The sequence below is a fragment of the Gymnodraco acuticeps genome, unplaced genomic scaffold, assembly GCF_902827175.1.
Source record: "Gymnodraco acuticeps unplaced genomic scaffold, fGymAcu1.1, whole genome shotgun sequence".
NCBI classification, from domain to species: domain Eukaryota; kingdom Metazoa; phylum Chordata; class Actinopteri; order Perciformes; family Bathydraconidae; genus Gymnodraco; species Gymnodraco acuticeps.
Window position 1 is genome coordinate 1,812,235 of NW_022989799.1, and position 288,358 is coordinate 2,100,592.

General features: G+C 41.8%; 2 protein-coding genes across 3 annotated transcripts; one reads left to right on the forward strand and one right to left on the reverse strand.

Annotated features, from left to right (window-relative positions):
• Positions 1-43,794: 43,794 nt before the first annotated feature.
• LOC117550918 (inositol polyphosphate-5-phosphatase A) lies at positions 43,795-236,861 on the forward strand. Of its 2 annotated transcripts, none has more exons than XM_034223527.1 (16): positions 43,795-44,292; positions 107,329-107,370; positions 123,155-123,255; positions 123,974-124,061; positions 160,080-160,143; positions 162,096-162,199; positions 174,718-174,770; positions 175,942-176,061; positions 188,535-188,619; positions 209,788-209,883; positions 210,997-211,071; positions 218,477-218,550; positions 230,460-230,571; positions 233,234-233,302; positions 235,059-235,146; positions 235,412-236,861. In XM_034223527.1, exons 1-15 carry the CDS (start codon positions 44,215-44,217, stop codon positions 235,137-235,139), a joined length of 1,242 nt encoding a protein of 413 aa, XP_034079418.1. In that variant the 5' UTR covers positions 43,795-44,214; the 3' UTR covers positions 235,140-235,146; positions 235,412-236,861. The 2 variants fall into 2 exon arrangements, with proteins under 2 accessions (XP_034079418.1, XP_034079410.1); XM_034223519.1 differs by having other exon boundaries at positions 235,059-235,095.
• A 1,781-nt stretch (positions 236,862-238,642) lies between these two features.
• Positions 238,643-241,973, reverse strand: nkx6.2 (NK6 homeobox 2). Its single transcript, XM_034222618.1, has 3 exons — positions 241,080-241,973; positions 240,399-240,568; positions 238,643-240,116 (listed from the first exon to the last, which is right to left on the reverse strand). Exons 1-3 carry the CDS (start codon positions 241,510-241,512, stop codon positions 239,868-239,870), a joined length of 852 nt encoding a protein of 283 aa, XP_034078509.1. The 5' UTR covers positions 241,513-241,973; the 3' UTR covers positions 238,643-239,867.
• Between the last annotated feature and the right edge of the window lie 46,385 nt (positions 241,974-288,358).

The following is a 288,358-nucleotide window of genomic DNA, read 5'->3' on the forward strand; positions in this document are numbered from 1 at the left end:
CGTTTTGTGACATGCGCACCAAAGAGATTTGCAATTATTTGCCCTGGACTTCTGCTTTCAAACGCAGTTAGTTATTACCCAATCCGATAATAATCCAATTCAGAGGCAATAATGTAATATAATACATCATTTTATATATATATTTATATAGTTACAACCGGCCCTTTGAGTGCAACCATAATGTTAATGAGGCCCGCGATGAAATTGAGTTTGACACCCCTGCCCTATACGATCATTTCCTGATAACGATGAAGCCATAGCCCCACCTCTGCTGCTCACTGCTGTAGCATGGTCAGTAGCTACTTCTACAGATGTTAGTGCAAAATCTAGAGCTCCTCTACCACAACCATCAGCAACAAGTAGACATGGAGAACTACATGTTGCTAAATCCACCCCGGAGAATAAACAGAAGGGCAACCATGGAAACCATGCTCGGAGGTCTTCTTCGCTGCTTTTGGTGTATTTTGTGGCAGAAGTACACCAGAAAAAAAGGTTTTCTATCATGAAGGGAAGCCTATATTGCTGTGCATTCGTTTTCTCCAGTGAAGGGTCACTTTAGACTAGGGTACATCATGAAGTTTTTCTCTGACTGTACAGAGCTCTTGCGTTTAACTTCAAACATGGCTCCAACAAGGAGGCCACCACAGGTGCATCCTAACTTAATTACCAGTGGTGAACAGGCACGCTGTTAGCGACACTGGAAGCCTTCATCATTCATTACACCTACCGTTAATAAGTTCAGTACATAAACAGAGGAAAATGTGTGTGTTTTAACCACCCTTCTGCAGAGGGTATGCTTAGCTGAGCATGCACAAGAGAATAAATGTACTTATAACATTACAAATATGCAGAGAGGGGGTCCTGGGATGACTGAAACATTTATTATAAGTACAATTCTAAAAATCATTGATAAAGTCACTAAAAGTACTTTCCTTTTAAATGTCATGTGAGCTGACATTTTGAGAAATATGAGCAAATCTCTTATTTTCTTAACCCTTTTTTTGTTTTTTTGTAATGAGCTCAACCTCACTCACTCAATGTGGGCAGCACAGCACTTGCAATCACATTTTCACCCTGGTCTACAATTGATTATGTATTCAAATGTAAACAGAGACAGACATTAATTTTCCCTAAGCCTGCTCTAAAGTGTGTGTGCTATACCAGCTTTCTAACAGGCCAGAAGTATGTTGGAGGCGCTGGTGTACATTAGAGGAGGATGGTTGTTGGCACATGCTTTGATCAGGGTTTGTTAATATATTAATATGTAACCTTTTACACCATCTGTCATCACCAAAGTCCCTTCTTACTGTTCTTCTCCTCATCTACAATCACACACACACAAACAGAACCCTTACATGTGGTGTTTTTTACTGGGTCACTTATCTGCTGCTATCTCTTACTGTTTGGCTCTTCAAAGTGATTCCCAAATCCGTGTGTTGTGCCCTCCGGTTGCCCGGGTCCTTCTTTATCTGTCTTTTATTCTGATGACAGCATGTTGCCAACATCAAACGCATCAGACACAATGGAAGAGGACATTCCAAGATCATTGACTCACACAGAGTGAGTCAGACACACACACAGATTGTGTTCCCCTCTGTGAACCGTACACTCAGATTAGGATTGGAATCTGGTTTATGGATCTAAAATTCTAAATCTGTCGGTCTCTGCAACGTGATAATGTGAAACAATGGAGATGATGTCGGAAAAAAATGTATTAGGTGTTGTGTGTTCGGACTTGAGGCTGGAATGTTTTGTTCTGGGACGTTGCGACGTGATAATGTGATTCTTCACGCTGGTGTAAATGTGAAAGACAGCAGTTGGTGCATGCTTTTGTAGATTTGAGCCCACTTGTGTTGACTCCCTTGTCCCATGTGTGCAGCCCGACCCTGCAGCTATGCTGATCCAATCTGTGAACCCTGCCTCCTCACAGCTTGATCCCAGCACCACCTCCATTGTCTCTCTAATCCAGGACTATTAACATTGCAGCACCACAACAGGCCCAACTCTCTCCTCTGAACAGACTGCAATTTAATTAAGTCTGAAGGGGAGGGGGGAGTAAGGGGGTCGTGTGTGTGTGTGTGTGTGTGTGTGTGTGTGTGTGTGTGTGTGTGTGTGTGTGTGTGTGTGTGTGGTGTGTGTGTGTGTGTGTGTGTGTGTGTGTGTGTGTGGTGTGTGTGTGTGTGTGTGTGTGTGTGTGTGGTGTGTGGTGTGTGTGTGTGTGTGTGTGTGTGTGTGTGTGTGTGTGTGTGTGTGTGTGTGTGGTGTGTGTGTGTGTGTGTGTGTGTGTGTGTGTGTGTGGTTAACAGGATCCAGTGGATTAGCGCCTCTTGATAATGGTTTAGGCTACAGGTGCCAAATTGAAAATGGCCACAGCCAAGATTATGTTCGCATTCGAGATCAGAATGTCCGCATTCGCGTACGCATCCATCATTACAGTTGCTCTCTTAACACTTTGGTTCATTTGAACAACCTGATTTACCAGTTCTATTTGTAGATTATGTTTTGATGGTCCGATTGATGTCTGGAATGATGCATCAAAGCCAACTAGAATCTATTTATTTGTAATAAGGAGAAACCTTGAAAACTTCCAAAGTATTTCAACCATAATTCTGATACCAGCAGTATGTTGGGTTCAAAATGCCTCCTTGTTCACTTCATGCCATTTGAAAAAATCCAACACACAAACTAAGATGTACAACAAAAAAGTAATCAAACAACAAAATCAAATTAGCTGTGTCTGACTGGAGACTAAGCCAAACACAGCCTATCCTAAAAAAAACATCTCTGTCTTACGGTACGTCCACACAGCAGCTTTTCAAAAATCTTGAAAATCTTGGAGCTGGGCGTGTCTGAAAGCTTGGAGATTTTTTGCGAGCAACGCGACCAACAACCAATCACATGAATCTCCCGCCCCCGACATACAAAGCAAAAAACCCCGGGGATTTTATGGGAGCAATATATATATATATATATATATATATATAAACTCCCCAAACAGGCAAAAACCTACCAGTTTCACCCACTGTCTCTGCCACCTCCCTCCATGCCTGGTTCCTCCGGTTTGTATCCCGTTAATAGTTCTGGTCGTAAAGAACCGGGTGATTTGCTACCGTAATTTCTCGTTTGGAATATGAGGAAATGAACTATGGTCTAGTTCTCCCTGTTTACGCGCGGTTTGATTGGCTAGCGCTTCTACTGTCAGATTTGCATAAACGGGATTTGATTGGCTGACGCTTCCAGCTCAGCTTCAAAAGTTGAACATTGCTCAATTTTTGAATCCTGAAAATCCTGGAAATCCTGGAAATCTTCGCTTCGCTCCCCCACAATGCAGTTCGGCGAAAAGCGAGGCAAAGTGACGTCATCCCCATTCAAAGTCAATGGGCAGAGAAGCGTTGGAAGGGTTGGAAGATTTTTGAAAAGCTGCTGTGTGGACGTAATATTACGGCCCGTCCACACAGCGGCGTGCGTTGAAGCTTCCAACGCTTCTGCCCATTCACTTTGAATGGGGTGACGTCACTTTTAGCTGAACTGCATTTTGGGAAGCGACGTGGAGCGTTGCTGGCGTAGCTGGCTTCAAAAGTTGAGCAATGTTCAACTTTTGACGCCTCGACGGAGGCGTCAGCCAATGAAATCTCGTTTATGCAAATCTGCCAGTACAAGCGCTAGCCAATCAAACCGCGTGTATGCCAACCCTGTCTCCTAAAAATTACGTTCCCACAGAACTAAACTGCATTCTCAATTACGTTTAGCTAGAAACGTATTTTCTCCCACGTTACGTTTGTTATGAACGTATCTTAAATACGTTTATTTTCTACATATCTTTGCCATTTATTGCCTTGCTTATAATAATGATAATAGTCATTTATAAATATCATTTTAGAGCACACATTTGAAATCGAGAATCGGGCTCGATAGGCTATATGGTTAAATTAAAATCAGTGGGCGAGGCTGTAATTTCGGCAGCTGTTCCTCTCATGAGCGAGGCAGAAAATAATAGTTTTAACATGACAAAAAGCTGCTGTGTTGTTTATTGCACCTCAAAGATTAAAACAAATCCAGAGTTACTTGTTTCTGTACTTCCTCTAAGAAGAAAGGACAGTAAAAGAAGAGCTCTGTGGCTTCAGGCTTGATCGCCGTTCAAATGACAGCGTTGGTTTCCCCAAAAGTGGGCGGGGCTGTAAAGTGACGTTTTACTATCATCTATTATTCAAAACCATTCTATTTATTCTAACGTAAATTACATGCCAGTGTTTTATCTTTTTATTTATTTGTTTTTATTTTTAAATCGTATAATGTCGGACTTTTTTTCCCGTCTGTGAGGAAAATAAATGGGGTTTAGAGCCTCAAAATACTGAAATCTGTATTTTTTAAAATCTTTTCCTTCTAATTTGTTATTATTTTCTAAATAACACACTGTTATTTACTCAACCATAACACACAATTATCCTTGTTTTTATTTATTTGTTTAATTCTATAATCTTGGGCTTTTTAGCCGTAAATAAAGTCACCGGAAACAGGCGGGACATTTCGAGCGATACACACCACAAACCCACCGAACTGATTACCCAAGATCCTCAGCTTGAAGCTCGTTGATTGGATGTTTTAGCCGCAATAAACGCTGGTATATGGTGTTAATAAGTTGTGATATCCGAAAACGAAAAATAAAATAATACCTAATTCAGAGTGTTCTTGCTTTTCTCTTTGGAAGTCATCACATAACGGCATTGTAATACACGGTTCGGCTGCATTTAAATATTATACATCTGCCGTAGTTCTTTATTTATAGAGCCCTGATGAGAAGACTTCTAGACAAACATGAGGAACTGCCGCCAAAACTGAATACTTGATGTGGATCATAAATATATCAACAATTAAACAACATCTTCAATTTCTTTTCATAAAATACGTCTCCTTGCAGTATCAATAGTAATTCGGCTGACTTTTATATTTGATCCAATTGGTAGATAATAGGTTATATTTACACCATAACGGTGCACAGCTGATAGAAAAGGACTTGTAGTTTTTAAAGATATTACTGATTTTCTTTGAATATAAGAATGTAAATACTGAGTTGAGAGAATAGTCAGGGGATTTGGGTGATGGGAGACACATCTATGGAATCAGAATTTCAATAGCGTACCATTAAATGACGGATATACCTTTCTGTCTGTGATGTTTTACAAATCAGATATTAATGTGTAGAAGTAAAACATGTGAAATAATATAGCAATATCCTGTAAAATTATGTAAAAACATGAATAAAACAACACATCTTCAGATGTTATACATACATAAGTGTTCTACACTAATAATACAAAGTTATTATTAGTATGCTGTGTGTACCTTGTGTGCACCGCCTAGTGGTTAAAGCATGTTATTGAATTATTTTTGTTGAATAATGTTATTTGATGAAAACAATATTAAGAGTACATACTTTCATAGGGGGAAAGTAGAAGGTCAATGATAGAAATATAGAATATAAAAAGTCAAGAAGATACTATAAGTGATCTCTACAATAAAACAGTTTAGTGCCGGATGTACAAAGATATTAATAGGAGGATGTGCAAAACAGAAAAAACGAATTAACCTTTATTAACACATTAAAGAATACTTTAGGTTAAGGTCTTATTTTAAACAAGAAAAAAGCTTTGGGGGTATCTATCTACCGATGAATATTAAGCCTGACAAAGTACTTAACGTCTAATATAATGCTTTCCTGCAATGTTAACTATGTTGAAGCACTTCTTTTAACTGATATTATACACATTAATTATACTCTTATGTATGTAGATAGAATAAGAAATGTGCAGAATATGACAGTTTAATGGTGGAGGTACACACATATTGATAGATGTCTTGTAATGCGCTGTTGAGGAACCTGCGACCCAAGTTGTATATATGATCAAGAAACCTTAGAAAATCTTGAAATCTTGAAAGGGATGTGCAAAATAGCCATTATACAGTTTTTAATTAACTATTAGTAGAGAATAACGAGTAATGAATATACTTTATAGAGATCTGCAGATAAATGTTTCGTCTTCTCAAGCACCACCTATCAAATATCTCTCCTGATTGTTGGCACTTGACAATCACCTTCCCTGAATTTTACTCAGGTGTAACTAAAGTCTGCTTTAAGGGTTGTTTATATTTCACATCATTAATCAGAATCTGCAAAGTAACTAAACTAAATGTAGTGGAGTAAAAATACCAGGTTAACCTCTGAATTGTTGTGGAGTAGAATTACAAAGTAACAATGAGCTGTGGTGTGGGTATATATTAATGCTGCCCATTATGGATATAAGCGATTTTCCCCCATTTAGTAATTACATGTTTTAAATGTGTACACACCAATGTGTTTCCTATCGCCTAAACCTCCAGGGCTGTACACCGTTTAATACTGGCAACTTCTAATTTTGGAAAAAACGTCTTTTAAAACTACAATTCCCAGTAGATACGTGCCATAGAGAACATGTTGCGAAACACAATAGCCAGCATGTGTATTTCTCGGGGGGCGTTCGAGTCCAGTTTTGAATAGTCTGCCGTGGTTTCGTTCCATTTCAAAGAGCTTGACGCTCGGCGTAACCTTGGCGCACTGCCACTCCAACATCACGGGGTTAGTCAACGGGACTGTAGTCCCAAACGATAGCTGGGGATTATGGGTAGTGTAGTGTCTTCGGCCATCCTAAATCTCGAAATGTCCCGTCTGTTTCTGGTGACTTTATTTACGGCTAAAAAGCCCAAGATTATAGAATTAAACAAATAAATAAAACAAGGATAATTGTGTGTTATTGTTGAGTAAATAACAGTGTGTTATTTAGAAAAGAATAACAAATTAGAAGGAAAAGATTTTTAAAAATACAGATTTCAGTATTTTGAGGCTCTAAACCCCATTTATTTTCCTCACAGACGTTTATACGATTTAAAATAAAAACAAATAAATAAAAAGATAAAACACTGGCATGTAATTTACGTTAGAATAAATAGAATGGTTTTGAATAATAGATGATAGTAAAATCTACGTCACTTTACAGCCCCGCCCACTTTTGGGGAAACCAACGCTGTCATTTGAACGGCGATCAAGCCTGAAGCCACAGAGCTCTTCTTTTACTGTCTTTTTCTTCTTAGAGGAAGTACAGAAACACGTAACTCTGGATTGTTTTAATGTTTGAGGGTAAACGACACAGCAGCTTTTTGTCATGTTAAAACTATTATTTTCTGCCTCGCTCATGAGAGTAACAGCTGGCGAAATTACAGCCTCGCCTACTGATTTTAATTTAACCATATATCAAGCCTGATTCTCGATTTCAAATGTGTGCTCTAAAATGATATTTATAAATGACTATTATCATTATTATAAGCAAGACAATAAATGGCAAAGATATGTAGAAAATAAACGTATTTAAGATACGTTCATAAGGAACGTAACGTGGGAGAAAATATGTTTCTAGAAGATATGTAGAAAATAAACGTATTTTAGATACGTTCATAACGAACGTAACGTGGGAGTAAATACGTTTCAAGCTAAACGTAATTCAGAATGCAGTTTAGTTCTGTGGGAACGTAATTTTTAGGAGACAGGGTTGCGTATGCTGGGAGAGACTACGCAGGTCATTTCCTCATATTCCAAAAAATGGAGGGAAAATTCATTATAGCGGTAGTGAATCACCCGGTGCTGTATGATCAGTCTCTGTTCATCTACCGGGATACAAACCGGAGGAGCGAGGCATGGAGGGAGGTGGCAGAGACAGTGGGTGAAACTGGTAGGTTTTCGCCTGTTTGGGGATTTTATATCCAGTTTACTTCGTTTTAACATTGCTATTGCTTTGTATGTCGGGGGCGGGAGATTCATGTGATTGGTTGTTGGTCGCGTTGCTCGCAAAAAATCCCCAAGCTTCAGACACGCCCACCGCCAAGCGTCAACGCACGCTGCTGTGTGGACGGGCCGTTACTGTCCCTACCCAACTGCTCAACATGTTAACAGTGTCTAATAAAAAAAGGAAAATTATACAAAATACCTTCAACTAAAGCCCACTTAATTTAGAGTGGGAACATTTAGTGGCCCCAATGGAAAGAAAATAATTATTGCGGCAACCAAAAACTGATTTAATGTACACACAAGCATGTGAAAGTGTTGCATTCCCTTGGTAAAAATTGGACCTATACCCTTAACTTCAAGGGAACGTAGTTGTACCACAGTTTTCCCATGGTTATTATTATTACATGTTACTTGTTAGACGCTTTTATCCAAAGCGGTTATAGAGACGTTTATATTGCCGCAGAGCAGGGTTATCTAAAAATGGACTGAGTGGGACACAGCTAATATGGTTTTTATAAAAAAATTTAGGAAGAGCCCCTTTAACACATGTAATGCAACCCTGAAATGATCTAGATAATTACGGAAGAGTTTAACCTGAGAATGTCTCAACTATTGGGACAAGACATCAAACAGACTTAGTACAAAGTCCGTCTAATGTCCAATTGAGTCAGCGTGTGAACAGTTTTGAGCCCAGTTTTTGGAGAATTTAAATCGAGTGAATGGCTATTAATGACGTTTCTATTGCTGATAGCAGAAGAAAACATCCAAGGGTGTAGAAGAAGTGTTTTAGACAGAAACGGCGAGATAAGATTGTCAAGTTTCTGTCCATAAATCCAGACAGTGTAAGCTACTGTACAAGTACAATCAGGTATCGGTAAAAGACTGATAATAATAGGGTTCTGAGTCATGTCTAGTTTCCTGTACGCTTTACCAAGGCCATCCCAGCCAGCCTTTGTCTAATCCAAACTGCATATTTACAGTAAATTAGAAAGTCTCTGACACGGACGATCTTGTCAAACTTCTGACAATATGTGGTCCTGATTCACATGAATTCATATGACAAAACGGTAGAGGTCTCGCAGTTTCCTCAAATATCAACACTGCTAAAAGTGTTTTCTGACAGGTCACACAATGGACATGTGAACAATGAAAAAGTGCTAAGGAAATGTATTTGGCCTCTGAACGTGATCCACTGATCAATCCCCTGAAAATGAACTGATTCCTATCTAGAAATGTGCTTTTCTGAAAGCTGGTGTGACCAATCCGTTCCTCTGTATCCACTGTTCTCCTAACAAAGCTCAGTCAGTTGATATGGGCATCGGTACAAACTGTTTTCCCTAAAGGCCTGTGGTAGGACTGCAGACTAACAGACACAAATAGTTCATGTAGATAAAAATCACATCATAAGACATTGTACAAGCACTTTGGGGTCTGTGCAAACGCTCTTAGCTCAGCTCTCTGGCAGACGAGAAAACAGATCCGTGCTCAGGTTGTGGTTAAGCCGAGGAGCTTACTTGCTTACTGTAAGTCGGAGCAGCTGAGTTTGCATAGCTTCCAACTCTGAGGACTGGGAACTGTTGATTTTACAATATTTCTGCGTTCACCTCCATGACAGCTCACTAAGTAAATGTGTGCGTCCTGCTGAAATGTGAAAGCGGGTGAGCTTGCTTCATACTCCCTGCCTGCCCTCCCTCATATTTGACATTCTTTGGCCTTGTATGGCAGATCAGCATCAGCTGGAGCTCCAGAAGAGAAAAATACCAGAGTTTGCAAAGTCTTCTACACGCCACCGCCCTCTCCACAGTGGGTAAAAGAAGCCGCTCATGTCATTCCTCAACCCTCCCTTCATATTCCGTCCCACAGCTGGAAAAGCACCAGGGACCACGTTAAACCCTTTGAAATGCTCCACACGCTTTCATTAGGAAAACATCTGAAACTGAAGAAATGATAAATGTGCCGAACAAATTACAAGTTCTGGCTCTCTGGTTCTCTGCTCTCTCCCTATGTGACTAGATGAGTCAGGGTTTCAGGGCCTGGATTGCTGTGTTTCCGGAGGGAGGAAATGCCAATGTGTGATTTCATACCCATAGCTGCACAGTCATTATCTCTGTCTCTCCATGTGAAACACACAGGCATTTTAAAGAGGCTTCAGGATCACTGCCGCATCAAAGACTCTCTCACTTGTGTGAAACATCAACATGAATCCAGGCAAAGAAAGGCCAAGTGTACTTTTGAGATAACAAGCGTGATTTGTTATGCTTTGTGCCTCAGAGCGTCAGATAAAGTTTGTTTGGGTTGAAGGTCAAAAACAATAATATGTGAAGTGATTTTGCAGTGGTGAGAAATACTTTTGAGCATTATATCACTTTTACTGCTTTTATCATTCTTGAAATGATGTTGCTTCAGGCTATTCACTTGAGTAGTCAGTGAGCACAAGTGGGAACAATTAGAACGTTTCCAAGGTCAGGGATACGTGACTGTTTAAGCTGATAATGATATTTTGGATGGAAATGGCAACCGACAAAACCTGTACAGCAGGGAAACTTCCCTTTCTTTGCTAAACCAATTGTGTTCAATGGCAGTGCCAGTAAGTCAATTGGCATTTTCTCATCAGAATCAGAAATCCTTTATTTGTCCAACAGCGGGGAAATGTACATTGTTACAGAAAAAGTGGCATAGAAGCAAAAGTGGCATAGCAGGTAAAAAAGGCATGCAATAATACACAATAAGCTAACATATTCATATATAGAAGAAAGCACACATTAGTTATACTAGAATAAAAATAAAGACAAGTAAGTACAAGGCTGAAAAATGATGAGCAGCAACTTCAGAACTTGGTGACATATGTAATGTAAGGTGTTGAGACATGATATCTCTTCCGCAGACAGTCTCTCTGTGCCTTCTTCTACAGAGAAGCTGAGTGATCAGCCCATCATGAGAATTTGGTTGAACGCTAACAAAGTAGTTGTCGTTTTGTATTGTTTGCTAGTATCTAGTATAAAAGTAGATTCACATTCATTTGTGAATCATGTTTCTGCTTCTTAGAAATACAACAACAACAACAAAAACAACAACAACAACAACAACAACTCAATTGTAACATTTAATGGAGGCTAGTGAAGTAGAAGCTAGCTTACATGTATATTGGCTTCCTTTTAAACCATCTTCCTTTGTGTTAGATGCAGAAGGACAGTGAAAATCGACAGCAAGGCAACACATTTCTCACCCACAATTCCCTGTGGTGGTATCTAACCGCCACCTCTCTCTCTGACAGGTTTTCCACTCGTCTCATTGACAGCTCCAAGCTCCAGCTCAGACATGACCGACTGTCTCTCACACACACACACACACACACACACACACACACACACACACACACACACACACACACACACACACACACACACACACACACACACACACACACACACACACACAACACAACACACACAACCCACACACACATACATGTATACATCACTTCAGGGGACACTTTACATTGACTACATGCATTTTCCTGGAGACTTATCCTAACCTTAACCATAACCAACACATGCCTAACCCTAACCCTAACCCTAATCCTTACCCCTTACCCTTACCCTTACCCTAACCCTAACCCTAATCCTAACCAAGTCTTCACCCTAAAATTAATGATTCCCCCTCATGAGGACTCCATTTTGTCCCCATAAGGGAAGCCAGCCCCCACACGTGACTATGTAAACAGCATGTAGGTCCCCACAAGTTATAGTAATGCTAGGACCACACACACACACACACACACACACACACACACATACACACACACACACACACACACACACAACACACACACACAAAACAAAGTTATCAGCAGGGAAGAAATCAATGGCTCTCTGTCAGGAAAGAGCACAGCGCTCATCTCTGCTCTAGCCATCCAGTTAGACCATCCTGTAACACAGTAGGCCCTATGCCTCGTGAATCAGCCTGAGTTAATGTATCTGTGATCACCCTTAATCAGAGCAGCGATGAATTACCCCCTAATTACATTTGGCACAATAGGTGTTTAATTTGATATCGGATCTCAAATCATTATCTTTTCCCTCCACAGCTGAGGTGAAATAGAATATCTTAATGTAATGCCCTCTGGTGCCTGTCTGCTGCTGCTCTCACAGTACACAGAGAATGTGTAAGTGAATGCATAGTCAGTCACACACACCACACCCACACACCCACACACACACACACACACACACACACCACACACACACACACACACATACACACACACACACCACACACACACACACACACACACCACACACCCACACACACCACACACACACACACACACACACACACACACACACACACACACACACACACACACACCACACAGCTTGGCCTTGGCTCAGGGTCTGAATCACAATGGTGTAACCTTTTGGACAGAATCGGTGCCAGACTACCTTGATGCCTGGCCGGTGAGTCATGCAGGGTGGTATTATCAGAGACAAAGGCATGTTGAACCAAGGTGGGGACGGACGGTCAACTATGTCTCAGTTTATCAATAGTTTACAATTATCTTGTAAACTGGCTACTTACGAAAGACGTAGATCTCGCCATCATTCATGTATCTATTAAGTTTGTGAGTCGGACAGTAAACAAAAACCAGTTCGAAAAAAGAAGCACAGAGTCCCAAAATATTGCCCCTTTGTCATGAGATCAAAAGCAACTGGATTTTTGATTAGTTTTAAATTAATCCACATAAAACCACTTAGTCTAAAAGTGAGTTTTTGTACATGTGTGGTCTTTTTAGTCTTAAGGTGATAGTCCTTACATGTATAGCAAATAAGTACAGCTCTCAGGGGGACTTCCATTACTGTGAAACCCTGATAGTTGGATACATGTGCACCATCATACTGTTTATTATAATGTATAGCTGTGTATGACCCCTAAACAAAGACTTTCCATTCTGGCTGATATTCATCTTAAAAAGCTCTTCTGTGGACTAAGGTAAATACACAAAAGTGGGCCTCTCTTCTATGGGCTTTCCACCAAATGGAACATTCTGGTGGTTTCGGTTTAATGGGCCAATTGCACCAAATATTATCTAGGTAATATAAGATAGCAATTAGCTGATTAGTGAGGAATACAGAAAACAATGTTTTTCTCCTTTTTAGGTGGAAAGAACGTGAAAGACACATCAAGTTCTTGATCTGTAACATGATTGCAATTAGCTTTTCAGCTAAGAAGATACATGGCTTTTTGGTTATTTTAATCTAAACTGCATTTGTGAGTCTTATTTAGTAATGTTGCATTTATGTTTTGGAATATGGCTCCACAGGGGTTTTCAGTATGTTGGGACAGAGTACAAAACTGCGTAAGAGTGTGTGTATGAAACTGACATCGGTTACAGAGTGGAAACATTGGGTAATATTTTATTCAGATTAGATTGTGAAAAGTACTACCCATGCTGCAATTTAAACTGTATCAGACAAGGACTGACAGAAAGAAAATATAAATGAATCCATTCTTATTAACGCAACTTGAAAATACAGAACGTTTCTGAAGATAATCTGTGACTAATGTGCAGTTTTGTGAGTGTGCATGTGGTGAAAGGTGACCGTGCCAGGCAGGCCATGAATCAGCAGGACGTGGTGCGTTCAGGAAGGACTGTGTCATTCATTACCATCATTGGATTATACTCGTCCCAGATTTAGCAGCTCAACCTGTGACTCATCCCACAGTCAGCTGTTCCTTCTGTACCATCCACAACTTTTAATATCTTTCAATTCTCCCGATTACAGTCCAATCAAGAAGTGAGGAACTGGAGGAAAAGTTCGCCTTGGATTCCTAAAATAATTTGGTATGAAGCATTGGATTAAAGCATTTTAAAGTTCCGTTATAACTGATCTTAAACACGAGTTTGATTATTGGATGAGAGGCACAGCATTTTGTAGGTTTAATATCTGATTGAATAACCTTCTGTTCTGTGCTGAGTCATGAACTCATGATTCACATTCTGTATTTGATCAGTTTGTTCTGCGTTGTAAAGAGTGGTTGGCAATCAGAAAGTCCTTGTATGTTTACTGCAAAGAATCTCAGTTTTACAGCCTTGGGTGAAGACATTTATTCTGTATCCAAACCGTCTCACTGTTGATTCCCATAGAGTAAAAAAAAGATTTCTTACAGCATGTTATTCAAGGCCAATAGAAAGCTATACATTTCAGACTGAAGCTACTCATAGGGGTATTGTGTGCCTTCGAATTAGAATAATCTGCACTGTCCAGATTAAGTGAACTGGTTACAAAACCCATCTGTATACTTTATATCACATTGGGGACAATAAAAGGAAGTTATTCTGTTTGGGATTAAAGCCAAGGCCAATATTACCCAACCCTGAACAGCTATGCAATAAAATGTAGGCGAGCTGTACATATGCAGCAGAAGTGACGTGTCTATTGGCTTGTTTATGACTCATCCTGTCATAAAAATCTACTTTCTTTGAGATTGCAACCTCAACCATTTCTCAACAGCACCTCTAAGAAGGACTCTGCATATGACTTTATTTCATGGACTCCACATGGATGTCATTTAATACATGTACAAGTTTTAGATAAGGGCACAAGGATGAGCCGGCCTTCTTGTAGCTTTAGTATTAAGCTGTAAAAAGGTCTGAAGTGGATATTTTCATGTTTTTTTGATCAGCCTTGCTAGATTCACAAGGCTGTAGTGATGGCAATGTTGGTTGGAGGGTCGGTTAATCCATCTCTTCAAGATGAAATATCTAAAAACATTTCAATGGATTGCCATGAGGTAGAGATATTCCCGGAGCCCAGGGGATGAATCTTTGATGATCCCTTGACTTTCCATAATAGTGACACCAGCATGTCAAGCACCATTATACCTGCTAAACACTAGTACAATACAAGGATATATTTTATAGTTGGATAGTATGAGGTACTTATGCATAGTCAGTGTATTACATACCATCGATAGCAAAGTAATTGCAGTATGGAATCAAAGCAATGTACTGCTGTGGTTCGGCGTCAGCAGTCAAATGTGTTTTAGCCACCTAAACAAGAAATCTATTTATCCATCTACACCACCAGACTACATTCACAAGATACAGCGTCTTTCTGGTCGAACGCTGCCTTGATCAGTTGTTTACTTGCATTAACTCCTTTGTTCCAATATCGGTAGCATATTCTAAATGTATCATACACTTATTCTGATGTGGATTTGTTTAGGTGGGTTTTTCTTTCAAATGGCTTACACATGATAAACCGCTGCCTCTGTCCACAGCAGCAACTAGCTTAGCTTCCATGCTTTGTCCCTGTCTGTGTGCAGTCTGCCATCTACTGTAGGTAATACATTGACTATGGATAAGTACCTTATACAATCCATCCATCCATCCATCTTCTCCCGCTTATCCGTGATCGGGTCGCGGGGGTAGCAGTTCCAGCAGAGAGCCCCAAACTTTCTTTTCCCTGGCGACATCAACCAGCTCTGACTGGGGGATCCCAAGGCGCTCCCAGGCCAGCGAAGAGATATAATCCCTCCACCTGGTCCTAGGTCTACCCCTTGGTCTCTTCCCAGCTGGACGTGCCTGGAACACCTCCCTAGGGAGGCGCCCAGGTGGCATCCTAACTAGGTGCCCGAACCACCTCAACTGGCTCCTTTCGACGCGAAGGAGGAGCGGCTCAACTCCGAGTCCCTCCCTGATGACCGAACTTCTCACCTTATCCCTAAGGGAGACACCAGCCACCCTGCGGAGAAAACCCATCTCGGCCGCTTGTATCCGCGATCTCGTTCTTTCGGTCATGACCCATCCTTCATGACCATAGGTGAGGGTAGGAACGAAAATGGCCCGGAAGACCGAGAGCTTTGCCTTCTGGCTCAGCTCCCTTTTCGTCACAACGGTGCGGTAAAGCGACTGCAGTACCGCTCCCGCTGCTCCGATTCTCCGGCCCATCTCACGCTCCATTGTTCCCTCACTCGAGAACAAGACCCCGAGATACTTGAACTCCTTCACTTGGGGTAAGGACTCATTCCCTACCTGGAGTGGACAGTCCATCGGTTTCCTGCTGAGAACCATGGCCTCAGATTTGGAGGTGCTGATCCTCATCCCAGCCGCTTCACACTCGGTTGCGAACCGATCCAGTGAGTGCTGAAGGTCGCAGACCGATGAAGCCATTAGAACCACATCATCTGCAAAAAAGCAGTGGTGCAATCCTTAGTCCACCGAACTGCAGACCCCCCTCCCCCATGACTACGCCTCGAAATCCGATCCATGTATATTACAAACAGGATTGGTGACAAAGCGCAGCCCTGGCGGAGGCCAACCCTCACCGGAAATGGGTCCGACTTACTGCCGAGGACCCGGACACAGCTCTCGCTTTGGGAGTACAGAGATTGGATGGCCCTGAGTAGAGACCCCCTCACCCCATACTCCCGCAGCACCTCCCACAGTAACTCCCTGGGAACTCGGTCATACGCCTTCTCCAAGTCTACAAAACACATGTAGACCGGATAGGCGTACTCCCAGGCCCCCTCCAGGATCCTTGCGAGAGTAAAAAGCTGATCCGTCGTTCCACGACCAGGACGGAATCCGCATTGTTCCTCCTCAATCTGAGGTTCGACAATCGGCCTGACCCTCCTTTCGAGTACCTTAGAGTAAACTTTCCCGGGGAGGCTGAGTAGTGTGATGCCTCTGTAATTGGCACACACCCTCTGATCCCCCTTTTTAAATAGGGGAACCACCACCCCGGTCTGCCACTCCTTCGGTACTGTTTCCGACTTCCACGCAACGTTGATGAGACGTGTCAACCATGACAGTCCCTCAACACCCAGAGCCTTCAGCATTTCCGGGCGGATCTCATCCACCCCCGGGGCTTTGCCACTGTGGAGTTGTTTGACGACCTCAGTGACCTCCCCCCGGGAGATTGGTGTTGATCCCCCGTCATACTCCAGCTCTGCCTCTAACATAGAGGGCGGAGTTGTCGGGTTCAGGAGTTCCTCAAAGTGTTCCTTCCAACGCCCTAACACTCCATCAGTTGAGGTCAACAACGTCCCATCCTTACTGTACACAGCTTGGATGGTTCCCTGCTTCCCCCTCCTGAGGTGTCGGACAGTTTTCCAGAACAACTTTGGTGCCGCCCGAAAGTCCTTCTCCATGTCTTCTCCGAACTTCTCCCACACCCGCTGCTTTGCCTCGGCCACGGATGAGGCTGCTGCCCTTCGGGCCTGTCGGTACCTTGCAACTGCCTCGGGAGTCCCCCGGGATAACAAATCCCTGAAGGCCTCCTTCTTCAGTCGGACGGCTTCCCTGACCACCGGTGTCCACCAGGAGGTTCGAGGGTTACCGCCCCTTGAGGCACCTAGGACCTTGAGACCACAGCTCCCCGCCGCGGCTTCGGCAATAGAGGCTTTGAACACCGACCACTCTGGTTCAATGTCCCCAACCTCCACAGGAATGCCCGAAAAGCTCCGCCGGAGGTGTGAGTTGAAGGCCTTCTGAACTTGGGCCTCCTCCAGACGTTCCCAGTTCACCCGAACTACACGTTTGGGCTTACCAGGTCTATCCAGAGGCTTCCCCTCGCCACTCGACCCAACTCACCACCAGATGGTGATCAGTTGACAACTCCGCCCCTCTCTTTACCCGAGTGTCCAAAACATACGGCCTCAGGTCCGATGATACGATAACGAAATCGATCATGGACCTTCTGCCTAGGGTGCTCTGGTACCACGTACACTTATGAGCATCCTTATGTTCGAACATGGTGTTTGTTATGGCCAATCCATGACTAGCACAGAAGTCCAGTAACAAACCACCACTCCGGTTCAGATCAGGGGGGCCGTTCCTCCCAATCACGCCCCTCCAAGTGTCTCCATCATTGCCCACATGTGCGTTGAAGTCTCCCAGCAAGATTAAAGAGTCCCCTTCAGGAGCCCCATACAGGACTCTTTCCAGGGTCTCCAAGAAGGCCGTATACTCTGAACTGCTGTTGGGTGCATAAGCACACACAACAGTCAGAGTTTTCCCCCCCATAACCCGCAGGCGTAGGGAGGCGACCCTCTCGTCCACTGGGGTAAACTCCAACAACGAAGCACCTAACCGGGGACTTGTGAGTATCCCCACACCCGCCCGGCGCCTCACACCTTGAGCAACTCCGGAGAAGAATAGAGTCCAACCCCTATCCAGAAGTAAGGTTCCAGAGCCGACGCTGTGCGTAGAGGTGAGCCCAACCAGATCCAACTGGTAACGCTCCACCTCCCGCACAAGCTCCGGCTCCTTCCCCCCCAGAGAGGTGACGTTCCACGTCCCCAAAGCCAGCTTCTGTCGCCCGGGTCTGGTCCGTCGAGACCCTCCGCTTTCACTGCCACCCTTCTGGCAGCGCACCCGACCCCATTGATGTTTCCCGTAGGTGGTGGGCCCGCGGGACGGAGAAGCGGAGGTGTTGCCCACGTTGCCTTTTCGGGCTGGGCCCGGCCGGGCTCCGTGGCAAGCCCGGCTACCAGACGCTCGCCGACGAGTCCTCCTTCTGGGCCTGGCTCCAGAAGGGGACCCCGGGCTTCCTCCGGGCCGGGTATCCTCACTTCTTGTATCGTCTTTCATGAGGTCTTTTGAACCAATCTTAGTCTGGCCCCTTGCCTGAGACCAATTTGCCATGGGAAACCCTACCAGGAACACAAGGTTCCAGATAACACAGCCCCCAGGTTCATCAGGGCACACAAACCTCTCTACCACGGTAAGGTGCTGGTTCTTCAGAGAGGCCCTTATACAATACCACTTTTAATCATTGACCCATCACTTTAATGTTGTTAGCAACCTTTTTTTAGTACAGCATCACATATCTTGACAATTCAGGCAAAGCAGGTGTCAAATGTGTAGTCTTTACAAAGAGTTTATTTGAAATGTAAATGTTTGCTTTATTCAAAAATGTGTGGAAATGTGTATTTTTGTTCAAGAGGAACATAACCACTTCAACATATTATTTTATATGGTAGCCAATCAAGAGTTATTTTGTTTCCTGCTAAGTGCTCAATGCTGAGGTTTTGTTTGTGCACTACCTTCCACAAAATGTCATCCCTCAATCAAACTCATAAGTTTGTGCAAAATGACGTCTTGTTTCTTGGATTTTCTGCTGAAAAAGATTTGAACTTCTGTAGGAGTTGCTTTTTTCTTAAGTGTCTTTGGCGTAGACTACAATTTTTTTGTTTATTCCAACAAAAATAAAATGCTCTTTTTAGGCTTCACTTGGTCCCTCAGTCTGACTTTAATCACCAGATCCCTTCCTCACATGCAGATATTCCCCTTCCATTGACAGGATTGGAGGGACAGCAGGTGATGGTGGGAGGTAATGATGTGGAAAGCTGTGCAGGAGGAAGGGTTGAGGGCAATCGGGGGGTGTAGTGGTGTGTGGGGGGGGGGCTCTGACAGCTGTCACACAGTAACAAACGCCTCCCTCTGTGAGCGGACACTCAGAGATGAGGGGTGGGGCGGAGGCTGGAGGGTCCCCCTCACCACACAGCTGCCACAGACCTGTCACTCAGGGTGTTATCGTGCCCCTCATCTGGACTGCTGGTCAGTGTGGGCATGAGACCTCCCCTCGGTGACTCCTGCATACCACCCACCCACCCTCACAACACCCACCCACCCACCCTCACACACACACACACACACACACACACACACACACACACACCACACACACACACACACACACACACACACACACACACACACACACACACACCACACACACACACACACACACCACACACACTGAACCAACATTCACTGAGGACTGGAGGGGCCCTGGGAATAATCAGTGTTTAACTCAAAGTGAATGATTTCCAATATGATCACATGATGAGGGGTCGGGGGCTCAAGAACAGATCATGCTAAACTGGCTGAATTATGCATGCAATACAAAACAGAACAGTTACAATTGATTAAATGACTGTCTTACCTCTTATTATCGAAGACACAAAAGCAAGACAAATACAACACCGCCTCCCAGTGGTGTATGAGGGTACATGACAGTTACACACTGAACACACATAGAAACATTCCACAGACCACTATCAACCACCTGGTCAACTGTATCCGAAGGAGATGTGTTTGACTGAGTGAGTGATACTGACTGGTTTTCAGTGTTGCGTTTATATTTGTGTTCAGTGTATATTGAGGGGATACACTTCTGGTGACTATTTTATTTATTTCATCGTTTATTTTAGGGACACATTAATGAACACTTAAAACAATAAATATTTCAAGTGTAAATATGCCGGATTTAGCTTTGAGCTACTTTCCATCCGCAGTCCCTCACATAAAACATTTAAGAAGATGACATTTATAAACATAGCAAAAACAAATACATGATATGCAAAAAGTGCAAAAGAGCAAGAGCAGCATACAAGTATTTATGACATGGTAATACAATATAGCAGCTACGACATATAAAGTGCAAGAGAGGATACAAGAGCTACATAAAGTGCAAGAGGAGATGCCCCTGTGTTAAAGTGCATGTAGTGGTGATTGCACAGATGTTTGTTTCTCAACCATTCTTTGAGTTGACTTTTAAAACTATAACAGATATCACCAAGTATTTCCAGTTTTTCCAGTTTTTAAAGACAGGATTTTTACTTATTTTCTTTTTCTCCATTGTGTTGATTCAAGATACAAAGGTTTTATTGTCATATGCACTAAAGCAAGGCCGTAACCATGGAGTCAACATTGGGGGGGACAAAAAATTAGATCAAAATTTGAATACTAATTTCCTGCCATTCTAAAGGAAAATATATAAAAATTCACTATCACATGGGATACTTTAAAACCTGTTAAACCCCATGCCCCCGCCCATGGGGGCAAAAAACAACAATATTCACGAAACTGTGTCTCAGGCATGGGCATAGGAAGCATCCTCAATGTGGGTGGGACACTTTGACGGGGGGTGTGGGCAGGTGGTGGACCTAACCTCCTCTAGGTGGGTCTGGGGGCATGCTTTAGTGCAGGGCCGGATGTCCCCCCCCCCCATGTATATGGTGAATTCGGCCCTGCACTAAAGCGTAGTTGTGTAATGATTTTTATATAACAAAGAAATCTTCTGTTCCAGGCTCCTCCAATGTTGCATCATATACTTCAGATTTTGAAAAGCAAGGAAGTAAAAGAGTGCAATAAAAACAGTAGAATAAATACTGTGTACTGTTATAAAACTTGAAGTGTATACATGGAATACATCAAATAAATACAAATCATAGTCATATGTGTAATGTAAATGATTATCAGAGAATTGATTGCTATGATGTGATATCATGTTAATATGACATACAGTACATATGATATATAAGGTGTTTACAGAGGGACATTTTAGAAAATACCTTTAAAACACTCTGCGTTTCGAAAATACCATGTTATATAAATCATAATGAATCATTTTGGTGGCTAATACATTGATAAAGAAAACATATACAGCCTTTAAATATATGTATGTGTCAGTACGGGGATGAATATAAACACATAGACATCACCAGGAAACATTTCTTTTGTTTCATGTTTAAAAATGTAAATAAGTAATTACTAGTGAATTTTGGAGAAAAGTACAAAAAGACAAATTGTAATAAACATGTATATTTTCAAACTAACGTACTAATAACTAAAACTGATGTATACATATTTTGTTCACTCTGCACATGTTTACCAGAACACTTATGCCAGGGGGTTCTTGTAATAAGTTCATAGTTATACACTTACAGTACATCCTTATTATTTAACAGCGGTGGTAAAAGTACTCAGATCTTGTACTTCTTTTCTTTTACTTTACTCTAAAAGTAGAAGTACCAGAGTGTATGAATACTCTGTTACAGTAAAAGTCCTGCATTCAAAATGTTACTCAAGTAAAAGTAGAAAAGTATTATCACCAAAATATAGTTAAAGTAGCGACAGTAAAAGTAGTCATTGTGCCGATTGGTCCATTTCAGAATAATATGATATGTTTTATAATGATTGATCATTCAAGTGTTCTCAAAGGTATAACTAAAGTCTAATTTAACCTGTTGAGCAGATTATTGAGTTGATTATATTTCACATCATTAATTCTGTAAAGTAACTAAAAGTATTAAATACAAGTAGTGGAGTAGAAGTGCAAAGTAGCATAACATGGAAATACTCAAGTTAAGCACAAGTACCTCGAAAATGTTTTTACTTAAGTATACTTGAGTTGAGTACATGTACTTAGTTACTTCCCACCTCTGTTATTTAATTTAGAAATTGTATGTTAATAACAAAAAATAATCCCGTTTTTGTGATAGTTCATTGATATTTTGTTTAGGTAGTGTACCTGTGGCCAATTTAATTACCCCTCTGTTAAATATAGACACTTTATTTCCCCCCCCCCCCCCCCCCCCCCCCCCCCCCCCCCCCCCCCCTCACTGCTGATCTCTGCTGCCATCTCATGGAAGAAAGCAAGAATGAAAGTGTCCCATTTTATTCCTTGTTTGAATTTCTTGGGTTATCCTACAATGATAATGTTTGTGTGTTGTCTACCAGAGTTAGGACTGGAGGGTTAATTTAACACATGTATTCTGTTACAATTACTACACACTTGTAAAGAAATATAATCAATAACCTAATCTGAGTTGTATAACATTATACAAATGTAACCTGATTACTTTCCGTCAACAAGCAATGCAATCAATACAAGAGAAAATACATATCAATATGCTTTTTTCCTAAGTGTATTATGTAAGACAACAGAACAATGTGACCTTAGAAAAGAAAAACCAAGATATTTAGGATCAACAATGATTTTATTGATGGGAAAAGCTGCCTTTCATGAAGCATATCCAGGCAGCAGCTATACACCAACACATGAGCACATACTACAGTTTAAAAAAGCAGAAATAAAATCTGAGCTGACAGAAAATGCTGTTTTAGTTTAATACACACAGTTCAGCTCACACACACACTATTTTATGAAGGATCAGGATACAGGATCAGCTACTGAATTAAAAACAGAACAAATGAACCAAAGAAAGTGAAAAGCAGATGCAGGCAGTAGGCGTATAGATTCACACTTAAAGTATTATCCTACAGAACAGTACAGCTCACGGAGAAGAGAGAACATCTGATCCTTTACAACAAACACTATATGATCTTATTAGGTTTGACTAACATTGTAATCCTGCTAGTAATCCACAATTAGTAGAAAGATAACAGCAATCTGATTACATATGTTTGTTTGTCAGGGTATAGAGTTTTTTTTTGTATCCTGATGATATAATCCTGTTACATGTTGTCTGTTATCCCCCAAGCCGGACTAGAACGTTATACTTATTTCATACTATTATATCTATACAGTGATGTGATGTATTAAAGTATATTTACTCAACTACTTAAGTACTACTTTGGGGTACTTGTACTTTACTAGAGTATTTCCATATCAATCTACTCCACTACATTTTAGGAAGGCAATATTGTACTCTTCACTTCACTATATTTATTAAACAACATTGGTTACAAGTAACTACATATTCAGATTATAAGATCATGCAAAATATAAATAAACTAATACCATCATATGTAATTATAGGTTGAGATATTGAGCAGCAGTATTTCAAGTCATTCAAATGAGCTCCAGCTTTAGCTGTGATGAACACATGAATGCATCAATAAGCCTTATCCATGTCCTGCAATCAAGATTCTGAAATAAGACATTACACACAATAAGTAGGCTACTTTTGGTATTTTAGTATATTTTGATGCTAATACTTTTGTACTCCTTGATGTTTGTATGCAGGACTTTGACTTGTAACATTTGTACAATATCTGATTACTTCTTCCACCTCTGTTCATATACCTTTATACAAAGGGCTGAGTCACTCAGCTGTGACCTTAAAGCGAATATCTGTTGGTCACCAGGTGGAACAATTTCATCATGTCATTCTGGCCCCGGCCCCCGTTTGATGTCAATTAGGCCCCGCTCTGCCGGGACGTTTACATAAGGCTCTGGAGAGCAGCACAGAGCGAGGTTTGTTTCCCATTTTGGCAGCGGCCGTTTCCTAGATACACACAGGCCTGTTTTCAGCACCTTCAGGAGCATTGTGTTTGACAGGCAGCTAAAAAGACCTAATCCTCTCAGTTTATATTTAGTACAGTCCTCTCATTACAAGGAGTCTGAAACCCGGGGCCATGGCTTGACATATTGCCAGTTATGGTTTGAATGAATGGAGGAATGAGTAGGAGAGGTGACTTTGGCCCTCCTCTGTGTTTTGGATGGGCTGATGTTGTGTTGAATGGCTTCAGGCCTGTGACGCACAACTAGTAGTGAGAAGAAGCTTTTTACTGAGAACCAAAAAGAAGCCTGCCTTTGATTCAAAGCTGCTGTCGTCATTCACTAAGTTTAGCTCATTAGTCAAAGTAAGACACAGGATGAAAGTTGGTGTATACTTAGTAACGCACCACTAGATGGCAGTAATACAGATACAATCATCAACGAGATAAATGGAAACAGATTGACAGAATTGGGTCTTACATGTCACATCAGAGTGAAGGGTAGGAACGATGAGATTTGAACTGCTAAACAAGAGAAGACAGGACAAGATGAGAGAAGAAGGGAGGTCAAGTTGATTATTTGGTTAAAATCTCCAATGTTAAAGTTTTGAATGGATTCATGGCAGACATGGAATACACTCTTCATAACCATGTTTTCATTACGATATATTTGTTGTTCTTTTGTCAAGTGGCTACCTACGATGCCAAAAGAAGTTCAAAAAACATCAAAAGGAGCCAGCCTCGGCACCTCCTCCAATCTACATCTTGTCCTATTTTGGGATTTTCCTGAATTAGGCACAATCAACTCAGTCAAGATGGAGCCAACCATTTTGAAGGATGTCAAGATGACCGTTGCATTTTTTTCAAGGCCATTGTTGGGTCTCCAGCATGTAGAGGGATGGATGAGCAGAGTTGGTTGCCATTTTTAACCCAAACGCCAGATGCTATCCTGCACTTTTCACTTTGAAGATGCAATTATTGTTTTTTGCACCTGTAATGTGAAATATGTTAGAAAACAATTCACATTTAGCAAACGTGGAGTAAAATGTTCACTCATTATGTGCTTTTCTTCACCATCTATTCAGCTCAGTTTTGGTCTCCAACTCCTGGCGGAGATATCTGGCTGCTGCTATGTTCACATGCTAGCTGCTAACTTTGGTTGTCTTACATTTGGTGCTGTGTAGGTAGTCTACTGAAAACAGCTGGTTGCTGCAACTGGGAATTTGGTTGATGAGAGTGACGTTGCTGAACCAGAACACTAAAGTAGGTAGGATGGGGTTCATACTTGTATTTTGGGTTTTTACTAGAACATTGTTTTATGCTTTAATCTTCTGAATCTGTCTTAAACGCTCCGTTTTAGCACCTGTCACTCATGCCCCTTTCACACCAATGCGGTTCCAGGGCCGGTTCGGAGCTGGAGCTTGAAAAGCACAGTTTTTTCCTGTTCACAGCGCAGCGGAGCCGCCTCTAAGCTCCGGAATCCAGTTAGTTTCAAACACCAAAAGGTTGTCGGTAGAAAGCAAGCACCGCACACGTCACGCTTACGTCGGAGGCGGGGGCAGGGGCGAGATCAACCTCTAACAACAACAAAAAGCCTAACCCTGTGTAATGTTGTTTTTATAGGCAATCATTTAAGCTTTGTTAGTTCCAGGTTTAATTTGTGCAATAAGTTCATTTCAATACGTTTTGCAATAAACATTGAAACAGTCCGGCCCTCGACTAGTACCGATTTTTTTATTTTGGCCCACTGTGTAACTGTGTAAGAACTTTTTAATGTAGCACTGTAAAGTTGGTAGTAAAGTCGTCCCATTTCTTCCATTTCGTTTCGACAGAGCAAAACCAAAACGAGTAGCGCTTCAATACAATCGGCCATTGTTGTTGTTGTCGATGTGAGGGGTTTCCGTGCGGTTTGGCTTTATGAAGCAGGCACGCAAACGGTTACGTCATGACGCAAACGATGACGCAATGACGCAGCACCAGTCGGGCTCTGAGCGGTGTGAACAGAGCGGGAGCTGAACCGAAGAACCGGTTCCGAAACAGAAAAGCTCTAGCACAAAGCTAAAACAGGAAAAGCCTTGGTGTGAAAGGGGTATTAGTCATTTTCTGAAAAGGCCCTCTCTGCTCTGATTGGCTGATGGAAAACATTTGGCGCTCTGCTGCAAAGGTAGTTCGCAGTGGGTTGACATTCTCAACAATCTAATGAGCCTGCAGGTGACATATACCTCATTCACACCAACGGTGTTTCAGGGCCGGTTCGGAGCTGGAGCTTGAAAAGCACCGGGTTTTCCTCTTCACACCGCAGCGGAGCAGCCTCTTAGCTCCGGAATCCGGTTCGTTTCAAGCACCAAAAAATTGTCCGGCCAGAGCAAAAGCACCACATACGTCACGCTTACGTCGAGGCGGGGGCAGAGACAGATCAACTCCTGAACAACAACAAAAAGCTCGCATTTTATCCAGTTTGTACACAACAATGGAGAAACTTAACAAGAGTTTCAGTATTTCTGCCATAGACTATAGGTTTCTGCTCATGGTGAAGCAACGTGTCTGCGTGTTAAGGTGGAACCTGAGTATTCACGTTGATCACCTCTCATTATAAATCTATAAAACTATAAATATTAAACTTTACTTCACGTGTTCATTTGAGAACAGCTGTTACATGCCTGGGTGAAGGTTACAGTTAATTTAAATGAAAGATACAACCTTACTCCACACTCATGGTTTAGTCCACCTTAAGAAATAAGACCGACCTCGGAAGCAGTTGTGTTTTAAAAAAACCTTTATTGACACGAGTACACTTTTTTATAAGAATATAACTACACCACAGAAATGACTCCGGAAAAGCTGCAGATAGAGCCATACAAAATTAATGCAACTGATTTCATCCGCGTGGTTTGGCTTTATGAAGCAGGCACGCAAACGGTTACGTCATGACGCAAACGATGACGCAACGACGCATTACCAGTCGGACTCTGGGCGGTGTGAAAAGAGCCAGAGCTAAACCGAAGAACTGGTTCTGAACCTGAAAAGCTCTAGCACGGAGCTTGAACCGGAGTTGCGTTGGTGTGAATGAGGTATTAGAAGGGAAGCCAAGTGTGAATGGCTTTTCAAATCACACATTTTCATAAATAACTCAAAGTGATGTCTTATTTCAGTTGGTAGGGAACCCAGATACCTCATATATGTGCAAATGACTGGAGAGAAAGTATGAACTGAAGGACGTTTTAATATTCTGTAGTGTCAACTCTGTGTTTAAAATGTTCTATGGGTTTGTCAATAGTGATTCATTTTGCACATTATTATTTTATACATCTAAATGTCAAAATATGATAACAACTGTATCAATCTACAACAATACACTCAGAACAACCTACTTTACGCTTCCTTTTCAGCATCAAAAGCCGCTTGGAAGCATTTAGCATATTTCCCACAGGAGCTGGTGGAGACCAAAACGGAGAGAAAAGGGATTGCGTAAACATTCATACGGTGTACACAAACAGTTCTTTAATGTGACACTCTGTTTACAATTGATCTCAAATCTTTCTCTCTGTTCACTAACAAGTCTGTCTTTATTATTTATAGCTGGTTAGTTAATGTCAGTTAAAGTTGTTTCCATTCCTACTCCCCAAGTAAAACATCCTTATATGCAGATTTTACTTAAGAGGTTTTCTTTATTTATTTGAGCTTTAATATAAATATTCTGAAAATAGTAAGAGCAATGATTTGGAGCAGGGACAGTATTATCTCTCAATCCCTCTTGATCTAAAAAAACATTGAGGCCATCAGCAGCCTATTTCAGAAAAGAACTGACCTTTGTCCCAGTAGAAATACATGCTCTAAATTAATTGGTAAGGGAGGATAAATGAGTATCGGGCGATATTATAAGGCGCCCAGTGGGAGCTCCAAAATAGGCTTCCTCTCAGTGGGACCCACTCTGGCCAACAGAGAGAGGGGGGGTGTCAGAGATTTAAGGCTACAGTGCAGCAGACTGACAGCTCTGTGTTCCCGACTGAAACATTATAACTCTAAAATACTCAAATATAAGGAGCATGCTTGGTCTCTTAGATTTGTTGATCAATGAAATGAAGACGCATTACATCAAATTAGGGACATTTGTGACTCAAACATTTACTTGTCAAAAGTCAAACAATTAATGCTAGAGTTTGTTTAAACAAAGTTCAGACATATATTTTTTGAATGTCTCATATTAATAATATTAATAATAATAATGTATTGCATTGCAAGTAATGCAGTACAAAGTGATTTACAATAAAGTAAGTTCCTTTGTATAACACATTTAAAGTAATGACGAAACAGAGCAGAAATGAATAACAAGGAAAAGCATTAGTAAAAGTGATACTAAACAATCCAAAAAACAAACTTCCTTTATGTTTAGTTTTCTGTTCTAAGGTCCAAGCGAAGGCAGAATCAGTGACCAGACACCAACATGGATAAGCTTCATGGATGGATAAAACAAAAGTGACTTTAAATAGAAAAACTCTACGCTGAAGCTGCTTTACAGAGTTACACTTACATCTCTCAGAAAATGTAAAATAACTAAACTCATTTTGTGCAAAGTTGTTACTTCAAGCGACACCTTAAACACTACACACTATTTACTGCAAACACTGGTAAGTGCAGCTTACTAAGAGCAACAACTCTTTATCACTTACACTTAGTTTTTTATTCCAATTTCAGCAGGCAGGAGTTTCAATGAAAAAAAATATCAAATGAACAAAACCTGCTTGGCACTTAACAACAAACTACCTAAGTTAATGACTGGCTGGTGAAGATATTAAGCAGCCAAAGCCCCACATATTTCCGACGTCATGCAAAAGCTAAACAAACAATACAACTGTACACACCTGCTCCACAGAGACAGACACAGTAAGGAACTCACTGCTGAACACAGTGGAGCATTAGCAGCAAAAGAGACAAAGAATACCATCGTAAGTGGTGGAGACCAAAAACTAAAAAGACAGAGGGAGAATATCGGACTTTAGTGGGCCAAAACACAACACTAAATGTATGCTGCGAAAATACTGGATGTGTCAATAAGCAAGTTATAAAATGTCAACGTTGTGTGTTCAGAGGTTTTCATGCCTGCTGCTATTGCAGGTACTTAGGAGGGAAACACATGGGGAACTGCACATAACCAGGGTTGGCAGGGTTACTTAAAAAAAGTATTCTGTTACATTTACAGGTTACCTGTAAAACATTTGAATCAGTTACCTAATCTAAGTATCACAATAGGTGAGTAAGGTAACCTGATTCATTTCTGTTACTTTTGGATCACCTCAATATCAAATCCAATGTCACTAAATACAAGGGAAGAGATATATAAATAACATGTTTTTATTTAAGTGTATTTTGTAAGACAACAGAACAATGTGACCTTAGAAGAAAAAACAATATATTTAGGATAAGAAATGTGTACACAATAGTAACAGTGCAATGCTATTTTAGCAAAATAATTAAAAGCAAACACAGCATTTTTGTTTAATAAATCAAGTTCATCTACTGCATTAAAATAACAAATATTTAAAATGAAGAAGAATAAAAGTTAAATGAAAACCAATACTGGCACTACTTATACCTATAATATATTAATCTTTATTTAAAAATGTATGGTAACATTGTAATCCTGCTAGCAATCCCGAATTTTGTATTTGTTATGTGACCGTTACCTTTTTTTGTATCCTGATTGCGTAATCCAGTTACATGTAATCTGTCACTCCCCAACTCAGCATATAACACAAACGGACAAGAGTAGGGAAACTCACAATGATTCCTTTTGTTGTCTCCTTTGAGAAAATGATGTGATTCGTGCGTCAGACAGATAAAACACTAAGCTTGAAATCCAAACCCACTGATGGGTTTTTCTACACCAAAAGTTTGATTGCATCTCCTCATGCTCTTTTATTGAGAAATCAAGAATCTCTAGATGCACTGTGGGTTTGAGTCCTCTGGGGTTATATACACATAATTGAGCATGTGGCAGTATGGTGTAGTTTCATCAGTAGATGGACTACATCCTCGGGTAATACAAATGATGCTTCACTAAAGGACACACACAATAGTTTTGTTCAAACAGTAGGCAAGCGTTTTATTCAAATGATATGGAATGACTCAGGGAACACACACACACACACACACACACACACACACACACACACACACACACACACACACACACACACACACACACACACACACACACACACACACACACACACCAGTTTTCTCATGCTAATTTCCCATGCTTCCAGAGCCTCCTCTCCTGGGATACATACATCAGGTCTACATGGCTGCTTCCAGGGTAAAAGCTGCAGATCAAACTTCATGTCGGGCCAGTTTTAATACTTCATTACATATCCCAACTCCTGTTGAGACATGAGAACCTGAGAGAGCCTTATTATTGCCAGGTTTGACTATTTTTAGATTTAAGCAGCGGAGAGATCAGGGTCAAAGTGCACATACTTGCTCGCAGTCTGGAATTCCAACATCATTTTTTTCATTACCCAGAGTGCAGTAGGAGGAGCTTCTGGCCACTGCGTAGAGCTTTCTTTATCAGCAACAGACACACACACACACACACACACACACAAATGACATTACCCCCTGCTCACATTCCCCCTGTGGGATATCCTGCCTGGAGCTAACGGTGTAGTATTTACTGGGAACACATTACCTGAGTTATCTGCGCACAGAGCTCTACACACATTTGTCCTGTTATTTTCAGGCCCATTTCCACTCGCTCCCCTTCAAGCTGTACCATCATCATCTTTATTTAAAGAGACTCTTGGTCCATTATTAAAAGACATACAACACTCAAATATAAATTAAAAAAGGCAGTGATACCAATGTTTCCACAGAGGTGACTGGTATCGTACAGCACTGAAACACGGATTTGACAGCAGCATAATGACAGAGTTATGAGAAACATTCAATCGACAGATGAATTTGTACATTCGATTTCTCAAAAGAGCATGGAACGTGTTGACTCGTGCGTTACAGAACATTTCACTTGCACTGCACCACCTTGGTTTTCTAAGCAGTATACGCAAACAGTCATTATATGCAACCTGGAGCTTCTTGAGGCTCGCCTTCTTATACTTGACCCACAAGGGGGCAGTATAGAGAGGAGTGCAATAAGCTCTAAAGAGGTTCACCTTAACCTTATCTGAACACCAAGAGAATTTTCTAGCCAACATGTTGGCTTGCATATATAAGACACGCCGCTGTCTATACATGTCCTCATCATCAGCCATTTCATCTGTGATGATGTGTCCCAGATACTTAGTGTCACAGCAAACAGACAGCACCTGTCCTGACAGGTAGAATGTTGGAAAACAAAGGTTCTTATCCCCTTTTGCTCTGCAGATCATTACAGCGCTCTTCTTAGCATTGTATTTAACGTCAAATTTGACTCCGTAATCAGAACAAACATTTAGCAACTGCTGAAAACCAGCACTGCTAGGAGAAACAATAGCCAGATCATCGGCATACATAAGATGGTTTACAATCACATTACCAATCACACACCCTGTTTTACAGACACTTAAATCATCTGATAGATCATTCATATAGATATTAAAAAGGCATGGTGAGAGGAGCCCCCCCTGGCGGACTCCATTACCAACACCAAATGGCGCAGAGACTGCATTCCCCCATTTGATCCGCATGCTCTGGTTGGCATACCAATAAGCCAGGATCCTAATTATACTGTTAGGCACACCCCTTTGTCTCAATTTTAAAAACAGTTTATGGTGGTTAACTCGGTCAAAAGCCTTAGAGGCATCAATGAAACCAATCAGAACAGTGGAATTCTGTCTTCTATATGTTTCTACATTTCCTTCAAAGCATAGATGCATAGCTCAGTACCATGCTTAGCCTTGAAGCCAAACTGGTTATCTGAGGTACATAAATAGGAACATAGTCTATCTAACAAAATTCTTTCCAGGACTTTGGATAACACACTGGCTAGAGCAATTGGTCTATAGTTATCCAAGCTCCCTACCTTGCCCGCTTTGTCCTTAATGACAGGGACCAAAGTAACAGTCAGCATGGAGTCTGGCAACATACCATGAGTCATGAGGCCGGTAAAACAAATGGCAAGAAGAACTGCAACCTTCGGGCTTGCCAGTTTAAGGTGCTCTGCAGTGATTCGGTCAGAGCCGCATGCTTTGTTATCAGCTAGCTGTGCAATTGCTCGATAAACCTCTTTAGCTGTGATTCCCACTGTGTCACTCTTCACAACATTACCAACTTTGTAGGGGTCACTTTTAACACAATTAAGTATATTAGAGTAATGTTGCCTCCACAACTCAGCTATGTTATCGGCTCCAGATACTCCCTCTATGGTACACGGTAATGATGTACTGGCCCTGTTCAGAGCTCTCACCTCCTTCCAGAAGCCAGTCACATCATTATGAAGGAGCTTTTCAGCCATAGAGTCCGCTCTCAATGTTTCTGTGTGTTTGTTGACATAACGAACTGCATATTTATATCTAGCATTTGTACGCTTTTTGAGATCCAGGACAGGCCCCTCTCTGGGCCTACCTGCCTGGACCCAGGCCCCAAAAGCATTCTTGGCTTCAGCGTATTGATCAGCCACATGTTTATTCCACCCTGGCTTGACGTTGTGTCTCTTCCTAGAGTAGGTACAGCACGGTCTACTGGCCTCCCATACAGCTCCCACAATACAATCATACATGTTACAGAGGTCTTCACGGTGAGAGTTTTCATTACAACCCACATCAACACACAGAGTTGCCACTTTGGGTAGATATACATCACTCAATAGGACATCAGTTCTCCCATAGTACAATAGCCTATCCTCATTTGTGAGCTTGGACCAATCCACTTTAGTGTTACAGGCATTTTTAACCTCCTGAGACATCTCAGGGAGACTATCACAATCTAGTGACATTATAAAAGGAATGTGATCTGACATTGATGCCTCATACACAATCTCGATTGATCTTACAGTGTCATGGGCATTAGCAGTGCTTATGCAATGGTCAAGGCATGAAGTTGTATGCCAGGCCTCGCTTATATATGAATAGCTATCTGTAGGCAGAAGTATTTGGCTTGATAATATAAGATTGTTATCATCACACAACTGTAGCATATGCTTAGCAAACAAGGACCTTTTGTCTGATATGTCAGCATTCATATCACCCACTACAAAAACACTGGTGGAATGATTATCAGTATGTATGATTAGCAGGAAGAAAAGTGCAGGCATGCAAGACTTAGCAGAATCTCACAGTAAAAGATGAAGCTGGGATCAGTTGAGAGATATAGTTATGAAGGAATAGGGGCTGCAGGGATTACATATTTGTTGTAAACCAACCCGACCCATGACCAGCCGCTGGGATTGTTTCCGTTTGATTTTTGCAGAAGTAAAAGATCTCTGCAGATGAATACCACTTTTATGCTTTCAAAGCAGCAAGGCAATCGGCAGAAGTAATAAGCTAACATTAGGCTACAAAAACACTGCTCCAAGGTCACATGACTTCAACATAATCACTTTGAACGTGATTTTAAAGATGGTCTTTTTTAAAGACCCAGAAAAGCATTAAAAAAACACAAAGAGGGTAGTTTTTATGACATAGAACAAATCGTTAAATCTCTCAAAGTTGTATTGATCACAGATCCTTTTTCTTTGAAGACGACTGAACCTGCAGTGCATCAACGCTAACTCATTTCTGGGTTTTACGACTCACTCCTGCACCACTTTGTAGCTAGATGTTTAGAAATGTAGTTAATCTCCTGAGTGGAGATGCTACACATTATTTAAGTCTTGAAATATCAGGAGAAAAATGTTGTACTTACATAACGATAGAGGCAAAATGTGACAAAGGTCAATGAAAACAAATGTTACCATGTCACTGAAGCTCCTGTTAAGCTGCGTTCACATGATTCAAGATTTTCTCTTCGCTCACCACGAGGTTGGGCGCAGATTCGTGCGGTAAAAACAGCTAGTTAAGTCTGGTTTCTATAGTTACGTACCCTGATTGTCAGGATTAGTGTGTTATGTCACGTGTTGTATGTCTTGGTTTGGGTGTTTTGCTGTTCTCCCTGTCATGTTTTCCTCTTGGTATATTGTCTGGTCCTTCTTCCTGTGTTTTTCCTCCTGTCGTTAGTTTCCCTGGTGTGTCTAGTTGTCTGATTGTGTTCACCTGTGGCCCTTGTGTTTCTCCTCCCCTGCCCGGCTGTTTCTCGTCTTGTGATTATCCCTCCCTGTATTTAGTCTTGTCTTTTCCTGTGTTCAGTGTTGGTTCGTCTTTTGTTTGTGACTGAGTCTCCGGTGAGCAGAGTTGGGTTATAATAGTAATAATATTACTTTTGTCGGTAACGGAGTAGTGTAACGCGCTACTTTTATAATTCAGTAATCACACTACAGTTACTAACATTGCCCCGACACGCGTTACTTCGTTACTTACTAAAAATCAGTCATAATCACACTGACAGACAAGAGTGGTTTCCGCCGCAGATTTATATGTACGTAATCTGCGCGATTTGCGCGTCCACATCTCCACGTGCAGTCAGTGCTGCATAAACATGGCTAAGTCAGTGATAACTCTCGAGGGGTGGAGGTATGCCCATTATTTTGAGTTCGTCCGAAGAATAGACAGGAATGTGACGGTGAGGTGCAAACTGTGTCCAGGCCAGAAGCTGTTATCCACTGCTGTAAACACCACGGGGTCAAACCTCAACACACACCTGCAAAGAACACATGCTAAGGTGAAGCTAACGCACACGCTATTTGTTGTTTTGTGGTGACACGTTATTGGACATAATTCACCTTGCTTATTGTGTTGCCACACGGACCCTTTAGTGGGGAACACCTGTAGCTTTAGCTGCCATTCCTGCTAGCTCATCAGGCAGAGCAGTGCATGTGTTAACCTCTCTGAAAGGAATGGATAATAAAGATTGGAACTCCATTCTTAATACACCGCCTCCGACTCTCTTTTCACGGCACTACACTGGTGACCCTGACTTTTCCGAGAAAGTTTCCGGAAAATTAACGAACATGGCTGAGCGCGATGTTTTCATAAAGCTGCCGGAATTCTGGGAGCACACCGCGGAGGCATGGTTCGCACACGTGGAGGCACATTTCGCCTGCCGACAGGTCCGTGACGGGGACCTAAAATACTACCATGTGGTAGCAGCGCTGGGGAGCTCCACGTCGTCCAGGTTGGTGGGATTCATCGCAGCCCCCCCCACATCATGGCAAATATGAGGCGATTAAGGCCCTTCTCCTTAAGACATTTAGCTTATCTGCTAAGGAGAGGGCCCGCCAGATACTTGACATTCAAGGCCTAGGAGACAGCAAGCCATCCCAGCTAATGGAGAAAATGCTAAATCTGCTAGGGGGGGAAGATCCCCGTATTTTATTCACGGAGATTTTCCTGCGTCACTTGCCTCCCCGGGTACAGACGGCGCTGGCCAACACGCCTGTCACGGAGCCCCGTGCTTTGGCTGAGGAAGCGGATCGTTTTTTCCTGGCTACGCAACAGCCCGGGGCAGAGACGTTAGCCGCGACGCTCAGCGGCCCACCGGCAGTCAAGAAAGCGTGGCGGAGGCCGGACACGGCTGTGGCTAGCCGGCGTGGAGACGCCGGAGAGTGCGTTTACCACGCACGTTTCGGGACAAGGGCGAAGAGATGCATCGCTCCGTGCAGCTACAAACCCCCGGGAAACGGAGGGGCCGGCGCTCAGTAGTGGCTCTGAGCGTCGGCGGCACGTGCAGGCTCCTCTTCGTCAGCGACAGCGTTTCGGCGAGCCTGTTTCTGTGTGACACGGGCGCTCAACGGAGCGTAGTTCCAGCGTCGAGTGAAGACGTCGCCCGTGGGGGGCACGGACCGCGATTGACGACGGCTAACGGCAGTCCCATTCGCACGTACGGCGTGAGGCCTATGTGTTTGTGCATCGGAGGACAGCGTTTCAGCTGGGATTTTGTGACAGCGGACATTTCTTTTCCCCTCCTCGGAGCGGATTTTTTGTGTGCTCATGGACTCTTAGTGGACGTTAAGAATAGGCGTTTGGTTGATGCCTTAACGTTTTCTTCCCTCGTGTGCACACTTGGCAGCGCAGCGTACGACGGGCTGTCAGGCTCGCTGTCAGGTGCAGACACGTTTCTCAGACTGTTGGCCGAGTTTCCAGACCTGTCGCTACCCACCTTCTCTGCGCTTACCACTAAGCATGGCGTGGAACACCACGTCAATACCGGGGGGCCTCCTGTCTACGCCAGGGCCCGGCGGTTGAACCCTTCTAAGCTGGCTGTAGCGAGGGCGGAGTTCGCAACCATGGAGCGCCTGGGCATTGTCCGCCGCTCCGACAGTCCTTGGGCTTCCCCCCTGCACGTCGTTCCCAAATCGAACGGCGGGTTCCGCCCGTGCGGGGATTACCGCCGACTCAACGACGCCACTACGCCTGACCGCTATCCGGTGCCGCACATTCAGGACTTTTCGGCGCATCTGGCCGGTACGGGGGTGTTTTCCAAGGTGGACCTGGTGCGTGGATACCACCAGGTGCCCATGCACCCCCTGGACATTCCCAAGACAGCAGTGATAACGCCTTTTGGACTTTTTGAGTTCCTGCGGATGCCTTTTGGACTCAAGAATGCCGCTCAGACGTTCCAGCGCCTGATGGATTCGGTGCTGCGGGACCTGCCGTTTGTGTTTGTTTACCTCGACGACATACTCGTCGCCAGCGCTTCAGTGCAGGAGCACCTGTCCCACCTCCGAGCCCTTTTCACACGGCTCAACGAACACGGATTAATCATCAATCCTGCAAAGTGCCAGTTCGGGGTGTCGGACATCGATTTCCTGGGGCACCGCGTCACCAAGGGCGGTGCGACACCTCTGCCAGCGAAGGTGGAGGCTGTTGCGGCGTTTCCTCGCCCGCTCACAGCCCGGTCGCTCCGTGAGTTTCTGGGGATGGTGACTTTCTACCACCGTTTCATCGCCCGGGCCGCACACATCATGCGGCCGCTGTATGAAGCGTTGAAAGGCAAGACCCCCGTCCAGGAGATCGACTGGACAGCAGAGGCGGACGGCGCTTTTGCTGAGGTCAAGACCGCGTTGGCTCAGGCGGCTTTGCTGGCACACCCATCATCTACGGCTCCCATCTCCATCACCTGGACTTGGACCAGCCTGTGGTGCTGGCTCGACCTCCGCGACGGGGCCGCCCCCCGGCCTCGTCCCCTGTCACGGATTTAAGACCTGTTGTTCCGGTCCCTCCCCTTCCGGGGGCCGCACAGGCGGGAGTCACTTTTCCGACTCCCGTGCTCAGGAGTCGTGGGGGTCGGCGTGTCGTTCCTCCCCGCCATGCTGATTTTGTTTATGTGTGAATTCTGGGGGGGCTTGTGTGGTGACACGTTATTGGACATAATTCACCTTGCTTATTGTGTTGCCACACGGAACCTTTAGTGGGGAACACCTGTAGCTGCCATTCCTGCTAGCTCATCAGGCAGAGCAGTGCATGTGTTAACCTCTCTGAAAGGAATGGATAATAAAGATTGGAACTCCATTCTTAATACACCGCCTCCGACTCTCTTTTCACGGCACTACAGTTTGTTCATATCACGTAGTCTGTTCTTCTTCTCTGTCTTCCGGTTGTTGCCTGTTTTGAATGACGAATACACACTACCGCCGCCTGCTGGTAAGGAGAGTTATTGCCACTCACGCATGCGCAGTTCGTACGTGCTCGGCGAGTAAAGTAACGAGTTACTTTATGTAGAGAGTAACGAAGTAGTGTAATATATTACTTTTTTTTAAAAGTAATATGTAATATATTACATTTTTTTAGTAACGACCCCATCTCTGCCGGTGAGTGTTCTGTTTTGTCTTTATTAGTATCCGGTAGCCTTGAAATAAAGGAATTTTCAGTTTAAATCTGCATTTGGGTCCTGCCTGCTTCACACACCGTAACACTGATAGCTTGCGCCAGTTCAGCTATCATCAGATTGGTTGCGCGTCAAAAGGTCAGGGGTAAATGGGGTCAACATTTAAATAACTTGAACTTTGAGGGAAGCGCTAAGCAACAATTTCAGCGACACAGAGGTTAGAGCTTTTGGCTAGTTGGGCGGCACCGGTCTCTCCATAGAAACACAATGGCAACATTAGCGCAGACCTGTTTACCACGTATCATGTGAATGCAGCTTTGGGCCGAAGAGGCGGAAAGTAGCGATACACATGAAAAATACCCAAATGTCTTATTTCCTTCTAGTTCTCTACCATGTTTTTACCATTTGACTGACGCTCTTTAAACAACGTCAGCTTGTTGTGTAACCGATGTATAACTTCACTTGTTTATATTTCAGTAAAATCATTGTCCATACTTTATTTGTAAAACTTGTCACTGTCACTTTATTTTTTAGATGCTTTTATTTTGAAAAGTACGTTTTATTTTGGTACTCTTGGCACCGGCACATTTCTGCAGACTCGCGCTGCTTTCCTCAGTTAGCTTCAGGCCCCACTGAGGAGAAGTGTGAAGTTAGAAAGCTGATGAAGCCATTTCCTGCTTTAATTATTATATTCTGTTTTGCACAGAGAATAAATCCTGGTTGGCAAGAAAGAAGTCGTTCTCATTTACACAACACAACGCAGAGATCACATGTGGCGTCAAACCAGACCGGTTACAGTTGCACCCTCTCCTTCTGTAGCAGAACAGTGGTTTTCAGACTCCAGAGTTGGCGCCACCTATGGCTTAACTCTGGGAACCAACAGTTTATAATCGCGTAACGTAAGTGGATACAAACAGGCTTTATCAGCGTTTTCTTTTGCAGGCTCTCTCGAAACTCAGTCGATGACATTCAGGTCTAATTTCACTGTGCCACTTTCCTTTACTTACCAAGTTTTTGCATTCTCCGAAATACATTAGCGCATTTGCTTCTTCCTGCTGTGCACACTTATTGTAACAAGGCGCCATCTTCCTCTTCCTCCCCTCACTCCTCTGTCTTCCTCCGTCCCTCCTCTCCATCTCTCTTCTGCCTATTAAGGACACCGCTAATGGTTTTTCTTTTTTAGCTTCTCTCGGCCACATCATGAACAAACCTATTAACTCTCAGTTATCCAAGCCCAGTACGACTTACTGTAAGCATATACGGTAACACAATGTTAACTTTATGATAAACACTAGTCAGTCAGAACTGAGAATGGTCTAGAACAGTCCGCACTGTTTACATAGCTCTAATGGAGCTGGGTTTACTGGGATAGTGACGAGAATCAGAGAGATATCATCTAGTTTGGATTGTTTTCAAGGGTGGTCTTATCCGTTTGTTAATTAAAGTGCTGTACATGTACACACGCTATAATACACACACACAATGGCACTGGCACATATTGATGTCCTTTGATTGTTATCATTATCCTCTTCATGTGAATGACTGATTATAGTTCTGAAGAATACCATGTTCAAACACACAGATCATGGCCAAATGGAAATGAATATACACAATCTCATTCTAGGAGTCTCAAAGACACACACACACACGCACACACACACATACCTTGCCAGACACAGCTGTGAGCACTCTCATTTTGGCGATAATCTCTCAGCTCTCTTCAAAGACTCTCAGACTCCATGTCCATGCCCCCCTCCCTCCCACAGCACACACAATAGGCACACTCACTAATCTGTTGCTGTTAACATCATAGCTACATGATCCATCCTTCAGCCATTTCAATCTCTGCACTGCATGCTCGACATATATGGTTTTCATCATAATGAGCATAATAACAATGTATATGCAGGATTTTAAGTAAGGGGAACACTTGCTTAAATAGACAGATTCCTTTCCAACTGCCAGAATTTTCTTTTTTTGTATGTCCCGAGATGTTAGTAACCTGCCTCGGGAAACGTGTAATTGTAAAGTTTCATTTATGTCTTTTACTTTTTCAGTTATTTTGTAAACTCTCAAAGCAGTTAGTAATAGATGAAGGAAATGAAAGACAAAGACAGTTATTTCTGGTTGTTTTACAATGATCAACGAAAAAATGGCTGATTCTGTCAATGGAGTCTGGTGGCAGCAAAAGAGAGAATAAAACAGCAGTTTGTTTTTTTACATCTAACTCGATAATTTGTTTTTTAAAAGTGTGTTTTACTGTAAGATGATCAGCAAGGTAAAACGACTGTATATTTCAATGGATTATTGTAGCTTTGAGAAGAGTGCATTGGTGATTGATTTTTTGTATATTGAAAGCCCCCTCAAAAATCCAATCTGATTGTTTTATTTGTTATATTTTCACTTCCACTTACGTAGCATAGCTTAGTTCCGGAAAAAGGACAAAAAGTAAAAATTCCGCACAAGGTGCCAATTTTTTACCGGGTTGAATACAAAATGTTATCTTTCCCATTGATGACACAAGCAGATGTCTGTCTGTCTGTCTGGTATTCCTTTTTCCTTAATGACCACCTCGTTGTACCTTATACCGCTTATTATACAGCCACATACTTAATGAACTGGCAATTTCACTCAATGTTAATTGAAAATGATTTAATTGAATAATTATCGTATTGCTTCGGCTAAGAAAAAATAGTTTGTTCTAATGCGTACCAACAGCTGGAACTGCAGCAACAGCAACATAACTAAAAATGACGGCAAACTGGTCGAGGTTTTCTGCTACTGTCCAAGTCTTTTCACATTTTATTTTCTACTAACAAGTCCTTGAACACTGCCAGAGCCCATACCGTGTTCCTGTTAGTGTTTACTTCCTGTACGTCTTCTTCTGCTGTTCCCTTTAGTGTTTACTTCCTGTATATCGTCTTCTGTTAATTTCTCTGACGTCCAGCTCTCTGTCTCTTTCCTTCTCTTGTTCTCTTGTTCTTTTCTTAACTGGGGACAGTTTAGAATCCAAGTTTTGGGCTTTCGACAAAAATAAAAATAAATATTCCAAAAGTATTCCCTGTTGTTTTCTGATGGACAAAATACTAATGTTTGTTGTCCACAGTTGATGTTTAATCGACAGTCTTCTTTCTGTGGAGTGATGTGACTGCACATAGTCCCTTGATCCTCCTTATCTTCTGCATGTTCTCCTTAGCTTTGGTCTGTTAGCGAGTATTAACAACCTCTGAAATGTTCAAATTGACCAATCAGAATCAAGTATTCAACTAATCTGTGTAATAAGAATTGTATATAACCTTAATAAAGTGATCTCTCTCTCTGATTCTGTATCCCCATCTGTTCACTTAGTAACAAAAGCTCATTGCGCTGTGATCCATGCTGCTGACCTCAAACTACCTTTGACTAAAGTGGGTTATTTTTGGTCCCCAGCTCTGTTGAAAATCGTCACGGGAAATCACATCATGCCGCATGAAAAGCACGTCTATAATTAATACAATATGGTCTGGGGCTAATGCAGAAGTGTCACGCTGTGTTTCTGCTAGATGCTGGGTTTCAGAAGCTAAAAGGTGACAGGAAACAACATGACTGATTACTTTTCTTCCCACTATTTCAGCCCACTGCATTCAAACATGTGCACATCACCCCACATTGCGAGAACAAAACAACAATCAGGTGTACTCTTCAGTAAGCAATCGACAACACATGTTCATGTGTTTTCCAGCTCAGATCTAAGCCAGCCCAGGGGCCATAGGTGAGCTAATGCTGAATGAGCAATATGTTGCAAGGAAAAGGCATATGTCATCTATTCTCATTCACAATGATCCATTACTCATGTGCTTGGCTCAGTTGGCTGTCTCTCTGAACACCCTCGGCCAAACCTAGACATGCACACTGATTTGGTTTCCAGTCTTTTAATGGAGATTCTCCCAAATGTTCCCGCCAGAACCCAAATAGGAAATCTTTAGATCAAAGATTGCGTGTCCACTTTTGGCTAAGAGTTTCTAGGTCTATGCAAGGATCGCACACCCAATGGAAGGGCAATTATGCTTCTTATAACTTCTGGAGCACAACATGTTGGAAAAGGTGTGTTACGTTAGGGCCATTTAAGCTGCCTGCCAACTGCTGATTAAGCCAAGTTACATGGATTAGTGTGAGAGCGATCTGTTCTTAGTATGCTATGCACTGGAGGCTTTTGTCAAGGCTAGAAAGAAGAAAGATATGATAATGCTCATACTGTATTGTTTGTATTGTCACCATTTTGTTTTTACACTTATTTTGATTGCAGATTTGAATGCCTTGAAACAGATTTTATTTACACTCCATGGGTTTGTTTCCAGCTACTGGACAAGCTGTTAGAAAACGTAGCCATTTAACAATCAATCAATAACAAACAAGTATTCCTAGGCAGCATTCTGGTCTCTCCGAGGTGTAATGCACATTTTGAAGATTCATTACACTGCATTTTTTTTACAATTGCAATGAATAAATTACTCTTTGTCAATAATTACATCTTTTATAGAGTTTTTAGTTCTGCTGAGCCCAACATTTTCAGGCTACATATCATTAGGCGTTAAGGCGTTTTCACCTCACAGATTCACAGGTTTAGTGCGGTCACCCTCAGAGCCCACATGCTCAATCACACATAACATGCCTGGTGTGAAATGGCTGGTGAAGAACATCCAGACAGATAAAAAGATCACACTGCCATATTTCCTGTGAACACTTAAAAACACTGCAAAGACTGCAAAGACATTTGCTTTTGCTGAATGTGTCGGTATATAAACCTGTGTTTGAGTCTTTCCTACTCTCGGTCATGAATCACTGTCGTTTTTGTCCAGCACACAGTCTGAGGTAACATGTTGTTGGTGTTGAATGGTGAAGTTGGGCTGTTTGTGGCCTTAGTCTGTTTTTGTTTGGATCGGTCTGCGCAATCATTTTTAGTTATTGGCCCCTTTCTTAGTTACACCTGGTACACAGTTAGTAAACTAGCCTATCGGCTATGAATTCAAGTGCGTTCATGTGAACTGCATGCCTGCACTGACATCCAGCTGCATTTGATCATGTCTGTGAACCCTGAAGCGTCATTGAAAGCTATATTTCATGCAAAGCACTCACCAAGCCATGCAATAAACATGTAAAACTCAGGGCAACAATCTCAGACCTTATCAGCTATTTGTCAGTCAACAATTTAGTCTCTTCCAATATTATGGTAGCTCTAGTGAGAAGATTTCCAGAACTCGTCATTTTGTTCAGGTTCTTAGCTCGCTTGCTTTTTGTGGTTGATCCATTTTGCCAACAATCCACACACAGCAGGGAGATGAGAAACACGAGATGACACCCACCACCACTCAAACTGACTAGCCATAAGATGCGTAAATGTAATATAAAACAAAAGTATGAAAATACACCCAATGAAAAATGGAAACTAAAAAAGGTGTACAGTATATGGCTTCCATTTGCAGTTGGTCTCAAATGGCTGTTCCATTAACTACATTTTTAGGAGGTTGCTGCTTGGATAAAATCCAATACATTTTCTTTCATTAAAAACATTCAGTCAACAAATCCTGGCGCCAGGGTCCACAAATATACTTAGAGATATGACGTCTAATGCAAGTAGACACCTTCCATTCAGTTTACCGCTGAGAAAAAGCTTAGTCCTGGTCAGAGAAATAGAAGATTGGTTGCATTTTGGCTAATTCTTAATTTACTCCTAACAACGACTGTTTATCTGCATGTAACCGAAGCCCACAAATATGTGATTGGTCAATACTTGCACTACAAACAGACTATAATGGAAATCAACATGTTTCACATACATCTTGTCCCATTGCTTTACATATCTTGCTTTTATCTATAAATGTTTTGATAGATTATAAAGAACAATGGAAATAGTTGATCAGTTATGTAATCTTAAAACAATCAGAAATTGCGGTGGACATGCTTAAAAAGACAAACGCTCACCATGGGGCAGTCCAGTTGTGTCCGATAATGGGCACAGTGGCGTTAGTCACAGAGCTGCGGTATTTACGGTGCGCTGGCCCTTTAAGACAGCCCGTGTTTCCATTGGCACAGTGACGTCAGAGCAGTGAAGGACTCCAGCCTATCCTCTCCAAACAGTGAAGGCAATGGTCCTGGCAGAGTGTCCTGCTTTCGGAGGGAGACTTTTACACTGTACGAAAGCTAAGGGAAACACTCGTCGCTGATGTGAACCAGAGCCCTCGTGCACTCGCCTTGGATTAAAACGGAAACTTTTACGATGGCTCTGAAGATGAAAAAGTAGCATTAGAAGCTAACCGCCGACGGACCTTACACTGCAAAGCAACTCCGAGTAGATGCACGGCCACTGCTGAAAAATATGCTCCAGCCGAGCCGCATGAACCCCGGATTCAGCAGCAGATTCCCCGCGTTATAACCAGTTTTGTGAGACATTCTCCGGGCTTCTGTTTTTATTTTTCACTCCGCTCCTTTCCTATAAAGTCTACTGTACGAGACCCACCTGCGAGAGAGCATTATGGCAGGGAAGCTGACAGCAGCGCAGGGAACAGGAATACTGCTGGTGACAGCCAACGTCGGGTCATTGTTCGAGGATGTGAGTGTTCCCTTGATACACGTTGTCTTTCACTGTTGTCTGTTCAATGTTGTGTGTTTATTTTATTTTTCCATTCGGCCGTCTTCACGTTATGCTTAAATAACGTCTCAACTGGTCACGACTCGTGGTGTGTGTCAGGTCGGCAGCCCAAACATAAACCCGCCACGCACTAACACATGGGCCTCACACATCCATATAAACAAATATGTGTATGCGTTAAAGGTATGCAATGCCCCATTATTTCTCTCATGAGTATTGATCATTGCCTTATGCTGCAGTATAGTCCTAATGTTCTATGATCCAATGTTGGGCAAAGGTAAACACTACTGCATACCAAATGCAGTAAACAGTATAGCCTACCTAGTATGCAGAGGACACCCACCTTTTTAGTGTGCATCTGCAAGTAAAACCAAACTTATGTAAGTCAAATGAGTTTTTCTTAGAAATCCCAAATGCACCACTGTAAAGGTCTAAAATAAGTGTATTTATATGTGTGGTTGCTTGCTAGAATGAATATGTTTGCTTTTCACTGCATCACCGGAGATGTTACCTGCTACACAGGTCATGTTTGACACCCTTTATATTTCGTGAATTGATGACAGGGCTGCCCTGCAACATTTCCATATACAAGAGTAGGGTATTTTCTAAAGTAGACTGTGTACATAAACTATTGCATCTTTATGAGAACAAGCCACAATTAAATATTTACTCTAGATAAAGCAACTTTGCTTTGCCGAAGAAAGCAAAGGCATACTCTGTGGAAAAATAGGTGTGTCGGGGCTCTTAGGGAGTGTCTGTGCAGGTTGTTGAATGATATCTCAGGTTGTTATCATGCATTTGGACTCCTTGCTTTTTATGTCAGGCTGTAACTTGGTACCTAATGATACTAAAATATAGTGGAAACTAAGTGTTACTATTAAATGTTTCAAGTCCAAATGCTCTTGTGTCACTTTCAGTATTTTGTCAATACAGAGTCCCCCTCTTCCTCCCTCCCTTCACCCGTGTGAAGAGCTGATCCAAAACATGAGGGAAGAGCGTCTCCCTCGCTGGAGTAAGCCTATTAATAGCCTGCCTCTCTCTCTCAAAAGCAGCATGCTTTTGGTGTCTTGTGGATCTTTTTTTCTTCACCAGACTTCTCAGACGGAGCCAAAATGTGCATTAGAGCATGTTTTTGTCGTATTTATGCTCATATATAAAGTTATCTTTGGTCTGTATTGTGTTGACATCCCTTATGATGTATGTGTGAGTTCTATCAATTCTTTATTTATGGCTTTTAAGGCTTTTTCCGCCATTAGGTCCATTGTAGATAAGTCTTGTCATGACGGCAGAGCCTGAATCCTTTAAGGTCCCATATGAAATGCATCAAGCCTTCTAAGGCTGATGGTATATCCCCATATCATCTAGAGTTTCATCTCTGAATGGAAAATATGCTGTTTACTTAGCTTATTGCAAATCAAGTGACGTCGCTCCAGACTCCGTGTTCACAGCTCTTACACATGTAAACCCACTCTTTACAGCCTCAACATGCAGTTGTGGTGTATTTGAACAAGGACAGCTACTCTGCAAGAATTGATTAAAGCATTTCATGTAAATTATACACAGAGTTTTTCCCTCGAAGGTATAGGTGACCTAAGTATAAACGGGATAACATGGCTTGTTATTAAATCCAACATACACATATGTTATTTAAAGATTCATTTCTTTGTCAAGTTATGTTTAATCTTCCACAAGAAAGTAGAAGCTAGCTCAGTAGCTACTGTTGTACCACAAACGTATTTATAATTGACAGTGACACAGTACTGTTGTTGCAGTTAAATGTGCCTTTCCCCCGCTACTTTCAACGGAAAACAATCCATAGTTCTGATTTTCAAATACACGCATTTAGCCTGTAATTAAAACGGATCCTTTGAAATCGTCTTTTCTGCAGTCAGCAATGTCCTTTAGCAAATTATAATTTTCTCTGACTCCAGTTATGAGATATTATTTAAACAACATTTAATGTGAAAGACAAACAGTCCTCCTCACGTTCAACTCTTATTCTGTTAGCTCTCTCAGCCATCCTCAGGGAATCTCATTATGACCGCAAGCATTCCATTTATGAAACAGCCATCAAGAGTAAACCATTATTAGCTTTTTGTGAGTATCTCATGCTAACTCTCCCTGTGTTTCTAAAGTAAAGTCCCCCCCTCCCGATGACAGCTGGCTTATGTGTTAGCTACTTTACTTTCAGTGCGTTGTTTGGGCAGTCTAGAAACAGGGCTAGGTTCTGTGTCAGAATAGTGCCTGCGTCCTTTTTTCAACTGCAACGAGGTGAGAGCGTATGCCATCGCATGGGGCCACCGAGGCAAAATGCTGCACCCAGCGTGTTTTTTCTGAGCGCTCCACGTTCTCTTGTGGCTGCTTCCGAGCACTTGAAGGGGAAAACATCTCAACTTTTCAGAAAAGCGCTGGTGATGTCCTGAAATTGTAGGAGAAGCTTGTGTCTCAGATGTTTAATATCAATTAAACAACCAAAAACTCATTTGTTTGGGCAGATCGGCTGAGCGGGCCCTGAACTCGCTGAGTGTAGTAACGTTATCGTCAGATGTGGATTATTCTCCTTGTCGGATGAAACTCGGAGCAGGCTCTGCCCCGTGCTTTACCAAAAGAAGATGCTATGAAGACACAGGGCCTTAGGTTTTTAATGGTAACCTAATTAAATAGAGCAGCATGCAGCCTTGCAGATTCCACATTTCGCTTGTAGGGTCTTTCAATGATGTTGTTGTACACTTTTATAATATTATTCTGTTCCATCTGTGGCAAAAACAAGCAATTATAGTGGACGCTGCTTAATTCCCCGGAAGCAATACATTGTCTGTTTTGGAGATGCCTGCTCGCACTTTCACTCAGTGCTGAACTCATTACAAAATGTGTTGTCCCCATAGGTCACCCCATAGGTCACTTGGACACAAAAACATTGGAAACTTCTAGAGCTTCAGATGAAATAATGTTGACTTTGTGCTGAAACAGACACGTGCAAAACTGCCTGCATGTGAAGATGGAGCTTAAACATGCATTATCATCAGTATACATGAAGTCCTCCCAAGTCTTAGGATACTTACTCCCCCAGGCTTGAACTTGCTATCCGCTCCCATCCTGGAGACACAGTGGGAACGCACTGTGGGAGTCTCACAGGTTCAGCCTGTAGAACACAGTTCACCATAGATGGATGAAGCTTAATAATGATTTTGCTGAACTTTCAATTGTTGTCAGTTGCCTGCTAAAGGCCATCACAGAGAACAAGACTAAAAGAGATTGAGAATGCAAGTGCACATAGTAAAAGTGAATCACTCTTTATAAGTCAGGACTGCGGCCGCACGATATGGATAAAAATACTAATTTAGATTATTTCGACTGATATTGCAATTCCGACTTGATTCACAGTATTGAAGGGGTTAATCATTTTGGACCATTATCTTCATTATCATTCAAAATACGATATACTAAAAATGATATAGGGGAAAAGCTGCCACAAATGTATTGTATTTTTATATTTTAGGCACACATAAATGAAGAAAATAATTAACAGCTACAGTACAATAGCATTTCATGTATTTTTTCAATGTTGGCGGCAATTTCAACTGAACATTTTAAAGTTATTATTTTATGATCATTGTTTTAATGAGCATTCTTACCAAACAAATATATTTGATTTGGTCTGTAAAATAATATTTGTAAGCCAGTGTATCTATGAAGCAGCACAATCCTTAGTTCAGTAACAAATGTGTGTTTCCTGCAATTTGAATATTGCACTAGCCCGTATTGCGATTTCAATGAATTGCGCAGCCATATTCAGGACATCATTTAAATTGCACCAACTTGTAGCACAGTGTAGGGGATGATGGAGTCTCTACATTAGTTAACCCAGTTGAACTCTCAGTGAAAACTCTTGGCAGAATGTGGGCAACATGTTCAGGGAGTGTTTCCCTTTGGCCTGCGGTTTGTTTGTTCAGGTGGAAACCCTGCTGGATGGACTAAGGTGTCACCAAATAACAGCACCATGACGCCTGAGGTGTAGGTCTTGTTTTGAGAGAGGATGGAGGTATAGTGTCAGGGTAATCTGCTGTATCAACAAACCAGTAACAGGAAATGACTCTTTAAAAGGAAAGTTTGGACGTTTAAAGTATTTCTTAACTCTAACCCTGAGAATGTACATTTCAGACAAGCCTGTGCAGGTAATGCTTAACTGATTATTTAAGCATTAAAAATTATGTATTTTTTTACATATTGTAGCACCCAAAAATAATAAGTCATTCACAGTTATTTTGACACCCCCTGTGTGACACGAGTTAATCATGGAGAAGTTTTAGGATTATTGTAAATATGACAGGAAAAGGCTGCTCATTATGAATGTTGAAAAAAGTGAAAAATAAAGCCTGATTTTGAAATTGTAGAAAATGAAGAACAGACCACTTATTGGGGACGGTGATAGGGATCTCTGGTGGTAACTGACTCTGGCTTGTTGACAGAGATCATATCATGAAACCAGGAGATTTTCCAATGGAAGGCTTTGGATTAGCCGAAAATATGATTACAATCTGACACACGCCAACTCTACTGCCAGTTTTTATTCCCAACGATGTAAGCTTATGTGTTTGCTCTGCTTTCCAGGGATCAGCATATTATCCTAATGTTGGCTTTCATTCTCCAGTTCTTTCATTTCAATACAAACTGGTCATTGGCCGGTGTCTTTCATTGATTACAACCACTGTTTTTGATTACATGCACCTCTTTTTGGACCAAGCCAAGATACCTATATGTTGAGGCAATAGATTTATATGAATAGTCCCTTAGTGTGGGTTTCCAACTTATTTGTCATCATGTGTCTCCTTCCCCTGTCCACTGACAGCTCATTAGCTCAGGCTTTCACAGCACGGACCCCCAGAGCTGCCATATTTACACCACTAAATATAGCACAGAGCAGCAAAAAATACCTTTCTGACTCATTGTCCTCAAACCTGGAAGCAATGCATATAACTGCTTCCATTATTTAGTTTTCAATGAACATTTCACAGTGTGTGTGTGTGTGTGTGTGTGTGTGTGTGTGTGTATGATTGGGAAGTATTTGAGAGGTTATACCAAAAGTACTCCTCTGCATCTCATTGAGGAGCAGTACAGTTGTATTTTCCCTGTAAACATGTGAAGAAGTTACTGCAGCCAGCATAGAGGCTATATTTAGCCTTTAGTCACATGCTAGTGAATTCCCTAACTGAACAATGTAATTGAGCATCCAGGATGTGTATTTATATGTTGCAAATATGTGATACCAGACATTGTGGTTAGCATGGAGGAAACAATGGGTGTCTTTATTTCTAATATCACATTTATTCTCTGTGTCCGGCTTTTTAGTTTTATGAGGAGAAGCTGAACGGCCGAGACTGTGACTAAATACTTCATCTGACTGCTTGAGTTTGTGTTTCTTCCTCTGCCAAAGTCTGTTCCAGTGTGTTGCTGCAGGAGTGGAAAAGTTTATAAAAAGAAAGATCAGATGATGCTATTTCGGTTTTCCCCCCGTCCTGTCATAATACAGCATTAGTGTTTCAAAAGGAAAGTATGTTGTAAAAGGGCTGAAAGTCGCCTCCAGCAAGCGACAAAAAGTCAGAATTGTAAGTACAACATATTCTTTCCCAGTGTCTAGCTTCCTACAGGGACAGTTATACATCTAACAATGAATTGTTATGAAGGATAGTATAAGTTCTACACTTATTTGATGTGTAGGCCTGGATTTCGGTAAAACTGTTACACATTTCACATTTAAACATGCATTTTTAGTTAGTTACATCACAATTCGTTTTTATATTCCCTTAATATATGATTGTTTAACAAAGTAAAAACGGTAGATGGCATAACATTTTATAGTATTGCAAAATGATTAGAGGTTTACCTTGTAACTGCCGGTCATTGTGTGTTAGATCGACAAGCTGAAGCAAAGGCTTTCATTTTTAGAACGACACCTCTGTGGTACAATCTCACGAGTGTTACAATCTTAGATCATACACTAAGCATTAATGGCGTGTTTGTAGATTTGGCATGATGCACTGTATAATGGCCATTATAACTAGTGGTGCACGATAATTATCGGCCCGATAATTACCGGTCCGATATTAGGAATTATGACGTCATCCCGATAAACCCGATACCAGTATTAATAGCCCCGATAATATACAATATATTTTTTGGGTACAAAAAAAGAAAAAAATACTGCGGTGTGGGTGGATTGGGATGACGGGCGCTTGTTTTTCACTCGGCTCCTCCCGTTTTGCCAGTACTGTGGTATTAGTGGTTTAGGAAGAGGGGAGTTTTTCACAAATCCAGCGCTCCCTAACTCATGCCTGGCTGTGACGTAAATGGTGTGCGGCCGTGAAGCCAGGACAGTAAACAAACATCAGGTCCCCCCGTCAGTCCCCCCATCAGGTCCCCCCGTCAGGTCCCCCCCGTCAAGTCCCCCCCGCCAGGTACCCCCCGTCAGGTCCCCCCGTCAGTTCCCCCTGTCAGGTAAAATACGCAGTCACTCACTGAACCAGACAGGAAGGTTTATAGTGTGGGTCTCTCAGGGGAAATGACGCACTCGCAGACATATATGTGAATCTAAAGACATATAACATGAGACAGGGACTTTACTGTGGGTCGACACGGCCAACTTTTTCCAGAGTTCATTGACCCCTGCTCAGGAGGATTTGATAATTGATGTGTGAGCAGAGCGGGACAATAACCAGCCAGGCCCCGTTGGGCCCAGATAAGGAACTGGGATAAGGGTGGGAGTGTCGACAAGCGAATCTTGGGTTCAATCCAAGAGCCATAAATATCCAGGATGGGAAAGCCAGAGGGGGACACCCAGCACCCATCGTACTGAAGAGGACTCATTCATAAGATTCACAGAAGACACAACAGTGGGGGTTCAGTACCCATTGAAATGCACACAGAACAATCAAACTGATGCAATTGAAGCATCAAATTATTATGTCTGCTTGTTTTCTATATCTGGTTGTTGTCCTTGAGGCACATTGAAGGGCCTGTATTAGACTTTCTTAGTCTACTTAAAACAATTTGATTGATGAGATTGATCTGTAACATTTTACAAACGAATCTGACAAGCACGCCACTTTACGTCTTGTGTTGATCACCAATGTGCTCATAATTTTCTGGGAAATGAGTCAGTCGGTGTGAAAAAGCATAAAAAATGACCAAGAGACAAAAAAACAGTTGTCTTGCACAAAATGTACCAATTAGTTGACTAACAGGGCCTTTCAAGTACAAGAGGTATAATATATATATAGCTGTAGTAATTTGCATTTCAAAGTCAGACGCAAAAACAAAGAGGACGTTAAACTACTATTTAGGTATATTATTTGATTCTTACTGATAGTCTCTGTTGGAGCCATGCTGCCTGGGGCCCATGAGGCTTCAGCAGCAATTGCACATCCGTACATGAGGAATGTTAGTTGACACCCAGAGAGAAGTTACTTGAGGGAGTTGTCTATGTATTAGGGGTATAGCGGTTCACAAACATTTCGGTTCGGTACGTACCTCGGTTTTTAGGTCACGGTTCGGTACGTTTTCGGTACAGCATCACAAAACATGAAATATTTTTTGGGTTTTTTAAATTATTTTTAAACTGAATAATGTATTTACTCAAATAAATACAACATATAATAAAAGAAACATTAAGGTGCAGCATTTCGATGAACTGAAAGAATCTGTATTTTAACTGTACTGTACTAGTACCTAAGCAGCCAGTTTGACATTATGACTTGCTTGTCATTGTATTTTCATGTTTTTTTAAAGAGAAATTAACTTGTCCACATTGCTTGCCGAAAGGGCAGATCTGCTGGCACTAACAATGTCTCCTGATGTGGAGAAAACCCTCTCTAGGGACAGAGGTAGCAGATACAGCCAGGTAGCGCTTTGCTAACATGGCAACATAAGGATACTTGGCGTTTGTAATAGCTTTGTCTCGGTCTGAACTCTCTGCGAGTGGTGGAGGCTTAAATGCTAGTGGGAGTTGGGTTTGCACTTCAGTCTTTTTTCTTTTGGTACAGGTGATATTCACGTTCGGGTGATGCCTTTTCAAATGAGTGTGCAAGTTTGATGTATTGCCAGCCGCGTAACCAATGTTAGTTGAACAATGCCGACAAACAGCTTTGGTTCGGTCCACCTGTCTTTGTCCGTCATCCTTGTACGTAACTGCGAAACCAAAATGTTCCCAAACCGGAGACTTCAATGATGCTGGAGGATTTTCCAGCTCAACTTTATCTGCGTTCGCCATTTCGACAGTTCCTCAAATTACTGACTACATTTGAATGCATTCCTGTGACCAGCTCTCATAGTATGCTACTCGTCCAATGAAATGACTTGCTCGCTCTATGACGCGTTGAACCCAATGTGAGCAAATTACTCTGAATGCTGCGACGCAGCACCTGAGATTACTTCCAAAAAGTTGTTCAAGTTCTCAATTTTTTACCTTTAACGTTATATTTGTTCGGTACACTTCGGTACACACGTGTACCGTTACACCCCTACTATGTATCAGTAGTATTTCCCAAAAATTAGCTCCAAGTCCTGACATGTCTGGCTGCTTCGACATTCATTGCATTTGAGGATTGAAGAGGTGTGGTTATTGGATGTTGAGTGTATTTCAGATTAGTTCATTCATTATTATACAGACGACGCCATATCTCTCACCATCCACACTGCCCTTTCAAATAAAAATAAAATAAAATCATCAAGCTCAGAGACCTCGAGCTCAACAATGCCCTCTGTGACTGGATCCTGAACTTCCTGACGGGCAGACCCCAGGCAGTGCGTGTGGGAAACATCACATCCTCCACCCTGATCCTCAACACCGGAGCCCCTCAAGGCTGTGTGCTCAGCCCTCTCCTCTACTCCCTGTTCACTCATGACTGCGTGGCCATACACAGCTCCAACACTAGGGGTCGACCGATTATCGGCCTGGCCAATTATCGAGGCCGATATTCCGCATTTTACAGATTATCGGTATCAGCCTTTTTTTAATCAAATTGCCGATACAACTTTTGCTCTGATGCGGCCGTTTCTCTGGCTGCAGTCACCACTGTTTACGAGCAATGTCCCGCCCACAGCGCTATCTGATTACTGAAGTGTCAATCAACACTGAAGATTTTCCGGGCTGCAGCCAGCCAGAGAGGCGGGACCTTCTCAGATTACAGGCAGGTGCGAAGAACGCAGACACAGACAGAGGCTAGCAGCAGCAGTGAGCGGTGTTACGAAGGTAAATCAGTTGAAAGCCGAAGTTCAATAAACATCCCAATCCCCTATGCTGAAGTTGCAAAAACACCACGATCTTATGATCCAATACTATCAGTTTCCCAGTTACAAAGGGACCGGGGGGCGGGTAGCGTCTCGCAGCGGAGAGACTGTGACGCGCTGGGACGACTGGGACTATGACGGCTGCTAGTGGAGCCTCGCAGCAACTCTGCTTTCTGCAGCACAATCTGGTGCTGCTGAATTGGGACTACTAAATGAGTGAGACTCAAATATCAGAAGTTCAGAACAAGTTTTAGTACACTGTAAAAAAACAACCCGTTGTTTTTACGGAAAAAACCTGGCAGCTTGGTTGCCAGAATAATGATGTAAAAAATACAGTAAACTGTAAACAACTTTACAGAACAACGTGTACATTTTACAGTTTAAAACTGTTGTAATTTACATTTTAAATCTGTAATTTCAACTGCCCTTTTCTGCTGAATTAGCATGATCACGTTGCTACTTAACTGATTATTTCAGTACGATTTACATGCAGTTGTCGTCTATTGTACATTGAATCCCATTCAATTTTACAGAAAAATACCAAACAAATAACACTTTAACTGTAAAAGCATCAGTATAATGCTGTCATTTAACTGAATTTTCCCGCAAATTGTAATCAAAAGTTGTGTATAATTTAGTGTATTTTGCCGTAGTAATGACGAGTTTTACGGTGAAAGCAACATCTAAATACTGCAATTAAAATGTATTTATTACAATTAAAATGCAGAAAAAAACTGTTCTATGAATATCAATCTCAAATATATAGTGTAAAGCCGCCTGTAAGGGTTATTGCTCGGTGGAAACAAAAAGTTGTTCCTATACAGATTGAAAGATTTAATTTAAACTACACTGCCTTCGTATATATATGTTTGACTATTACCAGAAATGTGAAGAATGTAATCCAGGGTACACAGATTAAGCACTTACAATTGAAAATGAAAAGCGAGATAAATCTCAAGAGCCACTGTATTAAAAGTTGAACAATTCCAACAAGAACTTGCCTTTCCAAGAATGTATTACTACTCAAAGCAGTGATCAAAAACATCCGTCATTTCTCAACATACATATTGGTAATATCTACTTTACAAACATTAGAATAGACAACATGTGACATATGTGATCATTGTAATGGAATTGAAAGAGAAAAGATTTAGAGAAAGAGGGAAAGAAACCAAGACGAGAGAAAGAAAGAAAAATAGATGGCAAATGTTTTTTCTCCTAAAAATGTCTTACAGACAATTAAGAGGTTCTTTTTTTATGAATAAATGTAAGAATTGTCACCCCTTTTAAACATGTCTTATTAGAATAGAACAAATGTACCAATACATTCAAACATGTTCTTCAAATTGAGGTACGTAATACAATTCAAAACATTGCATACAAACTAAGGCTGCACAATATCAGTTTATCGTCATCGCAGTATCATTTGCAAGATAAAAACATCGCAAAAACACTGCGGTATTGCATTTTTTGAATTAGTTAAAAAAAAAACGGCACTTCAAATTTTAACTACGATTTTCTTTTTTATTGGTTTCTTTTGTGTTCAGTTCAATGTATAATTAATTTCATAAAACAATGTTGGAAATAATGTCCTGAAAACATTTTTAACTCACTGTGTTGTAATTTAGCAGTATACTCAAAGGCAAAACTGAGTTTATTTGCAGCAAGTAATATTGTTATTGCGATATTCAAGAACAATATGCAATTTTTTCTGATATCGTGCGGCCCTAATACAAACATCAACAATTTTGTCTTAAACTTGTGCTTGCTTCTTAAGCTGAAACAAATAATCAAACTTTAAGTTGGGCACATCACCACATGCCATTAATCTTACTGTCCATATTCAGACATCACGCCACTCATGATCCGAAAGTTCCTTAATCAAGGTGAGGACTCTCGGGTTCACCTGAAGATGGGATGTGCGTGTCTTCTCCACTTTGGTGCCCTTCTCTGGGTTTTTCTTGATGGAGAAAAAACACCTTAAAATAAAATACAAACAAACAACTGAATTAATAATAAAATAGCTTGCCTAACAACAAAAAAACTTCACATCAATGTTATTGTTGTTATTATTATTATTATTATTATTATTATTATTTTGAAGCCACTTATAATAAAAAGGTAAAATGACAATTATCTTAACCCCCAATTCACTGAAGCAGCTGCTTTAGATTTGTTGCAGTTTAATAAAATAAATTGTTGGATAAAGCCAATCCCAAAAAACACATACCTCTGGACAAACTCTAGGGTGGATGCCAGCTCTGACGGGTAGGCGATGTTAAAGCAATAATAGCTCCCAAACATCATGCACAGGGCAGAAACCAAGGAGAGGATGTTGTCATGTACGATGTTTCGATCCACACTCGGCATGACTCGCCTTGCAGAATAGCAGGATCGTCCTAAAAAAGAAGATGAAAAACACAATTCAAACTAAATTAAAACAAGACTTGTCTTCCTGAAACATTTCACAAAACAATTTTAGAAATGGCTTCCCTGTACATGTCATTTATGCTATCAACAGAACATGCTCTGTGTTTTCTGGACATATAAGCAGTAAATGACGATTTCACAGTGAAATTATTTGTACAACCAGTTAACTATCTGGGACCAATCAAGGGCATTAGTATGATCTGTATGAAAGTGGCCATGTCGGCAGACCACATCATGTAGACAGCCAGTCACCCTCTGTGAGGCAGAGTCAGACCCACATTTGCGCAGCCTTGCATTCACAATACATACGTATAAAAAAAATCCTCAGGCCAGCAGGCCACTTAACAGGCCAGGTCCTCCCGATGGCCAGTCCGGGCCGTCATGACGTGCCGCCGGCGGCCGGTGGCTGAGTACCGGCATTTACTTTACTCAGGGTCACAGAGAGGAAACCAGTTTTAAGATGTTGAAAAGTTCATTAAACATAAAAAGGCATTTCAAAGAAGTTGTGTTATTCTACATTTTGACACCAAGATTTTCTGATTTTACTGCAAATGTATATCGGTTCCAAATATTGGTTATCGGTCTCCTTGATTACTAATAATCGGTATCGGTATCGGCCTTGAAAAAGCCATATCGGTCGATCCCTATCCAACACCATCGTGAAGTTTGCTGACGACACGACCGTCATCGGCCAGATCACAGACGGCGACGAGACGGCGTACAGAGAGGAGGTAGAAAATAACCTCCATCTCAACGGCAGCAAAACAAAGGAGCTGATCGTGGATTACAGGAAGCAGCAGGGAGAGGGACACGCCCCCATCGCCATCAATGGGACTACGTGGAGCGAGTCAGCAGCTTCAGGTTCCTCGGTATCCACATCACTGAGGACCTGACATGGACTCTTCACACCACCACCATCACCAAAACAGCTCAACAGCGGCTCTTCTTCCTCCGCAGGCTGAGGAGGTTCAACATGGACTCCAGGATACTCTGCAACTTCTACAGGTGCCCCATAGAGAGCATCCTGACCTTCTACAGGTGCACCATAGAGAGCATCCTGACCTTCTACAGGTGCACCATAGAGAGCATCCTGACCTTCTACAGGGGCTCCATAGAGAGGATCCTGACCTTCTACAGGGGCTCCATAGAGAGGATCCTGACCTTCTACAGGGGCTCCATAGAGAGGATCCTGACCTTCTACAGGTGCACCATAGAGAGCATCCTGACCTTCTACAGGTGCACCATAGAGAGGATCCTGACCTTCTACAGGGGCTCCATAGAGAGGATCCTGACCTTCTACAGGGGCTCCATAGAGAGGATCCTGACCTTCTACAGGGGCTCCATAGAGAGGATCCTGACCTTCTACAGGGGCTCCATAGAGAGCATCCTGACCTTCTACAGGGGCTCCATAGAGAGGATCCTGACCTACAGGTGCACCATAGAGAGGATCCTGACCTTCTACAGGGGCTCCATAGAGAGGATCCTGACCTTCTACAGGGGCTCCATAGAGAGCATCCTGACCTTCTACAGGGGCTCCATAGAGAGGATCCTGACCGGCTGCATCACGGCCTGGTACGGCAGCTGCACCGCCCTCAATCGCAAGGCCTTACAGAGGGTGGTGAAAACTGCACAGAACATCACCAGGACGGAGCTGCCATCCATGGAGGACCTTTACTCCCAGCGGCTCAGGAAGAAATCCCTCCGGATTATAAAAGACCCCCATCACCCCAGCCACAAACTGTTCAGTCTGCTGCCGTCTGGCAGGCGCTACCGGCAGCATTCGGACAAAAACAACCAGACTCAGGGGCAGTTTCATCCCACAGGCAATAAGACTGTTAAACACCTGAACTGTTGAAACAACATCCATAACATTCATCTGCTACTTAATAATTATTTATCTATTTATCTAATATATCATTCCAATAGCTTGCATATAGACTCTTATTTCACTACTTCACTTTTTTTAAACTATTTTTCTTTTTGTATTTACTTTTTAATATTTACTTGCTGCACTATATTTTTCTGTTTTTCTGTATTATTGTGTTGCACTGTTGGAGAAGCCTGTGACCTAAGATTTTCATCGACATAACTACTCTGTAGCTCTGTTCGTATGACAAATAAAGAACCTTGAACCTTGACCATGAACCTTGATTATTGCTTGATTTACACAAAGAACGTCAGTTAGTCTTTCTCTCTGGTTCTACTAAAAGCTGTGTTGTATTTGATATGCTGCTGAGATAAGATACTGTATTGAATTGAATTGATTTAGTTAAAACAAGGGACAGTGTACATTAATCAACATATTAAAAACATGTAAAAGTACTCGAATTAGCCAAAAGGCTAGTTTTCATCGATAGTCCCTTTGCCAGATGGTGATAGACATCCTAAAAGCAATAATAAAAATACCACAACATTGTTATACCATTGTACATATTTACAATAGATGACATCACTGAATACAGATAAGAGCAAGTCATGATAATAAATAAAACATTTACAATACACACGCCTACACACACCTACACCCACACATCAGTGCTGACACTGTTGATTATTAATGAGCCACTTTTTAACACTGTGCTTGAATGTGTAGTAGGATGAGGACTCTCTTATTGGTTGTGGTATTGAATTCCATTGATGGGATGCGTGGAATGAAAAGACAGCCTGGCTGAATGCGCTTTTCCTAAATGGGATGGTGCAGTCTCCCCTAGCCGCACCTCGAGTAACCCTGGTTGAGGTGGACTTTAGGCTGATAAAGCCAGCCAGAGGAGGAAGAGCCAACCCACGAGTGATTTTATAAACTAAGCAGATGTTTTTGTAAACTGAGATTTTCCCAGCTGAACAGATTATAATTTTTAACAATGTGACAATGATGATACCGGAATGGCTTTTTGTCTAGTGTTTTGAGTCCAGTGGTTTTAGAGCTGTAGAGTGTGCATTATTACATACATTATAATGTCCTTCTGCTGTTAACAAGTTTGTAGGTTGAGCACTTAGGCTTGATTTGCAGTATCAGATCACATTCTGTTTCCATGGAATACACTTCGGCTCCACCTTTAAAGGTTTAGTTCACCCAAATCAACCAAAAAAAAAACAGCTATGTTCCCTGGTGACCAAACGCTTCCCTGATGATCGGACGTTTACCGACTCTCCTGTTGTGCGATTCTAGATGGAGAGAGTTAATTGATACATAAAATGACATAAACGAGCTACAACTGTACAGTTACTCATTGCTTTGAGAAAAAATATGATTAATGTACCCCTTTTACAAGTGAAGATATAGTCATTTGTTCTGGGAATGTCATTTTCGAGCCTAAGACCTGAAAAACAGGCTCAGGGCTTAACCGGTTAATGGCGTGTCATGAAAGTGTTGGTATTCATACCTGGAACTCATTGCACAGTTTATGTGGAGTGCTTAAGCTTGTGTCAGCGCTGTTTGTCCGAGGAATTTGGCTCACTTTTATCTTGTAAACCTGAAGTGTGTTTTTTTAAAGAGTCTGCTTAGCAACAGCAGGACTTCTGTCCGCTTATGTTTCTGTATTGCAAATCACTTAACATATGTGTAGTGCAGTGGTGAACCGTTTCTATCACAACTGGATCTTCTGTAGACACTAGGGATGCTCCGATCGCCAATTTTGGGGCCGATCGAGTGGGCGGGGCCTATGGGGATCTTCCATTTAAAGTGATGTTTAAAACTCAGTTAATAGGGCTCATTCACTGGCGCTTCCACAAACAACAACCAACATCATTATTACATTCAAATTAAGTACATTATTCAAGTTTACATTAACTTTGGATAATAACACGGGAGAGATGAGCGGAAGCGCTCTCTTTTCCTCTCTCTCTCTCTCTCTCTCTCTCTCTCTCTCTCTCTCTCTCTCTCTCTCTACTCTCTCTCTCTCTCTCTCTCTCTATCTCTCTCTCTCTCTCTCTCTCTCTCTCTCTCTCTCTCTCTCTCTCTCTCTCTCTCTCTCCTGACAGCCTGTCAGTATTTCATGCAGCTCAGTGATCCAGTAATTAGTGACCCGACAGTGAAGAATAAATATATTTATAACTAGTTTAGCTTGTTCCAGAGGTAGTTAAAATAGCTAAGTGTGTTAGGTCTAACTCTTAGTGCGTGTTTTTCTCCGCTCACCGGTCCGTCACAGCGGGTGGAGCTGCAGGATTTCTTCTACACACGTTGCATACCGCTATGTTATTGTCATTTTTCGGACACTTAAAATACTGCCAGACCGGTGAAGCCATTTTTGCGTGCTTGTTTTGCCGCGCACAGAGTCAAGTGTCATGTATTTTACGTCATAATTTTACGTCATGCATTTTTAGAGAGCACCGATCGATCGGCAGAGAGTGAGTATCGGCCGGTATCGATCGGCGGCCGATTGATCAGAGCATCCCTACTGAATACCCTTAAGGCTCTGATGGTTCACCACTGGTGTAGTGATGATGTCAGTCAAACATGCATTTTGCTGTATTAGAACTGAATAATGACGGAAGTGTTTTCCCATCTCCATACTAGAAGCCAAAAGTCTTAATAAAAAAAACTGTGGCCCGTTGTGTCGCAGAAGCATGACCTCTCTCTGCACATGTTACACCAAAAAGCTCTTATCACCAGCAAATACAGGGGTTGTTCAGAAAAGGCATCAAATTGTCAGACATCACGTGTCTGTTCAGTTTGGACAAAAGGAATGCATATCTTTGCAGACTTTATCTTCACTTAGTTATCTCCCATCTTGTTGCAATTGAATAATTTTGTTGAACGGAAACTCTTCTGAGTGATCTGTTCCCTGAAATGAGCTTTCTCTTTACAACTCAAAGGATAACTTCTGTATTCTTCAACCTGCACTTACAGTGGGGCAAAAAAGTATTTAGTCAGCCACCAATTGTGCAAGTTCTCCCACTTAAAAAGATGAGCGAGGCCTGTAATTTTCATCCGAGGTACACTTCAACTATGAGAGACAGAATGGGGGGAAATAATCCAGGAAATCCCATTGTAGGATTTTTAATGAATTAATTGGTCAATTCCTCGGTAAAATAAGTATTTGGTCACCTACAAACAAACAAGATTTCTGGCTCTCACAGATCTGTAACTTCTTCATTAAGAGCCTCCTCTGTCCTCCACTTGTTAACTGTATTAATGGCACCTGTTTGAACTCGTTATCAGTTATCCACAACCTCAAACAGTCACACTCCAAACTCCACTATGGCCAAGACCAAAGAGCTGTCAAAGGACACCAGAAACAAAATTGTAGACCTGCACCAGGCTGGGAAGACTGAATCTGCAATAGGTAAGCAGCTTGGTGTGAAGAAATCAACTGTGGGAGCAATTATTAGAAAATGGAAGACATACAAGACCACTGATAATCTCCCTCGATCTGGGGCTCCACGCAAGATCTCACCCCGTGGGGTCAAAATGATCACAAGAACGGTGAGCAAAAATCCCAGAACCACACGGGGGGACCTAGTCAATGACCTGCAGAGAGCTGGGACCAAAGTAACAAAGGCTACCATCAGTAACACACTACGCCGCCAGGGACTCAAATCCTGCAGTGCCAGACGTGTCCCCCTGCTTAAGCCAGTACATGTCCAGGCCCGTCTGAAGTTTGCTAGAGAGCATTTAGATTATCCAGAAGAGGATTGGGAGAATGTCATATGGTCAGATGAAACCAAAATAGAACTTTTTGGTAAAAACTCAACTAGACGTGTTTGGAGGAAAAATAATGCTGAGTTGCATCCAACGAACACCATACCTACTGTGAAACATGGGGGTGGTAACATCATGCTTTGGGGCTGTTTTTCTGCAAAGGGACCAGGACGACTGATCCGTGTAAAGGAAAGAATGAATGGGGCCATGTATCGTGAGATTTTGAGTGACAACCTCCTTCCATCAGCAAGGGCATTGAAGATGAAACGTGGCTGGGTCTTTCAGCATGACAATGATCCCAAACACACCGCCCGGGCAACGAAGGAGTGGCTTCGTAAGAAGCATTTCAAGGTCCTGGAGTGGCCTAGCCAGTCTCTAGATCTCAACCCCATAGAAAATCTTTGGAGGGAGTTGAAAGTCTGTGTTGCCCAGCGACAGCCCCAAAACATCACTGCTCTAGAGGAGATCTGCATGGAGGAATGGGCCAAAATACCAGCAACAGTGTGTGAAAACCTTGTGAAGACTTACAGAAAACGTTTGACCTCTGTTATTGCCAACAAAGGGTATATAACAAAGTATTGAGATTAACTTTTGTTATTGACCAAATACTTATTTTCCCCCATAATTTCCAAATACATTCTTTAAAAATCAGACAATGTGATTTTCTGGATTCTTTCCCCCCATTCTGTCTCTCATAGTTGAAGTGTACCTAGGATGAACATTACAGGCCTCTCTCCTCTTTTTAAGTGGGAGAACTTGCACAATTGGTGGCTGACTAAATACTTTTTTGCCCCACTGTATCTTCCCAAGTTATGGTATCTGACTCACTATGGTGCAATCCATATTTGATAACTCTCCAGTTTTGAGCATGAACACTGCAATGTAATCACTTATTGCCTCCACACCCTCAAACAAAATCTCCTTGTTTTATCAACTGACAAGCTCAAATAGTTATTATAATGTGTGGATGAGATTATGGAAATGACCCTACAGAGAAATAAATAGTTTCTTTAGCTTTCGCTTGAACAGACTGTTTGATATTCTGTCATGTTACTTGTTACCAGAAGACAACAATTGAAACTTTCGTAAGACGTTGAGAAAAACAAGAAGACAAACCCTAACCTTTGTCTTTTCGTTTATTCTTTCAAATTATTTCCATCCTAACAGCTCTGGCCCCTTGCCGCCATTGCTTGGGTTTCGGAATAATAGTTGCTGATTTAAAGTTGCCAATAAAGGTTTTCACTTTTATTTATTAGCTCCTTGCATATCCCCATCTTCCAAAGAAGTGTTTGCTCACATATCTTAAGGGCATATGATGAGTGTCACATCAGAAAGGCTGAGATGAACTTGTTTTGCCAGGTGGACAAAACATACATTTTACAATTGGAAAGTTATAATTAGCAAGCTTTAACACATCTATCCTTTGTCTCGATTATTTGAATCTACCGTGTTACAGTCTTGAGATGTTACTCTGATATAAGCTACAGACATATCCAGTGAATCAGGTCTGTACATTGTCCAACGTTTTTTCTTTTCACACATGTAGCACAGAACAGCAGATTGTCCCTGTCAGACATGTTGCTGGAGGAAGGACATGATGCGTATTACACCCTGGTTGAATAGTTGATTTGTAATTTGGTCAGAAACAAACAAGTCTCTTGGCGTTTCTTGAACTAGTCATACTATTTGGCGTCATCCCTTACAGACTTAACTTCCTAAATCTTGTTGTTTCTCCAGTTAGACATTTTCCTTGGGTGTCTTTGTGTAGAAGACCCTTCTTCTTCACCCTTACTTCCTTCCGGTTTAACGTCATCAACAAGCCCACTGGCTCACCGTGAATGCCCCGGACCATGTTGCAGTTAAAATGTTAAATGTGTTTTAGTATATAAATCCCATGAAAAAGGCTCCTCCCGCTGGGATTCTTCCTCTCTATTTTAACTCCCTTTATCCCCTGCAGAGACCTCTACTCTCCCCAGTTCCTTTTGATCTTTTCCCCATATGCTCTCAGCCTCACATATCCAGCAGACGGGTGTTTATTTAACCCTAAGCCTTTGATGGAAAGTGCTTATTGTCTCTGGTCCCCCTACAGTCGGTGGGTGAACATTTCCCAGTTAAGGCCATTGTTTTTCTTCCCACCGTGGCCCCAGCCTGAAAAACTACCTGCTGGTCTGGACAACTCATCAAGCGGGGCCTGGTACGGATTTACTAAGCTCATGACTCTACTTTTTTTGAGTTTCCTGCTCTGTAGTCAAGCAGTTGGTTGGAGTACCTGGATGGTTTTACCGTTTGCTGTGCTTCTATACATATTGGGTATGATTTGGCCTGAATATACGTTTTTGGTGAATAAAAAAGCATGTTCATGCATAAATCAGAATGATACATTGCCCAAAAGTATATCTTCAATCACTCAGAACTATATCTGGTTTATTTCACCAACTTGCCTTTAGTCATAATGGAAAACTCCCTCCCAATGAACATCATTATTTGACTGTTTGACACCCTCTGGTTCCCATTTAAGGCAAGCCAAGATTTACGCTGAACAGTAGGAACACAGGAATACACTACTGAAATAGCATGATAGCTCCTGTTATGTCACATGGCACTCCAAAGAGTTTCAGCTTTGCATTTATTACACTTAAGAAAGCAAATTGTGTGGAATACCGACCATGTGTTTTGTATAGTACCTGATAATATCATTTAATGGCCATTGCTGGTCAGTTCTCAATCCAACACACGCATGTTGTTTTCTTCGCTCAGATGCAAATAGGGCCAGCTGCACGGGGTGGGGGGGGGGGGTTACTCAAGTGTTACTCCTCAGAAAGCTTCTGTGGTGTTGCAGCTTGGCGTCTGCTTTAATTACTCCATCATTTGTCCTCCCACTTTCAGCCTCAGTTCTGGAGAAAATGAGAGAACCGAACAGCTGGGATTTTTTATCAAAACAAGGAACATCAGATTAATACTGTATTTCAAAACAGTAAGAACCTTTATTCAAAAACTGGTGAAGCAGCTTAGATGTGACGATATCCCCTCCTCTATCTTTACACCAACATTAAATATGCTCAATGCAAGTGTACAGTATTTTGATGTGTTTCTTATACTTTATAAAACACTGTAAGACACTGCACTTGTTTTGACAGTTAAAGTGATGTCTTTTTCTCAGTAAAAAGGTTAGTTGCAGCTCTCTTGTTGACTGTGCTGTGTGCCTGAGTTGTGAACAGCTGGGTGGGAGTGTGACCACTCCCCACTGATTTTTCCCTTTGTTTATGAAATTGTCACTGGGGCTTTGCCAGTTTTCCACAAATACTGTATACGTGTGTTTTTGTGTGTGTGTGGTCCCAGTCACTGCCTTATCAAGCGTGGCCTTTGCAGAGGGTTCTCACTTGGTCTTCCACTAGCGACAGTAAAGTTTCCACTGCAGACAAATGGAACAATGCAGACCCTCCCTCGCTTCTCCACCACTTCTGCCTCTCCTCAGGTGGCTATATATAAACCTCAACCAAAAGTATATCCTTGTCCAAGACATCCTATTATTTATTTTTGCTGTTGCCAGAGAAAAGTCCCATGTTCCCTGGGAAACTGTGTGAGAGTGAAGCACTTAGCCTCACCCAAGGTTCCTCTTCCAGTAAGAAAAACTGCGAGAAAGCTAGCGAAAGAGACAATAAATCAAGTAGATTGGGTATTTTAAGGAGTAAGATGTAATTTGATATGTCTAAAAGTAGCTCTTCCTTGAGATTTTTTGGGATACAATTGCAATATACTTTAATCATTCTTTCTAGCTTTTTAAAAATTATTTTATGATCAATGTATTTATCTTTTAGCACTGTCTTTCAACTTTGTTAAACTGTAAAGTCCACTGAAACAAATGTGTATCGTGCAATTGGGCTATAGAAAATGAACTTTGATTCTATTTGAAATCTCTGTTACATAAGACTGCGTCGGTCAGTGTGCCTGTGCCTCAGTGGGCTTCATTGATAAAAGAGCTGGAGCAGTACATGGTTGTTCAATTTGAACAAAAACATTGTCATTGAGTTGACGGGTTGTAGATAAAAGGAAGAAGACTTCACACTTGGCACCTACACACACTAACACACACTTGTCTGAAGGGTTGCTCTGGCCCGTCGCCTGCAGCCTGTCAACGCTCCTTCAGACAAGTGTCCGTTGTTCCGTCGGGCAAGAAGATTCCCAGATGCCTGTCCACGTAGCAGCGGAACAGATGGTACCGTCTCCACCTTGCCTGCTTAACTGCTTTTTATTACCTAATTTGGCCAGGCTATTGTTAGAGAGGAAGGACAAAAGGAATACATTTATCCACTTGCTAATGTGGATCCTTTAGCTTTTATATGTATTTGCATTGTCTGGATGACCTTGTTAATACAATGTTAAATGTATGTTCCTGCACCAACCCTGCTTAATGTGTCATTTGGGTTTTAGAGATGTTCCAGCTTTACTGTACCACTGAAGTAGCATGACACAAATAAAATGATGTACTTATGCCATTTAAAGCTGTGCAATAGACATACAACTGTCAGACCCAAAGTAGAACAAGGATGGTATGGCACCTGGTTTGGGCTTGTGTCTTGTAAAATGAGTGGGGGTGCATTCCATGGATGTATAATAAGAACTGGATACAGCGTGGGAGACGGGGCCTCATTCATTCCTATGAGAGCTGCTCATTGGCGCATGAAGATAAAATGGCCCAACTTTTGAGAGAGCGAAACGTCACCGATTACCCGTCATGCCTGAGAAGTACCCGTATGTGCGCTCATAGAGCATGCGCAACTTTAACCACGCCCCCCCTAAAGGCTCGTTCACATTAAGCACGTAAATTTGTACACGTAACAGCACCGCGCGTTCATGACAGCATGGTACTGGATTGTTATGATGGATTTTGATATTAACGAGGCGGCCGCGGCACTTAGCAGCTAGCTAGTAATTATGCTAATTTACACATACATCGTTATGTACTTTTATATTACGCTGATGTAACAGGATCTAGTGATATCCCAGCAACAGAGCTTAATTTAGCAAGATACTTGTGTGGGTTGTACATGAAACCACTTGGTAATATATTAAAAAAATATATATATATGTGTTTATGTATGTATGTATATATATATGTTTATGTATATATATATATATATATGTATATGTATGTATGTATATATACATATATATATATATATATATATATATACACATATACATATATATATATATATATACACATATACATGTATATATATACACTAGGGCTGTCAAACGATTACAATTTTTAATCAGATTAATCACAGCTTAAACATTTATTAATCATGATTAATAATCACCATTCGAACTATGTCCAAAATATGCCATTTCTTTATGTATATTGTTGTGGGAATGGAAAGATAAATGAAAGAAAGCGGATATATCCATTTAACATACAGTATGTATGTTTATTATAAAAAATGTCTGTGTCAAAATTAAAGACAACCCACACACCTATCAATCATCAAACCGTGGGGTCTTAATTCAGTGTGTTGAACTCTATCAACGGGGGAGTACTTCAGGAAAGTCGACTGGGGGGGGGGCGCTAGTGGAGTACTTCGTGACCACAGGGTGTGAACGTTGTGATCAGCTATTTTAGCGCAGTTCTCCAGTGAAGGGGGGGGGGGGGGAGTCTCCCTCCGCAGCCGGTTGGCGTAGTTTTGGCACAATTCCGTTGTACAGACCGACGTTAACAGCAGCCCTGTCTGTGCACACGGAGACCGACTCTGTCGTCCGGTGATCTAACCGCCTTCTGGAAAAGCTTCACAAGTATGTCGGTACGCAAATGCGCTTTGTGACACAAGTGACGGTACGCATTTCATATTACGCACATAACCTGCGTACCAGTAACGGCCCGTCTACACTACAGGCATCAACAAATCTTGAAGCTGGGCGTGTCTGAAGCTTGGCGATTTTTTGCCAGCAACGCGACCAACAACCAATCACATGAATCTCCCGCCCCCGACATACAAAGCAATAGCAATGTTAAAACGAAGTAAACTGGATATAAAACCCCCAAACAGGCGAAAACCTACCAGTTTCACCCACTGTCTCTGCCACCTCCCTCCAGGCCTGGTTCCTCCGGTTTGTATCCCGGTAAATAGTTCTGGTCGGAAAGAACCGGGTGATTTGCTACCGTAATTTCTCGTTTGGAATATGAGGAAATGAACTACGGTCTGGCTCTCCCAGCTTGCACGCGGTTTGATTGGCTAGCGCTTGTACTGGCGGGAATTGCAAAAACGGGATTTGATTGGCTGACGCCAGCTTCGAGCAAGCATCGAGCCTCAAAAGTTGAACATTGTTCAACTTTTGACGCCGATAGACGCTCGCGATGCTTGCAACGCCTTGCCATGCTACCCACAATGCAGTTCGGCGAAGTTTGAAAATATCCTACGTCACCCCATTCAAATGAATGGGCGAAGCGTTGAAAGCATTTTTTGACGCCTGTAGTGTAGACGGGCCGTTATGTGCACCCCTGTACTACAGCAAAAGTATTCTCCGTCGGGACTTCCTGCAACAACACCACGCCGTTATCTTGATTCTGATTGGCCAGAAGACATTATCAAAGATGTTCTATTGAGAAGACGATCACTACGTGACAAAAGTTTTCAAAACCGTTTCTGGTCTTCGGTATTTCCAGACAAGTGGCTACTGAAATCAATCTTACTAACTGCTGTCTGTGCAATTTACTCCGCGAGTTGGTGGACTTTATTTTGCTTACTTTAACATCATTTTTCATGGTGGGTCTAAGCCATTTCTTGGTATGGGTGTAGCCTACCCCAGCCATACCCTGGCGCTGCCACTGGTGGGATGTATGGGGCGGGCCATTCTGCACATGCGTTAAATGCGTTAAATATTTTAACGCAATTAATTCAAAAAATTAATTACCGCCGTTAACGCGATAATTTTGACAGCGTTAATAAAAACAAGATGATATATGATATAATGACCATGATAATATAATACTGTGAAAAGATTGGGCCTGATTTAACTTTTGATACTTGAATTACATTTAGCAGATAATACTCATCTACTAATGTATATTGTTCTGAAATTGGCCATTGTGCAGAATGAGTACTTTTTGTACTTTAAGTACATTTTGATGCTAATACTTTTCTACTTTTACTAGTACCATTACCATTTAAAGTACAATTTTTAAATCAGGACTTTTACTTTTAGTGGAGTGTTTTAAGACTATAGTTTTTGTACTTTTACTTTTACTTAAGTAAATGATCTGAATACTATATATATTTTTCCAACACTGTTTATATCTAGAGATTTAAAGATATGGATTCTAGGAATATTCATGGGAATATGTCATAAGCCTGAAAATAAGCAAGGGGTCATCTTCAAGCCATAAGTTCATGTTCACTATCATGGGGTAGTCTTTTAGAGAAAGCCTACATGTAGGCACAATGGGTGCTAGGGTTAAGGTTAGTGTTGACTGAGCACTTGGATCCAAACACAGCTAAATTGAGATGTGAGAGTCTTATCTGATTGGCTGCGGCAGAGGTAAAGTGGTGTGTGAAGGGACACTTAAGAAGATAGGTGGCCGGGGATGCCGGTCTGGATCTGGCCTTTCCTGTCCGTCATATTTTCCGTACCGCTTCTCTGCGAGAAAAAGGAGTCAAACATTTTGAAACCATGCCAACATCTGACAAGGCAGTTTAACACTGGCTTCTTCCTGGTGCTCAAACATTCCAATGTTGGTGTAGTTTGTTTTTTTCTTAAGTACTGAAACAATTGTCAAGAAATAGGAGAGTACAATGACACCTGGTTGACCTTTGGTTGCTGCTCTTAGGTTCACTGGCATCTTTTTTTTACCCCTAGTTTAACTGTTTTAATTGACATCTTAATGGGATTCATAAGAGCTGAAATTAAATGAAGTTATCCAGATAACTTAATCTTATTGATGTCTTCACATCAACAATGATTGCTATAATGACTATGATGCAACAATGTGCTGTTTGTTTTCGCAGTGTTAAGATGTGTCACTCAAAGGACAGTATAGTCAAGACACAGTTTTCATTTATATTACAAGTATTAAATCAATGTTAAACTTTACAGGTAAGATATCCACTGATTTATAATTCATCAGTGTTTCCATCAAAATGATTGATTTAGCAGTGACAGCCAGACACAGCCATTGTTCTGCTTCTACAGTATGTTGGTCATTTATTTGTGTTCATTATACTTTGGTGGCAGAGATTCAATCCGTGAAACAACCCAGACACAAGATGAAGGCCCATGGCTAAACCCCACATTTCAGAAGTGCAGGCCTAATGAAAGTTGTGTACTTGCAGTATCCCAAAAGTTTCCCACAATGTTCAAACCTCGAGATCTCCCTAATATTAATCAAGGTTGTTTAATACTATACGATTACTGGGTCTGTTTGTTTTTGGAGAAGAGGGTACCTCCTGGGATCATTTCATTTCATTAGGAATCTAAACTGGGAAACTGATGGCAATGATAATGAATACATCAACTCACACAATGCCGTGATACAACATGTTGCATATGCTTGAGTGTTTGAGTTTTGTTGGAATTTTGCATCTGGAACAAAGAGATTACATAGAACTTTGTCTTTCAATTCCTGTTTACTGGTCTTTCAGTTTGACATTATGCTCCTTATCCTGTGTGTATGAGTGTGTCTGTAGCAGTCTGACTGTGTGTCGTTTTCTCATTTCACCCTGCCTTATTGTATGCCTTCATTCTGCTGGAAGGTCACCAGAGAGTGAGTGTGCTGCAGAGGGGAGGTGATAAGATAAATCAGATGATGAATGGGAAGAGATGACAGTAAAAAGCAAGGTGGTTCCATCTGTAAAACTGATGGTGTTTTGTGAGACCCCCTGCAGTCTAAAAGAGAGATGTAGTCCTACAGACTGAGGACTCACTGTATCCCAATTATAGCATGAAACGGTGAATCATCATTTAAGGATAGGAATTAGTGTTGCTCGGTGTACCGATACTTGAAAGGTACCGCGATACCCTGCCGTTAAAAACGTTACGATTCCTCCGTTTCATTAGTATCGGTACTTTAAGAATGACGGGGGAAAAGTACTCCGGTGAGAAAGCGCTGTTTTAATAAGTGCTCTGCTTCCAATCCCTGCACTGCAGCCGTGACTGCAGTCCCGCCCCTCTCAAGCACGCGCTAAGTGCCTCCCCTCTCTCGTGCACGCGCTAGCTGCCAGAGCATGTGAGAAGACGAGAAGCATGGCTGCAAGTGGGAGTTTAACTGCCGCTGCGCCTCGGCTTGTTGACAAAAAAGACGCCAGAGGCGACATTTGGAAGTATTTTAGCGATATCTCTGACAGTGAGGGCAAGCCTACGGACACCACGAGGCCTGTCTGTAAGAAATGTATTGATTTTATTTAATACGAATTCTTGTCATTTATTTTGTTTATTGTTCTCATTGTTTAAAAGTTTGTGTTATGGTTCTGGTGTGAAATAAAGCACAATAATTATATTTAAGACTGTTTCCCTTTTTTTAAGAAAAGTATCGAAAAAGAATCGGAATCGCAATTCTTGACTTGGTATCGGTATCGAAACCAAAATGTTGGTATCGTGACAACACTAATAGGAATACATCTTAGGCAGGTCAGTATTCTTTATGAAGTCCGCTGTGCCCAACACATTTGCTCAGGTGACCAGTGATGTTTTCAGTGTCTGCCCACAATGGAGCACCTGCTCATCTCTATGATCCAGCAGTATGTGAGGATCATTCTATTTGTGGGATACACTCATTTCTCAGTATCTGGCTGGATGGTGAAAACTCAAATCCTATTTTGGATATTCTTGCTGCTGCTGGCTTCCACAAAAAGACAGACCTACGATACAAAACATACAACATATGGTTGAAAGCAATAATAATACGTTTAAATAAAAAATATTAGGTTCAACTTGATATTATTGCTTTCAACTAACCTAATACAGTTATGTGACATTTGTTGACATAATACATTTAATTAAAGTCAATGGTTCAGTTTTTTCAGTGAGCCAAAAATCTGAAAATGTTAATACACTTCTCGTTCAAATGGCCTACATGGGAGTTTGGGAAGTTTTCTAACCCTAAAATGATGACCCATTCAAATGACAAACTTGAAATATCCCCTGAAAATGTGTTTAGCCTCATAACTCCCAACTGCGGCTCTATGATGCCAGTTCATACGAAAGTTGTGAAACTGGATTGTGAAATCATTCATGTGTGTCATCAATTGTAAACTCTAATTTCCAAAAAAAGGGAATTGCCCTTTTTGCCTGGACCTTACCAAGGCCTTGTGCTGATGTTTGTCAGATGAACATTGAAAAATATTTGATGCAGGACGAGAAAATGTAAGAAAGAGAAGGACTCAGAGAGGTCAGCTATAGGGCAGGGTCTTTGGGAAATATTCTGTTATTCATGTGCAGTCTAAATACCTCTAACCAAACTAGTGGTGCACGATAATTATCGGTCCGATATTAGGAATTATGACGTCATCCCGATAAACCCGATTCCAGTATTAATAGCCCCGATAATATACAATATATTTTTTGGGTAAAAAAAAAAGAAAAAAATACTGCGGTGTGGGTGGATTGGGATGAGGGGCGCTTGTTTTTCACTCGGCTCCTCCCGTTTTGCCAGTACTGTGGTATTAGTGGTTTAGGAAGAGGGGAGTTTTTCACAAATCCAGCGCTCCCTAACTCATGCCTGGCTGTGACGTAAATGGTGTGCGGCCGTGAAGCCAGGACAGTAAACAAACATGTCGCCGGTAGTATGGGACTATTTCAAAGTTTCAGAGTTAGATAGTTCGCTTGCTATTTGTATTAACAAATGCAATGCAGAAGTTCCACGAGGAGGGAAAAAGGCAACGAGCTATAATACTTCCAACCTGATTAGTCACCTGAAACATCGCCATCGCTACGATGGTGTGTTAAAAGCGTACGAAGACGCCTGCGCTGCTAAACTAGTGGCGAATCCAAAGCCAGCTGCAAAGGCACCGGGGCTTTTACCTATCGACGAGGCTTTTGAAAAAGGCAAGAAGTTTGCCAGAGACGACCCCAGGGCTAAAACGATCTCTAACTTCATCATAGAAATGATGGCGCTTGACGAGAGTCAAAACTGTTCTTGGCTTTGTTTTGTTCATAGTAGTAATGCTCATGTCATTTGCTCACTACTAGTCTTTTTTTTACCACCAGGTGTGCAAAAACTACAGGTACATTTAATATATATATATATTATATTATTATCGGTTATCGGTCTTGAGAAGCAGGAAGTTATCGGTATCGGTTTAAAAAAAACAATATCGTGCATCCCTAAACCAAACCCTAACATACGGGTTCTAGATACAGCTGGTGCCTTCACTTAAACATTTCAGCTACTATAGCAGATGGCCAGCCGTCTTTATAAGGTGGTCGCGTGTCTCACGTCTTCCCTGGCCCAGGTTCTGACCACTGAGACCTGTTGTGGTGTTTCTGAGGCGTGACTCACCCACTCTGGGCCTGGGCACTGAGTTGTGGAAACCCAGCGTTCCCTTCTCCACTGTTTATTTTGGAAGTCCCGTTTTCTGGCACTCTGTGAAGGTCAATGCTGAGGGGAACCATTAAAAGAGAGGACTACTTGGGAGATATATTCTGGATTTGGACATATTTTGGACATGCTTCCTGACGGAAAAGCGCTGGAGAGTCTGGATAGTCCCGTTTTGGGCCTGACTGCTGTACTATGATGGATTTTAACTATTTCCATGTGACATGGATCCACGTGTTGATCTTTCTGCTCTACATAGTAAACAATGACAGAAAGGAATTGTTGCAGGGCTCCTTGAAGACATTTTAATGGGGTCCTGGTGGAAATGGAAACAGACCTTTCTGTGGGCCCCCTCCCCCTGTTGTTCACTCTTTTTCCTTCTCTTTTTTTTGTCTTTCCATTCTCTCTCTCCAAGCACTCCCACAGCAGGAAGAACCCAATTATAGAGATATCGAGCCCATGCTGAAAATGTGATAGCCTGTGAAATGTCTTCGGCGTCACACAGAGACAATGTTTGTCCTGCCCCAGTGCAAACAGGATGCTGTGTGCAGGAGAGCGGCGCGAGATAAGAACAGACAACGGCAAGAGGGAAAGACCAAAACAAAAGGCAACCACGGGGCAGAGGACATTGTGGACAGAGAGAGGGAAACAACAGCTGGGAGATTAATGATGCTGAGATGATCCAATGACCTAAAGAGAGACCGAAGCAGAATAGTAACAGTATCATTAGAATAGGGCGTTTCTTGTACAGGAAGTGGAAGTGTGCTGCTACCTGAAGGAAATGCAGCTTGAACTGCCGACATTGTGTCGTCTCTCCTCCTCAGTCTGAATCCTAACCATTTCCTGTTGCTTCCTTGCTAGAGAGAAGTTCACAATGACTTAATTTAACAAGGAAATTCAAGGTTGATTTGCATAAAACATGTTATTTGTAGCAGAAGATAATAAAGAGTCAAGTACACAACATGGCAGTGGCAAATCTCCTGCTCTGCGCTTCAGGGATTTGCATTATAGAGTGGCGAAGTCACGCCCATCTACTTAATGACTGATTTTAGATGTCATTTTCTTAATGTCTTTCATTTTTTGTAAAGCACTTTGAATTGCCTTGTGTTGAAAAGTGCTATATAAATAAACTTGCCTTGCCTTGCCTTGCCTTGCCTTGCCTTGCCTTGCCTTGCCTTGCCTTGCCTTGCCTTGCCTTGCCTTACTTCCGCCCCATGGGACCTTATTTCTGAAAAATAATGCATTGAAGTCAACTTCACAGTTTTACAGCACATTTTTATTTTTTTGACTTGCAAAATTATCTTTTAAATTGACAAACATCATATGTGTAATTCGTTGCACAATTCAAACGGGATCAAAAGATAATCTTGCTCTCTCCATTGACTTCAATACATGAAAGGGAAAGGGAGGGACTTCGCCACTCTATAGGTGTAATCATGTTATTCTCACACAGAAACAGATTACAGCATGATAACATCTTTTATCCACTAAACCAAAGATTTTTCTAGTCTCCAAGGATTTATCTACTGAGCTCCTTTTGTTCAGCATGCTGCTTGTTAGAATAAGAGGTGGGTCATGTCAACTTTAAACAAATGATTTATACTTATCAGGGAGTGCCTTAATTGCTCTTAGCCCTATGTCCAAAAACCTTAAAGGTCCAATGTGTAGGGTATAGTCCGAATTGTTGTAAAAATATCCCAAAAAATACATTCTATGTAGCGTGTGTTGCAGAGATATCTTCTGCAATGAGCATTCTGAGCAGCTAGCCCTCACCTGTCCTGTCCTATGTGTTCCCCAACGAGCCACAGTACGTCCATTTAGCATCAAGAGTGGTTTCAGTCTAACATGAGGACCAAGGTGTGGAGCTGCACTAAAGGCTTGTCAGTCACATTAAAGGTAGGGGGTTAGTGTACTTTTCTTATATGGTTTAGAAGCCCACGTTCAGAAACACAAAAACGAAAAATGGTATTGTGCTGTCTGATCCTGCCCCTGCTCCCCACTGGATTTGCACATTTTCTGTTGCTGTTGTTGCACATGTTTTATCTGTCTAATATGAAATATAGGCTGACAAAACACATAAAGATAGCAGTATTATGTGAAACGACACTCAGCAGTTTTGTCAAACGTTCTTATTGTTTCACTTTTGTTAGGTAGCTTGTTAGATTTTCTTCTTTTTTCTAATAACTGATGACTACTCTTAGATTGCCTGGACCCAGTAGTTAAAATGCTTATGGGCAACTGTGGCGGTCGTCTTTCAACCAGAAGGTTGTTGGTTCGATCCCAGTCCGTGCAGTCATCATGTCGATGTACCCTTGGGCAAGATACTGAACCCTGAGTTGCCCCTGATGGCCAACAGTGTGTGAATGTTAGCTTCCTAGAACAAGTGGCACTGCTCTGCATGAATGAGGTGTGAAAGGGTGAATGATGTAGTATGTAAAGTGCTTTGAGGGGTCGTAAAGACTGGATAAAGCACTATAAGTACAGTCCATTTACCATTTATGTTTTGGGATTCTATCCATTACATATTACAAAATGCTGAAACAGTAATTATTTTTTTGGTTAACTTAAAATACTAGTCATGAATAAGCTTAAATGATCATGTTGGATTAAGATCCTGATAACGTTCTTCAAACATTTCCATACTGAATTATTAACCACACTTCACCTGCTAAGGTTAACATTGAATTATGGACGTCTTGATATTAACAGCCACAATTGTGTTTACATGCAGTGTTCGCTCAGCGAGAGTCACATAACTAAACAGGGGAGTTATTGATCTTGCTTACTGGGCACATGATGGACATATTCAGCAAATAGCATCAGTAAATATATCATGCCATGCTGATAACCTAACAGTAGGTTATTTGTGAAACCAGAAAAGGCTTTTTATAAGGATGTGTTTTGCTCTTCCTGTGACATTTTTATTTCCCCCTTACGCTCGAGATTAACACCTCTCTTTTGTTGGTTTTATTGTATCGATATGAGCAATGCTCCCTGATCCAGGACACAGACTCCAGAGTCAATTCAAAATCAACTTTTAAGCCCTTTACACACAAGCATAACAACATAATTCAAAACCCAGCTCTGTCCTCATCTAATATGTGTGTGTAATGGCCTCTTTAGAAGAGAGGCTTCTGAGTGACTTTTCAAAGCTTGAGAAAGTAGAGCAGCTTTTTATGTTGAATCTTTGAAATCCTTTTTCTCTCTGTCTTCCGTTTCTAAATTATGCATATGATTCTAAGTATGTCCTTTTTAGCAGATTGAATCCTCCTTTTGGAAGTGTGAGCGCAGCCAGTTTGATGGCTTCCCTCAGGATGTCCTCAGGCCGTTCTCACACTGAGCCAGATGTTCAGGCAGTTTTCACTTTTGGAGTTTTGGTTCACAGAGTTGTTAAAGGGAGGGTATGCTCATGACACTCATTTTTAAATAATTATCATCCGATAAAACAGACCAGTCTCTGCCAGTCTTTTTTTTTTTTTTAATCCGATGACGTTATCAGTGATTTTAAACGGATTAATGACCGAAATAACATCAACCCTGTGGGCGGCGCCATTTTACCGGAAGTGACAAACTATGCGTTTGGTGTCGAGGACAAATTGATGTTCATGTTGTTTACTCTAGTTAGTCTCTCAATTCTATTGAAATATGCCTCATTGTATCGCGAAACATTGCCACAATTCTGATAGGAACAATCCACGGAATGCTCGGTTCCATCTGTTGCCAAAAGGTAAGCGTAGGAAGTACGTTCGGAGGCAGTGGCTAGCGAAATGTGCTTGGCCCGAACCGAAAGATCCACAGGCGCATGTATGCAGCGAACATTTCAAGTTTCCGGACGACTACTCTGAGAGTATGATAAAACATAATATGGGATTTATTGAACAACCATTACTTAATGGAGATGCAGTACCATCGGCCTTTCTGGTGTCATCACCGACCAGGACACCAGTTCGGCCAGTTGAGAAATCGCCCTCTGCAAGTATGAAGCGACGGAGGACCAGAAGTAGTGCTCGGAGTAAGAATAAGGTATGTTATAGCGCATTTCCATTGCAGCGGGTAGCCCCGTTTAAACGTCCTTTATCGTCCAGGCCAGGCCAGTTTTTGGTGGCCTTTCCATATAGCGTAGTACCGGCTAGCGGGTCCTTTTCCACAGTTTTCCGGCCCCATAAAATCGTGGTTCTAGGGCCAGGGACAACGAGGCTGAGTATGCTAAACTAGAGAGGGAATCGCTAGCAAGGGTGGTACTACATGCATACATATCTAGTAATCAAAATCATTGTATCTACTAAGTAGGCCTAAATTGGGGTTGTATTGTTTGCCTTTTTAGAACACTTTATTTTATATTATTTGGGCAGTACATGATATACACAATTGTATTGTTTGCCTGTAGTTGGCCTTTTAATTAATAAAATATTTGAATTTGAAGTTTTGTAGATAGGGATCTTTTGGAATTATCTAGTCTTTGTAATTGTCCGGCGACGTTTCTCAGACTGTCCAGACTGCTTTAATTCTCTAGCTTAAATCAGTAAATGTTCTAAAATGTTTGCTGGGGCCCTGACAATACTCAAATACTCCGCCATGTTTTCGTGTGTTTACAAAGTGAACGCATGGATGACGTCACGACCATCACGTGACTACTGAAAATGGCCAAAATGGCAGCTGCCTGACGGAATATACAGGTTTTGATAAAAAAGAGCTATACAATCATTATTTACCGGGGAATATCGCTGATTTCTTCAGGGTATGGTTTAAACATAATGTTTCACTAAATACTGAAGTTTTGATTAATTATCTAATGAGTGGAGCACTTCTGCAGTGATACTGAACTGTAAAAGGCATATTTGTTGTTTGTTGATGTTTGCACTAGAACTGTCTTAAACAGTCGTAGAAGTTATATGGTTAATATGGCAGGGATCATTTGAAATCTTCAAAATATGTTTGCAGAACACCTACAGGAACCTCATTTGACTATAGGGCACTTAGCAGTTGGTTCCTGCATGAAGGCAACAGCATTGACACATTCAGCCAGTTGTAATAGTACATTTCAATGGAAGAACATCTTCATTTTAGTTTTAAAACCGTAATACCATCAACGTTGGCTATAGTAAGTACAATTAATTGCTCATGGTTGTTAGTAAAATTGTGCAACAATATTTTTGACTTTTTTCTTTATGAATTGGTTAAATAGAACTTTCACGCTCAACTTGAAATGCCTCAATTTGATCGACCACCAGTCCAGAACACAAAAGAGATTCAGTTTACACAAAAAGACAGTGAAAAGCAGCACTGTCTGCAACTAGAGAATATTTGGAGGTTTGGAAGCAACACAACACAATAAGCCATATGTGTTCATTCCCTGCAGCTTCTATGATCCTATGAGGAAAGCCCTCAACATAGTATAACGTGTGCTATGACATAACAAATATGCCTTTTACAGTTCTGTATCACTGCAGAAGTGCTCATTAACAACTCTGTGAACCAAAACTCCAAAAGCACTTTGAATTGCCTTGTGTTGAAAAGTGCTGTATAAATAAACTTGCCTTGCCTAAACTTGCTTTATGTGCCACCAGTAGCACAGCCTTCTGGATTTTGAGACTGTGGGAATTCCCAACACTGCCCCATTCTCTTATAAACCAAAACTCTATAGGATCTAAAGTTGTTGTACTGTAGCAAGTCAAATGATTTTGCCTAATGAAACCACACCGGTGACCCTGATGCCCTGAGGCCAAACACTGAATTTGTCTCATATTTTAAAACTTAAAGAAAACTATTGGTCATTTGTATGTGGATGTCCAATCATAGTTGATGGTAAATATACTCAATTGAAGGAACAAATCTGCTGAAGTGACTTCTCCAAGTTTAAATGTTTGTTTACTTCACAAATATATGAAGAAAAGTCAACGTTGTAGAATAATAGATGAGACCAGTAGCCAACAAAGATAATCATATTGCTCATATAACTTTGCAGGGAAATCCCAAAGATTCTTGGGGAAATAACTGATGATTGTGACAACTTCAAAGAAAAAAATATGGCAAGAGTCAGTGCTTTGTAAATATTAGGCAGACTCTCTGTTGGGTTTATGACAATGTAACTTACTTTGCAGCCTAGCTACTGTCTCTGCTCTTCTGTTGAATTACCCCAGCAGGAGCAAAGTAAACACGAGGATGAACCTTCAGCGCTGCATCTGACACAGCTTTTAAATCTCACATAGAACGTAATATCATCTCAAAACGTCAAGAGATCCCCCCGAGTTGTCTCAGCAGCTTTCCACCTTATCGGTTCATGTTTGTAGAAAACATCTTCTTTGTAATTTATTCTCATTTTCCCATAATGCTTCCCTGCTTGAGTGCGTAAGATGTTCCCCTCACAGTAACCAGGCCTGTGCAGCCTTTTATGAGATCTCTCCATCACTAATGCCATGCGGAACATTGTTGATTCTTCAGGAAGGTGTCTGGGGCTTGTAAAAGCTGTCCTTTTTATTTCTTTTGAAGAGAAGTTGCGCACATTCAGACGTGGATGTGTTTTTTACCACCACTCACTGTTAGTGAGCTGCTTCACTGAAAATGTGTAAAGCTTTCCTCTACACTTCTTTATCTTTTTAAGGAGAATGTAGCATTAGTTTTACTTTCAGTGGCCCAAATGCAGCTGTTATTGGTTATCTGACCCATTGTAGCTAGTATCCTAGTTGTCCGAAAGCAAATCCATATATGATGTGTTTTATTCATTATCATTCATTTTAACATTTTGTGTGAAAGATGCACAGCGCTAGAAAGTTTGGAAAGATATGCACAAATAAATAAAATGACTATAATGTGTCTCACACTGCGCTATCGTGACGTCTGTTATTGTGTAAGTAGATACTAATCTAGTTGAAGCTACAACCATAAACGTTGCCCTAAATTCAGAATAGACACCAATTTATCTAGCAATTTTACTACAGCCATTTAGACAGCAAAATGTCCACCCAGTATTAATCCATCTTGCTTCTCATGATACATTTTAAACAAAAAATGGTACTGGAACTCCTGGTCAATGCTATTAAAAGAAAAGTTATAAGAACTTCAGGGAAGGTCAATGACAGTTATGAAAACAATTGCTTTTCTTCTAAATGAGCTCAAATAAAATAGCTTATCTTCATTTTATTGTACTAACAAAGTCAATCCCTTTGGGTTTTACGGTCTAAAACAGGGGTGTCAAACTCAAATACACAGTGGGCCAACATTTAAAAATCGGTACCAGTCGAGGGCCGGACTGGTTCAATGTTTATTGCAAAACGTATTGAAATGAACTTATTGCACATATTAAACCTGGAACTAATAAAGCTTAAATGATTGCCTATAAAAACAACATTAAATAATCCGGTGCATTCATTTGTTATGGCTCTATCTGCAGCTTTTCCAGAGTCATTTCTTATGATTACATTTTTCCACAGGCCAACAACAGCTTAAAAAAAACAATTTCCCTCAAAGAGAAAAACCAAACATGCCCTGTTGTCGTGAGTCGCGGACCCGTTTCGAGTGGGTCGCGGATGTGTGAGTGAAGAAAGAAAAAAATTGGAATTATTATTTTTTTTTTTGGGGAAAAAGTCAAACTTTTATTTTGAAGGCCCGATTTTCTAACGCTGTGCATGCAGTCGGCGTTGGACTGGAAGTACCGGAGATCATAAACGGTTTTGAAAACTTCTGTCACGTAGTGATCATCTTCTCAATAAAATATCTTTGCTGATGTTTTTTCGAGTCTTCTGGCCATTCAGAATCAAGATTGTTGCCGGAAGTCCCCACGGACAATAACTTTGCGGTAGAACTCTTTTTTATACATCCATGGTTACAACTTCAGATAAAAATGAACACATAATGAGATATGACCCCCGGTATGATGACTGACAGGTCACAGAACAATGGGAGCTATCTACCCTTACCCACAATTTAAAGTAAGTCACACAGACTATCTCCTCTTTACTCTTCTCGCAGCAAGATGTCAGAACAAAGTGAAAAACAAACAATGGCATAACATATTATTAATATGTCGGGTAGTAATAGATTTATTTATTTTCTTCTCAGTGTACCAGAATGCATAGTTTGTTAGTATTTCTAAAAATCTCATTAAACCTTTTTTTAAAGCATACTTTAGTTCTGTGAAGGGATATAAGTAGGGATGGGTATCGTTTGAAATGTATCGATTCCGATTTCGATTCCGGTTCTGCTTATCGATTCCGGTTCTTATCGATTCCCCGTTTCGATTCCAAAATTGTAAAATAAAGAGGTCAAACGTTTAGATAACAAAAATATATTTATTCTTAAAAGCTTTAACTGAAATTGTTACTAAAAAATATACATGCAATACAAATGTATTGCACAATAGCTGTGCTTTATTTTAACTGAGCTATGCCTGTGGCAAGCTATTAACAGGCATTATACTTTGCCTTTTCTTTTTCTTTTTTAGTGTAGTGGAGCCTCACTTCAGAGTGTTTACCGCGACCTATCTTTGGTGTTATGAAGTGACTGAGCTCGTGAAATGTCTACGGGAGGGCGGGGGGGAGCATCGCTGCGGGGCAACTGTGGACCTCTGTCGCCTGTCAGCGCAATTTATATGATGCCGTTTAAAAAAATGAAGGGCGGTGCCGGCCGTCAGCGTACCGAGCCGGCCGTCAACGGCCCGCTGACGACCGGCCGTTCTGTGATTCTCCAGGTTCGCCCTGTATTCCACCGGGTCACCGCAGCACCGCGGTGCAGACGGACCCGCTGGAATACAGGGTCTACCGCGTTTAGGAACCGTTAAGCAGAACCGAAATTGTGTATTTTGTATGGGTACCCGGTACCCGGCATTTTCTTATCGGTTCTCATCTGGAACCGAGTTTCGGTTCCCAACCCTAGATATAAGGGATATATGCACTGTAGGCCTACTTCACTTTTATTCATATTGTATGCTGAAAAGCGTATATATTACAGCACGATTTTTTGTTGAATAGATTTGAGTGCTTCAAAATGTTAGGTCGCGATGTATTGACCAAGTAAAAAGTGGGTCCCGAGGCCTGACCAGTTGAGAACCACTGGTCTAAACAATACATTTAACACGTCGCCTTGGACCTTAAGGAAATTGGATTGACATTTTAGAGACTAACCAATCAATCAATGACGAATATAATCGTAAATTGCCGCTCTAATCTTGGGTGGGCACTTTCACAGTGATTGTAAACGTTTCAGATATGAAGAGCTCCTTATCTCCATGAGTTATCTCCCTCTGTAGGCCCATAAGAAGTTAAGAAATTATTCCAGGTTATTTTATTTTACGTAACAGACATTTTATCATAGGAGAAAGATTAACAGTACCAGTCTATCAGTTGTAATTTAATTATGTTTACTATGTACAGTACAGTATGCCCTGTAGCCCCATAGAACAGTAGAGATACTTGAAGCAGCCTTTAGTTTTCTAATGGAGGCGATGGAGTGTGAGAAAAGTTGGGGTGGATCCAAAGTAGACACAGCAGCTCATCAGTGTGGATAGTTAGTCATAATTAGTTTGTCTGTGTGGCATTTGAAACAGGCCCTCCCTTCCTCTCAGTGGTGGTTTGGAGTGTTTCCCTGTTATTCTGTCACACATATTTTATATACAGACACATAGCGATTGCCTTGTGCTAAGATATTTGGGAAAAATCTATAACAATAATCCATTGTATTTTATAGGGGTTTATGTTTATACAGTATTGTATTATTTATAGGGCTGTCAAGTTATTTTTTTTTAACGCCACTAATTATTTTAACGCGATTAACGCATGTGTATTTTTTTTCCTCGGCCGCCCCGTAGTTTCAGAGCGCATCGAGTTTAAAATACCATCTACAAGCTGATGCTGACAGCCCCGCTCCTGTCGCCCGCTTGTGGCAGACCACACTTCCACGCTCACCGGCAGGCACCGACCGGGAGGGTGTGTGTATGTGTGGCCCGAGCGAGAGAGAGACCTTACGTGCATTGTTGTTGTTAGCATCTGGTGCTAGCTAGCTGCGCTAACGGATATGGAGCTGTTTAAATGAAAACAGAGGAGCGACATTTCGCCACAACTGCGCCGAGCACTTGACTTTATGCAGGCAGCCAGACAGTGGGACATTGTACGAAAAGTCAGCACACTCAGCACGGATAGTGCGCAACATGATTGTAGCGTCCAGGCAGCTCCCGTTCGAGCATATGCCTTGAGTTGCACATAGCTCCAACGATCCATCACACACACACACACACACACACACACACACACACACACACACACACACACACACACACACACACACACACACACACACACACACACACACACACACACACACACACACACACACACACACACACACACACACCATTTGTATTGTATTATTGAATGAGAGAGGTTCCAGGTTGAATTGAGGCGAATATTTGTAATGTTCAGAGGTTGTTGTGTTTAATATTCATGAGAATATTTGTCATTGTTCAAATGATAATAAACATTAGCATAAAGCATATTTGTCCACTCATAAGAGTATTAAAAACTTGAAAAATATTCCTCTAAGGTACATTTAGAACAGATCAAAAATGTGCGATTAATTTGCGATTAATCGCGATTAACTATTTTAATCGACTGACAGCCCTAATTATTTAATACAAACCTCAATTTAGTGGTAAGTGTCTGAAAATCCACCAATGTGGTCCTGGAGTGTCTGAGCTGGAATGAGAGTTTATGCTTTTGTCATTACATCTGGTCGACAATAAAAAGAAAAGGAAACATCAAAAATAAATGCAGCAGAACCAGAGATCCCATCCTCCTTATTTTCCGAGACTGAACTGGAAGTTAGCATCACAAGGTCTTACTCAATGCATTGGGATTTATTTTTAAAGGGCGAAGCGTAAATGAAATTGGCAGAGGGTAAATAGAAATGCTAGACTACATGGCGGTCGCAAGACTTCACGTCACCAGCGCCAAGCTAAAGGTGGACTTGTGTTTGGTGTGAAGAGGTTAGGTATAGACTCATTTAGATACTTGTTAGCAACTGCCAGTTGTATGATGCATACAAGCTTCTGACCTCCACCAGTAGGGTTTATTTAAGACGTATTCTTTGTTGAGAACAAAACAACAACATCTCAAAAGCTGAAGGTTTTTCAGAAAGCGAACCTAAAACTCATTCAAAACCTGAAGTGGTCAAATGTTAACTCAAATCTGGTTTTAGGACTCATTCAGGCACTACTCTATTTGGAAGTAAGTACGGGGCCACCACTCAGCCTTGCTTCCATTGTTGGCTACTTTAAAAAATGTCCCTGCCTAAAAGCATTTTCCACATAGATCAGCATTGTAAAAGACGTCTGTTAAGTAGATGTCAGAACACGTCAAACTAAATACAAGGTCTTTTATTAATTTTAAATGTTTGAAACATTGGATGTTATACATTTTTTAAACTTTCCTCAAGCTGGGAAAAGCGTTTTTTGAAAATCTGTTACATCATCATTTTGAGTCGATGGGACGAGCGAGAACTTTTTCCTACTGGTAAAAACACGGGTTTTCTGACGTATTTTTTATGACTGAGAACAAAACATGAAAATCTATTAAGCTAGTATTAACCACAGACCTGATTTCTGGCAAAAACTCATTAAAAAAAACATTAACTCAGAGATGAGGGATCCGAGAAATGTTAAAATGCTAAGTCTTTCCTGGGTTGTGGACTCATTACTGCACCACTCTATTTGAGTGCAGTAAAGTAGCAGCGTATCATGATTGGAGACTGCAGTCTGTGTTGAGTAACACATGGCAGAGGTGTGAGTGGGAGAGCTCACACTATTCAGATAGCAGCAGCTCTGTCTGTTGCCGGGCTCCCTTTCAGCCTGGTGAGAATCCAACAATACTCGTCAATACTGACTCTCAAGGTGAAAGGCATTTTCAATAATTATAAATGTCCATGTTTGCGTCTACTGTGCTGCAGTGTTACCTTTACTGTACAGCGATATGTGAGCTTCTGACTGGTATTGTAATGTTATGCTGCTGCAGTCTCATGCGGTGAGGAGAAGGCTGTGGTTGTCTCTGAGTGCTCTAGTTTCCTGTTTTCTGATGACTCTTAATCTGCTCAAATCCCAGTTGATAGGGGTGGATTCATACTGGGTGTACTGTACATACATTTCTTTGAATACTGCTTTCTCTTTATTCATTGCTTCACTCAGAAGTCGCGTTAACCGAATATTTTCCGTCTATGACTGATTTTTTTTTAACAATGACGGAAAAATCTGAAAGCAGTCCGTCATTTTGACGGATTAGAACAAACTCGGAACAGCGCCAAAGTTTCCCCGCAGCGAGGCTCCGGTGTTAAGCATGCCTGCCAAAAAGGAAATGATGCCGTTTCTAAACCCAATTTTGCCCTACAATTACAAATCATTGAAATGTCTGAGTTTTGGCTTTACGCGAAGCCAAATGCCCACTCCCGCGAGGTGCAGTGGGCATGCATAACACGGCGCTAACGGTTCACGAGCGTGTGCCCCGCCACCCGTTGACAGTTCACGACCGTGCTCTCCCCCCCACCCCTGGTTGACTGTTCTCTCTCTCCCCCCCCCCCCCCCCCCCCAAACCAATAAATTGCAAGTATTTAAAAAGAATCACTCCTTTATCACCGTTCTCATAGTGGTTAGGGTGTTAAATGCTTTATAATTACCCCATTAATATCTATTATCATTTATACCTGACGGTATACTCTATACCAATTCTGGCATCAACTTGCTACCAAAGTATTGATTCTCGTGACATCCTTAAACTCTCAACTCATCCTCTGTTGTTCTTTAATAGGAGATAGAAACACTCATGCATGCATTCTGTAATGCGTTCTCGATACCAGCTTGTTTCTGCTCTGAGAAAATAGCAGCGGTGCATACTGTACAAGCAAAACTTACCAGAAAGTGAAACAGACATTAAAAGGTCCTTTTATATAGTTGTAACTAGCTCAACACACTCTCACTCCATAATCGTCCAGGAGCGACGTTTGGTCAGTGTCCCGTGGCGTGCCGTTGTGACGCTCCTAGGCTCCTTCAGCTTCATAAAGGGACGCAAATAGCTTTCAACTGATTGCAATGTATTCCCATCTGCGGTGGGATTTGACGCTCATGGAAGCACGGCATTCGTTTGTGTCGGCTGCCCTTAAAGGCAATGTGAGCGTCCATTCCCAGCTGGGCATGTTAAGACCATCTTTTCTGTGTTGCTGTGGGTTTTTTCCTTCGCTTTTGTGTTACAAATATCAAAACAATAACTGAATATATCCGTCGTAAACTAAACCAGAAACAGCAGTATATTTTATTTTGTTAACACTGTAAACTTGACAGCTTTTTAACCCAAACCACGTTATTACACATTTAGAGTAATGCAATGCAGGTAGATTGTGTTGCTTTTTAATGACTGTTTAAAATGCCTTTTTCTTAATGTCTTTTATTATTATTATTAACTACTTGTTACTTGTTGCTAGGGACGCTGCTATCGATATTATTTCTTTTATGTTGTGTAACTGTTTAATAATAATAATAATAATAATGCATTACATTTTTTATTAGAGTGCTTTTACAGGTGCTCAAAGCGCTTTACAAGTACACATTACACATATAAGAGTCATTACTGCGGACATTACCCACAGGAGCAAATGTGGGTAAAGTGTCTTGCCCAAGGACACAACGGCCTGACGCGGTGGCGGCCGAGGCGGGATTCGAACTGGAGTTCACCAACGCCCCTTGATCTGATGACCAACGCTCTAACCACTGCGCCAAAACTGCCCCCAATGGTGTTATCTTTATTGCTACCCCCTTCCCCGTCAATGTATAGTGTTGGTCCACAGCGCAAACGTATTAGTTTAACAAAATCTGCATCTAAAATTGTGGCATAGACAGCCTACGTTATTTTCCCCTGTGCAATTCTCCATTTACTCAACAATAACACAGAATTATCCTTGTGTTTATTTATTTGTTTGATTAATAAACACAAGTTGGAGTCCGTCAGGACCGAGGGTCGGAGCAGCTCATTTGCTTTAGAGAATATTACACCGGGAAGTAAGTATTCTCTCCGCTTCGCTTGACAAACCCCGTGATAGTCCTCAAGCTCTGTGATTGGAGAGTGTGCTCCGAGGGTTACGCCGATCGTCGAACATGGCAGACTGTCCAAAACTGGATTTGAACGGGTCCACCGCGTCCCCCCCTCGTCCCCAGAACTACACATGCTGGCTATTTTGTTTCGCAACATGTTCTCTATCTATGGCACGTCTCTACTGGGAGTTGTAGTTTTAAAAGACTTTTTTCGTATTTCCCATAATAAGAAGTTGCCAGTATTAAACTGTGTACATCCCTGGAGGTTTAGGGGATAGGAAACACTCAAATTTAAAACATATAATTAATAAATGGGTGAAAATTGCTTGTGCCCATAATGGGCAGCATTAATATATATATACCCACATGCCAGCTAAGGTCAGAAGAGCTTTATTTAACAGCTGGTCTTATGTTTGTGACCCCTCCTGTTGTTAATTGATAACATTACATTACATTAATTGATAAGCCTGAAACATGCACTTGTCAAGGTTCAGAGGCACATTATGCAAATATGGCAGTAGCCATCGATCAGCTTAAGGTAAGATATACTTTATTGATCCCAAGTTGGAAACATTTGCGTTTCATCAGCATGTGTAACAGTTGTAAATATGCAGTGGTGTTTATTTACATCATTTAGTATAATCACACAAATTCTGTGTTTTATATTTATATCTTATATCCAGTGTTGGGACTAACGCGTTACTGTAACGCCGTTATTTTTGGCAGTAACTAGTACTCTAACGCATTACTTTTTAAATTCAGTAACTCAGTTACTGTTACTACATGGTGCGTTACTCCGTTACTGGTTTTTTTTATATAGTCAACAGCCAGGCGAACAGAAATGAGAACTGTCTTAAGTACAGTACTTGAGTAAATGTACTTAGATACTTCCTGTGTCACATGCGGAGACGGGCTGTGGGCGTGTTTGTGTTGTTTACTAACAAGACTATCATGGTGGTGGCGGAGCTCAAGTCTAGTTTCTCCACCTGGAGATATTCTCACTATTTTACTTTTGTCGAGCACAAAGAAAATAACGTTTTAGTTAAATGTAAGTTGTGTCTTGGCGGGTCAAAGATCCTATCTACTGCCCAAACCAGTCATTCAAATCTCTTAAAACATCTGCAAAAACAACATGCTGGGACGAAGCTAGTAGCCTAGCTAAGACCACAGAGACTCAGCCGACGCCACTCCACCTCCACCTACGCAACAGCGGCTGGATTTTAATGTTGGGTAATGTTGTGAATTGAGTGACCCATGGTGGTGGTGGGGTTATGGTATGGGCAGGCGTATGTTATGGATGACGAACACAGGCCACTCAATTCACAACATTACCCTAACCCTAACCCTAACCCTACCCCTAACCCTAATCCTACCCCTCACACCAGATACTGACTGGTTTTTGGACCCCCCCCAGACCCCCCAAATAAAGCAAAACTGCACGTTTCAGAGTGGCCTTTTATTGTGGCCAGCCTAAGGCACACCTGTGCAATAATCATGCTGTCTAATCAGCATCTTGATATGCCACACCTGTGAGGTGGGATGGATTATCTCGGCAAAGGAGAAGTGCTCACTATCACAGATGTTTTCAGATTTGTGAACAATATTTGAGAGAAATGGTTATTTTGTGTATATAGAAAATGTTTTAGGTCTTTGAGTTCATCTCATGAAAAATGGGAGCAAAAACAAAAGTGTTGCGTTTATATTTTTGTTCAGTGTACTTCCGGGTGTACAATTGTCCGTTATCCAATGGGAATGGACGCTCACATTGCCTTTTAAGGGCAGCCGACACAAACGAATGCCGTGCTTCCATGAGCGTTAAATCCCGCTGCAGATGGGAATACATTGCAATCAGTTGAAAACTATTTGCGTCCCTTTTATGAAGCTGAAGGAGCCTAGGAGCGTCACAACTGCACGCCACGGACACTGACCAAACGTCGCTCCTGGACGATTATGTGTTGACTAGCTAGATAAAAATAATCATGAGATAAAACTTAGGTAGTGGTCTCTCTTAGATTTTGTTTGCTACTAAAGGCTAAACAGCATAGTAGTAGTGTGTATTAGCAGCCTTTATGATATCCTGTATACTTTAAACTTCCTCAACAAAAATACCTGCTTGAATACAATTATTTCTTATCTACCCTTTTATTTCTTTGGTGGAGGGGGGATTAGGAGGTGTTTAATTGGCCCACAGGGCCATTTGATGATCCCAAAAGCACTTATTAAGCATAATGAAGCATTAACCCTCCTCCACACCTCCATGCCTCACCCTTCCATCTTAGGGATGAGGACATCTCCCCGGAGCCAGCCGCAGTCTAATTCAGTGTTTTCTCAGAGTGGGTCTGTTCTAATTAATTCCATAATGAGCCTCTTTCATGTGGAGTTACATAAAAAACTAAGGGGACACACTTCTGCGTCACCGGCCTCCCCGGGCAGGTGTGGAGGAGTTGTTAGGGAAAGTGTCATCGGGTGGCAGCGTGTTGAAGGACGGGGCCAGCCAATCATCCTGCAGCCCCCCTGCTGATTCTCCAGCTGCTCTCCTTCCTCAGATCATCTCCTTCACTCAATGGCCTCCATTTCGGCAGTGTATTTTTATTCGGCCCCCTGAAAGTCAATAACCTCCTTTCTGAAGGTGTCCAAATAAAACACCAACTCTAAATAAGCCGGGCCGAAGTCAAAAAGCTTTGACGTTAGAAGACTTCTGTTGAATTTATTTCTAAAAAAATTTATTTGAGTTTTTTCTTCAGTTTTTTTTCTGATTTACCTATGCTATATATAAGCAATGGCTCACGACAGGCCGTGGCAAATGCTCATTATATCACAGCTAAGAGGCGTGGTTCGGCCCGACAACCCCCTTAGCACTAATACATGTTGAGAAACCTGTGCGCAGAAGGTTCTAATTCAGTCATGTGTCTGATTTCTTTAATATCAAGGTTTACATGTATTTAAGGCCGTAAACTGTAGTGCAGGGGTGGCCAACCAGTCAGAGGTTAGGAGCCACATTGTTTATATGTTACTGCAAAGAGCCACATCAAAAACACAGTCACTGATACCGCTTGTTTCAGTTTTTTGTTTTCTGGAGACAAGCACGTCAACCACGTCACTGATGCATTTTTGTGGCATTGGGATATATATTTTTTAAATCCTCTGGAGCAGAGAGAGGAGCTGTGGATTATTGTTATTGATTAATGCATCAGTGTTTCTTAGGGTCAAAAACACTAAACTCACAACTTAAAATGAAAGCGTTTAGTTTATTTAACCTGTTAAGCCCCGAGCCTGTTTTTCAGGTCTCAGGCTCGACATTGACATTCCCAGAACAAATGACCATATCTTCCCTTCTAAAAGGGTTACATTAATAATCTTTTTTCTCAAAGCAAGGTTACACCTGTGAGTTGGATGTAGAAGTGTCAGAATCAATATAGATGTTTTTATTTTAAAGTAAATTCAGATTGAACACAGTAAAAAAATGTAAATGATTGTGTCCGTCCAAAAAAAATGAATTACTTATAGTGAAAACCTACGGAGCCCTGGAGCGTTCATAGAGAGACAAATAAATAAAACGGGCCACATTGTATTTAAAACGCGGCCACGCTTTATTAACTTGTGCGCACAAATTAATAAAGCGTGGCCTCGTTGTATTTAAAGCGTGGCCACGCTTTACATCTTGTGCGCACAAGTTAATAAAGCGTGGCCACGTTTTATTTATTTTTCTCTCTATGAACCCTCCAGGGCTCCGTAAAAACCACCCTTGAATGATGGGATGTTAGACTAAAAGCTTTAGGAATCCAAACTACAACATATAATAAGTACCCTGTATCAAGATTGATGCAAAACAAGTGAAATTTGACCTTTTTAGAGAGATTTAGCAAAAGAAAAACACTTCTGGGGTCATTTGGGTGGATTTGACCTATCTCTGGCCCCCCTTGCTTGATTTTGCTGATTGACATCTCTTTCTAACCGTCAGAGCCAATGGAATCGAGGGGAACTCCCACATACTCCTTATTTGGTAATGTGTGTGTGTGCGACTGACGCATAGCCAAAACCGGAAGCTGCGATAACTCTGGTGGCTACCATTAGCAGCTAACTTTTACTCCGATTTTTACATAAAAATGGAATTATGGATTATAAATCAAAAAAATTATTCCACAGACACATTATCAACCTATGGATTAACCGATTCAGCCGCGTTTTTTCTCGTTTTAATGCCATTGAACAAGTCTTTTGATCAGATTGACAGCTATGGTGAGACGATCTCCCGTAAAAGCTACGTAAAGGTACGTGTTGTGATGTCTGTGTTTGCTTCCCCTGTCGCGAGTTCGGATCACTCAGTGATGATATATATACCTAAATAATCTGTGGAACCTCAGCTTTAATCGGATATCTTGTATGTGCAGCTACGATAAGTAATAAGGGTATATTTTATCTTGAGTTCTGTGCCAAAGTGCGTTAGCATTTTTCGCTCAGGGCTCATTTTTTGCTCAGGGCTCATTTTTTGCTCAGGGCTCATTTTTTGCTCAGGGCTCATTTAGATACTTCTTATGAGACTTGTGTTTTGTTTTGGTAAAAATGGTTTGTATCGTTGGTTAGCTGAGATTATTCCCGTTAATCTGGTATAACACATTAATAGGTTCTTAAATATTAAGATCCCCTGAGACAGTGTCGTAAAAAAAAATAAACCCACCGAGGGGGTCCTTGGGGCTTAACAGGTTAATAAAAGAGCATATGTTCAATGTGAAAAGTGACAGTATAGTTATAGATTATTTGCATTTTGGTGCTATACCCTCCTGGGACCCAGCACATTGAAAATGTCCACTGACTGTAGTGGACATTTTGTTAACATGCATCTCCTTTTACTCTTTTGAGCTACTCTATCAATCCCTGATGTGCTGAACAGAGGACATCCTGGTCTTTCCAGTGATATGTCATTGGTTAAAATTGCATGCTGGGAAGTTCCTTTCTTTTCATCCAAAATGGCTGGCATACGAAAAACAAAATTGTATAGAAGCAGGAGGAGAAGTCAAATATTGTTGAATAATTGTCATTTTTACCATGAAAATCATATATATTCTTGGTTATTAACATGTGAGGAACTATATAATTAGTTCTGAAAGCAATTAAATAATTCAAGTTTTCAAATAACAGCCCTTTTATAAATGTCCATTCTAGTGGACGTCAGGACTATCTTCATGGACTTTATGACTCAATATTGTTGCAGGAGACGGAACTGAAGCAGACATTTTCTGTACCAGATAGTTCAGGGAGATTAAGATTTTGAGCTCTCAGATGATGAGAGAGATTAGGCTTTCACACCTGGGATAGAAGAGGGTCAAGAAGAAGGGGGGGGGGAGATGCAGGATGCTCCATGAGCACACAGATAGATACATAGACAGATAGGGACGAGCTGGAAAGACATGGCCCTCTGTGGGCCAAGAGTAGCACGTATGTCTAATTGTTGTTTTTATTTTAAGTGGAGCCATGAAAAATGAGAATTGCCTCAGGAATGCAAGCTTTGTTTCTGTGAGCATGGTAAATGGAGACAACATCCATAAAACTAGTCAAGATGACCCTTCAGCCCGTGCTGACTGGAGTCAATGAGGTACTTTCCCACTACATTGACTACAAAGTCTTTGAAGGTCTGGAAAAATTCACCAAAAAACAAGCTAGTTTTGTATTGACCAAATAAACAGCAATGTTCAGATCAATTACTTATTCATGTTTTAAATAAAGGTGAATGTATTATTGTATTAATCACTCTATAACCATAATACGTTACATAGTCCATCTGTTAATTTTGGCTGTCTTTTCAAACTAATATGGTCCCGACGTCCTCTACAGTGGACATACTGTAACATTTTAAAATAAATTAAAAAGTCTAAATTGCAAGATGTTTTTTTTAACCCTAAGTAGGTAGGAAATCACAAAAAAAAGGAAATTGGAAGACACTTTTTTTTCCCTTATATATTTGTATTTTTTCAACACCTTGAATTTCAGGGGGGGCTCCGTTGGCGGGTTGCGGGGCTCCGTTGGCGGGGCGCAGCTATATCGCCCCCCTTGACAGTGAAACGCCACGCGTGAGATTTACATTATTTCCCTGTCTCAATCCAAATTGAACTGTATGAAATAAAAAGGCACATTTGTCTTGTAGTAAATAAAAAGGGCGACCTGGAGCCAATCCTGCAATTTCCCCACAAGTGAAAGAGTTGACATGCTGAAAACCCAACCCCTGCAGGGGGGTCTAGGGGGATTCTCCCCCAGGAGATTTTTTGAAATGCTAACATAAAATACACATTCTGGTACTTTCTTGAGAAGAAAATAAATACATCTATTACTACACGACATATTTAAAAAAAATGAATGCCATTTTAGTTTTTGGTTACTTTGTTCTGAAAGCTGAACCTGCTGCTCCTCACTGAAGAGGGAAGAGGCTGTGTGAATTACTTTACATTGTGGATAAGGGTGGATAGCCCCCATTGTTCTGTGTGTCAAAATGAAAGACAGTCCACACACACCTATCAATCATCAAACCGTGGGGTCTTATTTCATTACGTGTTGATTTCTATCAACACGTAATGTTGTATCGACGTATAGAGATGTACTACAGCAAAAGTATTCTCCGTCGGGACTTCCTGCAACAACACCACGCCGTTATCTTGATTCTGATTGGCCAGAAGACATTATCAAAGATGTTTTATTGAGAAGACGATCACTACGTCACAACAGTTTTCAAAACCGTTTCTAGTCTTCGGTATTTCCAGACTACTGAAATCAATCTTACTAACTGCTGTCTGTGCAATTTACTCCGCGAGTTGGCGCACTTTATTTTGCTTACTTTAACATCATTTTTCATGGTGGGGCTAAGGTGGGGCTAAGCCATTTATTGGTATGGCTGTAGCCTACCCCAGCCATACCCTGGCGCCGCCACTGATCGCAGGTATTATTGTGATTGGCTCTTGGGCCACATCAAAATTAGACGCGCTGTCATGCTCTCATACTGACACCTGACACCACACATACACACGTAGGGAGAGCCGGGACGAAAGTAACACGGGACGAAAGTAACACGGGCAGTGTTGGGTGTAACGCGTTACAAAAGTAACGGAGTTACAGTAATATATTACTTTTTGCTGTAACGAAGTAATGTAACACATTACTAATGAAATGTGGGTAATATATTACCCGTTACAATGCTCAGTAACGCAGTTACAACACATTTTAACCCGAAATTAAATGGTGTTTTGTTTTTTAAGAATGTACTAACATAGCGAGACATTCCGACATCCGAGACTAATTGTGCGGGTAGATTAGTAAACCTGGTGTTTACCCTTCAGGCTTCGCGTCGGGATCTTCGGGCAGTTGAATGTTATGCAGCCATTCAAAAAAGAGAACGGAGCGAAAAATACAAACAACAAATTGTGTCAGGTGCGCGTGACCTGCTCCGCTGCGCGTGCATCATTTCCAAAGTGCTTCCACAGCAGTGACACACATCTGATCTGTGGATAATCATTTACAAAAATGGTTAAAGCAACCATCACTAAACGCCAGCAACACTGCATCTACTGCAGACAGTAGCAACAGGTCAGATGGGGACATCACGTTACCCTCCGTTGTGGACACTAGCTTACTCCCGTCTGACTCGCCGGCCCCGGAGCAGCAGTCTTCGTCGTCTGAAACTACGCCGCCCCTCTGCGGCCCGCAGGTGCCAGGATAACACGGCAAAAGAGAGCCTGCCCAGGTATATCTAACCAAGTACTCGCCTGTACAGTGGGGTAAGGCGGTCATTTTGCAGCTCGTGGTATAAAAATAGACTGGCTAGAATATTCATGTGAAAATAGTGCCATATTCTGCCATGCCTGTAGAAATGTTGGGTCAAAAATAATGCATACAATAGCACAGATGCCTTCACGAATGGCTACAAAAAGATCTCATATCCCAAGCTTATCAACAAGCTAATGTTGCAGCTGAAATGTTCTCCAGGTCACAAAGTCAACCTCACATGATGATGTGATACCAGTTTTCAAGCACAGTAAATATTCTCTTCCCAGAGTATATGATGGGAGCAAAGTGATGATTTAGTACATGGTTTTAATAATACTTTTGCTTTTCAATGTTTGCCATTTCAAACCATGAGCTGGATCAAATAATATTTGCCTTGATTTACAATATCTTCTCATTTGTTTTATCAGTACAGTTTTGAAGCTTTTGTGCAAAAACAGTCTTTGCCATAGTCCACTTTGGACTATATGAAATATTTCAGGATTGCACTTTTAACACACTTTAAATGTTGCTCACTTGCTTGGTTTCAAAACATAATAAAGGCCATAATCTGTTCATTGGGGACCATGAATGCTATTTTTCATTGCTGTTGGCGGCCACTATTGCTCATGTAAACCTACTACTGCTGCGCCCCCTGTAACCTCAGAGGCACCCTGAGTCATTTTGTTCTGGAACCGGGCCTGTACACGGCCATATACTAAACAAACTACAGAGCCCATTCCGTGTCCTGTTATTGTTTACTTCCTGTCCTGTCTGATTTATCTGACGTCCAGCGCTCCGTCTTTTAACCTCTTTCCCTGTCTCTTTCTTGATCCTCCTTAGCAACCTTCATTATAGTCCTTGACAGTGGTCTGTACTGCTGTATTAACAACGTGTCACATGTTAAGAATTTAAGATCAGAATCGAGTATTCAACTAAGCCGTGTAATACAAGTTGTTAGTAGCCTTAAGGGCCTACACAGTTGTTATGCTATACCACATCGCCCTTCACTGGATGTATAATGAGCTGCACTAAACTACATTTTAGCATTTAAAATACCTAGCTATTCTTTTGTGGTTATTTTGGTGAAAGTAACTACAAAGTAACTAAAGTAGTGTAACTCATTACATTTCAGAGACAGTAATATTGTAATGTAACTTATTACTTTCAAAAGAGAGTAATAAGTAATATGTAATATATTACATTTTGGAAGTAACTTGCCCAACACTGAACACGGGACGAAAGTAACGGAGCGATTTTTTCCGAGCCCAATCAACTTTGACCGGCCAAATTACGTCAGAATTATCGGCATATATATATATATATTAGGGCTGTCAAGTTAACGCGTTAATAACGCGTTAACGCAAAAACAAATTTAACGCCACTAATTATTTTAACGCGATTAACGCATGTGTATTTGTTGTCCTCGGCCGCCCCGTAGTTTCAGAGCGCATCGAGTTTAAAATACCATCTACAAGCTGATGCTGACAGCCCCGCTCCTGCCGCCCGCTTGTGGCAGACCACACTTCCACGCTCACCGGCAGGCACCGACTGGCTGTTGGGAGGACCGGGATGGTGTGTGTATGTGTGGCCCGAGCGAGCGAGAGAGAGACCTTACGAAAAGTCAGCACACTCAGCATGGATAGTGCGCAACATGATTGCAGCTCCTGTTCGAGCATATGCCTTGAGTTGCACATAGCTCCAACGATCCATCACACACACACACACACACACACACACACACACACACACACACACACACACACACACACACACACACACACCACACACACACACACACACACACACATACACACACACACACACACACACACACACACACACACACACACACACACACACACACACACACACACACCATTTGTATTGTATTATTGTATGAGAGAGGTTCCAGGTTGAATTGAGGCGAATATTTGTAATGTTCAGAGGTTGTTGTGTTTAATATTCATGAGAATATTTGTCATTGTTCAAATTATAATAAACATTAGCATAAAGCATATTTGTCCACTCATATGTTGATAAGAGTATTAAAAACTTGAAAAATATTCCTCTAAGGTACATTTAGAACAGATACAAAATGTGCGATTAATTTGCGATTAATCGCGATTAACTATTTTAATCGACTGACAGCCCTAATATATATATATATATATAATACTTAACAGACCTACTAAATATCAGGTTTAACTGTCAGGAGTAGTGTTGTCACGATACCAACATTTTGGTTTCGATACCGATACCAAGTCAAGAATTGCGATTCCGATTCTTTTTCGATACTTTTCTTAAAAAAAGGGAAACAGTCTTAAATGTAATTATTAGGGATGTACCGAATATCGCGGTAAATAAACGTCCCAATACCGTCGTGAGACTGACAACATTTTTTTTTTTTAAATTCTTTTTTTTTTTTAATATAATTTTTTTTTAAACACTTTTTTTTTTTTTTTAAACCTTTATTTAACCAGGTGGTCCCATTGAGATCATCGATCTCTTTTTCAAGAGAGACCTGTTCAACATGGCAGCAAGTAGGTTACAACATGAACATAAAACAACAGAACACAAAAGGACATCGTATTTACTGTACAGGGCTACATTTACACACCTAGAGACATTGACAAGTACCAACAGTATATGTATATCTCGCCCTGTCAATAAGCCTCACCTTCTTGGCAAAAACTGTATTGTTTTTGAAGTGGTGGAGAGACAATGCACAGTTTGACCCACTGCTGTCACCCATGGCCAAAGCATATCTCTCCGTCCCACTGAGGTGGCATTAGACTTTTTCGCTGTCCGTCATTTTGACAGACAGGATCGTAAAATATCCGTCATAATCCTTTATTACCCGTCGGGTCTGAACAGAGAGAGAGAGAGCACGCTCGTGAACTGTCAACCGGGGGGGGGCGGTGTTATGCCGTGTGTGCATGCACCTCGCGGGAGCGCACACAGCGTAAAGCAAAACCTCCCAGACATGTATTGATCTGTACGGCAAAGTACGGTTTGGAAACTATATCATTTCCTTTTGGAGGGCATGCATAACACGGCATAACACCAGAGCCTCGCTGCGGGGAAACGTTGGCGCTGTTCTGAGTTTGTTCTAATCTGTCAAAATGACAGACTGCTTTCAGATTTTTCCGTCATTGATAAATAAAATATTCGGTTAACGCGACCACTGCTGTCCCAGCAACATCAGTACCAAGCGAGAGAGTTTTTTCCAGAGCAGGGGATATTGTAAATGCCCAAACATCCCAGCTTATAAATACCTGGAAATGTGGACATTCTCATATTCCTAAAGACCTGTCTGATGATGCTAAGTGAGTGACTAGTGAGTTTGAGTTGAGTTACTTGAAAAACTAAAGTGAAACTTGATTTATTTAATTGCAGGGTCTGATTATTAAATGTCCTTGTTTATTTGTGAGATGCAGTGGCACAAAGAAAATGCCTACTTTGTTTGGTAGTACTACAAAAACACTGGTTTTCTTGTTCGTCTGTTACTGTCACTTTGTTTTTGACACTTTAAAATACTGCTATCCTACTAAAATGCTGTACAAATCAGATGTATTATGTAATAAAGAAACATTTTCCGAGTAAAACATTTTTTTATTGAAAAAAGAAAATTGAATTTTTTTTTCTTCTCCTTTATTATTCAATATCGCGATAAATACCGTACCGTGGACTTGTTATCGCGATATTATCGTACCGTGAGTTTTGGTATCGTTACATCCCTAGTAATTATTGTGCTTTATTTCACACCAGAACCATAACACAAACTTTTAAACAATGAGAACAATAAATAAAATAAATGACAAGAATTCGTATTAAATAAAATCAATATATTTCTCACAGACAGGCCTCGTGGTGTCCGTAGGCTTGCCCTCACTGTCAGAGATATAGCTAAAATACTTCCAAATTTAGCTTCTGGCGTCTTTCTTGTCAACAAGCCGAGGCGCAGTGGCAGTTGCACTCCCACTTGCAGCCATGCTTCTCGTTTTCTCACATGCTCTGGCAGCTAGCGCGTGCACGAGAGAGGGGAGGCACTTAGAGCGTGCTTGAGAGGGGCGGGACTGCAGGCACGGCTGCAGTGCAGGGATTGGAAGCAGAGCGCTGAACACACACGGCTCTTATGAAAACGGCGCTTTCTCACCGGAGTACTTTTCCCCGTCATTCTTAAAGTACCGATACTAATGAAACGGAGGAATCGTAACGTTTTTAACGGCAGGGTATCGCGGTATACCTTTCAAGTATCGGTACACCGTGCAACACTAGTCAGGAGTCAGTGTCTCTCCCCCAAACTCACACATATACAATTCGATATGAACTGAAGAGCTGCATGAAACTAGGCAAAGAGCCGCGGGTTGGCCACCCCTGCTGTAGTGGATCTTTGTACGTCGTACCACAAATACGTCTTTTCTTATTTGTATCTGTGGTAAACCTGTGTATCTGCTATTAGTGTCAGGTGTTACCAAGCAACTGTTTTTTGAGACTCCTCATCTCCACTCTCTTCTTTTCAATTATGGAGGTAGTGTGCTGCAGAGCGAAGTTTCTTTTTTTAAGACGAAGGCTATTTCTCTTACCCCATGCCAGTTTGTTCTGAGAAATCGACAGTGGTGCAACCTTGCTGGGAATTGGAAGAATATCACAATTGTTGAGAAGAATGAAGCAAAATAACAGCCTGCTGAGACGGAACGATTGACAAACCTTGAGATCAGCACGACCTAATACAAATATTTGTATTGAATTTGTAGCCTGAAGGAAACAGCCTCAGGATTACTGGAGTATGAGGAGTAGGAAAGCCCACGTGGAGGCCATGTGTTCCCAGCATATCCCCCCAGGGGTCTGTAACAGGACAGGCCTTGATGTAATTTCTCTACCAGCATCAGTTTAAATGGCCTGCCAAAGAATGCCTTGCTGAATGCTATAGGGGGAAGAGCCGTATGTTCTTCTACCTCTGATGCTCTGTGACGGCCTGAAGGCTGTGACCTCGGCCTAACTTGGAGAGCATCATGTTACTGTTAACACTATTTCTGTGTTATTGTCACTATCACACTATCATGCCAAAATTAAAGCTAGAGATTGGTCAACACTTTAGAAGCAAGAAATTGAGTACCTAAGTCAATTAGAACATTTTTTTGCGGTTAAGGTTTGAGTACATTTGCTTAAATAGCACGCACAATAATAATTGTAAGCGTACATCTAGTAGTGTTCAGTCATACAGAAAAATGTTTTTCTTGTGAAACTTAGGTTGTCCACTTCAGTAGTAAGGGCAAATGTCACTAGCATACAAACGCTTTTCAAGTAGACTATTTCTTCCGTAGAAAGTAGTTCCAATAAAAAAAGGTAAAAAGCAATTATATCATGATAATCATAATGCTCAGTTTAAGTTTAATATGCTGTTACATAGCCACATAAAACTTTTAGTGGGAAGTGAAAACCTTTTCCAATTGGGATAACCCTACTCAGAAGATGCATGTAAGTCTATCGACTGAAATGTCCTGCCTCATAAAACTTTTCATATTTTATTTAAACATCATTCCAAGTTAATTTACATTGTTGAATTGCACTTTTCCTCAGTGCACACTGAGGCAAAGTGCACCTAGTCTCACATTTTGGAGAGCATGCCCTGCGACAGTGCTTTGCATTGTATTTGCTAAATTCAAAGATTGAGAATTTGCAATCGGCATCTTGTCACAAGATAGTCATACCTTCACTGGGCGCCCAAAGGCACTGCTTTGTTGTTGTCCTAGTCAAAAGAAGAGCCTGCAGTGCATGACATTAAGGATTTTGGGAGCTAATTTACAGATGGCCCTGAGCCCAATAGAGATTGCCCTGAAAAATGCGCACGGACGAAATGACGCACGAAGGGTTTGGGGGGCCTCCCCCTAGAACATTTAGATTTGTGCAGGTCTTAGATGCTGTCTGGTGCATTCTCTAGACTGAATTATAAGATGAACCACCACAATATTATATTACAATTTCAATTTTATTCTTCATTTCACTTGTTTGTTTGTTCTTGTTTGTGTTTGCTCGCTTGTATGCCCTGCATAGCTTTAAGAAATACTTAAGTTGTTGGTCAAGACACTTTCCATCTGATGAAGGCAAATGCCTTCCCAGATGTAAAAAAGTAGAAAACATTACATTCAGTTATAACTGCCAAAACACACATTATTTACACTATTATGGCCCCTGTTAAAAATGTTTGTAATGTTATCTACTGTAAGTTTGTCGAACGAATGCCTCCTCATCCGGAAGCTGACCGAGCAGACCCGAGCAGCAGTCGAGAGGAGCCGAGCGCATCCGCGACGTCAGAGTTCCCGTTAGCCGGCAAATCTAAATCTCTTCGGTCAAAATGTCTGGTCAAAATAATTTCCCTTCAGCGCAATACCGCTTCAGTTGCGCCACTGATGTGACAGACAAGAAGAGTATGTGACAGACAAGAATAGTCAATTCTAATGTCTAACACTTAATGTGGAGAAAGAGATGTCCTGCATGGGTTGATTGTGCGTTGATCTGTTGGTAATGCCTCGGGGTTCCGGTGGGCATGTAAACAAATGCATAATGCTGCGCTATACTTTGTGGCCTCACCCAGTTGCATAGCGACACTTATTGTTTAGGTGTCTTTTAATAAGCAGGTAGTCATATCATTAGCTAGAACTAGCTGGATCTGATCGATATGGACATAAACGAGAGTGAAGTCTAATCTGACGGGAGAGAGAGATCAGCTGCTGCTGACGAGTCGACACGCAGCTCTGCATGATCACATGCAGCGGTGAGCGGAACAAAACACACAGTTCAGGTTAGAATATCACACGTAGCTATTTTAATTACCTCTCAAACTACTGTAACTAGTTATAGATATGTTTAGTCTTACTGTCGGGTCACTCATTACTGGATCCGCGAGCTGCATGATACTGGCATAATAGATTGCCCGATCGGGCAACCAGCAGGTGAGGCTTCATTGCCCGAGCTAAATACTAGATGGCCCCGGACCATCGGGCAGTCCTTAATGTCGAGCCCTGGCCTGTACGTATTTTTTGTTTTATCGTCAGACCAAAAAGGAAAATATGTATTGTCACATTGAAAGTCCAATTTCTGTCCTATGTTGACTACTGTTGTGCAAATGCAATGCATATGATAAAAAGAAGGCAAATTGTGTTTAAAACAAATCAGAAAGTCTTTTGTAATGGTTAAGAAAAATCTTCCCATATTTCAAAGGACTGGACTTGCACTTATAGGCATGTTTTTTATGATTCCATCTATTTTGTTATATGATGCTTTGCTTAAATGCCTTAGAAACATACAAGATCCAGATTTTGTTAAGGACTGGTATTTTAAATACATTTCTAATAAAGACCCAGGCAGAGTCTCTTGGCCCAGACACACCAAACTGACACCAAATTCCCGACGGACTGGAACACACCGCAAAGACTTCAGCCGACAGCCAATAAGCATGTACGAACTGCGCATGCGGGAGTTGCAATAACTCTCCTTACCAGCAGGTGGCGGTAGTGTGTATTCGTCATTCAAAAGAGGCAACAACCGGAAGACAGACTGCGTGATAACCGAGAGAAGAAGAACAGACTGCGTGATATAAACAAACAACAAATAGCGTGTGCGTTGGTCTTCGGTTTCTTCATTCCAGATCGCTATATTGAAAAATAAACTCTTGCGTCCAGCTGAGATGAAAATGAAAAAGAATAGCCGTCTGTGTGTGCCTTCTTAATCGTTTGTTTGGGTCCCTCACTTCCGTTTCGCTTCTCATGCACTGATTCGCTAGCTGAACAGCCAATCGGAGTGATTTATTCGTTTTCGGCCAAAAAGGTGTCGGCACGGCCAAAAAGACACGTAGGGCGACACAACGCTCATTGACGGCCAGACATCTATCGACGGCCAAAATCGGCCCGGTGTGTCTGGGCCTTTAGTTCCCCACGCTGTCTCAAAAGTGGGCCATGAACGAAGGCATGGGAAAGGAGAAGAGAGGAGGTGGAGAAAACTGAGCGAGTGAAATTGCCAAAGGAGGAAGAGGAGGTGTGTGTGTGTAGGAGAGGCTGAGGAGGATTTATTTGTACCTTTCTGTCAGAGTAGCCCCACTTTCTAATTAACTGCAAATTAACTTTTGATAAGCTGAGGTCGGGTGGCAAAGTGCCACGGCTACAGAGATAGACTCGGTTGGCCCTCCCTTTCTTCCCTCTATTAGACTTTCTCTCAGGGGCCCTGGCCTCCGAGGGTCCACTGATTCACCATTGAGCCTCCTAGGGTCACCATGTGTTTCCAGAACCATCACATCAGAGATGGGTCAGACTAAATCTGGAGCCTCTAGAAAGCTGCTGTTCTCGGTTCCACATGGAGTCATTCTAGGACAGGGGTGGGGAACCTCCGGCCCCCGGGCCGTATACGGCCCGCGAGACCATTTGGTATGGCCCTCGAGGTAATTTTTTTTTTTTTTTAAAGAAATCTAGACCGCAAAATAATTAAACAAGCGAGTGCCTGTTTTTCCTGGCAACGGTCATGGTCCTTGAACACAACACAAAGCCTAACGTGTCATCACGTGGTATATGTCTCGTCTGACATGGGTGTAGTTCTGCCGGAGAGCACCAGAACGCGGCTCCGGCACTTCACAAATGTCAGTAGCCATAAGGAGCCGTACACATGCCACAGTTTTTGCGTGGCTGTGTTTTAGTTGAAAGCCCAGTGGCGATCTGTTCATCTGTCATACTGATCATACAGTCAATAACTTTGTTGTTATTAGCATCTGGTTAGCTAGCTATGCTAACGAATATAAGAAGCTTTTTCTCCAACCAGTGAGGCAAAGGCACATCTTTATATCATCATTATAGTTATAAAAAAATAAGAGAATAAAGTAAACGGGTATAAAATACTATATGACAGTAACAAAAAGTTGTTATTAATAAAGAAGAATACAGTTTGAAAGGGGAGTGATTTGTAAAATATCCATAAAGAAAAAGTAAATCTGCTTACAGTTCTGTTTCATATGGGTGTTGAGAGATGTATCCATAGATCTATTAATTTTGCTCTCAAAGTGCACCAGATTGATGCTTTCAACTTCCCAGAGCATGCCCCCCCGGACCCCCCTAGAGGAGGTTAGGTCCCCCCCACTTATATCATGTCCACATGGATAGGAAACTAAATACATTTGCACACATCTTGTGTCCATATCTTTCTGTTTGGTGGTCATGCCACAACCATGCATGCGCGAGTCATGGTGAGATATCTGGATTAAGAGGTTGCTTTTTCTTTGCACAGCATGAAAGAAAGGCCAAACGAATGGGCTGTGATTTTTAAGCAGAGGTCAATAATTTGTACGGCCCTCGGAGGATGTTGAAAAAATTGAAATGGCCCTTGAGAGGAAAAAGGTTCCCCACCCCTGGTCTAGGACATGTATTCCCCAGATGAGACACTCAGAAACGTGTTTTGTAAAACTGTCAACAGTATTGTTTTACTGCCTCTCTTTTCCACGGGAACTCCTCCGTCAAGTTGGTGTCGGCTGAGTTCCTTCACTTGTGCACCTGAAGGGAGATTTTCAAAGATGAAATTCATTTGGGTTCTGGCACTGGGCTCCCACTCTTCTGTGGATAGGTCAAACTCAAGTTGCAGAGATATATTTTAAATAAGATTTACATACGTGACCCCAATTTGGGAAATGTTTTGCGTCACAGCAGCATGTAAACAAGGCATTGCACATCATGTGAAAATGAAAAAGAGTAGAAAATGAACAAACATAAAATATAAGCATCTCAACATAAATAAGATAAAACACAACTAAAAACAACGATAGATATCTGAAAACAATCCGTCAATGTAGGGCCAATTTACAGTTAACATCATTTAAAAGTAGGATATTATTTACATTGAATGTGCAAGAAATAGACACACTATCTACAGATGCACATGCACACACCAAACAGTAATAACGATCAGTCAATGTAAACGTATGAGTGTATTTGAGCATTTACAGTTGTAGAATGGTCAGGTATTAACTCTTGGGCAACCATTGTGATACTCTGGCTGCTTGTCTCTGGCACCCTCTTTTTGTCTTCCTCCATCCATGTGACTAATGACAAGGTCCAGTGCTTATGTCCTTATATAGCCCTATGCTCTGACTGACACACACACACACACACACACACACACACACACACACACACACACACACACACACACACACACACACACACACACACACACACACACGCGCGTAGGTGCCCCTGGTAATATCAAGGTTTATCAGGGACAAGATGTTGAACGCATTAATGAATGTGTTTGTATATCTTTGAGAGTTCAGAAGCTCTATTTCTGACATTATTCCTACCTTGATGATGCATGAATAGGGGGGGGATTACACTCAAAATAACAATGTCAACTGTTGTGTTCTCTTTGGCAACACCTGTTGCATGACGCAGTGTTTGCTGGGAAGGTTTTTGGATCTCAATTCCCAGAGATCCAAACAGTGTCGGGAATACCCAGGAACGTTTCCACAAACACACAGTTTGTAATACTGGAAATGTAAGGGCTTACGTCACGTGGCCATCGGCTCAGTAACAATTGTGTTGCCACATTTGGTGTTAGATAATTACTAATTTAAGTGGAAATATCTCAACATTATTTCTTTAGTTAGGATTGGGACGTGCATATCTCAATATTTGACCTTTTTATGAATATAATTGAGCGTGACGACTGATCCGACAAAATCCGTTTCAGTTTGGGTCAGCTGGTGTGAAAGGCACCAACATCATATAGTGAGATAAAAAGGTTCTAAGCTAAAGCCTTTACTTGTCTCCTAATTATCTATGTTTTTATTTGTTTTATAATCAGACCTCGAGAGACACAAACCAGTAAATGCACAGCTTTATCTGAAGTTAGCTTTTCTCAAGAATCTCTTCCAAGCTGAGCTTTTTTCCTTTTTTGGCCCTTTCAGCAGGCATCGCACTAAATATAAACACAGCGCAACTTTCTGTTAACTTGCATGTTTGTTTGAGTACAAAACTGGATTTGCAGTGGTCGTCTGTCTTCGGATTTAGTTGCTCAGTCTTGAGGTTTATGCTTCCTATACCAAAATGAATGCAGCTTGTCTAATGTACCGATGTAAAGTGTACTATTCCTGAGGTTTCTCCCAAGCTTTTGGGTCGGTGAGCACAACACATAATCAGAAAGGCAATGAGGTGTGCCGTGATGCCATTCAAGGATAATCCCTTGTGTATTCTTAATATAGACTCCATCACACACACTCACACACAAACACACACTCGGCAGTGCTGTTCATCAGACCTAGTTATCGACATAGGGAGATCTCTCCTTAAATGGTATACTGCCCAGGGCCCTGTCTCTGTTTCCAGTGCACAAACCAAATTGAGTCCAGGTCTGGGAAAAACCTTTTAAAGTGTAGGAGACAGAAAGAGATGGGATACAGACAGAGCAGAAGAACGTGAGAGAAAGAGAAATGGCAAGAGGCTTGACGATGCCTTGTAGAATATTATACGTGAGTCTTGACCCTGAGAAGAATATGCTGTAGTATTACAGTAATACTGTCAGTATATGCAAAGAAAACTACAATGGCACTCGACTAGCAGAATTCCGCCAAGGCCAATCATGCATCCACGTGATTACATACCCCCCTAGATAGTTACAATGGCAGTTGTATACATTTTTCCCATTCCCACGTACCAATATGTTGTTGATTAAAGGGGCGCTATTATGCTCATTTTCAGCTTCATATCAGTATGTAGTGTCTCTCCTGTGACATGTCTCCATGCTTTAATGTTCAAAAAGCTCTTTTTCTCATACTGCCTGTGCTGCAGCACCTCTTTTCACCCTCTGTCTGAGACCAGAGCCCAGTCTGCTCTGATTGGTTAGCTGGCTGGCTCTGTTGTGATTGGTCAACCGCTTGTAGATGTCCAGGTCCTTAGCCTATCACGTACAATGTGTTGCAGCGCTTGCTAATAGAAGCACGTGTTTTACGTAGTGAGGTCACTTTGCCTCGGAAGTAAACTGAAGGGGCCAATGGAGGCGTTTCAGACCGAGGGGGGGGGGGGGCAGTGTGTCGGAGAGATACTCGCTCTGGAGGGAATGCAAGGATTTTTGCCTTTGCAGACCCGTACAAAAACCTAAAGAAAACACTAAACTAGAAGAAACAGCCCAACAATGATAACATGGCCTCTTCAAAAGAAACAACACATGTTTTTAGGAGAACATTTGTCCGTTAAATGTCAATGATGTTGCAAGAATATACTCCAAACAATGTCACTAAATTCTGTTCTTCTTTTCTCTTTGCAGCCGGAAAATCTACAGAAAACATGGCTGAGGGAGTTTTACCAGGTACGTGATACAGTTCCCAGCTAACGTATGCAATCATGTTAGTGCAACAAGTTGCATATTACTGCATGGAGTCTTTTAAACTGACTTACTGGCAGCTCACCTGCTGATCTCGTGATATTCCACATGGCCAGTTTACTGCTGCTGCAATGTAAAACTCCATTTTCTTCCTTTACAGTAACATACTGTAGGCCGAAGGTACACAGCTTTATGTACTTTCACCACACTCCAACTTTTACCATTGCACCAAATGTTATTAGACTTGCGACCTACTCATTTCCTTATTTGTATATGTTTTTCACAGTGGATGTAGTATAGGCCCCAGCCTGACACTTGTTTCTATAGCGTTGTCATGAGACTGTGACCACAAACCCCTAAGTCTAGTCCACATGATCTTCAGTTGGAGATCTTTAAACTAAGCTGAAACATCTTTCCTGCACAGAGAACATTTCAATATTTCTGCAGTATTTTGAGCAAAAGCTTCCAAGTCCCTTTCATAAATATATATGTATGTTCACTTATACCTTTTTATAATTCAGTTTGGGAGACTTCAAAATCAATTATTGGAGACTTATCGCTGGGATCTTTTCACCTCATGTTCACCCCAGTTATTGCATTGGATCTTTTTCAGAAAAGCAAAAGCTAGAGCTCAGTCATGTTTCATATCTGACTGTTTGATCTACATAGGAACCCCTGACTAACCACAACTCTTTCCACTGGGGTAAGGGAAGTGATGCAGCTACAACTCTCAACTGCTGTCTGAACGTGACAGACAGATACAGGAGTAACGCAGTTTAACTATGATAACCAATCCTTTTTTTGTAGTTGTATATTCCATACAACTGCATCCAAAATACATTCTGTGTCAATTGCCACTTCCAGATGGCTCATTTGTACATCACATTACATTACTTTTATCCAAAGCGACTTACACACACTTTAATACTGTAGACATGCCTGCATGAGCAATTTGGGGTTAAGAATCTCGCTCAAGGACACTTCTACTTGTTTGCTTCTAGCATCAAACCAGTGACCCTCTGTTTGTTAGCTTGAATGTATTCATGACTAAGAAATACAGTATGTATTTATATAATCCTGTTTGTTTTGTTGTTTAAATATTTGTTCAAAATTCCCCTTAACAAAACAAATAAATGAGTGCCCCTAATAGGAATACCATGATTCCACAAGGGGTGGGACATTGCTTACCGATACTGGTAGTAATGCAGATCAAAGTAGCTTTTTTGCTTAATCAGGCAGACCAGAAATGAGGCATTAGGGCCAAATTAAAGAAAGAAAGCTAATGTTAGCTAGCATCCCCCCTTTTGTGCAATGTTGGGTGAACACAATACTGTGTGACGCGGAGTTGCTAATGACTATTCAAATATTATGAACATGAAGTAGCTCCTAGTGTGAATCAATGCTAATGTTAGCAAGCTAAACTATACAACATCAACAGGAAACTAGTTTGCCTTACTTAGCCAGCCACTACTTTCCAAGTGTAATATAATCTCAATAGCATGTTTGTGCCTGTCCCATCTTAAATGTTGTATTCAATTACAAAGGTGTAAAAGTGAATGCTATGTGTAGTTTTCTCTACACGACCATTTCAGCATAATATATATGATATGTTTTATAATGATTGATCATTAAAGTGTTCTCAAAGCTGGTGAAGGTGCAGCTAGTTTGAATGACTTCTGATTTAAGAGTTGATTATATTTCACATCATTAATCCACATCTGTAAAGTAACTAAAGGTATTAAATATATGTAGTGGAGGAAAAGTACACCATTTATCTCTGAATTGTTGTGGGGTAGAAGTACACATTTGCTAAACAATTGAAATACTTAAGTAAAGTACAAGTACCTCAACATTGTACTTACGTTTAGTACTTGAGTACATGTACTTTAGTTACTCTACACCACTGCAAGTGAGAAACAAGTCAGTGGGAAGAGGTCAACGTGTTGTTAGGAGGTGCGTTTTCACTCAAAACCAGGAAGTAGTGTAACTAGCATTAGTTTCCAGTTGCAGCTTTATTGTGAAGAAGTATCCTGCATGTGACCAAGACACATTTTCTATTATTCAAACATCCTTAAACGGGAGCTTTTTGAAAGTCTTTAAAAGTGAAAGTAAAACGTTAAAATTCAGAGGACTCTATGAAGGGCATAGTCAAACAGGGATTATGGGGTTACTTTAAAAATGTTTTATCCATATGCGGTATACGCTGCCAAGTTTGTGGGTTCTTTCTTGGCATCTCCAATAAAGGCACACAGTTCTGCCCTCCATTTGGCACAAAGGTATTACAATATTTTACCTTGGAGCAGTAGTAGTAGTAGTAGTACCCATGCAAATCACATTTAATTAACCTAAAAGGTCAAATGATCTTCATGAACTGGAAACAATTTTCTCTAACTTGAGAAGCTTGCATGACACTTATGTTGTGAAGTTATATAATGTTTTTGCAAATGTATACATACTTTATAGATCTAAATGCCAAAGCTCCCCACAGAAGTGAAAAACATATTGAGCAGCGTAAATCCTACAGAGGAGCTGTCTGCCAGCTTTTTGTGTTCTTGTTAGCTCTTAATGGTCCTACTTGTTTCCAAGTGACACATATACATTTACATATGATGTTCACTTAATTCTCCCAAGGAGCTGATTCTTTGACCGATTCTGTTTAGACTTAGTGACCTGAGTGGGAACTAGCTGGAAAAGTGGTTTGTTCAGAGCAATATGTAAACCAAATACAACAACATCTCCAACGCTGCTTGGAAAAATACACAATCGTAATTACTATTCCCAGGAAGCCCGGGTTATTGGTTGAGAAATATTCCAGACTCACCCTGAACACACACAATGTCTTCATTCTATTTAGCCTCAAGCATATACAAGTGTGTGTGCTTTTGGTCAACTATTTGAATAATGTTGCAGGATCTAATTATGTATACTGCTAGCCTAAAGGGATAGTAGTCTGGTTATGTATGAGGCTGTTTAAAACCTGCAACAATACGTGTCAGTGTAGTACATGTCAAATCCTTTGAACGACTCACGAGGCGTTTGAGATCTGCAGTCAAATGATTTGTCTGTGATGGATTGCCTCATGTGGCAGTCATGGATTTTTCTCTTATGAATTCAATACATCCCATATTGAATACATGTGATTCATACTAATAACTAGGAAGTCAATTCTGGATACATCATTAGTTTGAATGGTTATTATCAGACCAATATGTTTCACTAAATGCCTTTTTGTGTCAACTAAAACCAACAGCACTTATGTTACTAATTGCTGAAACATACTGTGGCGTGTCTCGTGACTTTACATTTCTTTGACTACAAAAAGTAAATGTAGCCTATAGTTTGTGTACAGTAGGATTTACAGGCAACCAATCAGGGGTCTTACATGATCCTGCTTATGTAGTTCTGTAATACTGTCTGTACTGCTGAGGCCCAAAGCAATATTTAGATATCACTAACCAGTAAAGAGACAAAGTAGCAGTCATGTACTGTGCTGAAGTGCACTTTTGATGCACTTCAACTTACTAAAGTATTTCTATTTCCTGTTACTTCAGACTTCTACTCAAATCAGAGTTAAAAGTACTCTTTTTCGGCACTACTTTTATATAATAGCATTGGTTTCTTTGAAGATTCAGATTATTGATATGATATTTCTTTATCAACTAGTTTCTCGTGTATAATTAGTTATAAGTTAGGTTATGAATTTTTGGGTGAAATTCAAAAGCTACCCTGCAGTATATAAAAGAAGCTGAACAAGCGCTTTTAACAGCTGCATAATTAAAATGATGCAAAACATGAATGCATCAAACATGTTCTGAAATATGTCCTTGTGCAGAATATTGACTGTTTCTCTATAAAATATGTTGATGCCAATGCTTTAGTTCAAATAATAGTTGTAATCCTGGACTCTTACTTATGGATACTTCTACGCTGTTGAATTCATACTTAGTATAATAAAGATCTTAGTACTTTGTCCAGCACTGCAGCTACACAGTGTATTTACATTAAGTTCCACCAAGTTGAAATGTTACTACAGCTATTCTGCATCATTTTGAAAGACTAAAAAAAACCTTTGGACATATTTGAAGAAATGTTGTCTTAGCTCCGAGCCTCTTGGTGGGTGTTGACTTAGGGCGGGTTCCCACATAAAGGTCCGGTTTCTAAATCGGACCAATGTGAGATTGATACATTGCTTTTCCAACCGGTCCGGTTTGCTTTTCCAACATGGTACGCTTCCTGTGATTGGTTCGAATGGTGTTAACACCAGAAATGAACCACCCAAAGGTCAGTTCAAAGCGGTCCCAGAACAGCCCTCTCAGGAGGAACACAGAGCCGCTCTTTGGTCCACACCAGAGTTCCAGTTTGGCATTTACTACCCCAAACAAGCCCCAGCTCTGTTCACCTGGACTGAAACTGAGGCTGGTGTGAACACAACTTTATAGGATGGTGATGCTAGGAGATCCGCTCTGCTACTGACCAGAGAACGTATTGACCATGTCTATTATACAAGAACCAGCGATTAGTAACGTCAGAGTAGCCTGCATCAGAGAGTGAAAGTTAGTCTACTGTCCCAATGTTAGCAATGATTCCACTAGACATGTTCTTTTTCATTAAAATAATATGTCCACACCTGCTGAGTCATTTACAGCTCCTCTCACTGAGGGGCTCATACACAGAAGAGTGCTTTTGCATCTGATAGACCTCTACAAATAAGACGCCATGCATTTCTCAAAGGTGACATGTCCTTACTGCCCTGCCAAGCAAGTAGCTTCTTGATGCTCCTGCTATTCACACATATATTTACATTTGATTATTATCAAACATTTACAAAAACATGTGCCCATTTTATGCATGCAAATCCAGTCCACCTCACAAAGATTAGTCTGGCAATCTGAAACCATTTGGACTTTTACAGCCTCTCTGAAATAACATCCTGAATTTAAAATCCAGTTTAGCTGCACTCCAGATTAAGACATGTCAAAGAATTAGCTGAAAAACAGACATTAAGAAGTACTCAGAACAGACAGTAACTTAAAGTAAGATTAAAATATGCCTTAACCGGCTCTAAATGTGATCTTTGAAACTCCTTTGCTACATTCCTCTTTTCTAGTTCTAGCAGTTGTTATGATTGTTTTGACACCAACCATCAATGGGCCTCTCCAAGTCTCTCCTTTTGTCAACTTTTGACTTATAATAATTAGTCACTGGCCGGCGTGTCAAAACATGCCGACTGTCAGGTGAGTCCCTCCTGCACTGAGGTTATTGGATTGAATGAGGATAGAACATGTTCATGTATACGTGTGTGTTTGCTTGTAGGGGCATGTCTTTTGACTTTTGGTTAGCGCTGTTGAGGAATTCTGTTTGCATTGTGCAGCAGGCTTGAAGGTATCATATCTCTTAATGTGTGTGTAGTGAGACAGAGGGAGAGAAAAGCATGCATGGAGAGAGAGAGAGAGAGAGAGGGAGAGAGGTGTGCCCCTGTGCGAACCGGGCAGGCCTGTAGCCTCAAGCCAGCGGGCTGACGTCATGGAAACAAGCATCAGACTCTGAACTCGTCGCGCCTGTGAACACAGTGACGGCGAGAGAGAATCTACAATCGGCCACGCTGCGCTAGCTCATCATGACCCTCACAATACACTCACTGTGTCTTTAGGTCCGTTGGCTAGCCCGCCATGTGGTCATAAAACTATAATTGCTCTTCCACTGGAAAACCTCTGCGCATGAGAATAAGAAAGCACTTTATGTGTATCTTCGTGTCATGTCAGGCTGCTGCTTGGAAGTGACCCTGAAAGATTCCAAATGCTGTTTCACACAGGAACACTTTGGTCTCACGGACAGTCAATTAATTTACTTCAATCATGTGGGATGTTAGGAAAGTGCAGGATTCATTCCTTTTTTCCTGTCACACATGTACACAGATAATTAAAGTGAAGACATTGAACCCATGAGGAGCAGTGGCCATCTATTGGAAATACAGCGGCTCAGGATTACAAAAGACCCCCAGTTATCTTAATAGTTATTAATACAATAAACACTATTTTATTCAACTGTACACTATTTAATTTGACATTCTGTTCTTGTTTATCTTATTCTATTTATATGGAATCCTGCATTTACATGGTCACTTACAATCATTCTGCTAAATGTAGCTAATTGTATTTTTTTCAGTTGACTTAATCTGCATCACTTGCACATTGGTCACGCAACTTAATCTACACTTTGTATTCTACTCTATTCTACTCTGCTTCTTCTTGCACTATTTTTATTTATTTGTTGTTTTATTTCTTATACATATTTGTGTTGCATTGTTGGAAGAGCTTTGAGCTGAAGTTGTTCATTGCCAGTACACTGAAGCTACTGTGCATATGACCATAAAGCCTTTGAATCTTGAATCTAGTTTAGGAGGTTGGTGCCTTGCTTAAGGGCGCTTTGCCAAAGAAGCAAACCGGTACCTTGTGACTAACCAGTTCACACTTGTACTGGATTCATTTGAAAACGTAGCGTCACCCTCGGGTTCCCAAGCCAAGTTCCTAACAACTCTGTTATAGGCCTGTTATAAGGAAACATACAAACATTTTATTTTTTATTGGAGTGCCAAATCAAACAGTAGCAGCCCCCAAGTGCGTTATGGTTAAAGGTCAACTGTATGAATACACACTCAGTCAACTGTTGCTGACTCACAGGGTTGTTAGGATGGAGCTGTGTTATTTTTCTTTTAAACACTTCATCCCGTTGTCCCACTGTAACATCCTGGAAAACACTGTAAAGAACAAAGCTGTTAAACTGGCTTTCATGGAGGTGTGACGACAGCAGGTCTGCCTGTCGGTGCCTGCAACTCACACCATCTCTGTGTCTGTGTCCCTATACCGGTCTATATTTAACCTTTAGATAACAGCTTCATGGAATTCCTCAAGGAAATGACTTGATCTATTCCACGACACACCTTGGTCATAGTTCAGTGGAGTGTTTGTGCCAGCTACCGTACTCCTCTGCTGTCCATCTGTTTTATTTCTGTATGATTGTTATCTTCATCATTTACAGGAATATCCCTTTCAGTGTAAGCTTTAAGGGTGTAAAGAAACATTAGTCAGCACTTATATCAAACAAAGTAATGCTATTACTCAGCTTTTTATTCATGTGATCATAGCCGGTATGAATATCTTGGATGGTATATTAGAGAGAAGAATGCAGAAACATCCAACAAGCTTAGTTACAGTTAGAGTGAGTTCTTTTTGACTTGTGCTACTGCAATGAACAAGGTGTGGATCATTTCTTCAAACTTTGTTAGTTGAACTTTACAGGAGCACGACTAATAAATACAAGTAAATAAACAAAGTGGTAATACTTTCTGTACGCATGTCTGCAATTCATTAGCAACATACTGTTACTCTGCGAACATCTGCTTATAGCAGTGTCAAATCATAGTTATAAGCACTCATAAACATTCATAATGTTTTATCACTATTATCATAACACATTATACAGCATTTGAAGGACTTATAAGGTCAAGTCTTGCAATACTTCACCATTTTCTCCTCACAATGCGCTATCATGTGCATTTATGTTGGTCTAAGTAGTTATTGTTCGCTTTAAGTAAAATAAAAAAACAAGAATATCACTAACACACAAACAATGACCACTTAGATTCATTTATAATACCATTATAATGAACTATAAAAATAATATTCTTTATCCTTGAAAATAAAGATACTATAAGGAAATGATACTTATAAGGCAGTAAATGCTTTAGAATGAAGCATAATGCATGTTTACTGTCCTTAAAGCCCCGGACACACCAAGCCGATTTTGGCATCAGGCGTGATGAGCGTCGACACGCCCTACTCAGATTGGTGTGTCCCGCACCGTCGTGTCTTTTCAGCCGTGCCGACACCTTTTCGGCCGAAAACCCACAGATTCTACATGTCGAATCGGTGGGCAGTCGGCCAAAGGCTGTCGGCAAAATAAATCACTCTGATTGGCTGTTCAGCTTAGCGAATCAGTGCATGAGAAGCGAAACGGAAGTGAGGGACCCAAAGAAACTATTAAGAAGGCAAATGTGAGATTTCATTTAACTCCAGCTCTCGACACAGGTTCGGGAAAGCCCCATGAGCTTCTCGCTGTAGAGTGAAAATGGAACGCACACGCTACACTACCGCCGCCTGCTGGTAAGGAGAGCTATTGCCACTCACGCATGCGCAGTTCGTACGTGCTTCTTGGCCGTCGGCTGAAGTCTTTGCGGTGTGTTCCAGTGCGACTGTTGGCCGAGACGCAGGAGATGTGAAGCCAGGGGCGCCGCCAGGGATTTTGGGCCCCATGAAAAGATATCACATTGGGCCCCACCACCAGGCCCAGGCCACGCCAACCAAGCACAATGCTGTAACCACACCTCCAGAACCCAACCGACTCATTTATGCTTTAAAGATCTCTACCTGTACAGGCTTGCATCTATCTTGTAGTCCAATACTAACTGCACAATATTTACTGACACTGAGCGGTGAACATATAACACTGTGCAGACGTGCAACATTCTGCTGCAGTAGAATTCACTATTTGATATAACACTAACATTCCTGACAATAGACCTCAATAGTCATCTTTTATGGTGTACATGCCTTTTTAATAACATTTTTGAATGGAACATATTTATCTAAATAAATATAACTTAAATATACATGACCTCTTAAATTAAAATAAAGTGAACATTAACACCAATATTATCATTTATAAAATGCTATAACAAAAAAAATAACATAAGCAGCAGATTTTTTAATTAAATATACCAACTACAAAATAAGCGGGTATTAAAGTGTAAACGGACAACAAAACAGAAATGGAAGTGAAAAGGCCTGATGGTGGCGCTAAATCAGAGCCTATTACCTGTTCTTAGTCTTTTTCTCATCATGCATCGTGTGTGTAGTGATCCAATATCGTTACCATAGCCTTGCCCTTTAACAGTTATCACGAGCCCTGGCTCAGCCTTACTCACCAAGAGCCCAGCGCCTAGCCTTCTTACAGGCAAAGTCACTGATCAAGTCCTTGAAATCCAGCTTTCTAGCCAACTGGCTTTCAATGGACAGCATGGCAAGACTGCAAAGCATTATGGGGGGACAGGGCTGCTGAGCCTAGAGATGGATCTGTTGGTCCTGGCACCAGGGGGAGGGACAACTGATTTAGTATGAATAGCTGCTAAAAATGTACCTGCATTTATTAAATGTCAGCTAAAAGAGCAGTGAAATGAAAAACCTCTGAATTTTCTGTGAATATATTAACAGTACTTAAAGGTGGGGTAGGTCATTTTGAAATTTTTGAATTTGAAAATACACAACAGGAAAAAATCTGCCACTTCCTTACAGAGCCCCTCCTCCAACACACACGAATGCGTACATGACCAATGAGGGCACGAGGTAAGTTTGTGCACAGATGGAAGGCTGACAGGCAGGTAGGCCATCCAGTTATTTTAGCCGGGCCGGCTAAAATGATTGGTCGTGCTTTTTACAGCGCCACGGCTTCCACTGATGACATTTTTGTATGGATTTTTTGTCAAAGCACTTCAGATATTCATTGCTATCGGGATGTTAAGAGCATTCCATGGAATATGACAAAAAGTGTATCTCGAGCCGGTTTCTCAAACTTACCTACCCCACCTTTAATGTCAGCAAAACATTACAATTATTATTTACAATGGACTACGCTTAGCTAACAGACTAATTCCCACCACTCATGGACCACACCCACCTTTTCTTTTGAAAAACTGGGTGACATACTGTCGCCCTTTAGTCCCTCTCTCTTGTCTGTCTCTCCTTTCTTTTCTTTCTTGAAAGCCTGACTTTGTTAGTCGTTGAGACATCGTACACACGTAAGTACTAGCATACCTCCTCACATGCTCTCACTCTCTGCTAAACGGCGGTGCAGCACGGCACAGCGTTTGGAGGCAGGACCAAACCATTACATGTAAATAGAGGGGGGTGTTCGATGCTTTGGATAATTAACTTTTGGAAGAAAATAAGTTAAATGAATCATAAGTTTAGTGAGTACATCATCAATATGACGTTATATTAATGTTAATTATTGATGATTGATGAAAGGTTACTTAAACATTTTTTCTTAAGTTCTAACATTTTTTGGGGCCCCTGTCAGTCACGGGCCCTTAGAATCGTCCTAACTTTTCACCCCCTAACGCCCCTGCGTGAAGCGACGCAACAGTCGGGGTCCGTCTGTGTCAGTTCTTTGTTGTCAGCTTGGTGTGTCCGGGCCTTAAAACTACACTTCAATAAGTATGTTTATAATGTATACAGACATAGGAATCATAGACGTTGTTAACCCAAAATGATTAACTACTATTATTTAGGAGGCACATGATTTATATTATGTCAATAAATGAATCAAAGCCTGTACCTGCACTCTCAGCGTGTCTCCCAGTCATTTACACACAGGCAAAGCAGGGCCATTTGCATGCCCAACATGTGTGCAATAGCCCGGGTTAAATGGGAATCCGGCTTTGTGCTGGAAACCAGGGCTTTGCATTGCAACACAATGAATTGAATAATCCCACAGGCCATTTGCATTGGAAACTTCTCTTGACAGGCCTTGATGATGTAAGATCCCACATCCAGTCTGTGATGTGTAAATGACAGACGCCGTGGTGAAGGTCATCAGATACATCATTTATTTGATGTGTTGTACCTGAAGGCTGAATATAATATGCCACCTGAACCATTTATGGAAACGCATGACATAGAGATGTACTGTAACACATCTTGGTTTACTCAGAGTCAGCATAGGAAATCATTCATTTGTCCCAAAGAATTACAACAGCAAAGTTACAGCGCAGATCGAAGGCAAACAAACAGACTTATGTTAGATTGCTTAGTATTTTATCTGAATCCGAATTCCTTTATTTGTCCCACAACGGGGACATTTGTATTATTACAACAGCAGATAGTGCAGATAAAGTGAGGACTCCAGATTGTATCATGAAGCCTCAGTTGTTGTACGTCAGCTCACATACTCCTCTCATCCCTGTGATTATTTCCACCTCCAAATAGGAACCATGAAATGACACTCGGGCTGTCCTGATTAGTCTCATCAAAGGCCCTCTCTGTCTGAACATGGTCTGGTCTGCATTGCCGTTCTTGACCTCTACCCTAATCATTAAGGATAGAAACTGCATGCATAAATAAAGGATAACAAGTTCAAGAAATATCAATTACCGGTGTCATAAATCATCTGACACATTGCAACATGAGAAAGCTGTTTTTTTTATTATTTGGAAGCAAGTATAACCCTTGCAAGGGGTGATCTAATATCCAGCTGGCTTTGCCCATCAAATTGATTCCTTTCAGAACATAAATCGCTGGTTTGGGTTAAAAATATACTGAAATACCTCTTTTTTACTCATATCAGTTGATAAAGTCAAACAGTTTTCAGCCTTGCAGCTCACCTACTTCCAGGGCCCTGAAAGACCCAACCAAAGTTTGAACCTAAAGAATGTGATTTTGTTACATTGAATTACCTTAACTCAGGGGTGTCAAACTCAATTTCATCGCGGGCCACATTAGCATTATGGTTGCACTCAAAGGGCCGGTTGTAACTTTAAGACTATATAAAAATACATATATACATATTTAATATATATAAAATAATGTATTATATTACATTTTTGCCTCTGCATTGGATTATTATGGGATAGGGTAATAACTACATAATTAACTACGTCTGAAAGCAGAAGTCTCGGGCAAATAATTGCCAGTCTCTTCAGTGAGAATGTCACAAAATGATTTAAAAAGAAAAGCCAAATTCTGGAAAAAAAGTCAAACTCAAAAAAAAAAGTATAATTTGAGATGCATTGTGGGACATGTAGTTTATGGGCAACGTGTTCTGTAAATCGGCATGTAACCGTATAATAAACATATTCTATTCTTTGCAAGCTCTTGTGGGGCCACAGAAACTGAAGTCACGGGCTGGATTTGGCCCCCGGGCCTTGAGTTTGGCACCCCTGCCTTCACTGCTCACTTTTAGTTTCACAATGCAAATGTTCTAGCACTGCAAAGCACCATACGTGACGCTACGACCTGACGCATCAACGTCTTGAGCTCAGTCCGTCTATACTAGCAATTGATTGGTTTGTAGACAGGCTTGAGATGTCACGAGAACCTAAACTATACCTATGTCCTAGGTATGATATGAAATGTTGAACCATCAAATTGGACAAACATGGTGCCACGATGTATTAAGGTTAGACTGATGTTATATGTCTGTTTCATTGTATCTTGTCCTAATAGTAGTCCTAGAATGTACTCCTTTGCCAAACATCCTCTGAATGTTTGGCAAATTCAAAGTTCTACAAATGTACGATTTAGACAAATAGGACCTGGAACATCCTTGACATGTCAATATTGCGTTGGAAAGAAGAAGACAGAACAAGAGGGATGATGAGAGGACACACCTCCATATCAAACACATCAGCGTCAGATTCAGAAAGGCTCCCATATGGCAGCTTTCTGTGAGTCAGGCTGTCCTCAGCTCTGCCATAGCAGCTGTCACCATCCAAGGGCTGTTTAGAGAGGCCACTACTGTTAGCCATCATTAAATCATGTTATACAATATTTGGCATGTCAATATGTCGGTCAATGCTCACCTGAAATGTCAACAGAATTCTTTGCTGCGGTTCTTCTAATTGGATATTGGTCACGGCGTTGTTCTTTGCCAAAGTAAAGTAAGGTTGATGCTGTTTGGTTTTGGTTTCTGAAAGCATGGGTGATTCTAGTAATGAAATGACCACCTGGATGCTGTCTGTTTGCCAACGCAGACCTGCATCTACAGCCTGGAAAGATACATAGAATGCAGTCGATTAACGCAGTGCACGCACACACACACACACACACACACACACACACACACACACACACACACACACACACACACACACACACACACACACACACACACACACACACACACACACACACACACACACACACACACACACACACGCGTCACATTGCAGCCTGACATTAGTTGCAAGCTCCTTGAGAATGTGACCTTTTCCATCGTGACTTGATAGGTCCACTAATCTTTCCAAGTTTGAGCCGCTGTAGGTCCCACTGCTAGGTCATCGGGCTAAGTGACAAGCCATAGGTTGATAGAAAATCCATAGTGGTATTGCCATACATTACTTTTATTTGATTGGGCCTGTAGTGAGCATAATGCAACCGTGAGGCGGGCGCTGGTGAAGTAGCAGGGCTCCGTCGGGGTCCAGGGACCATTTGTCGCTCCTCCAGCCCCCCCGCCCCCAGCACCCAGTGACAGTGATGTATGTTCTCTGCCACCATCCATAGGCCCGACCCTGTGAGTGCTTGTGAGTGCTGTAAATCACCCCCTGCTATTGATTTTTCCATTAGAGGTCAGCCGCCCTGAACACCTCTGACAGGGCGCTCACAAACACCTCGCTCTGTGAGGAGGGAATGTTGAAGGAGAGCAACATGAGGTCACATGACTGGATGGGATATCTTGCAGGAAGTGAATGTTACCACTTTTTACTTTATATGCAGCGTGTAACCACCTTTTTATGTCAATCGCAGATAGGCTTTGTTCATACTTTCCAGCAGGAGGTATAGCGAAGAGGGTTGGGGCAACATGTGAAAACATTTTGGAGGTCTGACAAAAAGTCATTTTTAGTTTTTTGGGGTTCTGAGAGTAAAGTCAGAATTCTGAGAAAAACAACTGAATACTGACATTAAAGTTAAACAAGTCAGAATCTTCTTAGAATTCTGACTTTTCTTCTCTAAACTCAGAACTACAAACGAAATAACTTTTGGTCAGATCTCAAAAGATCTTTCACATGTGGCCCTAATCCTCTTCTGTAGAGGTACGTCACAGCACATGTGAAATGCCAGACCTGTGCCAAAGATAAATGAAACATTGTGTCTTTTCATTTCTTTTTGAAATGTATTTATCCAGTTTCAGTGCACATTTAAAATAACATTAAATAAAAAGGTCTTGGTGAGCAGGGCTGTGGAAATGACAGATGATCAGATCATGGAAAATATATTCTTGATTCAAAGATGTTATTGTCATATTCATAGCTACAGCGTAGTTGATGGCAATGAACATCTATAGTTACTGACTGGAAAGAAACATACATAAAATAGTGCAAACCATACAATGGTGCAAGTACAATGCAGGAATAAGTCAAATGGAATCAAATGAAACAGAATTGAATTGAAATACTATACAGTGGAATAAAAACCAGCTTACTGTAATAATGTATAACGGTGAAATTGTATAACATTTGCTTGAAATGCACTCTTGCTGATTAACAGACATTCTGCTCCAGAGAACATCTAATGTTCAGCAGGGCACAGTTTAGTTATCTAATTTCTGATATTAAGTCAGTTAAAATATTCTCCATATCATTTTATAATGTTGTTGTTGTTGTTGTTGTTATCATTACCTTGATGCGAGATGCAATCACATGTTGCATTACATTCTGAATACCTTAGTGGCAGCAGCTGCTCAGTCTGTAAGGACCTGGCTTGGGAACCGAAGGGTCACAGGTTCAAGTTGTGGCGGTTCAAGAACCATTTTACCGGGGGCTTTGCTGCCAGTTCTTTGTTGAGAGGGGCACATTTAATGTGGGATACAAATACATTTTATTCAGTATAAAGTCAAACTGTACAAAAAACCCCATAAAAAGCATGTTTGGTATTTGTTTCAGTTACAGAATTTGTGGCAATAACTTTGTTAAAATGTTGTCCGTCTAGTTGGTAGAGCTGGCCGTCCTGGGGCTTGCTCCCCATGCAGAAGACCTGGGTGGGTTCGAATCCCGCCGGGGACCAATCCCCATCTGTCATCTCCTCTGATTCCCCCATTCAACACTGTCACATTGGCACAATATGCCCAAACATGTCTTTTAAAAATAAACATTACAAAATTAACTTGGGTACACATTTTTATTAAATTACAATTTTAAAGGCAAACCATTACCACAACTTTGGCTCAAGTTGCCGCACAGTTTTTGAAGCAACACTATTAGAATTGGTATTAATATAGACTATTCTTTCTGGATGGGCCCTGCTTATTGTTACCAGGGCCCTGGCCCCTGGTGGCCCGCCCCCCCAGAACCGCCCATGGACCATACACACTGCAACAGGTAGCTGGAGAGGTGCTTGTTCGCCTCCAGTGCCCCCAAACCACTTCGCTCTGACACCACAAACGCATGTGTGTTGTGGCCTTTGTATATAAAGTAATCTTCCCCATAAAGATGAATAAAGTACTTCTTAATCTTAACCTATTTCTACAGTAGTCTGTATATGCTGGAGTCTATTCCACAGTCTGATAAGCATTCCTTCCATAATCCTGCAGTTGTTGTTGTTGTTGTTGTTGTTGGTACAGTGGTGTGTCAGCAGGTGCAGTGGTGTGTGATGGTCCCTCACACCCTGTACACACTGAGCTGCAGGCCCTCCTGACGCTGGATGAAGAGGTGTCGCTGTTACGCTTGTGGAACAAGCTCTCTAAGTGCCTTCTGCCTACATTAGCAAGGCACTTTGTCTTGTGTAAATATAGTAGCATGTCGCACAGTTGAGTTAGGAAGAGTTGTGGAGCCCCAGGCGCCGGGCTCATTTAGGTTTTGCGCACGACTGAATAATTCAGCTCAAGGTTTATTTAGTTTGAGCAAATGTGCTGTAACAGCTGGTGTGGTGTACTGACCAATAGAGTGGAAGTGTTTGTCCCTTTTTGAAATGCTCACCTGTGTTTTTCCTCTTTCTTACAGACAATACAGACACACAAGCCTCACTTCTTTGCTTTGCACTGTCAGGAGGTGGGGGGGAAGAACTATGAGGCGTCCATGTCCCACGTGGATAGTTTTGTCAAGTGAGTATCCTCATATATGCTCATGCCCTTTTCATGTTGTCATTTTCAGAATAGTTTGAGATGATTATGTTAATAGTTGAGCAGTTTCCATGAGGGAAACCCCCTCCCGATGTGGAACATGCAGGAGTACATTGTGTTGTAAAGCGGAGGACTGCTCCCCCCACTGGTGGCATCCCAGCTGTACATCGGCACAGCAACACATGTCGTTGGCCTTAAACAATATGCTAATAGTGTAAATGTAGGATCAGAGTGAATTTCGACTCAGTGATTTGAGGAGCCAGTCTTTCCATCACTAACTTGAACTAACTGCTTCAATTGATTCAGTATTCTGTCATTTATATTATGATGTATTCTTTGATCTGTATCTAGAATTGTTAGCGTGATAAAGGTTATATATATATTTGAAGTGGTTTATTTTCCACATGAGTTGAACACAAATTAAGAAGTAATAATAAAGAGCATACAAATGAAGACTAACTATATACAAATCAACAATATGACAATTCAAATCTATAGAGTTTCTGTAGAACATGCAGCATACAGTGTAACACTTAAATAGACCAACCTACTACTAAAATACAAACATAGGATGCTTAATTCATTGTACTTATATATAAGTAGAACATAAGTGTTTTTTGTATTTATTGAAATGCAATGAGGTAGATTGTATTGACATTTACTGATGTGTGTGTGCATGTGTGTGTGTCCTGTGCATCAGAGAGCTGTTGTCCAGTGATGTGATGAAGGAGTACAACAGAGCCCGCGTCTACCTCGATGAGAACTACAAATCCCAGGAGCATTTCACAGTAAGTGCTCTTTGATGTGTTGGTGGTGCACAAACCCCTTGAATTTAAAGTGGTTTGACCTTTCAAGCGTATATGTGTTAAAAGAGAAATAAATCCAGATTGCTATTATTTATTTTTCTTGATTCAAATATTATATATCCTTACACCAGGATTTATTCCGGGACTGTTCAGCCAAAACTGAATTACGCTGAATAGAATTAGAACACAAAACATTATTCTACTACAAGCAGGAAAACATACTGCAGCATTTTAAAGATTTTTGTAAAATTAGACACAAATGTAATTGTATTAGTTTATTTAACAGTGGCCAAGCACCACACGACTGCTAATGTGCGTCAATAGTCCCCTGGACAGGAAGTACAAATGCGGTACAAAACAATAAATACACTACACAAAAAGAAAAAAAAGCACAAACGGTAAGTTACATCACACATACAAAACATTGTAACCCAAAATATACATTACAGTGTCAACATGTTTGAATATAGGTTACATTTTAGATCAGTGATCACATGATACAAGCCTGTTCATTCTCTATTGTTTTTGTTATTAAACTATTACACGTTTGAACTAAATCAAACCTTTAATTCCAAAATACCCTTTTTCTCTGAGGTCTCTAACAGAGAAACATCTCAGACAGGTGCATGAGTCATTTTGTGATCACAGCTCTTAAATCAGGACAACGTTTGAAAACGTTACGTCCATTCGACGTGGGTATAAGTTCAACTCAAACTCAATTTGAATGGCTTACAATCAAATCTGATGAGATGATGTGTTATTAAGGGGTTTTACGTCAAGGTCTAACTACAGCATAAAGTAAGACCAACTTACAAACATGACAAAAGAACCACCATCATCAATGGTTGATGAAGAAACAACAATAACATCATTCAATGGAGTATTGTATTGTGCATAGAAGCCGTGGAGTTGAAATGTCTTAAGAGAAAAGCCCCATCCTCTCCTAAACAGAAGAAAGACACAGACATTATAGTTGTGTAACCTTTGTTGTTGTTGTTTTGTGTCTCGTTGTTACACCTCTCCCTGTGGTGTTATGTCTATATTTTGTATATCTTTCTGGTCAAAACATTTGTAGTTGCCCCCATGGTTTTGCCTCTTTGTAGTCATTGGTTGTCCCTCCCCCCCCCCCCCTCGTTTTAAGTCTCTGCAGCCTGTTGTACGTGTATCTTTGAGTGACATTGTGTAAAAGATGGTCAGGGGGTCCCGGACCCTTAAGTTCTTTTGGGCCTGTTCTGGTAATCCCATTCAGTGATTTAATCATATTCGAGACTGAACTTCTATTTTAAGATCCCTTTACCAATATACTGCACTGTTCCATAGCCTGCCACAAGATGGCAGTAGATGCTTGGAAATAATTCTGATGTCAGAGCTCTGTTAAAACTTCAGATGTTCTGGGACTGAATCTTTAGTGATGGTTAAGATTTATGAGCAGAACATCCTTAGCATTATATACAGTTTCATACATTTCCAATACAGTAAAGTTCGATATTAAAGGAATGTATACAAAAGCTTTGTAATAAAATAAAAGTGTTGCAAATGTCCGATTTTGAAAAAGTCAGAGAAAGGGTCATATGTCACATTGACATTTAAAAGATTCATATTTTTACTTTCTCCTTATATAAATATGCAAGTTTATTCTTAAACATTAATAATACTAACATGTTTCAATATAATTTGGTTATCTATACACAAAATGCAATCTTTTCTTTTAATTTGCTTGTATTACAGCTGAATAGATGTTTTGAATGTGGCCTCTTGGTGGCGCCAGGTACTCAGTGGCACAGCAGTGGCAGAGGACTTGAGCAATGTGTTCCAACATTGCAGTGCAGTTTTATATCTGATGCTTAATTGACAGAGTACGGGTAAATACATCGATTATGTCTGCAATCCCTGGAGATTATTTGGAAAACACGAATTGAAGAATAACATATCAAGAGAGGTCCCTGCGTGGTAGGTCGGCCCCACTTTGTCTGTAATCAGACTTGTGTGTGTGTGTGTTTGGTTCTCCTCCATGGTTTCTGGCGTTATTACAACGCTACACTGCATCTCCACAAACGCTCATAAATCACAGCAACCACTGAGTCACATTTGCTCTTTTCAAAAAAATATTACAAACATTGGCCTTTAGGAAATATAATTATCTGCCATTTCATATAAGTGCCGCTAATATTCCCGGCATTATGAGCTGTTTATTTAATGGTGTTTGTCTATGGATTAACCTTTTTGTTGTATTTTGGTTTTCATCAAATAGAGAAGGCAGCTCATGCTCTCTCTTTGTGAATCAGTCAGTGGAAAGGGAGACATCTGATGTGCTTCCTATTATGTTGATATTGAAATCCTGGCAACAGTAAATATGAATAGACTCTCCAGTCTTTCTCACACAGGGCCTGCCATTTGGCTTTGATCACATCAGCCATATTTGTTTTCTCAATCTTCGATTTCTCTCCCCCCGTGCTCCGGGGATAATTGTTTGTTGTCTGCCCCGCCTGTCCATTTTCAGATCATGTAAGTGGGGACACTTTGGTGGGTCCGCTTTGTATGGTTGTGTTTTGTCTGCAGTTATGTGCGTGTATCTTCTTTGGAAGTAGAATCTTTTGGATGAGTGTAGTAATGTGGCGAGTGTATGCTCAAGGCCTTCCCAGTGTGAGAGTGTGTTTGAAGGGAAAGAGAAGAATGTGATGGATAAATGAACATGTGCAATTCTGTTATGAGAGGCTCTTTTTTGATGTAACTGTGATTGAAGAGGGACAAATAATGTGTGAAACAATCGATGCAACATTTTAACAGCAACTTTGTTCTAGCAAAACAGCTCAAGTTTCCAGCCAACAGATGTGGATATCTGTTGGCTTTTCTCTTCTATGATACTACATTGAATGTAATTGTGTTGTGTAGTGTTGATTGGACAAAACAAGCATTTGAAGTGTTTTTCAAATGCTGAATGCCTCAATGTGTAATACATAGGATCATGCTTTTATTTTGAAGGCAACATCAAGTTTGAGTCAAACATAATTCGCACAGTATATACACAGTATATACACAGATGTACATCTTCTGAGATGTTTTTCTAAATACAAAAACTGAATTGTACACAACTACAAAATCCTCAGACCTTACAATTGAAGCTGAAACCTGTTTAATGCAGACAAAAAGGAAAGGTATTAACATTTATAAAGTATGAAAATACAAAAATGTAATATCCGGTCCTACTATTTGACTCTCTTTGTTTTGGTTTATCCCTACTTTCCTCTATCATTTTCTGGACCAAAAGATGCATTGAGAAATGATGCAGCATAATTAACGGGTGCATTTTTTTACTTTTATTTTATTATTACTATTTAGTTTATACTTGTACAATTCAAATGAATGGCACCAGAGTTGGCTAGGAGCATCTGGTGTCTCTGGGCAGGAGGACACAAACAACCGCAGAACAGGTGAACTACAGAAAACATCACAGTATATTCAAGTCCATCAGTGTGCGACAGTAAATGGAAGTATTTATTTTAAATCATGTAGAAATGGATTATATAACACACTTTAAGCTTTTGACATGTTTAACTCTGGCTGTGAAAATGTATTTAGCCAGAAAAGTGGATCTGAAATGAACTTTGTCTTGTGATTTGCTGAGCTAAAACAGTTAATCATTTGATAAAACCCTTCCAAATTCAACCTGCTGTCAGTGACGCAGTGCAGGGAGCGTTAGCTGTGTTTGTAACTGTATCTTTCTTCATCTAAATTGAACTGTAATAATGTCCTGATGTTAAAAGGCTATATATAACAGCTCAGTGCTGAATGTGAACAATGAGCGGCGGAGCTCCTCTCTCCCAGAGGAAGGCAGCATGATGGGGCAGAGATGAGTGACACATCCCCCCCCATGGCTGAGCCTGCTGCTTTACAGCCCTGTTAAGGTATACAGCAGGTAAAATGTCAATTAGGAAGGCCCGCCCTGATAACTCAACTCCCAATCCACTTGTTCTCGGCCATTAATATTTATCGATGGGCCTGGCCCTGGAGCTGCGGCCCGTGTCATGCGGAATGATGTTGGCTAACATTACCGCTTCCTGAAAAAGGCCACTGCCAACCGCCGTGCACAAACACACATCTAGCACTGTCACCCGGTGTAATCAAGCTATCCACACACACAGACAGTGACACACACTGCAGCCTCAGCCCTCACTTGTTCCAGGGCATTTTAATGGGAAATTAAAGGCATCCCTCATGCCTGTGGTCTGCAGGACAGGAATGAGAGCAGCGACAGAGGATAAATCAGCCTCTGTGGCTGACAGCACACCGCTGTCTCCTCTTTACTGTGTGTGTGTGTGTGTGTGTGTGTGTGTGTGTGTGTGTGTGTGTGTGTGTGGTGTGTGTGTGTGTGTGTGTGTGTGTGTGTGTGTGTGTGTGGTGTGTGTGTGTGTGTGTGTGTGTGTGGTGGTGTGTGGTGTGTGTGTGTGTGTGTGTGTGGTGTGTGTGTGTGTGTGTGTGTGTGTGTGTGTGTGTGTGTGTGTGTGTGTGTGTGTGTGTGTGTGTGTGTGTGTGGTGTGTGTGTGGTGTGTGTGTGTGTGTGTGTGGTGTGTGTGTGTGTGTGTGTGATGGTGTGTGCTGTGGTGTGGTGTGTGGGTGTGTGTGTGTAGTTGTGTGTGGGTTGTGTGTGTGTGGGATTGTGTGTGGTGTGTATTGTGTGTTGTGTGAGTGTGTGTAGTGATGGTTGTGTGTGTGTGTGTTGCTTTCACCTTAAGAGACAGCGTTATAGTATGCAAGCACTCTGTCCCGAACAATTTGTGTCATGGACCTGAAAATGCTGGAGATTCAGAGCAAGCTGTCTGCCGTCTTGATTTCATTATCATGGGGTCAGTGTCTCTTGTTACATGGAATACAAGCTGCAAATGGTCATAGACTTCCAATGAAAGTAATATACTAGCGTGAATCACAGCTAAAGAGAAGTCGGACATGTTGATCTGTAAATCAGCTAGATACCTATAGCTTTGTGTCATCACAGCATCGCAGGCTGTCCCTCCACAGACTGGGTTAGACTTATGCTCAATGGGATGTTTGGAGCAGTGTTCTATGAATCGCTATAGGCTGCGTGCAAACAAGACGTTCCGTGAAGAATGACGGTTACTGGCAAAACAAGATGGACCAAACATTCATCCCACCAATGCTACGGAGCATAACATTCTAGTCAAATCTTTGGATCAACAAATGTATTGTAGTGAATGAAATATTGCAAATCCTATGTGCTTTGAGTCTAGCTATGGTTAGTTTTGGTTTATTTCTTTAGTCGATTAGTTTGAAGCATTGTCTAAGATCCTCACCACCTGATTGAATGTGGTACTTTTGGTCGGTTCTTTGTTGAGAATCGTCTTGGTCGAGAACTGCCCTTCTGTAAATATTCTGGATTGTCTGGTAAGATATTTTCTCACTTGTAGATTTTCATAAAAGCAAAATCACATTTGTTTTCTTTATTCAAATGATTTGCTTTTGTTGTTAAGATGATTATGTGGCAGTGAAATCGTAAAAACAGAGCGTGCAACAGGCGCCTGGTTACAAAGATGTGCAGGACAAGTGGCTCACATTTTTGAGAGGCTTCTTGCATTTCACAAAATACCTAATGACGTGACTTTCCGCTCATGCAGGGAGTACTTCAGTTAGCATGAACCAGGATGTGTGTGTACCTGTCCTGCCCATGCTGATCCCCGGTCAGTGCAGGCTGTCAGTGGCTGCCGCCCTCACTCTGCTCTGGAGGTGAGTCCTTAATTCTCCTCCAGGCAGCGCGCTGTAATGCAATCATCGGTTCGGCTCTGCTCGGCCAGGAATTTATGAACACTTAGTGTCCCTCTGTGCTGACAGGGCCTCAGCGCAAGTGTGTTTACGGTATTGCCCAGAAATGCGTGTCACTTGCATTTATCGCCTTTATTTATTTATTTTTAGCGCATCTTATATCACCCCCCTGTTCCATCTTTTTATGATGAAACAAAACCAGGTTGCATATAGAGATGATATACTTTCCAGAGAAAGTGGGGTCATAGAGGAAGGGTCTCTGTGTACAGTCTGTTGGTTTTACACACAGAGGTTAACTAGCAGGACCAGAGCAGCGCCCCCCCTTCCTCCCCCACCTCTTTGCCCCGTGTTTAAAAAGACCGCAGCAGCAGTCATATAAGCAGGTTAAAATATTGCTAACTAAATCCAAGAGAGCTCTTATTTCAATATGGTGAAGAGCGGCCGCTGACTGAGGCCACTTGAATGGAGTAGATGTCAGCTCGGTAATATGGCCGGGCCATAACTCTCGGCGGCCATCACTCATACTCTCGGGCAGACATAAGTGCATACACACACACACATATATATATATGGTGACAAAGACGAATAAACACTGATGCAAGCACACACGTTAAGACTCACACACACACACTCAGGACACGGGGTTGAGCGACAATCAATGAATCTGCCATCAGGCGTGAGTTATGAGGCAGAGAGAGTGGGCCTTCCCTGTGTGAAAATGTTTTGACTGAAAATGTAGATATAATTAATAGATGGTGTAAAGAGGTGGAGAAATTGATGCATTTATTACAAGGAGTCAAATCTGGGGGAACGGAGCCTTTTGCCCTGAGCTGCCTTCATACACACTTGATGTCTGCAGACACACACACCAAGCTTCTCGTCATAAACAGGGCTATGATAGAGTGTTTAACAGTGTGTGTGTGTGTGTGTGTGTGTGTGTGTGTGTGTGTGTGTGTGTGTGTGTGTGTGTGTGTGTGTGTGTGTGTGTGTGTGTGTGTGTGTGTGTGTGTGTGTGTGTGTGTGTGTGTGTGTGTGTGTGTGTGTGTGTGTGTGTGTGTGTGTTGTGTGTGTGTGTGTGTGTGTGTGTGTGTGTGGTGTGTGTGTGTGTGTGTGTGTGTGTGTGTGTGTGTGTGTGTGTGTGTGTGTGTGTGTGTGTGTGTGTGTGTGTGTGTGTGTGTGGTGTGTGTGTGTGTGTGTGTGTGTGTGTGTGTGTGTGTGTGTGTGTGTGTGTGTGTGTGTGTGTGTGTGTGTGTGTGTGTGTGTGTGTGTGTGTGTGTGTGTGTGTGTGTGTGTGTGAGCAGTTTGTTGGAGGTGTTGTTGTCCTGCAGTGGTGTGTGTGTGTTTGTGTTGGGTGGGGTGCGGGGTCTCCAGCCACAGATAATGATGTGATTCCAGCATGAGGCGGGCCGGGTGTACCTCGCCACCGTCCATTATGATGTGCGGCCCCCCAGCCACCGAGGGGGCAGAGTGAAGGTGAGCCTGTCATATCGATCTTTTTAGTGCTAAAATATGAGCCACTTTACTCTGCTCCCCGGCGCGGTGATGTGAAAAATAATAACTCGGACCCAAATTAAAAATATTGATCGCTTAGGAGGTGTTGAGAGCAAATAAACACCCTCTGAAGGATTTGTATCCCCCCCCCCTCCCCTCCGCCTCTCGCCATCCTCCGTCTTGCCGCCCATTTGAAAGGCCCAGGTCTGGGATGGTGGCTGGCTGAAGTGTAAAAAACCCACCATCTTGTTGCTCTTCATAATAACCCCCTACCAGGCTCTTTATTGTCCCCCGACACATATCAACAAGCGGCCATGTTTTCTCTCTCCAGCGCTGATTGGTCGGGTTTTCACTCCATAATCTGGCATTAGCCTGGCTTCATCCTCGTGCATCCCCTCCCCTGGTCATCATTTGTTTGCACATCCCTGCTTGACGTCTTTATCCCCCCCTGCTGTAACGGATGAGCTGACACGGGGCCATCAAACGGGTGGGAAAACAATTGCCACAAGGTTAATTTTATTGCCTGCTCCATGCATTTGTGAGCAGGCGGGAGGTGTCCTCTGCACCGGGTCCTGATGAATGGCTGCGCCGAGCAGGCAGGAATGAAAATGAGAGGGGAGAGGCCAGGATCAAGTCCCGACGCTCCCACCTTAAAATTGAAATGTCTCTGACATGCTCAAAATTGGTATTCTGAAATATAAGTGGGCCGGTGTTCCATTTAGTTTGATGATGAAGGCCGTCATGTGTCCCACTCAATTGAAATTTACGACACCCACTTTGCCTTAAGAAGGTTAATATCCGCGCGTCCTAAATGGTGGATGTCAGATTGTCCGGAGTCCGTAGGAAAATAAACTACTTAGTGTATCTAAATGCTGTCGTAATACTTGGCCGTCCTGCTAGCAGCACTATTGATTGTCTACAAGGACGTTTGTTTTGTTTGGGGGCCGAGGCAGGATGAATAGATATTTGATGGAGCGTGGAGAGCGGGGCTGGACCTGCATCTGCATCTCAGTGCTGTTTCCCTGAGAATCACATGCTGCCTGTTGACATCAGTGAGAGGGGAGCGGGGGCCGATATCTCCGCTTCCCCACTTGAGCCGGGGGCCTCTCGTTGAAAGCTCCAACGCTGTCTGCGGGCTGCGGGCTCTCACTCTCTCTGGGCTACATGCATGCCTGGCTGTGGAGCAGTGCTGATCTAAGGCCAGCACTTTGCCCATACGTATCGATTCTCCCTCCGCCACAGCTATAGCTGCTTCATTTGCATGGCCCAGCTGACCCAGGCAGTCAGTGGCCATTATCCTCCCATTAGCTAATCTCTCAGCTTTGATTTCCATAATCCTCTGTCTACTGAGAGCTCTCACAGTCCCGCTCTCCAAGGAGCAAAAAAGACCCCCAGTCACCCCACCCTAGTCTCTTTACTCTCCAAAAAAACTCCAGCAGCATGCACAACATCCACACGCATATTTAGACTTAAACACTGCAGCGATGCCCTGTTGTTTCAATATAAATAATAATATGATCAATTATTTACTTTTAGCAATTAGGGTCACAATTAAAATAAATAACAGTATCTGCAAAGTGTTCGTAATTATCAAAAGAAAAAGCACCCGTAGTGCAGATTATCTGTATTATTATTATCATTATTATTACTAATGCATTTACATTTAAGCAGCACATTTCAATTTGTTCCATGCTGGTCAAGGTGGAGCTAAATCTAGAACCCGAATCAAATCTTATAAAAGATCATATGTTCTGCTGATTCAAGTTTTGAAGTGTCTGAATTCGTTTCGAAAGATGGAAACTCATCCTTTGCTTAACAATCCCTGCCCTGCAGCTCAGTAAGGACACATTAGAGAGAGAGGGGTTAAACACAGACTGTCTTTGGATGATACAATCTTCATGTTATTCATTTCGAGCGCTGAAGCTTCGTAATAGCTTTGGCTGAACTTCAGAATGCATTTTTGTACGAACTGAGGACTCTTTATTTAACCCAGTTAGCCTCAAGGAGATAAATGATCTCTTTGACAAGGAAGACCTGCTCAATGATAGGGACAGAGCTCCAAAGAAAGTAACACACACACACGTGTAGATTAGAGTAACTTTAGAAATGATCATGTCAAACATTTGCACTCCGATAACCTGGACTCTATATAGCTTTAAACGGGTTTAGAGTGACTGTGTTTGGAGATGATTTCATGAGAAACTCAAACGCTTTCTATCACAATTCAGTTTGGACAGACAGACAGCAACACGCAACAAGGTTGAGAGAAAGATACGTTTAAAAGAAAGGATCTTGGCCAAACATATCTTTGTAAATAATAAGATACCAACATTTGCAAAAATAAATGTAACGGGTCAAATAAACTCCACCAATTTCTGTTTCAGACTACAAAAAAAGAAAGAAGGAGTTACAGAGAATTTGTACATCCAGTATGGACAGGAGTATGGGGGCCGACAGGTGCAAACACGCTACAGCGGCCCAAACCATTTCCATTAAGAGAAACACGCTCCTTTTATGAAAACGCTGCAAATATAAAAACACCAATGTGCCAAAACACACGCAAATGAAGTAACATCTTCCCCCACTAGTCTGTGCGCATCACTTTTTTGTGAGTTGGCCAACTGTTCTGGCACATTTCTGTTTTTGTATTTGCATCGTTTTTTAAAGTGCAGCACGTTCTCGTAATGTAAGTAGGCCATTGTAGCGCGTTTGCACAGGTCGGCTAACATACGGAAGGGATGATCACACGCAGTGGTCAATTACTAGTTTCATATATTAATAGGGAGGGGAATCCTCTTACATGCTTTGTTTATTTATATTATAGCTAAATATTTAAATGTAGGCAACATTCAAAAGCGATGATGATGTTTCACTGAGCAGAAGTTTCAATTACACTTATTTTACACTTGTTAAACCCGCTAACCACTGATGCTATTACTAATGCATGCCGATAGAATACAGCAGTGTGGTACCTACAACTAACACCTCTCCATCCCACGACGTCCCACTCTCCGTGAAGAGAAATGCAGGGGGGGGCCTGCAGGCCAAATTGACCTTAATCACCCTCAGTAGAGTTGTCTTGGAGTGATTGGTTACATTGATCAAAGAGGACCTAGCACCTACCACCCACTCTCCACCCTTGACACCCCCTCCTCTCCAAATGAGCTGATAATTAATAAGGGCTGGCTGTGCAAACACCCGTCAACAGACAGCATGATGGATCGGACAGCTTGGATGCAAACCAATACAATGCCAAGCTCCTCTCCGGCCCCTGGGCGTCCTTTACCCTGCACCATCAGGCATGCAGAGGAGCACCCCCCCTGCTAATTAAATACCCACAGGTTGTCCTTGTTTTTCCGCCAGGACGCGTTCTATCTTTCCACTATTGGCATGTATTTAATAATTCATGGGGCTGCATCAATGAGGATCCCTGCTTACGTTTCATGCTGCATTGTTGCAGACTCTGTGAGGGAGTCAGTTTTTAGAGGTTGCATAGCTCACAGCATAATGCATAGTATTCACCTTATGGAGAATACTATGAGAGGAGATGCAAGTGAGAACAAATATCATTATGGGGATCTGATCTCAATGGGTTTCTCTCCTGTGTAAAGGACTTAAAACAGGTTGAAGAAATGTGGCCAGTAATCTTTGAATCTAATAACAAGTCATCTGCAGAACAGGTTGAATCAATTAGTTTGAACCGGGTCTTTTTCAGAGTCAATATTTATTTATTTGTGAAAACCGGGAAAAAAAGGTTTTGACAAGAGTTTCAGAATGCATGGAGAAATGACAGATGAGCTGGACTGCTTTTAGACCTATTCAGAAGGTGGTGGTGCCTCTTGGGGCAAAACAAGTATGACGTCAACCAAAATGATCTGGACAAAAAAAGCTTTCAAATCATATTTGCCAAGACAATCTTTTCTGGCAAAACTTATTTTTCACGTGTTTCACATCCTGGCTAAATCTCATCAAGTCATGGGAGAACAAATAAATGAGAGAAAAAATGTTTTTGTTTCTTCTTTGCCTCCCATTTTCAATTTCTGATTGTTGATTAAATGTGTGTAATCCAACACCTACACCCTAAATGCTGATCATGTAGGACCAGTGTTTCCGACAGACCAGGGGTGAGAGGGCGTCCACCCCGAGAGCGGAAGGGGGGGGGTGTTGTTTTGAATTTTGACTTGAGCCACCCGTCCCTTATAGATACTGTCTTTTTACGTTAGTGAGCCGGATCGTTTGGCTCGGCTCTCTTAAAGCACCGGCTCTTTCGGTTCCCAAACGGCTCTTCATGTTACCATAGTTTACCACGGAGCCTCAGTTTCGCCGCTGCGAGGCTCTGGCGCTCGCAGCTCACGCGCGTGCTCCACTAAAACCCCCCCCCCGCTCATTGCGTCCAAATCGCGCAGGTTCCGTGTTGTCCTGTAGAAGGCAACTTCGATGTCGGGGAAACGATCTTCAAAATACTCCAAAAAGAATCCCACCAGACTCCTTTGCCCCTCCAACAGAGGGATGTCCTTGTCCTTTTTCCTTTTCGTCATTTCAAGTGATAAAAACTCTCGATCTTCTCTCGAATTATTAATATTTTTGGACGCCCTCGGCTCGCGTTCAGGGCGTCCCGAGCTGAATAAGGGCGTCAAATGACGGCAAGACGCCCCCTTGGCGGGAACGCTGTGTAGGACAAAGATATATTAGCAATAATTAGCATTCAGACATTTGTCATTCATCTGAAAAGGCGATCACACCAGCGTGGGACATTTGCTGCAGAGCTGCCAAATAACTACACCTTCAAGCCATTTCCTCCAAGTGTCACTGAGGCTGTTGGACCGCAGTGACACATCCAGGCCTGATCCATACCGCCGTGCTAATGACTTCCTGCTAATCACTTCACTTCCTCTTGTTTTGTCACCACGTGACTCGTTAGCCGCTAATTGCGAGATACAGGCATTTTCCACTCAGGAAAATACTGTTAGCTGCTTCATTAGACTGAAATGAACTGCTTGTCACCGTTGATAGTATATGATGGTCGTAGCTTAGGGGGTAAATGCGTTTCAACCTATCAGAGGGTCAGTGGTTCAACCCCCACATGCTAAAGTGTCCTTTGGCTCGCTATTTTACCCCCAAGTTGCTCTCGTTGTGTGTTTTAGTGTCATTTTGTATTGGTGTATCTGCCAGAGCATTGAGAAAAATGAAGAGACAGAAAGAAGAAACTGCAGGTCCGATTCTTAATGATGTTAGTTCCCGTTCTGTACGGCAACATTTGGAGTCGGAAGTGTGGTTGTTTGGGCCCCCATTGGCCCCTAACTGGTGTGATTGGGTGTAATTGGTGAATCTGGTCTAAGAGGAGTGGAGGGTCGCCGGCTATGGTTGTGAGCCTGTCATAATCACAACCAACAATGTGATCATTTCATTTCCTTTTCACTTACACTTCACCTCACTTCACATGAGCCAGCACACACACACACAAACACACATACACAAACAGGGACAAGGTTAACGTTGGGCTCCATTTATTTCACTCTAACAATGACTCTAAATAGCCTTTCAAAAGCGGAGTGAGGAGGGAGACAAAAATAATCGAATCACACAATTACTGCTCGGCTTCATTCTATAGTTAAGTGCATTTTTATTGTGTAACGTTTCTTTTTCCCCTGCACCCTCTCCCACCCCCTCTATTTTTCCTGCCTCCCTCGGCAAGCGTTCTCTCCCTGCCACTTCTCATCTAATATGGCCATAATTGGGTTTGGTTGTACAAATCAGATTTCAGCAATTGGGTTATCCTCCTCTGAAATTGGAGAGGTCTCTAGGCTGGCATGGGTGGAGAGTTAATCTGCTTTTGTTAAGCCCTCCTTTTGGTGGCTGCGTGGCAACCACGAGCAGTGCCAGTTAAAGCGTTTTACCTGTCACTGCGGACATGGCTCGTAATTTACCCCCCCTCTTCAGAAAATCTCCCCCCCCTCCCCACACACACACACACACACATTACACGTCCAGCCACCATCTGCTTCTCCCCGTGCAAATAATGACATTTGAATCGAGCATTAACAGGCTTAATTACTTTAAAATTGTCATTTTAATTTACACTGATATAGTATTGATCACACAAGCAGAGATTAAGGCCCTCAGTAGAGCGGTTGATGTGGAATTAAACAGGGCCGGGTCCTCCTGGGGCCCCGCCTGGCCTGTCCTGCCGCAGCCAGAAGAGGAATGACATCCTCCCCCTAATGAACTGGCAGCATGCGCAGACATGAATTTCAGGCCCCGCTGGAGAAGGAGGGAAATAATGGGGTTTGGGGAGCCATGGCGGGTTATTCATTCACTGCCATGCACCAATTCTCCTGTGATTCATCCCCGGGCCCCCAGACCCCCACTGCCTGTTTGCCTGCCACATTCAGCCTGCCTGACCTTTCTCCCGCCTAAGTGTATATATATATATCCCCTCCCTCCTCAGGGAGCACCTTGCCCTGACCAGGTATCATGTACAGAGGCATTGTGGGAGACAAACCCCTCGCCTTTTATCCAAACATCCCCCCCGGCGGTGGAAGTGCCGCTCCGTGATTCTCCCTCTCATCCTGGCTCAGGGACCTGTCTGAAGAGAACAACACTTTCCTGGGGGATTGATCTCCTCGCCCGATGTCACGCACGGCTGATTAATATCGGGGGGTTGGGGGGGGGGATCGTTACATTAAATCCAAGCAATTTCTTTCCAGTTTGAAGAAAGCTCGTGGTAAGGGCTGTGCTGTGGAGTAATTATAGCAGTAGAAACAACATCTTGACACCTGTCCCCAATGAACACACTCAAACAATCACACCTCCCAACACAAGGGCCCTTAATGACTGGCTCTTTAGTGTGAAGGGCCGGATAGAAATAAAGCCAGGCCTGTGTGTAGACACTGAGAGGAACAATATCCAGATGTGTATGACGGGTCTGACATCACACATCCTAGCTGAAAATCATGTTTTATTTACTCACCTAAAGTAAAACAATGTAAACTAGCTGTGTTAAGAATTGTCTTTTTGTGCAAATGGGGCAACAGTGAGTTATTCAAACAGTGTCATGTTCGATTTGTTGTCAAGTCAAATAAAAGCTCATATAGCATTGAATTAACTAAAATGGCTTTATAATGTTGTTAGTTAGATGCCGGACTCCGGTCTACAGTAAAAGTGTTCAATAGTGAGCAATAATGAGCAATACACTGACATTTCACCGAACTTCTGTCGGTGGAAACTGTTGTGTAAGGCATTATAGGAGATATTTTAAATAACAGAAAAGTTAATCTCAAATCAAGAATAAAGTGGCGATATTCGTTGTTTAAAGTTAATTAATGTCACATTCAAGCGGCAACCTTTGTGGTTGAAAGTGCAGATAATGCAGATACGTTTTGTAAACCTGCATTCTTTCTTATGGCCAGGAGGGGGCAACTGTACTTGCTGCAAAAAGAAGTCAGATTATATTGAAGCCTATGAGAAAATTACCCAACTTCTCACTTATTTATTTTGCTAGTTAATAATGTTGCTATAATCGGCAGGTTTTTAAATGATGACTAGCTTTACTGTCGATTTTGCCAATAATGTAGGGTAGTTTAGGGCATGGATATCTTGTGATTGACAGGTCGCTTCAGTATGACTTTATCATCCAGTTCATCATGGTTAGTTGTAACATCTTTGTCACCTGAAATGTAATATTCAGTGTTCGGTTGAACTCTCTCGTGTCACTTCTGAAAAAAACAAGCTGGCAAAAGACCAAATGTCGACCTCAAAAGTCTAAGTCCACAAACCAATGGATGACCTACAGTAATAGTTACTACTTCCACTTATCGTATAGAGTTCATAGTATTACTGTGCATATTTGCAAAACGTTTTACATTCATGAGGAATATCAGAATAGTCTTCTCCTTAACTGAAATGCTATTTATCTGTTTGCTTTTGGTTTAGCACCTAGCGCAAGTAAGACTCACTGTTCCCCATTTACAGTTTAACACTGTGCATTCATTCAGAACTGCTAAGACATGTCTCTTCTTGTATACTAAAACACAAAATCGATAGGCACCAGTTAGAGCTTACATTTTATTTGACCGTAGTGTAAATGCATATAGATATTTGATATAGTCAACAGGAATCATGGTGTTAACTCCAGAACTGTCAATGCCACACAGTGCTGCAGCTGTACTCACAGCACTCTGTGTTGAATGCTGTTGCTTTATCTCTTACTTTCTTGTTGTTTTCCACTCCGAGATGTCAGGAGCTTCAGAAATGATTTATGTATAGGTACACATCATGAAATCAGACTGCAGTGGCTGGATGGCAAAGTCAAAACACAAGTCTACCCTTGAGCCAGATCACTACCAGTGTTTCCTAAAACAGCCTAAAGGTCCCACAGCAGATTGAAAGTGGGGTGGGGGATTGTTTGTGAGGTCTTCATTTGATTGCATTACCTACACCTGGATGTGGCGAGGTGGAAGCCATCTTCACAATGAAGGCTGAACAAAACAACAAGCTCTTCTGTCTCTTGGCTGGCAATTCCCCATGACGGACATCGAGATGTCTCCAATACACATAATGGACTTGGCAAGGCCCGAGGTGGCTGGGCTTGGGCCTTCTACTCCACTCTGTCATCCAATCACCTTATTCTAATGCTATTGCATTGTTTAGTCAACCAGCCGTCCATTTACATCAACCCATAACCACACCGCCACACCACAGAGGCACTTAATAGAATTAGCAGGTATTGTGCAGCACATTTGAAACACATAGGCCATTTTAAACACACACACTCAGTCACTCCACCTCCCTCCCTGCTGATGATCCCCTGCTGCCTCACATGCGGCTCCTGCCTTTCCTCCCTCTCATTGTCATAACTCTATACTCTGCCCACCAAGGACAGTTTATTCACATCTTTAAATGTGGAGCCAATATTCTTGTCATGTTTATGTTATGTACTACATATTAATAGCTCATGAAGCACATTTGTTGCATTATTAAATCATTTTTCACTCGCTCCTCATTAGGAAATAGGAAGCCAAAGCCCTGGACTGGAACAGCCGGTTAATTATAGGGCTCATAATTTCCTAATCTGATTTTGGGGAATGTTTGCGAGTCTGTTCAGCTAGCCAGCATATAAATAGACAAACAAAAATGAAACAGCCGCATGGCTGGGAATTTGCAGTCATATGTCCTCTCTTGCCCTTGACTGAAAGCATTATTTTCCTTTTCAAACCTACAGTAGACCCTCCACTGCCATCTTTTCAAACAAATGAGTCTCATATGCTTCCCCCCTGGTGATTAACACGGAGCAACTTCACATCAAATAACCCCAACATTATCTAAAGGCCTCCTTATTTGTAATGATATTACATATGGCACAAGTAGGTTTATTTAGAGTGACTCATCTGTGGGGTCAGGGGAAATGAGCAATCCCTTTGTCCCCTAGCCGCCACCCCCTGTTAAACTATAAAAGCAGCCGCACGCTCTCAATGAGAGGGTGTGTCCTGCCCGCTGTAATAACCAGGGACTCCCTCCTTGTCCCATTCCTCGGCCGATTGATTTTTGTCAGAAAAATGAATGCAGTCTCTGTAAGGTCGTGGAGGTCAGAGGTAGACGGCTGCAGCAGATGAGGGGCGGTGCTGTGCAGAAGGAGGCAGCGCCGCTACGGGACCCCCGAAGCCCGCTTGATGAAACTCACCGCGGTTTAGTTTGAGGGCGGAGCGCGCAATAGCTTATGATTGTCTCTGCGCTGTTTCATGCACAAAACAAAATGCATCTCATATGATTGAACAAGCAAATATATAGGCTCATTTATTGACTACACCCACCCAATGGTGGTTTGTTGCCCTTGTATTATGTTTTATATCCTTCTGTTTGTTGTCCCGATTGGCAGAGGAATTGGGACAATTCATTTAAAACTTGCAGTGCCTCGTAGAGTTATGATGCAAAGCATAACCATATTCCACGGAGTAATGCTTCCCCAATGGGAACCAATCTAACACAAAGGGTGACCCAGTCAGCAGGGTCCGTGCACAAGTTCAAGCCACAATGGCACCCTGTGTGCACCATGCTGTAGCTAATTTACAACTCATTAAAGAGCCCTCTAATTAGATTGGATGTTATGCTCTTTCAGTTAAATTCAAACTCTTAATTTTAACCGCCTAATTACATTACTAAAAAGGAAATAAAAACACTTTTCAAAGTACCCTTTGGGCAACTGGAAATCAAGCATTTGTATCAGTATGCTGAGCTGCAGAGAGCTCCAACTTCTCCTTTCTGTTTAGCATCTTATCTTAAAGAGTGGAGGAACATGAATCCGTGGAATAACATTTGATGGTTAATTGCTTGTCTAGTTCCCTAATGAGTTGGGATAAAAATGTGTAGTGAAACTGTAGATGAAGAGATTTTCCAAATTGAATATCATTGATTGTTGTCAATGAGACCTGATTTATATCATAGGTACATACCAGTCAACATGTCTGATTTGATTTTTTTTTTAAATAAGAGCACTCTTATGATAGTTTTCAAATGTGCATGTGACAGTTTGGATTGTAAATAGGACAGTTAGGGAATTACCCTAAACAAACCATTGTAACAAGTCTACAGACATGCTGTATAATGTGCTGTTTCTGAGCTGTATGATCTAAAAAAAACAAAAACTGAAAACAGACTTAATTCTTTCACTGGACATCTCAACTTAAATGCCTTATCGCTGACATATTAGGAGTTAGGGTCAGTAACTCAATCAGACACCAATTGCATTGGTTAATGCGGGCGTCACACTGTCCCGAAATTGACACCAGATGGACACACGAATATGGAATTGTGAATTTCGCACGAAGATGTCCCCGAACTTGGTCAACGGCCAAGCAACAGCCGAAGCAACAGCCGAAGCAAGTACGATGCCTACAGAAGGCCACACGATGGCGCCCGAACCACACACGAAGGCAACATTTACATTACATTTAAGATAACTGCAACGAAAGTAACAAAAACAATTATGTTAAAGTACTATGAGACTTTACATTTTGGAAACTTGAGATTGTATATAATACAAATTGTCACTGATATTTTCAGACTTCGTTCTTTACTTTCTTTACGTCTTTATATGTAGAAGATATAGAGAGGCGAAGTCCCTCCCTTTCCGGTGGACCTCATGGGACCTTATTTAGAAAAAATTATGGATTGAAGTCAATGGCGAGAAAAAACGTATCTTTCGATCCCGTTTGAATTGTGCCACGAATTACACATATGATGTTTGTCAATTTAAAAAATAATTTCAATTTCAAAAAAGTCACAGTTTGTCGTAAAACTGTTGAAATATAAGACTATGAAAAATATGCAACTAGAAAGACTACAAATCCCAGACTGATGTCATAATTGTTTTCCTCCGCTAAATATAAGAGATAGCTAAGATGAGATAACTTGAACAAGATGCCTGTGTGCTTAGTACCAGGTTGTTATCATACCAGCAATGGGTCTTGCTCGTTCTTTCGCTTCCCGTCTGATGAAAGGACCAGGAGTGGCTGGATCAAGTTAGCTAACTAGCTAGTAGCAAGCACGTTAGTTAGCATTACAGCCGGCTTAGCCTTGTCATTTGTATTAGCCTTAACATGAAGTAACATTAAGTAACCCAAAATGTTAAACAGTAACAAACAGTGATCCAAAATCGGGAAATTGTGTTGTTATGAAATTAAAAAATATTTTATATTTTTTAATTTCTAACTATATATATTTTTTTTTCTCCACAATTTTCGGCGCCCCCGATTGGTTGATGCGCCCTTAGCATTCACCTATACTGCCTATGCCAAGGGCCGGCCCTGTTCGCAAGGTCTTTTGGCAATTGTGTGGCATGCCAAAGATTTTGCCACCGCTCACGAAGTTGCTGCCGGAGCCTGAGAAACTCCACCGGCGGTCATACGAAGGCTTAAGATGCCCTCACGAATGGCCCGATGTTGCTACGATCACAGCCGAATTTGAATATTTCCTTTATCGTGTGTACATCTGGTGTCAATTTCAGGACAGTGTGATGCAGGCTTTAAGGCCTTCTGGCTAGTTAGTTTTTTATTTCATAGCTCAAATATATAGCTTGGGTCTTTTGGGGCCCAATACAGAAAACACTTGTTTGTTATTAAGGCGATAACAAACAAAAAAAACAATAAAAGCACCATACAAATGGAGGTATTCACCCAAACTTTAAAACACAAGATCGTGTATAACTTCATGCCTGGTCCTTTTTTTATAAACATTTTAACTTTGAGTTTAAAATGATCCCATTTGTGATCCATTTTGAGTTGTGGTGGTAAGGAGTAATGGATTCATAGAACATTTAAAGACGTCTGTTCAGAAGTATAAAATAGCCCTTTTTCAATTCATGTGTTGATATAGTGTGATTATATAATCCACCTACAGCTCACCTATTTGACCTTTAACACAATTTACAGGTTGAAGGGTAAAGAACTCATCACTGTATTGTGGTTGTTTTATGTTCTTGTCCTTGTTTGTGCTCCTCTAAATCATGATGGCACCTACAAAACCAAATTCTGATTTGTTCTCAGGATGCAACAGATGCACTGAACATTGCGTATTCTTCTCTGCTGACACGTGACCTCATGATATACAATACAGTACCACCTGGTCATCTTTGGAGCTCTCCAAGGGGCGACGCAGGACGCATGGGCCCCTCCAAATCCTCTTTTCCTCCCACATTTCTGTGACATATTTACAGGATAGCAGACGTGGGTTTGCTGCCACTCTCGCCCCTGGCACCGGACCTCCGCTCACACACATCTTAAATCTGTCCGTTAAGAGGGGCCACGGGAGAGGCCGGATGCTGTGATTGTACGGATAAAAAAGAAACATCTGCGTAAGAAAAGTCCCCCGTTGTTCACTCTTTTTTTATTTATTATTATAATAATACAAGGAGGAAAAAAACCCATGCCATAATTTCTTGTTATCTAAGAAGCTGAGGCTGCATTTACATTTGCTTTTCATGCAGCGTCCATGTGCTCTCAGGGTCGATGCACTGGAGTATAACTAAGCTAGCATGGAGGATATCCAACCATTTAAATCAAGCCTTTGGGAATTTTACATAACACATCATTGGCGAGCATTGGTTTTTACATAAAGACAAAGAAGGCCACAAAGAGCCACCGGACGGGCGTCTTAGCCTGAGACGAGCCGCTGCGTGTGTTTCTGCAGACTCCTCTAAAGCTTCACGGTCCTGTGGTCACTGTTGTGCTGCGAGAACGCCTCTGCTCAGACCCAGACAGAACACAGACAGAAAGCTGCTTATTTTTTTATACATCCAGGGGAAAAAAATGATTTTTCTGACCTCAAAACTCTCCTCTGGTGCGCAGACTTGCCAGCTTGATCTCCTTTTGGAGGAGATACTGTGGAGCGCCATCGATTGTCCCTGCACATCGGAAGCTGTCATATATTATAGATGTTTCACGAGATGGCTCATGATCTAGACGATGTTGCCGTCATTTAGGAAGAGTTGTGTTTGTTGTAAGGGAGGAGGAAGGGCTCTTGATATAGAGAAATGAAGACCTTCCTGATAAATTCTTCACACAAGTGACAAAGTTATGCCACTAAGATGCAGCAAACTGATATATTTCCTTATGGGAGCTGTATCTCACTGGGCAGCCAAGGATGCCACTTTGTCATTACAAGGCCACATGAGCGAGCCACAGGCAGAATCAAAGCTGCTTCCAGACCGAAGCTGACTGATTGCTTCATACATCCCCTATGGTCCGAAAGCGTCCTTAGGGAGAGTTTCTCAATACTGATTATTTGACATGGAAAGTCCCCTATGTCCCTGGGCTCTTTACCCCAGATGTTGATAGGTGTGTGCAGGTGCTTCACCTCTACAAATGCATTCAAATGTGTACAGAGTGCTCATTAAAGGCCAGAAAACAAGTCGGCTAATATAACAAACTTTTCAAACTTCCTTTCAGTCTTCATCCAACCACAGCGGTCAGTTAATATGATATTGCTTCCATTCTCCCTGCAGCCTGTATTCTGCTAATTCAATCAATTATTTCACAAATGAGGCCACATGAATAGGCGCAATATTAAATCAGATAATAATACAGATTGATGAACAGTCCATGACAACATTAGCGGCCTTTCCAAAATGCAAAGATGAAGAAAAAAAAATCAATGAGCTCAAAGACCTGTCGTTTGCATGCGCCTCTTCCGCTAATGGGAATACTTTTACAGACGGGGAATTACAAGTTGAAATATTCTTTTTGATTATTGGACATCCATAGCCAAATATGATTTACATTAATGAGCATAAGTATATTAAAGGCATTTTATCCCCCAGCATCCGAAAAAATTGAATAATGGCTCTGGCAAGCAGGCCGAGGGCTGAGAAAATGGAGAGGAGGTAATGTCACTTTAATTACTAATGGATAACTCAATTGTTCAGACTTTGATTTTTCATCTTAGGGAACAATTGAATAAGGCAAATATTCATCATTCTCATATCCCCTTTTAAAACGATGATTTTGTCAAGCCCAGACAGCGTACTTATTTAAAGGAAGATGCCATTTACCATGCTGGCCTTAAGATCAACGGTTTATTTGAAGATTGCTTTCAAAAGATTATTTTCTTGTGAAGAAAGAAGAAAGAACTTTTCAGGCCCAATCGCAGATGTCTGATACACTTAAGCCTGAGGAGTTGACCTTGTTAGCGGGGACAGACATTGTAAAATGCTCCTTTAGAACTCTAATTGTCCCACATATTGCTCTTCACTGTTTGTCATTGGACGAATGTTACATCCTGTTTTAGTACTGGTTGTGCTTATGTCTTGATTAAATTGTGCACGGCAGTGTTTTGACTTGAACTTGATTATGAAGTTACAGGACAATCCTTACATAGCTGTGTGTAAATACCATGGGGTTGGGTGACATTGATCTTTAAGGACATATAATGTTTATGTATGGGACTTCTTGAGTAATTGAATTTGTACTAGTATCTCCGAGTTAAATTGGATACATTTAAGAAACAGCAGCTTGTTAAGAGGTGTTGCAGCACAGGCAGTATGAGAAAAAGAAAGAGCTTTCTGAACATTAAAGCATGGAGACATGTCCCAGTAGAGACATATTGTGGGGGAAACTTCTGTGTAGCAATGCAGGAGGAGTCACCGACTGAAAGGAGACACGGGGAGAGCTGGAGCTTTGATGGCAAACACTGATGGGTTTATTTGGAGTTAACGGCCGGAGAATTCACAAAACAAGTCAAAGAGTCAGAGGTTCTGAATTCACGGTAGAGTTTCCACGTCAATTCTGAAGAACTCTACCCCAGACCCATGTATTTAGCTAGTTCAGAGAGAATAATCAACATGCTGCATAACAAGATAGAATGATAACACCTCTATCAGCTGACGCCAGCAGGCAGGAACAGCAGCCAAGGTTACAGGTGCCTGTGTTCAGTCAGGACAGTATGAACTGTCCTGAAAGTTATGGGCCTTGGAAAATCTTTCCCCAACAGACACTACATACTGATATGAACCTGAACATCAGCAGAATATGGCCCCTTAAAGACGTTATGCTCTTCCTTTATAAAGGTAACCTTTAAAAATTGTGGCTAGAATCCTGAATGAAAAACTGATTTAGGGTTAAAGGGCCGTCAATTAAATAAAGAGTAACTTGCAGGTTTTTTACTACATTTATGCGTAACCTTGCCTGAAAATTACAATTAAGAAAGTTAATGCAGGATTTGAAATGTTTTACGAGACATAAGGGCAGGAATTCAGAGGGGAAAGGAGCCGTTTTGAGCTCTGCTACCAAAAACTGCTTTTTTTTAACGTCATACGTCAAACGCGTCATATTACGTCACATGGGGGAGCAACTTTCTCGGACTACTTCTCTGCCCAATCCGCGGTAGTAGTTTGTAGTTGGTTTGAGGGGTTGTGATTTAGTGAGCTGGTATTTTTTCCGTAATTTTACATTGCATTTCACCATGTGTAATCATGGTGAGCTGGAGTTTGTGCAGGTTGCACAAACTCCAGCCTGTCAGGACATCAAGTCCACAGTTTCCATAACAGGAAAAGGACCGGAGCTAGCGTTCGTTCCTGGGTGCGTTGTGCGAGGTGCATCCGCCTCGCTGCAGCACATACTCTCCACAGCTGAGGCCTATCAAACAAAACGTTTATCAGGAAACCGTATTACATCTCTCTCCCCCCTTTCGCTCCTCTCTCTCTCTCCCCTCCTTCGCTCCTCTCTCTCTCCCCTCCTTCGCTCCTCTCTCTCTCCCCTCCGGTACACAGCACCGTAAGACGTAGTGTGGAGTTGCATTAGGTAACGCGAGGTACGGCTGATACCTGCCCATTAGTTTCTGTTATGGATCAGTATCAACAGTCCTGCCAGTAACGTTACTATATTATCAATACTACTTTAGTTATAGCCTGATATATGATAGCTAACTTTACAATGTTGTGATGTGACTGACGTTAGCTAATATTAACTTTAGCTAACGCCGGTCACTCACCAAGACAGCTGCCCTGTTCTCCACTGGTTCTCCTCACACCAAAGCTCCATTTCTCTCCGATGGCCGATATTTCTTCTAATCCTTGGCTGCTCCTGGTCTCTTGGACGCCTAACAGGCTCATAATTGTATTGATATGCATTTGAATATATATTTTCAACCTCTTCTGTGTCAAAACTAGCATTGTGATCCATGTTTATTAATAACCGGCCGCTCTCCCCCATGTTACGTCACACGCGGGAAGTCACGTGGGGAGGTCTTTTTTATGCGGAAGTAAAAATGCCTCCTAACCACCTGGTGGTTTGATTCTCAACAGCTCCAGTTTTTAATGCTTGCATTTTAATATTTCTCACACTCCATCAGAAATAACCAGGATTCTATCATTGTTATAAGCTTCTTCTTCACACGTAAGTTGCACCTGCAAAACGCCCTCATGGTGGTTTCATTTCATTCATTTTCAGTATGAATTTACAGACTGTTCTGCCAAAGCGAAGGACAAGGCCCAGCTGTCTTAAGAGGTCAACAGCAGCCCAGTCCCACAGGTGTAATCCCATTTGCTTTGATCCTCTGTTTTTATGTGCTCGTTAAAACCTGCTGAAGAAGCAACATGGTATTAGTAAATACGCAGCTGGAATATAGTATATGAGCATTAATCATGAGCCGAGGTGTACAGGACACGGCTACCTCACTGGAAATTGAAAACTGTGCAGAAATGGTGCATTGAATGAAATTGAGATTGTTATGCTTTTATTATGACTGCAGTAATGTATCTTTCCCATAAGTACCCAGCATGCATTACATCAAAATGTGTCCGACCACGTTTCTGTCTTATTGCTTTAAGACATTTATTCAAAGCACCCTCACAGAAATCAAAACGAGGTGCTATTACTGTGCGTGTATCCAACATTTTTAACAAAGTTATCAAAGTCTTCCATCTGGATTATGCTGAAAAAGCCAATGATGTGGTCTAAAGCAAAAAAAAGAAGAAGCCTAGGCATTATAAGAAGCTCTTTTAAAGTCTGAGTCACATCATGTATACGCATATTCGCTTTTCTTTTTTTGTTGAATGTCATTGCTGTGATGGTTTTATTGCTTTAGACCCCTCTGCCGGGCAGGTTAGAGGAACGACTGCACGACTGATGAGCATGGCAGGAAATTGGCAGATGGAAGCATCCATTTCACCGCTAATTAGGGGGTCCAGAAGCCCGCCGACTGACAGGGTTCAACTGGGCAATGTAGTGCCTGCCAGCTCCCATCCCGTGCGCTTTATAAAACGCTCTTTAATTCCCCGGCACAATATCATTAACTTTGTAAGTGGATGAACACAATGGACAAGCAATTTAATTAACTTCTACCATTGAATGTTGGAGGGGAGACTAAATGAAATTAATGCACAATATTTCCCAGGGAGGCAGCCAACCTTGGGAGTGGGTCTGGATTGTTGGCAGGTCAGGCGCTGCCGTGGCTTTGGCCAATTATGCCTTGTTTAGACCCATCCATAATATTTTCCTCAAAATAAAATAAAATCAGTGGTTTTGAGATCAATCATGAGCGCATGTCGCTCTGCATTCTGGGAGGTTTTAGAATAATGAAGTGGAAGCCCGGAAACACAGTGAACAGAGCTGAAATACAGGTATCATAACTGCTCATAGGACAGTGGGGGATTACTTAAAATAGACGGTCAATACATGGATGGATGGGGGATGTTTTTGGGAGATGTAGCAAATACAATGGTTTGTGATGGCGTATCTAGGGATAGCAATGGAACTGGTTGGTTGCTCCATCAGTTTGGTCCAGATTTACATATTTGAACATCTGTTGGGTGTTTTTTTCACAAAACTGTGTCATGGTTAGGGTTCGGTATCGTTTGAATTTCCACGATTCTGATTCCGATTCCGATTCTACTTTTCGATTCCGGTTCTTAACGGTTCTCAATTCCGATTCTTTGAGGGGCAGGGTAAAAAAATGATACATGCTTCTTCCACCAAAAAAATTACATTTATTCGAGAAACTTGTACACAGGTTAGTTTACAGTAATATTCACATTAATTAGTCTGTTTATATCCACTGCTATGTAACTGTAACCTGAGAACCACTGAAGCTACAACAGTGCAACAGTCCAACTTTTAAAGAACAGTTCTTGTTGAGAAAAACAAGCATATCTGCCTTCTCAGGTATACCGGGAAGAAATGTTTGAACATTTTAAAGTAAAATGCTTCAATCTGGTGCACTTTAAGCAGAATTACTAGAGACTAGATCTAGGGGGTACAACTCTAAACACCTATATGAAAAAGATCGGTTTACATTTTAATAATTAAATAAGTATGTGAACATAACCAATAACCTACCATAGCCAATAACAAATACATGTAACGTATTTTATTTTTGTTGTTCATTCATATCTTATTTTACTATTTTATTTATGCATATGTTTTTATCTCTCCAGTTTAAAACGATATGTCTGGTTTACTGTCCTATAGTATACATTGGAATGATTTCAAACCTGTTTTAATGCAATAATTATAAAGGAGTGCCTTGGAAATATGTGTTTACATAAATTGTGATCAAAACGATTGAGACCCACTGAGATAACTTAGACTAAAGTGAACTATCTAAACACTCAGAGTCCTTACCTCACTGAGCTGTAGTTATCAGCCTCTCAGTCTGACTGGAGAGGACTCTCCCTCCACATTATTGTCGAAACATCTTCTTCTTCCGTTAGAGCAGCTAGCACCAGATGCTCATAACAACAGCGCTGGTACCGGTGCACCCTCCCTTTCTCCCTCGCTTGCTCCCACGCTCACTCGCACTTTGGCTGTGAGCTGCGGGCGCCAGATAAGCCAACATCCCCCATTTTCATCACTTACAGCGCCCATCGTACAGGGCAAATGAAAAGTGTAACCGGGATGAAAAGGGTGTTACATTTACACCCTACATTTATTTACATTTATGAATGTTGTTACATCAAGGCCGAAAATTAGGATGAGCCCCAACGGTCAAAACTTTTTTTTTTTCCTCCCAGAGCTGTCAGCACAGCGCCTCCACAGATCTGGCGCCCTAGGCGAACATGGTTACGCTGTAGGAAGTGTAGGTACAACGCTACATTTCCCGCCCCGCTGCAGTCATACAGTAAGCTACGGAGAGCGGCGAGAAACATTTCCTCAGGCATCGAAAAGCGGAACCGAAATTCACATTTCTAAATGATGCCGTTGGAATCGAAATGTTGGAACCGGTTCTCGGTACCCAACCCTAGTCATGGTCCCCAGAGGTTGATTCTTAAGGAATTCCTCCTACTATTTGTTATTAAAAAAAAAAAAAAAAAAGGATGTATAATCGCTATAAAGTCTTGGCTGTTGGCATAAAAGAGCATTACAATTGAATATTGGCAAGAAATTAACATTTCAAGGTGACATAAAAACAAATATATGGAATGCTTTATATGTAACCACATTTACAGATGTTTAGTTATTTTGACTTTCTGAAAACCATTGCATTTATTGTATTTGTATGTTCCATGTGGGCCATCAACACAACAGTAGATATATAAAAATATCAGGGTAAGGGTTATTCTACTGCAGTGGTCACTATGTGGCCAAAGCAGAGTCCTGCACGGGTCTGATTTTCAAGACCCGCTCCCGCGACGTGCAATACCGAACCCGCCCCGCTACCCGCACATATTGCCAATTAGTTCCGCAACCAGACCCGACCCGTCGGCACAAGATCCGCAACCCGACCCGAACCCGCATAGCCTATGAGCAGTGAAAACGTGCAATTATTAACACACGCAGTTGCATATTTGTCTCAAAAAGCGTGGGATGTTGGTTATTTTCTCCATCTAGGATGACACCAGAAGCCTCCCAGACGTTGGATTTCGCTCTTGATGAAGTGTTATTGAAAATGCTGTATTCTCCGCTAGAGAGCTTCACCTCAGCCATTTCGAATGTGGCGCGCTCAGCAGCAGATTGATGCGCTGCAGAGGTTATGATTATGCGCGGTCCCGCGGGGGAGAGGTCTGAGGATTTTAAATATTAAACTAAATTATTATTATTTTAATATATTTATTACGCAATAGCCGCGACCCGACCCGCATCATCTTTGTTTTACCCAGAACCGAACCCGGAAAAAAGCGTTTGAAAAAATACCACCCGCGAATCACCTTTTTTGCGGGTCACCCGTCGGGTACCCGCGGGTACTCTGGGCCAAAGTGATTTGGTAAATATCGATATATTAAATATACTGTATATACCAAAGACAGTTTTTATTGAAATGTCTCAATAACCCTCGAATGGATTGCCATGACATTCTGTACAAACATTCGTGATCCCCAGGGAGTAACTCCTAATGCCTTTGGTAAGGAATATTCACCAAAGTGAGATAGTGAGAATGTTATATATTCTGTGAAATATCTCTACGTCTACAGGATAGTTTGGCACCAAGATTGGTCAAGAAATAGGCTATTTACCCTAGATATGAATCCTAATATATTCAGCGATCAAGTCAGAATTGTCCCTTATTCAGTGAAGTATATATACTTCTACAAGAAGCAAGTTTTGTACAGAAAATTGTGTTCACCAAAAGATGAATTCCAATGTCTTTGATGAGTTTTCTTACATTTCTAAGTTTCTTTACCATCGTTATCATTGGAAAGCAGCGAGACTTGACCCAGACTCTTAGTCTTGTTGGATTTGTAAGCATAAATTACAGATCAAGCCATTATACAGCATTTAAGTTCAAAGAGCCTCATTCGCCCATATTTTGATGTTTTCTAGGCAGTATTATCCACCGTAGCCATAATACATGTCTAAAAGAGGTTCAGGTGGCCTGGATCTGCTTCTCCTATTTTAATTGTCTGAGATCAATACTAGTCGAGCTTTGCCATGTAAACCAATTTTCTGTGCTCATGAGGTCCCTCCTGGGAATGGGAGAAGAGCATTAAGTCAAGTAAGCTTAACTTAAATCTTAATTACTGTGAAATAAATAAGTAAATATATGTTAACATTTTTCCTTTAAGTGTATCTTTGAATAGTGTAATTCCTTCCCCCTGTCCCTTACCTTTGCCTCCCCCCAACAGACACACACACACACACACACACCACACACACACACACACACACACACACACACACACACACACACACCACACACACACACACACACACACACACACACACACACACACACACACACACACACACACACACCCCAGAGACAAGGGCTCCTTCAGGACGTGACGGATGACTCCAACACTCGGGCCGCTTTCAACTCACAGGAAGTGACAGAGGAAGTTTTAATGAGAGTTTTGTCTGTGTATCCAGTCAGGCCTTCCAGGCAGCCGATGAATAATAGACACTGTGGCTCAATACTCTGAATACTCAATCAATGGCACTGGGAGAGGGCCTTGGCAAACACATATGGCAGCCCGGGGGGGGCGGGGGGCTCAGGAGGGGTAGAAAACTAAGGCTGCTCCATTGGTATCTCCATCTCTATTGGTGCTGCTCACTTTGTGCCGTGGTGTTTTCCTTCCCGGCTGACAGGCTGTTTGTGCAGAGAGACCCCTGTGAAGGTGCTCTCTGAGCCCGGACCCTGCTCATCAATGGAGCCCATGCTGGGACAGAGATGGCAGATTGTGCAACAGATATGTGAGCAGGCTTTGGGAGTAATGGATTACATGTAACAGTTACATCAAATGTATGATCAGATTACTGGTACTTTTTCAAAAACAGGGATTACTAGGAGGATTCCAACGTTACAATTCATTTCAAAATCAAATGAACTAGTGATTGTAACTGATTACATTTGTGAAGCAACCCTCCCAGCCCTGGACTGAGTTGCAGTCAGAGCACATAGCATGCTGCTCTATTGTCTGCAGAGCCATTTCACACTTTGATTTGGAGTAGAATTGGGCCTCAGTGACTAATGAGGACATTATGTAGCTATTAGTCAGAGCTTATGTCTCGGCCTCCCTCTCTAAGCTGTTTTGACATAACATGTGTTTCTGATATATCGCAACACCATTTCTTCTTGACAGCATATCTGATTGACCTTTCCGATAAGACGTGCGTGTGTGTGTGTACAATTGTGAGTTGTTTTGTGGCGGTGATGTGTCTATGTGCAGGTTTATGTGGAAGTGTGGCATCACTCGGGGTTTGACAGATGAGCAGACTACAGGGATTTCTGAGCAATGAGATATAAACTGGAAAACAGCCCATTTAGTCTCTGCTGTCTGGAGGGCGAAATGCCACGGAAACCCTGAGGAGATATTTCTCTGAGGGGCCTGGACACTGATATGACCCCGGAACATGGCGCAGGCAGTGTATCACTGAAGATTCATTTGGTTTTATTACAGCTTGTCTTATTTTCATATTCACTGTCGTTAATAAGTATTCACCTGTCAATTTCTGAGAGCAACATTGCTCAAAAGGATTTCAGTGAGAGGATCAAACGGGTTGTAAATGAATACACTAATCACATCTGCTTCAACATGCACACAGTTTTCCCATGGGGGAATATTACCAACATTTCAGGTGCTTTCACTTTCCGTTTCTCCTCCAAATGAAGTGGTTTATATCAGTGGTTCTCAAATGGGGGTACGCAGACCCCTAGGGGTACGTTGGAGTACTGCAGGGGGTACGTGAGATTTATTTTATGTTAATTAAAAAAAATAGATACATATACCAATTTTAGGAAAAGTAAGGAAGTTTTAGCAGTGTGGGTTCAGCGCGTCGAAAGGAGCCAGTTGAGGTGGTTCGGGCACCTAGTTAGGATGCCACCTGGGCGCCTCCCTAGGGAGGTGTTCCAGGCACGTCCAGCTGGGAAGAGACCAAGGGTAGACCTAGGACCAGGTGGAGGGATTATATCTCTTCGCTGGCCTGGGAGCGCCTTGGGATCCCCCAGTCAGAGCTGGTTGATGTCGCCAGGGAAAAGAAAGTTTGGAGCTCTCTGCTGGAACTGCTACCCCCGCGACCGACCACGGATAAGCGGGAGAAGATGGATGGATGGGTTTTATATTAACAGTTACTCATATTTCAAAACTTGAAGTGTAATAACTGCAGTTTGCCTCCCTGTCAGAATGACAAAGGTCCTCAGTGAAGCACAAGCCCATGTTTCTCACTAAATTGTAAGTACAATTTATTAAAAAGATCAGTTCAATGCAACTAATGTCGTCTTAGTGTTATTGCATGATGTTAAAATTGGTTTGCCATAAATTTAATGATGGATTGTAAACGTTTGAAATGTAGCATTTAAGTGTTTCTCAGTTACAAGGTTGCTGTTTTAATAAACACTGATGGTGCAGCGCTGTACTGTACCTCTTTATATAGGCATTTATTCCCTAACAAATAGTTTTGCGCTGATCAGGGGGTACTTGGCTGCATTTTTTTTTCAAAAGGGTTACATTATTGAAAAAAGTTTGAGATTCACTGTCTGATGGTGTTACTGCTCATGTTCCCAGTGTATTCTTTCTGCTATGGGAAGGATTTGCATAAAACAAGATGTGATTAATGCTTTCAAATGCTATCCCCTCTCATTTTGCAGTTGGAATATCTGTCATCACAGTTAGTCATTTGTTCCATATTGTGCAGCCCTAACCTGAACACAGCTAAATATATACACCAAAGATTATAATATCTAATGAAAACATGATATTGAGCACATCTCCAGTAAGCTCCCCTTGTTCGAGTGCTTTCTGAGCGCATCATCTATTCTAAAACGCCCTACAGAAGCACATGCACACCTCCACACTGCACGACCATCAGCAGCACTCTGCCAGGGTCCAGCAGAACATTACCCCGGGCAGTCATACAGTGACACTGCGATGACACCGGAGTGTGTGTGTGTCAGCTCTCCTGGGACAGGACACTCTCCCTTAGCACAGATTGGAGGTGAGACCTTGAAGAAAAATGATTACTTTTATGTTTGCTTTATGGCTCATTTTTCACATTAAACGCAGAAAATCTATTCAGAGGTCACAGAATTCCTGCGTCTCTTGGTCAGCCAGAACTAATTCTTGCAGCTCCCGGTATCGATAAAGCATTCAGCGGAGCACAGTGTGCAGGCTATGTACTGCAGCGCTCAACTCTCTATTTTCCAGCAGCCAGTCTATTGGGACTTGTTCAGCCCACATCTGCTGGGCTTTTGGAAATGTCAAATACACACTTGTAGGAACACACACACACACACACACACACACACACACACACACACACACACACACACACACACACACACACATACACACCACACACACGCACAAGCACAGAATCAGTGTGCCCTTATTGGTGTAGCCAAAACGACTCGTGATAAGAGATAGCATTGCCACGAGGAGTCATAAAACCCCAGCTTTTATGGCGCGTATTGTCTTTGTGTCTACAATTATGGTGATTACTCATTTCCCATAACCCCCCCACACCGTGGCCCTCGTGGTGCACTTAATAGACTGCATTTTACTAATGGAAAATTAAGTAGCCGCCGTGGCAGTGGGGTTTATAAATATGTAAAATATACTTTTAATTATTTCAAGTGAATCTGGCAGCTAATCAATAAAGAGGGACGTGACAAACATACGTTTGACACAGGCCATTGTAAAGCGACCGGTTAAAGATAAGCATGGCCTGTCAGCGCAGTCCGGCCCTAATGAATATTTTGAGCCTGTCATGTAAGGAGACAAATGGATTAATTGCGCCCTGCTAATATAATAGCTTCTTCATGAAGAGTGCAGCAGGGAGGCAGAGGGGAGGGGGCAGCAGCTGCTAGCTCCTGAACCTCCACGTCAAATAAATATTTATTAGGGTGGAGGGTTAAGTAGATTTTTGCGATTACACGGATAGCCACTTAAGCGTAGTTGTTTATCATTTATTTGAAAATTGATTCATGCCGATTTGTTTAATGTCATTTTCATTTTTTATTTGAGTTTGTAGCAAAGAGGGATGAGCCTAAAGAGAGATAGTATCAGAGAGGGAATACAGTTCAGGCTTTCATCATTTATTTCTGAAGTGCTTCTGTTGTTTTCGCAGTTGAAGACATTCCTTAATCAGGATTTGGGGTCAAGTAGAGATTTGAAAACTGCTTGATAATTTTCTTTTTGAAAAGAATATTCCTTTTTCTGATTTTGCAGAACTAAATGTGAAATATCTTTCTTTTTTTTGGTCGGTACGACTGCCAAAAACATCTATTCCTTTATCGATGAATCTGCCCGGTATATTTTCAATTATATTTAGTCAATGATACGTCAGAACATTGTGAAAAGTGTTTACCCAAGTGCCTCAATGTGCTATCTTTAAATGTCTTGTTTGTCCAAAACCCAAAGATATTCACCCTAATATGATTTGAACAGAAAAGGAATCTCTGTAATTGAGAGGCTGAAAACAGCATTTGTTGCATCAACAGAAATGACTTTAATGATTAATCAATGAAATACTAAGCAACCAAACATTTTGTTGATTAGTTCTCTGTCGATTGATCAGTCGGCTATTAGTTCCAGCTCTATATATTTCAGATAATAAATATATACACAGAGAATAGCAGGACAACTTTATATAAATATTCAAGCAGCAGAAAGTCATTTTTTCTCAATATTCCCATTATCCAATGATTTCATGATTTCCTTATTTCTAAAGATCTGTAGGTATTCATTATGCAGCTAATCAATACATATTGTTCTCAGCAGGAGCACTTTGACTTTTCACAGAAATTGCACTTGTGTTGTTTACTATCTAATACCTTGACACATATATCATTTTATCTCCATGTGTCATATTTCAAAATAGTCATTTTTCCTTCACTGCCCACTGAAATGTTTACACAGACAGCATCAGTTAGCATAGTGGCAGCGTTTTGACAAATAGCACGGTTTCCCCTCCCTCCGCCTGCTCTGCTATCCATCTCTGTCTCCAAGTCTGTTGTCGCCACTTTAAGGTGAAAGAGAGCATAAAAGACAAGCGAGCACCAATATGTGTTCGGGGGCCTTCCTGGAACCCGTCCTCTCGCGATGGGAAGCTGTGACCTTGAGTCCTGCCTTCGCCCAGCACCGTCCCCTCTCCCCTCCCCCTTTCCCTCTGTCCTCTGGAGAAGGAATGAGTCAGGCGGGGGGGGGGGGGGGGGGGGGGAAGCGCGGCGGAGGGGATCGGGGTCACCAGCCGCCGTTCTCATCAATTAAATGTGCGACAGTGTTTTCCGTCGGCTGAACTTATATGTCAAGGAGATGGGCAGGACCTCATGTTTGTGCTTTTGACAAATCAGCAAATGTTTAATCTCAAGATGTGCCGGCGCTCATAAATAATGCAGAGGCCGGAGCGAGAACTCTCCCACCGCGCAGAGAGGCGTCTGCACCCGGCCTCAATGAGAGAACACGGGGAAAAGCTCCCAGACTAAATCCTTTTCTTCTACACCAGTCTCCTCCTCCTTTTGATCACACCCCTTTAATCCCACCTCACCACTCCTCTTTCTTCTACTGTACCTGACTCTTCTACCTTTGCAGCTTCACTGTACTATCTCAGCCTAATTATTTCTCTCTTGTTTGATTTGGAAGTAAAAAAAAACAACATACTCCTCACCCTCTTTGAGCAGAATGATCCCTATCCCAACGTCTGCTATCTCCCAGACAGGGGATTGAGCTTGAGCTTTGCCTCCATTTGCCCTAAATGTAAAGAGGGCAAGTGTAGTGGACTGTGAACCGCATCCAATCCCCCTCTGCGCCACTCGCACTTCTTCCCACAGACTTTGATTGGCTCGTCCGCCGACTGGGAACGTTTCCTGATTGTTCACAGGGAAAATTAAGATTTTAAGCCTATTGAAGTCGATCTGTGCTCATTGAAAAGTCCATCTGAATGTGTCCTTTTGAGAGCTCAAATTGTTGACTCGTCACGTTAGAAGACTCGGTGCCCGAGATCACGGAGTGTACTGTACCAGAGCACGCTGCACCTGTTGGTGTGTAGTCCCGGGGGCTTCCCATTGGACGTGTGCTGTGGAGTGTGTTAAAGAGGCTCCATCAGCCCACTTCATTAGCCCAGCATTCGCACATCAGGTCAAGCCTTCGCACGCTTGGCATGAAAGGGTTATGAACAGGGTTCTTGGACACTGAAAAACTGAAACGTTGACCTTAATTAAATGTATTATCTCAACAGGTTAGTTGAAAGCAATACTATTAAGTTAATTTAAGTTGAACCTAATAATTTTGATTTTATCTTAATGTTATTGCTATTATTTGTATTTCTTTTCATGAATCATAATGACACGTTTACCAGTTTCCTTAAACTTCTTACTGAATCAACCTAGTACTTTAACCATCAACTGAATGTGTATTAAAAGGAGATCAAGGCTTAAAGTTCATACCATTTTTCACATGTTTTTATTTTTGAACAAGCAGAAAAAGAAAAAATACATCTGTATACAAAGACATGCTGTATGTACACATGAATTGTTACATGTAGCCTGCAGATGAATTCAAATGTCAAGTTCTACCCACACAGCACTTTGCCTTCTGGGTGAATTCCTTATTATTTAACCTTTCATATTTCAATGCAATGGTGCAATGGTAACCACATTAGCCACTGCCAGCTCAATCTTAATACCTGAGAAAAATGTGATAAACTGTCGCTTTTCAATGGGTTGGCAAAATGGTGGGAAATGTTGTGTTTTTGGAATTAAACCTTAATGTAATAAATGTAAATGTAACCTTAAGTATGGTTGCTTTCCACTTCTACTTTTAAAAGTAGCGAGGTAACCCTAACCGTTACCCTAAGTATTTTTTTGGCCTACACTATTTTCATTCTACCCTGTTATGTGGAGAATCTTGATAAATCTCATCTGTCTTGATACGTATCCTGTAGGCGCATCCATATCCTTTAAAGAAATGAAGCCAAGCATTCTCATATCGGGGCACTCTTGACATGAAATGGTTCTGAACAGGGTTCTCTAAAACCAGAAGAAAAATGTGATAGCTTTTAAACAGGTTGGACATTTGGCAAAGGTGTTGGGAAATGGGTTCTAAAGATCCAAAAAAGACTTGTTTTTGGAATTGAACCTTTATCAAGAATATGGTGGCTTTCTACTTCAGCTTTTCAAAGTAGCGGAGTAACCCGAACTGTTTTTTCTCCTACACTAGTTTTCTCCTACCCTATATGTGGAGATTCTTGATGAATCTTGTCTGTCTTGATACACATCCTGTAGCGTATCCAGACCCAGTAAAGAAATAAATATCTCTGTATGGAACCATTGACGGAAAACGTGTCCAATCTCACACATGCTTGTTTCCTCCCGCAGGCTCTGGGAAGTTTCTACTTTATCCACGAGTCGTTGAAAAACATCCAGCAGTTTGATTTCAAAGGTGAGTAACCCCCGCTCGCAACACACTTCCACATATACATCATCCCCACTGTGTGGAAATGAAATCCTCACTGCGTGCCCCCTAATCCCACCCCTGCATATCCCACACAACCATTTGCAGGCTATTCCCGCTTCCATCAGAAAGCAGCGTGCTAAGATTGGCTTTGAGGATAATGTAAAGGGAGGGGGACAGAATGGTAATGCTTATTAATATTAGGATTTAATTCATAAGATTTCGGGCCTTCAGTAATGGTGTGAGGCGGGTTATTGGACAGTTACGGCGGTCTCATCAGGCTGCGGTGTCAGAGGGCCCCGGGGGCCGGCGGCCGCGCTAATTAAAGAAGGGATATAGATGTGGAGGAGCCTCGCTTCTTATTAGACCCAAGTCAGCATTAGTACCAGTTACCCCAGTGAAGGACAGGGCGACGGCAGGGGGGGGGGTCGAGAGGGGAGAGGACCACTCCTCATGTACACACACACACACACACACACACACACACACACACACACACACACACACACACACACACAACACACACACACACACACACACACACACACACACACACTTTAAAGATCAGAAATATATGAACTACAAAACATTCTGTAATGCTTTGTTTACTTTTTCTTTAATAGGTCACTTCAGTCATATTGTCTTGTGATAGGGTTAGGGTTGACAAGAGGAAAAGAATAGCACAGGTGTTATTGAATCTGTTCAAAATGTCCAAGTATGTGAAAGTGAACCAGCATACACGATACCAGACATCTGACAACGAGTCCCGATGCACTATGGATGTATGGAACTTGATTTTTAGGCATTTCCCGTTCTTGATAAGTATGGAAAACAGATAAGAGTGTATGTCAAATATCTGTTTGCGGACTATTTCTCCTATTTTGTTTTCTAAAGTATAGAATTCCGAATTAAACTGATCAGTTTGAGTGTTTTTCTTGGTGTTAGAAGCAAAATGTCGGTCCCTGTTTGACAGAGCACAGGCTAGAGCATCTTAATATCACGAAAGGAACAAAATGCATGGTCCTTCAAAGAGCCCGCCTCAGAGTCACAGTCTACAAAACAGTTCTGCCCCCAAGTGAAAGGGTTAGGTCAAAATAGGCCACTATGGTTAACTGCAAGTTTTCCAAAACAATATCAAATATATATAAACCCATATATAAAGACTGGTTGGCCAAAGATTCCAAAAGGTAAAAGAAAGCTTGATGCAAACTTTGTCTAAGATCATTCAACATGGGTTAGGGTTGGGGGAGGCCATATGCAAGGGAATAGGCACTGCACCAACTATTTATTTACAAACCTCTAGCTATTATACTGCAATGTCAAATATGGTCTAAAAAAAATCTAGCAGTCTGGAAATGTGGTTCTGGACAAATTCCAGAAATGCTGATATGGAAACCGTTGGAACCCTGTAAATGGAAAACAGCCATTTGTTCATGCTTTTTCTACTGTGTCTTAAATGATGGAAAGAAGGAACATTGATCTTATGTATTGGCAGTTCTCCCTCACATCACTCTGCGTTGCATTCAAAATCACAAATCAATATTCAATACCCTTCAAGAAAAGGATGTACCATCTCCAATGACAGACAGACATGCATTAGGAGTCTTTAAGGTAGACCTGGGTTTGGCACAGGTATCGTGTTAACGTTGCAGGAAATACAGAGGGATGTGGACATGTTCAGGGTCATATCCCCCCCCCCCTGTTAATACAAAGAAAGGCTTCTTATCTTCCCAGTGTAGTGACCTCTCACACTCACCTATGTTCAGATACAGATGTTCTTCATTCTGACCAGCAGGTGGTGCAGTTGTCTGAGGAAGCTGTATCGGGATCATACAGGGGTCTCAAAATGAACCATGTTTGTAACAATACACTCCCTTTTTCTCCCTTTCTGTCCTCACATCCTTCCCCCTTTCCTTCTATCTCTTCAAAATCCACTTCAGCCAAGAAATTCAAGAAGGTCGTGGGGAAGGAAACGTACTCGGAGACACTAGAAAGCACCCCCTCCCTGGAGAAGGAGAAGTTTCCCCAGGACTACTTCCCTGAGGTGGGTAATACTGAGCACACTTTACTCACTGATGTCATGTGATGACAGCTTCCTGCTGAGACGTGCTGTGACAAAGGAACACATTCAGTATGCAGGTTTAATAAAGCTGCTTATTTAAAAAATGAAAAGGAACCAACCAGTTGTTAAAGTACAGTAGCCTTTGGCCTCAAACCAATGCATTTGGATTGACCTATTGAGTAATTAAATGCTAAACTTCACTTAACACAATAACTAGATTTATTTGACATAGTTCTTTCAAATTAATTTCCCAAAGCCATTTAGTTTTTAGTATATCTTATTGATTTAGAGTAATTTTTCTTCCTAGTTCAAGGAAATCGACAAAGATTTCACTCATTTGAAGACGAATACAATACCCTTTGGACTGAGCTAATGAATGTTGATGTTTTGAATGAAAAAGTAGTCCTATAATCACTTGATCTATTGAGTTTTTCAATGCCAAACTTCATCATTTCCCCCCAAAACTAGATTTATTTTTTAGTACTTTTTATCAAATTAATTTCCAAAAGCCATTTCGTTTTTTGTGTACAGTATGTTCCTGATTTGGAGTCGTGTTTTTTCCCAGCTCACACACGGCTGATTTGAAGACAAATCAGTCAAAAAGAAATGAAACGCTGACGGAGAAAGTCCTGACTATGTCCCGCGCTGCAATTCTCCGCTCGCTGTGTTTCTGGTTCTGTGTTATCAGAGGGAGCTGAGCATGGCTGTGCTGATATAGTAATAAAGAGCAGGACCGCCGTGTGTCATCCCTGCACTCCCCACTCATCTGTCAACCATGCTCCGACGGCCCCCCGAGCAAATATATGCAAAACAGATGGATACGGCCCCTTCACACACTTCCCCCCAATTTCCGTCTCTTTCACACACTGCACGACTCCCCACCCTAGACACGCACACAAACATCTCCCACTTTCCCATTCCACAGATGATCTAAAACCAATTACACTGATTGAGGCGCAAAGCCATTTAAAATGATTACAGCAGAAAGCATTGTTCTGCGTTTAACGGGACAAGCACCGAAAACCACAAAACAAACCTGGCAGTGTGAGAGGGATGAGGGGAGTGATGTAGGGAGAAAGAAGGTGTGTGTGTGTGTGTGTGTAAGGGGGGGCAGCAGATGAGAAAAGTTTTGCCCGGTGATTTATGCCTCTTTCCCGGCTGGGATATGAATCTGGGATGATGCTCCAGAGAGCAGCACTCCAGATAATGTTAGCCCATTTAAAAAGAGCAGATTTGTGTAGTCTATCAGGGTCGCCGAGTATTTTTTTTTCTCCCTCCCTCCCTCCCTCCTCCGGCCCCTCCGTAGTGAGAAATTGGTTGTTATCATAGATCACAGATACTGCTCAAACCTCTTATGAAAGATGAATTAATTTCACTAATGCTTTAATGCAAAGCTCTCATGAGGGAGGCAGACTGGTGATAACCCCTGCCTCGTCCCCGCTTCCTCTGCCCGTGATTTATGCCCTCTTTTAGTAGATGAAACCGCCTAGATTTGCCATCCATCTGCAGCTTTGAGGAATCCTATTACACAGGGATCTTGGGCCGGACAGAACGCCACCCAAACCAGTTGCTCGAGTCCCAGCTCTCCATTTTTTTTATTCTGAAAAAGAAGATGTGTTTTTGTAAATAAACGACAACTCATCCATAGCCATAGTTGAGTAGTGTATTTGTATTTTATTTTATTTGGAAAGATATCCCAACTGAGTAAATGACAACAAACACAGAGGACAGGTGTCTTGTTTACACGTTCGTAAGTAATTCTCCAAAAATAAACCTGTGTTTTTTCAATTCAACCTACATTAACATTATGATAGCTTTCTACTTTAGCATTTAACAGTAGCAAGGTAACCCTCACTCTTTTCATCCTGATAGAGGACCCAAAGCCCTTCAGTGCTGTTATGTATTGTACCAAATGTTATTCCTCAGACGACAGGCATCTAAATGTATTTGCTCATTACTATGTCCAAAAAACAGATGTCTTTTTGGAATATAACCTTAATCAAAATGATGGTGCTTTTCTTCTTCATCTTATAAAAGACGCACCTACCCCAACTCCTTTTTTCCTCCAACACTTATTTGATTCTGAATTCAACGACAACCCCTCCGAAGCTTTCAATGAGTAGTGTCAAATATCACAACTTACCTTGAATTGAATTGACTCAGAGGACATTCTTGTTTACATGCTTATTACTAACTCAGAAAAATTTAGCCTAAATGAAAATGATTCCTATTTCAGCTTTTATTAGTAGCAGGCTAACCCTACCCTGAAGACCTTTTTCTCTTTGTTTGATTGTGATTGAAGCGACAGCCCCTCACTACTGTAGATTTGGATAAGTGGTGTTATGTATCGTACCAAATTGGGAAGTTACCCCAACTGATTTATTTACAACAAAGACACAGAAGACATGTGTTAACATGCTCACAACTAATTCTCAGAGAAAGATGTGTCTTCGGAATTGAAACCTTTATCAAGATTTAGTTGGCTTTTTAGTTCAGCTTTTCAAGTAGCTCGAACTGTGAAATCACTTCCCTAACCGTAACCCCTTTTCCTCCTACACTAGTTTGATTTGGATTCAGGCCACACCCCCATAGCTTTAGATGAGTTGTGGTATGTTACACATTTGGAAAATAATCCAACTGAATTATTTTCAACTAAGACTCAGAGGACAGGTATATTGTTTATCATAACTAGTTCTCAAAAAAAGACATCTTTGGAATTGATGCAGTTTTCCAGACAGAATCCTGAGAGAAGGTTAGAGAGTGACAGCTGCTGGGAGACGGATGTGTGTGTGTCTCTGCTGGGAGACGGATGTGTGTGTGTCTCTGCTGGGAGACAGATGTGTGTGTGTCTCTGCTGGGAGACAGATGTGTGTGTGTCTCTGCTGGGAGACAGATGTGTGTGTGTCTCTGCTGGGAGACAGATGTGTGTGTTTATCTTCTGGGAGACGGGTGTGTGTGTTTATCTTCTGGGAGACAGATGTGTGTGTTTCTCTTCTGGGATACAGGTGTGTGTGTTTCTCTTCTGGGAGACGGGTGTGTGTGTTTCTCTTCTGGGATACAGATGTGTGTGTTTCTCTTCTGGGATACAGGTGTGTGTGTTTCTCTTCTGGGATACAGATGTGTGTGTTTCTCTTCTGGGATACAGGTGTGTGTGTTTCTCTTCTGGGATACAGATGTGTGTGTTTCTCTTCTGGGATACAGATGTGTGTGTTTCTCTTCTGGGATACAGGTGTGTGTGTTTCTCTTCTGGGATACAGATGTGTGTGTTTCTCTTCTGGGATACAGATGTGTGTGTTTCTCTTCTGGGATACAGGTGTGTGTGTTTCTCTTCTGGGATACAGGTGTGTGTGTTTCTCTTCTGGGATACAGGTGTGTGTGTTTCTCTTCTGGGATACAGGTGTGTGTGTTTCTCTTCTGGGATACAGGTGTGTGTGTTTCTCTTCTGGGAGACGGGTGTGTGTGTTTCTCTTCTGGGAGACGGGTGTGTGTGTTTATCTTCTGGGAGACGGGTGTGTGTTCCTCTGCTCTTCTCTTTCCAGTCCCCTATTAATAAAGTGTCAGTGATGCTGATGACATCATGGTGGGAGGGCTCGTGCATGCTTGTGTGTAAAAGAGAAACCAAATGTCATCAGTACGTTCCCTCACACTGAAGCGGTGTGTGTTTGAACACATGGAGATTCTGTCTGCAGGTTGCAGATATTTGAATGATCAATTGATCTGCAGCATTGCTTTCGAAATCAACCAACAACAACAATATTCCAGAAGGAAAAGTGATGTCCACAAACTGCTGATTTTGTCTGCAACCTAAAGATGCTCTATTTACACTCAATTAAAAGAGCAGGACATACTCATGCTTACCAGCAACTGTTTGTGCATATACATTGCTTGAAAGGAATACAAGAACACTTTATTGAAATATTTTGGATTTAAAGAAAATATTTGTATTTCACAAAAAGTGAAAAAATGCATAGACTTAGAGATATATATATATATTTAAATATATATATATTTAAAAATGGTCATGAAAGACAAATAATAAAAAAATAAATGATTACAAAAAAATCCAAAAAATCATTAACACCACTAAAAAGGCTATTACAAATAAAACAAAGCTGTTACCAATATCATATGAAGGGGAAAAAAACATTAAAAAGTCACCAATTCAACCGTCATATGGTTTATTTTCCTGCACGTCTCACATTAATTGGAGAATTGTTTACCTTTAGTGCAAAATGTTTCACATAATATCCAACTGACGCTGAAAGAAATCAGAAATGAAGGTAAACTAAGATCTCTATATTATTTACTGCACTTAAAGCATCCATTTTCAATGAAGCTATGTCATGTGATGATGGCTTTCTATTTCATCTTTTAAAAGTGGCTCAAACTCAATGTCATAACATAAAATAGTGGGTAAAGTCAATTCCCCCTGCTGCTTGTGGCTCTTTTCTTCTCCTACGCTCGTTTGATTCTGATTTAAGCGACAGCCCCTCCATATGCAAAACACCAGTTCTCTCCGTAATCCCACCCTGAGTTATGGCTGTAAGTGAAGGAGAGGGAAGCAGGGACATGAATTGAAATGCTGAATAAGAAGGAAGTGGACAAAATCGCGGGTGCATTCCTTTTGAAAGATCGCCGTGATGGATTTGGGCGCTTGTCGTTTCCCGTTGTTCCGTCAATCTCTCCACCTCCCCAGCGAGCATAAATATATTTATTTGTTTGGCGCAGTAATACATGCCTCCAAAAGCCATTGCATCATACAGATATGTCATTGCCTTATATAAATAAAGTATACGACCCAGACCTTAATGTGCCCTTGCTATTGATCGTTTTACACAGCCGTAGGAAGAAAAAAATAAAAGCAGAGGGAACTGAATAGCGGACAGGCTGTAGATCAACATCCATATGAGTTTGTATTTGTTGTTTGGCACCACGGCGTCTCCATAAAAGCATTGACTTCTCATACCCTTTTAGTGCCCTCTGTAGTCAGCTCTGATTCGGGGCTGTGATTACTCTCAAGTTCTGCCCCCGATGAAAGTTAACTTCCCTCTGCTTTGATTTAAACGCGTGTGTACTTCTCAGATGCCGTGCGTATACGTTAAGGAGATGAAGTCATTTAAACGGGCATCGCTTGTAAAATGCTCCCCGCATCCATCACCTGACAGACACCTGTGACGCAGATCTGTGACAGGCTGATCCATGAGACTGCAACAGCTCAGAAATGAGGGGATAATGTTGAAATGAAAGCTAAAGCAAGGGTTTTCACACATTTGTCTTTGTGTACAAGGATCAGAATTATTATGGATTTTGCAACTGAACTCTACTGTGAAAATGTTGGCAATTTAAATTCATCATTTTGATTTCATTATTTGGAATGTACCATATGTATTCTAAAAGCTCTTCACAGTCCTACACTGAAAAACTGAAACGTTGACTTAAATGTATTACGTAAACACATTTCACATAACTGTGTTGGGTTGCAAGCAATAACATTAAGTTGAACGTAATATGTTGTATTTAAACTTAATATTGTTGCTTTCAACTAACCTAATACAGGTATGTGAAATGTGTTTAAATTATACATTAACTAAAAGTCAATGTTTCAGTTTTTTCAGTGTTCATCGTATACATGGCATAAGGTTCAAGGTTCAAAGGTGCATTGCAACATGCACAGCTACAGTGTAGATAAGCAATGAAAAAACCTATACAATACAAAAGCAATACAAATTGAATAGTGCGAGAATGTTGCAATATTAATGGGCTATTTATGCAGGAACAATTAGCAATATGTAAGTAAATTAGAACAACAAATGTATTGCTGTACAGTGAAATAAAATACTGCTCGTCGTAATAGTATATCATTATTAAATAGATATTTGTATACAAGGATAATGAATATTATTGATTTTACAACTGAACTCTACTTCAAGAGTTGTTTAAATGAATCTTTATTTCATCTTATTGAATTATCACATTCCTACATTGTGTACAGAAACATGGCTTTAGGGTTAGGACTGTCCTCTGTTCATATTGGCGTCTCCATCACACACACACACACACACACACACACACACACACACACACACACACACACACACACACACACACACACACACACACACACACACACACACACACACACACACACACACGGGCTGTCCTGTCACATAACCCCCATGTGAGACCCTCTCTTATTTGATGGGCCCCCCTAGATGATGGAGTAAAGATAAATGTGACTGTCTAGCAGAGCTCAAATCAATCAGTGTTTGTGTGTATTACTTATTACTCACAGTGCATTTCTGTCACATGGCTTTTGTGCAAGCATCCTTGCTTTGCACTCTTCTATCACCCCCCTCCAAACATCATAATATTATTTATGGGGGTCGGACTTTGAGCAGAAATATAAGAAAGGTCAAAGAATCAAACTGGATGGACCGGTGGTGTTTCGTGTGTGTGTGTGTGTGTGTGTGTGTGTGTGTGTGTGTGTGTGTGTGTGTGTGTGTGTGTGTGTGTGTGTGTGTGTGTGTGTGTGTGTGTGGTGTGTGTGTGTGTGTGTGTGTGTGTGTGTGTGTGTGTGTGTGTGTGTGTGTGTGTTGTGTGTGTGTGTGTGTGTGTGTGTGTGTGTGTGTGTGTGTGTGTGTGTGTGTGTGTGTGTGTGTGTGTGTGTGTGTGTGTGTGTGTGTGTGTGTGTGTGTGTGTGTGTGTGTGTGTGTGTGTGTGTGTGTGTGTGTGTGTCACGTCTGGCATTTTATAGGCACGTAATTTTCCCTCGGTCACAATTGGAGAGTTTCCAGCGAATCCGATGGTCCTGCATCCCTCTATCACCCCATCTTTCCTCCTATTTCCTGTCTGTCTGTCTCATTGTGTGTGTGTGTGTGTGTGTGTGTGTGTGTGTGTGATGTATTGCCCGACAGCCCTGGATGTGCCCCTCTGTGTAGCCACCGTTCATCACTGTCATGGGCAGAGACGCCACCGCTGACCTGTGGAAGGTCAGCCAATGTCACCCCGAGCCACGTGACCTTTTACCGCCGCCCTCTGACTCCCCCCCGTCCCCCGTCCCCGTCCCCTCTCACTGACTCTTTATAGCCCCCCACCCTGATATATGATATGATTACATGTCACCTCTCCGTTCAATCCAAATACCTGTTCATAAGAACTGTGACATAACACATGTGCTAAATTCATCCGTTTTTTTAAGGCAAGGAGAGTTCATTTATATAGCAGCTTTCAACACAAGGCAATTCAAAGTGCTTTCAGAAAAGTGCTCAAAAAACTGAAACGTTGACTTTAATTAAATGTATTATGTCAACACATTTCACATAACTGTCAAATAGGTTCAACTTCATGTACTTGCTTTAAACTAACCTCATACAAGTATTTGACATTTGTTGACATAATACATTTAATTAAAGTCAATGTTTCAGTTGTTTTCAGTCCATTGCAGCGGAAACACATTGTGTGTGTGTGTGTGTGTGTGTGTGTGTGTGTGTGTGTGTGTGTGTGTGTGTGTGTGTGTGTGTGTGTGTGTGTGTGTGTGTGTGTGTGTGTGTGTGTGTGTGTGTGTGTGTGGTGTGTGTGTGTGTGTGTGTGTGTGTGTGTGTGTGTGTGTGTGTGTGTGTGTGTGTGTGTGTGTGTGTGTGTGTGTGTGGCAGGGGGTGGGTGGTGATGTTCCAGCAGGAGAGGAAATGGGGCTGGACAGCATCTGTGTCATCATCTCATCTCAGCTGCAGCAACCAAATCATGATGTCATCATGTCAACCAATAGAGAGGCAGAGACACTTCTCTTCTTCTACTCTTTGATTGATTGCGCCAGATAATCATCTCAGACCGGTCTTGCATTACAAAATAAAAGCACTTAAATTGGGTGAAATGGACGGCAGAGCGGAGTGTGTTTTTTTGCGTCTTACTTCCTGGTATGTAGATGTTGTTCCACTCGACTGGGACTGCTCTGTGCTCGGTGTGTTGTGAGCGTGTTTATAAGGAAGCGATGAAGCAGGGGGTCAATCATTCATACGTGGAGGAAATGGGGCAATCTGGGGCCGGGTGTCAAGGAAGTGATGGATTTTAATGCTGCGATTGTAGTTAATGGCTCTTTAAATTAAATCGAGATTAAACGTCTCTGGCTGCAGTCAGAGCTTGTACAGGCACTGAGCATGTAACCCCCCCACCCATCTCCAAAAGACTAACTCTCCATCATGTCCTTCCACATCCGCCCCACTCTTTCTTTCCTAAACTTTACATCCACAAACGCATATTCAGAACGCTAATGGTTGTCTATGTGTCGTATCAAGTATTTATTTTGTCCAAATGCACATAATGCAATTACTCAATTCTTATTCAGGTTCCTGTGGGTCCCTAAAAACTCCTAATAGGTTTAATAGAAATAAGGCGTTTAATCATTTTAAAATGTTTTCAATTGATTATTCTAATTTTTAAAGGTTGAAGGCTATTGTGCTTTTTGGGGTGTTTTCCCTTCCCTGTAGTGTGTTTACTTCCGCAACAAAGTGGCGTGATAGGCTAAGGGGCGGGCTTTCGCTAAGCTGTTGACCAATCACAACAGAGCAGACAGAGGGTGAAAATAGGTGCTGCAGAACAGGCAGTATGAGAAAAATAAAGAGCTTTTTGAACATTAAAGGTAGGGTAGGTACGTTTGAGAAACTGGCTCGAGAAACACTTTCTGTTATATTCCATGGAATGCTCTTAACATCCCGATAGCAATGAATATCTGAAGTGCTTTGACAACAAATCCATAAAAAAATATTATCTGTGGAAGCCGTAGTACAAAAAGCACGACCAATCATTTTAGCCGGCCGGCTAAAGTAACTGGATGGCCTACCTGCCTGTCAGCCTTCCATCTGTGCACAAACTGATCTCGTGCCCTCATTGGTCATGTGAGCGTTCGTGTGTGTTGGAGGAGGGGCTCTGTGAGGAAGTGGCAGATTTTTTCCGGCTGTGTATTTTCAAATTCTAGCGCACTCGAGCTGGTTTCTCCAAAATTACCTACCCCACCTTTAAAGCCACAAGATACAAATATGAACCTGAAAATAGGGCCCCTTTAAAAAAAATTACAGGTAGGAGTTTATATTTTATATATTTATATATTTTATATTTCTGAAATTACTATTAAAAAATCTCCAAATAGATTGTGTATTAACATCACTCAGAAAAGGATAGTGTTATTATTATTATTATACTTTTAAAGCACCAAAAGGGTTGTGTTTTGTGTTGCTATGAACATTTAGGTAATACCTCAATCACTCAACAATTAATGTAGTTAATCCTTTACATAATACAATTAAAATACATCTAACTTGGCTCCAGCCGTAGAAACCTTCACTGCATTTGTTTCTCATTTTAAAATATTCCGATCTAGTTAGGTTAAAACGTTATTTTTCCTAAAGTGTAAGGTGAATTTGTTCTGCTGCAGTGTGACACTCACATCTAATTCCATTTGCTCCTTTCAAAGTCACCATATTGGGACAGCCAGTTATAATTGGAGCCATACATCCTGCACAGGCAGTATGGATTAATTCAAGTATGCTAATGTAATTCAATTTGATACAGTTAATCTTGTTCTAATGCAGATTGAAAGATGTGAGGTGCAATCAAATACCTCTTAGCCTTTTAATTTGCATCTGAGTTGAAGAAAAAAATAAAATTAGTCAATTTGTAATTATGTGACCTTGCTCATAATTAGTTTATTCATCACTGCAGTTAACTCCCCATTAGAAGTCTCAGAGAGCCATAGCCGGTACAGGAGAGAGGCTGAGGGAAGAGACTTATGTTTCTTCTCAGAACGAGGACACTCACAACATACATTTGTCTCTCATGTAATAAGCAGCTTCATGGGGAATCATGTGCTGTTTGAGAAAGGTCTTTGGACTTGTGATTGGATAATTCACTCAGGGATGTGGGATCTGATCAAACAGCTGCAAACTGAATGTGCTCGGTTCAATACTCAGTATCGTTTGTATAACTCTCCTCCATAAGTGATGCGTTAAAGGCATGAAACAGGCATCTGCATTATTATTTCAACATTGCAAATGGCACAGATGTGTCTGCAATAAGGAAAGGATATCGATTACAGATGGACATATAAACATCATTGGTGGAAAGTAAATAAGAACATTTGTTAAACTACTGTACTTAAGTACAAGTTTGATGTACTTTTACTTAATTTATTTTTTATAATCATTTAATATTGTCTCCACAGTAACATTAGATGGATGTCATTAAAGAAGAAGTGCCTCTTCAATCCTGTACATCAACTTGACATTCTCTTTTGGGTGCATATGATGTATTATATAAAAAGAATCATTATATCACATTATAGTTTTTTTAAGTTACTTATGAGCTCAAGTCTCCTAAACATTTTAAAATAGATATTTCTATGTTTGCAAGGATCCTAATAATGACATTTATTGTTGTTCCCATAGTTGCAATACAGGATTATCTTTCAGATCTGATCTATATCTCATTATAGCAGTGATTGTAATGCACTTGAATATGATTATAAGTTAATCTAAGTAAGTGATTCTGTCCTACCCCTCTTTTGAGGAAGACATTTTGTCCCTCCCCACTTAATATCACATCAAGGTTAGGGATGTCATGTGACCAGGTGAATTCTTCAACAAAAACAAATGAACTTAAACATGCAATTCTTTATTACAGATTGTTTAGTTTTTCATACATATTTCTCTGTTTAATGTCCACCTAACATTGCTATGATAAATATATTTTAAAAAATGTATTCATTCAGGTTTTCACCCGGTATAAAGAAACGTGACCTTATAAATCCTAATAAAAACATCTTAATAATGATTATTATTATAAAGCATTATGAGTATTTATGAGTGAATAATATAATGATGGGTTGTAAGCAGATTATAATGTATAGTAATAAACTATGTTCATAGTTTATGATGCAGTCAAAACATTGTGAAATGGTGGTCCCACACTGAAAAAATGCACCCTCTGGACACCTTCGTGGCAAAGATGTACACGCCCCAGAAAACTGCTATTACATCATCATACATCAATATGTATCTCAACTTTTTGTTTCATGAATCACTTAAACAACTTCTAAAGTACTCAAAACTACCAAACATTCGATCATTTTCAGGATTTTAACCATTCAACGCCTGTTTAATTATTTTAATTATTTCATTTCTCTTAAGAAAAAACACAAAAAATGAAATAGTTTCAATAATAATTAGTAGGGGGATTTGTAGTAGTAGTGGTTATTAGAGTCTTGGATGAGTCAAAGATTAACAAAAAAGTTGATTTGACTGCATTATTATTTTTTACGTAGTGTCAGATACTACCTCTGGACACCTTCGTGGCAAAAAATTATCCGTGCATGCTTACCGATTCTCACACACACACACACACAAATATTGATGTATGATGATTTAGCAGTTTTTTGGGGCGTGTACATTTTTGCCACGAAGGTGTCCAGAGGTAGCATCTGATACTACGTAAAAAATAATAATGCAGTCAATTCAATTTTGTTGCTAATCTTTGACTCATCCAAGACTCGAATAACCACCAAAGCCCCATCCCCCTACTAATTATTATATTGAAGCAATTTCATTTTTTGTGTTTTTTTGTCATTAATAATGAAATAATTCAAATAATGAATCAGGCATTTAAAGGGTTAACATCCTGAAAGTGATTGAATGTTTGCTAGTTTTGAGTACGTTAGAAGTTGATTCATGGAGAAAAAAAAAAAAGTAGAAAAGAATATTGATATATGATGATTTAATAGCAGTTTTTTGGGGCGTGTTAAGTAGATTACTAACACAAGTAATGTGCATAATAGATAAGCCATGTTTCTGCACACGATGTAGGAATGTGATAATGCAATAAGATGAAAGAAAGATCTATTTGAACAACTCTTGAAGTAGTGTTCAGTTGTCAAATCAATAATATTCATTATCCTTGTATACAAATATCTATTTAATAATGATATACTATTACGATAAAGTTATTGAAAATTCAATGTAATAGTTTATGATGTGTTGAATTCTTTTGAAATCGTGCTCCTAGATGATAGACATCGTTACACAACCGTGAAAGTTAAATCAATCTAACTTTCATGTACTTTGTGATGTAGGCAGATGATATGATGTAAGCAGTTTAACGTGCACAACAGACATATAACTCATGAGTTACCGGAAATTCAACGGTGATAGATCGTGTTGAAGAAATGTGAAATCCTGCTCCCAGAGGATTGACATTGTTACATGACTGTGAAACTTTTAACATTTCAGTTTCATTTGCCTTGTGCTTTAAGCAGATTATAACACAAGTATGTTTCAAAGGCATTATGGAGATAGGACTCATATCAGTTACCAGAAATTCAACATAATAGTTTATGATTGTGTTGAAAACATGTCAAATCGTGCTACCAGATGATAGTCATCGTTCTATAACTGTGTAAACGTTTTTGCGTTTTGATGACTTATTCCTGACTAATATTGAGTGTCTCTGTTCCGCAGTGCAAGTGGTCCAGAAAGGGATTCATCAGGACTCGATGGGCCCTGGCAGACTGGTGAGTTCCTGCAGAGACACTCCCCCCCCCCCCCCCATCATTCCAGCTGTGATCAGAGATTCTATCTCAGCGTGTCCCTGCGACGTGTGGTCCTGGTCATAGAAAGCACACAGCTGAACCCTCTCTGGACAGCAGGGATCTGATTACACCTAATCGCGTTAGTCAAGCAGTTGCATATGACAGATGACCAAAAAGATTACATGCAGTTGAACCTGTACGGCATGAATACAAACGCTTGCTTCCAGCGTGCACAACAGGGGATTGGGGGACTAGGAGGGGGGGGGGGGGGGGATCGTAATCTAATAGAAGGATGACATGAGAACTAAAGAGCTGAAACGGTAAGCATTTAATAGGGAGAGGGAGAAGGATAGGGAGATGGGAGAGACAGAGATAGCATGCATGTATTCATTTGTTCAGGTTGTCACTGCAGAATAAGCCCCTTGAGATAAGACTATTCCTCTGGGTGGGGGGGGGGCTGCCGAACACCATGCAAACAAAGCAGATTGATAGGATCTGCAGGGAGGTGTTCATCACTGTACATTGAGCTGTCTCGCTCCTGCCTGACAGAACAAACTGAAGGAGAGCAGATTAGTGTTTGTATGGAGAGATATGTGCCGTCATGAGGAGAGCCAGTCCTTCTGGGTCAGATAGCATTGATTTGATCCGCCTTACAAGGGGGGTGTCTTCAGGAGAAATCAGATCATTCAAACAAAGTGCGTAAAAATGTGTCCTTGTTGCTTTATTATTCTATTATTTATCGACTACTCAAAGGATTTTGTTGATTTGATCAAAAGATGTTTTTCTTTTCTCTAGGAAAAATCATCTCCACTTTAAATCCTCTGTATTTCAGAGACTTGCTTACTCTATTTGTTTCTTGGAACTAAATCATTCAGGATGTTAAAAGCATTTACAGAATGGCTACTTCAGAAATCTTTCTCAACCAAGAAAGTAGCCTTTCACATCACATTCACTTAAGTCCATTGCCATTGGAGCTTCATCCAAACCCTTTTATCAATGATTAAGTTTTAATGCAGTTAATGGATTCATTAAGAAATGAAATATAATTCATTTACATAAGCTGCAATGGTTGAATGAAATGTCTCGTGTTATGCGTGCATTTATGGATGAATCCATCTGGATAATGAAGTCACTGAGTGTTCTTTCATCGCAGTGCCTTTGATCTGGTCAACATCCACCTTTTCCATGATGCCTCCAACCTGATTGCGTGGGAGAAGAGCCCCTCTGTGTACTCCGGGACCAGGCAGAAGGCGCTGGGCTACGTCTTAGACAGGTAGGAACCCAACGGATGCGCTTTCATCCAGACTGTATTCCTGAACACAGTTCTCATTGACATGTGAGAAAGAGAGGCTGCGGGGAGAAACCTCTCTCTATTTACCCTGCATCTTGTTTAAGTGAATCTCCACAATATTTATGATTTATAAGTCATAGAAACTGACATTTTCTATGACCCCCATGTCTAGGATGTATAATTAAGCAAATAACAATATGTTTTGATCTGCTTATAGACTGTTACTGTATAATTACAGCAATTACCCCTCATAATGCTGCACAGCAATACGTCTATCCAGGTTACAAGATATTCACCATATTTGCTAGGTCTTCATCACTTACCCAAAAAACAATGGTTATAATTGGTTATCATTTCGAACCTTCATTAAAGGAAAAAATAACATGTATATCTTCCAATACCTTTTGAATTGTGTTACTTCTGTTAAATAACCTAGTGACCAATGACAATGATTACATGATATGCATTATAACAGGGATAAGAATACTATATCAAATATATTTAATACATTACAGATATGAGAATTATAATACACTATAATCCTTGCAAAACAATGTCAGTAAATGACCAGAAAATATGAAGTATGATGAGGCTTGACTAAATAAGTGTTTATAAAATGCTTATAATGGGTTTAATATGCAGATTATAAAGCATTTTAAGTGTGTTAATAATGCATTAGAGACATAGGTGTCATCCATTATGTAATCGATGTTTTAAATGTTTAAGTATTGTAAATGTAGTCAACTGTAAAACTTGAATATATACAGTAATGGAGGCTTAGAGTGAGACTGGAGAAGAAGCAGTGGGATTAAATGTGTCTAAAGCAGGGGGTCTTACTCACTACAGGGTCTGTGGACTATCTTTTCTTCTTCCGTCCCTCTCCTCCCACATAAGCATATTTCTTTTCTTGAGGTGTAATCCCATATTTGACGTTTTTGTCCCACTCCTAGTCCCTAGTCCCTACATGCAAGTAGCCAAGTATTTGTCAATTGCCCATTTGGGAAATGCTACTAAATCACAAACACTTTGGTCAAATTACTTTAAAAATACTGACCAGATTGCCAAGATATTTAAATGGTTTGTTTTCGTGACCCTCGCCTTTTTTTTGCCTGGGACCACCCTCTGCTCAAAATGTTTGATCAAAAATAAATATAGGATGAAAATGTTTTCCCCAATGGACAAATCCTAATTCCATTGCAATGACATTTACAGAACATTTTCATGTTCCCCAGAGGTGTCACCATTTCTACTTTGGACGCTAAAACTCAAAACCGATTGGTCTTATCTCAGTCAAATTTGAAATAGAAAGTCCATAGAGGTTGAACCCTAAAGTTGTTGGTCATCTCCGACTCCTGTTGAACTGTCATAAGGCCAACATTCCCAATCTTATATTAGACGTATTATTCTCTAACTATCTAATTAACTATTTAATACCTTAAGCACATTCTTGCTCCCAAGAGGATCAACCCTGAGAATAACATTTAGCATTTCTAATTCTGCTGGGGAGGCTTTCAGAATCCCATTGGAATGGTAACGATGCCTTCACTCTGGGTAAAGCCAGCCTCTGTACAAACAGGCGAGGCCGTCCATTCGTAGGCCGGCTAATGTGATTTATGGGATATCCATTTGCAGCGCAGCAGCATGAGAGAGTGCACGGTGCGACCCTGCTCCATACCTGGCCACGCTAACACACAATAAAAGCCTTGCAGCAGGTGACCTCCCATTCAAATGGCATCAGAATGCACGACGCCTCCACTTTGACTAACTACATGCGTATATGGGTGGCATACATTATCAGAGGGCTCTCCGATGCTCGTGAATTATGAGGCTCCTCTCAAAGTATTCTCTATAAGAGGTCATATTTTACCTGTGCTTCATTCTTGATTTGATGTAAGAATGGTCAGCTTTTAATGGACAGAGAAGCTGGAGTTTTGCCTTTTTATTATGCCGTAACTTACCTGGATTTACTGGCATGATGCAGTTTCTAAAGCAGCGCTGTTGTCGCTTACGTTTAAGTGTTTTCATTGTATTTCCTCTGCTTTCATCATGCTTTTTCAGCTGATTTATTTCCCCTTCCTTGTAAATACACCTAAATAGCGGCGTGTCTGAGGTTTAGCTGGGGGGCTGAGGGGATTGAATAGAAATGGTGTTGGCTGAGTGGCAGTTTCCACGCTCCCTCTTTCTAAATCCCCTTTGTGTTGTGAATGGTAACCTTGTTGTTACTTCTAGGCCATATCATTTAAAGGTTCTTTTTTGACATTGGTGGGGAGAGGGTTCTATGTTCCGGCTCCCCTAATATAGGAGGAAGAAATTATTTACTTTAGTTAAGTAGCAATACTACAGTGTAAACATACTCAGTTACAAGTAAAAGTCCATTCAAAATGTGACTTAAGTAACAGTAAAACAGACATCAAATCTAAATATACTAAGGTACTCGTTATGCAGAATGACCCATTTAAGCACCATATATTTAGAATATATTGTATTATAATTGATGTATGCATTAATTAGTTTACCCTTCAATGTTGCACTTGGTAAAATATGGTTTTATTGGTTTTTCTTTATATAATACTGAGTGGCTAAACCTCTAATAATATATAATAAGGAATTATTCGATTTATATTTGTATTAATATTCTAATATCTGCAGTGTAACTTCTAACTAAAGCTCTAAAACGAATGCCATTTTCAGAATAATATATATTTCATCACTGGATTATCATCAATGTTTTAAACATTTTGATTTGGCAGCTGGTAAAGGTGGAGAGAGCTTTTTTTAGACAGCCAGGTATTTCCATCAATAATAATACATCACAAGGCATTAGTTAAACTCAGTTCATGTATCAAAAATAAGAACCTGCAAAAGAGACTAGTAACTAATGTTGTGAAATAAATGAGGTGATATATATACTGTATATATATATTTGCCAACAAGATGTAGTGGAGTAAAGCATAAAGTAGCAAAAACTAAAGTACAAGTACTTCCATTTTTTACTTAAGTACAGTACTTGAGTATATGTACTTAGTTACATTCCTCCAGTGCTGCTAAGGGTACAGGGGGGGGGGGGGTAGTGGTGGCATCGCGCCTCACTCCCTCACTTTGGGGGACACTGTCGGGCGCAGATCCGGAGCGGCGGAGTGAGAAAGAGCTGGCGGTGCAGAGGGAGGAAGGGGGGGGAGCACAAAGGAGGCTTGGCTCTGTAAAGGGCAGTGAATAATGGGCTGGGCCTTTCACAGAGGCTGCTAACCTTTTGGCAGCCACCAGCAAACTCCATTCTCCTCCGCCAATCTGGGAGGACAATGTGCCCGGGCCGGCTTTGAATGCAGCGCTACCACCAACAGTGTTCCATTCAGGCTGGTTGGGAACCATCTTTTTGGCCATTGTCCTAACTCTGACTCCTACCCCAGAAAGCAGAGCAGGAAAAGGGACAGGGGGAATATCTAAAGCCAAACTCCCCCCTCCTTCCCTTCTTCTCTCTGCCTTCTCTGAGCTCTAATCTCTCAGGATTGGAGAGACCCCTGGTAGACCACCACACACACACAGACTGTAATATCCCTGATGGGAAATAACACTGCCTGTGAATATAAAACGATGTGCAATATACGCATGTGCAATATACCCTCGGACAATTTACTCTTTAATTTTCCTTCAATTCATTTACAATCTGTAAACATTACCAGATACTTATATTCTTCAATATTTGTATATGGTCATTTTTTTTAATATACTGCAACTTGTTTGTTAACTATGGTGTACTTATCTCTTATTTGTTTTACTTATTGTGTTTTTTTATTAATAACGCCTGCATACTTTTTGATATAGTATCTAAGTCTACTCTTAATCTGCTCTAGCTGTTGTAATACCGTAAATCTCCCCGTTGCGGGAAAAATACAGGAATTCTGATTCTGAAAAGGCAGGGGGGGGCTGAGTTCCATCCGGAGCCTGATCACACAGTTCTGCTGCGGAGCATCAAACTCCAGCCTCCACCTTATCTGAGGCGCAGGCCTAATAATGCAGCTTACGGCCCATTGAGGAGACATCTGATAAGCCTTTTCCTCTGTGGTCCTTTTAACTGCTAAACGGTGTTTATCTCCAAAGTGCCTCAAGGCCTCAGGGGAACAATGCTGAGAAGGAACAGCGTTTAGCCGGCCAGACCTCACTATTGAGTCACATCAAAACAGCTCTATAGCGCTGATGTGTGGACTTCCAAGCTTCAAATGCATCCCCTGCCTGTGTTCCTGTCCTTTGAAAGTGAGCACATGAGCTCCAAGAGTTATTTACCTTGTTGACACAGCTACGCCTTGATGTGGAGAATCACTGTTTTATAATTATGTCCAGGATTAATAGTGTTTGAGGCACACAATGTAAAAAGAAAAAAAACCATCATACTCCATGGACTAGTGCAATATTCAAATTCCAGGATGGACAATATTTTTGTAATGCTAAATGTTTTAAAATACCATTTAGTATGTAGCTGCAGAGATATCCCGCCATACAAATTATTTTCTTAAGACCTAACAAGACAATTGTTTCGAGCATATCCCTTAAAGAAATTGCACTCTAATCAGTTTAATATATTTTTCAATGATAATAAGTCTATAACTATGATGCATAAATGATCATTCCCTCCAATATCGTGAACAATATCACATTTGCAATATCTGTCAAAGCAATGGCAATAAGTAATTGTTTCCAAAGGGTGCAGCCCTAACGATATGCATGGTGTGTTTGCAGTGCAAAATAACCTTCTATGTGAGACAGCTGATGTGATGGAAGTGATGGTGAAACCCCTGGCCTCTCTAGAGGTTGGAAAACATGTCTGCTGAATGAGACCGTGAAATGATAGCATGAGATAAAATCAACAGGTTCTTTTCCACTTCCTTAAAAAAGAAAATGCCTTTTGTGTTTTGGAGTTTGTTTCTTTTTTCCAACGCCCTTTCAGAGTGGCTGGTCCGGTTCAGGGGAGAACAGTTTTACATTACAACTGTGAAATCCTAGCATAAAGGCGTCCTTTGTGGCGTGCCATTATTTTCACACAAATATAGTCCATTGTCACAGTGCTGAAGTTAATTTGATCAACATTGGGGACATTTAACTGTTTTGTTCGCTGAAAAGACTTGTTTCATGCTCATTTTCGGGGCATTGAAAAGCAATGATTGGCAGAAAAATAATGTTGCCGTTAACAATTCAAAGCAATTAGTTTCCCATGGGGAGGCAGTGGGCCGCAATGGCCACCACACAGCGATGCTTTGTCATTTTATGGACGGTCATCAGTCAACTGTCAGAGGGTCTCAAAGAGCCCTCCAATCTAAATGTTTCCCTTTGGGCTTTTCCCAGAACAACAGGCTGAAAGAGCACAGAAAGGACGGCCAGTTTCCAGCCAATAGACATGTTGAGCTGCAGGAGGGAGGACTGGAGAATCACAGAGATCCTCCATGAGGGCAGAAGCATTTATTAAACAGAGCAGTGTGTGTGTCCACTTCAAGTTATATCAGCAGTGTTTCATTACGACATACAGCAGCTATGTGTGTGTGTGTGTGTGTGTGTGTGTGTGTGTGTGTGTGTGTGTGTGGTGTGTGTGTGTGTGTGTGTGTGTGGTGTGTGTGGTGTGTGTGTGTGTGTGTGTGTGTGTGTGTGTGTGTGTGTGTGTGTGTGTGTGTGTGTGTGTGTGTGTGTGTGTGTGTGTGTGTGTGTGTGTGTGTGTGCTGTGTGTGGTGTGTGTGTGTGTGTGTGTGTGTGTGTGTGTGTGTGTGTGTGTGTGTGTGTGTGTGTGTGGTGTGTGTGTGTGTGTGTGTGTGTGTGTGTGTGTGTGTGTGTGTGTGTGTGTGTGTGTGTGTGTGTGTGTGTGTGTGTACACGTACTGCCTTCTCACCCTGGGAGGCCTTCAGGAGCAGAGGTTAATCCTCACCAGTGTCTCCCTGCTCATAGTGGACCTGTTTATTTCTCACACACACACCAAGTCTCTCTCCAGCACCTGCAAAGGACTTTGAATGTCTCCTCTAAATGGGTTAGGTATGGGTCTTTCAGAGATTTTTTCCCATACAGCTTTGCCATTCTCCAAAATTGACATAATCCCTTTGTTATCCAGACAAGTACAAATCTGAACGTCTAATATACTAACATGATATAAACTGTAGATGAGAACTGTTCATCCTACCGGTTTGTATTTATTAGCAATGCCACAATTATTTTGGTATTATTTGGCTGTCCAATATTTATTTATTTACACACAATATATTGTAATATCTCTAATTACCTTATTTATTTTACCAGCTAGCACAGGCATAGCTAAATGTACCTTGTATTGTAGCCCACATTGATATGTGCCCCTTTCTGTGTCTATGTTCCCATTAAGTATAGTCTGCACCTAAACCCAGAAACCAACAGGTGTTCCTAAACCTAATCACTTCCTCACAGGGCTTCACTCTGTCAGTCAATAGTAACTTGACGAGACACAATTACTTATTTCTATTTCAGTGTTGTGCAGTTCCACTATTAGGAGAAGAACCCAGGTGAGCACAGACACAGGAATAGTGAGTGTACGGCCCAGATCACACCGAGACAAGTCGCTACAAATGCTATGTTCAAATTTTTCATGTTTACTGCTGAATGCGTATTGTCGCAATTCCACACTTGTCCAGCCAATCAAATGATGCGATAGGCTTCAATATTTTAAAACGTTATTGCTGTTTTTATTCAGGTTACATTGTATTATATGATGGAGGGCAGCTGTGGCTGAGGGGGTGGATGGGCTCCTACCTGTCAGAGGGTCAGTGGTCCGATTCCCATCCCGTACAGTCAACATGTTGAAGTGTCCTTTGGCAAGCTACCTAACCCCAAATTGCTCCCGGAATCAAAGTGTGTGTAATTAGTTTTGGAGCGTCTTTCCTTAATAGAATAATATTTAATGTATTGTTAAAGCTTGATCGTTGATGCGGCAATAGTGTGGCCTAACTGTACTGTGATGCAACTCATATCAAACTATCAGTCCAATTTTTGTTTTTGCAACATCTTTTTCCTGTTAATCACTTTGGATTTCCTGGTTGTCCCAACAGGTTGTAATGGCTGCACCTGTTGTGTTGTGTATCGGTGTTATTGGGACCTTACTGTACCACAAGGTACGAAGATAGAAATACATAATAAGGACCAAGTTGATTTTGTACCTTAGTGGGCCCTCCTGGTGTCCAGGACCGATGCTCAATTTGCTCGGCTGGTAATCCAGTCCAGTTGCACAGGTGGTCTTTTGTCCAGTGCCAGAAATGTGCTACATGAGTTGGGCTTAGAGCTTTGTGGTGAAAACAGCCAGTTACGTTTTCATTCCCTACTAGCTTGCGTAACTTAGCAAGGCTGCTATCTAATTGGTTTTGCATCGAAATGGTTAGCAGCAAACAATGTGTAAGTCGTTTGAGAGCAACGCTCTTCGACAATTTTGAGCGCTGCGCATTGCCAAGGGTACAGTTCTGTTTTGTTAGGCGGCACCGCTCTACATAAAAACACAACGGCAGTGCCAGCGCAGTGACGTTTTGCCACAGAGCACAGCTCCTCACATTTCTACTCAGTTGGCTCCACCTACTGAATGTGTCTTCCTCATCATGAGTCTGTTTTTCGACAGTTTTGTTGGCTCGACCTGACTTATTCAGTAACCTCTGTGTGACCGCAGCAGCATCCTCGCACCCCCTCAGCACCCATCTCCCCTGCATGGTGTTCTTGGAGGGATGGGCGTTACTGAGGAGCTAACAGGGTGACGAGGGGAAGGCCGTCCCGCAGAGTCAAAGGTCCTGTCAGGGGCCACCCCTGTCCTATTCAGAAAGACGTCACCCAGCACATTCTTCACAATGTTAACATTCTCCCAAAATCTCAACATTTACTTACAATGGATGACTGCGCTCGGCCCTGCTATTGTGTGCAAAGTCCAATCTGAGCGGACAACTTATGGTAAGTCATCTTGTCAATATAATCGTGACATGGCCCCCCGTTGCACCCTCATAATCTCATATAGACTGTCTATTATGGCTCAGTTTAGCTGTCAATCACAGCCTGTAATCTGGTGAGGAACCGGTGAGGGATGGAGGCTGGGGTGAAGGAGAAAGATGTATTTGGTTTTATGGTACTAGTGATATCTCTGAGAATAAGATGTTGTCCTTATCGTGGAGCATTTCAATGTTTTCTTGGGCACAGTTTCTTTGCGCATTTGTTCCCTTTGGCGGCACCATAACTGTGTGTGAGAGCTTTCCAATCACAATCAGAGAATGTGCTGTGGTTGCATTGTGCTGGTGGTTAAAGGAGCCTGGGAGCAGAGTCGGGGGCCATGTTATAAATTAGCGTCTGACCCCAGTCTTTGTGTGGCCCCTAGGAAGGCCTGAAGAAGGCCCCTGCCCAAGCCTCAGTGAGAACGGGCCTTGTGAAGAGCCTCTTTCAGGGTGTCACTGCGCGATGAATTGGCCCGGAGAAGCATGTTTATAGACTGTGTAAAGGAGTGCGTCTTTGTGGGAGAATGTCACTGACACTGTTACAGTTTCCATGAATGAACTGTGATGACGAGGCTAATGGGGCCCCCGCTGAGGGTGAGGGTCAGCTCGAGAGGCCCCCCAAGCTCGGGACCCCCCACCCTCAGGCTCTTTTCACGCCCAGTAGCTGTAGCTAATGTTGCAATTCTTCGTTTTCCCCCCCACAAAGGCCAAGAAAAAAGTCAACTTTCACACCAGCGGGTCACCATGAGTGCTTTAGGAAATGATCGTGTAAACAGAGTGTTACCTTCTGACCTGTGGCTGATACCTTGGAGCAGCAGACAAAACAGCGAGGCTGCGGGTATTAGACATGGCTGTTAGCGGGCTAAAGCTACAGGACAGAGAGGAGGAAGACCCCCAGGCTGTGGGACACAAACACTTTCTCATTTGGTGTGAATGCTGAGAGGCATATGTCCATCATCTGTACAAATCCTGCCGCCTTTATTGATTGCCTTCTTCTCCCACATTTTACAATGCTGTTTGAACATCAAATTATGCAGATCAATAAGGACATTACTTCGGAATTGCATTCTCTAGTTGCTTTTTTGTCTTCATCCCCTTCATACATACATTTGTATTTGTTATTTGTATGATCATACAGATTACATGTGAAACAGAGTTTATTATTTATCTATTTACATTCTCTTCTGCTTAAACTCGTCACTCACAGCAGCAGAAGGGGTACATTCTCTAAGAGCACAAGGGAGACAAGAGTTCCCACGCCTATAACAACTGCCCTGACGCTGTGCACAGCCATGTTACTGCCCTCCATCGGAGCCAATAGGATAAACTGACCACTAACCCTGTTTGAATAGAGCCGAGTCTCTTAGCACCAGGATGTGAGGTCATTAATGACATCAGTCACAGGCTGAGTGTATAAATTAGCCACAGCCACACACAGTGAGTTTGTTTCAGTTGTCAACAAGTGTTTGTGCACACACCTACAACACTTGTGCGACTGTTATATAAATATTTCTCTTGCACACACAACCAGAGCATCTCATTTGTTTTTGGCCCTTTGGTTACTTAATAATAATAATAATATATCATATTTTTATAGCGCCTTTCAGGAAACCCAAGGTCACTTTACAAGTCGGGTAGGGGGGGGGGGGGGAGTAGGGGAAAAAAGGCAGACAGGTTAAGGGGGTGGGGGGGGGGAAGTAGCGGAAAAATAAACCTATTAAACTCACTATACAGTGGAGAAAGCCTTGGTAAAAAGGTGCGTTTTGAGGGCTTTTTTGAAAATGTCCAGGGTTGGGGCGCTGCGGATTTCGGGGGGGAGAGAGTTCCAGAGGGTGGGGGATGCCACACTGAATGCTCTGTCACCAAAAGTCCGCAACCTGGTGTGGGGGGTGGAGAGGAGATCCTGTCCAGATGATCTTAGCTTCCGGGATGGAGTGTGGTAGCGGAGAAGGTCAGACAGGTATTGGGGGGCGAGGGCATGGAGGGATTTGTAAGTCAGAAGAAGGAGTTTATAGGTGATACGGTGCTTGACTGGGAGCCAGTGGAGGTGGATCAGGGTGGGGGGGATGTGCTGCCAGGGCTTGGTGTGAGTGAGCACCCTGGCAGCCGAGTTCTGCACATACTGGAGCCTGTCCAGGGCTTTACTGGGAACCCCGAACCCCTAAACTTGTTGGTTACTTTTGAGCTTTTTAAGAAGTCCCTTTGCCTTTCCCATTGAAAGATGAGTATTTGAATCATCTATTGGTGACCTGTCAAGAATTGATGTTTGATTTTTTTTTGGTCAGTCACTGAAAATGTTTGGATAAATAAATGATATAAATGGCAGTGAGACGGAAAAATGGTCATAACCAAATGGCTTATAAACAAGAGCATTATATTATTATTATATATTTTGTCGGTTGCAGCCCATATTGCAACTACAAGAAGGCAACTAAGGATCCATATTCTTCAAAAATAAAATATTATCATATCAAATTATTTCTCCTATCCTTCTACTTTACTATACTCTTTCTACTGTTCATCTTAATGCTAGAACAGTCCTGTAAATGAATAATCATATCAATTATAACAATGGAACATGTTATCTGTCATTTTGGACAGGACGTCCTGAATGCTAGTCCTGTCTTTGTGTTGACCCTGTTCTGCTGAAAGACAGGTTTCTCTTTAACATAATGTCCCAATTACTCCATTTAATATAATAGCTGCTTTCCCCGCCTCTTTACTTCAGTCACCTTCGCCTCCCTGCCATTCCCTCTCTCTGCCCCCAGAAGAAGGGTCCGTGCTTTACGACAGCCGGCCAAAGCACAGACCCACCACTAAGAGGAGGCTCCTTCTCTCTTTACGGCCTCATAAATATATTGTTATCTGGGCCTGGGAAGTCCACGGTGAGATTTATCCGCGCGTTTAGTGGAGATAGCGAGCCAAGCATCCTGAATCATTAATTACACAAGACGCTGCGTCCACCTTCATTTCCTATCTGCGCTCTGTAGAAAAGCCACTTTTAAGTAGGTGATGAGGCATAGGAGTTAATTATATGTCACTTAGGTGCGTTCTTTTATTTTTTTAAAGCACTGGGATGCTCACGAGGTTCCCGAGTTTTGGAAGTCGTCCATGACACAGATGATCTAAATTCTCTGACACTATACCAAGGTTTAAAAAGCAATGCATACAGTACATTAACAACATTCACAAGACAGGAGACAGTAAAACATGCCAGATTAAAACACCCTTAAGAGGTATCAAAAATCAAAAGTCCCATAAGGAGCACTGCTAGTGAAGCAGAGCCTGGGGCAGCCTGCGTGGACGCGGTCCCTCAGAGCCCGTTTCTCTGACTCTCGTGTAAACCCATGAACCCCCCCCCAACACATCTCAGCCGTCTTATCTCTCTGTGAGGCAGCTGTCACGGATGGATACAGGACCAACATGGAAAATATCCTCAGGTTTCTTCTCTGTTTCACTCTCTCTTTGATCAATTTCATAAAGTGAATTTTCTTTGGCATCAAAGCAAATGATCAGGATTCGATTTATTGATTTAATTGTGGTGTCAGCTGAGAATTAACTGTTGGAACTGTTTTCTCAAATCCCTTTGAAAGATGCTGTCTTCCTTTACGTATTTGTAAAGTTGGAAATTGCATTTCCTGAATGCAAACAGTTGTAAATAAATCATTGTTTCTTTCCCTGTTAAAAGTGTTTTGCTTTACAGCTCAATTGGTAGAGCTGGGGGCCCGTGTACTGGGGCTTTGACCCGGGTTTGAATTCGGCCTATGTGTCTTTCTTTTGGTGTGTCTCCCCGGTTCAAGTCTTTCTTTATAATAAGGGACTGGTTACCCAAAGAAATCTTAAAGTTTATTTTGGATAGTTTTTCTTCATCCAAAAGGATGGTGTCAAAGGATATAAATCACGTATGAGGTTCAGATTGTAACTTTATTGGATAATGATCCAATAATATTGACTTGACTTAAAAAATGATTATTATGGAGACAATATTTGGGACGTCTGTCTGTCAGCTTTCTATCTCAATCATGACATACGAGCAGTTTCATTCATCATCATACTGTAGGCCCCAGCTGTTCCTGGAAATGTAACTCTCAGGTGACATGCTTTCTTTAATGTTCTCTATTTGTCCCTTACTTTATTACATCCTTCCTGTGGTTAATCATAAATGCCCTGTAACTGATGTGCCAAAGATGATGTCATACCACAAAGGATGTCAAAAAGCTTCACATGAAGTCTTACTGACTGACCCAGGTCTTCTTATTGGAGTGTTCTCACCACCAGGTGGTGCTGTGGCCTTCATGAACTAACTACCCTGAGGTCAGGGGAGTCATCAAATGAAGGCTTCAAAAAACCTCAACAAGTCGTTTCATTCTTGTCAAGATGGTGGTTGTTAGGATTTGAAGTGTTATTAAAGACTTCTGTTCATGAGGAATGATGATTGTGATTATGGCTGTATAAAACTGACTACAATGTTGTAATGTGTTTCAGGATCACGGACCAGCGGCATGAGAGGCTGCCATATTTCGTGTTTGGGGACTTTAACTTCAGGCTGGACTCCAAACAGGTCATTGAGGTGAGTGTTACACCCTCTGTTTCATCGTATACAGACAATCTGTTCGATATGGGACATTTGTGCACAACGCTATGCTAATATACACATGTGGTTAAGCTATGAAACTCATAGTAATGTGTGGGTATAAGAGAGGGACTGCAATCTAGTAAAAGTGGTTTTAGTAGCCCACTGTCTCTTTAGAGTTATGACTCATTAAACGCTTCACTGTTGCTGGCCCAGCTGTGTTTGCCAACCTGGCCCCCAAGTGCATTGTTATGTTATGGTGCCATTCACTGCTCTTCCTCTCCTGCTCCCCTCCTCTTTAGTCCTCCTCCTCCTCCTCTCCTGTTCTTGGTGCAAATGAGGCCAGTGAGAGCCAAGGTAGCGCTGTCAATCACAAGGAGATGGGGTGGTAGTGGTAGTGGCATAACAGTCATAAAGACCCAGCGCAGACAGTGGTGTCCGGTGGTAACAGAGTGGGAGAGCCACTTGTTGGCCGGTCCTCTCCAGAACAATGGCTGTGGAATCAGTGGGCCTGTTCAAGGTGTGGGCATTGTTTATTCCAACCCTTCAGAGGAGAGGGGAAGTGGAGGGGGGGCTTTCTGAAGGGACGGGTTTTGCTCAAATATCTAATGCAGCGTTCCATTTCCATTGGGAGTCGGAGGTTGGATCTGGTATTGACCTCACACCCAGGTTGTTGGAACGTTGCCATGAATGTGTGCCTTGTTTACAGATTCAGCAGTAGCCTCAGGTTAGCCATTAGCATTACCGGTTGATAACTACACTTTCTTTTTTATTTTGTGAATCGTAGCAACATATCCACAGATAGAAGATGAGCAGCGCCATATGTACAGTTGATTTAATTTGATACAAATAATACAGAAGAGTTTAAAATGTTATATTATCAAAGTGATCTCATAATCTTTATAAGTGGAGACTCTATTTTTAATGATGATCTCGGGTATAGCGAGGTATCTCAGAGTTTCCAAGTAGGAATTCTGGCCTCGGGGCGTTGACAGTTGAAACTGGGATACTCCGACTTCCCAGTACAAATAGAACGCAGCATTAGGAATGACTTCCCTCTGTGTGGCGCAGAAGAAGAAAACCATCTGTAGTTGAGTCATCCGGCCACTAGGGGATCAGTAAATCCCCGTCAGCTGAGTGGTATCAGCAGCCTATTGGGGGCATTGATTGAGGGCCTCAAAGTTTGTGCAGCAGATTTGATTTTGGATCAGTAATTGGGTCACATTAACTCACTCATGATCATGTGAATGTGTGTTGCATTGGAGCTAATTAACCCGAGTAAAGCATCGTAAACAGCAGATGTGCAAACACTGAGGCCATTCAGGAGTCAACTCCTGCACTCTACCGTCACCTGGCACACACTGTCTGCACAGTGAGGGCATGAAGGCTGTTTGTATGGCCGCATTGACACTGTTGTACACATTGAAATAGATAAACATATTTTTGAAAAGGTTACTCGGTTTTCTAATAAAGATCTGTTTCTTAGAAAACAGAAATTGCGTTTCTTGTTACATCCATGGACAAAACATGGATTTAGAAGCAATGAGTAAAGAACAAAAAACATATTGGTTAACTTTTAAAGCAGCTTTAATATAAAAAGAAATGTTCTACCTAAAATATGACCTTTAAGCCTTACTTTTATTTAGTTAGTTTAAAGTCTGTTTCTTTTCATTTTGATAGGGTAGCTATGAAAAAGGCCATGAAATACCTTTATACAGAGAGGAAGAGAGGAAGAGGGAAACAAAGGAAATGCTAATAGGTTACAGTGAGATATTTTAACACACAAAATAGACACATTCAAATGATGGATGTTCCTTTCATTTATATTGAAACAAATCGGTTTGCAGCTGTTTGACATGTTGCACCCATATTTGTCAGTTTTTATCCATCTTAAAGTTTTAAGAGAAAGTCATATTTTCTATCAATTAGATCGTCATCACCGCACCAGAACATTTTAAAAGAAGTTACTTGGTTTTATGAGAAAGATCTGTTTATTTTTCAAAATGCATTGTTAAAGGTCCCATGTCATGCTTTTCTGGTTATTACCGTCCCCTTGTGTTATGTAGCTTTTTCTGCATGTAAACGGTCTGCAGAGTCACAAACCCTCAAAGTACACCCTGTAGCGAGTACAACTCTAACACAGAGAAGACCTGTCTATGCTGCCCCAGAACGCCTCGTTGGACATTTTCTTTTTCTTCCTGGTTACATTGACGTGACCATACCCAAATGGACTCATTGACCAATTCATGGAGCTCCTCACACACACACACTCTCTCAGCGGCGAAACTGTGACGCGCTAGTGGAGCCTCGCAGCTGCGAAACTGGCACGCTTACACTGTAGGTGCGCCGCGTTTGGGAGTGCGGGTGCTAGTGGAGCCTCGCAGATGGGGGTGCTGCAGCCCCCTCAGCACCCCCCCTTCCATGGTGCTCAGGCTGAATTTCGCAATGTCTCGCTGACCCCACGCAGCAACCAGGAAACGACACCAGTAATAGAGCTCACACTGTCCGCTCCTCGCCAACACGGCACCCAGACCCCACGCAGCATTCTCACCTGTTTGTCATTACTGGTGTCATTTTCTGGTTGCTAACAAACGCCATTGTAACACATAATCACTGATGTTCCGCTGTAACGGTGGTGGACTCATCAGAACAGAGTGGGCGAGCTGACCAATCAGAGCACAGTGGGCTCACAGGGAGGGGGGGCAGGAGCTCCAACAAGCCGTTTAGGACAGAGAGTGAATACACATACTTTACAGAGATGCTGGATGAGAAACCAATGTGAGTTTGGAACATTGAACAATGTAAATCTATTCTAGTAGACCTCAACGATGGAATTATGATCAGTAGAAATGGCCATGACATGGGACCTTTAAATCCACATACAATACAGAGGGATTTACAAGCCATGAGAAATTAATTATCAAAACATACGGTTAAATTGTATAGCCAGGTTCAATACAAAAATTAATTATTTGTATATTTTAGCCTTAATTTAATACTTTAATTTATAGGCTGTTTCTTTTCATTTTCAAGGGATAGCTATGAAAAAGGTCATCAAATATCTAGAGGAAGAGATAATAATAATAGTAATAATAATACATTTTATTTAAGGTGCCTTTCATGACCACCAAGGACACCGTACAATTACCGTTAAATATTCTAAAAGGTAAAAGCAACAGAATACGATAACAGAATTATGGCTTCACATACAGCTCTGGAAACAATGAAGAAAGCACTGCAGTATTGTCAGTTTCTCTGGTTTGTACTATTTACAGGTATGTGTTTGAGTCAAATTAACATATTTTAATTGTATTCTATAAACTACTGACAACATTTCTCTGTGTTGTAATTCAACAGACACTGGAATGGAATGGCTGCCATACATGTAGAGATTCGGAGTGGTCTCTTACATTTTTCCAGAGCTGTACATGTTACAGTTAGTTACAGTGAGATATCTGCACACAAGGAATAGAAAAAGGGAACGAATAGATACATCAAAAAAAGATGGATGTTCCTTTTATTAGATTCATAACAAAAGGGGATTGCCGCAGACATGTTGCACCTGTTATTGTCAGTTTTGTCCATCTTAAAGTTGATAGAGAAAGTAATATTCTCAATCGTTCAGATGGATCAGATGTGTGTGTTTCAGAGCTAGTTCAGGCAGACATGGATGCATTAGGCTGAGAGGACAGCATCCAATCAGAGGGTCAGATGAGATGATTTGGAGCTTGTCCGTGTTTATCCTGTGTAGCTAATCTAGATAACTCTCTCCTCATGTTTCCTGTCGTGTCTTCTCTGCTCTGTGGTAGGTAAGCACCCCCCCATGTCTCTACCACTCTGAAATGCTGTTTGAGCGCAGCAGGGGTCGTGACCCCTTTTCCAGGGATGTGTTAGGCTTGCATCGGTGTGTGTCCATCTCTGCCCCTCTCCCCTCCACACAGCTCCTTTCTTATGCACCTTGGCCCCCATTCACACACACATTCACATCCAGGGTGAATACACACACACACACACAAACCAATTTGTAAGGCCAAATGAAACTGATTGATTCCCCCCGGTTAAAGGGGTTTGACGGCAATGCAGGGGGGCCTTTTACACTTCCCCTCAGGAAGTTAGAGGTGCACACACACACACACACCTGGCATGTTCCCTCCAGCTTAATGAGGGTTCCTCGAACCTGCCGACCAGTTAATGGGGACAACAAAACGCCTTGATGATGTCATCCGTGTGAAGTGCACTAAAGAAACTGAAACTAATTAAATGTATTACGTCAACACATTTCCCATAACTGTATTAGGTTAGTTGATAGCAATAATAATAAGTCAAACCTAATATTTTGTATTTAAATGTATTATTACTAACCTAATTCAGTTATGACGTTATACATTTATAATTAAAGTCAACGTTTCAGTGTGCGTGGTTGGATGCTCCAAATGAACCTGTCCTGCTCCACCTGTCTGATCTAACTGTGGCCTCAGTGTGAGCGGCAGGGAGAGCTGTGATGTCACCAATAAACAAATGGGTTGCAACCTTAGCGCAGGATGTAACTCACAGCCGGGAGGCCGTTTTAAGCCCTTTAATGACAATTAATGTCAACAGGACAATTAGTGCACATCCACTGAAGTGCTTAACTGTAGATGGGCTGCCGGGGAATCGATCGTCCATACTTATCTGGAGATTGATTCGGACACAGAGGCCGGTCTCATTCGCGCTGTCTCATTTTCTTGCCTTTCTTCTATTCTCTCTCCACTTTCAATCAATAGGAAAGGACCCAAAAAAAAGCTATGGAGATTAATAGACTTTTGTCGCCATGAGTGGATGAAATAATTGCAATTTTAAACTCCTTTTTGATTTGTTGAACAGCAGGATTTGAGCAGCCATGGGGATCACTAGGCCCCACTTTGAGAGTCAGTGGATCAGAAAATGCTGCAGTACATTTCTCTACAGCTGCACGCTACACCACTCCTCTTCTTCTCTGTCTCTGCTCCATTGTGGGTGACTAGACTGTGGACAACCACTAGCCACTCCCCTGTCTCCCATCATGCCTTGTGGGTGGGTGTTTGGGACAGGGTGGTATTCTGGGATGTATCCATGTGTGTACAGAAAAGGAGGTGGGTTTGGAAGGGGGCGGGTTTGTTATTGTCACAGGGCGAATTCCAGGTGGCAAATTCCAGGCATGCTTGTGCGGCAGGATCAGTAACCAAAGGGCTGCGTCCGTCCCCCCCCCCCCCCGCCCGGGCCGGGCAACCCCATTAATTGTGTCCGACAGAGGGAATTGGTTTCAATTGACCCTCATTCAGCGGCCCTTTGACTGGCACACAAAGGACACAGCCACGTGGAGACTAATGCTAGGGCTGAGCAGCCTGGAGGTGGTCCACTCCTCGCTCCTCTCCCATGGGTGTGATCAGGCTTTGGCTTGATCACGCTTTGCATCGGTGCTGATAAAACGGGAAAGCGGCAAGGAATGGTTTTGAAGATTTTGTCTGGAGAATCAGATACTTCACCGCCTGCAATTTCTTTTATTCCCCCGTGGAGCAGTCACGTTTGAAGCAGCTTCTCATTACAGATGCAGAGCAGACTGTCAGACCTGTTGCAGTAAAACCACCTGAGTTTTCAGGGAGGGCACAGATTAGTGGCGGCAAATGTTATTCTAATGAAGATGAAAGAAGGCGGGGAGCATTACAGGATTGGTGTGGGATGGAATGTTAAACATTTAAAAGGTTGCTGTTATTGATCTCAAGCATGTTAATCCATTTCCTTCCATTTAAATGTGTGCCTATATCAAGATAAATATACTTCTAACATCCTTCTTCTTAGCCACTTCCGTTATGTCAGACTAGTCGTGGAGTCGACTACAGATTTTTTTTTAATTAACATCAATATGATTCAATAAAATTCATCCCTTCTCAGTAACAACATTTGTACACAGTAACACTGTCAGTGCTCTGTGGAGACTCTATAGTACTCTAGTCTGTAACTGCTAAAATAATAATCAGCTTTAATAACTGTTTCCCATAACCACAAGATACATTTCATTTTTCATTTTTTTTATATCAATTAATTAATTTACAGACACACAATTTTCAACTATTTTGATAAGCGATTTACAGTAATTTGTTGGTGCATAAATGTCAGAAAATGCCATTTTAAGACTCTCAAATATGACGTTTTTATATTATATACAAGTGACTATATTTGGGCTTTGGACTGACAAAATAATACATTTTTAAAACATTATCTTGAGAAACTGGGATTCTTGTTTACTATTTAATTACATTATAGACATACAAATGTATCAATTCATCTGGATAATATTCTTCAAAATAATTGACAGAGATGATTATTTAGCTGGATAAGGATAGGAATTATTTTTGAAATGGGTAGTAATGGTTGGAAATCCGGTAGAATCAGAAAGGTTTAGAAAGTAGTCCCAGACAAACACATATCACTACTAATATTGACTTTATTACAACAATAAGGTTACAATCATAATACAGTAACCATTGACAAATCTTACTATAGAAACCCACTTTCAGCCCACAGCTGAGCGCTGACCCGTCATGGTGCCGGGTCACGTAAACCTTGTTGACCTGCTCACATCTACAGCAAACACAGCTTTTTATCCATGCTTCACTCAGAGGGTGCTATGAGGTGTACAGTGGTGTGTGTGAGTGAGTGTGTGTGTGTCCCCGGAGGTGGCCGGCAGCCGTGAATCAGCGGTGTCGATGACAGGCTCAGGGCTCCGTGCCTGGACTCCTAGTATATTTAAAATCCCTCCTAATTAAACTTAATAGAATGTAAATTTAATATCTGCAAAGATTGTGTGCTGCTGGCCGGCCCGCTCCAATTTAAGGATTGATGGAGGCCAGTGGGAAGGTTAATTGCTGACTTGATCTACTGTCCCTGTGACATGGTGTGGGGCTGTTTTAATTGGGGCTGATCTGCTGCTACATGGACAGATTTCATTAGGCTAGCTGGCCTCTCTTTGACTGCAGAGCGGCTCGGAGCGGCGCCCCCTGTCTGCGTCTGCAGGACGTGCAGGGGGCCGGCCCAGGCATCAATCTTCCTCCCTTTGTCCTGTGTCCTTTCTCTCGCTTGAGCAGCATGAAATTAAAGGTGGGGCCCTAGACTATCCCCACTCCTAATGAATGCTGTAAAATGCTCAGTAATGACAGGCCAGCATGATAGATCAGTCATTTCTCACACTGCAGAGTTACTCAACGCACACGCCCATGACAACACAGATAGAACTATAAGCAAGCCATTTTTCCCCGTGGAGGACGTATGGAAGACAAAGTCTGCCATAAATGCCATCTTTGGTTTGTTGCAGCATGTATGAGCAACAAACCAACTGTAAGAAATACAAAATATATTTGGCCATACAAATTAGGGTGTTTAAAATTGTTTTAGGCCATTTAAAAAAATAAAAGTCGATGAAGTGCATACAATTAAATGAAATTAAAAAGGGTTAAAGCAGGACTAGTATATCAGCTTAAACTTGTACATAAAAGTTTTTTCCTTTCTATGATTATTTGTATTTTCCCCCCATAATTGCTGCCACTACTGGAATCATTTCTTCGCAGTTCGACATTAATGATCTAAATAAAATAAAAATTAACAAATACCATTGCCTTTATCCAGTCTAAAAAGTCAAAGAAGAATGTAGGTGACTTACTATCTCAGAGCGCCATACATTGCTTACATTTGACTAATCTAAGATGTACACTGTAGGTGTCACATTTGGATTAGTGGAGGACACTCTAAATATATCGTCAATGCATGTCACCTGTAGTCTCTGTGTTCTCCCTCTCAACATGGGATCATTACACCGTTGATGGCCATTGTCCCGGCTGCTGAACCTCGTCTGGGTAAATAATTTGCACCAGTAAAGGGTAAACAATTTTCCCTTTTTAGCCCGACTTTGACTAGCATGCGTGTATCTGGCCAGCTATAAATCAAAAGGCGGCCGGTGTAATTAAGTGTACACTACATTAGTCAGGCTAATTAATTTTGGGGGCCATCCATCCATTAACCAGCGGGCCAGCACTGATTGGGCCTCTGTTCCTGGAGACCCCTGACACTGGGGACTGTGACCCTCCTTGGCTGCCCTCAGCTTCCCTCATACACTCATGCATTAACACCCAGAGTCACAGATGTACACACACACCAGCCCTCATGTACTTAATCAGATTTTGACTAAAAGGAGAAGCTTATTAAAATACATTTGACAGTTTTTAACTCATAATTCTTCAGGACAGTATTTAAATATCCTTCCTATTCCTTATCATTTATTGTCAAACAATTAGCAATTACTTACATTTCCAAGAGAGGGCACACTGAGGGTTGTGACGCACAGATTTATCTAACATAAAATCAGTATGGAAAGAGATTTGCGTTGTTGACAGCCTTCGCTACTTTCAGCAATGGCAGTGGAACAAGTTCATATGTTGTTTTGCATCAAACATCCATGTCTAAATATAAAAGTGAAAGGAAAAGTGTATTATTATACCATCTCTCAAAAGGATCAGCATCGAGAACTATATATATTGAATAACATTTAACGGAAGTGAAAGATAGCCCTGTTTCAGTTTTGAATCACTTTGATATGGACATTTAAATACATGTATCTTTCTTTTGCTAAGGGTATTAGTTTTTAAAAATATTGTAGTATTATTCAGTTAGTTCGTTAACAGATGCTCAGAATACAAACTTTTGTTTTTAAATAAAGTATAGGTAAAACACAAAAAAAAAACTATTAAGTAAAATAAAAATAATACTTTAAAAAAAGGAATATATTTAAAAGCATTCTGTTTTTCAGTTGTGTATAGTATCAAAAAGCCTTTTGAAGCAGACATTTTTCAACAACATATTCAAGCAAATGTCTTAAATGTGTACAGCTTAATGTGTGCTCATTCAAAGACGGTGTTATCTCATACTGAAAATCCCAGATACAATTAAATAAACATTTGTTTCCATAGCATGAAATGTGAATAAAATAAACAACAAAACATACACATTAGGCAATTAGTTATTTTAAAACTCCGTATCAGTGTTGGCCCAGAATGTCCCAATCCTTTGTGTAGGACTGTTTTATTGCTGGGTCAAATCTAATGACAAATCCTTCCATTGTTTGTTTTAGCTTACACAGCCAATATACTTTTCTAAGACAGCCCAGTTGACAGGCAGTAAGCCCCACCCATTACCACACACCTTGCAAGTATTATTACACCTGTACTATTTGACCTCCGCCTGTTTATAGCCACACAGGTGACGCCTGTAATGGAGATGTTTCCTCACTATACAATAGAGGCATATTATCTGGCTAGAAGAGTCCAATCTATCACAATGAGGGCCCATTATATCACAGATAACCCATCTGGATATAGAGGGAGACTATTCCCTGCAGACAGCAGAGCCTATTCTCTGCTCTGTGTTTGCTCCATGCTAATGAACGCTGGAGGAAAAAGAGTTGAGCTATGAGGGCGTCACTTGAGCGATGCAGCTTTGATGGGAGTGCTGTCCATATCATTAAAACGCTGGCAAATGAAGAACAAGCAGTGGCTTCTGTTGGTGCTGCTCATTAACAACAGGCCGTTTGAGCCCGGCGCCAGCCATGCTACTACCATTGTGTACTCGGAGGGTGGTGGGGGGGGGGGGGGGGGCACTGTGACTGGCAGCTGGGTACACCATGCCAACGGTGGGATGGCGTGACAAACCAAGCCAAGGATGAGCGCAGAGCCTGGCACTGTCAGGGCCCCGGGGGGGTGCGTCGCCTCGAAGGCCCCTAGGGTTGGCCCCGGTCAGAGATGTAACCCCAGTTGGCCCTCACCGCTGTCGCTGCGTCTCTCAGTAGAGGAAGAGTGTGTTTGACATAAACAACTTGATATACCCAAGAAAGATGTCAGCAATGCATCGAGTGCACATGGAATCCAAAAAGTGAGATTCTCTAGGGGTTTGAATACTCTATATTTTAAAATCCGATTCTGATTATTGAGGTAAATGTTTTTTATATTTGACCAAAGTGATATCAACTGATTGTGTTGGCTGATGTTAACACACAAAGGCAAACCCAAGACAAAAACTAACATTGCATGTTAAACTTGCACAGATACAAACTTTTCACCAGAGTTTTTATTATTTATTTCAAATTTTCAGTGAATTAAAAATCTTCAAGTTATACACCAAATACAAAAGGCTGCCTCTTGCATGAATAAGGATAGCTGTCTTTTATTTTTCTAAAACTTTCACATTTCTCAGAAACTTCAATTTAAAAAATGTGTTTTGTCCTGTGCTGTGTTAAAACCTCTTAACCTCTTATTTCTTCTTTATCCAAACATATCTCTCAGGACTGTAAAGCTCATTAGGTTTATATTTCATTAAGCCTCACCTTTTAATGTTCCTGCAGAAATCGATGAAATGTTTGATCTTTAAAATGTCCATAACAATTACACAAGAGCCTTGTAAAGGGTCTTTCAATCGTCAAATTGAAACATGCTTTGTCTTAGAAAACCAGCAAATATTCGTAATTCAGAAGAGGGTTAAAAAGTAACAAATTACTCATCAAAAAGTTTTTAGAATAAGTTTATTTTGATCTAAAATCATTTTTAAGTTTTCTATAAAAGAATTGAAAAAAACCTGAAAATATGTTTCTTTCAAGTTACTACTAACTGGTTTTGTAAAGTATGTACACTTTAATCCTGTAACATGATGCATCCTTGAATGTCCGTGAGCCATGTGTCAGTCTAAGGATACCATACAGTTCTTTAGTCATGTAAGAAAGAGTTTTATGTGACACAAAATATTTACAGTTCATAAAACAGAGATACGTCTCTTTGCATTTCAAAGTAACCATGATGCTTGTAACGATTATGCAAACAATCAAAATGTAATTATTCAATAATCCAATCAGTCTTTAAATTCAAGTGGACTCAATACTCAATCTGTGTCTTTTTTTATTTAATCCACCCCCGATGTAATTTATCTATAAATCATGAATAATCAACTTTCAGCCCGTCCCAGTATTTGTTATCTCTGTGTTATTGATGCTTTGTCTGCTGCTGCTCACTATGGACCCCTGCCTTTGAAATCACTGGCAGGAACCGCAGCGGCTAACAGTGATGCTATTATTGAGTCCAGATGAAATGTGGCATAAACTGTGAAGGATAGGGGTGTCTTTGTGCCTGGTACACAGTGTCCATCGGTATGATGTCAGTCTATTTTTGACTAATGCAGTCCTTAGCCTTTGTAGAACACAGCACAATAATTATGTTTTTTTCTCTATTTGAAGGATGGAGCGGTTCCCAGGATAACATATGTTGTCTCTGGGGGGCTGTATGCAAACATGCACTCACAGCGTCTCCATTGCCTTTTCCAGCATTTTAATCATTATCGTTTGCTCTAATGCATATGCAAATCAGCAGTCTGTGTGAGAACTGAGGTCGCTGCACATGGCTGAATTCAAAGCCTCCTCAACAAGTTGGTCACAGTCACGGTTATTCAAAGTATTCAAATCAGGTAATACCTCCGTTTATGGTGTTTGTATGTTGGCTCATTCCATTGCGGAACTAGGCCATCGGTGCATTCACGTTTATCTGATTGGTCCCATTTCACGAGTTGGAAGTCGCTCTTCTGAAATTGTTGGACTGAAGCTAAAAAGAAGATGTGTTGTATTTCTCAGAGTTCCAAAATGTGCCAAGCTGTTTCTGAGTTGTTCCAACTCACCTGACGTTGCCAATGTTTCTGTAGCCTGCAGCACAAACGCCCTACGTTGCAACTTTATATCCTTGTGATTTGGATCCGCTCAAAAATAGAATTGGCTCTTTCTTGGCCAACACTACACCCCTTCACCAAGTTTCATGAAAATCAAATCAAACAACTAATTATATATCTTCAGTTTTTCTTCTGACACACAAATAAAGCTAAAAACAATACCTCAGATAATTGAGAAAAAACAACAGATGATCAAATGTTTTGCTGTGGTTGAGGAAGCTATAGAGGTGCTTTGATTATTGAAAGCACTCGGCATACAGGCTTCCCAGTGTGAATCTCTACTGTCAGCAGCAGAGTGATGCTGCTGCTGCTGCTGCAGAATGGCTCTTTGTAACAGAGCTGTAAACCCACTGTTGGCACCATGGGCTTTTAAACAACTCTGCCCTCTGACATTAAAAGTGGCTGGGCTCCATTCACATCCGCGCTCAAATATCCCATCATATTTAAGAGGGCCCATTAAGGGCCACATTGAGAATTCATGGGCCTTTCTCTCACTCCCCCTTGTGTGATTTATCTGTGACGGCCATATTGCCAGGCCCTTTCAGAAGGAGTGGCTCCACTTTTTGTCTTAGAGGAGGCCCAAAACAATGCATTTCAGGCCCATTTCTCCGACAGGGCCTCCTCTTTCAGGGGGTAGAGGAGCCGGGGCCGGCCTAACATCTGTTTGTGTCCAGAGCCAGGCGGGCCCGGAGCACAGCGTGCCTCGGTGGCCCCCTTCTCCTCTCCCTGGGGTCTTTGTTCCCGATTTCATGCTATCAGAGCGGCAGCATGTTTTCCTGCGCAGAGCTGTCAGGGGCATAAAAGGCCCTGAGTGGGGTCACATCAAGAGGGATGGGCATGAAAAATTGGTAAAATGTATCACAAAGCCCACCCACTAAATGGTTGCCTAGCACCCTGTGGTGGGGTGTCAGGATCCCTCCTCCCCCCCTGTACCTTCCTCTTTGCCCTTCCCTTGGCTGAATTACACCTCTCTCTCTCACCCTGGTGGACAAGCACATCATTTAGATGAAATGGTGCAAACAAATTAAAGGGTGGTGCTTCAAATGAATCAACGTTCTTTGTGTGTGAGGAGGGTTTGTGCCTCACCGGGGTCTTCTCCTCCCAGTGCGCCCTTGAAGTAGGGCTGTACGATTTTGGGGAAAAAATCGAATTGTGATTTTTCTGACAAATATTGCGATTCGAATTGCGATATTTGTTTTTAAGCGACCCAACGGAAGTTTATTGTAAAATGCGGCCATAACTCCGGCTAGGAAGGTCGTATCAACGTGCTCCCATCTCTAGCACCCCCGCAGCCCGAGCTACGAGTGAAAGAACTAAACTTACATGAAACTTCCGTTGGGTTGCTTTAAAGTCAAGCTTCAGTTTAAGATTCACCCTGCAATAGAAACATGTGATGGATCATTACTAACCTGACTCAGATGGTTGGTTTCACCAAAGCATCTAGAGCTCCATTGGAAGCCATTTGGAAAGGGCAGGCACTTTCAAAAGCACTTGGCAGGTGATTGGATCAATCTGTCTATCACCTTCTATCATGGGCCACTTCTGATTGATTAACAATGGCTGGTACATGTGGAGCACAGCACTTCTAATTGGTGTGGATGACTGACACACAATCAAATAAAATAAAAAATTGTTAAGATTTGATAATCGCATAATTTCAAATCGCGATTTCGATTTAAAATCGATTAATCGTTCAGCCCTACCTGGAAGCAGGATGGCCGGTCACCTGCCTGCCTGAAAAAGTCATCAACGGCTATTGTAGCTCAACTGTTGCTCCAAAAGAGAAAATAAATGAAGGGATAATGAGGGGTGTGTATCCTATGGTATTTCATGACTTGATGCATCATTCTGGATTTAGAAGTTCAGTTCAGTATCTACTAGTCTACTGTGAGCTAATAAAAGCAATGTGGCAAATGATGCTCTGAAGGCAAGGTATAAGTCTCAGTGTGTATAAGATTTTGGACTTTTTAAATTGAAAACATTTCTTTTTTTTATGAGTTGAATTAACTGATTACAATTACAAAACAAAAGCAAACCTACTGTAATAGAAAGTTAACATTTAATCAATACTCTTTTCTACTCTAAGGCAAGCTTCCTTTTTTTATTAGATTTATTTTGGTACATTTCTACAATAATTGTGCACAACATAAAAAATACTGATATTGTTGAACAAATCACACAAAAATGCTTGACACGACTTTTGACATGTTGTGTAGGGTTGCTGTCCATCAGTCACATTATCTAGCTCTCTTTGAGGAGGTTGTGATCAATTCAGAATCTTAATAGATAAGAATATCGACTCAGTCATGAATCCATTTTCTTCCCCACCCCAAGTATAACCCTTTTCTAGAAATGTCCCTGGTAAAATCAGTGTTCATTTATTGGATGTTGGTCACACTAAGTTGCATATTTGCAGTCTTGTTGATAGTGCTAACCAAGCTCCAGCTCTCTTTAAAGGGTACGGAATTAGACTTTCATTAATTGTTAGATCTCTATCGAATTCCAGAGTAATGAACTCGACAGACCCTGCGATCCTATTGGACCATCACTAATCACCAATCACTGATTGGGTCTTCAATATTCTGTAATTGACTCAGCAAGGACAAATTACCTCACTGTCTGTTTCCTTTAATTGATTCCAGCTAGAGCCGCGGTGGAATAGGTAAATGAAATGAGAGTGCAATGTTTCCAGGTGCTTAGTAAGTGTTTATACTGTATCAATAGCTCTTCAGTTGGCCATCTTTAAATGCGCCACAATGATTGCTTCACGGTTGAATGTGAATGTGTTTCCTCATTTACACGATAAATGCTTTTTAAACATATGAGGCGTTAGGGTTAGTAAGAGCCTAAACTGTATCAATAGCTCTTTTAATGGCCATGTTTTAGTGTGATACAAGGATTTTCCTATGGTTGAATATGAATGTGTGTCCTCATTAACACCATACACATATGGGTTTAGGTATAAGGCAGTAAGGTTTGAATCATTAAATGTTAATACTTTATCAATGGCTCTTTTGTTGGCCATGTTTAAATGTGTTATAATAATTCAACCCTGGTTGGATGTATATTGTATTCCTCATTAACAGGATACATGTGCTTTTTAGGTATAAAGCATTAGGGTTAGTAAATGTTTATACTGTATCAGGGTTCGGGTTAGGTTAGGGTCCAGTGCATGGCTCTTCTGTTGCCTTTTTCTTTAAATCTGCTACAATGATAGTTTCACAGTTGTGTGTATATTTGTTTCCTCATTAACAAAATAAACGTGCTTTTTGAGTCTGAGCATGAAAGAGAAAACATGAATGGCCGTGAAACGTCTGGTCTGCAGCCACCTTTTTGAAAACAAAACAACTGCTGCTAAAAAAAATCAAATGAATAACACATTAGGATAGCTATTGAGCATTTTAAGCATGCATGGCCTTATTGAGAGGTTAGGAGTAGCCGCTATGTTAAACAGTCTTGCGGACATCTGCTGCGGTTGGTTTCAAACTGCTGACTAAAAGTGGCAGGGGAGGTTTCTCAGATTAAATCTCTCATTAGGTTTTCTTTGTACAGGTGGCAGTAATGTGTCAAGAGCCGGGCCTGAGACAATGTCCTCCTCTTAGTGGGACTAATACGCCTCAGAAGACCCACCCTCCTTTTACTGCCACTACTTTAACACAGAGACACGGTCACAATGAAGCATCTGGTGGCTTTTTCCTGTGTAGAAGGCTTTTTTCCATAGCCATTGTGTCTGCTAGAGATCATGTGTTAGAGAAAGAGATCAGCAGGCTTAGTACACTTCTGTGAATCCACTTCTCTTGAACTTTTCTGCCTGTTTGTTTGAATCTTCACGTAAAATGTAGGAGATGATTTTAGAACATTTGCTCTCCAGCTCTCAATATGAGTTTGGGTGGGTGGGCAAGGGCGTGCTTTCGCATCTGTGTGTATGTGTGTGCAACCCCCCAGTAGTGGGAGGTCGCCAGGGTCAAAGTGATGAATTTTTATAGGCCTGTTCTCTGTGTTTCAGCCCTGTCCCTTTCTCTGCGCGCTGCACTGCCTCTCAAAGACAACCATGCAGGGCAATTTGTCCTGCGGGGCCCTGCAGAATGGGCCAGCAGAGAAGTTAAATACCAGGGGGGAACACACACACACTCACACAAAACATACACATACATTCAGTTTCTCTCTCACACGCACACACACCCCTTCGTTCTGTTGTCCTGAATGATTTGTGGCCTGTCCATTATCCATTCCGAGGGGACAAATGCTTTTGGACGGTTTCTGAAGGTAAAGTCAGAATGGCAGCCCTCCATTGTTTTTAGAGAAGTTTCCCAGATGTTATAATGCACAAGATAAATAGGGCACATTATCACTACCTTGCCCTCTTACCTCTCCAAGCTCGCTCGTTGGCGAGGGCGTGGCTCGTTGGGAGACCTCCTACGACGCACACACTGCCATCAAACTTCCACGAGTTCATGGGAAGGGGCGAGGGTTTGTGAGTGGGCCGTTCACTGTTAGGGGGGACACAGGCCAGGTTTACTAGGGTCAACCGTTGATCAGCGGGTCACACGCAGGCTAACTTTGCTGGGTGATAATGTTGAATTATCCATGTTGAATCCCCACCCTGCTGTGTGATGAATCCACAATGTTTGGAAGCATTAAATTAGCCCTCTACGGAGAGAGGAGTGGATCCTCTGGCTTGTGTCCAGTCAGCTCGGGCGGGGGGGGGTCACAGCTGATTTACCGGCTCTCCTGCGTAATAGCTGGCAGGAAGGCAGGAGGCCGAATTTGTTGTCGCCTCCTCCCGGTGCCCCCTTCTCCCCGGCTCGGGAAGATGTCGCTGCGGGACGGGCGTGATGAACGGTGGTGAACGGAAGAAAAGTGATCGGGGTGCTAAGCAATCTGCGGTGAACCTGCCAGCCCCCATTGGCACACCTTAACTCAGCTGGCAGTGAAAATAATGGCGCGTTCTGACAATGCCACTGCCCCCGCTGACACAAAGGGGAGCCCCCGTCCCCTGCCTCTGGCAATGAAGAATGAATAGTTAGCTCATTGTCCACCCATCGTCTGTCTCCCTCTGCACACTCTCTGCTACTCTCTTCACCTAATTGAGATTTAATCACTGAATTCTAAATGCACTCAATGGATTATTATATCGGTGGAATGACAGTTTAGTGTGAATCATTGCATGGGATTGGGGGGAGGGAGGGAGGAACATAAATCCCCCTGGAGTCCGGAGAAGTTGTCCATTGGCTGGCACCCTGTTATCCTACAGATTTCTGCAACTTGTTCACACTTATAAAAAATAACATTTTAACACAATTTGATCCTAATAAGTCAACCCTAACACTAACAGAGACGTAACTCTAACCCAAAGTCATCCCAATTTAAAGGCTTAACTTTATAAGGCATTGAATTAATCAATTTAAATGTAAGGACTCAGTTGGTTTAATGTCCCAAAATATTATTTCTAAAGTCTTACAATGCCAGGGCAAGGCAAGAAGAATTTGATTCATTTTTTAAATTATATTGGAATTTAGCGTAGGGATTATTTTCTAATTATGGGTAACATCTATTTTTAGAATAATTTGCAAATCTCTCTAGGATAAGCGTTATGCAGATCATGATAGCAGAACCAACAGCACTTGTATTTCGTTTACAGCCGGGATGTTCCACTCTAGTTTTTCTAGGGAGCCCTAGTCATAATGAAAATAAATATATATTCTACCAAGAAAACGTCACTAAATCCAGCAGAATTTCAAATGTTCGTTATGGTTTAAAGGTCTCTATTGTCCCATTGAGCATACACTTAAATATAATATTATTGAAATATACAAAATCCAATTTTACAAAATGAAATGCTACTGTCTACTAATTATATCCTACTAAAAAGTGTTGCCTGTGTATTTAAATCTTGATATATGATGTTATTCCTCTCTACGGTAGAGCTCCATTGTTGTGCAAGAACTATTTCAATCACCTCAATGAGTCACAGTGTTGAACCCTGAATGCACATGCTGCACTATATTTTGACTCAATACCCCATTCACCGTCCTGCTGCTGAAGAACTCACTACATGACCAAAAGTGTATAAATCCACATCTGAAAATAGTTCCCAACGAATGCACTATGTACTCCTGTTTGAGTAGAGCTTGCAGAAAATATAGTGCCCGACTGTTTAGCTAAGTTAGCAGGCCTTTAAATAACACGTTACACCTTTTTGTAAAGGTATATATTATGTATCAACCAATGGGCTTGGAGTTGACACATTTAGTTTGTTCAGTGTAATTTAAAATGATTGTTCTTAGGCTCTTCCCATCAGTCTGTTGGAGACGTTGACATATAAAACAGGCTTGCATTGTCAGCCCTGCCGTGGTACAGTGGTTCACCTCCATCTGTTGGCAGGACCTGAAACAGAAGGCGTGTGTGTGTGTGTGTGTGTGTGTGTGTGTGTGTGTGTGTGTGTGTGTGTGTGTGTGTGTGTGTGTGTGTGTGTGTGTGTGTGTGTGTGTGTGTGTGTGTGTGTGTGTGTGTGTGTGTGTGTGTGTGTGTGGTGTGTGTGTGTGTGTGTGTGTGTGTGTGTGTGTGTGTGTGTGTGTGTGTGTGGTGTGTGTGTGTGTGTGTGTGTGTGTGTGTGTGTGTGTGTGTGTGTGTGTGTGTGTGTGTGTGTGTGTGTGTGTGTGTGTGTGTGTGTGTGTGTGTGTGTGTGTGTGTGTGTGTGTGTGTGTGTTTGGTCTTTGAAGTGGGACAGATTGCTTTAACCTCTCTTCTAAGGAGAGCAGCTGGAATAGAGAGCTCCTTTAAACAGCCGCTTCCTCCTTCGACAGTCATGAGATTATCCTCCATTGATGCACAAAGGCAGCGCCTTCCTCTGCAACCTCTCATCCCGGCCCCCCGGGCCCCTGCCCCTTTGCAAACACTCAGCGTTGACCTCTGACCCATAATGCAGGGATGTGATGCCAAGTCACTTTGCTGGATCATCTAAAGAGTGCAGAGTGAAGACATCCTTACTGTCCTCTGGACTACAGCTGCTGTACCTGACAGCTGTCTGTTTATGTTCCCTTCCTTTGACCGCTCCCTCCCTTTACTAATTGTCATGGATTAAATAAGAAGCCAATTGCAGCCAAATGAATTAAGATAATATCATTTAGCGTGGTCAGTGAGAGCATGTCTTTGTGCTTTGAAGGGACAGTTGTGTGCAGATGAGCACCTGGACTCTGCTGGCAGCATCACTGCATGTAGGTCTAAGTGACAGCATGGAACTCTCATTTTCCCCGTCTTGGTGTTTGGTGGGCTGATCTTATGACAGAGGCAGTGGGATGAGTGGGGCTGTATGTGTTGGATGAGTGGGGCTGTGTGTGTTGGATGAGTGGGGCTGTGTGTGTTGGATGAGAGGGGATGTTTCTCACAAAGGACGACAGTAAGGGAGGCTTGATCAATCGGGTGCAATCAGCCACCAGCCCCTGCACCGACACACTGATCGCTCGGTCAATGAGCTGATGAATGGATCAATCAGACACATGTCAGCGTCCAACGCCACGCCACAGGACACCCAGGGCTCCGGCCGCACCAGTGGGCATCTAAATGAAAGGAAGCGTTCAGTTAGACACTGAGTGCATGTAGAACACTTTCAAAGTTCTGAAGTTTAAATTCTTTAATTCATCCTGTAATCCTGAATGTAATTGTTCTTGGAGGAGACACGTCCTCACAAGAAAAGGCAGCATTAGGTTATTGTGTTTTCTTCTAATTGAGTCTCGCTTATGGTGACACTTTTGGCACAGTTATTACTGAGAATAATGTATTCTCTCTCTTCTCTGTGTAAAACATTTACTCTCTTCTATCTGTTTGTATCCAGGTACTTGTCTAAACGTAGGGGACATATTAAGGTTTAGTGATGACTGTGTTTTTGATCCAATGGAGGGCTATTTTTAACCTCCTGATATCCATGCTTATTGTGCCAGGATGCAGTGTGTGCTTCTGGCCTCACTTTAAGCTGTCCAGGGATTTCTGCCTGACTGACTTCTAGATTTGAAAAGCAGATCACAGAAGGGGGCTTGCTTGGAAGAATTAGTAGAATCTGAAGTCAATTTGAAACTCACAGCTGTCACTACACTTTCTAGAAAACGTGTACTTTGTGTCATCTATATATAGAGCTGCAGAGTAAAATAAATGAATTGCCTTTTTTGATAGTATATGTACTGGTTTGATTAGTTTTCAAGACAAACAAGCCAAATTCAAGTATTGTTTTTTTTACTGGTTTCTTCCCTTCTCTTCGACAGTAAACTAGATCTTTAAGTTGTAGAAAAGAAACAAGACATTTGAAGAAGTCACTGAGTTTCTGGAAACATTTTCCATTGAGATTTTATGGACCAAATAACCAATCAATTAGCCAAGAAAAGAATTGAAAGTTTATTTAACAATAAAAATACCTTTCTTGCATCTGAAAGAAATAGTTTGAAAAATATATATAGTAATCAGAAAGTACAACCCGTGACCACAGTTGGTGCAGTCTGATCAGAGATGGCAGAAAGCGACTCTCTGTGGTTGTCTTCGCTACAATGACTTTTTGACAGGGAAAGTATCTCTTGCCCTTCTCCCTAGCTCCTTCTTTGGCCTATTCATTGCACAAAGCTGCTTAAGCGCACTTAAGCGCATTAGCATTTGGCTGCCAGGGGACCATATTGACCCTGCATTTGGATGGCCTAAATGAGTGAAAGATGGAGCGATTTGTTAGGGCTTTAGAAAGTTGCTTTTGGGGAGGGGAGGGGTGGGGGGGGAGCTGGAAGGAATGGGGTTGAGGCAGTGGTGGGGGGGGGTCTGCAGAGAGTTGTTCCACTTTCTCTCAAGGCATGGTGTTTGTTCTGATCTGCTGTGCCGTTTCTTGGTGGCCGAAGCAGGACTGATTTGTGACATTTCAGTCTAAAGGGCCTTTTTCTGCTCCCTATATTGGCTTGACCCGATTATCTAATCTGTGCTTTGAATTTCAATCAGGTCGCCCAGTCCCTGCCGCGCGGTATGGGAACCACTGGCTGAGGGATTACCTCATTCAACTGTCTTCAAACACAGATGGTCGAATGTTTAACTAATTGTTAAAAGAGTCCACAAAGGGGAATTTAACCATGCACACAGTCCATGGGGTCAGTACATAGAGCCAGATAAAGAGAGGGGACAGTGAGGTGGTGGTTTGTGGGACGCTTCTTTAAAAAATCATTCAGATGTGCAGTGTAGTGCATGGAGCTGGACACAATGGCTGCTCTCAGAACATTACTGTACAAAGTGTGTGTGGGGTTGGACACACTTTCAATATGTAGGAATATCTGTAATTGAATTAATGTTTTATTTTTCCTTATGAACACACAACCCAACATGATTTGTCTTGTGTCTTTGATCACTCATTGTTTCCATCCCCCCCTCCAGAGTCTTTGCTCCACTGCCACCCTGCAGACAGTCCGAGCCGCCGACACCAACGAGGTGGACAAGCTAATATTCAGAGAGAGTGACAATGACCGGAAGGTAAGCTGTACTGCATTAATGCTGCCTGTCACAAAATGCAAAATCAGAACAGCTTTTTGTCAAATTTGTATAGAAACAAATGTGTCTTCAGGGCCAGTCACACCACAACAAAATAACCTGCATAATAAAAGCAGCTCTGATGAGTGTTATAGGGAAAAATGTATTCCTTTTTCATTTGGAAATCAAATCAGAGTAGATGTTAAAACAACAAACATGTGTAGCTACACTGAATATGTATTGCTTCAATGGCCTTAATTTACATTCACATACAATATGCATAATTTTCTTTTTAAGCGAGCAGGAAACATGCTAGCTATAGTCACTCACATCAGCCCCAAGAACTCTTCTTTGTACTTTGATTTATCATCAATTCATTCAAAAAAGTCTTATTACAGAGTTAGCTAACCTGTGTGTGTCAGCTAGCTTGTTCACTCAATCGCTAACTGGACAGTAAGTTCACACAGTATATAAAAGAGAGATATTTGCACCATTGACACCTATCTCATTTCTACCGAAGAGGATTAGGGCCATATGTGAATTTACTTTTTTGGGATCTGACCAAAAGGGATTTGATTTTGAGTTGTGTTGTCTGACTTTTTTCTCAGAATCCTAACTTTAATCTCAGAACAAAAAAATATATATGTTGGGTCAGGTCTCAAAGAAAACATGTGGTCCTAATCCTCTTCCAAACATTACTGTCTTAAAAGAAAGTATATTTTATTTTGAGTAGTTTATTCCAAAAGTGGACACAGTTAACAAGATTTCAATTGATGTCATTTCCCCCCTGCGTGCCAATTTAAATTAATTGACTAGGGTGTAAAATATCTGGTGTGAGCAGGCCTTAATAGGAACATTATTATAATGCATGTTCAAAAAGGAATATTGCACTTGTGATTAAAGCTTCAAATTCTAATCATTTTCCAGTTCTATACATGTCATACAGCTCAACCTGAGTTATTATAAGTTGTGTTAACATTCAGAGTATAGTGGTGCCTCAGAGAGACGCGTGTAGAATGCACAGTGCTGTCTGCTGTTCATTAGTGCTCTAATTACCAAGTGCAGTTGACATTAGTATTGTTATTAATCAGAGCTTCTCTCCTGCCTCTGATCCAGGTTGTTCTTCAACTTGAGAAGAAGCTTTTTAATTATGTCAACCAGGACGTTTTCCGGGAAAACAATGGGAGCCCGGTAAGTCAGCTCTTTGCTTTCCAGCTCTTTATATATCCATCTGCTCTCTTATTTCTACACTTCCAATGTTTATCACAAATTAAATTCACTCCATCAACTGTATAGTGATTGTTTTTTCACCTCCTAGTAGCTACGCCTGCCATTAACTATATTTTAAATTGATTATCTGCAAAAGGGACTAGAGCTTTGATTCTGTGGTGAAACCCAATTGGGGGCGACCCGTGCTGTAATTTCTCAAAATTCCCCCGGGCTTGAACCAAATCGTGTTTGTGCATTATCCGTGCTATAATCAATAACCTACTGAATCATTTGAATATCTACATTTCTCTGTTGTGTTAATGATTGTTTGCTGCTGTTCGAAAGTCATGTCACTTAAAGCAGTTTCCTAACATACTACCTAAAACTACCTATTAATGAGGAGAAATCTCTATTTAACAGTACATGGCGAAGGTATATGTGAGTTCTTAGGCTGTGCTGAACATGCAGGAGGTGAAGGTGGATGACAGAGATTGTTTTAAAAATGTCTGTTACTGCACTGACAAGACTTGATTTAGATTTTGTAACAATGCAAATGTAGGTTTTTAATTGAGAATTGGACATTGTGCAAGCCGGGTTCATGTAGGGTTGATTTTAAGGCCCTACCAAACCTCTTAACCAAAGTTACACAACTTAATTTTAGGACATTTCCTGTTAAGATAATATGAATAATAAAATAAGCCCTCCTAAGAAGTTGTTGTGGCAGCTGCTGACCTCAGTCATGACTTTGCTTTAGTTGAAGCCCTCACATCACTTCACACACTCCCTTTGTCCCCACTGTGGGGCCTAATGTCTCTGGAATAACTGTTAAATGAGACTGAGAGCCACTATTTCAAGCATACTAAGTCATGGAGTGCCGCCGAAGTACTGTTCCAATGTTCAGCATACTTGGAATTCTACCGAGCCCGGCGTACTTCGTTTGGAGACATTTCGAGGCTGCACATGTGTAGACTCCGCGGTCTTAAAATCCCCACAATGCTTTGCGCACGGACCAATTTCCCCAAATCTGTGGCGGAAAATGTAAGGCGGGGCCTCTCATATGACGCACACCTGCACACTTGAGCCTGTTCCAATCTTCGTTTTCTGAATGCCAGGAAGTATTCTTGCCTCGCTTCTGAAGCAAGTGACTCGGAAGACATGTGCTGCCAAGCAAGCATACTTAGAAACACCCTGTGTGTAGATGAGGTGAGTGTTAAATGTCTACAGAAGAAAAATTCCAGCACACACTTCCACTTTTATACGGCTGTTTATTACATTAAGTAGTTCAAAGTTGCACCTTGTTAAAAAACCCATGAAGGACACACACACATCAGCAGCATGGAGTGTGAAGCCACTCGTCTGGAAGCCTAGTGTAGAGTGTATTAATATTATTGGCCACATACCATAACAACATAGTAAAAGTAACAATGATAAACTTTAATTTGAGTTGTATTGCGATGTTACCGTTTCATTTGAATTCCAATGAACATGTCTATTGGAGCAGCATCACTAATACACTTTATTTATAACACCTTTTAAACAGAGTTACATTCATCCGCTCCTGAAGTTTGTTAAATGGTTGTGTAAGAACAGTGGTGGACTGTTACTAACTGTAATATACTCATCCCTGTACTTAACTATTTTATATACTTTACTTGAGTATTTCCAATTACCTACATATACTCTGTGAAGCTGACCGTTGAGCGGCCCGACCAAGCAAGGAGGCAGAGGCAGAGAATTCAAATATAACCCGGTGTGGGCATTTATTCATCGCTGTGGTACAGGATACACAGCCTCAATATTGCTGCCCAGGTGAACACAGTCACCAGCCACAAGGATCTCACCCACACTACCAGCCTCCACAGACAGGGAAAACAGAGCCTAAATACCTACACACTAATCAGCACAACAAGACACAGGTGAGGGGGGGGGGAGGAGACAACACAGGGCACCAGGTGAACACAATCAGGAGTAACAGACATGGGGAAAGGGAACACTTTTCAAAATAAAACACATGTGCAATATACAAAGCCCGAAGCCGTCAGTCCACAGTGACGAAGCCATCTTCGTCACATACTCTTATTCCACTACATTTTAGAGGCAATTAATGTCCTTTTACTCCACTACATTTATTTAACACTTATAGTTACTTTGTTCATCTGAAAACACAATATGCTGATACAGTATGATGCGATCATTCAACCCTCAACTATTTTAGTATCACACATTGGATCCATATTAAAAAAATGACTATACAACCCACTCGTAGACTAGCTCACTGTGTGTTTCTATCTGTAAAGAAACACTAATTGATTGACAGATGGGTCAAAAAGCCCACTGCACTGCTTTATGCTTGTGCCACTGCAGTCCTAACAGTCTGGTCATTTTAGATTATAATTGTCTGAACTGTGTTATCATATTACATTTACCTTGTTCTGTATCAAGCTTTTCCAAAACTGAACAGAAGTTGCCCAATTGAAAACCTAGTAATTTCCGAGGGAGAAATAAATCTTTAAACATGTATCCTAAAATCAATGTTGTTATTTTTCTTAAATATAATCATTTAAGGTCCCTTGTGATAAAGGCAGTTCACCAAAACAGCAGGAAGTGACATCATTGAGCTATGAAACCAAAGATGGGATTGGAAAGAGGCAGATATTGACCTTACACATCAGTGCTGATTCATTGGGTTAAAATGCTCATGTTCAGCATTGCTCTGCGTTATGCACTGTAACATTATGTCACCAATGAATTAGGTTGCAAATGAACTTTTTCTAGAACTGCACTGAAATGACCCAAAGTTGCCCTAATAATTGAAATCCTGGTTACTCACAAGGGAGAAATATTGTGTAAACATGTGTCCTTAAATCAATGTTGTTATGTGGTTATTTCTTCTTAATAGAAACATTCAAACCGACGTCTTGTGATTGCAGGAAGTGACATCTTTTAGCTATTATACCAAAGATGGGATTTCAAATGGACGGATAATGACCTTACATTATACTGAACGGCAGAGAATTATTGAATGTGAGGAGCAGAAATGTGTAGAAAGTGTGTAAGCTGTAGGAGGCTGAGGAACCACTACACACTGCCCCCCTCTCCACCTCCACCCCCTCCTCCTCACCAAGCCTGACAAGATGGATGACATAATGGGGGCATCAGAGATAATCTGATGGTCATGGTCTAGTTAAACACACCATGTTATGATCCTTATAAAACAAACTACCTTTCCAAAAGGATAAATGTCCCTCCTCTCACTCCTCCGCTGGGGAAGGGGGGGAAAGAAAAAAAAATCCATTGCATCCTTCATCAACTGCAAGACTTGTACCGGCTTGACAGAAATTTAATTCGAGGCAGCTCTTGAAAATAATTATTGTATTTTGAGAGGAGTAATCATTGGCCGGGACATGATTGAATGTGTCCATGCCTATTGACTTTTGCGATGATTAATAGGTTTGTTTAGTCGATATTCCCATCGAAATTGTATAATTAATTATCCCCGGCGCTGTCAGGGCGGGACGATGGAGAGCCCTGATGAGTATTTGGGAAGATTACATTTTCCGGGCACTCCTGGCGTCAAGGGGCACCGCGGGGCCTTGCTCCGGTGGAGAGATGGGAGGAGCGTGTGTGTGTGTGTGTCTGTGTGTTTCGTGCTGTAGATCTGCACAGTTTTCTTCCCTCTCCTGGAGCACACACCCGCGGGGCCCTCCCCCTTCCTCCGTCCACATTGATTTTGTTTCAGTATCTCTTTATTGTAACTTTATCAGTGTGGTGTCGGCAGATGGGGGGCCGGCAGAGGGGGGTGCGTTTGTGTACTGGCTGTAGGAAGTGATGAACCTTTCTGTCTGGCCTGCCTCTCCTTGTCATGCGGGCGGCGTAGTCCTCTGCATTACTCAAAGGCCCCGAGACGTTTTCAACATGAGGGGACATAAAAGAATAAAGAACAAATGCCGCTCCGGCTTAAAGTTATATTTCATTTTTTACCCGTCAAACCTCTTAAGGGGGGATACAGAAGCCATGCTAAATTAAATCCGACCTTATAGGATTTATATAAACCCCCTTATGTGGTCCCTGTTGTCTTGTCCCTGTTTAGTTTTTTTTTTAAACTTTTTTAACGTTTTTATTCCAGTCTCATTGTACAAACATATTCACACTTTTGTCAATATTTTTTCATATGGTATTGAACTTGAGTTTTTGGAAGTCAAAATGATCCCCTTATCGTTGAAGTCACTGTCTGTTCTTCTGACATTTTTGCCATTTTTGCCATTTTTCCAATATCCTTCCACTGTACCCAGATCATTAACATGGGAAGGAGGGTTCAGAAGCACAGTAGTGTTGTTTAGTTTGGGTTGGTCCCTCTCAACACCAATCGGCCACCCCCACCTTACCAGTGACATTTTATCGCTTTTCCTCACAAAATAATAATGAACATCCCATAAAAAAAGGTAAAATATGGCCCCTCCAATGAAAGCCAAGTGCAAGGTGTAAAAATCAAATTAAATGACCTTTCACCCCAACATTTATTGATGGTTTTTAATGGCAGAAGGTGTTGTCACAGGGTATATTTGACAACGCGTAAATCAAAGCACAATTACAGGTGGTGGCACCGTGAGAGGGACAGTTGGGGGCCAAAGACCTCGTATTCCCTTTTTTTCTACTTCCTGCCTCCTAACTATCACTGCCACTCTGATTTAGGAGCACGCTGTTCGTCCAAGCAAAGACAGAAATGTGCACCCATGACAGGGTCGTTTTTACCCCGACACTTCTTCATCTTTTCCCTCTGTAATATTGCTGCAGCCGCATCACCACCAACTCCCAAGGTCATCTCTGGTTGACAAACTACTCCTGGCTTTATAATGTCATGAGGCCATGAAAAAATATAAGCTGGGTTTTTTTTCTAAACCACTGACCCGGCAGAGCAGCGGAGCATTATGCTTAATTGACACTGGGATGAAATGTGGTGTGAAATGTGTCGCTGCAGGGCTTTTCATTCACCTGAATGAATTTCTCAACATTCACTTAAGGTAGATACACACAACCATATGTTGCTCATCCCCTGCTTGAACTGTCACACACATATAAAATGAGGTGCTTAGCCTCAAACAAACACAATCAGGTGCGAACATGTGTAAAATAGTCAATTATTGATTTTGGCATGCGCCATTATTCAAGTATGAGTATGTATTGCTTAATATACTCTTATATATGGTGGCCAACAAGGGCAAGTGCGCTACAATGGCCCAAAACACTTTCAACGCGCTGCAGCTTCAAAAAGTGGTGCAAGCACAGATGTGCCAAAACACATGCAAATAAAACAACTCAGCAACTTCACAAAACATGCGCAACGTTTCGAAAATATTCCCCAACTTGACGAAACTACTAAATCAGAAGGAATCATGTGATCACATTTTTACAGTTACATTTAAAGTACGTTTCTAACAACAGTGATTGTTGGACAATTTTATAATCCCGAACGTGGGCATGTGTTTTGATGTTGGTGAAGATGTTTCTTGATTTGCGCGTTCTTTGGTTTTTATATTTACACATTTTTGAAAGCACATCGCGTGTGTTTCGGGACGTGGCAGTGCCTTTGCCCCTGTCGCCCACAGTACTTACACCAACTGAAAAGTAGGGGCATTTTCTCATAGACGATTATACAATTAGACTTATTTTTGCGACCAGTGGAGTTGCCCCCCTTTAGCCGGTATAAGAATGCAGTTTTAAGCCAATTGCACATTATATTAACAGATTTCAGTTTCTCAATGAATTATCCGATTTTTATTCTGTTCAACTCTCAATGATCTTTATTGCTTTTGGCCTCATAAATCCAACATCAGTCAGACTGTAACACACACACACACACACACACACACATGGCGGTGTCAGTGTGTGGATGGTGAGACGGGTGTACAGCGGAGCGTGGGGTTGCATCCCCTGCTCAGCCATCCCTCATCCACAGTGTGTGGGTCTCTCCTGTGACCCCGGCTCTGTGAGTTTGATGAATGCAGCACATCTGCCCTCCTGAACCTCTGAGACTCGTCTGGGAGGCCCCCCCCGCCTGCAAGTAATGGCCACTGTTCTACACCACTGGCACATAATCACACATACACACAAACACACCGAGCATCATCGCGATGGCACATACTTGATTTTTTTAAACACGTGTGTGCTCAACAGTACCTTGAAGACTGGCAACACACACACACGGTGATACATGCACAACATAAATATGTCATCCACGATGGAAGACTGTAGTTACCTTCTGCTGATATAATCATATCCCATGTCTGTGAGGACGTCCTTCCAAATATTACCCATGTGCTATGCGTCATCCCCGCTGGTATTTCATCATGTAGCCATCAACATATTGCTGCATGTAATACAGCGATGTAATGTCATTAACGTCATCTTCCTATAGAGCCGCTGTCAGACTCACACGGCCCGGGATGAGCTCTTCATCAGGACATAATTGTAGCCCGGTGTTTGAAACATGTACAATAGCCCAATTTACCACCAAATGAACATATCTCCACGTCTTCCTGTCTGAAAGGAAGGGGCGGGGCTAGCATGGGGTCCTCCGGGGTTGCTGGGAAACGTCGCTGTCAGTCTCTCAGGGAGGCAGTCATGCAGGTGCCCGAGCTACCTGTTCATCTCCCAGATAATTAATGTGTACAAGGAGTCGCTAATTGCACTTTTCACTAATGATTTATGGGTTTTGTGAAAGGGGGGAAATTGGGAGACGTGTGTGTGTACACTCTAGTGAGTGAGTACAGCTGGGTGAGGAGACATGATTGATGAAGAGTGTGTGGATGCACTGTCAGTGTGGAAAAATAGACCCCATTGGACAGGGCTAGTAGCACACACACACACACACACACACACACACACACACGAATGGTCAACTGCTTTCAATGTTCTCCAGCGTGGGGAACATTGAGATAACTAAATATAGCAAAAGATGGAATCTACTCTCCTGCACTCTCATTTGGCTTATTCTCGCCCACCCCTCACTAGGGTTCATGATAGATAAGTAGTGGCTTCTAGGTTAATATCAGATATCAAATAAAAATGTCCAAAAAAAGGCTGTTTTTTGTCCTCAATTTGTCTTGCCATGTGCCTGTTTTTTGGAATGAGTCTACTTCTTTTTCTTATTTTACAGAAGACAATTCTAGAGTTTGACCTATGACAGCTCATGGGAAAACTGTTACTACCAACCAACGTTTTGAGAGTGTGTTAAAAATGTATTTATGTTAAGCAGATCGGAGTTGAAAAAGAGCTCACTTCAAGCTCCATTGAATTTCCCTTGATCCAGAAATGTAGACAAACAAAATGTGAATAACAATTTCTCTCACTCATAATTCCTGTTCTTTTTATTTTTGTTTTTCCACAGCTTTTAGAGTATGACAAAGAGCTGTCGGTGTACAAGGATCGGCTGCATGAGCTGGAGATCTCCTTCCCACCCAGGTAGGAAGCCATTTTGCATCACTCCCACACATGCATTCACACCAACACCTACGTAACAACACTACTGTCTGATTTTCTGCTACTGAAATGACAGCAATGGTATTAGGTCCTGATGTCTTTTTAAAGCCGCTCTAGCAGCATGGCTTGGTCAACTACATTCATAATATTTGGTTATTTCTTTATGAGCAGTGTATTTACATTATGTTGAACATTACTGCCTCTCTTAAGCTCCGTTCACATGATACGCAATTTGGTCACTGCGAGGTTGGGCGCATTAAGGTCAAATTTGAAATCATTTCAACTTCCAGCGCAACGACAACAGCAAGTTTCCTTTTCGATTGGTTGCACGTTTCCATTTTGGATGTACAGCAGCACAATTTGCAAAAAGTCTAGGTGAAGCTGATTTCAGATCAGGGAGCTATTACTCTGCTTTAGAGGCACGTTTTCTTCTCCTTCCTGTTTACCAAACAATCAGATTGTTAGTAGAATTAAGTTGTGTTAGAAACAGATGCATGTCTGTTCTCACTGCAAACTCCAAAGGCACTAGCACAAGCAAACATTTAGTCATCCAACGTTGTATTCACAAAAGTGCAGGTATTAACGCATGTATACATATAAAACTAAAATAATCCAGGAGAGTTGTGCCGTTTCCTACAGAACCAGCCTTTATTAGAGCTGCACGACATAAACAGTATTTGAACTTCACAGGGTACAATCACATGTTGGTAAATGCAGTGATGTTGACCAGATCTTGGCCATGAAGAACTCATAATTAATATGTAAAATGAGAAGAAGTCAATCATCCCCTTATTGTCCAAAATGGTTTTATGAACACATTTGGATCTGTATTTGATGGCTATCAGTTGTTAAGTATGATTGGATATGGTCCCAAACTGCTCCCATGTGTGTGTTTTTTCATGTGTGTGTCGGCGTGCTTTGGGCTGCATTGATATTCCGTCTCAGTGGGACATGGGGGAGACTGGAGCGGGTGGTCTCCTCTCCTCTTCCTCAAACAAATGCATTTGCAATTAGCCTTTTCAGAGGAGAGGGAGGGCAAACACGCGGCCGGCGTGGAAATATGTTTCGGGAGCAGCGCGTTAATGGCGCTTGACCTTTGCCGTCGGTTGTGACTCAATCAGTGCAGATAATGAAACGCTGTAATCAAACAATAATTACTTGATAAACTGCTCTGGTGGCAGCACGGGGCGGCGGGGGATTTTAGTGTGTGTGTGTGAGGAGAGTGGGCTTGAGATACTATCAAAGCGTGTGTGTGAGTTTGAGATGGTGTGCATACATGTGTAAAACGCAGCTACAGACTGTGTGTGTGGAAGAGAGAGTGCATGTGTCAAGGTTCTGCCAGTCCCTGTTTTTTAAATGACTCTGTGTCTTAATCAGAGACCCCCATTTACATCACTTTGCATAAGTGACAGGTGGATTTATTGTCCTTTTACACTGGCTGACTTTTGCACCTATCCATATAATACTGAATCATCTCTCCACAGGGAGGGATGAACGGGCTGCTCTGGAAGAATACAAATGATTTCCACATACTTGAGGTGATGATGAATCAAATAGATGAAACCTGGGAGCAGCATATGAAATTTGATTTGATCTACTCTGTGCGCGCGACAAACCATATCATTGTCAGCCTTGTAATGGGTAGCAGTGGCCTAGTTAAACTTAAACAACCCCCTCCTCCCACTTCACACACACACACACACACCCCTCCCCCTGTCAGGTCTGCCTTGTGCTCCTTGAGCAATCAAGCCTCAACGATTGTTCTCCATCAAATAGCCCGCTCCGGACCGGCCCCTCGCCATCTGTGAGGTTATTACTCTTTTTAATGCAGGCCATCAGAACACACCCTCGCTGACACACTCATGCACGCACACGGCTCACTTTTGTTCAGATCTATAAATCAATACTAGTCACTAGCATTTAATCTGCGAGATAATTCTGTCTGTCTGCTGTCCACTGGTGGGTAGGAAGTTGTCACAAAATTAGACGTGTTGTCAACGTTGACCTAAGGACTGGATTGGACTGATTTACATACCAGAGATAGCCTCAATGCAGCAACTACTACATCTATGTATGTTATTACACCTGAAGCATCCCTGGCCAGCATTTCAGTTTCATCACATCTTTTACATTACGTTTAGCTGACACTTTAATCCAAAGTGACTTACATTAAGTGCATTCTACCATGAATATGCAACCGCAATAATTCTGCAGGTACATTAGCTCTCACTCAAACCAATATAAGTGATAGTACATCCGGTTTCAAATAAGCCAACCTTTCCAAGTGCTAAGTACAGAATTAAAAAATGTTTTTATATTTTTGGGCTGGATTAGCCTTTATTGGAAATTAACGGAGTTGAAATAGGGAGACAGAAGGGATGGCATTTGTAAATGATCCCAGGCTGGATTCAAACCTGGCGACCAGTACATGTACTATTTGCCATAGTAGTGTCCAAACGTGTTTTCAGTATGCAACAGAATACTGTCTAGTGTCTACTCTACTTCCACCCTTTTGGAACAATGACAGGTGTTTTTGTAGAGGGGTACGTGGTTCCAGTGAGGAAGGAAGGGAGTAGAGAGCCTATTGGCCGATGCAGAGCGAAGGGATTCTACAGGAGTATTTGGGTTTACCATCTCCTAAATGTTGGAAGGAATGTCCTGATCCTTTCACAGCAAGGTAGGCCAGTACCAGTGTCTTAAAGTAGATTCAGGCTGGTAGTCAGTGGAAGTAGGGACAAGTGTGGCAGTGTGGGAGGACTTAGGGAGGTTAAAGACCAGTCGCTAGGCCTGGACATCCAGTTTTGGTAGGTTTTATTGTACATTATGAAACATGCATTTTTCACCCTGCGTCACTGCAGAGGCTGTAAAATGCATATCTCTTTGCTTTCAAAAAGTCGTCTGTCAAAGTTGGCCGTGACAAGTCTTAAGTACTTGGGCACCAGGGTGAGGAATTTGCCCGGGCCTTGACACAGTTGGACCTGGAGCTAGTCGGCTGCTGCAGGCCGGCTCGTACACAGGAGCCCAGGTATGAGCACTCGACCAGGTTTCTGAGACGTAATAGATGAGCGAATGGTTAGAAACTAATCGTTTATTTAGTCACAGTTTCTCCTGTGTTTAATGCATGTGACTGCAACAATCTATTAGATCATTCTCCTAGCATAGGCTGCAGCATTGCCATTTGACTGAAAATAATGGTAGGTTTTATTATACATTATGGTACTTTTGATTTCATATTTGAAATGGCATAACTAAGGTAATATCCCCTAAAACATACCAAGCCACCAGTAACTTATTCATGTATTTGGATTGATGTAGGGGAAAGCTTTTAGTACTCCTCTGATCTGATTTCTTTACCCTTTTTTTGCACGAGATCGATGCAAAAATTGAATCTGGACCCCAGCTTCAGGAAGAAATTCAGTGGACAATGAGGGAGCAGTGGAAGAATGTATTTTGCCTGTAACATGGTTACTGGGAATGGGCTTTGAGGGGGATTTTGAGTGACATCAGACCAGCGGTACAACTCCATCAATGGATAAATCATGAGTGATTTCAGAGCAGGAAGATGGTGTGGAAGTTTTGCAATGTTGGTGGAAGGAAGGAACGATGGAGAAGTGTGGGAGAAGAAAGTATGCTTGCTGTCCCGTTTGTTTGTTTGTACAGTGGGAGAGAGGAGCCAAGGTATAGAGACATTCAGTACATAACATCTGGGTACCAGTGAGGTAGGACAGTCCTTTCATTCTTGCAGGACGATGTTTAGCAGGTATGTTTTCCATGACCATCGTTTTAGTTTAGCATATTAGCATGCTAGCAGATTTGAACTGAAAGTCATGGGTTCAGCAACATAGGATTCTTCCTCTGGGAAACACAACTATGAAATGTTATGATAATCCATCCAATGGTTGGAGATATTACAGTGTGGACCAATGCAATTGTCCAAATGGCATTGCTTTCCCTATAACAGTGCTTCTAGCTAAACTCAAATGTAAAAAGCCATAACTAAATGGAACAAAACCAGATTCATAGCTCCGGTAAATAATCTTGTGGCTACTTGGACATAAAGTATAATTTAAGATGGAAAAGAGCTGGTGACCTGTTCTCTTTTTTCAAAGGGTGATGCCGATAACCTGGGAATTTTCTAGCACAGGCAAATATCTCTAAAGCGTTTCCCCTTTATCCTACGCTGACCCAAAACCTCTCTGTAAGCACATATAGAGAGAGCAATGGGAAGGTGTTAGAGAAGCAGCCTGGCTCCAGTCCCATGTTTCCATGTTTGTCAAGTCTAGACGTGGAAAGAAACATAGAAGTAGAGTGTGGCCCAGGGGTCAGAGGTGAGGTCGGCGAGGAGGCAGAAACTGATAAACAGTTGTGTCTTCACTGTTTGGGAAGCACCCTGGGAATAACCTTGGCACCTTAGCATACATTTCCCAAAGCTGCTCTGAAGACAAGCCAAAATGGAGAAAGCTACAACATTCACAGGTTGACGAAAGAGGAAGGGGGAGGTTTGAAGGCTGATGCCAGGCACAATGACTTTGCCCTTCAGATGAGAGAGAAAATTCTGGTCAAGTGACACGAATGGCTCCCCGCCAGTTCCTCAATAACTGCTAATAAGTACATGTGGGAGAGTTTTCAGCGCAGTGGAGAATTCCTGCTGACTCGTTTGGAGCTCATAGGAAGTGCTCACACAGATGGCTCTCCTGTACACAGTCAGTGTCATTGTTCTGTGAACAACACTCTTCACACAACATCTCCAGCCCTGAAGGCCTGTCCGCATGATGTCACCCTCTCTGCATGTGTGTTTGTGTGTTTCCACTGAGCATACATTAGTCCTATAGCCCTACTGTTTGCATCCCAACAGGCTTCTTGTTCTCTGCTCTGCCATGCTGTACTGGATCGGAGGCGTGTGACTCCATCTAAAGAGCACCACAGACGCACTTTAGCAACAATGTTTGGTTAAAGCACTGCGTCCGAGACACTGTAAGTGTGTGGCTCCGTGTGCGAGCGCAGCATCCAGCGTGACAGGCCAATCTGCTGAACAGGAACATTGTTTTACAACCAACAGCGCATCCATCATTCTAACTACTAGAGAGCCTGTGAAAATGATGAGGGGCCATTGTGGCGATAATAGCTGAAGATGGTCCACTGTCGTGTGTCATTGCCTCTCCTGAGATGATGCTACTGAGAGGGAGGCTTTGTTAAACACAGTCTCACACCGAGGGGATGAAATGGATGCCATCTGTGTCTTTGTGTCTTCATTTAGAGGAGCTAAAGACAGAGCGTGTCATAGCTGAACTGCTGCAGGCTGACAGCCTTGAGCTACCGATGGCATTTCGCTCTGTTTGTACTGCACTACGCCAATGTTGTGCCTGCGAGTCTCCCAGCTCTACAAACTGAAGCAAACATTCAGCTTTATTGATAGCATTTGGCTGATCTTTTTCAATCTGTGTGTATGTGTGTGTTGTGTTTTGCCAAGCCTCCCCTGACAACGGCAAACAAACATAGCTTCAGAGGTGGCGAGTCATTGGAAACACACACTTTCTGACTTTTACCCAATCCCATCCCGGCAATGGTCACTCCAACATCCCAAGTGCTCTTTAACACCCTTGAACTGATGTTACTGTTCCTAGGACTTATCTTTGGCTTCCTGCCCTACCTATATCCCTAGTTTATATTGCCATCATTAAATACTCAGCTCCCAAATAGCCTGTCACTTATTTGTCATGCTGTAGAAACAGTTTATAGCTTTTGATGGGGAGATAAGAGAATGTGACACAAGGAAGTCTGGTCTGGAGCAGTCCAGGCCAGGGTCCAGTTTCTGGTCCTGAGGATGCATGTTGGTACTCCTACAGCAGTGGGTCTACCTACAACATCTGCATTTTAAACACAGCTTATATCTTGATACTTTAACTGTAATTCAGATCATGTTTGTATGCATCCAATAGCTTGTATAGTATACGGTAATCTATGTGAGCCTCTCCCTCTGCTGGGTGAGGCTGAGTGACACACCATAGGTAGGGCCTGTGCTCACCTCAGCAGTTTTTTCTGTTGCAAGACAAACAAGCTGAGGCCGGCCGGAACACATGTGGGTAATGTGTCAGCAGCCAAGTCAAACATTAAACCCCAAACCGAGCATGAATGAATGAGCTCTCAATGGGTGCTGGAGCGTCTCGATGGGCGACCGCACACACATGTATCATGTTGGCCGTGGTCAGCTACACAAAAGAATGGGAGTGCAAGCAGGAAGGCAGTGTACTTATGTCAACTTTACACAAAAAGTGATGTCTGTTAAAAGAAAAAACACCAAGAGAAATATTTCTATCATTCAACAATGAAAGTGTTGAACTTTTCTTTACCTGAACGCTTGAATAGTGTGTAAGCATATCATGTACTATAAAGAATACCCTTGTTTTTTATTGGCCTCTTAGGTGGACAATGTATTTAAAGGCACTGGTGTCACTGGGCAGATCTGTTCAGAAAGCTCAAAACTGCATATTGATCTCACACATCATATACCTTATGCTAACTTCGTAAACTCGTTTTTACAGATATTTCACAAACACAATATACAATTATATAATTATTTCAATCAAGCTGAGAATTTAGCAAGCCTCTGTCAGTTAGCAATACCTTTAGGAGAATAGTGTCATCAATGAAACATTCAAAGATAAAGATTTTGTTTTGGTTTATTTTCTGACCATTTAGATTCAACTTGATTATTTCCACTTTTACATTTTGAACACTTTGCATTTTCAAATTGCTTAGAATTAGTATTAAGTGTGGATCGGGAATGCGTCCTGGCTCAACCATAACTTAAGAAAATTAGACCTTGCAAATGACTAAATGACTGCATGTTGTGGGAGAGGACCTTGTTGTAGTCAAAATCCTTTTCCCAGAATTATTATTTTTTGCAATTTTTTTTAGGGGCAACCAGTGTAGTGAAAGGGTTAAAAGAAAAACAATGCATGTGACATACTACATATAATCTTCATTTTGAGTACTACCAGTCAAAATGAACCATTTGGCCCTGATGCATTAATTAGGTGAAGGAAGTCAGATGTACGTGTAGTTTCTAAATGTTACAAGGGGTCTTAAACTCGAACAGAAGACATTTTTCAATAACATCTAATTGTGGCAATATCAGACGTTAGACGTCAACCCCGTATTCCTACTGTCACGTCTGTTCCTAAATGTCATTATTGGCTGTGTATTTGTTATTTATCTCTCTGTAACTTTACAATTTCACAATTATAGGCAGTGTCCTGGTCAGAGTTCCCGTTAGCCGGTAATTACCGGACTACGACCGGTAAAATATGCTGAAGACCGGCAAATCTAAATCTCTCCGGTCAAAGTGTCCGTTCAAAATAATTTCCGTTTAGCGCAATTAGTACATCAGTTGCGCAATTTGCGCCATTTATGTGACAGACAAGAATAGTCAATTCTAATGTCTACTTAATGTGGAGAGAGAGATGTCCTGTGTGGGTTGATTGTGCGTTGATCTGTTGGTAATGCCTCGGGGTTCCGGTGGGCATGTAAACAAATGCATAATGCTGCGCTATACTTTGCGGCCTCACCCAGTTGCATAGCGACACTTATTGTTTAGGTGTCTTTTAATAAGCAGGTAGTCATATCATTAGCTAGATCTGATCGATATGGACATAAACGCGAGTGAAGTCTAATCTGACGGGAGAGAGAGATCAGCTGCTGCTGACGAGTCGACACGCAGCTCTGCATGATCACATGCAGCGGTGAGCGGAGCAACACACACTTCAGGTTAGAATATCACACGTAGCTATTTTAATTACCTCTCAAACTACCGTAACTAGTTATAGATATGTTTAGTTTTACTGTCGGGTCACTCATTACTGATCCGCGAGCTGCATGATACTGACGGGCTGTCAGGAGAGGGAGAGAGCGCTCCGTTTATTATTCCCGTGTTATTGTAAATTACTGTACGCTTTTGAATAATGTAGTTAATCTAAATCTACTATAATTAGTTTGTTTAATATCGAATCATATCAATTTGTTTTAAAGCACAATAAATAACAAAGAAGACCTTTGACCGAGACTTTTCTCATTTTGTCCGGAAGATTTAAACTTTAACGGACATGTTGACCGGCGAAAAAATATTCTAACGGGAACTCTGGTGCTGGCTCCAGGGCAGGTTGTAGTGTACAGAATGTTGCTGCTAATTTGGTCTGTATGTTTGTGTGGATACGGTGAAGTGCAGCTCCTCCTCCTTTACAGGTCCACAATTGTTGCAGCTATCAGCTTGGCCCATTAATTAGTGTAATTAGTCTTGCTTTGGGCAATAAGGGTCTGATATGAGCTGACGGCCTCCAGCCCACACGCCCTCTCAGACCGTTTACCTTGCCCGATAAGTTTGTGAGCTCGCTAATCGGACACATTAATCACTTTGGCCCCAGCGCGCCATTCCACTGTTTGCTGTTGCATTAAGACGCGTTATCTCTATCGGAGCCAGCGGAGGGTGCGGTAAAACAGAAAGGGGAACAACCTATAGCTGCACACATGGACGCAGAATTGCCCTTTAATGACCATTGTTGAGTATTTTAATCAGCTTTTACAATGGCTGGCTGTCATCAACAATGACTGAACGATAGTGGAGTTTTGTTGCTGAAGTGCTCGGGGAAGTTTGCTATCAGGCGGGAGTTCATTGTTTGAAGGAGAGAGGGAGAAAACTTGATTTCCTCTCAATCTCTTTAACATCAAAATGACCCCGGGCTTGTTAGTCAATAAAGCTATAACAGAGGCTCCTGATAGGAGGATTGTTCACAGGCTGTTTAAGGCCGGGGTCCGTCCCTCAGGAAGCATTCAGGCCACCCTGAAGTGGAGCAGCTCCTCAGGCCTTTGAAGACTTTGCTCTTTTCCACCCTCACTTTGCCTCTTTCTGTCTGATCCGTCTTTATCCCCTCTCCTCTGCCTCCTTGTCTATCTCTGTTTCACTCATCCTATTCTTCATGCTCTCTTTTATCCCGGGATCACTCCTTTAGCCCTTTGATTAGCATACCACAAACCCCATGCATTTCCCCCATGGTTTAAGTGCTATTAATGCTAATTGGAGGCAGGGAACCTCTTTAAGTAGCTTTCAACAGGTCTGTTTGTACACCTGGTGGGGGGGCTGTGTGTGTGTGTGTGTGTGTGTGTGTGTGTGTGTGTGTGTGTGTGTGTGTGTGTGTGTGTGTGTGTGTGTGTGTGTGTGTGTGTGTGTGTGTGTGTGTGTGTGTGTGTGTGTGTGTGTGTGTGTGTGTGTGTGTGTGTGTGTGTGTGTGTGGTGTGTGTGTGTGTGTGTGTGTGTGTGTGTGTGTGTGTGTGTGTGTGTGTGTGTGTGTGTGTGTGTGTGTGTGGTGTGTGTGTGTCTCTGTGTGTGTTCTCTCGGCTTTATGTATACCCCTGCACCCTAAACCAATACATTACCTGAACATCTTATAAAACCCATGAACACAACATGATATGCACAGAATATTGGGGATTAGCTAACATTCATAGTCAAATAAGTGATAAACATGCGAAAAGGAAATGACAGAGCCCTGAGCAAGACTGAATGATAGGGCCTGTGTGAGTATCAGTATAATTCTTGAGCCTTCAGAAGGGTGACATGAATACAGTCGAACAAAGGTCTCCAGTTGCATGCAAACCGGGGATGTTGCGGTTCATGGTCTGCGCCTTAACCCCCGGGTCACCGGGGCACAGCTAAACCCACTCTGTTAAGATGGAACATTAAAACCTGGCAGCATTGTTCAATTCCTTCCATTTGCATTAGTCCAAGTTGAATCAGAAGGGATATACATGGTTGGAATAAGATTGGTTAGCTGTGAGCACAAAAGTAGTACTTTTTACTATTACTAGCAATACCGGTTGCTTTAACATTAGTTAAACAAATGCTTTTTTTCTGCGTATTGAAGTAAATGTATAATAAAGGGATTTGGACAATTGTTATAGTTTATTACCACACCACACATACGGTCAGTTTGCTCTCATCAAAGCCAAGCTCTATTGACGGAAAATAACTTTACTTTGTTGATTTTCGAATGACAACCATCTTTGTTAGTCTTGTTCCAACAAGTGTGAGAGTTTAAAAAAGAAAGTAAATAACAGTCATCAAAAAAGAAGCGAACACCGAAACTGCTTTAGAGACATTTCAAACTCTGCTCTCCAGGCTCTTGGCTTAGATCGTGACACACCAGGAGAAAGAGTAGAGAGGCACTAGTTGGTTGGCAATGGGAAAGGAGTCTATTGCCAAAAAGCGTCTTTAAGAACCTGCATAAAAGCGTTAATTATGGTGGATAAGATGTCTGTAGTTACAGTAGCAGCTGCAGTAGAAACCACAGAGATTTGAATGCACATATAATACGCAAACTAACTCAAACCAAAGGCTCATAAAATGCATTCTGCCTCTTGCACAAAGTCCAATTAAGCTATCAAAAGGTGGCTAGTGTGATGAATCGGAGGGCCGATGTGTGTGTTTATTTGATCATTAGGATACCACCATCCTCACTCTGTGTTCTGCTACGGTTAGCATGTGTGGCACTGAAGGAGCAAATTGGATTGGTCTTACAGTACGTAAGCCCGGTCTTACATCCTGATGAGAGCCGACAAACACATTGGATTGGTGGCGTGTAAATCTGAAGCAGTTTGATGAGGCGAAGGCGCAAATTGAATTCTCAACAATGTAAATCTGTATCAGCTCTGTGGCTCTCCGCCCGGCTCCAGCCCTGCCGGAGCTTAAATCATGCGATTGTTCCCTGCTGTTCAGAGATACAATCTCTCATGGCCATTTGCTGCGGCACCTAATCTGTTTTTGATGACTCTGTAGGGATGTAGCGATACATATGGGCAACTGAATCTCCCTCTGGCCCGCTCTGAATACATCTTTCTTTCTTCCTCTCTTCCTCTCGCTCACAAGCACACACTCACAAGCTGCACAGTTGGCACAGAGAGATTGCTTTGATTGAGCCATTCATGTGTGTTGATACAAGAGAGGGCTCTGATTGGACATACTCATGGACCTGCTGTTTTCTCAGGAAACATTTTGATCTCTAAGATAAAGCAGATGATGTCTCATATTTATGACGCTTCTGGAGCCTTGTTGATTCATACAAATCATATTTATAGAGTAGTGTAGAGATGACTTGTTTCTGAGCTCATGGACTAAATTAGATGATTTTTCCATTGGATTTTGGAATTCAATTGTGTGGCAAACACGTGTTTCTGATACTTACAGCAGAATCATCTTAGTACAAATGTGAAGTGTGAACGCAATTGCCAGAGATAGCTAATGTAATGCTATGAATAAAGTAGAACACTGTCAGAGGAGGTGAGTTTGTAGCTGTTTTTCATTGGTGTTTTATCCTATCCTTGCTGTGTTTTATGCTTTTTTCTACATTTTATAGTTGTACTTTGAATTGTGTATCGTGTGCTGTATACTGTAAAGCACTTTGTACATTCGTGTTGTGAAGGGTGCTATATAAATAAAGTTTTACTTACTTACTTACATGACTTCACGTCACTGTCGCTAAGCTAAAGGCGGCTAATGTTGGGCGTGATGTTGTTTAGTTGTCTCATTTAGACACTTGTTAGCAAACGCTTTTTTGAAGACACTAAAAAGCTTCGGACATTCACCAGTGGGGTATTTAATGACGTATTTTATGTCTTATTCACAGACCTTATTTAGGGAACCAAAATGATGTTAAAAAAGTCTGGGAAGTGCCAAAAAATGCAAAGTCATTCAGGGGTTTAGGACTCATCCCTGCACCCATCTATACCCTTTCTTATTGCCTGTCCTATTTACCACCAAGTAGCTCATTATGACATCGTGTATACACTTCTACCGGTGTTTGATTCTCTCCGTCACTGACTGTCCTGCTGTGTCTCCTCAGTTACCCGTACAGTGAGGACAGCAGCCAGGGGAAGCAGTACATGAACACCCGATGCCCCGCCTGGTGTGACCGGATCCTGCTGTCTGCCTCTGCCAGGGACCTGGTCTTGAAGGTGAGCCGGACCTGCCCCTCCTAACCCCATTCATGGCTTTCCATTGCTTTTAAGAGTTGTGTTTAAAACTAAATGTCACCATTCCTCCCTCAGCTGAAACACAGGTCTCTTTTTAAAAATGTCTCGCCCTTTACTTCTACCACTCTATCGCGCTTCATCCACATTACCTTCTGGCACTTCACAGATGGAAGGATGAGGTGTCGGTGAATATTCATTTGGAGCGCTAAGCCACGGGTCCACCCAGACAGTATATCCAGTTCTTATAAGGTTTCAATGGAGCAGCAGATCTGTCTCCTTCCTGGGGGATTGAAACCCTGCAGGCCCCGCTTCAAATCCATCCCAGCATTGTAAACTGCAGCCAATCTGCCACCTCCATCCTCTGCTCCCTCTCTGTTTGCTGGATTACCAAGAGATCCGTCTGGCTGCTCTGCACATTTGTCCCAGATTTGTTGAAACCCGTTTCCCATAAGACAACTCTTTTTGATTTTTCTCCCATTCCAGATTCCCCAACACTGGAATTAAGTATTTTCAGTGCTTAAACTGCAGTATTGTATCTGTCTGTGTGTGTCTGTGTGTTAGACATGAAGCCAGTGTTGTAGTCAAGTCACCAATTCTAAAGTCCGAGTCGCTCACATGCCCCTACGTTTTGCTTGTGAAATGTGTGTCGTCAAAAATCATGCAAGCGCTTTTCAAGCAGACTATTTTTTCTGTAGAAAGTAGTTAAAATAAAAAAGCTTCACAGCAATGATATCGTACATTACAAGTTTAATATGCTGTAACATAGCCACATAAAAGGAAAGTACCTGCATTTCTGCACACTATATGTTTGTTCCTATTTTGGATAACCCTACCCAGGAGATTCATGTCCATCTATGAAATGGCCTGTGTTCCTGCAGGCCTGCAGAGTGTATTGTGCAGGTACGGTCCACAGCAGGGGGCGCTCAGGAAGTTCGGCTCTCTTTTGTCCCAGAAATCCCTTCCTGATCTTTCTTCTTTACCAATGGAAGCCACACTAGAACAACAACTGTATTAAAAACAGAGACTAGCCAGTTTTTTCACCCACTTAATGTGTCAGAATTATGTAAAAAGTGTCTCACACACACACAGCTGGGTTGTTGTTTGCTTTTCTCCTCCTCAAGCACCGGCTAATTGCTTGTAATGCGGGGGCCGGTGGAACGGTTAGTGTGTTCTCAGATTGGCTGATGATTCACTGAGCACACAGTGTGGCTCCAGCGTTACAGATTGTTGAGACACAGCCCGTAAACAGCGGCGGGGCTCATCTATCATGGCACGCTCGGTTAACTCGCCATCATGTTATTTTCTGCTTGCCGAGCCCTAACACGCCAAAGGTTGCCGCTGGCTGCGCGGCGGGCCCCGGCCCCCAGCGCCGGTAATGAATGTTTAGCAGAGCGAGCACTCCCTCTCTGCCGGAGCCCCCGGGTCATTTGTTTATCTGTCTAAAGATTACGCAGCCCGAAAATCCACAATTTTATGCTGCCTTTGTAAATTATCAAGTGTGTGTTTGATGAATGTATCTCTGGCTTTGGGAGGCAGCGAATCAGGGGCCTGGCTGCCAGACAAATAGAGAGGTGCCAGAGCGTGGCCCCCGAGGAAAGGTAGAGTGAGGTGGAGCTGACCCCCCCACCGCAGGATTGGGCTGAAGTTAATTTGGATTTCACTTTATGGTTCATTCTCAAGCTCTCTGTCTCGTTCTTCTGAAGCACTCAGCACCCACCAGACTGTGTGTGTGTGTGTGTGCGTGTGTTGGTGGGGGGGGGTTAGGGCGCCTGTTTAAAAAGTCTTTAGTTCAACCAGACAAGTGTGATTTATTCTCCAGTCTGCAGATTCATGTGTGAGCGGGTAACAGTGATATGGAAACATGGTTCCCTCAGATAGGATCAGATGACAGTAGCAACAGAAGAGCGTCCACTCTGTGAATGAATCCTCACCGTGATGTGCGACTGCTCTGTGGGGATCTGTTAGAACTCTCACATGAAATAAGCGTACGGTGTGTGATGCATCTCCATCATGAACCATTGATCAGGCGCCATAGAAGTTTGCTAAATAATATAACATCCTTTTACTTTCTGTAAATCAGCTGGATTATAGTCACGGCCATCCCTCACAATTCTATTAACTGAATGTATTTAGCAAATGATAAACCTTTAATTTCTTCACATTCTCTAACTGGTGCCCATTTTAATTTTGGCCCCAGTATTCCCCCGTACAATTTCAGTTATAAAACAGATTGGAATGAATGTATAAATATATGTATTAACCAGCAAAGGACAAATAAACGGAACACAGTGACTGCACTGGTTTAGGATGTTGTTGAACTTAAACTAATTATTTCAAATGTTAATCAAAAATGTTTCCTAGAATACAAAAATAGGAAAAGAGTGCAGCCACTTCAGCCGGATTCATTTGAATGCCACGGTGGTGCAGTTCTAAGTGACTTGTATTTGGAAAGTCCCCACCATAACCCAGCTAATTGTGCTTAATGAAGCCGGAGCATTGATTTCTGATCCATGAGTGTGTCATAAACATGACAGGTGAGGTAATGATTGTACTAACACACACTGCTGCTGACTCAGCATGTGTCACTGCAGCCTGTTCCATTCATCCTTTTCATCCCATAATGTTTGGTTTTGTGTGTCTGCAGCCTGAAAACGAAGAGAAGTCTGTAGTCTATGATAACATCGGGCCCAATGTCTGCATGGGGGACCACAAGGTAAGAGAGGGGCCTCTGGGGCCACATCTTCACTGTGATGTCATGATGTTATTCTCTATGTCGACTGAGTCTGTGAGTCTGATCTCTGCTCACAACATCTAGTGGGAAACAACTGTTTGTATTTCATGTGTACATATGGATATTAAAGGGGAACGCAAACTTCATTTAGAATTCCAAAATGTTATTTTCATATTATATGTTCAAGTCAGAAGAAGGTCTCAAATGTATTACATTTCGAGTATAAAGAAAGAATGACATCAATAGGAGTTTGTGGACCCACAGAATATTTGAGTTTTCTATATGTCCCAGGAGATTATCTATGACTCACTTCCAAACTTTATACTTGATGACATCACACATTTGACTCTAGTTTTTTATGTTGATTCAAATGATTGGACAGGGACTATAGGAACAACATGTAATCAAATTGCAAATATGCATGATTCCCCTTCAATGTGTTCCAACTATATGAGGCTTTTATTGTTACTAACGGGGATAACATGTATTTGACTTATATTACACTTGCTTCCGCCTGCATTCATTTGAATTGCAACTTTCACATTAATGTGGGCTCATTTATCAACAAACAGTATTATTATTAATAGTTTAAGTTTCCAGTAGTGTAAAGGCTGTTGTAGAAAGAACATTTTCAAGCATAGTCCCACTGATCAACAATTACAAAAGAAGTGTACACATATATTCAGTCTGCATCAGAATGTCCCCCACCAGCAGTCAGAGCCCTATGTAAAGCATTACTCACGTATTCCTGCAGGCCGGGAAGCTGCTGGTTCCCTCATTTCATATTTCTACTGAAATACATTCAGTGGTAACAGACACTAGACATGTGGAATATATAACCTTAATCCCTTACCAGGTTTCATTTAGGAAACTTCTTTCTAAAAGCAATACGATCAATAAATAAATAAATATTTCATTCTGCCATGAACTGAAATGTTTCCCTTCAACAGCCGACAGGAAATACCCTGCTGACTACACTCCCTACAGTTTCCTATGACAAGAGAAACTTTGAATATAATCACCACTTTTATGATTTCTCAGATGAAATGGGAGTAAAAAAAGCATCATGCACTTTACCATGGTTTCATGACATGATGACAAACACACCTGTGTATGATGGGATAAGGTTTAGTAATGTAAGTTAGCCACTTAATAACCACCTTTATTAAGACACATAAAGCTTCACAATTCACACTGATTATACTGATACTGATGGGCGCATACAAATCTCATATTTTACCACAGATTTTATTTCAGGCATCTAATCAAAAACCCATTAAAGAAAATTGATGCTTGATGCTAGGTAACAGAATAAAAAAAATGCTGACTCATTCCTGGGTTTGAGGACTCATTCTTGCAGCACTTTTATAAAGAATAATTGAAATGTGTTGAGCGCACAGAGAGGGGCTGACTGTATAGACAGAGTTTAACACGGGCGCTCCAGTCTGAGGGTGTCAGACAGAGGGTCGTCCGCTGAGAGAGAGGCGCCTTAAGTCAGGTCTTTCATCAAAAGTCAGTGTGACACAGACGGTCGAGTGTGTGTGTGAGGTGACCTGAGCACTCTGACAGAACCCCCCCGCCACACACTACTGCTAAAATCCCAGAAGGCCATGTTTAAAAAATGTCCAATGTAGTTAGCACACGGGCCCAAGAATGCCCTGTGAGTTTAACCTGTGTGTCAGAGGGGGGTCCTCCTGTCCCACAGGGTCTAACTGCTCTGTCTCTGTCCCCCCACCAGCCTGTCTTCCTGTCCTTCCGAATAACAGCGGGGGCAGGTAAACCTAATGCAAATAAGCACAAGTGTTGTGTGGTGCAGTGATGTCGTGGTAAATATTAATTTTTCTTTACTATAATTCTCACCATTGTATGTTTGATTTGTCTGAGTTTTCATGACTTTGCACAAATGGTATTTGAAGGAGTTTTATTCCAGAATAAAACATCATCAGTGGAAAAATTATAGCTTAAAATGCTTGTCATTTTAAGAGATTGACTTACTGCATCTTGTGCTTACATTTAAAAAGTGGGCATTTGTATTTGATTGAAACTCTACTTGGCATTTATGAATAAAAATATGTGTTTTTCTCTCGACAGGGAAGTGTTGCCAAAGGGGGGAGAAGATATTCCGAGAAGCGCCTCTGTGAGAACACAAGAGAAACAAACAGGACACACACATGCATGCACACACATACATACACACACACACACACACACACACACACACACACACACACACACACACACACTTTGCACAAGCATACACTGAAGTTTTTCAGCAGTGCTGAGCAGTTGCAGTTGTCCTGACGCCTCATCCATACACCCTGCCGTTTTCTCTCCATAAAACACTTGTTGAGATGTGGACGAGCACCGAGGGCTCCAGACAGACACACATCGCTGACCTCACTGTTGCCATGCAACCCCATTCCCCCCAAGAAGAAAAAAAGGACGGACGACTCTTTTCCATGCCGCAGCCTCGTTGCCAAAACTCTAATCTAAATCAGTCCTACTACTTACTTTTAGACACCGTACTTGCCATTTTTAGGTATGCCTCTCTGTATAGAGCTACTCTCACACAGTATGTAAGGTGTTTTAAGTGCAATGCAAAAACAAGTTGTATATCTATATTGTTAGGTTTATTTGTACATTGGACAGTATAACATAGAGTTGTTAATGATTTTAGTGCCGTTCTCTTTCTGACCAAACTTTGCGGTCCCTTTGTTGGAACAGATAACCTTTCCGTTTATTTCAACAATTTATATATATATATAAATATATACATTTTTGTTTTTGAGTTGTTGTGTGCACAACACATTGCCATGCCTGACACATCAGTTGAGTCTCATTTTATATACTGTACTTTTTAAAGAGATAATTTATAATTCTTACCAAAATGTTGATGCTGAAGTGTGCAGAGAGTGACCTTTGAGTAGAGACTCTTGTGTTTTAAGCAGTGCCATAGACCATGCAAGTATATAAGATATTGTTTCATATATAGCTCTCACATTAGTTCATTATTATTCTTACTCTAACTTATTTCTATAATATTATGGTTCTGAATGTGATATTTTAGATAGGCTTGGGTATCCTTCAAATGTTTTATTGTGTGTCATTTTTTTTTGTTACTGCATTTGGTGCCAAGTATCCTAAACCGAGATGAAGTGTGTAAGAGTTCTAGAATAAGTGGTAAAGGTGTTGATTATGTCATGTAAAAAAGAGAGAAACTCTAACGCGGGAAGAGCAGGGAGCTTTTTATTTGTTTCAGCCTTATTTGCAGATCATTGAGCATTAGGTTTCTTTTGTATCGATTTCATTTACTACACTACAGATTTCAGACTGTGATTTATTTTTCATCTAAATCACTGCAAGTGGAAATGATTTTGTGCCTGCCGCAGAATTTATGTTGTCTTGTGTGATTTTGGTTTGTAGGCCCAGCTTGTTTTTGTCCCTGTGGGTGTTCTGTAGGAGTAAGCCGCAGTTTCTCTTCACTCCATCTTATAAAGCAGATAGAGATTGTATTCTATAGCCCCCCCCCCCCCCCCCCCCCCCCCCCTCCCCTCCGGACGGCCTGCTGTAGGTGATGCAGTTCTCAAGCAATAAAAAATACCTTTAGAGCTCACGGCTGTTTGTCTCATTCCCTCTCTCTCCTCTCCACAATAAGAGTCCCTCGTGATAAAGGTCTTCATCAATTAGCCCCGCACGAGCTCATCAGTGTATTATCACTATATCACCACGGCTGGGTGTAGAATAAGAACTGGAATATGGTCGTTTCTCTTCAGGGGGGTGCACTATGACACCTTTAATTGGTTTAAAATATTCTTCAAGCAGCCAATAAGAAATATAAATAACGATCGAAAAAAGAGGAGTATAGTTCGAAATACCAACTTTATAGGATATTTATTATTGGCGTGGGTATGACCAAATGAGCTCATATGCCGCTATGATGTTGGCATATAGTCTATATTTTTTGTTACAGAAATAAATACAAATTATTGACCGAAATTCGCGATGTTTAGGCCTTTCACGGAAAATAGAACTGACGGGAATATATTAAAAGTTAGCTGCAAGCGAGAGATGTAAAAACAGAAGAAATAATTGGTATCCAGTTTATGATGGTAATGGGTTTAGTTATGCAATTTAAATAACAAATAACTTTCAATGCAGCTTATCTGATAAACATAGGCTACTGAAAAGCAAGCGATTTAAAATGTTAATAACCTTCAGACAGGCTTTACAACCTTTAGCTATAAATATTAAGCTGTATATAATGTTAAGGTTACATAAAAGAACGTTTAAAAAATAAAATAATACGTCAATAAAGTCACTATAGGCCTATAGACATTATTTAGGAATATTAGCCAAAGGAACATTTAGGCTAAATATATCTTAATAATTATTTCTGGATAAATCCTTTTCTCCCTGCAGTGTGACAGCAGCTGTTCACTTCTGCATGATTTATAAATCCCTCCTCAGTGGAATCTGATTTTATGACTTCTGATTTCTGCTCCAAGGAGACTGCAGCAAGCTGCCATTGATACAACCTGCAGGAGGAACACAGGTGTAGTACCTCCTGCCGGACAGGGGGGGCGTTCTGCTGTCAGGAGCTCCAGATTAAATATATAATAAACAATATCATCTCCTTCAGTGTATTAATAAAGACCTGAACTACAGGTCAAACTGCTGGCTGCCCACAGGAAGCTAGAAGGGCCAAAATAGAAAATGAATTCCGAGTTGGGGAACATTTTAAAAATAAAACATCCGGTATTTCAAGAAAACACACTGCTTTTGAGCTTTGATTTTTTTTAAACGTTACTTAGTGCTTGTATATAATAACGGACAAATATCTATCATTTGTTACAAAATATAATTGTTGAATAATTGCCAATTATTTAACATTTGAGAATGCTGTGATTATATTAATACATTAATATTTGATTATAATAATGCTAATAATTTGGTTGTAATACCAATATTATTATAATACCACCTAATGAAAGAAAAGTTGGACCTATAGATAATTTCCGTTTTTAAATACATTTTGCGTTTTAGAAAATAACCCTGTTTAATGATAAACACGCTAACTGAATCAAACTAAAGGAGGTGCTTTGTGCCATCATGATCATCGTATTACTATTAATAATATCAATAATAATTAAATAACATTTCCTTTTTCATAATCAAATTCGCTTCAGACTTTAAATCAGCATGAAGCCCTAAAAGCACAAGACGTTGCCAATAATAATGACATTCGATTATTGATAGTCGTGAATTTATTTGTAATTTATATTAAGCCCATACATTAAAACAAAACCCGTAATACAACAGAAATGCTTGTTAAATAATTTATTCATAATACAAAGTGTTGTTTTTTTTTCTTCCTATAACCTTCCCGGAAGCAATAATACTCTTTAATTCCAGCAGAAACGGTGGCCGGTGTTCTGCCGCTGAGTGAGGCAGATGATGCAGAGTGTTCTGTTAGCTGTCCTTTACAGGTATTTACAGCAGCGGGTTACAGCGGTGTGCCGGTACCGGACGGACCATGGCCCGACACACTGCAGGAACACAAAGGAAGCAGCAGGTTTATCTGTAAGCGCGTCCGGCTGCCACGTTTCCACTGGTTGAAACAACATAACTTATTCAGTAAAAAATATATACAATCTCATCTCATCTTTAGGCTGCAGCACAAATCATTCATTCGTGTCAAACCTGCGGCCGCGTGCCTTTAGGACAGTGGATACCCTGGTTAAACTGAGCTTTAGAAGCGTCACAGGCCCGTCTACACCTGCCATCTGAAACATGCGTCTGGGATCCGGATCACAGTCTGCTAATAAATCTGTTAAAAGCGTACAGACACCTCTCAAAGCTACATTTACTTTTTCTTCAACCCAAATTGCATTAAGGCTGAATGATCTAAAAGTGTGGCTTCAGAATTAAAAAAAAAAGCTGTCTTTTTCCTTCAGATGAAAATATAGTGAAAACCAATTAACAGGAACATCCACTCTCTCGCCGGAGGCTAAATGGATGGCCCTCTTGGCTGTAGAGGTGACAGAAGCTGCTAATCTTGGGTAGAGGTGGCGCGGGAAATAATGTAACAAGTGTCATGAATTACATAAAGAGGAGCAGCTTGAGGAATAAAAGTCAACAAGTAATGAGCCAACAGTGATCCGGATTGTGTGTATATAATAGTTTCTTTACATTTACACCTGTGGTTAAAACTCCAGTTGAATGCGTAAAAATCTGAAATGTTGCGTCGCCAAACATTTTCCAGTATTATGTTGTCCTTTCAGCTGAATCACCAGTCTTGTTGAGTTCGGACAGGAGTTTCCTCTCCGTGTTTACACTGTCGGTAAGTTTGGATGCAGCCAAAGCGTCTCTGGACATGTTTTGGTGAGCGCGTCTTTCGTGCGCAGCAGCGGTTTTTACGCATTTTCTCGCTCTGTCTGAGCACGATGCGATCCCATCAGGCGCGTGTTCGAAGTGTCAGGTGGGATGGGGTTCAGAAAGACGTGTCTTTGTGGCCCCCTCCCCTATTGTGCCCCCCCAGCTGTGGGCATCACAAGGTGTCCGAGCTGTTGCTGCAGGGGCTGATCAGCGCCAGGTTGGTGGCCTTATGCTTTTTCAACAGTCTCGTGATTTTCTCGTCGTCTGAGTTTGGGTCCAGCGGTTTGTTGTACTCGTCGTCGTCCTCGTTATCCGAGCTCTCCTTCATTTTCTCCGTCTCAGAGTCGTGCTTCTTCTTGGCCGTGGCCATTTCTGCCGCGTGTCTCTTCCGCCATTTGGTCCTTCTGTTCTGAAACCAAACCTGTAGAGGAGCAGAGGCGAAACGATGCTCAACAGGTCCAATAACAAGACAGCAGAAATCAAACTAATCAAAACAGGTGTAAATAATCCTGTATGCATAACATAAATAACAAATAATACAAATAATAACTGCAACCTTATTTACAAATAGAAATAATATTAGGTTATATATGTGATCGATCACACACCGTTTATGATCGTGGCCTGTGCCAAATTCATAGTTCTCAGATTGCAGGAAAGTGAAACCTTTTTCTATGTGAAGAACGAACGAGCAGGTGTTTACCTTGACTTGACTCTCGGTCATCCCCAGAGAGTAGGCCAGCCGCGCTCTCTCCGGCCCGGCCAGGTATTTGGTCTGCTCGAAAGTTTTCTCCAGGGCAAAGATCTGCTGCCCTGAGAAGGTCGGTCTGGAGTGTTTCTTCTTCCCGTCCTTGTCCAACATCATAGCTTGAGCTGCACAAATAAATACAAGGAAGTGGTTACATACAGAGTGAGGGCTCAGACAGCTGTAAATGTGATGCTCCTCAAAGTCAACTCTAAATAACCCTAGGATGGTTATGTGTGTCTGAGCTAGCCTACATGGTGAGTGTAGCCTACTGACAAATTATTTACATGGTGCTTTTATAGTTTTCATTTTACAAGTTGAAATGTCCTGCCAAGAATCACATTAGAATTGAGTGTCAATGCTATGGTGATTATATGCCTAATAATAATACTACTAATAATATGTATTCCTTTTATACAGCTATACACATATTTTCAATACATTTAGAGGGGCTATGAAATCTGTACAATTTAGTCTAGCTATTTTTGTTTGTGTGTGTGTTTGCTGGACAGTTACATCTTTAAATACAGAGAGAGAAGCACAGCTACATATTTTACAACCGCACATCTGCTTTCCCTGAATTTATACAATTAAAAAACTGAAAGTGTTCTCACAGAGAGCCCCTCAGACAGGACTTACATGGACAATGGAGCCGCGGGTCCCTCCAGGGGTTGCCCTGCATCACCCCGGGCCAGAAGATGGGCGCCCTCCCCGGCAGCTCGGCCAGGGGCTTGGGGTACCGCGACATGGCGGGGCTGAAGTACATCCCCGCGGCTGCTGCGGCGGCGGCGGTGCTGGCCAGGCCGTTTATCCGCGGGAACGCGGAGAGCAGCTGTCCGGCAGCGTTGATGGGTCTCCCCAGGATGTCGCTTATTCCGTGCGGGGTCCCCCCGGCAAATTGGGAGTTGAGGCAGGAGAACTGCGGCGCCTTGAAGCCCCCGGGGCTCTGCTGCAGCGCGTACGGGAACAGGGAGTTCTTCATCTCGGTCATGTTGTGCAGCGCCGCCAGCGGGGTGCTGCCCAGGACGAAAGCACTCTGCCGGTTAGCATCCATTTGCCCGACCGCTAACATTTGTGAACATGAACCACCAAATGTGTTTGGATGAAAAGAGGAAATAAACAAAGCTAATGAGAGTAAATGAAGGCGCAGAGGTTCAGGAGCCAGGCCACTGCACCACCTTCTGTGAAAGTATCCTGGGTGAAGAAGAAACAGTCTCTGGAAATGTTGCAAAACTTAAAAAAGCGAACTTCTATTCTCTCTTGGGAAGGGAAGAGCTCGGTGAAAGTCCCAAAATGTCTCTCCGCGGGTTGTTATGGTCGGTTGTCAGCTGGGAGAAAGCTGCATGCGTCCGCCACAGGAGTCCTCGCGGAAGTCGGCCGGTCTGATGATGTTTTTAGTGGTTGTGATGGGAACCATTAAAGGGTCGACTTGTCTTTCCATAAATTGACTCGCTCTAGCCTGGGAGTGAAGCGGGACCCTCTGATAATAGTGCAGCCACCTGCACGCGCGCTATTCCCATTGGACGGGGCTGAGTGAGACCGCGCTTTGATTGGAGGAGACAGAGGCTCCGCTTTTTATACATGCGGCTTCTTTGGACGATTGATGCCTTGACGTGCTGTCGGAAATAGTAGCTTCCAGTTAAACTGCGTATGAACGACCAAACTCGGTGGTTTATAGGGACTGACTGGATTTATTTATGATAGATGATCCATGTTGCGGACAAATGACAGAGCAGCTACACATACGAAATAGCTATTACCGAAAGCACAGGCTGTATAATCTGTTTGCCTATTTAAAGTTGTTCACCTTTAAAAAAATAAAATAAGCTGTTTTGTAATTTGACAGTTTATGTTCAAAAAGGTCATGCCTGATGTAGCTGAATTTGTTTCGACTATTCTAGAAGAAAATAGAAATACAATAATGTAAAAATTAACTGTAGGCCTAAATATAAATAGGCTAGAACTAATGTGATCCTTGAGTGAAACTACAACTGTAACGTTGTCCAAAGCGTTTTGAATCGTCGGAGGAGACCGTGAACGCACCAGCAGCCACACTCTATTAAGATCTTTAGCGGTGCCGTTAATGATGCGCCTCGCACCGCGGAAATCATTGTTTCCACATATGACAAAGAATATGCATTTACATTATAAACTGTTACCGCAGACAGTGTGAGTATATTAAAGTAGAAGCGGCATGCGGCGGGCGCGAGGACGGACCCCCAATGTCTAAAACTAAAGTTAATTATTTTAAAAAGGAGGTCAGGGGAAAAATATCATTCAACTTGATTTTTCTTTTGCAGAATTGTAAAATGTATTTGTGTTGATATGTTTGATATGATATGCGGTAAGAGGTTTCAAACAATCATCGCGTTTTATATATTTTTATTTCCCGCCGCACACCATTCCGTGATGGACCCTGGTACTTTGGAGATTGGGATCGGGATTAACTGAGTTATTCCAACCCGTGTTGTAATCTGCCTTCGTAAAAGATTACGGTCTCACTCACTTTACCCCATGTTGAACATCGCCATTATTTCATGTTATTTCATGTTTTTCCTGAACGAAGTGAGGAAAAACAGCAGTCAGATCAAAGAAGAGTGGATCATTATAAAGTATAACATCTTTTAAAGGACAGCCGTGTTTTATAACAGAGATAATCAGTGTTTCCAGACAAACTGCGTTATTACGGGAGGTGTGAGGCTCAGTCATCACTGGGAGTGCTGTAATGTTTTATGGAGATGCAGAAGGTAGTAAGAGTGAAATATGGCCTGTGTTAGCATCTGAAAGGCTTCAGCAAATGCACCTTGCTCACCGGGGAAATATTGTGGGTTTTAAAAGGTTTTCAACGCGAGGTGATTCACAATTCTGACAGTATTTCTTCAAGGGATGCAGTACACACGTTTTCTAATTCTGCAAATGGCCCTCTATTTCTAATTCATATCAGTGCATTCCCCCTGATCATGGGCTATACATTGGTTTTATTACCTTGTTTTAAAGTCTTTCTAAAATAATCATAGGAGAAGCTTTTGAAAAAAAAACACCCTTGTAATTTTGTTCAGATCTGACATCCCTTCGTTTGAGTAAATGTGAGTGAGTTAAAGCAGCTGCGGCTGACCCGTGAGATCAATGAGGGAACGATTGGCACTTTCTGCGGCTCCTCTGCAGCCAAACAGCCCGTTATCGCCAGACCATAATCGAGATTTAACATAATGATTCCAATTTATATCTCCTAAATTCACAAGCAATTTAAAGTTTAAACTCTTAAACTCAGATCCGTTAGAGGAACAGACCGTGGCGCGCACTAGACGAATGGAGAGCCAAAAATAATCTTGATGGATAATTATTGGAAGAAAATGTTAAACCCATAAAGAACATTTATTTATTCGATTGACTGACACTGCATTATTTCTAATTCAAATAAAAATAAATGGCAATATAGGCCTATTGGTGAAATCATATCAACAACAACAAAAATAATGCTTAACGAATAACGACAAAAACAACAAAACAAAGAACACTACATGCGCCTTTGCAATATATTCTAGAATATATCAAGAATATATATATATATTTTATTTCTTTATTTGCTTTTTAAGAAATTCTTTGATTACATGGCATACAAAATGAACGCTTAGATAGGCTACTTAAAATAACTAATAACAATCGACAAATAATGAAAAGAGAAGAGACAAATTAATTGGATTTGTAATAGTAAATTAAAAGTGAACCTGTTGCTCAGAGCAGGCCAGAGGACTATGATCTGATTTATGCTTTACATTGTGACTTTAACGTCTTGTTGGCCTGCTGATGGCCGTTACACACCGCAGCTCTTTGTCCTGCTATGGAAGGGAAATAGGTTAATAAACAGCGTAGAGATAATCTTATCTGTGTGTAACCTCCACACGAAGGGGAATTGACAGAGCAGTGACAGGGGAGATAAACAGATGTTTGGACAAAAAGACGCTTGTTGCAGGCAGTGGATGTGAAGAGTCACCACTCACATCCCATGAGCCCGTCTGGCCTTTAAACAACCACCACAACCATCACACATTCAAAATATGCACTTACATATATACTCACTAAATAACAGGACATGTAAAAAATACAAAGAGCAATATTATGTTTACTTAATTAGAATGTCACACCTTGATCCTAAAACATGTATTCATTTTGTGTTGACAGATTTACAGTCTTTAACTTTAAACACGCAATTAAAGTGAAGTGAGAGGTTTAAAAACTGCTTTCTAACATTTGATTGTATTTTAAATAGTGAGTGCACTGGGACTCTGGATGAAGCCCGGATAATGTGGGCAGCAGCGCCCTCTGGTGGGACGCACCGGAACTTTAAAAGGCCTTTTCTTCTTTTGTTTAATGCATTACAGGAAATGATATGGAATCAGGGCATACATACATACACATTAGTAAAGTAGAAAAAAAGAGAAAAAACTGATAACCAATAACTTACAGGATATAGCAATCAGATAACGGATAAATCAAAGTAATACAGTCATTGTCACGTGTTACCACAGGGTCTTCATGTTTTGTGTTCTATAACTCACCCTTTTTTCACATCTGTTGTCAAAGATATGAACTTAATTTTTTACTTAATTCAGTTATCCTTCCATTCCATGTAATTGACCACATTGGTCCATTCTGAATTTAAGTTATGGACCAATGTGTTATTATCTTTTAACCTGATAATTGTAATTTGTATAAAAATGGCTTTATAGTAGGCCTACAGATTGCTCAGTCTTCCCTCGAAAAACAACAACGCTCATCATCAAACGTTAGTAAAGACTCTCTTGAAATTTCATATACTGTAGAAACATTTTTGGTCAGGAACTGTGAGAGTCTTTTATTCTCCTGATAACGTTTTATATATCAAAGCGTTTGCACTTGAGATTTTTAAATAAAAAGCAGTTGTAAACCAGAACAAAGACTCATGAAGAGGTACTTTAAGAGCATGATGTGCACAAATATAAATTAAGTCAAAAACAACTCAAATTTAAAAAAAGAACATTAAAATCAAAACTTCCATTAAAGCAAAGCATGCTTGAGAAATAAAATGTCCCAAAAAACATGCTGATTTATTTAAATGGAGTATTTTTAAATTCCAAACAATTATCAGGTGAATAGAATTATTTCTATATTTTTCTGAATTGTTTTTTTGCAATTAGGACATTATATAAAGATAGCTTTGATGACTGATATGAAGTAACGGATTACGTTGTCTACAGAAAAACAGTCATTTGCAGTTATATAAAAAAAGTTGTAATCAGATTACTGTTACTTCTCCCCATGGTTTTCACTTTCTTTGGTTCATTTGGTCTGTTTTTAATTCAGTAGGTGAACTTATATGTGTGTGTGTGTGTGTGTGTGTGTGTGTGTGTGTGTGTGTGTGTGTGTGTGTGTGTGTGTGTGTGTGTGTGTGTGTGTGTGTGTGTGTGTGTGTGTGTGTGTGTGTGTGTGTGTGTGTGTGTGTGTGTGTAAAAAGAGAATTTTCTTTGCTGCACAAAAATGTATATACACACAATGTTAATTTCAAGTATTTAAAAATGATTGATTCAAATCAAAGCGTCACACGGGCCTGCAGGTAATCAGGAATACAAATGTCATTCATCAAATGTATCTGAAAAACCGTTCTCATATTCTCAGTCCAACATATTCCTCTCTCTCCCGCCCTCCTGAGGCAGGACACGTGCATTGAAATTGTAGAAGATAAGACATAATTAGTCAAATAAATACAAATGTTAAATAAGAGATGTCATTGTGAGACAATTCATTTTAATTTAACAACGTTTTTGGTATGCAATATTTAAATGTGCTAATCTTATATATACTTTATATTTCTAGGACATGATGTGTAAAAGAGCTCGGTCCAGAGGCGATATTTACAAATCACTGCTCCATTTAACAGAAAATACTGTCAAAATTAATTTTGGCCAATCCATGTTTTTCAAGGAATAAATTCACATGGATCACACTGTGACGGCCGCACATTGATTTAAGGTGTTTCTTCTAGTGGCAGGGGGAAATGTTTAAGCCATGCTGTTTATCATGAAGTGAAATGAACTATCTATGATACATGTATATTATCATCGCAACTGCAGTTGTTAATGTCCACTGTTATGTACGGTTTGAGGGTGTGGGTCTTTAAGCCTCATCTGCATAAGATATTCACCTGTCGCGGCACGCAGAGTTAGGGCCCTTCTCACTTCGGTTAAATGGATTCCTTGCGTCCCTTACTTGCGTCGTTTCCCTGTGACTAGTCCCTCCTACCAGGGAAGCATGGAGGGACGCAAGGAAACCACGAGAAGCAGGGAAATGAGTTTTAAGAGCAATGGGACGTCCTTTCCTCCCGAGCGTCACGTGAAGCGACGTCCGTTTGTGATGACGCTGCACAGCTGATCGTCTGACAGCAGCTCTGTCCCCATTATTTTCACAAACACCCCCGCCTCTGTTAGCACACATTTACTGACACAAACATTTGTATCATCTGTTGTAGACCCAAATAAATAAAATCAAATAAGAACTAATTCTCAAAAAAGATAAACGCCATTCTTAAAATGTATAAACTGTAGTGCCGTGAAAAGAGAGTCGGAGGCGGTGTATTAAGAATGGAGTTCCAATCTTTATTATCCATTAATATCATAGAGGTTAACACATGCACTGCTCTGCCTGATGGGCTAGCAGGAATGGCAGCTAAAGCTACAGGTGTTCCCCACTAAAGGGTCCGTGTGGCAACCATAGACTGTATATATAAATGAACGTAGTGTCCGTGATGTCACCCATAGGATTCTGCAGAGTTGCCGTGAAGCCCTTAGTAGGCGGAGTCGGCCACTAACGGCTCGACTGTGACGTCAGAGTCTAATCCCGCCTGCTCCAAATAAGGGCAAAGAGGCGGAGCCGAGGCGGGACCTGCTGCCTCCGAACTGGAAGTAAACAGAGCTAGCTCAGGCTAAGAAGCTAAGCTAACATGAAATACATGCATACCAAGTTACTGCTAACAGTGTAGTTCCCCTATATAAACGTTACATTCATAATCAAATGAGACAATCTGCAAGAGAATTAGCTATATTTTACATGTATAATATTATCATTTTAGACTTCTTGGAAGTTCTGTTAGTACATTCAAGTGCACAGCACGACATTTTAATTGTCTGGTATTTGTAACAATATTCTCTAAAAGGGACAATCACCACGAACACGGCTAAAGCTAAAGGGTCAAGTACAGTACTATGACTAACTAACGTTGTAGCCTCTATGGTTGTAACCTTGCAGAGTGGACAAGTTGCTGTTAGCTGACAGTGAGGCATGTACGTGTCCATCAACGTGACCACGCCCTAATTTATGCAAAAACTTTAAGACCTAATATAAATAAAAGGGTCGTGTTAGAAAACAATTCACTCACAGATTCATAATCATGAAGGTGGAATCTATCTATATCGATAATAATATTTATTGCATCCATGGGTAGAAACATGTTTTTTTCTGCTGTAAAGTTGGGCATTTTAACATGGGGGTCTATGGAAATTGCTCCTTTCTGCAGTCAGTCCCTAGCAGCCCATGTATGAACTGCAGTGTGTGGCACTTCCGTATTGGCTTCCCGGCTGTTCCCCAGAGTTTGCCACTTGGTGGCAACACAATAAGCAAGGTGAATTATGGTCCCATATGGTGTCACCACACAAGCCCCCCCAGAATTCACACATAAACAAAATCAGCATGGCGGGGAGGAACGACACGCCGACCCCCACGACTCCTGAGCACGGGAGTCGGAAAAGTGACTTCCGCCTGTGCGGCACCCGGAAGGGGAGGGACCGGAACAACAGGTCTTAAATCCGTGACAGGGGACGAGGCCGGGGGGCGGCCCCGTCGCGGAGGTCGAGCCAGCACCACAGGCTGGTCCAAGTCCAGGTGAGCAGCCTTCACCCGGTCCACCGAGACGTGCTCGGCCTTGCCACCCAGGTCGACCATCAGGTGCTTGTCCCCGTGCTCCAAGACCCGGAAAGGCCCATCATAAGGGGGCTGCAGGGGGCCTCTGTGCGCATCGTGCCGGATGAACACCTGCCCCGCCGAGCGGAGTTCTGCGGGAACCTGGGACACCTGACTACCGTGCTGAGTAGTAGGGATCGGAGCAAAGGCCTCAGCGGCGTCCTGCAGGAAAGCCCGCTGGGCCGACGCCGACCAGGGAGCCGATGCGTTAGGGAGTAAATCCCCTGGAACTCTCAACGGCTGCCCGTAGACCATCTCAGCCGTAGAGCACTGCAGGTCTTCTTTAGGCGCAGTCCTCAGGCCCAGCATCACCCAGGGCAGCTTGTCGACCCAATTCCCGTCCTTAAGCGGCTTTGAGGGCCGCCTTCATGGAGCGATGGAAGCGCTCGCAGAGGCCGTTAGCCTGAGGGTGGTAAGCGGTAGTCCTGTGCAGCTTAACCCCCAAACCGCCTGCCACGGCGTTCCAGAGTTCGGACGTGAACTGAGAGCCCCTGTCTGAGGAAATGTCCGACGGGGTGCCAAAACGACACACCCACGTTGCAATGAAGCGGCCAACGTCGAAACTAGCGGGACCGCCTACGGCCAACGGGTCGTCCTGTCCACCATGGTGAGGAGGTAGGAAAAGCCCTGAGAGGAGGGCAATGGACCAACCAGGTCGATGTTGACGTGGTCAAACCTCCTCTCAGGCACCAGGAAACGCTCCAAAGGGGCCTTCGTGTGGCGGTGCACCTTAGCGCGCTGACAAGCCACGCACTCACCAGCCCAAGTCCTCACGTCCTTTTTCAGCCCATGCCAGACGAACTTCGCGGCCACCAAGCGCACCGAAGGCTTAACGCCGGGGTGTGACAGTCTGTGCACTGCCTCGAACGCAGAGCGCCTACAGCTGGCGGGAACGACTGGCCGCGACAGGCCTGTGGAGACGTCACACAGGAGGGTAACGCCCGCATCGCCGAACACCACGTCCTCCAAGCGCAGCCCCGCGCCCTCCACCTTCAGAGCCTGGACGCCGGGGTCTGTGACCTGGTCCGCCGCCATGCGAGTATAGTCCAGGCCCAACTGGACGGCTCCGATGACGACTCTGGAGAGGCAATCTGCAACCAGGTTCGACTTGCCAGCCACGTGCTTAATGTCTGTGGAGAACTCAGAGATGTAGGAAAGCTGCCGCTGCTGACGTGCCGACCAAGGCTCCGCCACTTTAGACATGGCGAAAGTGAGTGGCTTGTGGTCGACAAACGCCGTAAACTCCCGGCCTTCCAGCATGAAACGGAAGTGCCGCACGGCCAAATAAAGACCCAGGAGCTCACGGTCAAAAGCGCTGTACCTGCGTTCTCTGGGCGTCAGCTGGCGGCTGAAAAAGGCGAGCGGCTGCCAAGCGCCCTCCACCCACTGCTCGTGCACCGCGCCGACCGCGTAGTCCGATGCGTCCGTGGTGATGGAGATGGGAGCCGTAGATGATGGGTGTGCCAGCAAAGCCGCCTGAGCCAACGCGGTCTTGACCTCAGCAAAAGCGACGTCCGCCTCTGGGGTCTTGCCCTTCAATGCTTCATACAGCGGCCGCATGATGTGTGCGGCCCGGGCGATGAAACGGTGGTAGAAGGTCACCATCTCCAGAAACTCACGGAGCGACCCGGGCTGTGAGCGGGCGAGGAAAAGCCGCAACAGCCTCCACCTTCGCCGGCAGAGGTGCCGCACCGCCCTTGGTGACGCGGTGCTCCAGGAAATCAATGTCAGACACCCCGAACTGGCACTTTGCAGGATTGATGATTAATCCGTGTTCGTTGAGCCGCGTGAAAAGGGCTCGGAGGTGGGACAGGTGCTCCTGCACTGAAGCACTGGCGACGAGTATGTCGTCGAGGTAGACAAACACAAACGGCAGGTCCCGCAGCACCGAATCCATCAGGCGCTGGAATGTCTGAGCAGCATTCTTGAGTCCAAAAGGCATCCGCAGGAACTCAAAAAGTCCAAAAGGCGTTATCACTGCTGTCTTGGGAATGTCCAGAGGGTGCATGGGCACCTGGTGGTATCCACGCACCAGATCCACCTTGGAAAACACCCCCGTACCGGCTAGATGCTCCGAAAAGTCCTGAATGTGCGGCACCGGATAGCGGTCAGGCGTAGTGGCGTCGTTGAGTCGGCGGTAATCCCCGCACGGGCGGAACCCGCCGTTCGGTTTGGGGACGACGTGCAGGGGGGAAGCCCAAGGACTGTCGGAGCGGCGGACAATGCCCAGGCGCTCCATGGTTGCGAACTCCGCCCTCGCTAAAGCCAGCTTAGAAGGGTTCAACCGCCGGGCCCTGGCGTAGACAGGAGGCCCCTCGGTAGTGACGTGGTGCTCCACGCCATGCGTAGTGGTAAGCGCAGAGAAGGTGGGCAGCGACAGGTCTGGGAACTCGGCCAACAGTCTGAGAAACGTGTCTGCCCCCGACAGCGAGCCCGACAGCCGATATGCTGCGCTGCCAAGTGTGCACACGAGGGAAGAAAACGTTAAGGCATCAACCAAACGCCTATTCTTAACGTCCACTAATACCTCATTCACACCAACGGTGTTTCGGGGCCGGTTCGGAGCTGGAGCTTGAAAAGCACCGGGTTTTCCTCTTCACACCGCAGCAGAGCAGCCTCTTAGCTCCGGAATCCAGTTCGTTTCAAGCACCAAAAAATTGTCCGACCAGAGCAAAAGCATCACATACGTCACGCTTACGTCAAGGCGGGGGCAGGGGGAGGGGCGGGATCAACTCCTGAACAACAACAAGAAGCCCGCGTTTTGCTTGTACACAACGATGGAGAAACTTCACAAGCAGCAGTGGTCCACTGAAGAGACCAGCTACCATACTGGGAATCTGGTCTTCCGAAGAGGTACAGAGGAAGCTGGAGCACAATCGGCCATTGTTGTTGTTGTCGGTGTCAGCTGTGAGGGGTTTCCGCGCGGCTTGGCTTTATGAAGCAGGCACGCAAACGGTTACGTCATGACGCAAACGATGACGCAATGACGCAGCACCAGTCGGACTCTGGGCGGTGTGAAAAGAGCCTCCGCCAAACCGAAGAACCGGTTCTGAACCTGAAAAGCTCTAGCACGGAGCTTGAACCGGAGTTGCGTTGGTGTGAATGAGGTATAAGAGACCATGAGCACACAAAAAATCCGTTCCGAGGAGGGGAAAAGAAATGTCCGCTGTCACAAAATCCCAGCTGAAACGCTGTCCTCCGATGCACAAACACATAGGCCTCACGCCGTACGTGCTAATGGGTCCGCCGTTAGCCGTCGTCAATCCCGGTCCGTGCCTACCCCGGTTGACGTCTTCACTCAACGCTGGAACTACGCTCCGTTGAGCGCCGTGTCACACAGAAACAGGCTCCCCGAAACGCTGTCGCCTGCACGTGCCCCTCCGTTTCCCGGGGGTTTGTAGCTGCACGGGGCGATGCATTTCTTTGCCATTGTCCCGAAACGTGCGTGGTAAAAGCACTCTCCGGTGTCTCCACGCCGGCTCGATACAGCCGTGTCCTGCCTCCGCCACGCTTTCTTGACTGCAGATGGGCCGCTGCGCGTCGCGGCTAACGTCTCTGCACCGGGCTGTTGTGTAGCCAGGAAAAACGATCCGCTTCCTCAGCCAAGGCACGGGGCTCCGTGACAGGCGTGTTGGCCAGCGCCGTCTGGACCCGGGGCGGCAAGTGACGCAGGAAAATCTCCGTGAATAAAATCCGGGGATCTTCCCCCCCTCGCAGATTTAGCATTTTCTCCATTAGCTGAGATGGCTTGCTGTCTCCAAGGCCTTGAATGTCAAGTAACTGGCGGGCCCTCTCCTTAGCAGATAAGCTAAATGTCTTAAGGAGAAGGGCCTTAATCGCCTCATATTTGCCATGATGTGGGGGGGCTGCGATAAATCCCACCAACCTGGACGACGTGGAGCTCCCCAGCGCTGCTACCACATGGTAGTATTTCAGGTCCCCGTCACTGACCTGTCGGCAGGCGAAATGTGCCTCCATGTGTGCGCACCATGGCTCCGCGGCGTGCTCCCAGAATTCCGGCAGCTTTATGAAAACATCGCGCTCAGCCATGTTCGTTAATTTTCCGGAAACTTTCTCGGAAAAGTCAGGGTCACCAGCAGGGTTGGGTTGTAACGGAATACATGTAACGGCATTACGTAATCAGAATACAAAAATCAAGTAACTGTATTCAGCTCGCGTTACATTTGAAAAACGAGTAATCTGATTACAGTTACTTTTGTAAACCTGAAGTGAATACATTTTGGATTACTTATTGGAATTATTGGTGGAAAGATTTCCTCACAACATTTAATATTCATTACTAAAGGTACAGCCGAATCATCACAGCCCACAAAACCTATTACCGCCGCAGATGGACCAAAAAAGCGTTTGAAAAAAAATCGCGGGTCCGCTCAGTGAAACAATAACAACGAAACATGGAGGAACAAAAGTCTGCGTTTAAATTGTGTGTGTGTGTGTGTGTGTGTGTGTGTGTGTGTGGTTAAAACATATCAGCCTGCGGTCGCTCTTTCTTTAGCCTTACTAATGATTGATTGATTGATTGATTGATTGATTGAAAAGTTTATTAACAGCTTGTATATTGGGTACAGTACAGTACAGCTCAAAACATGCAATTGTTAAGGGGATGCAGAACAGAGAAAGACTTTCGTCTTGTTTACATCAGGGTCCCTGTTAGAATGCCCGAGCAGCCATGGAGGACAAAGAGAAGAAGCAGGCAGGTTGGTGTTTTTCCACAGAAAACTGTTTTATTTTCTCAACCACTGTGACCACATGGCTGTCCTCCATCACCCACACAGTATACAACCCCTTCTCAACAACACTGACTGCCTTTTATAGGATGCCTCAGATCTTCATTGGCTGGCACATACCATTATCTTTATCCAAGCAAACTATTTAATACCACTATATAAACATTTACTAAACATTTCCCCACCAATTTACCAATAATACACACATGAATAAAGCTATGACAATATACATTAATTAACTATATCTATGTGAAAAAAATGTCGAACTCCCCCCAGGAGACTACCACTTGCCGTTTCCCTCCCGGAACTATATTTAGAGGTGTGCGGGCCCGGGGGAACTCTTTTGCCCGAACACCCTGGGAGAGAGAACAGACAGAGGTAAGTTTAATAATCACACAATAAATCACTAATTCACACGTTTACTTCATGGACAATCCCTCGCTACCCGTACTGTTAGCAATTCATGAATATGCGCATTTTAAACCGCATCCATTTCTTTACTCAGGTGAACAGCGAGCAGGAACGGCCCGGCGTCCGCGCCGCACGACACTCACACAACGATGCAATTCAATCAATTGTCAATAAACATATTCATACATTGATAAAGTGTGTTGTTTAAATCATGTGCCAATACTGTGTCAATATAACCTATACAGTACAATGATTATATCAACGTGAGCTCTAGTAACGACGTCTCGTCGTTACAGTCCCCCATTTCCAATTCATCATATCATTTAAGACATATAAGACATATTTGACATACAGATGGCTTATTTACAATTAACATACAGGTGGTTTTTTACTTACAGATTGCTTATTTACAATTTTCCTTTTAGATTTCGTTCTAATACATCCTAACCGGACATTTAAGACATACCAAGTCTACAGATATACAGTTAGTAACAGAGTCTAAAATGCGAGTATATACATAGATGGGGGGGGGGGGGGGGGGGGAAGCTGTCCATTGAACGATAGGTTGAGATTTGTACCATTACCGGGGCCAGTTTTGCAATGCTTTCCCCCGAAGGTGCTCTTTAAGAGAGGTTTTGAAGGTAAGTATAGTTTTACTTTCCTTTACAGTTGTGGGAAGAGCGTTCCACCTTGATGTGGCATAATTGCGAAACGTGTATTCCCCCTTTTTTGTGCCAAATCTGGGTTTCACATGATTTGTGGAGCTCCCTCTGGTGTTATGATCATGGTATTCCTTGACCTTTGGGAAGAATTTTGACATGTACATGGGTACCATAGAGGTGTAGTGGATCTTGTAGACCAGGCCCATTGCAAGTAGCTGTACTCTGTCGTCTACTCTAAGCCATCCTAGGTTGTCAAAGTGGGCAGAGGTGAGGTGGGTTCTAGATGAAAGGTCAAGCAGTAGTCTGACCAGTTTATTTTGCGATGTTTGAAGTTTTATTTTTAGCGCCTTAGAGGTGCTATGGTACCATGACGTGCAAGCATAGTCATAGTACCCTTGAATGAGTGCTCCTGCCAGAGTTTTCAGGGTGTTTTTGTTTACCAGAGAGGAGATCCGGTATAGGAATCTAGTTCTTTGATTGACTTTTTTTATTACATTGGATGCCATTTTGTCACAGGAGAGGTTTGCCTCAAGAATAGATCCTAGGTATGTAATTTCCTTCTTACTTGTGACAATAATGTCACCCACTGCAACTGAGAAGTCGTCGGATTTGCTGAGATTATGTTTCGAACCGAAGAGAATGGACTCTGTTTTACCCAGGTGTAATGATAATTTATTATCGGCGAGCCAGGTGCAGATTCTGCCGAGCTCGGAGCTGAGGGTTTTTTCAACCTGCAATCTGCTCCTGTCAGAGACCAGCAGGGCTGAGTCGTCCGCGAACAGGAACAAGTTGCAGTCACATGCTGATGACATGTCGTTTGCATAAATTAGGAACAGTAACGGACCTAATATGCTTCCTTGTGGAACACCACAGCTCACTGGGAGGGGGGGGGACAGAGTACTGTTTACCTCTACTATCTGTTCTCTCCCCTCCAGGTAGGACCGCATCCAGCTCACCGATAGTTTATCAAAACCAATTGCTTTTAGCTTGTCAATCAGAATGGGGTGATTGACAGTGTCGAAAGCCTTTTGTAGGTCCAGCATCACCATGCCGCAGTACTTGCCCTCGTCCACCTCTTGTTTGATGTGGTCGCTCAAATAAAGAAGGCATGTGTCAGTGGAGTGGGATGTTCTAAAGCCAGATTGAAATTCATAGATTAGTTTATTTTCTGCGAGGTACTTTTCGACCTGTTCATATACTATTTTTTCCATGACTTTCGAGATGGAGGTAAGTATAGAAACAGGGCGGTAGTTGCCTGGGTCCAATTTGCTGCCCTTTTTGTGCAGGGGGGTTACTCTTGCAATTTTGAAGTCTTTGGGTACTTTTCCCTGTTTTATGGAGAGGTTAATTATGTGAGCTATGACTGGTGAGATGGCGGTTGCTGTGTCTCTGAGGAATTTGGAGGGGATATTGTCGTGGCCAGTGGCCTTGTTAGGTTGGAGGGCGCTCAGTTTAATGAGTACCTCTGCTGTTGTTACCCTTGCTAGACTGAAATCATCTTTGCGTACCCCTAGGTTTTTGTAGTAGGTCATGATGGGATCTACTCCAAAAAGCCCTGAGTGGGAGGGTAATTTATTTACAAGAGTTGTGGCTATGTTTGTGAAAAAAATGTTCAAGTACTTGGCCACATCCAGTTTGTCTGTGATGAGCCTGTTATCTGTCTTTATGTTTAAGTTCGAAATTCTCGTTTTAAGTTTTTTACTGCAGCCAAGCTGGTTGAGTAATTTCCAAAGTTCATGGGGTTTATTTTTGTTTTCCTCAGTTTTGACATTGATGAAACTCTTTTTGGCAGTTTTGATCATGGAGCTTACGTCATTTCTTAGTCTGTTTCTTTCCATTTTTAGTTCAGTCACGTGGGCCTGGAGTTCACTGCTCGTGCTTTTGGAAAGCATTGACTGACTTTTATGAAACTCAGAGCATTTTTTGTCTCTGGTTTTCATGGCGGTCAGTATGCCGGAGTGCATCCACGGCTCAGCGCGATTTTTTATCCTGGTTGTTCTTAGGGGGGCCAAATCATTGAGTATTGCAGATAATTTGTTTTTGAAACCAAGCCATGTTTCTTCAACTTGTGTACCACTGAGCTCATCTGACCAGTCCAGGCTCTCCAGTTCTAGGTTAAAGGCCTCGCTAGAGTAGTTTTTGAGGTCTGTTTTGTGACAGCCGGCCCTTTGTTTTAGCTTTTTGTGGGTACAGAATATCATATAATGATCACTTAAACCGCATGCTATAACCCCTTTACTGGAGATCCTGGACCTGTCAGAGGTCAGAATGAGATCAATGGTAGTTTGTGTTGTTTCACATACCCGGGTGGGTTGGGTGATTAGCTGGCTGAAGCCGTGCAGATCACAAATCCTACTGAAGGACTTGAAGACGGACGTGTCTTTACGTTGCATATCTGTGTTCCAGTCTCCAATAATAATTGTCTCTACATCCCCCACATCAGCCAAACATCCATCTAATGTATCATAAAAGTCACTCTGTTCCGGTGGTCTATAGATTGTCCCGACTATTACAGATTTAGCATTGTCAAAAAGAATTTCAACCCACACAGATTCAATATTTTCATGATGCAGGTCAGTACGGTTTTTGAAATTGGTGTCTTTATGTATGTACATGCAGACACCACCTCCATTCACGTTCCTGTCCCTTCTCACTACAAGATAATCTTCAATTTCAATCTCTGAATCTGTAATGGAATTGTCCAATTTGGTTTCAGAAAAGCATAATATGCTTGTCTTACCGTTCATGAATAGCTGCCTGAGTTCAGCCAGTTTGTGTCTCAGGCTGTTAGTGTTCAGATGAAAAATATGTTGTCCATTTTTGTTGCTTAAATGCACAATGTCGTCAGCTTGCAGATATTTGTCTTTGTCCGTTACAGCAACCGGCTTGCGGCCTGCCGTAGTGTTTGGAGCGGTGGTGGTGGGGATAGGAAGGCTCCGTTGTAGCTTTAGCCGTTGATATGCTAGCAAGGTGGCTAACAACATGGCGGATATTTGTTCCCTCGGATATCGGTTCTCTTCCTCTCGTCACTGCCTCATGCGTGTCTGTCTGCCGAGGCGTCCCCGATAGGAGCGTTTAGAGCGAAGCGAATATTCGCATCGCGTCCGGTGTGAACGTAGCATAAACGCTCCTATCGCATCGCTCTAGTCGCTCGAGTTTCACCGCGGCTGCCAGCTGTGTTTACTCGCATCATTCAAACAAGACGCGCTGGCTCGGGAGCTACAACAAAATGAACATATTTTACCGTGATTAAATATTAATACACGTTTCTAAATGATGCCGACGTAACAACATACTGATACCGGTTAGTAAAAACCATGAATTAATGCTTTGACAAGTCTGCAGACAGACGGCAGGCGAAAAACCCTTTTAAAATGCGTGTTTTCTAAATGGAGCTTGGCTAAGCTAACGTTATATATGCTCCGACCGTCCACACTCACAACAACGGCCTATACAGACATAAATAAAGCAGCGACTGTATTCTCCATAACACAGACAGTCTGTGGTTTGTACTTGTTTAACTTTTGTCTAGTTTCTGAACAGATCGTATCTGTCCCCGGCTGTTTGAAGAGCAAGCATGGGAAACAAAAGACAGCATTTACCTGTGTGCATCCAGCTAGCCATGCCTTTCTGGTGTACCAGCTACGTGAGAAGCCTCGTTGATACGTTTTGTCTTTTTCACGAGCTTGCTGCAATATATACAAATCGGGTTGGTCCGGTCCAAGGTCTTTAAGTATCAATTTATCTCCCAAACTTCTCCTTTCGAAAGGATTGGAGAGTAGTCCTCTCCAAACCAACAGACAAGACGTCCATCACACGGAGGTTTCTCCCTGAAATCTCTGCAGCTCTCTGGACACCAGACTGTCTCAATCCGTCCACACTGAATATGAGAGAGGAAAAATGAAAATAATAAATGCTTTAGACAATAAGAAACATAAAGTTGACTGTTGAGTTGCTCAGTTTTTTTAGATCGTCAATATTACTGTATAACTAATATCTCAGGTTAAGAGGCACATTCAAATAAAGATTGTTCATTAAATACATTTTGTCTTTTGAATTGTTTGTCTAAAGTCAAGGATCTAGAACTGGTACTTAGTTTTAATGATACAGTCTGGTTATTATGCTGTTTGGAGGAGGCCTCACAGGTAAGAGCACTAACTAGCTACCATCACATGTACCTTAGCTTGACTTAAATGTATTAAACGTATAGTTAAGTGATATCAAAATATAAATAACTAATGTCATGCAAACATATTAATATTTGCTTGATTCCAGTGTTGAATTTAGCACAATTGCATACAAACGTTAAGGGGTTTTAAGATTCTGAAGTATTATGCTAAAAACTCAATAACTCAGATTATTATTTATAGTTTTGCTGAATAGTTTAATATCCGCTTACTTTAGAAACGTAAAATGCGACGGCAGCGTGCAGATGGGGAGCATGTTAGCTTAGCTTGGTAGCTTCAGCTAGCTCTGGAACTTCCAGCTCGGTGGCAGCAGGTCCCGCCTCGGCTCCGCCTCTTTGCCCTTATTTGGAGCAGGCTGGAGAAGGCGGGAGTTGAACTCTGACGTCACTGTTGAGCCGTTAGTGTCCGACTCCGCCTACTAAGGGCTTCACGGCAACTCTGCAGAATCCTATGGGTGACGTCACGGACCCTACGTCCATTTATATATACAGTCTATGGGTAGAGCCGGGAAGCCAATACGGAAGTGCCACACACTGCAGTTCATATATTGGCCGATAGGCGATGGCTGCAGAAAGGAGCAATTTCCATATACCCCCATGTTAAAATACCCAACTTTACAGCAGAAAAAAACATGTTTCTACCCCTGGCTCCATACATTTTTATTATCGTTATAGATAGATTCCACCTTCATGATTATGGATCTGTGAGTGAATTGTTTTCTAACGCGAGCCTTTTATTTATATTAGGTCTTAAAGTTTGTGCATAATTTAGGGCGTGGTCACATTGAGTGACGGCTCTGTCAAGTGCCTGCCGCTGTTAGCTTCTTGTCTCTCTGCTAGCTGCTCCGTGAAGCTAGCTACAGGGACTCTGCCTGCTCAGCTCATCCAGGAAACACAACTTTCAGCCTGCCGTGGTTGTTTGTTCTTCATGCTTATATCGGACTATTGTGACTCGCTCTGCGGTTAAAACAGACGGTGCATGAATGCGGTAAGTGAAATTCGAGTGCTTTATTTATGTGTTAATGATTTTAATCAGCTACGTAATGAATGGTAAGGCTTGGGTTAGCATGTAAGCTAGTGGTAGCTACATCGGTGCTAACGATTGTAATCGTAGCCTCCAAGTTAAAATCATAGACCAGGGGTACTCAAATACAAATCTTAAAAGTCCACAAAGAAAATGTTCAATAAGACAAAGGTCCGTTTAATACGGTCATTAAAACTTTTAATTGCAAAAAGATTCTGAACACGAGGTTGCAAAAACAAAAAGCCTCGAAGTGAATCAAACCATCCCAAGAATCAAAGTCGAAATAAGTCCAGAACTATTGTACATTGTGTCAAACACTGTTGCTTAATGAGATAAGTGGCACCTTTGGTCTGTTGCCAAGACTTTGAACTTTGGCACAAAAGGCGTGATGGCCAGGCGGACACACTGATGCAAGTGTTCATTGGTGAGTCGGCTGCGGTACTTGTTCTTCACCATGTTCATTGTTGAGAATGCAGACTCACACCTGTAGTAGGTTTAGCCAAACATTGTGAGAATGTGAAGTGTCATCTTATGCAGGAGAGGGAAATTAGCTGCAGTGACCATCTTTGTCCAGAAAGTGGGAGTGTCACAGTCAGCCTCTTTCAGTGCAAGGTTTTCCTGGAGGTCAATCAACTCACTTTGCAGAAAAGCAGCACTGGCCCATGGGAAGATTTGTTGTGCTTCTGCAGAGAACTCTCTGACATTTCTGACCAGGAATGGGTTTTCAATGAACAGTAGGACTTGTTTTCCTAATCTGAAGTCATCAAAGCGAATTTTGAAGTTTTCAATCAGCTTCTCCAGGAATGCAACATGATTCTGAGGACGATTTTCTCCTTTGGTCTGTTCCAAAAGTGTGGGGAAGTGGAGCAGTCCCTCCTGTAGGAAAACATAACAAACAAAACAAAAATAAATAAGAAAATTATATAAGGAGCACTGCTTAAAAGGGTATGATAAAGTATCAAAAAGGTGTTCATTGGAATCCAGGAAATGTGTGTGGTAGAAAATATTAAAAAGGCTTACCTGTAGGTCACTTTTGAAAACCTCCAGTTTCCTCTGGAAAGCATGCACTGCTGACATCAGCTCACACACTGTGTTGTTCTTGCCCTGTAGCTTGAGATTTAGGTCATTGAGATGAGATGTTATATCAGCCAAAAATGCAACAGCTTCCATCTTCTCTTCATTTTGCATGAATTCCATGAACGGTTTTGCTTTCGCACTCTTTTGCTCTGACAGAAACACTTGCAGCTCTTTCCTAATGGCCCAAAAACGCTCCAGGACCTTGCCTTTGCTCAGCCATCTGATGTTGTTGTGCAGGAGCAAATCATCAAAAGTGGCATTGACCTCTGTCAGGAATGTGCGCAGCAAGCGATGCTGCAGTGAAGATGATGCTCTCAAAAAGTTTATGAGTCTCATCACTGTTGCCATGATTTCAGAGTACACTTCTCCAAGATTTGCACAAAGGACAGACTGGTGGATTATGCAGTGGTATGAGATCAGGTCAGGGTGGTGATCTTTCAAGCGCTGAACCAGTCCTCTCTCTCTCCCCATCATGGCTGGAGCTCCATCAGTAGCAATTGACACCACTTTCTTTAGATCTATCCCTCTTTCATTCAGCATTCCCATGATTGCGTTATAAATGTCTTCCCCCCCCTTGTGTGTTGTGTGTCAGGCCCAACACATCTTCAACAAACTCCCCCTTTGCCTCATCATAAAATCGCACAAACACCAGCAACTGAGCATCCACAGCTAAGGAAATGCACTGTGCATTTTTGATTCCATCACAAAGCTGATGAATGAAATCACCAGCCAGTATTTCCGTTCTTCTGGTTGCTGTGGAATCTGAGAGGGGGATTTGCTTGATTTTAGCTGTTATTTCCTCTTTTTGTTTGCCTTCAAACAAGGTCTCAATCACTTCAGTCATGCATTCTTTAATTATTTCTGCATCAGATAATGGCTTCTTGTGTTTAGCCAACACCCATGCCACTCTGAGTGAGGTCTCAGTTGCCTTTTCTCGTTGTGACATAGATGTTACAAGAATCCTGCTTGCAGCTTGATATGAGGATTTCATCCCATTTATTTTTGTGGTTCTTACCGCTGAATTCTGAGGGAAGGTCGCTTCAAAATAATCGTGTTTCATAATGCCGTTTCAAATTGCCACTCTTCACAAGAGCTACCGTTTCTTGGCATATTAGGCACATTGGTTTGGTGCTCGCTGAAGGGAGGATGAATGCATATTTTTCAGTCCACTCATCTTTGAATTGCCGGTTTTCACTGTCGACTTTTCTTTTATTGGTCATCTTTGAACATGCCATTTTTCCAGCTTTACTAGCTACACTCGGCTACAGCTGAAACTAAGTATAGCTACATGCAACTAGATGCGCTGTCAACTCTCGCTCTGACTTTATTTATTTGTTATTATAACTCCCGCTCTGACTCAGACAGGTTGAAAGAGACGACATACGCATTTTCATCCCGCCCTCCTGTGCCTCTGATTGGCAGACTGTTGGTGGGGGGAAAAAACGCTGACTTGCTACTGAATGTGATTGGACCAAAGCGTTGACACACACAGGTGGAACAGTCAGACATGCAGAGCGCTGTTTGCAGTGGACATAGCGGAGAATTTTGACTCGTTGCGAATGCGTTGTGGCGATGTCTCACATATAATACAGAGAGATAATACATATGAAAAGTATAATTTGCTCAGAGTCCGGAGACAGTGGTGGTTCGGTCCGGATCCGGACTGGAGTCCGTAGTTTGAGGATGCCTGTCGTAGACTGTATATATAAAGGTTAAAACTAAATTGACAAGTGTTAAGTGGGATAATACTGTTGAACAAACGGCTTCTGTTTGAGGTTGATAAAATAAGGTTACATCCTTGTAACTTAGAGATATTTTATTATGTAGGTAGAACTGTATGCATCTAAGGTTAATTTAAATTGGCTATGCTCAAGTATGTAGACAAGCTAATGTCGAAGTAGTGTATGTGAAATCAACCTCACAATAAGATGTGTGTATATTACAATTATTAATGTCATATTTCAAGATGATTACTTAGATATTACAATATGGTTGGTTGAGCTGGAGTTCATTATTGAGCTTACACGTTAACGTCACAGTCATCTGAAGAACGAACCCAAACCTTGTTGTTTTTATTAATTGCATTACCAAATGGGTATCAAATAAACAGTAAGCATTGGTAACACAACTTCCAAAGTTACAGTAAAATAAAAAGGCCCCTGACTCGGACAATACACAATCCAACATGTTCAACAGAAGATAATCAGTTATATTGTTTGTACACATGGTACTTTACATATATATCTGTTTGTTTAAGGTGTCCAGGTGATGCAGACAGGCTGGACCAGAGAGTGAGAGACTGGACTCCTCACAGCAGTGAACTTCAGCACAGGTACAAAGACTCTTTTTTCATACTGTACGAAGAATCAAGAAAGATATTGGTTTAAATTAATGAAGTATTGACTTGAATACACTGATATACATTCCATTAAACAATACTAAATACTAGATCACCTACACATCAGTTAAGTTGAGGGTTTTTTCCATGCAAAAAGTTACATTTAGATATTTAGCAATATGACTTTGTCAGCTTTGTAATTTAATGTATTGAAGGCAAAGATATTTGACACATAGTGAGAACTGCTACTATTTATCTCTCAATATTGTCTGTAAAAAATGTGGTAAAAGTGATTCTTTCAGTGAGACAACAGAGCAAGCTTCTACAGTTGCACTACGTTTTGTAACAGTTAAATATTATTTTGATAATAACATATATTTCAATGTTGATAAACTTCATACTGTTCATTCATAATCTGATTGTCTTTGTAGCTCATTGTTGAAATAAAAAAAAACATTATAATTATATCTACAGCCCCTAAACACACAAACACACCACTTTCATAAATAACACACTTGTTCTGCAATAATATGTTTTCTGTCATTTTTGTTAGGAAAGGACATGCCTGAAAGACACGACATGTTCTCCTTCTCTGAGGGTCAAGAAGAACATCCAAGAGGAACATTAAAAGCTGATGTTATGAGATTTTAAGACCAGTACAGGACATTCACTAAGAAACTACTTTTATTGTAAAAACAGTCAGTTGATCGAATGCAGCTATTTCCACATCTACACTCCATCAGCTGATTATTTCTATTTGCCTCACTTTATGAGCTTCACAACATGTACCTTGTTTTGCAATGTCACAAATAAATGGGGCCAATCTTCAGTCAGATGTGAATGTGTAATCTAACATTTTCAGTAAGAATAATGGACAAAAGGAGTGCAAATACAATTTATTGAAATGTGAACCAAAAGTTAATCAAATGTTTTAAATAAAAAGCACATATGGACAGAAGGTGTAAACCTATTAAATGTATAAGTTGTAATGGCAATTTCCTTTTCCTATGTCCTATATATTTTTGCCGTTACTTTCACAGAAGGGTTGAAAAGTGATCCAGACGCAGACACAAACAGATGATTTCCGGTCCTTAGTGGTGGTTTATGATGATGTTTATTCGTCTTTACATACCAGGGTTAATTTAGCGTTCTAGTGATTCTATGAGCATCTGCCGGGCTGGTGGAATCGGTATGCTCTTCTCCTACTGTGTCCCCCCCTCTCTTGTCACCTATGACCTCCTTATATACACCCGGTGCAGCTAAACCCCGCCACCCAGTGTTCATAAATAATATTGCACTATACATATAACTTAAATAAACTGACACACCAACATCACCCACAAAATGGCTCCTACACACCGGCCCCTAATTGGCTTTAGTATGAAAACAAAAACAATTACCAATAAATAATAAAGGAGCTATACAAATGGTGTGTATGTGTTAGCATGTAATTCTTAAATAATTTTTAGTTTATTTTCTTCTCCCTTATTTTAAGGGTCATCAGTCTTTGCTGTTCTTAGGTTGAAGCAGTAGTGTTGCCATCCCGTCCAGCGCCGAGAGAACCTGTGGGTTATATTTTCATCCAATTCCAAGCCTCTCCTTATAGGGCTCCTGCATTGATGAGTCAGTCACTTCTTCAGGTCTGTCACTTGGGTTCAGCCGGTGCCCTGCTACCATAGCAGCAAAATCGCAGATGAGCTGCTCGGTAACGTGTTTGTTGTTAGGCAAGCTGGGATTTTCTTGTCTGAATGGCAAGTCTAGGCAGTAGTGTCCATCTGACATTTTCACTTTCTCGGCCACAGGCTTGGCTTCTTCCTCAGGCACTGCGTCAGATTGGTGTAACTCGACATCTGCTGTGAAGTCAGGCATGCTGTGACAGGAGTCTGAAGTCGGCTGGCTTTCAAAAGGCTCGTCTTCTGCCTCTTCATAGTAATCACCTGTATCCCGACCCTCATCTTCTTCTTCTTGGGGGGCCTCAGTTTTGCCTTCAACATCCCTATCACTGTCTCCTTTGGCATCTGCTACAACATCGCCATCCTCTTTGGCATCTGCTACAACATCGCCATCCTCTTTGGCGTCTGCTACAACATCTCCATCCTCTTTGGCGTCTGCTACAACATCTCCATCCTCTTTGGCGTCCGCTACAACATCGCCATCCTCTTTGGCGTCTGACATGTTTGCAGAGTGATTCATAATGTTCAGGAATTGTTTGTCTTCTCTGGACATTTCCTCTGTTTCCTTGCTTGTATTTTCCTTGAAATCATGCTTGTATTGTTTGACCAATAGCTCCTCTAGGTGTACCATGGCTATCCGATTAACAGCAGCAGCAGGGTGGCCATTAGCATCTCTGCTGTCGTTGCTTCCTTTTAGGGGACCATAGAAGACCCACCCCAGTAGGGTCTTTGCAGCGTACGGTCCTTCTCCTTGGCTATTGATCAGCTCCCAAGGTTCCAATACCTTAGGAGAATTTGTCCCAATGAGTAGGTCAATGCCAGAAGCAATTTCATTAATTTTGATGTCTTTTAAGTAAGGCCATTTTTCCAGATCTTCTTGTAGAGGAATATTGTGCTTGGAAACAGGCATGGTTTTATGTGTAAACACATCGGATAGTTGAAGGAAATTGTTTTCGTCCAGACTTGATATTTCCAAACCTGAGATATGATGACTAGACACAATCTTTCTCTGATTCATTGTCTTTAGGAGAATGTTAGTCCTTTGTCCTGTAAGGTTTAGCCTCCTCATTAAACTTTCTGTGCAAAAGGTGGATGAACTTCCATGGTCCAGAAATGCATAAGTTTGTAACACTTTGTCCCCTTTGTGGCTCTTTACTTGTACTGGTACAATGGAGAAGATGGAGTTTTCATCACCGGCCCCAATGTGACCACATGTATGAGGTGAGATGACACTATTACTTTCCATTGGCTTCCCATTCTGGTTTGTGTGTTCCGCTTCCTCTCTTTTGCCTTTTTGTTCAATGTGGAGTATTTCAGGATGACTTTGATTGCACACATAACATGTCAAACGACTGTAGCAGTGTTTGCTCATGTGTCCTATTTTTAGGCTTCCAAAACACACCCCTTTTCCTTTCAAGAAGTCCATTCTTTCTCTGTGTGTTTTCTTCAGGATGTGTGGACACTGCTCCAATGAGTGACCACTTCTTCTGCAGAACAAACACAAATGTAGGGAGTTGTGGCTTGATGGAGGTATTTTCATTCCATTCGTTGTTACATGTTCTAGCACTGCTGTTCTTGGGCAGGTAATAATTGTTGCAAAACTACTTGCTCTTAGGCTTGGGTTTCCCTTCGACAAGGTAGAGATAACAGTTTTGATAGCTGCAGTTGGTTTATCATCCTGGATGCTTCCAAACAGAGGATCTGACAGTATCTTCACTTGCCTCTCTATGAAGCTAACAAGGTCAGGAAATGTAGCTCGATGCCCACGCTCTTCCTGTAGCTGACATGCTCTATTCCTCCACTTGTCTCTGAATTTGTAGGGTAGTTTCTGAAGTATGTGTTTCATGTTTGAAACAACATTCATTTCATCCATATAGGTGAGATGTTCCATTGCATTGCAACAACCTCTTAGGAACAAAGAGAAGGCTTGCAGTGCTTTCACATCTTCGGCTTTGATCATTGTCCAGGTAAATGCTTTGTTCATGTATGCAGTGGCGATCTTATGTTCATTACCAAAGTGCTCTTTAAGCAGCTGTTTTGCCCTTTGATAACCTTGAGCTGGAGGCAGATGTTGGCAGCTGCGCACTAGGTCCTGTGGTTGTCCTCTAGTGTATTGCTCTAGGTAATGCAGGCAGTCACTTTCATCATTAGTTTTCCGCTCTACTCCTCTTTCAAATGCACGGATGAAAGCTTCAAACTGCAATGGGTCACCGTCATAAACAGGAATGTCTCTTGGAGGTAAAGTAGAAGTGAGATGTTGTTGAGCCAGCATAGCAGTGTTGTCATTTTGCCTCTGGATTAGGTTATAGATGTCACCTTGATTACCATTGTTGATTACAGGTGGTGTGATGTCAACATGTCCCCGCACATGTGTCTGTATACTTTGTCTGGGAATAGAGGTTTGGGCTTGATGAGGCAAGAATTCAGTGGCCTGTACGTTAAATCTTGCTGTAGGGTTTCTGTAGTAAGAGCTCATCCCATCTGATGCTCTAGAGGTGTGTCTTGATCCCATGCTGAGCACGTTTAGCCTGGCATTGGCTTCTGCCAGCTTAGTTTGTATATCCAGTTGTTCCTTTTTCCGTTTCACCTGTTCTTCCTGTTGTTCCAACTGTTGTTGTTTCTGGTGTTTTAATTGTTCCCCTTCTACATCAAGCTCATGTTGTTTGTTCAGTGCTGCCGCCCTTTCGATTAAAGCCGCCCTTTCTGCCTGGGCTTTAATTCGAGCAGAAGAGGTAGATGATGCGTGTGATGAACCAGGTTTGTATTTTGACTGAGGGTGTGATGCCTTTGAAATGCTGTCATCAGGTCCGATGTCATCTGAGCTGACACTTTGTTCTATGGCACTTCCCACAATAGAGTGTCTAATTGCCTGTCCACTCTCAGATAACCACATATTTGCATCTTGTATAAATCCATCAAATATATGCATCTTTTCTTGCAGCCACTGCCTTTGCTTTCCCATTTCTTCTTCAGGCAGTTGAAGGTCAGTTAATGATTTGTGATTTTCTTTTAGTTCATCACACAACTTCTTAAATTCAACCAGTTTCAACTGTATTTCCTTTGCATTGTCTTCTGAGCTCATAAGCTCTTTCAGTACTTCCATTAACTTCTTTACTTGTTTGTAACTGAAGTTTCTTGCTTTTTGGCAGTTTGCAATAAACAATTCCAATCCTTTGGCAGTGTGAGTGATAATCCTTTTTTCTCTCACAGATTGCAGTCCAACAGCGCCATCTTGTGACGTGACGTCAGATGTCACAGACATGATTAATGTTCACTGTCCCTTTAAATTTCGTTCTCAGGAATTGTCCGTTAGCTGACAGCGCGCTGTTTCAAACAGCTGACAATGTTGCAGCACCACATCCATTTACTAAGCCATTGTCCAATACAGCTTAATATCTCCAAAACAATCTACTTATCACGCTGCACGGTGCACATACCCGGCCGCTTTCCCAGTCCTCTCTTAGCCTCTTCGGTCCTCGCAGGTGGGAACAATCTCCAGCTGATTGTGGCGTGTGCAGCTGATCCGTGATGAGAAGTCGATGGTGCAATAATCCAATTATTTGTTTTCCCCGAAAACGATCCTTAATCCAATTTGAAGTGAATCCAATTGTCCAGTTTCACTCAAAAGTACGATTCCACTTAATGTAATGGCAATTTCCTTTTCCTATGTCCTATATATTTTTGCCGTTACTTTCACAGAAGGGTTGAAAAGTGATCCAGACGCAGACACAAACAGATGATTTCCGGTCCTTAGTTGTGGTTTATGATGATGTTTATTCGTCTTTACATACCAGGGTTAATTTAGCGTTCTAGTGATTCTATGAGCATCTGCCGGGCTGGTGGAATCGGTATGCTCTTCTCCTACTGTGTCCCCCCCTCTCTTGTCACCTATGACCTCCTTATATACACCCGGTGCAGCTAAACCCCGCCACCCAGTGTTTATAAATAATATTGCACTATACATATAACTTAAATAAACTAACACACCAACATCACCCACAAAATGGCTCCTACATAAGTAAACACATTTAGTCAAATAAAGTGACAGACTAGGCCTGTGCAGTTGGTATCAGCTTTGCCCAGCATGGGCTCCTTCATCAGGCCTGGTCCTCCTTGCAGAGGAAAGACCCTCAGTCCTCCTCGCAGAGGAAAGACCCTCAGTCCTCTCCAAACCAACAGACAGGACGTCCATCACACGGAGGTTTCCACGCTGTCTCAATCCGTCCACACTGAATATGAGAGGGGGAAAATGAAAATAATAAATGCTTTAGACAATAAGAAACATAAAGTTGACTGTTGAGTTGCTCAGTTTTTTTATATTGTCAATACTATTACTGTATAACTAATATCTCAGGTTAACCTCTTAAGCCCTGAGCCTGTTTTTAAGGTTTCAGGCTCGAAAATGCTATGCCCAAAACAAATGACTATAACTTAACTTCTAAAAGGGTTATATGAATCATTTCTTTTTTCAAAGCAAGGTTACATCTGTGAGTTGGATGTAGAAGTGTCAGAATCAATATAGATATTTCTCAGTCAGAGTAAATGCAGATGGAACATAGTAAAAAAAGGTAAATTCTTACCCCCGCCTAAAAAAAAACCATTACTTATAGTGAAAACTACCCTTGAATGATGGGATAGTAGTGCTGTAGCGACGCGTCGACAACGTTGACGCGTCGCTACAGCACTACAGCGCTACAGCACTACTTCTACAGTAGTGCTTCTACAGCACTACTTCTACAGTAGTGCTTCTACAGCACTACTTCTACAGCTACAGCGCTACAGCACTACTTCAAAATATCGTCAACGACATATTTCCGCGTCGACGCGTCGCTACACACACGTGGGTCACCCAAAGCAACAAGCAGTTCGCAATCGCACTTCAAACACAATGGAGACTGAAACGGCTACCACCTCCTCCTCACAGGATTGCGCACGAAGCCCCCAAACGAAAACATCTCGCCCAGTTAGTCCAAAACGCAAAGATATTTATATATTTATATCTCACTGAGACTGCTGCATAGCCTAGCAGAAGCAGCAGCTAGCTGTGGTGGCTACCATTAGCAGCTAGCATTTGCTCTCCGATTTTTACATAAAATGGAATTATGGATTATAAATTCAATCATTTTTTTATACATAGACGTTAAAAACCTATGGATGAACCGATTCAGCCGCGTTTTTCTCATTTGATTGCCATTGAACACGTCTTTTGATCAGATTACGGTGGTGAGACGATCTCCCGAGAAGCTCTGTGAAGGTACGTGTTGTGATGACTGTATTTGCTTCCCCTGTCGCGAGTCCGGATCACTCAGTGATGATACTATATACCTACATAATCTGTGGAGTCTCAGCTTTAATCGGATATATTGTATGTGCAGCTACGATAAGTAATAAGGGTACTTTTATCTTGAGTTCTGTGCCAATGTCCGTTAGCATTTTTCGCTCAGGGGTCATTTAGATGCTTCTTATGAGACTTGTGTTTTGTTTTGGTAAACATGGTTTGTATCGTCAGTTAGCTGAGATTATTTCCATTAATCTGGTATAACTCATTAATAGGTTCTTATAGCAATAGGTTGCTGAGTTTTTTCCCGTTATTTGAGTATAAGACATTCATAGGTTTTTAAATATTAAGAAGCCGCCAGACACTGTCTCCTGCAGTGACGTGATTTTCCGCCCAGTATCGGGGGGGGGGGGGGGGCCGGGTTTAAGAGGTTAAGAGGCACATTCAAATAAAGATTGGTCTTTAAATACATTTTGTCTTTTTAATTGTTTGTCTAAAGTCAAGGATCTAGAACTGGTACTTAGTTTTAATGATACAGTCTGGTTATTATGCTGTTTGGAGGAGGCCTCACAGGTAAGAGCACTAACTAGCTACCATCACATGTACCTTAGCTTGACTTAAATGTATTAAACGTATAGTTAAAGGTGGGGTAGGTAAGTTTCAGAAACCGGCTCGAGTGCACTAAAATTTGAAAGTACACAGCCGAAAAGAATCCGCCCCTTCCTTCAGACTTCCTTACAGAGCACCTCCTCCAACACACATGAACGCGCAATACACGCCCAATTACGGCACGCCCAATGAGGGCACGAGATACATTTGTGCGTGCACAAGATGGAAGGCTGACAGACAGGGCGGCAATCCAATCCGTTTAGCCGGGCCAGCTAAACGGATTGGTTGTGCTTTTTACAGTATTACGGGTTCCACAGATGACATTTTTTAATGGATTTTTTGTCAAAGCACTTAAGATATTCATTGCTATCGGGATGTTACGAGCATTCCATGGAATATAACAAAAAGTGTATCTCGAGCCGGTGTCTGAAACTTACCTACCCCACCTTTAAGTGATATCAAAATATAAATAACTAATGTCATGCAAACATATTAATATTTGCTTGATTCCAGTGTTGAATTTAGCACAATTGCATACAAACGTTAAGGGGTTTTAAGATTCTGAAGTATTATGCTAAAAACTCAATAACTTAGATTATTATTTATAGTTTTGCTGAATAGTTTCATGTCCGCTTACTTTAGAAACGTAAAATGCGACGGCAGCGTGCAGATGGGGAGCATGTTAGCTTAGCTTGGTAGCTTCAGCTAGCTCTGGAACTTCCATCTCGGTGGCAGCAGGGAGATGGGTCTGGCTGCAGACCGCAGCAAGGAGGCGAATCTTATAGAGAGGCGAAGTCACGCCCATCTACTTCCGGTCCATGGGACCCCGGAAGCGAAAAATTATACATTGAATTCAATGGAGAGAGAAAACATTTCTTTTGATCCCGTTTGAATTGTGCCACGAACTACACATATGATGTTTGTCAATCTTAAACAATCATTTCCATGTCAAAAAAGTCACATTTTGTCGTAAAACTGTTGAAATATAAGACTATGAAAAATACGCGACTACAAATCCCAAATCCCATTCTGGGTCGCGTAAGTGATGTCACAGGCGATAATGCTCCAAGTGGTTGGTTCACTTTTACAAGATGCCTGTGTGCTTTGTACCAGGTTGTAATCACAAAAGTGATCATACCACTTGCTCGTTCTATCGCTTCCCGTCTGATGAAAGGACCAGGAGTCGCTGGATCAGACATATCAGGTAATATCATAGGTAATATACATGTTGTGCATGGAACATAGTCAAGTTAGCTACCTAGCTAGTAGCGACGAGTAGCGAGCACGTTAGTTAGCATTACATTACTTAGCCTTGTCATTTTTAGTAGCCTTACCATGAAGTTATTATTTTATTACATGAAGTAAACCAAAATGTTAAACAGTAACCAAACATGATGGTAAGTATTTCGTGAAACTTTTGAAGAGTAGCCTACTGCGCCCTCCACCGGGTGCTAAGGAAGCAGTTCAGGGAGAGTCGAAGGCAGGCATGGAGCTTTGCATGACATTCTTCTGGACGTGTTTCATTGTGATGACAGTGAGGGTGAGTCAATCTGTTTGTTGGAAAGACAGTCGTTGTGTGCTTATTGAGAGAAAATTGTTAGAAGAGATAATTATTCAAAGTGTTGTTACTTTAAAGTGTTGTTACTGACCTTTTTCTCTTTTATTTTCTTTACCTCACCTGTAACTGCTGAGACGTTGAGGAACATGCACACTGGACTGACCTGCTCTGGCAACCTGATTTCCACTGTACGTAATAGTATTTGGTTATGGTATATTATTTATATACATCAAAGGCACAATGCACCCCCCAGAGACACACATGTATTGAGTGTGATATTTTGCATAGGTCATGTGAAATCATCTTTACATACTAGAAAACTGTAGGAGCGGCAACTTGTTTTGAAATTGAATTTTTAATATCCGATAATAAAGTTGATCTGTTCTCTTTATTCTTCTCTTTTCCCTGCTCCATCCATCACCATTCTCTGTTCCTGCAGGTCCTGCTTGCTAATCAATGCTCATATTTTTTTACACAATTACAAATAAAGTCATTGTATTGTATGACATGAAGTTGTGCTTCATTCGGAGTCATTAATTAATTCATTCTGCCTTCAACTGCACAATGATTGTGGACTGCACCGACATCCATGTAGCTGCCCCCCAGTAAGATGAGCCAAGCAAAGAGGGTCACCATCATGCCCAAGGACTTCCAGCTGGCCCGCCGCATCCGCGGAGAGAGGGCTTAGACTGACCTGAGACCAGCACACCCAAACACAACGGCTCTTTTAAGAGCTACCTACAGTTTCAAAGAGTTGCAATCCTACGTTATTATAATGATTAAACTGGTTCATGTATCATTTAGTTTACTGAACCGTGATGAATGAAAGAAATTAGTGAGGTAGTGGTTTACTGAAGTTACAAAGACATTAATATATGAGTAACATGTCAGTGTAAACACAAGCTTCTGTCAATTATGGATCATTCAAACTATTTATATAAAAATATGTAATAAAGTTCTAAAACAAGTATTCGGTATATTCCTTGATAGCTTTTGGAGAAGGTTGTTTTTAAGTTTACTAAAATCTATCGTTTCAACTGTTTCACTTTATAAAAAGGGAACAGGTGAGTAGAGCATCATTGAGTTTCTTATTCTGTCAGTAAATTATCCAAATTAAATGTTTTTCATTATTTTAGTCAACCCTAAACAAATTGATTGTACCTTTTAATAATGACCTTACATGGTCGGCAAAGTTAAATTAACTTCAGAAAATCAAATCTGTTCTGAGAAAAAATAATAAAGGTTTAAAGATAGGATCTTGCCATCCCACTGAAAAACAGTCCGTAGAGATTTAAAGGCGTAGTTGTAGTTCAGTCCAACGTTTCATTTGGATTCATTTGACAACAGTCAACTATTTTCATAAAAAATATTTTTTTTTTTTCAAAGTCAATTGTATTGTCAATCCTACTCAGTTTGTGTTTATAGACAGAGAGATCAAAAAGACGTTTAAATAAAATTATACAATTTACAGATATGTATACAAATATATATATCCTATACACCAGGGGTCCCCAAACTTTTTCCTGTGAGGGCCACATAACTTTTCCCTTCTCTGATGGGGGCCGGGTCAGTTTGTAACAGAAAAAGTGTGACGATCGCATGGGTGTCTAAACGTAAACATTTATTGTTTTCTAGAAAGCCACACATAACCAAATATTAATAACCCTTTCCGGGATCTTCACAGAAAAAAAGTCAGGAAATAAATAATAACACTATTAATGAAATAAATAACACTATTTATGAAATAAATAATAACCAAATAACCCTCTCTGGGTTCTTCACAGAAAAAAAATCCATTGAAAATTACTGTAACTTTCTGTTGTGCCATGCACAATCTTAACAGGTAAAAGTTTAGCTTAGTTGTCAGAGCAGAATCTCTCAAAATAAACGTGGATTTACGTAAAAAAAACAATTTTTTCGGGGTTCGGGTGTTTTGTTTGATTTTAAACAAACAAAGTCTTGGCTTTCAGAATATGAAACTTTTATTTCCAATTTATTTATTTCTCACTCGCAATCTACTTTTCCGCAGCGCCGCCCCCCCCCTCACTCCGCTGAAATTATGAATGTAAGAGTATAGTAATCATAGATAACACTGCAGGGTCCGTTACAGTTTGTTTTCATCTGATTTCAATTAAACAAAGTCTTGGCTTTCAGAATATTAAACTTGTTTCGGCAAATTCAGATGATAAATACAACTTTGAACCTTCGGCATAATTACAAGCGGAGAACGGAGTAACTTGACGTCACAGCAGGCATAACAACAGCCGGTGTTTCTCGTGATTGTTTTCCCCGGGAAACAAACACAATACACACAAACGCAAAATTACACAAGCACACACACTCACACACACACGTATACACACACAGTCGCGAGCTTCCCCTCCAAACAAAAATATCTTCCCTCGGTAGTATTTTGATCATTTGCTCCGCTAACAATCAATCAGATCGATGGATTCCAGAGAAGAGACAACTTTGAAGGCCTTTTTCTCAAAATGATGACTCGGTGACAGTCATTATATAATGTGACATATTTCGCTTAATATTTGAAGTACAAAAACAATCCTGATATCATTAGAAAGCTAGGAATATCCTCTTTCCAACAGTGTATTCAACTCAAAAGGTGTCTTCGGGTCAATGCGACTGATTTAGATAGAGCAGGTCACAACATTTTGACAGGGGCTAGTCTAGGATTCGCATGGCCAGACTGAATTATTATTTATTTTTTTTAAATTAAAAAAATAAAAAATAAAAATAAAAATAAAAAATCATATTGCGTCTCTGGTATTGTTCAGGGGGCCAGGTCAAATGTGGAGGCGGGCCGTACCCGGCCCGCGGGCCTTAGTTTGGGGACCACTGCTATACACTATCATGTATAATGATGGTGTATGATGTAGAAGGAAGTGTGGTAGATAACAAGTAAATATAGAGTTACATACAGATCCATGTTACAGCAAAAGATGGAATAACTAAGAAGCACGCAGTATAATAATAATTACATGCAACAATTAAATAAGTGCTCAGCATCTCCACCACAATCCCAATCTGCTGTGTCCTGTTTTCCTCCCCCCTGCATAACACCCCATCACACATACGAAACACAACGCAGAGTCCGAGGGTGTTAAGAGTATGTTTATTTAAATGTCCTCCTCTCTACTGGCCAACACAGGGAGCATAATGCTGGGTGTAGAATTTTCCAGGAGGAGGAGATTTCCATGCCATGCAGGGTCTTTGGGGATGGGGATGATGATCGCCTCCTTCGTGGTCCACACAACAAAGTAGCAGAGACTCCGGTCTGTGATATGCAGCTGCCCTTGGACTGGTGCCAGTATGGGTGATTCTCCTTGAGAATATATGACCCACCCTCCTCACGAAGACAGAAGGATGGTAACTGGACTGCCTCCGCGATGGTCATGTTCCTCTGGCTGTGTGGACACTTCACCTCCAGCAGGGCAGATGGCTGCACAAGTCCATCGGGTGATGCTCCCAAAACACCCGACTCACTCACAAAGAGACCAGACTCGATTCGAACACTGTCACTTGATAGGCCTCCACAAAAGCCTTCACCCCTTCGGCCTCGTTTACAACCCCCCAGTTGACAGTTGGCGATGTCTCTGGCCAGTGGGTTGTATGTCTCCTCTCGCTGTTGGTAAAGTTGAGACACCGGCTGGACTACTTTTTAAGTGCCAGGCTTCCTCCACTGGCACTCAACATCTGTGGAGCTGATCTGCCACATGGCAAATATAGCCAATACTGCAGCGTGGCTGCATTTGTACATCCCCTGTGCACAATCACAGACAGCGCTCTGTATCACGCCATCGTCTCCCATGCAGATCTGTAAAAATAAAGTAAGTACCATTTGTTAGCATGCTATAATAGATTGAATGAGCAATAATACAAGGATGGTCCGGATCTGGGGGTGGGAGGGTTTATTTTCCCATAGTTTTGTCCTCTTGTCTGATTGTTGTTATTGTTTATTTTTTCTGTATTTTTTGTAATTTGTGCTGTATTGGTTGTGATTGTACATTGTATTTTTCTAAATGTGTATGAATACATTTTTGAAAAACATTTGATCAACAATAAAAAAGGATTTGGTCAGGATCTAGACTCAGTGTGTAGTTTATTAATTAATCAATGCTCTCTACATTAGGAAAACACATACCAGTGTACCAGAGGGAGTCCACACAGCTGTGCCTAGATAACCAAAATCCGTGAATCTACACACAGCAAATAAACTCAAATGACACAATGAGAAAAAGGAGATCACACATACAGTATAGTCTGGCCGCTTCAATCTGAAGAGCAACTAAAACAAAACACGGGAGTGTACCTTGTTCTTGTGAACACTAATGTTATCCAGAGCATACACAGAGACCACGAATTTCTTAACCAGTTAAGCCCGAAGGTCCCCCCAGTGGACCCCTCCCACAGTTTTTTTTTTCTCACATGTCTCAGGGCTTCTTAACATTTATGAAACTATTAATGTTTCATACCCTTTTAAAGGTAAGAAACTCCGCTAACTGACAATAAGAACAATTGTTAGCTAAAAAAAACACAAGAGTAATACCAAGCCTTTGAATTAGCATTGAGCGAAAACATGCTAACTAATGCTAACGCTTTTTTACACACAACACACGGTAGAAATGCCCTTATTACTATCTTAACTGCACAAACAAGATATACGATTTAAAGCTGAGACTCCACAGATTCCACACATGTAATGTCATCACTGTAAGACCTCGAATTCCTGGAACTATCAGCCAGAAAAGAGAACGTAAACAACATCCGGTTCCAAAAATATTACAATAATTACGTCTTACCTTTTTTGATTTGTGATCAAAAGTTGTGTTCAACGGAATAAAAACGCATCTCAAGGTTAATCCAATGTCTTTGTGTCACGTAGAATTTTTTACTGATAATCAATCATCATATTTATGGCAATATACTCGGTATAAAGTATTGCCGTCCAGGCTTGCACTTTCAGATATGCTTCGTTTGCTTCTCTATTACGTCCGCTATGGTAATGTTTACGTAGATTTGGGAACTGCCCATCGATTCTATTGGTTCTGAAGGTTAAGAAAAAGGTGTAAATCACACGAATCGACCAATGGGTTCCAGAGATATGGTCCTGCGTAAAGTATAAAGAATGCCAGCCAGCTTAAGTACATTACGCAGCCGACTTCATTTATTGTTTACAACGTAACGAAGCAGGAAATGCAGCAGGACCCAGAGCGCACGGAGCACAGAGCGGACAGCAGATAACGGAATTGCAGTTTTATTGCTTATAGATTATCAGAACATTTCAAAGGGGACACAGCCCCATTGGATATTAATCTATGGATTAACTACATCATCGTTTTTATCGTTTTAATGCCATTGAAGACCAGTTTAGACCAGACAACGAGGAAGGTAAGTCATTGTTAGCCTAGCGCATTAGCGCTAGCGCCATTTGTTTTGATGTACGTTTTTGTTGATAACGTTGCGAGTTTGTATCTTTCAGTGTTGAGGTGGGCACCGTTAGATTCTTCATAAATCATAAACAATGTGTTGGATGTGCAGCTAGGATAAGTAATAAGGGAGCGAGGAGTGATTTTCGGTGCCGTAATAGGTTAGCATTTTTCGCTCGGGGCTAATTCAGAGGCTCACTGTAAGAGTAAGCCTATGTTTTTATTTTTTTTTATTTTTCACAACAGTTGTATTTGGATGGAATGAATACCTATAGTGATAATTCAAAGTAATAAAATGATTTTTACAGTGAAAAAGTTCAAATGGAACCGATGGTTCCCAAATTACCCAGAGGTGAGTCCGCTTAGACCACTTAGTACTTATTATATGTTATAGTTTGGATTCCTAAAGCTTTTAGTCTACTAACCCATCATGCAAGGGTGGTTTTCACTATAAGTAAAGTTTAGGTGGACATTATAATTTACATGTTTTTACTATGTTCCATCTGAATTTACTTTAAAATAAAAAACATCTATATTGATTCTGACATTTCTACATCCAACTCACAGATGTAACCTTGCTTTGAGAAAAAATAATTATTGATTTACCCCTTTTAGAAGTGAAGATATATCATTTGTTGTGTTAGTGGCCTTTTCGAGCCTGAAACCTGAAAAACAGGCTCAGGGCTGAACTGGTTAAGGAAAAAACTAGTTACTAAAACAAAACACGTTAGTGTACCTTGTTAGCTAATGTTAGCTAGCTGACATTAACGTTACACATTGCAATGGGGGCAGCACCTCGGGTAAGCAGTTGGGGTTAAGTGTCTTGCTCAGGGACACTTTGACACATTTCTGAGGCCCCCTGGAGGCTTCCCAGTCGGGCTCACTAACCCTTCAGCCATGGCCGCCCATGCTGTATAAAGGTCCACTTGTGAATTTTATACAAGGTCAATGGTCCGGATCAATGCCAGTAACCCCCCCCCCCCCCCCCGGAGCGGAGCAACGAAACTGAAATTAAGAAGTAGTTTCGGCGCGCTATGTACTTTGGTCAGGAGGTTTTAAAGTGCTATATAAATAAAGTTGGATTGGATTGGATTAATCTACCTTATTTGGGGGCCCCCTTCTGGTCCAAGCACTTGCCTGTCGGTAAACGGCGCCCCTGTATACACACAGACATTCAATACATACATACATACATACATACATACATACAGTATCATGGCTTGAACTAGTGGGAGAAATGGCACTGTTTGTCTGTAGCCAATGCCTTGAACCTCGGCAAAAATGGCATTAGAAGCATTAGAAAGTCAAGGTAAACTTGTGGTTAACTTAAATGCGTGTGACACTCGCGCACACAAGTAAATATATGCACGTTCATTCTCAGAACGCGTCAGACACAAGACAATATACATTAAAGGGGACCTAACATGCAAAATGCACTTTGTGATGTATTTTATACATAAATATCTGTCCCCGGTGTGTCAGGGAACTCACGCAGCGTCAGAAAATAAAACCCGCTCTCTTTTCCTCCGTAGGCTACCCAAATCTTTTAAAAACAGGGGTACAACGAGCGTATACAGATTTGCTGCCAATCTGACGTCAAATCGGCAGCGGACCCACAGAAAATTGCTATCAGAAACAATGCCTGACGCGTTTTGAACGTGTTTTGGACGTAATCTCGTCTTTGTTTACATTAGCAAGCCTCGCTAACACTCAGAGCTAACCTGTACTGGAGAGCACATGTGTTTAAAAAGCAGGGAATCAAAAAAGGAACTCACCTTGTGATAAACCCACAAGAGAAAAAGCATTTGAGATCCATACTGTTTCAGAAATACTCCTTGATGTGGATAAGAACAGGATGGCGTTTTATTACAACAGAATTTAACTTTATCTCCGGTAGAATTCTGATCAGGCATTAGCTCCGCCTCCTCTTTTTTTTTCAAGCTAAGGACCCAAAATCCGCGTTTCTCTAACAGGGCTGCACAAGAGGGGTATGAGCAGTAAAATGGGTGAACTGTTCACAGACCTATATTTGTATAGGTATGGCCCTACAATATATTTTTTCCAATATAGCATAATAGGTCCACTTTAATTTACATCAGAATCTTTTCTTTTTTTTAAAATAATTTTTATTTATTTTTTATTATAATTTTTTTTTAAATAATGGGACACAAGGTTCGGTCCGGATTGATTTGCAGTTCGGTCCGGATCCGGACCTTGGTCCGGAGTTTGAGAAGCCCTGCTGTATATAGTTACGCTTTCATTTAGACTCCCACATTTGTATGTGCACAGCATCTCTATGCTACAGGTAAAGTCACTCACTTATAGAACCACAATAAGCTATAGGTGACATGACTGCTTGTCTGGCTTGAAGAAAGGCCAGCGCAAAGGTTTTTTTTGGGTGGCAGCTGTAGGCTTCTGGCTTAAATAAAAAATAACCTGAACCTACGTTTTAGACAATTGAGTCCTTCTTTTATTTTCTCATCAGGTGTGGTGACCTGGAAGAAGTACTCTGTGGAGTACACCAAGACCTACAGGATCCCGTTCCAGATCTTCAGCTGCATACAGTGCCGCAACCGGTACAAGGACTCGGAAGGCTACAGGGGACATGGGCGCAGAGGACAACTCTCTGGGATGTACTCGGAAGATGAGCTGGCAGGATTCTGCAGCATTGACTGATTCTATGATGCTGGAGGCACCTTCCAAGAATAAAATGTTTGTTTAATAAAGACTTTCCTCTTTGTATGTACTGTATATATTTTTTATTTTTTTATTAATCTTACCACCAGACACAACATGAACAAATGAATGATACACATCAGGACAGTAACTTAAACTTCAGTATTTTAGGTGTACAGAAACCTCTACTCATGTTGTTAAATGATATACAGCAATATCTTCCATAAAACGTAGTTGATTGATTTGAATAATAATTACTACCACTGCACAAACAGTGAAAAATGATATGCCTACAATTTATGAATTTGTCTTCTCTGTGGGTTGTATACTCTTCATTCTTTATGCAAATTAATTATAATTATTATTTTTCAAAGTCCGTTTATGATTCATTCAAAGCATTAAAATAAATGAGAAACAGAGAGCGTCATATACCTTTAAGAAATACGTGGGGGCGGGGTTCATAACCCTTTAGGAAACGCCCCTATACGATCCGCCTCCTTGCTGCGGTCTGCAGCCAGACTCTATTGGCAGCAGGTCCCGCCTCGGCTCCGCCTCTTTGCCCTTATTTGGAGCAGGCTGGAGAATCAATCAATCAATCAATCAATGTTTATTTATATAGCCCAATATCACAAATGTTACATTTGTCTCAGTGGACTTTACAGTTTGTACAAAATATCAGTATGACAATACGACACCCTCTGTCCTTAGACCCTCACATCGTACAAGGAAAAACTTCCGAAGAAAACCCACAGTTTAAAGGGAAAAATGGGAGAAACCTCAGGGAGAGCAACAGAGGAGGGATCCCTCTCCCAGGACGGATAGACGTGCAATAGATGCCGTGTGTAAATTGAAAAGATAATACATTTGCAACATAGGTAGTCCAAATGTTTGGAAATGCATGTGTGTATAATAGGAAGATGAATCCACGAGGATATCCATCCAGGACCTATGATCCAGGACCACAGCCACGACTCAAGATCCAGGACAGAGGAGCGCAGGATCATCCATGACTCCGGATCCCGGCGTATACAGACACCAAAAAGAAAGACATTTGGGGAAGCTGGGTTAATCGGAACATGAGAGTACACAGGTATAGATAGAGAGAAGGAAGAAGTAAGATGTCCCCCGACAAACTAAGCCTATATCAGCAAAACTAGGGGCTGAATCTAATCAGCCCTAACTATAAGCTTGATCAAAAAGGAAGGTCTTAAGCGCACTCTTAAAAACGGATAGGGTGTCTGCCGCCCGAACACAAACTGGAAGCTGATTCCACAAATGTGGAGCTTGATAAGAAAAGGCTCTGGCTCCCATTGTACTTTTAGAGACTCTAGGAACAACCAACAACCCTGCATTCTTGGAACGCAATGCCCTAGTAGGACAGTAGGGTATAATGAGTTCTTTAAGGTAAGATGGCGCCTGCCCATTAAGGGCTTTGTAGGTGAAAAGAAGAATTTTAAATTCTATCCAGAACAGGAGTAATGTGGTCCCTTTTCCTAACTCTGGTTAGTACACGAGCTGCAGCATTTTGAATCAGCTGAAGCGACTTGACTGACTTCTTGGTACACCCTGATAATAAAGAGTTACAATAATCCAGCCTTGAAGTAACAAATGCATGGACTAGTTTCTCTGCATCGTTTTGAGGCAAGATATGCCTGATTTTTGCAATGTTACGTAGATGGAAGTAGGCGGTCCTTGAAATTGATTTTATGTGGGCGTTAAAGGATAAATCCTGATCAAATATAACACCAAGATTCCTTACAGTCTCACTGGAGGCCAAATTAATGCCATCCATGGTTAATATATCCTTAGATAATTTGTTTCGTAGATTCTTCGGGCCAAGTACAATAACTTCAGTTTTGGTCGCGTTTAACATCAAAAAGTTTAAGGTCATCCACGTTTTTAAGTCCTTAAGGCAGTCTTGAATTTTATTTAGATGATTAATTTCATCAGCCTTGATTGATAAATATAGTTGAGTATCATCCGCATAACAATGAAAATGTACACAATGATTCCTTATAATATTGCCTAACGGAAGCATATATAATGTGAACAAAATAGGTCCGAGCACTGAGCCCTGTGGCACTCCATGGCTAACTTTGGTTTGCGTGGAAGATTCATCATTGACATGTACAAACTGAGAGCGTTCAGATAGATAGGACCTAAACCAGTCTAAAGCAGTTCCCTGTACGCCAACTAAGTGCTCTAGTCTTTGCAATAGGATATCATGGTCGATAGTATCAAATGCAGCACTGAGATCGAGCAAAACAAGAATAGAGACACGTCCCTTGTCAGAGGCTATTAGAATGTCATTTGTGACTTTAACCAGAGAAGGCGGGAGTTGAACTCTGACGTCACTGTTGAGCCGTTAGTGGCCGACTCCGCCTACTAAGGGCTTCACGGCAACTCTGCAGAATCCTATGGGTGACGTCACGGACCCTACGTCCATTTATATATACAGTCTATGAGCGGGTCACATATTATTTCCTATCAAGAACCCCTTGTGTGTTTATTTAACAAAGATATTTGTGATGGTTGACCGTTACAGATTTAAAAATCTGTTATTATTTAGATTTTGAAACTACCAATTCAGATAGGCGCTGCGGTAATTGTTTTTGTTTACTGAGACACTCCAAGCATATGTGTTGAATTGTATTGATTGGATAAGAAAAACTTGTTCTATACTTTTGTAAAAATAACCAGTCAGGCAATGGCTTCTGAAGAAAATGTACAACAGAATATGGGAGCACACTTAGAAGAGAATGAGCCTGAAGAAATCCTCCGTTATCCAATGGGAATGGATGCTCACATTGCTCTCCATAATACAATAAAGGGGACATGATCAAATCGGAATATAATGTTCTTTTAAAAAACGTTAACTAAAAGGGAACAATCTATTTGACACAGCTGAAGCTCTGGCCTTCCTTAAAAACTAACTAATTTAATAAAAATCACAGTTGTATTACACACAATGCACTGTTTTTTGAGAACAAAAATTCGTAACTAATGCACCATAATACATTCTGACGAAAAATAAAAATGATTATGAATACAAATAAAATAAAAGAAGCCTCCCGTGAGTTACTACAAGCTATAAAGTAGATTTTAAAAACGTTTTATAGAATAAAAGCTCACTGCAGGACGTTGTAGAAATGCGTGTGTGCACCACGACAAAAGAGCCTCATTCACTTTACATTGGCGTTGTTTGCGTGGTGCAGACACGTAAATGTAACAAAGTTTGTGAGTCCACAACGCAATGCAGTGTTAAGGAGTCGTGGTGGAGTCACGCATTCTGGTGAGATCAGGTTGATTCAAAGCCTGTCATTCATATGGATTTCCCTTCTTTTGGTGGTTCCAGGGAGGTTGGAGAGGTTTAGAACTGTGTGGATCGCTGTGAAACATTCCTTGAAGTTAGGCCATTAACAGATGCAGAGTTAATGGCTTTATCTGCTGTTCTTAACCTCTTAAGCCCTGAGCCTGTTTTTCAGGTTTCAGGCTCGAAAATGCCACTAACACAACAAAGACTATATCTTCACTTCTAAAAGGGGTAAATTAATAATCTTTTCTCTCAAAGCAAGGTTACATCTGTGAGTTGGATGTAAAAGTGTCAGAATCAATATAGATGTTTTTATTTTAAAGTGAATTCAGATGGAAAACAGTAAAAACATGTAAATTCTAATGTCCGCCTAAAAAAAAACTCATTACTTATAGTGAAAACCACCCTTGAATGATGGGCTAGTAGACTAAAAGCTTTAGGAATCCAAACTATAACATATAATAAGTACCCTGTATCAAGATTGATGCAAAACAAGTGAAATTTGACATTTTTAGAGAGGTTTAGACAAATAAAGTCCAAGCGGACTCACCTCTGGGTAATTTGGGAACCATCAGTTCCATTTGAACTTTTTCACTGTAAAAATCATTTTATTGCTTTGAATTATCACTATAGGTATTCATTCCATCCAAATACAATTGTTGTGAAAAAAAAAAAAAAAACATAGGCCTACTCTGTTATCCTCTGAGCCTCTGAATTAGCCCCGAGCGAAAAATGCTAACCTATTACTGCACCGAAAATCACTCCTAGCTCCCTTATTCTTTCACACACACATACGGGTATTGGGCCGAGCGCGACACCGTACTTCCGGTCTGCGCCGTTTTACGCTAGGTGCAAGTAGCCGTACACCGTCTAGGTCAGGGGTGCCCAACCAGTAGTGCTGGGGGGAAACGATTATTTTGAAAACGATTAATCGGGCGATTATTTGATCGATTAGTCGACTAATCGAACGATTATTTTTCTGTTGTTCAATTCATAAAAAAAATGTTCACGATACTGTGTCTCAGGGGATCTTAATATTTAAGAACCTATTAATGTGTTATACCAGATTAACGGAAATAATCTCAGCTAACTGACGATACAAACCATGTTTACCAACACAAAACAAAACACAAGTCTCATAAGAAGCAAACTAAAATGCTATCTAAATGACCCCTGAGCAAAAAATGCTAACGGACATTGGCACAGAACTCAAGATAAAAGTACCCTTATTACTTATCGTAGCTGCACATACAAGATATCCGATTAAAGCTGAGACTCCACAGATTATGTAGGTACATAGTATCATCACTGAGTGATCCGGACTCGTGACAGGGGAAGCAAATACAGTCATCACAACACGTACCTTCACAGAGCTTCTAGGGAGATCGTCTCACCGCCGTAGCTGTCAATCTGATCAAAATACGTGTTCAATGGCATTCAAATGAGAAAAAACGCGGCTGAATCGGTTAATCCATAGGTTTTTAACGTCTATGTATAAAAAAAATATTGAATTTATAATCCATAATTCCATTTTAATGTAAAAATCGGAGAGCAAATGCTAGCTGCTAATGGTTGCCACCACAGCTAGCTGCTGCTTCCGGTCAAGCAGCAGTCTCAGTGAGATATAAATATCTTTGCGTTTTGGACTAACTTTAAAATATTCCCATGCTTTTGAAGACCTAGGGCGAGATGTTTTCGTTTGAGGTCTTCGTGCGCAATCCTGTGAGGAGGAGGTGGTAGCCGTTTCAGTCTCCATTGTGTTAGAAGTGCGATTGCGAACTGCTTGTTGTTTTGGGTGACCCACGTGTGTGTGGCGACCATACAGTCTATGGTGGCGACGCGTCGACGCGGAAATATGGCGTCGACGATATTTTGAAGTCGACGCGTCGCTACAGCACTACCAACCAGTCGATCGCGGGGAGATTCCCAGTCGATCGCGAGATGTGTCTAAAAATAGAACAACAATATTCTGTTTTATCGTTAATGTCCTATAACATAATCTTCCTGTGCCAGAATAATGCACTTGAACGCATCAAAGCTTTGTGATTGGCCGGCGTGACCCCATGTGTCGGGGCGTGGCTGGTGAGCAGTGGGCAGTGCACTAGTTCGCTAACGTTGTCCGTGTCAACAGGAGTGACAGTCCGCACACACACAAGACCGCAATTATGGCAGAAGCAAAACATATATAATTCTCACTCCGAGTGGGAGGATGATTATGTTTGTATCTATTCCAATTCAAAGTCCATCTGTCTCATCTGCAATGCGAGCGTGGCTTTATCGAAGAAGGGTAATTTAGGAGCGGCATTTCAAAACAGTGCACAAATGCTACGAGACGGAATTCCCTCCTAATTCTGCCCTACGCTCCCAAAAGAGGAGGGGCCTGAAAGGACAGCTAAATGCACAGCAGTCCATTTTCACCCGGCCCAACAACAAGAGCAAGGCTGCTACCATAGCATCTTATCGTGTCAGTCACGTTCTTGCGAAACACATGAAGTCTTTCAAAGACGGTGAAGTTGTGAAATAAGCATTCCTGGAGGCTGCCGATGCGTAATAAAAATAACAGTAGCATTTCAACAGGTTTTTGATATGATAACAACTCAAGTTAGATACCGTTATTAATCAGCTGTAAGTTTGAGTTTGTTTGAACTTATTCATTATAATTATTGTACAAAATGGTATAAGAATGCAAACTTAAATTGATTATAGTCTATTATCAATTCAGGTTAAGAAACTAGTGTTGCTTGCATCCTATTTTAAAGGCATTTATTTGTATACTCTACTAAAATGCAACAAAAAAAGGGTTTGATTCTATTAATTTTGTCTTTTTTATTGCACTGTTGCAGCAGATTCCTGTGTAGCTTCAGATCTGAGTTGTCTTATTAGTAAGCCTCATTTATACTTTTGTAGCAACACTATTTTTATATAATGGCAAAGAAAGGGTTCAGAGTCTTTTCTTGTTTCCCTGTGTCATATGTGGCAGCACTGTTCAATGTTTCTTGAAAACATTACCCACTGTAGTATGTGACGTGTGAATAAACTCCAACTCTGTATCAATGTGACGGAGCGGGTCACAGAGTGACTGACTCCGTCACTGACAGCCGACACACACACACACACACACCAAACATTTCCTGCTCTCTTCCGTCAAATGAACCATGCAATTTCTTATTTATTTTACTTTTGTTTAATTATGGGGAATGATTATGTTAAGAGGTGGTTAACCTGTTTATATTTGGGTCGGATTATTTTGTTGAAATGTGGTTTTGAGTTGATTGTGTCACCTGTTGACGGTGAGCCTGTGGGAGGGGCTATGGGGTCAAAAGGGACGGTGTTGGTTCCTTGTATTTTTTTCGGACTGTGTCACTCGGAAGAATGTTGCAATGAAGGCAACAGTTGGGACATGTTTGGGAGTTGGTTGCAGAGAAGGCAAACCAGAGCATGTTTACTCTAATGAGTGATGGACGGCCTGTTTGTGGATTTTATTTTGTTGTCTAACTTGTGCTGGTTCGCTATTTTGTTGTTGTTGCTGATATAAATAAAGTTTGTTTGGAGCTTAAACAACCGACTAAGCCATGTATCGAATGGACGAATTGAACCCCGTCACAATCAACAACACTGTTGTGTAACTTTAGTTAAATACTTGTATGTGTGTAGATTAGAAAGAGGTAAGATAAAGGATCTGCAGTATTTTATGAAGTATTAATCGTACAAATGTCAGTTTTATACAAGTAGAAGTGTGTATTTACCTGGTAGTAGGCTGTCAGTAATGGCCTCTCTATTTGGACTGGTAGATCTCGGCAGACTGGCAACTTTAAAAGTAGCTCTCGGTTCAAAAAAGGTTGGGCACCCCTGGTCTAGGTGTTGCTAAGCTTCCTGTACTGAATATCATAGTCTATTGCCTTAATCAATATCTCTAAAATACCACATATATGCAATGGCATGATAATATTATTGTGACAAGTGGGGTATTCACCTGGTGTTTCCAGAAATTAGACGTAGATGCGGCCAAAATCGACGAAGGCCACTGTCGTTTTTCCATACATCTGCAGGCAGTCTGTAACAACCCACACAGCTCTAGTTTACACTGGTAACGACCTAAAGCACACCCCTCAAGTCCAGAGATGTAATCCGAAGACATGCAGCGATTTCTTCGGTCGTTAATTCAGAAAAAAAACCTACTGCGCTCTGCCTGGCTAGTTAGCTAGCTGTTTATATTTGCACTTCCAGGATATTAGCACCTCCAGGAAAATGGCGCATTTATATATATTTATATGGCGCGTTGCATTGTGGGTAGCTCGTGACGTCACTGTGTGTGAAATAATTACTTATCCTAGCTGCACATCCAACACATCGTTTATGATCGTAAAGACACAGAATCTAATGGTGCCCACCGCAACACTGAAAGATACAAACTCGCGACATTAATAAACAAAAACGTACATCAAAACAAATGGCGCTAGCGCTAATGCGTTAGGCTAACATGGCTTACCTTCCTCTTTGTCTGGTCTAAACTGGTCTTCAATGGCATTAAAACGATAAAAACGATGATGTAGTTAATCCATAGGTTAATATCCAATGTGGCTGTGTCCCCTTTGAAATGTTCTGATAATCTATAAGCAATAAAACTGCAATTCCGTTATCTGCTGTCCGCTCTGTGCTCCATGTGCTCTGGGTCCTGCTTCCTTACGTAGTAAACAATAAGTAAAGTCTCCTGCGTAATGTACTTAAGCTGGCTGGCATTCTTTATACTTTACGCAGGACCATATCTCTGGAACCCATTGGTCGATTTGGGTGATTTACACCTTTTTCTTAACCATTACATCCAATAGAATCGATGGGCAGTTCCCAAATCCACGTAAACATTACCATTGCGGACATAATAGAGAAGCAAACGAAACATATCTGAAAGTACAAGCCTGGACGGCAAAA

Excerpts from the sequence above, each read along its gene's own strand:
- nkx6.2 (XM_034222618.1), bottom strand. The coding sequence starts at position 241,512 with ATGTTAGCGGTCGGGCAAATGGATGCTAACCGGCAGAGTGCTTTCGTC. Across the intron at positions 240,569-241,079 it reads CCCGCGGCTCCATTGTCCAT|CTCAAGCTATGATGTTGGAC; the intron begins GTAAGTCCTGTC and ends TTATTTGTGCAG. Across the intron at positions 240,117-240,398 it reads TGACCGAGAGTCAAGTCAAG|GTTTGGTTTCAGAACAGAAG; the intron begins GTAAACACCTGC and ends GCTCCTCTACAG.
- LOC117550918 (XM_034223519.1), top strand. The coding sequence starts at position 44,215 with ATGGCAGGGAAGCTGACAGCAGCGCAGGGAACAGGAATACTGCTGGTG. Across the intron at positions 209,884-210,996 it reads AGAGTGACAATGACCGGAAG|GTTGTTCTTCAACTTGAGAA; the intron begins GTAAGCTGTACT and ends CCTCTGATCCAG. Across the intron at positions 233,303-235,058 it reads TCTGCATGGGGGACCACAAG|CCTGTCTTCCTGTCCTTCCG; the intron begins GTAAGAGAGGGG and ends TCCCCCCACCAG.